Source organism: Sinohyriopsis cumingii, unplaced genomic scaffold, assembly GCF_028554795.1.
Source record: "Sinohyriopsis cumingii isolate HCF-2022 unplaced genomic scaffold, ASM2855479v2 utg001628l, whole genome shotgun sequence".
Taxonomy (NCBI): domain Eukaryota; kingdom Metazoa; phylum Mollusca; class Bivalvia; order Unionida; family Unionidae; genus Sinohyriopsis; species Sinohyriopsis cumingii.
The window spans coordinates 62,091-272,817 of record NW_028316029.1 but is presented as its reverse complement, the minus strand read 5'-3'; the positions used below and the strand labels follow the sequence as shown (position 1 = coordinate 272,817).

At 36.0% G+C, this 210,727-nt stretch overlaps 2 protein-coding genes across 3 annotated transcripts; one reads left to right on the top strand and one right to left on the bottom strand.

The window, feature by feature from the left end:
* The first annotated feature begins 26,162 nt into the window (after positions 1–26,162).
* LOC149771854 (DNA nucleotidylexotransferase-like) lies at positions 26,163–74,356 on the top strand. The gene is made up of 9 exons (XM_089948129.1): positions 26,163–26,339; positions 35,635–35,827; positions 40,847–40,948; positions 44,295–44,474; positions 47,647–47,715; positions 52,127–52,247; positions 58,408–58,540; positions 60,745–61,372; positions 72,567–74,356. The coding sequence occupies exons 1-9, from the start codon at positions 26,236–26,238 to the stop codon at positions 72,651–72,653; spliced, it is 1,617 nt and encodes a 538-aa protein (XP_089804255.1). The 5' UTR covers positions 26,163–26,235; the 3' UTR covers positions 72,654–74,356.
* Positions 74,357–81,156: 6,800 nt separating this feature from the next.
* LOC149771853 (tRNA (34-2'-O)-methyltransferase regulator WDR6-like) lies at positions 81,157–206,669 on the bottom strand. Of its 2 annotated transcripts, none has more exons than XM_089948130.1 (25): positions 206,526–206,669; positions 201,461–201,604; positions 197,692–197,796; positions 194,087–194,241; positions 190,556–190,674; positions 189,355–189,502; positions 188,060–188,287; positions 187,226–187,288; positions 181,860–181,907; positions 179,104–179,202; positions 173,978–174,051; positions 167,496–167,650; positions 156,846–156,967; positions 147,712–147,879; positions 130,579–130,734; positions 125,802–125,879; positions 118,133–118,312; positions 112,643–112,703; positions 112,298–112,363; positions 107,317–108,085; positions 99,407–99,810; positions 93,358–93,498; positions 92,700–92,797; positions 84,174–84,241; positions 81,157–81,262 (listed from the first exon to the last, which is right to left on the bottom strand). In XM_089948130.1, exons 2-25 carry the CDS (start codon positions 201,528–201,530, stop codon positions 81,175–81,177), a joined length of 3,663 nt encoding a protein of 1,220 aa, XP_089804256.1. In that variant the 5' UTR covers positions 201,531–201,604; positions 206,526–206,669; the 3' UTR covers positions 81,157–81,174. The 2 variants fall into 2 exon arrangements, with proteins under 2 accessions (XP_089804256.1, XP_089804257.1); XM_089948131.1 differs by having other exon boundaries at positions 201,461–201,596.
* Between the last annotated feature and the right edge of the window lie 4,058 nt (positions 206,670–210,727).

Below are 210,727 nucleotides of genomic sequence, written 5' to 3'. Positions count from 1 at the left end.
CCGAAAGAGATTCGTTTCCAATGCCACGAATCGATGACTGCATTGACAATACTGGAAATACAAAATACGTCACCAAGTTGTCCTTTTGAAAGTTTTTTTACTAATTTGACATACGAGAAAAGCAACAAAACTTTCGGCATTTGCAATTCCAGATGGAATTCATCAACACAAAGTAATGCTGTTTGGTATGAAAATTATTCGTCAGCATTCAAGCGTTTAATGATTTAATGAATATGATTACATCTGGTTTATATAACAGTAACGCTTAAATTGATGATGACATTATTTATGATGACATCTGAAAAGATCACTTGGAAGCCACTCAGAAATTCTTTTTGATCGAATGTTCTGTATATTTGATTTAATTTATATTTGATTTGATTTAATTGCTTGTTTATTTGTTGTTGTTTTTTTAAATTTTATTCCATTACATACTATTGTAATGTAATTTTGTTTACTGGATTTTATATTTTCTAGAAATTCAGTTGAGTTTTTCAAAACCTAATATTAGAACTTTGTAACTAAAGCTGACCTAGTTCCTGGCCGTATTTGATGATTTTAAGTAAACAACTTTTTTTTTTAAAAAAACTTTTCTTTATTAGTGTGCAATTTATAGAGTGAAATCGATGCTGTACTGAAAGTACGTAACTTTAGACATTTGAATAACTTCTACATTGATATTTCGAAATTCTTGCTTTACCGGAACTGCGCCGTAGGCAGAATTAATAGTGATGTGTTGAGAAATACTTTCAGCTAGGCTTTCCTGGAAATACTTGCGCGCGGAATTAATTCTTGGACAAAAGTAGCTATCGAAATTGACATAATTGAAACACCGGAATATTATTTTATGTGGTTCAACAAAGAACTGTTGACACTTCAGTATTATACTGACTACAGTATACGTCATCGCCTTCCACTTTGGATTTTCGCCGGGACTAGGAACTCAAATTCATTAGAACATTGTATTACTAGGACTTCTGATGTTTAATTCTTGGATTATTCTTGGATTATTTTTTTTATTTAATTATTAAAACCGTAAGTTCTTTTTCTCAGTTTTATCTTGTTTTTATAAGGAAATAAATTATTTGTTAAATTTTACAAAGCTTGCTTGCTTCATGTTTTTCTTGTTATTGTTTATGAGAGCCTAAACACGTATCACGGCTCAGTGACGCTAATTCTAGAATTAATTTAAGTGTGAGTTTTGCTGTGCTTGTGTTACACGTTTAGGACACTATGTTCTTGTAAGCATCGTGGGTTAATTTATTTCATATTTTGCTGAATCTGTTTGAACTCTTGCCAATAATTTGCGGCTTGACATGAATCTGAAAATCTTTAGTGACTGTGTTTGTTTCAAGGAAACTTGCAAAACAGAGAATGTAATTTAGTTAAATCACATGTAAGATCTCTAGCCTTCAGAATGTCAGAGAAACTGAAAAGCTACAAAAAGTATCAACCTTCATAGATCTGATTGGATGATAAAGAAGCTGTACAGAATCCCGGTCGCAAAACACTTCTCTTCCCCTCTCCACACTTTCAGTGATATAACACTTTTTGTAATTGCTCTCAACCCCATCTGGCGTTCCTTAACCAAGAAAGAAATGGAATCTTACTGGATACGCCGCCTTAGAACATTGAAACCAAGTGGCTTAAACCAAGAAGACAAGAAAAAGACAGCCATGTACAAATAAATTATCTTTTGCAGCCGACACATTTTATTTTAAATAATTCTCTAAATTTGCTTAATAAAATTTAATTGCTACTATAAAAATGAAATATCCGAGATAATAATTGCGCTTACATATATTTCCATACAACAGCATATGTCGTTATGGATCATCGATTACAAGGTTCATAAAATATTTTTCCAGCATCCGCAACAAGTTGAAATAATCTAGTTGAAACATAATAAATTTAAAGGTTTAATTCCTGTAGAAACAGCCATGTAAAGTTTTGCGAATACAACTGGTTTTGTGTTTTATTTGTTTGTCTTGTCTATGGTTTGTATTTACCTTTGAAAAAGACTCATTAAGAGTCTAAAGCGCTACACAGTTGGAGACAAGTTTTGCAATGTTCTGTGTTAGTTTATTGCATATATATATATATATATATATATATATATATATATATATATATATATATATATATATATATATATGTGTGTGTGTGGGTGTGGGTGTGGGTGTGGGTGCTTGTGGGTGTGGGTGTGATCTTAGCTACCTTCGTACATATTTGTTTTTCCTTCATTTACTCGTTTGAACAAACACCAGAAATAAGGAGATCTGTAGGAGTATTGATGACGAAAACTAAGATCTGCTCAGATATCTGTCTGGAGCAATAAAGATTAGAACTGGGATAAAATATAGAACGTGCACTGTGGAAAATCCATCTAAGTTTTCGTTTCCTTTCTATGTTTTTCTTTATTTTTTGCACAGCACATAATCTGGATATTTGCACAAGAACAGTAATGATTTTTGAAAATTACTGTGTGTTGATAGGTAATCCAGTTATGTTAGATTTTTGTTGTTGAATCCTTTGCTTTGATTGATTGAATTTTGGGCCTGTACTATATTATTTAACATCGTCATTGATGGAAGCCACCGAGGTGTCAAGATCTTATATAGTGTAATTCATGCAGCAGTCTCAGTTTATCGAATGGGAAAATTAAACTTAATAACAGTCAGACTTTAATTAGTCAAAGCTTTTGTTTCGTATAAGTACTGCCTTAAATGCATAGATTGTATGTGCAAAATTTAATTCCCATTTTAAATTTTTTAAAAGAGGTTAATTTTATGTCAGTTGCACCTGCAAAATTATTCTCCAAGTTTCATTATACAAAGTCTTTGAAGGTAAAGTTTTTCTTAAAAATGTCTTATTATACCTTGAAGATTGTCATCTAGTTACACTCTCAAATATGAACGTATCTTATGTTTTCTCAACCAATTGATGAGAAGATACACTAAGAGAAATTCGATATGACTGGATTACGGATAGACACATAACAATCAGACAAGTTTTTATTTCGTAACTTATCTAGTCAGAATCTTCGGCGTTTTGAATGTGCACATTGGAATCCGTTCGAACAAGGAAAAATGTGTTTGTTTTGTCTCATATTTATCATGCAGTTTCCAATGCAAAATGGCCAGAGAGGTCTAAAAACATATTTCCGTACTGATATCAAGGCATTATTTTAAAGTGCTTCGAGTCTATGCTCTTAAAATAAGTAGCAGAAAAGAGTGAAGACAACAAGTTTTTTGTTAAATTTAACAAATAATTTATTTCTCTAGAATGCAAAGTGAAAAATGAGAAGAAAAAAAGAACTTACGGTTTTTGCTAAATAAATTCAAAAATAATCCAAGAATTAAAGACACAAGTTCTAGTAATAAAAAGTCCTGAATAAAACTCAGTTCAAGTCCCGAAGACATCCAAATTTTAAGGCGATGATGTGTCTGTTATGGCCTGCAAAGTGCTGATGTGTCAACAGTCTCTTGAAATACAAGGAGGGTTGTTGTGAAGTCTGTTAACGACTCTTACATTTTATGATGCTACTAAATTTAAATTTATAAATCAAATACTTTGCAATAATTATCAGAAGCTTAGTGACAGAAGTATTATTCACTGCTTCTATTGTGTTATTCTTTAATTTTAAGTTAACTTGCAAGTTTAAGTTACATGAATTAAAGACTCCTTTGCTGCCTTCAGTAGCTACACTGATGTAAATCAATGTTACCTATTTTTGTGTAAATAATTGTTACTAAGATACGCTGTAAAAATTAAGAAGATACAACTTTATTTCAGACATTTCTGCCCCTTGCTTGCAAGGGTAATGTAAGTTGTATAACAATTCGAGAATGATCACTTCTCTGTTATGGCACAATGATTGTTTCTCAGAAGTAATGTACATGGGTATCAGATAAAAATAATTTCTCTATTTCCTGTCTCTCCCGCGGCTTTCTCAGATTATAACAGCATTTGTTTATCTTGTAACTGCAATTGCATTTGTTTTTCTTCTTTATCATTCTGAAGCTCCAACTTCCTCAACTCCAATTCCATCTTGAATTTTAATTCAAATTCCTTCATTTTTATGTCAGAGTCTGATACAAATATACTGACGAAACCAAAGCTTGTTTTTATCCAAAACATTCTTTTCTACCAAATGCTGAACCAAAATAGTTCTTATTTCCTGATTCGTTAAGGAAGCCTTTGCCTCAGAAAGATCGTATTTTCTGGCAAGTTGAATCAATTCATCTTTTTTGAAAGGATCTATTGTTCCTGGGTAGGATTTAAAAGAAAGATTTTCACTTTTGATGACATTTTAGAAACAACTTGCCAATTTCACTAAAAATTTCAAAAACATGGGGAATTCAACTTTCAAAAAACAAAAGTTTCTGAAATATTCTAACCAAATTCAAAATTATCCCAGACGAGCCCCCAATTCTTATGTTACGTGTTTAGGCTCGAATAAACAGTAACACAAGAAACAGTGTAAACTACAAGCTTTGAAAAATACATAATTTATTTATCTGGAAAATTTCTGTAAAAATGAAAAAATATGAACTTACGATTTTAAGAATCAAACCCAAAAAAGAATCCAAGAATAATCCACGAATAAAATTTTAGTAGTAACTAATAACAAAATGTTCTACTGATTTCAAGTTGGAATCCAGACGAAGAATCCAAGATGGAAGACGATAACGTATGCTGCAACATGCAGTGTTGATTTCTACGGTTCCTTGTAGAAAGAAGAATTATCATTCCGGTTTTGGAAATCTGAATAAAATGTTTATAAGAACTATCTTTGATTAAGAATTTCACATCAGCACACATATTTTCCAAGAAACAATCAGAATATCGACGTCTTTTTCCTGACAGAAACATAGCTAAAAACATCAGCCGATGACCCCAAGTGCGCGGATCTAACACCTACCGGTTACTCCATCATGTCATTCCCCCGCCACTCTCGCGAAGGTGGAATTGCTGTCATCACAAAGAACTCCATGATCAAATGTCTTAACCACACCATAATTTTCAATTTCTACCACACATCTTTTGAACTAGTCCAAACCACACTTACACTAGAACAAAGGTCATTCCATTTTTTTCTGCCTATACCGCCCTCCTCCTAGTAGGAAAGACATGGTGACTGAATATCTTTTTGGGGCAGTTTCCGAATCTCCTGAAGTGTGGAAATTCGATAGATGGCAACCTGATTATTCTTGGAGATTTCATTTTTCATTTTGACTGTCCCGGAAACCCACACACATCAAAATTCCTAGATTCCATTAATGTTTTCAACCTCAAACTGTCAGTTAACCAACCCACCCATAAACATGGTCACATTTTAGACTGGATTCTTCATAGACCTAATGATAATAGTCTACGGTCCTCCCTGGTATCCCACAAACTTGCATCAGTTCACCTCTGCATTATATGCCATCTTGATATATCAGTCCCTAACCATCCGCCTTTATTTGCTACTAAGAGAAACCTCCGTATGATAAATAGAACCAAACTAATGCATGACATCAAAGCGAACCTAACAACTTGCTTACCTGATACAGCATAATAACTCGATAACTGCTTGCGTTCATTGCTCGAGAAACATGCCCCAGCTACCAAGTGCAGAGTATCAATTCAAAAGTGTTCTTCGTGGTATAGCAGTGTTAGGGACCAACTTCGCACTGCTAAAAGAGACCGCCATAAACCTGAGAGGCTTTGGCTTTCCACCAGACTCACTATTCATAAGCAAATCTATGAAGCCGCTAAGAAGAACGTCCCAAACATAGTCCATGCAGCGAAATCAGCCCACTACAGTACTAAGATCATGGAAAGTTCCAGCTGTAAAGAGCCCTTCGAGATTAGTAACAAGCTTACGTCAAGGAACAAATGTACACCACTCCCAACTACCTTCTCTCCAGGAGACCATCCGGACCTGTTTGTAAATTTCTTCCATGAAAAAGTACAAACCATTAGATATAAGCTTTACAACACAATTTAAATTGACTCGTCGTCACCATACAGTTGGGGTACAGAATTTCAGCGGCAACCATTAGCAGTATTTGAACCTGTCTTTATGGATTTAGTACGTACAATCCTGATGAAGAGTGCACCAAAAGTCATGTGAACTTGATTCAATTCCAACATCACTGCTCCTTGAGTGCTTAGATCCAGTATTGCCTTCACTAACTGATGTTATTAATACCTCTCTCTCATCCGGGGAATTCCCATCATTTTATAAAACTGCCATTGTAAAGCCCCTGCTGAAGAAACCAACACTCGACCATAACGATTTAAAGAACTACTGCCCAGTTTCTAATCTCCCATTCATATAAAAATCTTAAAAAAGCTTGTTCTAACCCAGTTTGTATCTCATCTGAATTCAAACAATCTTTTTAGCAATGTACAATCTGCATATCGCCCTTGCCACAGTACTGAAACTATCCTAAAAGTAGTTAATGACATTCTCTCTGCTTTGGATAACAGTAGTGAATGGGGTCACTTTAGCGACAATGGGAATTAGCATTAAAAACCACCCTGGGTCACTTTGGCGACAATGGAAATTTAACATTAACCACCCTTAGTCAATTTGGCGACAATGGAAATTTAACATGGACAAAAAACCCTGGATAAGATTAGCGACAATGGGAATTTAACATGGGGAATAGAGTTTGGGTCTGTCTAGGGACAAGGGGAATTGAACATGGGGAATAGAGTTTGGGTCTGTCTAGGGACAAGGGGAATTGAACATGGGAATAGAGTCTGGGCTTGTCTAGGGACAATGGGAATTGAACATGGGAATAGAGTTTGGGTTTGTCTAGGGACAAGGGGAACTGAACATGTTAGAAAGAAAAAAAAAACTATTTTAGGGACAAGGGGAATTGAACATGGGATTTTTTAAAAAAAAAATATTTTAGAAAAAGGGTAGGCAATGGAAAGTCAGTCTCTTTTCGAGAAATGTGGGTGGCCCTGAAAAGGGCCTTTGAGTTTCTTCTTCTTCTTCTTCTAACTCCTTAACTTCTTTATCCATCCTCTTATTTTTTCCATCATTCCTTTCTTCTTCTTCTTTTCTGTTTCTGGTATCCAGTCCGGGTGACCCATGGCTCAGAACTTCTGTTGGATTTTTATCCAGTTAGCGTTCAGTTTCTCTAGTTCTTCCTTTTTCTTTCTATTTTCTTCTTCTTTTCTATCTTTTGCCCACCTGTCCTTTATTTTCTCCACTTCTTCATCTATCACCTTTCTCATCTTTTCTTCACCTTTTTTCAATCTTTCAACACTCATTTTGACAAAGGGCCACTCTGACCTTTTTTCTATCTCTTCCAAAAACCTTCTTACTTCTTCTACTTTCTCCAGGGCCTCTTTTAATGTTCCCACTCTGACATAAGGGGGATTTATTAGCCCTCTCAGTCTCTTCACTTCTTCTTCAATTAATCCTTCTATCATCTCCCTGGCTAATTTTAGTTCGTTCACATAGTGCACACTGGTTCTTAACCTCCAATCTCTTTCAATCCTTTCAACTCCATATTCACCATCAACCATCCATAAATAAAATTGCCTTAAATCATTGAACAGTTGGGACACTTCCATCTTCTTTTTTTATTCTTTGTAGAATGGTTTGAACATCAAACCTTGTGGGTTCTTATACGAAAAGCGCGGACGTGATGGAAAACATCCCCCTAGTTTCTCATTTCATATAATATACTATCCACATAAGTGAAGCAACATTTAACAAACCCATAATCTATTATCCACACAATCGTACGTGAGCGGTTACAAAACCCAAACTATACTCTCCACATACGCTAAGAAAGAATAAACAAATCCATAATCTACTATCCACACAATCGTACGTGAGCGGTTACAGAACCCAAACTATACTCTCCACATACGCTAAGAAACAATAAACAAATCCATAATCTACTATCCACACAATCGTACGTGAACGGTTACAAAACCCAAACTATACTATCCACATACGCTAAGAAACAATAAACAAACCCATAATCTACTATTCACACAAACTTACGTGAGCGCTTACAAACACAAACACACAAACACAAACACAAACACATACACTCACACTATGAAAAAAGAGTCAGTGTTTATATTCACACTACTCTACCTACACACATTGGTAAATCGATTGTTATTTCTTTTCTAGAGTATTGGGTAGCCCTGAAAAGGGCTGTTGGTTTTTAACTCCAGATGCACCTATCTAATGCTGGCACCTTCCTGGCCTGGAGCCACACACACATCTTCTTCCCCAGTCTCTTTTCACTCTTTTTTGGGGGAGAGCAGAGGCGGGATATGTGGCTTTAGAATCCCAATTTTCTGTCTCTCGATTCTGAAATTTCTTCTCTCCTTTTCCTCCTCTTCTTTTTTTCTTCTTTCCTCCTCCTCTCTCATCCTTCCCTCTTTGACAATGGCCTCCGCGGCCAGTTCATTCAACAGGCGCCTGGCATATTCCAGGTGCATCTGGAGTTCCAGCAGTTTCACAATTCTGGTATTCATTCTCTTCATCAATCAACAAGGGTAGCTAGACTACCCAGCGAGTTTCAATTTATACAGAAAGCGCGGACGTGAAGGAAAACATCTCCCAAAACATAAAATTGATCTTACCTAGATCATGACCTAAACAACGCGCGGACCTAAAAGAAACACTCACTCACTTTTTTTTATACTACCCATTACTATTCTAAAAAAATTTCATTAATAACTTCAATATACTATCCACATACGCAAAGCAATCCAATCAAACCCCCAAATCAACTCTCCCCACACCTCAAACAGCCAAAAACATGATCTTAATCTACTATCCACACCAACGTACGTGAGCACTTACAAACACACAATCCTATACACAAACACATACCCTCTCACTATTAAAAAAGAGTCAGTGTTTATATTCACACTACTCTACCTACACACATTGGCAAATCGATTGTTATTTCTTTTCTAGAGTATTGGGGTAGCCCTGAAAAGGGCTGTTATTTTTTGCATTTTTTGTTTGCCATGGCAATCTTTTAGTTTCTAAGAATGCGACGTCCTCTGAGGATAGACTTTCTGACGATAGGTCTGCTTCTTCGGAAAGAGAAGAAGAACTCTTTGGTGTCGATACGACAATCGACAAAGCCTCTGCCAGGTTCAGGTTGCTGCTGCTGCTGCTGTTGTTGTTGCTGTTGCTGCTGTCTCTGAAGTCTGTACTTCTCTGTCCATTCTTCTTTCTCCCTGTTCACTTCTTCTCTGAAGAGCTCTTCTATCAGGTCTTCAGTGACTTTTAACATTCTCACATTCTCTATCTCTTCAGCTTTTGGTATCAGACTGTGTCTGACCCTATGCAAATTCACGAAGGCTTCGTTTAGCTTAGCTAGTTTGGAGCACATTTTCGTAGGAGGATGAATCGACAATGGATGGTTAGACTGTAAACTACCCCGGTTCTTAAAGTGAAAGCGCGGACGTGAAGGAAAACATCCCTCCACGGTTTTCGAGCCGCAACGTTCAATGAGTGTCATGAGAGGGATAGTAGGAAGTCAAAGAGCATAAATCAACATTCTTATAGCCAAACAAACCACAAAGGCATTTTTTTTCAAAACACAACATTTTTTATTCAAAATCACTTAACACTAACCAACAACTCTAACATTTTTAACAATAATCCAACAATATAACATCAAACATTTTTTCAAATGACAAACATTTTTTTCAATTCATACTCTACTTTAAACAGGGCTGACAACGTTGTGAATGAAATTGTGATTTCCACTGTTGGAAGTCATTAGGCCATTGATGGACACTACGTTTCCTAGCTTGAGACAAAAGATAAGCATAATGGTCACAGAACCATCGATCTACTTTCACATCGTTTCTAGAAGAAGAACGAGGATCAAAATGAGTCACTAAATGTTCTAAGGAATAGCCCAGGCTGCGATGATGCAGAAAATACACACAGTACTGTCCACACACCAAGGAATCTGTGCCTTGTAATTTCACATTATTGAATCGGGTGGTCTGAGCATTTCTTCTCATAAAGTCGATGATATCGTCTTCCAAAGGGGGCAATCCGTACGAATCGAAATATTCCACACATCCTTCTCGAGGAAAGTAGACGGCTACCCAGTGGGTTCCTGGGAGATGACTGTCGTCCGTGTTGATGACATAAGCTTGATGGTCTTGAGGTTTGCGATGAGGGAGTTCATCTTTAGCACAGACGACAGGATTCCAAGAAGCCGTGTACGAACTGTGGTTCAAAACGTAATAAAGTTCCCAGGTATCCATGTTTTGTGTGTTTTTTTTTCTTCTTCACAGGTAATGATAAGTGATCAATTCGATCCTGACGTTTTGCTTGAAAATGTCTGACAAATAACCGTTTCTTCGTTTCGTCTCCTCACTCTGATTCAGGAAAGCTTCGATACGATGGATCTCTTGAATGGTTAATGGTGGACAAGAATGTTCACGCAAGTCTTTATACCACTGATGCAACACGACTTCGTCCGAGATGAGACTCCAAGCTTCGTCCAGATACTCGTTCAATTTTTCTTCTTGACTCAACATTAGGCATTTATCGTGTTGAATTTTACTGGGATGATCGTTTTGACATCCATAGCAATTTTTCTTGATCAATTCCGTCGTTTTTTTGACCAAGTGTTTGGCAAAACAGGAGACTAAATGGGCTTCTTGTTCTGGCCATCTCGACTTCATCATGACAACTTCTTCGTCTTTGTCTTGAGATTCTTCTTCCACAGTCTCCTCACATTTCATGTCTAAAGTTTCTCCACTAGGTAAAGAGGGATAACAGTCTTCCATGGCTTCTAATAATCTAGAATGACTTCTCTCAAACTGTTGATTTCTATGGTGTTATCGAATTCTGCATACAGGATGACGTTCACCGTTACATCAGGGGGTGGGTCTGCAAAGTGAAGTTCCACACGAATCTGGCCGGATTTTATAGGGTGAAAATGTAACTCGTCGCTGCCCTGGTCAGGGGTGAAATCAAAAGCCCACAAAGCGTAGCCTCCTGCGTAATCTTCGTACGTAATGTCATGACTGGTGTTGGTTCCTAACTGGCCGGTGGCTTCGTACAGGGACAAGTACGATCTCAAGTAATTGTTCTGGGTAAAGTTAGGCTCAAAGGGTCGGGCACACAAGGTTTTGCCATCGCGACTGACTTCGATTTTCTTCACCTTAAAGTGTTGAAAGTTGAAAGGATTTTCATTGAAGTCTCCGTTGAAGGCTGAATTCAGGACCGTACCAAGGACTAAACGCTTGGGTAACTGTCCTTGGAACAGATGATCTTCGATTATGGATTGATGGTTACGGGGAATGGTGAACGTTTTCACTTCCACGCGTCGGATGGGATACTTGGCGGTCGTTCTGCTCAACGTTTGACTGATGTCATTTCCCACTTTAGGTAACACTTCCACGCGTCGTACGTAGAGTTTGGCCTCCTCGATTTTGCTTTTAGGATTGCCAGTCTTAGTAGCATCATCATCAGCCAACAAATGGAAAGGGGCACTGCTGCGATTCAGTCTCAAGCGGACATTGACCCCGTTCAGCAAATATTTCTCTTGCAACCACATGTCCAAAATAAGTATCCATGCTGCTGCTGACCAGTTTGTTATTCAAGTACAAGTCCACTGAGCTGAACAAGGAATGCATGAAATTGATGACGGGAGCTATATTCTCAGTGTCTTCTACTCCACCATTATCCTTATCTAGAACTTTGACTTTCAAGTACAAGTAACTGCTATTCAGATCGATGTAATCTTCGGGTTGTCCTTTGATTTCAAACTCGATGGGAGCGGAATCTGTCAATGAGGAGACGGGGTGAAATTCCACCCACTGGGATTCTTGCATCGTCATCATGGTGGGGGGCATGGCAAATAGATCCAGTTCCGACTTGGAACAGTCGAAAGACTCTCGGTGCATCATTTTTTTTTTGTTCTTTCTCAATAATCAAAAACGTCTAAGTCTCTAACGGTTCTTCTTTTCTTTGTCTTTCTAGCTTTAGACGTGTGAAGTCTGGTGAAAGGGTGTTTTCTTCGTCGTCTCTTTCTGCCTTGTCCTTGCTGAATGCCTGACTCGGTAGCGTGCAGGGCATTTATAGGTGTTTCTCGTCGGCTCAAAAGGTCTTTACCCGTTTGCAGCAAGACATTTTTGCCTGCCCTCATGAAGGCTTCTTTGGGATTTTGTTTGTCGATGATGACATTTTGGAGAAATTCTTTGCCTTGTGTCAGTGCCGCATCTTTCAAGGCGTGCAATCCGCGTGTCACCATCGGTTTCAACACCGGGGCCACCGAACGAAAGGCCGATTTCAACATATCTCCTAAACCATGTCCTCGCTGTCGAGCAACCCCTCGGTACACTGGATACATGACTTACGAGTCGTGAGAGAACCGTTTTCAAAAATGGAGTTTCACCGTGACTTTTCCTTTGGTGAATGGAATATTTTGTCCCAGATCTCCTTTTATAGCAATGCTGACCGTGTCCAAATATGACTTACTGACAGGCAAGTAATGAGGATGTACAAATTCGCGGTGGACGTGATAGGTGTTCCCACCTTCCTGGTCACTGGTCGTGGTACTATCCACTTTGAAAGGAATGACACGCAGTAACGGTACGTAGGTGTGTCCCACCACGTTGTACTCCACCACATCGGAATACACAAACATCAAATTCAGTCCTTGGTTCAGTTCTACAGGGAATCGAAAAAACTTGTAAAATTCCGTATTGCTGTTGATCTTCGGTTTAAAATTTGGAGCCATTTTTGTGTCTCCACCTAAAATATCAAACAAGTCACGATTAAAACTGATGGACAACGTTTGGGTATCCTGAAATTTCATCAGTAAGCGACGAGCCACTTTATGGTACTCCAGGGTGACACTTTTTGATTCTGTTCAGGGCTTTGCCAAAGGCTAACTCGAACCTGGAAGCAATGGTGTGCACCAAATGTTGGTCACTAAAATAAAACCCTGCCGGAATTTTCAAGGTGTAGATATTGAAGGGTGAATTGTTGGCTGGTTTTACGGCGCCTGAAAACCCGATGTCATTCATGATTTCTTGCAATTGTTGGTTCAAGATTTTGACCTCAAAAGTGTTTTGCTTTTCAGTGATGTTTTGGATTTGTGTAGGGTGAATCATTTCTACCAAAGCCACTTCCCAATAGGCTTCGTGATCTAATGGGATGGCCTGAGGTAATTTGGCCGTGTAACAGCACAACGTGTTGTGGGGAAACACCTCCATGGAACTGTCACTGGGTAAGGTTAAGTAAAACTGGTTTTGGTGACTCATAATTCCAGAGTTCTGTGGCTGTCCGAGGGGTTACTGGACGTCAGCGGTGTGTCTCCGCCAAAATGGGGTTGTTCTTGTTGTTATTGGAGTGGTGACTGGCACTGGCACTGGACACAAGGTTTCCGTGGTTCCCGTTCGAGGAGAATTTCAGGGAGGGATTGGGAAGCAGGTAACCGATGCATCTGCTTAATAAAATGGTCCACAATTGTTTGTCTCCTTGTCGCAAACTCAAATTGGCAATGGCTGCCCCGATGACACAATACACCACGAAGATTTGGCAGAAAAAGACGATTTGCGTTTTAGGCACACGTTCTCCACACCACACCCACAAGGGTTGTTTTTGTAAATCTTGCACAGAAGAACTGGGTGAAGGAGTGGTCGACGTAGCTGCGTCTGTGTGAAAGGGCATGATGGTCACTTCCTTTTATAGTCGATGATTTGCGAAGCGTCGATCCAAGAATCAAAACTGGGTGGATATCCTTTCCAACGTACTTTGACTTCTTTGACACGTCGTTTGCCCACTTTACGGGTTCTGCGTTCGAGAATGCTTTCAATGTCGTACACGTCGTCTTCTTTTTTGGTGACACGTTGTAACTCGGGCAAATAAAACGTTCCTTTGAGCACTTCTCCGTTCATGTCTTCCAATTTATAGACGGCAGGATGACGGCCATGCACTCGTCCAGTGACACGAAACAATTCGGTCGTCCAGTTAGGTAAGTAACCTTTGTCGAAAGTGCGTTTGGTTTTGCCAGTGCGCATTCAATCTCCTACGGTCAACTCTCCACTTTTCTTGGGGACAGCCCTCGTCGGGGACCTACCAAACAGGCGCTCAAACACCAACACTTCGTTCTCGGGAGTCACTTCTTGCGGGGCACATCCGATGCTTCGATGGTAAGATTGGTTGTACGCTTGCACCAGGTGCGGTAAGATGTCGATGTACTTCAGAGTGTGGTGATGCGTAAAATATTTCCACATGCGTTCTTTCAAAGTGCGTTGAAAACGTTCCACGATGCTGGCTTTGGTTTCGGGATTCTCGGTGGTAAAAAAATGAATGTCACGTTTCTTTAATTCTTTTTGGAAAGCTTGGTTCAGAAATTCGGTACCTTTGTCCGTTTGCCATCGAAGAGTGTGACGACCGCTTTGTTTCAACACTCGATGCAGGGCTCGCACTAACTCGTTGCTGGATTTGAAAGTCAAGGGCACGACCCAGGCAAATTTGGAAAAGACGTCGATGACACAAAACAAATATTTGTAGCCGCGATTGTAGCTGGCCAAATGAGAGACATCGGCTAAATCGGCTTGCCATTGATGATCGATGCCTTCCACTCGGGTGCGACTTCTGGCAAACTTGCGTCGAATGGGTTTGTGTAAAGTGTAGGTAGCTTGTTCTTGTAACCATCGTTGCACTTGAGGTAAACGGAGACTTTTCAGTCGCATTTTGGCAGCACGATACAATTTTTGAACTCCTGCGTAACCTGCAGGATGGGAGGGATCGTAGTAAATGCTGGCTAACACTTTTTCCATTTTTTTTGTGTTTGTGTGTTAATAAGACACCCACTCTTGGAGGATGCTACTCTTTTTCTCTTGGGGTATTTTCTTGGATGTCAATGCTTGCGTGTGCGACCGGCAATAGGTGTCGAGGAGGAGGATGTGTGAACAGGGGATATCGGTTCTTGTTTCACTTCTGTCTTCACTTTCTTTTTCTCTTGTGATGAAGAAGGGGTAGCCATCATCTTTTTAATCCATCCAATTCTGGAGGTAGGTGGTGTTGTTAACTTGCGTACTTTTTCTAGTGGAGTTTGAAACCTTTCTTCTTCTTCTTCTCCTTTTTCTGTCTTGGTCACTGGTAGTAGTGGTACTGGTACTGGTGATGGTGCTGGACTTTTCATCAAGGTCTTAAAATCTTTCAGAGTGGGTAGAGCTGTTTCGTCTAAAGCTTTCTGGCGAAAGAGTTGCAGTCGTTGCAAGAGTTGACCGTACTTTTGCGATTTTTCTGTTTCGGACAAATCTTGGCGATCCATCAAGGACTGCAATTCGTGTTGTAACTGGGACATCTCGCTCAAATGGGATTGGGAGGTAAATGCGGGGTGCGTTGTTCTTGCCAACGATGGTATTCCATCCATCGTTTGTAAGGTACTAAAGCTAGTTTTCGTCCTTCCATGGGGTTGTCAGGGGTCGATTCTGAGATCTTGGGACTTCAAAGGGCCTTTTTATCTTGCTCCCACCAGTCCTCCCAACATGGTTCCCAAGACTCCTTTCAGCAAGGGACCTAACAAGAGGGGTAAAATGCCTCCACGTTGGACCAACATCTTCTTCTTTTGACGAATGGGAATTTTCTTTTGAACCATTTGGCGAAGAACGTGACGATGTTTGCCTAAGCATTGTTTCTGGTGTTTGGACAAAGGGATCGTGCCTTTCAAGACGTTCAGACAGCATTCGCACACGGTATCGATGAACTCTTTGGAGGCTGATTGAATGAGTTTTTTTCGTAGAGGTGGAGAAGCTTTGGACAGGACAGATAACATGTCCCCATGTTTGACTAAACGAGGAGGCAGTCCTTTCCTTTTCTTTCCTTGGGGTTGTTTAGAAGAGGGATGTTTTCTGGAGGGTGACATCTTCAGGAGCACCAAAACATTGATACCCTACTTGGTCACACACCTTTTTTTATAATGGAACGCGTCGCCACTGATTGTCTTTACGTCGTATCACCTTCAGGACAGGCATGACACGTCGTGCAGGGGTACGTAACGGACTAAATCGAGCCAGTTCTTGCTTGGACAAATCCAGTAAACTTTGTAACATGCCCGATCTCTCTTGGACTTTGATTTTTGGAGAAGGTACTTTGTGAGCAGCGGCCACTGCCGCTAAATTGGAGGGACCTGCCACTGGGGAAGTTCTTGGGGTCATCAACGGAGATGTTCTTGGTGTGATCAACGTCTCCAAGTACTCTTCAGTTCTTGGTGTCATCAATGGAGAAGTGGATGAACGTGAGGCTGCCGGAGACGCAGTCACCGCCGTGGCAGGTCGTGGTTTGCGAGTGTAAAGTTGCGTCCTGGCCGAAGTGCCTCTCTTGCGACTAGTTTTCTTCTGTGGGCTTTTCTTTTTCTGGGGACTTTTTCTCTGTTTCTTTTTCTGGGGGCTTCTTTTCTTTTTCCGGGGTGGTGTCTGGTAAGAGGAGGGTCACGCCACTGGAGAAGTTCTCCTTGGGGACCTGCTCTTTTTCTTCTTCTTGGAGCTTCGTTTGACTTTTTTCTTGGGGAGAAGTTTGGGGGCATTAGGATCCCATCTTAAGAGAGAGCGAATGATGACCCCTCCTAGAGTACCGCTCCCTCCAGGTTTCAAAATGATTTCTTTTTTGGTTTGAGTGTCGATGCGGGGATCGGCCAGTTGGGTCAAAGCAACTTTGTTTCGATCAAAAAAGCGTTTGGTTTGATGAGGAATCTGAATGATCCCACGGAGTAATTGACGTGCCGTCACCGTGAACCATCGTAAGACTTCTTTGAGACTAGCTTCTAAGACAAGAGCTCGTATTTGTGGATTTTTTTCTCGACTGATGCCATACAAGGCACGAATCAATTTGACGGGAAGATGCGACTGAAGGGACGTCATGTTCAAACTGTGTGTGAGACAGACGAAAAGGGTCTGAGGTTTTTATAGATTTTTTGTGGAGTGAAATTAAGTCGAGGACGGAGACGTGTACAGGACAGGCCCTCCGTCTTGGCACCAGTGGTGAAACAAGTGGGTACGAAATCGCAAATCATCGGGGGTCGTAGGTTTCAAATCGACGAGTAAATAGGCGTGTGGAGTTTGAGTGGCATCGTCGTACGCCTGAGTCAGCCAAGGCGTTCCTAACTGTTTGGCTAAGACTTGCACTTGCGATTTATCTCGAGGGCTTTTAAACAAGACCACGTAATGCGCATTGAGACTGATGGTGCGATGGGCTTTACTTTGTTGAAACAAATTTTGGGTGATGTAAACGACACTGGCATTACGGTGATGCCCTTTCCGCGTGAACCACAGTTTAATTTCTTCTTCGTCTTCTCCTAACATGTCGTCGAAAATGACCAAATGGGTTTGACGGGAGTCAGAGACGATGCCGTCGTCTTCTTTAGGAATGCCTTCCACAAACACGATGGAATCGCCTTGACTTTCTCGCAAGAGGCTGTACGCCGATTGCCACTCTTTGTAACACCACACGATCCGCTGAGGTGGTCGATCGATCAAATGATGTTTATGTTCGATCAAACGTTTGACGAATTCGGTTTTGCCTGAACCGCTAGGTCCAGCAATGAGCATGTTAAAGGGATGGCGAAGATACAAAGCCTCCCAACTGGCATGATCTAAGTGTTCGTCGATGACTTTGACAGTGGAGGAAGAGGGAGCAGAGACAGCAGAGCTAGCCATAGTGTTAGGAATGTCACTTGTGACACGAAAACAAACAAGACGAGAGTTTATATACTTTTTTCAGAACACGTTTATTGAATGTTTTAAACATGAATACGAAAGACAAAAATACATAAAAGCCAAAGGCTTAAGTACAAGGATAAAAGGCACATGATAACCATTAACGTGGAATAAAAACAAGTGTCTGTACAACATGTTTTGGGTAAAGTTCTGACCAGTTCTATAGGGGGTAAGGTCACACAAGTGTCTTCCCGAAAGGGTCTTTCAGGCCTGTCCACGACAGTCCTGTCCTGGGGGACGGGTTCCTCTGGTACTGTCACTAACACAGGTTGAAAAAGTCGCAAGGCTCACAATCGCATTCCACTTCAGAAGCCCCACACTTGAATTGTGCCTTTCTAAACTTGTTTTGTGTTTCTCTGAAAGTATTCATCTTGTTCGCTTGGTAGTCACAATGAACTATCGATCTTGCCTAGGGTTCCTTTTTATATACAGACCAATACCGACGTGTCCATACGGTAAGGTGAAATGATTGGAAAGTCGCACTCGCTTCTGGTACACGATTTGATAGACTTTTTCCAAGGGTCGACTGACGATGTGGTGAGTGGGTAAACGTGCAATCTTGTTCGGTTGATAGGTGGTCACTTTAAAGTGTTCATCCTCTCCCGATTGCAAGGCTTCTTTCAATACCCCAAAGTTGACCACACGACTGGTACGATAATTCAGAGTCAATCCTTTCACTTTGCACGTCGTGTGCACTTCTCCTTGTGGGTCCCGGTATTCGTAGCCGTAATGTTTGGGACCGCCACTGACGAAACTTAGAATCTTGTCGTCGGGATGTTCGTCTGTCCAGGTTCCTAAACGGTCTCCTTCGATGTCAGGGTGCTGTTGACTCGGGTGATGGATGTAAATGCAACTGTCCGTGTCAAAGTACAGGACACGTTCCCCTAACAGTTCTAAAGCTTCGTACAATTTTAAGCGAGCATGAGCTGTCACGTAAGCCGCAATGATGACATTTCCAAAAGGGTCGTCTTGTACAAAGTACAGATCTTCTTCGTAATTGACCAAGATCAAATCCTCGCGAACGACGTCCACGTGTTTCAGGTATTTGGTTTTGTCGTGAATCATCTGGAAGTAGCGGGAACGTTCTGTCAAATATTCCGTCTTGGGTAAACACGGTCGTTGTGCCATTTTACCCCACAAGCAATTTAACATCACTTTGGCAAACGATCGCCTGCCTTCGTTTTTCTCGATGTGGTCTAAAGAGATGCCTTCTTGTTCATAGTATTTCTCTTTGAATGTCTTTTGGTCTTCGGGAGTGTGACACCAGGACGGATAGCCGCTGGCTTCTTGCTTCAGTTTCAAAAAGGCATCCACGTAGTCGGCGAAAATGCCTTTCTGACTGGGGTCACCCTTGTGGTATTGTTGTGTCTTGGGAAAGTGACAAATTTCGTACACTTCTAACAGTTGGTATCCCATGTCCAGAGCTTTGAACAATTCTACGCTGACCCAGGTTCCCGTCAAGGCCCGTTCTTCCTGGGTGTGCTGACAAGGTTGGTCTTGGTTGCACGTTTCGGCACAAGTACGGCACAAAGGAAACATCAGTTTGCCCTGGCAATGGTGAGGTAAGACGGGATGGTATAGGTTCGTGGGAGGCAAAACTTTACACTTGATCAAGCCTTCGTATTGTCGAATGTTTTTCAGGTCGATGTGTTCCGTGAACAATTGTGGGTGCCCTGCAGGAAAGCGACAATATTTGCACACGTAAGGATACAGCGAACACACGTCCAAGTATTTGATTTCTTATCCTTTCTCTTCGTCGGCTTGGTACAGCAAACAGGTGGCATTGGTCCTTCCTCCGTACAAACTATCCCTCGGGTTCAGGGGGTCCATCAGCTTGTAACTTTCCACGACACGTTTAAACTCGGGATCGGTTTTCATACGGTGATCGTACTCGTGTTCCCACATTTCCACCACTTGGTATCCTTCCTGTTCTAACTTTAGGCGTCGCTGACAAGTGTCCTGGTACAAGTCTTCCATGGTTCGTTGTAAAAACTGATTTTTAGTGCCACGGTCAGGATAACAGACGGGACATCCGTGAAATAAGCAACCGTTAAACTCGTACACGATCTTGGGGTTTTCTAAGTCCCAACCATCGACCGAATACGTTCCGATGGTCTTTTCACCCCCTCCGTTGCGGGCATGCTGAATCCATTTGTCTTCCTTGTCGCACAAGTAATGTAACCAACGTAGGGCTTTGACCGAGTACTGACGTTTGACATAGTGGGTCGTTTGAGGGCTGATGACAGCCACGATGTTTTCAGGCATGAATCGTTGTCGATACACTAAGGAACACGCTTTGGCAATGGTGCAAGCTTCTTTTAAAGGATCGACCCCTCCGTGTTCCATGAACAGTTCTCGAAATTTTCCACAGCAACGTCGCAAAATGTCCACGTCGGAACGACAATACTTTAACATTTCTTCCTGAAAGTCGAAAGGGTCGGAGGCGTGAGCCTGGTACCAAGCGTAGAAAGCTTCTCGTTGTTCGGTACGCATGTTGTCGGGGTCGTAATAGTGAGCCTCAGGCAAATGGGGTAGAACGGTGTGTTGATTGGCTTCCGTATTGAAAAAGTGTGGAAAGTACCCTTTAGCCATTTCTGTCATTACAAACGTTTTAGGCATTCGACTCAAAGGCATGGCCAAGTAGCTCATCGAATCTTTAAACTGCACTTGTCCCACTTGCATGAAAATGATTTTGGCTCCGTTCAAAGTGACTTTAGGACGTTCGATGCCTTGTTCCGTATAATACCTCAAAAGAAACTGTCCATCGTATCCGGAGAAATTGTGAGCCATCACTGTGGCATGACGATGACAATCTCCGTAACGTTCGATGTCCTCTTGGCTCCACGTCTTGTCGATGGGGTGTAAGACCCATTGGGCAAAATCGGCTAACGTGTTCGGTCCTCGAAAGATTTTTTCACGCCCTCCGGGAATCTTGCTGCAGTGAGTGCAATGACTGAAGATAGGTTCTTGAATGTACTTCTCGCACGCTCGATGAGCCACGCAGAAATTAGGAACGTGAATGCCAGTCTCTTGCATGCATTCAAAATCGAAAAAGATGAAATTGCCTTTCTTCTTGTGTCCATCCTCTTTCTCTGGTGGGGGTTGGTATTTTTGCACGTAGCACTGGTGTTCCAAGTCCACGATGTTATGACAAATGTGACATTTTTTTTCCTGAACATACGTGTGTCTTGGTACTGTTGGTACGTAGGCCTTGTCCACACGTAGGGCACAATCTCAGGAGTTGACAAGCACATTTCTGCTGTGAACCTTGCGTCTTCAGATGTTGTTGGTAACAGGCAGGGCTGACAAACGTACGCAGACAAGCAGGACAATGTACTCTTTCTTGTCCTTCGCTCAGACAGGGTGGAGAGGCCAAACATCCTGAGCATTTCCATCCACAATGTTTGTGTTGTTCTCGATTTTTATAGCTATAGTAACATTTCGCACAATAATAAACATATCCCAGGAATCCAGTGATAGTGGTAATGGTATCGAAATGGTCATCGTGATAATAGACATGAATGTATTTTCCATCCTTAAAGTCTTTCCCTCGAAACAACAGAGGCCCACGCACTTCTTGAGCGTGCACTTTCAAGGTGTAGCGTGGAGCTAGGACATCTTGCAATTTTTGCATTTCAGGAATGCCACAGGGTGTGTCTTTGGACAGGTCAGCTTGTTGCAACAGGAGTTCTGCTTCGTTTCGTTGTTTGGCTCGGTCGGATCGTTGAATAGTTTTCCAGGCTCTTTTCCATTCTGTCGTGTCGTTCTTGTTGGCATAGGTTCGTCCCACCACGATGGCTCGGGCTAAACACATCTGGTCTTGAGGGTTGTTAATTTGGACGAGACTCTTTTTGGTGCTGCGAAGGTCGTTCACCAATAAGACCTTTTTGCGTCCTGTCCCTTGAGGAAGAGAGACGTGGGCCATTTTCAGTGTGGCTTTACCATCGGTGATGTCAAACTGGTCATTAGATTGTTGTACGTGTTGAATCTTGTCCATGACTTTGGAAGGGGTTATTTCTGCGGGTCTGCTAAACTCGATCCAAAAAGGGGATTTCAAGCTGTCGTGATCTATGGATAGTGTCAAGCGATCGTCTTCTTTGGGTTGACATTGTCGCTTGAGTGCGGTGAGCAAAGAATCGCACATCTCGGTGATAAACCCTTCTGCTTTCTCCAATGGTACGTCGGACTTGAAATTTTTAAACTTCACTGTGTAGGTGTAAGCCGTGGTTCTAAATTTTCTAGAGGAGCGCTTTTCCGTCTCTCGAATGGAATAGTACTTTTCAGGGTTGACTAAGGGTGGTGAACTTTGTTTAGAAGGTTCAGATTCTGGTTCACTCATGTCCTCTTCAAAATCACTGGCATGAATTTGTGCCAAGACTTCAGCTCTGGTACGAGGCGATAGATCACGTTTCTGCCTCTTACTTTCTTCTTCTTTCTTCTCGAATGAATAGGATCGTTTCATCTTGAGTGCAAAACGTCAAATGACTCAAGTTTAAACACCATAGACTAATTTATAGTCATGGCAAACCAGCGTATATAAAAGGGTGTGTGTCTTGTCCTTTCACTATTCATTTCACTCTCAAACCGAGCACAACGATGGAAGAGACTAACCAAATCGAACGTTTCAACAGAGCTTTGCGAGGGGTCATTGGAAAATTCTCTTCAGACCAGCCGACGGACTACTCTCCTTCCTTTCGAGATAAAAGTCAAGATACTTGCTATATCTGTCAGAAGAAAGGGCATTGGTCTTCAGAGTGTCGAGACCGTCAAAAAAGAAAAAAAAACAGGGACTAGAAAAGACAAAAGTCAAGATACCTGTTATTATTGTAAAGAAAAAGGACATTGGTCTCCAGATTGCCCAAAAAAGAAACAAGAGGAGTCAGAAGAAAAGAGGGATTCTTCAGAGGAAGAGAGAGATTCTTCAGAGGAAGAAAGCAGCCAGGTGAAGAAAAAGAAACAGGAGAAAAAAAGAAGAAGGGAAGAAAGTGAGGAGGAAGAGGAGGAAAAGACTGTGACGGTGAAGAAATTGAAAAAACAGAGAGAGTAAAAAAAGAAACAGAAGAAGTGTATGAACTTTATAAAGTGTTCTGTTGTAAATTGTGAATTGGATTGTAACTATGGAGAAAAGAATACATTAATTATATAAGGTAAGTGTCTTTGAGTTTTGATTTTAAATAAGAAGCTACACTCACGCACTCATACACAGACACGTACTATAAGGGTAAAATGGTTTTTTTTGTGTTGATTTTTGAGTTATTGGCAAGTTGAAAGGCTATCTCTTTTCGAGAGAAGTGGGTGGCCCTGAAAAGGGCCTTTTTTTGGTGTAGGGGTGAGTTTAAGCAATCAACTTTAACTGCCTTAAGCCTTTGCCACGGCCGAGGCCTACTTCTGATGATGATGATTGGGTTGAAATCACTAAGGGTGGTACGGTAGGCTTAGTCACAGGGTTGGCGTGTTTAGCTCGGGAAGGTCGTATTCTCTTCGGTCGTGATAAAGAAGTCTGATACATTTGTTTCAGACTTCTTAACTCCGCTAAAATGTCCAACAGTACCGTGACCGTTTGATTTTCACCCTCTTGTTTCTTTGCTGCTACTTCTTCTTCTTCTTGTTTTTTTCTTACCTCTTCTTGTTGCTGTTGCTGTTGCTGTAGGAGAAAAGCTTGTTCCGCTTCCTTTTGTCGTTGCATAAATTTCTCCAATTCTTCTTTCTGTCTCTGTCTAAAATTTTCCACTTGCGGTAATGAAGAATGAGACGAAAGTTCCGGAACAAATTCTTGCGAGGTAAGAAAATCCACAAAATCCCAATGTACCTCTTCTGAAAGTAAGTCCGGGTTCCCTTGGCCGGTCTCCACTGCTGGTGCACCCCAGTGAATCGTTTTCTGAGTTTCCGTCATGTTGAATCACTGTCGCATAGACTGACTGCACACAGGCGCTAGCGAATCTATATAGACCACGTGACGTCACAGACTGCTCTCTTCGGATTGGATGCGGGCTGACTGAATTTTGTCACGCGTGTTTGGATTGGTCAATGAACTCAATCCGTTTCAATCCTTCCTCTCCCTATAAATAAGCGCAGTTCAGCGCAATCACTCACCTGTTTTCGTAGCCTCAAGATGTGGACCGACGTTCAATCTTCCACCCTTGTGTCAACAATGATGTTCAGGACGGACATACCCATGTATGTCCGGTCCAAGTGGACTGTTGTCGATAGGACAGATACTAGTCTATGGATGAGAAGAGTTTACATAGAAAGACAAGGATGCCTCAAGAGGGTACTTGTGTATGGACCTGCAGTTAGAAGGAGTTTAAGAAGAAGAAGATGTGACAGATGCCGTCTATGTTAATATTAACATAAAACCAAAGGCCCTTTTCAGGGCCACCCACATTTCTCGAAAAGAGACTGACTTTCCATTGCCTACCCTTTCTTTAAATTTTTAAAAAAAAAAAAATCCCATGTTCAATTCCCCTTGTCCCTAAAGTAGTTTTTTTTTTTCTTCTATCATGTTCAATTCCCCTTGTCCCTAGACAAACCCAAACTCTATTCCCATGTTCAATTCCCATTGTCCCTAGACAAGCCCAAACTCTATTCCCATGTTCAATTCCCCTTGTCCCTAGACAGACCCAAACTCTGTTCCCCATGTTCAATTCCCCTTGTCCCTAGACAGACCCAAACTCTATTCCCCATGTTAAATTCCCATTGTCGCTAATCTTACCCAGGGTTTTTTACCCATGTTAAATTTCCATTGTCGCCAAGGTGACCCAGGGTGGTTAATGTTAAATTTCCATTGTCGCCAAAGTGACCCAGGGTGGTTTTTAATGCTAATTCCCATTGTCGCTAAAGTGACCCCATTCACTACTGATAGCGGAAAGATTACAGACCTCACCCTCCTTCATGTATCTGCAGCATTTGACACAATAGACCATGATATATTACTTCGCCGTCTCAGCATGTATTTGGCATTCATGATACAACCTTACTTTTGGTTCAAGCCCTACTTAGTCAACTGGACACATATTGTGTCTGCAAATGGAATACACTCCACCCCAGTTAATCTATGTTGTGGTGTTCCACAGGGGTGTGTTCTTGGCCCTGTTGTCTTCATTATATACACTCAGCCGCTCTCAAGTGTCATAGATCATCATCCAGTGTCTCACCAATTGTACGCTGACGACACCCAAATATACAAATCTAGTCACCCAACTGAAGTTGATGTTACCATCCTAAGTGTAGAGAGGTGCATTTCTGATGTGAAAGCATGGATGACATGTAACAAACTGCAGATGAATGCTGATACAATTGATACCATTCTGATCACAACATAAAGAGTTTATCAGTCAAATCCTTTACCTCAAACAATAAATATCAGCAACACCAACATTAAGTTCACACAGTCAGTACGAAATCTGTGTGTCACTCTGGACATTACTCTCATATTGCACCAACATGTCATGAACATATGTAAGGCTGCAAATCTTGAGCTGAGACGCATCAGCTCCATTCGCAAATATCTGTCAGTTGATGCCACTAAAACACATATGTGTTCATTAGTACTTTCAAAACTGGACTATTGTACCTCAGTTCTGTCTGGTTCATCTCAATATCTACTTCAGAAGCTTCAAAAAGTTAAAAACACAGCTGCTTGGATCACACTTAGAGTACCACGATCAGAGCACACCTCCCCGCTGCTCTGTACCCTACACTGGCTATCCATTCGATCCCGAATCGAACACAGAATTTGTTCTCTGTGCTACGTTTCGCTTACGGACTCCAGTCCAACATACCTATCTGACATCACCCATGTGTATACACCAGCAAAGATACTTACGCTCCTTTTCTGACAATCGTATGCTCATTATTCCCACTACGAAAACGAAGTCATATGGAAAACTTTCTTTTGCATACCAGGGCCCAGCAACGTGGAATGAATTGCCCACTGAACTTAGACACAAAGAGACACAGTGATCCTTTTCAAGAGTGCTCTTAAAACTCACTTATTTCGACTGCAAGAACAAACTTAAAGACCTAATATTGTTTCCTACCTTAAATTTTTCAGCATATTTTTTTATGTTTTCTAATTTGATGGTGTTTGTTTTTTGTAATAATATCACACACACATACATGCGCATATATATATATATATATATATATATATATATATATATATATATATATATATATATATATATATATATATATATACATACATACATGCATACATACGGTAAATAACGGCAAATGACGCTGTGATTATTGAGGCCATTTTTTTTGCCTTTGAAACTAGGACAAACAACCACCGATGACAATAGCCGAAGATGCTTTCTCTTAAGTTTGCTTGACTTCAGTGCAAGCCACCCTGCAATTTCTTAAGAAGTTTGGAATTTAAAGTTATTGCGCGCAATGTAATAACAATCATTTTTTACCAAACTGTCGTCCAGTACCATTCATCCAAAATAAAATCATCAGTGTGGTTTGAAGAACTTGTTGAAGGAAATGGTTTGCTTGTTTATATTACCATCAAAAATACAGAAAAGGCGACTCGAAGATATGAAGACTGCAGCAAAGAAAAGAAATATCACCGTCGTAGATAGCTTTTGGTAACCTCGATTTTGACTTGATGTAACTTCACTCCTTATTCTTAAAGCTGAGGACATGTTCAGTTAGTCCTACATGAAAGACCTTGACGCTGATATTTATGTTTTGGGCGTCAGGCTAAAACAAAACCAATACGTGCTATGTATTACATGTAGGACTAGCCTTCGACCCTGATATTGACGCACAAGACATAAATATCGGGATCGAGAGCTTGCATTTTAGGACCAGGTGTAAGGGAAAGTTTATATGCACATTTTAAATCCGCCTCCATCGACCTAATATAAAGACAATCATTTTTAAAAAAAAATGTAAAATACACAGGTGAGGTCGGAAAAGTCCGTATTTTTGGATAGCAATATTAAAACAAAGCAGAAGGACTTTATAAAGTTTAGGGGGCAGGGGCCAGTTTTCATGTACAAATTTAATGCTGCATTCGGCGACCTAGTATAAAAATCAAATGCACAAGTGAGGTCAAAAAGGTCCATGCTTTTGGATATCTATATTAAAACAAAGCATAAGAATACTATCCACTTGACCATAGAATTCAATGGTAGTTCATAGAAGAAGTTTATGCACCCCAACCCCAAATTTCTGTCTGCAGTTTTCATGTCTGAAGGTGATTTTTGACACCACGTGATGCTCACAGTGCAAACACAAGCCCTTTTCCTAGATGACAGCTCTGCAAAACAGTGTGTACTAAACAAGCTGATGCAACTGAAAATAGTTGTCATCCAAGCCGTTTTTGAGATATTCTACTTGCCCCAAACCCATGTGTTTACTGTTATGGGAGGCTAGGTCTTCTTCCTAGCTGACTATTGGTATTTCGCTATCAACATACCATAGGTGTCAACCCTTTGAGATGAAAACATGTATGCCAGACCAATAAAATCCTTACAAAGACTAAAAAAAACTTACATGAAAAAACGTATTCATAGATTATGTAAGATCAAGTTTTAAAACAACAAATGCTATACACAATTCTGACACATATTTACATAATTATTAACATTTCTGAAACTTTATTTCATTCTTTTTACTTATAACACTATCATCTTCCAGCTTTGGTTAAGCAAAGAAGTGTTTGATGGATGCTCCATTCTTCATTTCAAAATTTCTTTCATGCAGTTTTGTCCTGAAGTGTTCCTCCAAATCATATATGTTGGACACTTCCACTTTAATGTCTTTACTGCATATTTCACAAAAAGCATGTGAAGATCCTAACTTGGATACATCTTCAATGCTAGGGAAGACTTTAATCAATCAGCCTGAAACTTGCCACAACCTCGGTCAGTGTCTTCAAGCTTGCGTTTCTTTGAGTTATGCTTAGCCATTTGAAGGATGGAATATTTCAGCTAGATAAGAGAAATAAATTTATTTTTAGATTTGGCATGTGATAGAGGAAGATCTCACAATTACAAATATGTTACGAATTTCTATTTTTTCCCATAAACCCCAAGATATTACGCTAGGAGCTATCCAAAAATTGAAATCTAGAAATAAAAAAAATTGGCAAAGGAGCAGTCCAGAAGTTTATACCTCGTAAGCTGTTGATCGTTTCTATTAAAATTGCGTATTTGGTGTTTGAAACGTTATGAATTTGCTATATGGTGTGCCGATTTTGGTCACAAACTTAATATAAATTTTCAGTGTTACATATTTTCGAGTAACTCCGTATCTGTACTACATCCATCATTATGGCAATGCATCTTCCTGTTTGCATTACCTATCTGAAAAGCTTATCTCAAAACTATAACAGCACGATAAAATTCAGGTGCCAAAATCAGTAGAGTATTTATTTTTAATTAGTATATTGTTAAAAATTTTAATAAATTGACTTTATCTCCACACAGAAAAGTCGGACGAATTACGGTTACACCAGCATGATTACCACACTATGTAAAGTATGTAAATTGATGCACACTTTATTGATTTGATAGTAATAAGTATAAATAATAAAATAATAATGTATAAAATAAGAAAACATACATACTATACAGGTAGTTAGTCAATATTAGAAATTCGAGTGAGCGGCTAATCTCTGAGCGATAAACAACAAGATCTTCTCACACTGGAGTTGAACCGTGAATGAAACTCATATTAACTCAAAACTATTACAGCATGATAAACTGCCGGTGCTAAAATCAGTAGTGTATTTATTTGACAGTAATAAATATAAATAATAAAATAATGTATAAAATAAGAAAACATACTATACAGGTAGTTAGTCAATATTAGAAATCCGAGTGAGCATCTAATCTCCGAGCAATAAACAACAAGATCTTCTCACACTGGAGTTGAACCATAAATGAAACTCATTTCATTATCAAGGGAAAAGCACAGTTTTGATTATGATTTGATTGGTTGTTTTGGGCCACCATAGACTCACTGAATTATCTATATAAAAAAGTTACGCCAAGAGTCCTGGATACACACAAAACGAAAACACAAGAAGAAAAAATTTAATTTTAATTTTTTTAGGAAAAAAACATACAAAACGGTTGTTTGGCCGTACACTGTCGAAAAGGGAATAAACCATACAAATTACGGGTAAACCATACAAGTTGACACCTATGACATACTGCAGAGTAACTATGGAAGGTGTACATACCTGACATCAATTTAAAGAAAAACACAAGCCTGAAACACCCAGTTCACAAATGTATCCATATCTTCAAATAGTAAGCAATAATAGCTGAAAAAGTTACACCATAGTCTTAAGTTAAGAAATTTGCCAGAGGGCCAATTTACAAAACTGGACCCTGCCACCTGACCCAGATTTACAAAGCCCGGAATGCTGTGTTATCGCTGCACTTAATGTTATTATCGGGATATATTAAAACCATTTTGTCATTGCAACATGGTTACAAATTGTAAATGTTTTATGGCTTTCCCTCTATTTCTATTGAGAGAAAACAAAATCACTGTCAAAGCATGTAAATGTAAATAAACAGCATTTGGTGGCTGACCCAGATTAACATACAAAGGGGGAACAACTCTGTGGTAGGACTTAAAGGCAAAAAATGTTATCGCTGATTTTTGCCTAATTGACATTGTGGCACGTACCTATTATAAACATAAATTTCAACTTACCTTGAAAAACAAACGTCCACTGTCTGAACATTTTCAGAAAAATAAAAGGATCCAATGATTAAATGGAATTGAAATCAATGAATAACAAGAGTATACATTTTAATAGTTACCTTTATTTGAATTTTAAACAGTGTTGGCAATGAAATTTGTAGAATTGTCGACTTTCAGTTATCTGATGTTGATTGAAAAAGACATTAATAAGTTTGTGATGATAATATATAATATCCTGTGAATTACCAGTATATATATATATATATATATATATATATATATATATATATATATATATATATATATATAGAGGTACTCCACAAGATACACAAGGGTTATGTTCCTGTGACCTCCACGTATGTCAGTTTATATATAACTTTGGTTGAGTAGATTTCATAATCAAGACCAGTGTAGATATAATAAGTCTGATAGGACTTTTGTATATGTCAATCATTGGAATTGCATGCACTTTATACAATAGTGAAGTTCTGGACTTTTTAGTGTAGACTTACCGGAAATGTTGACATTTTTGAGAAAATTGTGCTCTGACAGATTTGCATACATAGGTAAATAACTGCTAGGTGTCATGTGCTAAAAAAATTTTGTTTGGTGCAATAATATAGTGCCCATGATACTGGTATACCAATTCTCACAGTATTAAAGAGAAACTATTCACAAAATGTTATATTTTACATGCTAATGAAATTGGCCGTACTTGTTTATTTATCATTTGTTTTCAATCCTGTATTCAGGAAATATTATAAATTATGCCAATTATACAAATAAATAACAACTTCCAATAGAACATGCTGTGTGTACCATTATATAAAACAACATTCTCATATTCTCATGAAATGATTTAATGGCTTCTTGGAGGACCCAAACGGTTTGCAGTGAACAAGATGTTGGTAATAAAACATAACGTATTATGCAATGTAGTAATTATTATGGATGACCGGTATAATTTCATATACATCTGTTGGGATATTGTCAGTTTTATTAATAAAGTGAAACATTCCAGGACAATGTCAAGATTTAATTCAATGACCCTTATTCTCGACAAAGTTTTTGGCAGGGATTGATATGCAGACAAGGTCAGTCATATGCCTGTAAGCTTTTCAAAAGCCAAGTAACAAGATTGAATAAAAAAAAATAAGGAGATTGAGACCTAAAATAAGGAGGTTTTTCTCAACATTATGTAAGCGTCTTGTCAACAAAATAGTGCCCATTTTCTACAAAATACAACAAAACACATTTTAAAAGTTTTTTAATTAGTAAAATTATAGTATGGGATTAAAACAAATTTTAGAAAGACATTCAGTAATATTAACATGATTAAACATATTTAAAGCAAATGCAAATTATGATAAAATTATAAAATATACAAAGGTCAAAGCACAGAAAAAACATGATTTTAACTTGTAATACTCTCATCCTTGGTATTGGTGAATCATCCTATCCATCAGAGTGGCCATGCTCATCTATCAAAATCTCCTCAGGTGCAGATTTTCAGTTGTAGGAAACACATGCCTATTTTGCAGCTGCCATGATATCTGGACTTGGGTCAAAATTCATGTACTCCACATGGTTGTTAATTTTGTTATCAGTGCTTGCATGGCCCTTGAATCTAGGCTGCTTTTGGTGTATGTTTGGCTCTTTTGCAGCACACTGCAGAACTCATGACTGAGTAACAAGGCAGAGGCAATTCAGTGTAATGCAGACAGAAATTACATGATACTTTGAAGACAATCTATGTGCCGCAATCAGGAACATTGCCAATATTTAATGTTGACAGCACCACACTGCCCACAAAGATACTACAAAAATGGGAAAAACACTTTAGCAACATCCATATTCAACAATCATCTATCAGTGAGGAGACATTTAGTTAACTGCCCAAAGTAGAAATTAGGATCTCACTTGCTAATCCTACGACCTGGACTGAAACTGAGAAAGCAGATTCTATAAAGTTGGACTCGCACATGGTACAGAAACTGGCTGTAGATTTAAGGAAGTGACATCTGTTGTCCACTTGTACAAGTGGATAGGCAACAGACAATCCTGTGACAACCATCAAAGCAGCTCCCAACTGTAAAGGAGCACAAGGCAGTAGAATGTATCCAAAAACTGAATGTTTACAAAGCCACTGGATTGCCGACCCTTCTGTAAGCATGGGAAACCTGGTTGGTGCACAGATGCCATGCAAGAAGCTGTACCATTTTCACATGGGCTGCTTGTGGAAACTTATGAGAATTAAATAGCAGAACAAGGCCCCAGATGCTGATCTTCTTGCATCCATACTCTGCAGATAAAATCACAGATGAGATCGGCAGGTCACATAAAAAATGTCAGATGACTGACTACCAAAGATCTCCTATCATGAGCTGAAAGAGTGTAAGTGAACTCAGCTAATTTTGTATAGGAATAAACACAACATACCTAAATAACTTAAGTACTTGGAAATGAAAGGCTCGTCAGAACTACACCACATTTTTATTAATAGTTGATGAGAAAAATTATGATGTTCAACTTGAAGATGTGTCCTGGTTGCAGTATTAAAAGCTATGACATGTTTTTGATTATACCACCTACTTGGACAATGCTGAAACTGAGCTGGTCACCATTTTTGTGCAGACATTGATATTAGCTCCTTATTTGTATGCTATAACAGTCCCATATGTTGTCCATACAAATTTATTTTTCATCACAGTAATCAAACTTGTTAAAACCTGAGCCATGAAAATCTAGTTGCCTAATTGGGCTGTGACTGTGATAACTTTGGTTGCCTAATTGGGCTGTGACTGATAAATTTGGTAGCCTAATTGGGCTGTGACTGATAAATTTGGTTGCCTAATTGGGCTGTGACTGTGATAAATTTGGTTGCCCAAATTTAAAAAGGATTGTCTACCCCTGCCATAGCTAAGGTCACTAAATTAACTTGTTTTAAGAGATCTGTGTGTAACTTTAACACTTCATGGGCAAAAGAGACTGCTCTGGTGGCCTAGTGGTTAGAGCATCCACCTCAGAAGCGGGAGGTTGTGGGTTTGATCCCTGGCTGAGTGATACCAAAGACTTGTGAAAATGGTACTAACAGCTGCCTCGCTTGGCGCTCAGCATTAAGAGGTTAGTGTTAGGACTGGTCAGCCTGGTGTCAGGATAATGTGACTGGGTGGGGCATCATTCTACATGTCTGCGGCATGATGCCCCAGTGCTAGACATCACTATAAACTGCCACACTGCAGACATTGTAGTGATATGACTGAAATATTGTTAAAGCTACATTAAAAATCCAAATCACACACACACACACTCATGGATAAAAGAGCAGTGTTTGAAGAAACTGAATTACTTACTACAGAAATGAGTTTTTCATTGTTAAACTGGTGGAATATTTCGGTCATAATCAAGAAGTTGTCCCATAAACTCTTTTGGTCCAGTTGAGAACAGAAGGAGTCCATCAGTGGGCCAAAATCATTTTGTTAATGGCAAATCAGTAAATCTTTTGGAGAAAAAAACTTAGACCAATTATTGTTATCTCCTAACATTATTACCTTTCTTACAACATGGGCTTTCTTATGAGATTTTGAGATCCCAAGGGGGTACAGTGCACGTGTCATTCAATTGAGAATAAGCTATCTTTTCATATAAGCCTATAATGAATGATTAAAACTTCAAATTGGAATAAAAGAAAATAACTACTATGTTTTCAAAATCGCCCTGAAAAGCATGGGTAAAATTAATAGCTAGTACTTTAACAAGAATAAGATAACAGATAATAAAGATTACTAATCCGAATGTTCAAGTCAGTGTGGTGAATATGTTACAGGTAGTGCTCCTATTTCAATCCACGTCATTCTTTCCAGGATGACATGTGTCGATATGTTCTGTGAAATATATAGTTTCTGCTGTGCTTCACAAGGTAAACCTCCTTCAACCAGAAGTTCTCGAATTTATTTCTACTGGACTTGGTTTGCTTTGCTGATAGATTATTGCTTCCTGAATCACCGTAAAAAATGACGTAAACTTTAACACTATTACGATAACTTGAACAATGATGCTTTGTTTTTTTTTTATATGGAGTAAATTCTAAGTTCAAAGAAAATGTTGCCAACATTCACAAACTTGCCACTAATCTTTAATACAGATGGCTTAAGCATTCTCTTTCAAGGCAGTACCGTGTAATAACTTTTGTTGTTTAACATGCATCTGGCATCTCTTTGATAATTACCAATAACTTGAAATGTATTGGGTTTTTGCACTTTGTAGACTTTACCTATGCAAAATAGGACTGTGAGCTCCCCTCTTCTGAGACATAAAACATCACCCTTTGTCAGCCAGTTAAGTAATACATGAAATTAAGGTTGTAAATATCTGGTTTCTTTGCTTTTTCATTGCTTGTATAACAATTTGCTGTTTAAGCTTCATAGAGTTTTATGTCAGCTCTAAGCAGGACTGCAAACTACTTATACATACTGCATGTTTTGGGCATGTACCAGTACTTAAGCACTTGTTTTTTTTTGTGTTTTTTAAAGATTAATGAAGATTGAATTTGTTGAAACATGACTGTGTCAGGGGGGTAAAGAAATTGTTTTATGCATGTCCCATTGTGTTATGGCAATTATGGTACATAGACATGCATAAGTGTTTATAGAAATTTCCATTGCATTTGCCATTGTCTGCCATAAATCATACTTTGAACCAAAATATAAATTCATTTACTTGCTGTTCAGTCTTGTAGTTATCATCTTTAGTTTGGTTACATAATTTTTCACCAAACTTGAAAGATATGCCTACCTGAGCTTTTCCAAAGGACCTTCTACAGCAGAACCATTCATAACATTGATATTTATGTCTGTGAAGATGAAATGATATTGGTACTGGGAGTGATAACTTCGCCATATAAAGTATAAAGAATGTATAGAAAAATACTACTGATAAAATAATTTGATGTAAAAATGGATTCGCTCGGAATTGAACAAATCAAAGAGCTAGATTTCATTTCATTTGAATATAAATTAAGCAGCCCATGATGGAGTTATGTGATGGCACTAAGTTGTTTAAATTTTTCTTGTTCTAGGCATTCCAGTCTTGGATAAGAACATGAAACATTTGGACAATAATTTCACATGAGGGTGAGAAATACTTTAGTTTCTGCCTTAACCCTGCCCTAATTTTAAACCTAATTGAATATCAACAGTGAGACAGCATCCATATTTGCATGGGTGAATATGTATTGTTCACAAAGCAGGAGTGATGTAGTTCATAATGTTCCACAATATTTGTTTGATGTTTCAGGTAGACATTGCATACATTGGATGCAGACAACACAGTGTTTGCCATTGAGGTACGTGTTGTCCTTCCATCAGCCCCATCCTGCAAAATGAACTCTTTCATCAGGCAGAAAATGACTGAGATCAGACTCCTGGTGAACACCGAAAACTTCTGTTTGGTTTGAAACATGAAGAATATGGCAATGTTACCAACTGCTTGTTTACAGTCAAGTTAAAAATAAAAATCACTGAATGAAATGAGCAAGTTTTGTGCAGTTTTTAAAACAAATATTCTTGATGCTTTTTGTTTTTAAAATCAGTAGAGGAGTAGAAGCTGCTAGGGCAGGGAGTATGTATGAAATGAATACATTATTTTAAAGCCCCAAAAGCATTGTCATCAAACAAAATTTGAATGTGATATTGTATACAAAAAATACTGAATCTTGAGAGGTACTTGTCTCTAAACTTTTTGTTCGATGCCTTTAATGCATTGTATCAACATTCAATAACATTGCAAACTATGTATGTTTTCCCTCTAATTGAGAAGCACTGCCTTTTTTCACATGTATGGAGTTAAATTCAGTCTAATATGGAGGTGTCCATGCGATTAATCAATTAGTTAGACTGGAAGAATTATATAATGTATGAAAAATGGTGGGTTTTCAAATACATCTGATATAAATAATCATAATTGTTGTGATATATTAGGTATGTAATATACATGGTAAAGGATATAATAAATGCACAGCCCCCCTGAAAAGGAGCAGGGCCCCGTAATTTGATACAGAAAGAAAACACTGGTTGTTTATAAACTGGGTTAATACAGATAGTTCAGGTGATTGTTAGCATAATACAGATATTTTTGAGAATTCTTGTATTCATGTTCCAGAGTCCAAAATCACATTTGAATTTATTTCATATGTCTGAGTTATATTTTGTCTTGCAGTTCATCAGTGACCCATATTGTCACAGAGCATGAAACCTTGGATCAGGTCATCAAAACCATGAAGCTTACAGACAGTGGGACACTTGATAAGATACAAGTTTTGTCTGTAACATGGTTCACAGATAGTATGAAGGCAGGGGCTCCAGTACCAGTAGAAGAAAGGCACATGATTAGAAGAGTAATGGCTGATAGGGTAACACAGAATTAAACTGATGCAGACTTATTCTTTATTGTAATGCATTGTGTTGTTCTGTATTACTTATAATGTGTGTAATGCATTGTGTTATCCTATGTTGTTTATAATTTGTGTCTTGCCTGAGAATGGCATGACATGGGAATCACTGTTTTGGTGATTGTATCAATGACATCACTGTGGATATTGCCATCATTATATACAGTCCAGTTTGAAATCCAGTAAAGTCTGAAGTTGAAAAAAATCAACATAATGGACATAAGATGTCATGTATAGACCTGAGATACGCATGTAGGATTAATCCTTGTATTCATTGTCTCTCTGCCACATTAGAGTTTACTGTTACAAATCTATGGTCTTAAACTAACAAAAGCAGAACCAACAAGGTTTGTAAAATTCAGGAAATTATTGAATTCTCTAAATTGCAAAATGAAAATCCAATGACTTAGAGTATTGTGAATTAAATCCCAATTAATCCTAAAAGTTCTACTACAAGTCCAAAGTATAGTGTTCCAAATGAATTCCATTCTTGATTGTGCTTATGTACCAATGGTGTTGAATTTGCCAATTTGCTACCAGTCTTGATGCATCTCAGTGATATAATCCAGAATGTTGTTTGAATGAATTCACAATAATCCAAAAGTAATGTTTTAGTCCAGAGTGTCAACAAGTGCTTTGTAATCCCAAATAAATAATTTAAATAAATGATTCCTCTCATATTATAACTTAACACAGTTAAAAGACTGATATTAAGATAGGAATGCGGACCTTGTTTACAACTTAGCCTTATATAAAAAACCTTTGACACTATAAGACTCTCAGGAGGTGGCTCATTTCCTCATCAGAAGGAATTACAGACCCAAACAAACCGAACCGATGCAGCAACACTTTTAAATATCCCTCATCATAAACCTCCTAAAAAAAAAAAAAATCTCCAGTCAGACAAAATTCAGTAATATCCAAACACCTACCTAAGTCACCAAAAACACCACCAAAAGTAAACTGAACCCTGGCTGGCAGCAGAAGGGTTCTGATAATCCTATCCTCTCAAAATGTTGACAGGTCTTCAGGAGTACCTTAATTTGTTGTTAATTATAGGGATCCTCATCATTTAAATTACTTTAAAAATGAAATTACAATCTATTGCTGTAAGTGTCACTCTTCACTGAGTGATTACATTTTGTTCCATTTATATACCGCCAAACACCAACTTGCAAGCAAATTAATTAGATGACCTCGTTCAGCCACTGCCTACCCTATTGTTCTACATGGGGATTGTAGTGTCCATAGCAATTTCATTGGAATCAGAGTACATAAATGATAAAGGCAAAAGATAGATTTCATTTCCAGACATGTTTTGTGTCTGTATAATGCCAAGTCACCAAATATTTACATAGGGGAATGGGTACATATGCATAGAGCTGATCTCCTAACCTGCTTTTGGATTATGATTAGAAGGTCACTGATGACCTTCACGACAGTGACCACTTTACAGTCTCCCGTCAAAACATAAAGTCTACCAGTGATGAGCCAATTTCACACTAGAAATTAAAGGCCAACTGGGTCAATTTTAAAACGCTTTTTAAAACTCAGTTTAACTTAGATATCTTTGTAAATGCTAATGACCCTGTCTAATGTTTTGCATCAGTTGTTCTTGAGATTGCAGAATCAATTCTCAATTCTGAGTTTAACTCTAAAATAACCAAAAACTCTTGGTTCTATGAAAATTTTGAAGGGGGCCATTAGACAACACCTAGAAGCATTGAAAAAATGTAACAACCATCGAATGTCCAAAAGGTTTAAGTAGGTACCACATATTATGAGCTACACCTCTCAATCAAAGAATATCAGAAAATCATGGAAAAACTTGTTTTTGTATTAAATTTTCATATATCAATAATTTCCTAATATGTTTTCAATCCAAACATGAGACAGTTGTAGCAACATGTAAACATGATTCAAAATTGGGCAATTGCCAATGGTTTTACATTTTCAAAATCATAAATACTGTTTATGCATTTCTCTCAGCTTCGAAGACAACAGGAACATCCAAAACTTACAATGAATGGAAGTACTGGCTGTTGAGGAAACTTAGTTTTTCGGTATTGTCTTAGAAACTCTCACCTTTATTCAGAACATTTAGAAACTGTCAACTTAATACTTGAAAGTGCCTGACTTACTTAAAGTAGTAGTATATATTGACTAGAGTGCAGATAGAAAAGTTTTCGATCTATGTAGAACCTCTGGATCCGAATTGGACTATGGTTACATCGTTTCCGGTTCAGCCAGAAGGTCCTATTTAAAGATTTTTGACCCAGCTTCCCATCAAGCAATGCAGATCGCTTTAGGTCATCCCCAGTTAAAGTCTCTTGGCTGAAGTGAATGAACCATCCCTATCACATCACATCTTCTCAGTGTGCCCAAATATTAGGATCCAGCCCTTTAGACCCTTCTTTATGTCTATTCCAATCAAAGTAAAGAACTTTATCTGAGAAAAAACCTTTGACTATCATCCCCACAGTTTGCATTAGAGTATCTACCTGCATGGATATTGAAAAAAATTTAACTTGAAAAAATCCAAAAGTAGTTTGTTTCTGTAAGACCTCCTGGCTTCTAAAACAACCCAAACTACTTTGAACTCTGCATGAGACGAAGAAATCTGAGACAAATCTATCGATTTTCATACCTGATATAAGTAACTTCTCTCCAAATTTAAGAACTATACAAGAATCTATACTTTTGATTTGTTTACCTAGTAAATTCTTCCCTTAGAAAATGAAATAAAAACAACAGCATTAGCATCGTCATCTTAGCTTGTCATTCGCTTTATAAGTAGAGTAACTGATTTTACTCAACTGATTTGGAACTTCCAATATAAGCTTATGTTTCTTCAACATTTGTTAAATTATTAATTAATCATTGCTTGACATTAATTTCTGTCAGTAATGATGCTATCATCTATTCTTTAGCCATGCCAACTCCATTGTAAGTAGGCATACCAACTGCCTTGTAAGGAGGAATGATTGCAATTCCAGTATGCAGGCCATGTGTTATTGTTTTCAGGGACCCTTGCTATAATATCAAAGACCTGGATGATTTATGGTAAAGACTGTGTTTGTTTATGTTTTCATCTTTAAATGCATGATTGCAAAAACAAAAATGTGTTGGAATTGAATATGTATTTTCTATGTTTATACTTGGTGTGCATGTGTGTATTTATTTGTGCATACGGTGAGCAGTATCTTTTTATTCACCTGCTATAACTTGGAGTGTTATATGCTGTGATGTTATTAGTCCATCCATATGTATGTTACCAGTTTAATTTTGTTATATGCTGTGATGTTATTAATCCATCCATATGTCTGTTACCAGTTCAATTTGTTATATGCTGTGATGTTATTAATCCAGCCATATGTCTGTTACCATTTTAATTTCTGCACAATAAGTCAGGCTCTCTATCATCTACAGTGATCAAACTCCTTGGAAGACTTATACTTGGTCTAAGAAAGACCTAATCAATTTCAGGTTCTAAAGTGGCTGAATTAAGAAAACTAATTTCTGCCCAATAATTTGGTTCACTGCCATCTACATTTACCTAATTCGTGGCTGGTGTGTGCAAATATTAAAATTCCTAACTATTTTGGGTTCACTGTGACTGAAAGATAAAGAATGGTTTAATTTCAGAGTAAAAATATCCAATGCCAAAGATGGCATTTATTGACGTAGAAGATTATTAAATATCTGGTGGGTGTATAATGTTTCTTGTTCATTATCCAAACAAGATTAATGGATTCTTGATTTAGTTTCAGGCATATACTAAAATTCTGTCATTTTTATGTCTTCTCAGACTTTTAAACAAAATAAATGTTTTTGCATATTTTTTTACAGAGACTAAATTGGTCAAAATAATTTGATTGTGATTACACACTTTGTTACGAATCTATGTTCTTAAAATAATTAACAGAAAAGAGTGAAAAGCAACAAGCTTTGTAAAATTCAGTAGGTAATTTATTTCCCTAGAATACAAAGTGAAAATGAGAAAAAGATCTTACAGTATTGCAAATTAAATTCCAAAATAACTCAAGAAATACAGACACAAGTTCTAGTAATTTAAATCCTGAATAAAATTCAGTATAAGTCCAGAATAAATCCAAACAGTGAAGGTGATGATGTGTCTCTGGTAGCTTGTAGAGTGTTAATGTGTCAGCAGTCTTTTTTTGAATCACAGTAATATAATTCCAGGTTCTAATTTACTATATATTCCAGTGAATGTCTCTATCCAAGAATTTTATAAGAGCACTTTTGTATTTTCCAGAGAAAATAATCACTAGAATTCAGTAATTTGAAGAAATAAAGTTTCCAGCCTAAAAATGGACACAACATATAATACAACTTTAAAGTGCTAGATCTTAAAGCATACCTGAAAAATCCACTGTTACAAGATTATTTTTGTTCTCTACTTGAGCTGAGATTACCATTAGCATTTTCTATATTAAAATAATACTACCTGATGGAAAATAACTTTATAGAATGATCCTGATGTTTACAAAATAAAAACCAGAACCTGGGCTGTGTAAAATACACTAAGGAAATTCCAAAACTTAGACCTTGACCAAATAAACATATTAACTTCTGATAATAATAATAATACTGATTTTAAACCCATACACAGAGAGATTACTTTAGCTATGTATTAGTTGTTTAAAGAATAAAGTCAATTCAGGTCAAGCAGAAATAACTCAGTATTAGAGAAGGTCAAGTCCAACATACACTTACATTACAATAGCATGTAATGGAATTTTTTTTGTGTTTAAAAAAACAATTAACAAACAATGTAAATTAAATATACATAACACCATACATAAATGACCTGTTTAAATGTGTGCGCAATTTTAAGGAATTTTTTGCAAGTTAAAAAAATATAATTTTTTCTGTAAATAGTGAACTTTTCCTTTTCGGGCTGCAAAGGTGTAGATGCAAGTTGCACAAATATAGTGTCACTCTTATTTTTTCAAACAGGATAATGGAGGGAATGAGAGTAGCAGAAGAAATCCTTTCATACTGCCAGAGTATGCATGCCAAAGAGCTACTTGCCTGAAGCACTTCAACCATAAATTTACTGTAAGAAATAATGATGTTAAGAGGAAACTTAGTTAATCTTATGAGTTATTTTAAGATGTAATTATCAGACTGTACCATACTCTCTTGTGTTCCTTGTCAGCATCCAGGGATAAGTTAAATGTTTTACTGGTAAGATCTATTGATACTTTCCAATAAAAATAAAATATGAAGGATAAGGCTGAATTTGAGTTCAATTTCTGTTTCTAATAAGTAAATACAAAATTTTGTACAGCCCTTCTTTATAATTCTATATTGTCTGGAAAGTTCTAAAGATTTCCATGTGTAAACCTATTACAAGTAATTTGCCACTTTCAAGCCATTTTCCATGCCAGATTTAGTTTTGGGGAAGTATGGTAAAACACATTGTACCTGTGTAGTTTTAGTTCAGTTGGTCAAAAGTCATGTGAACTTATGGTTTGACTGCATCCATCATGTGTTGTTGGTCATCTGTCCATCAGCACTTACTTGAACTTGAAACCACTCTACAGGCTTCATGTTGGGACAATTTTTGATAAAATTTGGTGTATAAGTTTATATCATTGAGATCTTGGATGAGTTCAGTTGACATCTTACAACATTGAGATCTTGGATGAATTCAGTTGATAGCTTATATCATTGAGATCCTGAATGAGTTCAATTGACAGCTTATATTGTTGTGATCCTGGATGAGTTCAGTTGACAGCTTATATTGTTGAGATCTTGGATGAGTTCAATTGACAGCTTATATTGTTGAGATCTTGGATGAGTTCAATTGACAGCTTATATTGTTGAGATCTTGGATGAGTTCAACTGACATATTGAGATTTTGGATGAGTTCAATTGATAGCTTATATCATTGAGATCCTGGATGAGTTCAATTGACAGCTTATATTGTTGAGATCTTGGATGAGTTCAATTGATAGCTTATATCATTGAGATCCTGGATGAGTTCAGTTGACATATCATTGAGGTCTTGGATGAGTTCAGTTGATAGCTTATATCATTGAGATCCTGGATGAGTTCAATTGGCAGCTTATATTGTTGAAATCTTGGATGAGTTCACTTGACATATTATATCATTGAGATCTTGGATGAGTTCAGTTGATAGCTTATATTGTGGAGATCCTGGATGAGTTCAATTGACAGCTTATATTGTTGAGATCTTGGATGAGTTCAACTGACAGCTTGTATTGTTGAGATCTTTGATGAGTTCAATTGACATATCATTGAGATCTTGGATGAGTTCAATTGATAGCTTATATCATTGAGATCCTAGATGAGTTCAGTTGACAGCTTATATTGTTGAGATCTTGGATGAGTTCAATTGACAGCTTATATCATTGAGATCCTGGATGAGTTCAATTGACAGCTTATATTGTTGAGATCTTGGATGAGTTCAGTTGACAGCTTATATCATTGAAATTTTGGATGAGTTCAGTTGACAGCTTATATCACTGAGATCTTGGATGAGTTCAGTTGACAGCTTATATCATTGAAAACTTGGATGAGTTCAATAGACATTTTATATCAGTGAGATTTTGAATGTGTTCATTTGAGAGCTTTTATCATTGAGATCTTGGATGAGTCATATTGACACATTATATGATTGAGGTTATGGATGAGTTCAATTAACATCTTACATCATTAAGATCTTGGATAAGTTCAACTGACAGCTTATATTGTTGAGATCTCGGATGAGTTCAATTGACAGCTTATATCATTGAGATCTTGAATTTGTTCAGTTGAGAGCTTATATCATTGAGATCTTGGATGAGTTCTATTGATAGCTTATATCATTGAGATCCTAGATGAGTTCAGTTGACAGCTTATATTGTTGAGATCTTGGATGAGTTCAATTGACAGCTTATATCATTGAGATCCTGGATGAGTTCAATTGACAGCTTATATTGTTGAGATCTTGGATGAGTTCAGTTGACAGCTTATATTGTTGAGATCTTGGATGAGTTCAGTTGACAGCTTATATTGTTGAGATCTTGGATGAGTTCAATTGATAGCTTATATCATTGAGATCCTGGATGAGTTCAAATGACCGCTTATATTGTTGAGATCTTGGATGAGTTCAGTTGACAGCTTATATCATTGAAATTTTGGATGAGTTCAGTTGACAGCTTATATCACTGAGATCTTGGATGAGTTCAGTTGACAGCTTATATCATTGAAAACTTGAATGAGTTCAATAGACATTTTATATCAGTGAGATTTTGAATGTGTTCATTTGAGAGCTTTTATTGTTGAGATCTTGGATGAGTCATATTAACACATTATATGATTGAGGTTATGGATGAGTTCAATTAACATCTTACATCATTAAGATCTTGGATAAGTTCAACTGACAGCTTATATTGTTGAGATCTCGGATGAGTTCAATTGACAGCTTATATCATTGAGATCTTGAATTTGTTCAGTTGAGAGCTTATATCATTGAGATCTTGGATGAGTTCAATTGACAGCTTATATCATTGAGATCTTGAATGTGTTCAGTTGAGAGCTTATATCATTGAGATTTTGGATGAGTTCAATTGACAGCTTGTATCATTGAATTTTTTGGGATGAGTTCAGTTGACAGCTTATATCATTGAGATCTTGGAGGAGTTCAGGTGACATCTTACATCACTGAGATCTTGGATGAGTATCATAGGGCTATGATCAGTTTCTGAGTTTGACTTAGGAAGCAGGGAGAGACCCTGTGGCTACTGGTAGTTGTATTAATGACTTGGCCTTTTCATTTGCAAAATTGTGTATATGGTTATAGACAGGAATTTGAATGATTTTATAGTTATGCCTCATGGAATAGAGACAAACCCCTGAGCATGACCAAGGGCAATGTAGGTTTAAAAAAACGTTAAGCCAAAAGTAAGCTTTATTAGAGAAGATAATATTGCAAAATAAAGGATTCTTTAAACTAAAAACTATTCAGTTGACTGATGGTTGTCAAATTTTTGAATATATTAGGAAATATTTTTCACATAAATATTGGCTGTTGTATATATGAATGTGACTATATATATATATATATATATATATATATATATATATATATATATATATATATATATTGTTAGACAGTACACATACATACATACATACATACATACATACATAGTCAAAATAACTTGTATAGAAAGTAACCTAAAGATGTATTTCGTATTTCCTTGTGTACCTTTTGGAATAATACTTATGATCTACTAATTTCCAAATATATCTCAATAAATCTACTTAAGATCTACTAATTTCAAAATATATCTCAATAAATCTACTTATGATCTAACAATTTCAAAATACATGTCAATAAATCTGCTTATGATCTACTAGTTACATCGTAACACCAAGTACTTTTTGCCTTCAGAAAGCCCTTGAGATCCTGCAGAAGCATGCAGAGTTGCGAGACAATGAGCACGACTCGTCCAGAGCTTTGGCATTCCGTAGAGCATCTTGTGTTCTAAAAAGCCTTCCCTTTCGGCTGACTAGTATGTCACAACTGAAAAACGTCACAAATATTGGAGACCACTGCAAGAGAGTAATACAGGTGAATAATATTACCCATTTCTATGCAGAAATGCCTTTTGACACTAGGCCCTTTACTGTGTAATGATGCGTGTTGATTGCTGAAACCCAGTTAAGATATTTGTACATCCATTTCAGCTGACAAAAGGAATCGGGGAAAATTGACATGCAGGATTAAAATAATTATACAGTTCAGTCAACACTAAACGTGTCCACCATTTGTATGTGTGCTCAGCATCCTACTGTAGCAATGCAGAGTTGTTTGAAAATTTTTAATATTACATTTGAAAGATTTTGTTAACATAGACCAACTCTTGCTCTTCTTTGAACCAGTTCCATGCTGAAAGACAATTTTTTTCAAATGCCTGTCCAGGGTGCAAGTGGCTTTAAAAAAAATAACTTGCCCTCACTTAGATTTTTCTTGCCTTAAATGGACATATTTTGTAACTATTATTTTGCACGACATTGAATTTGTTATCTTCAAATAAAAGAGTGACTTTAAAAAAGCTCTAATTTCTGTGTTTATTTTAGAAGAAAAAATGACAGTGACCTTGTCTACTAAAATTTGTGTTTTATTTGTTTCATTAAAACCACTTTTTAATCCAGATCCTGATGTAAACCAATACTCAGTACCAACAATTTGTATTTTACATTATTTTTAAGCAACAGTTGTCTTTGTTCATTCAGATGTTTATTCCCTTTCGTATGAAGCAATATTTTTTACTGATGTATCTTTTGTTGTTTTTTGCTCACTAGCAAATGGTCACTAATATCTTAAAAAATGTTAGGAAAATGTTTCACATGAGAATATTCGTATTTGTAAATTCCTAGTCTAATGTTTGAAGTTGCTACTTGATGGAGTGCATGATAAATGGACACATTTTCTATACATCCTAACCAGACAGATGCTGATGCTGCCTTTATTCATTATGTAGTTGTAATAGATTCATGTTAATTATTATCCAGATAATAAAAGAAATCAGTTAAATATCAAATTTGTCATCCTGTTACGCGAGTTACAAGTTAATGACAGCAATGCTCTGACAAGTATGCTGTGTATAATGTTTATTTGAAGTGTGTTCCAATTTAAACAGTTTCTCTGTATGCTTTGTATAATGTCTATTTGAAGTGTGTTCTGATTTAAACAGTTTCTCTGTATGCTGTGTATAATGTTTATTTGAAGTGTGTTCCAGTTTAAACAGTTTCTCTGTATGCTTTGTATAATGTCTATTTGAAGTGTGTTCCGATTTAAACAGTTTCTCTGTATGCTGTGTATAATGTTTATTTGAAGTGTGTTCCGATTTAAACAGTTTCTCTGCTAAAATCTTAAGATGTTTCTCAGTCAAGGTTGAAAATGGAAATGATGTCAGAGAGGCATGTTGTTTTCATTGAAAACAATAATTTTAGATATAATAATTAGTTCATGTCACAGGACAGTGGATGGTGCATCAAAGAAAACATCCACACCATATATCAGTAGAATCTGCAGCTGCCAACTCTGTCACTTAAATGTATGAAAAATGCAGTGAAAATACCTCTGTTCCTTTAGGGTTAAAAACTGTACAACATTGCCTCAGACACTTTTATTAGCTGTTTAAATGTCCCACAAATGCATAGGCACCTCAGAGTATTTAACCAGTGATTCATTCCTCAATAAGCGTGAGTAAGGGACATTTCATTGTTTTATTTAAAGGACAATTGAACACTATATATTGGTAGCCACTGAAATAAAGAGAGCAAAAATGGTATTGGTCCCCAATCCTAAATCGTGTTATTTGCTTTGTACGTGAAATTTATAGCTTTTGATACCAGCAGATAAAAACATAACATAATGAACCTGCAGATGAAACCTGAATAGGTGGTGAATATTAATATTTTACCAGTGTCTTTCAAGACTCCAGAATGAAAATGCATTTTTCAGCAACATGCTTAGTGTTCAGCAAGACAAATTAGATAACACATCTTTTTTACAAGCCCAGTGGGTAACTCATTTAGAATATGGGAGGGGCTTAATCTATATTATGAGGGGCTTTGGCATCTGGCTGTCCAGTTTCTGGAGCACTGCAGTTCTGTTAATTAGTATCAAGGTTTCACTAACGTAGAATTAGATGAGAGCAAACTTGAACCTCGGAATGAGGCTGTGTTCTGAAAATAGCATCCTGATATGTGTTTATTGTTGTCAGCTGGCACAAGCAGATTTATGTTGTTGCAGTTGGTTACATGTAAATGGGTATTTACTGAGGGATGTTCCATTAAAACATTCATGGGACCCAGGGTAGGCACTTTTAAAGTGGCTTACTCACCCATAGATGCAATTCAGAATTTTTTTATCATTGGAATATGAACTCTGTGAAATCAAAGTACCCGGCATATATATATTTTTTTAAACTGCCTTCCCTGGGTACCATGTATGTTTAAATGGAACAGCCCTGACTGTAAGTTGAATGGAATCATTTTGTCTGTGCCACTTATTCTGTTTATTTACATGTACATGTTTATTCCATGAAAAATTCATCTGGTCAACAAAGGGCAAAGCCATTTAAATCTTCCTGTGACAGGGGAGAGTACACTTTTATTTTTGGATTGTTTCTATCTGCTGGGATGTGGGTATGAATCTTTTTCCACCTTATTTTCTGTATGGTTTAAATTCTTTTCTATTGGTGGTACCCGTAAAAGAATGTAACATGCCTCATTCAGGTAAATTGAAATGAAATGGCCCTAAGTAAATATTTTATCAAAGTTTGTCACCTTTAGGCTCTGAATAAGAGAGAAAGATCATTTGGTCCTATGAAGGTTAAAGGGAAGAAAAACTATAATTCTACAATGAAGTATGGGGTAAAGTTCAATTTATTTGCAAATGAAAAATGCCTAATGTATAAAAAAATTTATAAGGATGATGACTTTTTACGGACAAGATTTCAAAACAGAAAAAATGTCTCTGACTGAGTAAAACACTGTAATTTCATAGCAACTTATGCAGGCTACACAATACATGATATGAGTGAACAAGATGTCCATTATTTCTATTCAGTGTTCACTGCCTTACAATATATATTGGTTGGACAAGTTGTTAATACAGTTCAGATTTATTCATATTGTTAATTGAAATTCATCATGTACATTGTTGGCATTTGTTTACAGTACTAAAGAGTCAGGGTTATGTTTATTTTCATTGATTTTGTTTACAATTGCAGGAAATTCTAGAGGATGGTGAATGCAGTGAAGTTAATGAACTCCAAGATGATTGGTTTCATAAAATGGTGGTATGTTTTATGTATTTCATATTATTAGGTTTGGGCTGTTACAGAAACATTGTTGGGAATGGATGATTCTTGCCAGCCATAAACCATGTCACTTCACAAGTTAGGAGAGTGGGCTATCCTTGATATAGGGAAACCACTCTTGTTCCCTCAGAGGTTACCCGAGGTATATGTAGGGTCCTTAACACTACCTCCTCCTATTACTTCTTCTAGCATTAATATGATGAGGGGCTATATTCAAAGGAGAAAGTAAATTAAGTTTCTCCTAGAATTCTTATCTGATCACATAACTCTAATACCCTCTCATCTCATTTGCGATGTTCTACTCAGCTTAAAACTAATGCTACCTGGTGGTGGCAATGGGAGGTAATGGTTGTTTGCCCTTTGCCTATATTTTATAAACAGGAATGATGAATTTTAATCTTTAAAGAGGCTGGATTTGGGAGGAAGTTGGATTTATATTCCTAATGTTGATGTGATCAGGTAAGTATTTTGTGCCAGGCATAATTTACTGAAAAATGTGCTTTTATGGAAAATATCTTTATTTCCTTCAATGTGACTATTTGATGCACTTGAAAACTGAATTTCTTTGAAACAAAAAGTACCATATTTATATTTTATATACCTAAATATTTATGTTCCTTTGATTGTCATTTTCTGTGCCCGTCCACCATCCCTACCACCTTATCACCGACCACATACACATATTCATCCACAAACTATTGCCTTATGTGGCCTTTCAGTACATAATATGATTGTCAGTTATGAGTACAAACTATTAGTGTGTTGCCTCTGAAGTTATACCTCCTATTTCAAAAGTCAAATTCATGGCAAGGGAAAAATGTGACTCTTTTATCCATGTTCGTCTTTGCTGTAAGTTAGGAAACTTTCTTGAAATGTAACCATTATTCATATCATGATGAAGAGGTGCAGTTTATGCAAAGTTGGGTCCCTGCCTCACCGTTCAGATCATCAAATGAGAAATGACACAAGATGGGAACATCATGTGCTGTTTGCAGGTGCATATTTTACACTCGTTTGCATAGATTTATATTGTTTAGTAGCAGTAACTCAGTAGTGTTTTAGACTAATTTTCCAAGAGTTGTGGGTTCGGTACCTGCCCAGGCCAGCTGCATCAGTGCATCGATGGATAAGGCACTTAACTCTCATTTCCATGGCATGATACAGCCAATAATACTGTGTTAAAAGTGCTGTTAGAACCAACTAAAAACGAACCCCATTGTTTCAGTCAGAATAGGTAATAGACAGATTCTGAAACAAAGGGCCCCTTCATGCATATAATCATGTAGGTAGATATGTTTGTGTGGTTTTATGTATTGACAGATCTCTGTGTAGAGGTACAAATATCATGTCAGATCAAGTGTCAATCATTTATTTGAAATAAAAAATTATTCCCCATATACACTGGGACCTGGTTAATCTAGACATCTTCATTCTTAGTGAGTGTGTCTGGATTAATGAGTTTTCAAGATAATTGAATCATGCACATTTTTAATTTACAATCTCATCATTTCATATACATGTACATGTATTTGCTAGGTGTACATGTATATTCAATAAAGGTTATAAATTAATGAATACTTATCTTTATGTCACTAAATTATAACATGCACTTCTACAAAAATTTCAGTTTCAACAATCATGGGCAAATCTCTTTTATGCTGGCCAGAATCTCTTCTCATCTGCACTTGCTTGTCATGAGAATGTAATGTAAAACGTATGCTCAATACAAACTGATATCATGCTGTTAAATGCATTTAGGTAAACCAATAAAATGCAGTTATTTTAAGTCATATGTTATAACTGTTATATCAGCTAATGAGCCAATTATTGATGTCACTTTTTACTCTGAAATGAAGTCCTATACTGTCGAAAGCTTAATGAATCAACTTTTTTTTACAGCCATAAACAAACTATGATTGTTACATATAATTAGTAAACAACAGAGACATAATGACACACGTAATTTATTAACCATGTTATGTCAGAAGTATGGATGATTTGATCCCAGTGTGTTTATTGAATTATTAACAAGTGAGAAGCAAAAGCAGATATTTATTTTTACAATTGCTGGTTACAGTATTGTCATGCTCCTTATAGTTTTTCCATGGACATTATTATGTGATCAATTTATAACTTGATTGTGCCTCTAAAATTTGATGAATCCAATCAGTGTTTGATAAACTGACACACCTCCATATTTGCATAATTGAATCTGTGTTATCAGACAGACTTTTGTCATATACGATTCTTTGAATTTTCTTATTATTTTACAGATTATTTCTGGAAGAGTGAGGCAAATTTTGTATAACGTTACACTTTGGTCCCTGACTTAGATTTCTGGACCCAGAATGTGGATTTTTAAATTAACGGCAAATTAATGTTTAGGAATTCCGTTCCTGTTGAAATATGTCCAGATAGCAATCCATTTGTTTGATAGTATTTCATTTTCATATTATGCTTAGGTTTAGATGCCAGTTCTTTAGGTTATTTTCTTTGACTAATGGCAGAACATACATGCCAATTATTACGCTTTTGGCGTAATCATTATGCTTTTTTTTCCCACTAAATTATGCCTTATGCATAAACGTATATGAATTACTTAATGTTGGTATATCCCTCTTCCAAAAAAATAAATAATTTGTTTTCTAGTTTTTATTAACATCCCATTAATCCCACAGAATGTATTCTAGAAAAGACATCTTCTACGTAACTATGATATAAGAGTACACTTGTCCTTAGACTTGCATGTACTTTCCTAACAGTATTATGTTCTATATATAGCGGTTGTCCTATTTCCAAGAAATATGCTGGTTTCTACTTTCAAACTTTTGACCTCAGATTCTATTCATAGCAGCTGTATGGCTTAAGTTAGGAGAGAACAGACTGGTTTTCCAATTTTTAATCTTTACTCGCAGATTCTTTGTTCTAATTCATATTTGGTACAGAACCAGTGTGTAGGATATTTGGCGCTTAAAGTGAGTAAGATTTATTCAAGTTGATGCATCTGCTAGAGCAAAAATGCTTTTCAAATAATTTCACAGATGGATTAAATAAAGATGAAAAGCTGATTCAGAGATGAATACATGAATTACATAACACAGTGTTCCATTCTAGGGTAGATTCAGGCTGTGTGGAAAGGATTTTAATATTATTCATGGTGGTGATTTTTTTATGTGGAGCAACACTTGAAAACTAAAGAAATCTTGAATTAACTCCATTACTAAAGCAACTTCTTTTTTGCAGCAAAACTCAATTGTGGACATGAATGTTATAAATGCAGAGGTGTTATTTATGGAGTTCTTAACAGAACATGGACTGCACCTAGCGGTAGAAGACTATGTTGGTCCTTTGATCAAATGGATGTTTCCTGAATACATGCATGTACAAGAGCAAAATCATCTAATATTTTTCGTTTTTAACTGAAGATACTTCACTTAAAATTGCAGAAGCCATGAAAATTGGATCGTTTAGTATTGCTGCAGATGGGAGTAGTAATTATGATGACATAAAGTTGTACTCAGTCTGTGTAAGAGACTTTCACAACGAAAAGGGCAAAGTCAGAGTGCTCTTATTTCATTACTTATTTCATTACCAAAATTAACAGTAGATTCCACTGGAGAAACATTTTAGATTTGTGTAATGATGTTTTGAACAAACATGATATAAATTGGCAGAACTGTATGGGGTTTTCAGCTGACAATGCATCAGTGATAACTGGAATTCATAAAGGAGTTGCATTCTGTATTTTGAAAAATGTCTCATCAGTGTACATTACAGGTTGTCTCTGTCATTTGATGCACCTTGCAGCATGAAAGGCTGCCAATAAATTAGGAGAATGCCAAAAGTATCAAGTTGGCATTCTACCTGACAATGTACTTCATGCGGACATGAAGTTGATCTTTTTTCATCTTACTTCTCAGCTAAACGACCCAAAAGCTGGAAGATATAAATTTCCTCTTCTTTGTCAGGTTCAGAAAGGATTAATGGTTTGTTACCATTTGAATGCTGGCAGTGAGAGATAGTTCTGTATTGTTAACAAAAATAAAACTGAATTCAGATCGAGGCTTAGTAATCTAGTATGTAGTGTGGTGTGCAAAATATTCATAGTCTTACCTGGTACAAAGTGTTTTGAAATGCAACATGAGAGTCTGTTGTTTTTTAAATCTAAAAGTGCTACATATGAAAACTTGAAGCAGTTATTGATGTTAAAGACGGGGGTAAAAAATCATTTTGTACATAATGCTCATTGAATTTGTATCATGTTATATGTGGATTACTCTTTTTTTTCTTCTCGGATCACTCTTTTTGCCCACTTGGATTACACTTTTTCATTGCTAGTGGTTGGCATGTATGGGCAGAATGTATATCTAACCAAAACAATATTTTACAGGTATTTACAAGTGTATTTGGGATAGGGAGTGCAACTGCCAAGAAGTGGATAGAAAAAGGTTGGTCAACCATAGAGGAGGCACAAGAAGGACACATTTCATCAGATTGGAGGGTCAAATGGGGTGTGTATTGTGCTTCTGACACTTCCATAATTTTGTTATCATATACTGTCAACTGATTCTCCCTTATTTTGCATGAATGACACTATTTAACAAATAAGGATAACAACTTGGTATGAATGTTCTCTGATCTGTGTTAGAAAAATTCTGTTCAGGATGGCTTTCCTAGCAGTGGTGTGACTTCCATTGCAACCAAAATAGAAAACCCTGTTTCTTTTTTAGACTGTCTTGGCAAGTTTTGTTTAGTCATGGTAGGAATGTTTCTTAGTACATACTCTACCAAACTTACTTCATGGATGGCTCTTGTAGCAATGGTGTGACTTTCTTATTAAACTGTTGTTCAGCCAAACTGCTTGGCCAGTTTTCTTCAAACTTACTAGGTAGGGATGTTTGATAGTGGCTTTCCAAGCAATGATGTACCTTCTTAGCAACTAATTGACAAAGCTTTTTTCAACTTCTTTTCTTGAAGGGCATATACAATTTTAAATAAACTTAGTATTTCTTAGAACATACTTTATTAAAATCATGTCAGACTGACTTCCCCAGTATGGTATGGCTTCCATGGTAAACAAGTGGAAACCTATTTCTCCTTCAAATACTTTCCTTAATCACAATACATTAGGAATATTAGCCTGTTACCTCACAAATCTAGTAGGATGAAAAATGCCTTTTTTTTCTGTCTATCATATATAGACAAAGGGCAATAACTCCTGACCATTACCTAAACCGTACCACCATCAGGTGTTGCTAGTTTTTATCTTCGTTGCTGTACTGATAACATCATACAATTTACTTCTGACATCTAAGCCATTTTTTTTTGTTCAGATTGAACCATCCAACATTCTTTTTGGATTTATGGTGTGGAATAATCATTCTGTTGCAGGTTGTATACATTTTTTCACAATATCTGCCCAATTTTGAGTGATTTTGTCACCTTTTTGGACTTTTTGTCTATTTAAGACCTCATTACACTGTGTTTTCATTAACCTGATGTTGCCATTCACAAGTTAACTCGACTATATTCACTGAATCCATATGTAATGAAGATAGTATTAGAGAGTTTATAATATGTTGCATTGATAATTTAAGCTTGGTTTTCTTATCTGATGATGTTTTCAAAGAAATGTTAACTAATGGCATAATCTGTGAGTTCAAGTGTATACTATCAGGTATCACCCTGCATCATGGAAATTTCTCTCTTTTGCTTACTGCGACAAAGTTTATGAGTTCAGTGTCTATCCCTTTTGCCTCAACATCAGCCCCATGGCTTTTACCAAGGTTATGGTTTGCATTGTCACCCTGTTCCAATTGATACAATCTACAAAGATGGCAGCATACCATGACAGCATCCTCCAGAAACACATGGTAAGTTCTATCTTTTTCCAAGGCAGGAATGAGCTTTTAAGATCATCTGGGCTTTATAGTCAAGTGGGAAAGGTCTGACTTCCATCCATCCCAGAACTGTTTTTATTTGAGTATAGAGTTTTTAACCAACCTTAATCTGGTGTGACTTCCTTATATTTGCATCATCAGAATCAAATTCGTTGAGTCCGTTCTGAAAAGGACTTTGATTTCATTAAAAGATATAATAGTTCTTGCGTCAGTGTCATGACCCAGGTTTGTCGACCATGGGAATCCTGCTGGAGTAGCCCCAAGTGGAAATAATGGTATGTACCGATGCCAGTAGGTACAGCTGGGGTGCCCAACTGTTGCTAGACTTCACTACTGTCAGTGGCATGTGGGAGCCAGGGCAAAAACATTGTAGAAATGGAGGCTGTCATCAATGCCTATCACTTCTGGATAGATCAGCTCTCAGGCAAAGTTGTCCTCATTATATCTGACAACACTGTGGTGGTGACCTATCTCCCCAAACATGGCCACTAAATCACCACACCATTTTTATGTTGGTGTGGCAATCTCTGTATCAACATACAAATCAGACACATTCCTGTTAAACTCAATGTATTAGCCAACACTCTATCAAGAAAGATTAAGTTCTTCAAACAGAATAGTCTTTCCATCAATTGGTTTTGTACACTTTAGGGGCATCCAAGGTGAAATCTCAAGTTACCCACATTCATCTGTACAGTCCAAGATCCAGAAGCTTGGCCATTGATGCACTGTCAGTTAGTTGGGAGGTACTGTGGGCTTGGCCTTCCCACCCATGGTCCTGGTACCAAATACAATCCAGATGTTATGGTGTCAGAAATGCATGATGATTCTGATAGCCCCTCTCAGATGGGACAAGTTCTGGGTCACTGACCTACTCAGTCTAGTGATAGATCTACCCAGGAAGATTCTTCTTAAACAACCAGTGTCACGTCTTTTCTGTTGACCCAAACTATATTCTGTTTATATTGGATGGTTCATTGGTCTTCTTGACACAGCCAGACTTTGTAGACAAAAATAGGTTAACGTCTGTTGGTAATGAAATGGTAGTCATGTTTGCTTTCTTCCATTGACAGGTTGAGAACAGCAGCCATGCAAGATTCTGTTTGCGCACTCAAGCACTACTTGAAATGCACAAAGACAAGTGAAAGCTTGGAAACAGGATATCACCCCTTAATCCCTGCCTCATATCTGAAATAGGTTGTATGCTTGGTATGTTCTGAAGTCTCACAAGATCAGAGTTACCTCATGAAGACTACCACTCATGAGATTCGAGCCATCTCAGTGAGCCTTTTGATCCAAGATATAATAGAAGCTGTTGGCTTGCATGCAGAGTCAACCTTCCTGAGCTTTTACCTCAGAGATTTAGTTTTGCAGAGGCAAACCTTGAATCTGGTAGCTCTGGTGGTGGCAGCATAGATTGCCACTAGATCCAGTGAAATTTTGTAAGTAAGAAGATTTTAAGAATTTTCTTCTTAACTGTAAGTAAGGGATATACATCAAGTAACCCTAGGCTGTGTTGCTTATGTAATTAGGAGAATGGGTTATCATTCATATGGGGAATCCAGCCAACATTCCCTAGAAGGATACTCATGGTAGAAGTCTGAAGCTCAACATTATCTCCTCCTTTTACCTATTCTCCTGAGTGTTTTTGAAGGAAGAAGCAAATTTTTAAGTAAATTGTTTTTCTTTGAGAATACTTTACCCAATCACATTAATTATAAATGACTCCCAATCACCTCACCATGTGAACATCCTTGTTAGTGTATTGCTCAGCTAAAAACTAAATGAGATTTGGTGGTGGCAAGGGGAGATAATGGGCAGGAGTATTTGCCTTTTGTGTAAGACAGAAAAAGACATCTTTCACCTTTTAGTAGGGCTGGATTTATGAGGTAGCAGGCTAATATTCCTAATGTAATGTGATTGGGTAAGTATTCATGGAGAAACATAATTTACTGGTTTGCTTCTATGTTGGGGATATAAGTGGCCAAGTCATCTTCAGTGCTCACAGTTAAAGATCACTGCCATCTCACCTCTGTCTGTATGGGTTCAAGTCTCCAGCTTGACCAGTGTGGGTACATGAGAAAGCTTGCCAGTAGGTTATCATGAGTAAGTTCTTCTCAAGGTTTTCATTAATTCTTCCTCCACCAGTTATTCTGCTACAATGTATAGCTTTTCTTGTGCTGAAAAATGGTGTTAAACACCATAACAACAACAACAACCTATTTTACTAAAGTCATGTCAGACTTTGCATAGTGTGGCTTCCATTTTAAACCTATGGAAAACCTATTTTATTAAAATCATGTTGGATTTTGTCTCCTAATAGTGGTGTGGCTTCTGTTTAAAACATATGAGAAACCTATTTAATTAAAATCATATCAGACTGGCTTCCCTAGTGGTGATGTGGCTTCCATTGTAAACATGAAAACCCATTTTATTATAATCATGTCAGATTGGCTTCCCTAGCATTGGTGTGGATTCCATTGTAAACCTATTTTAAACTTATTTAGAATGGCCATGCCAGTCTTGATCAAGCTTGGTATGAATTTTTTTTTAGCATTCTCTACAAAAAAGTTTACCACAGTGTTTCCCCTAACAATGATGTAGTTTCCGTGATGCCAACAAAATGGAACATTTACGACTGATACATATAATATTTATATATAAATATTCCATCAGGTATGGCTATTGTTGCTTATATAAAAAAAAACAATATAATAGAACAACTTTATGTTCAAAACAACCTAACCATATCAACCTAGATGTGATAGGGTCTCAGCATGAACATCTTTCACATTCATACATTTGCCTTGTATACCAATATATACCAGGTGAGCAATATCAGACTCACTTGGGCCTTTTGTCTTGATGGAAATTGATCATGTTGGCTTGGTTAAAAAAAAATTGTCGACACCAAAATATTCCAGTATTAATTCAATAACCTTTTTATATATAAAGATTTATAAAGATGTAACCCTCTAAATATTTTTTAAAACATAATCTTTTGAATAACGTTCAAAACCATGTGAAATTGTGATATTTCAAAAGTAATGTATTGATACTCTAGTTCATTGTTTTCATTTCAGCATGATGCAGGTTATTTTTTCTTGGATCACCTGGCCATTAGGCTGATTGAGCTTATGCCGTAACCTGTGTGAGTCATGTGTCATCAGTCCATTCATCAATAATTGCTTGTTGCGACTCTAGAGTCCATATTTCTGATCCCATTCAAACAGATATGGAATATGGCTTGATCTCATCAAAATCTGAACAAGTTTGTTAATGAGTAAAATCCCTACATAATAATGAAGTGATCTTGCATCTGATTCACTAACCTTGTTACCACTCAGGAAGCCATATTTCTGACCCAGTTTTGATGAAACTTGGAGTATATGCTTACCTCATTAAGGTCTTGAATAAATTCATTAATGAGCGACATCCATGCAAGTGATTGAGGTAATCTTAATCTCATTATCTGAGCTTGTTACCACTTTGCAGACCCTTTTTCTGATCTGATTTTGATTATACTTGGGATATACGCTTATATCATGACTATCTCAGATGAGATCATTCTGTGAGCAAAGATTCGTTGTTAACTTTTCATGTTATCAAATGTATATTCATTATTTTAGGGCATTTCGTTTTTTATTTGTCACTTTATTTGGTATCTATGACCTTGACTCAAACTATAAAAAACAAGCAATAATCACTTCCAAATTGATTTACTGTCATTAACCAGGAGCCTGAGTGGTCTAAAGCGCTCACCATTCCGAATCACTGCCATCTCACCTCTGTCTGTGTGGGTTCAAGTCTCAGGCTCAGCTAATGTGGGTACATGAGAAAGCTTACCAGTAGCTTCTCGTGGGTTGGTGGTTCCTCCTGGGTTTTCCAGGGTTCTTCCTACACCAGTTATACTGGCCACTATGTATAGCCTAGCTAGTGCTGAAAAATGGCGTTAAACCCTACAACAAAAACAACTGTCATTAACCTAAAATATTTAGATCCTCCAATTTTTGGGACACTGACATAGTAAAAATTTGACCATAAAACATTTTTTTGGAAAATAACTGACAAAGATTTTCTAGATTTTCAGACTGTTGTGGCTAGACTGCATTGAATTTCATTCATAGGTAATGGCAAGGTGTTAGAGATCATGTTAATTTAGACATTTACTATTTCCCCCAAGTAATTTTTGTGCCTACTAGATTAAAAAAGCATGCTGTTTGCTATTCATAGTCAGTTCAGTGTATATTTAACTAGCATAAAAAATTGTTGATTAGAACTGACAAAATTCTGTCACAAAGGAATAAAATTGGGTCACACCACTATGATTCAGTTTTGGTAAATGGAGGTGGATGCAAGAGATTAAAAAGTCTTTTCCAATTAACCAGTCCAATTGTTTTTTTAACATGACACTGGAAATGCTCATATTTTATGAGGCTTAATGAACAAGAAGGAAACTAAGTGTCACAAACTTTTCATTCCATTCTGCAGTTTTGCTGCATGTATGAATTTGCTTTCACAAGGCAGCTTACATTTGACAATTACCCAGTTGAGCAATATCAGGCCCACTTTAGTCTCTTGTTTCCCCTTGGAATGACTGAGCAGAGGCCACTTGCTCATTAATGTTACTACCTACATAATCATGTGAAACATTATTTACAACATGAATATGGGGAATATTGACTCTGAACATTGTATAGCACAGACTAGATGCAGTTTATAAGGAAGGACACATTAAACACAATGACTTATTATTTTTGCACCTTCTTAGGGCTAGCTTTTCACAAGGACCTAATTACACCAGTGAAGCTACAGGAAGCACAGTATATCCAACAGATTGTGAGGAAGGAGGCAGAGGCAATTTTACCTGGCATCATTCTGCAGATCACAGGTGGATTCAGAAGGTTTACCATAATTACCAGTATAGACTGTAATTTTCATCAGATTATTTTTCAAGAAATGAGGGAGTATGTTGTACATACAGGATGAGGTCAATGTTTAAATTTTTGCCCAAAATTGAGGATTGCCTGCTTGGTGGAAAATTACCAGTGTTTCCATTACCAGTAATTTACCAAAACAGTTTCTGAGCAGATGTGACAACCATTACAATTTGATTGCTAGGCTTACTGACATGACCCAGTAATTATGGACTTGCAGACATTAGGCCAAAAAAATGCAGACATTGCAAATAACTCCAGATATTATCTTTTCCAGGTTTAGTCCATATCCAGGTTTTAGACACAGTGGAGTTGGTTAGAGAACCAGACTAACTTTAAATGGAGTATGTCAGATGCATTAATATACACATGCTGTTCATGCAAAATTAAGTCTGTTCAGGGTTTTGGTTTTACATTGTGGATTAGTCTCAAAATATCATTCAGCAATTGAAAACACATTGACAGTGAAGGGGAAAGCCTCTTAAAAAGCCCAGTTGTAAGGTCTGCCTCTTAAAATGTCCGTATTGAAGGTGGTGCTATGAACAGTTTCTAAGTCCTTAGTCAGTGCTTTGTTGTCCCCAGTGGCAGGAATAGATACAGGGAACAATGCTTTTTGTATAAACATCCTTTATATGGCAGACCGGTGCTTCTGTATATATGGTGTTGGAAAGAAGGTAAATGATTACAATAATGTAAACATTAATAGACAATGTAGCACCCTTGTGCTTCAGTCTTTTCTTTCCCCACTACAGAAATTGTGTCAAGTCTGCATTCACCTGGGTGAGTGATATTGGGTTAACTTGGGCCTCTTGTTTCTATATCTTTCTGGGAACCATGGTAGGGCTGTTGGTAAATCATCAGAATTGCAATCCAAGGGTTGCAAGTTCAGTACTCAGCCTTGTCAAACTGGGTAAGCTTCTGTTTTCTTGGCATGATTTAGCCAGTAATGTTACGAATTGCCATTTTTTTTTAAATGAACTATTTCATTCGTAGGCCAGACAAGCTTATAGGATGGCCTCTTGTCAATTATTCATCATTTGCTTTCACAAATTTGTTTCACTACTCAGAAAACTACTTAAGGAGATGCCATGAAACTATATTCACACATTCATCCCATGGTCTAGTTATTACTAAACTATATTCACACATTCATCCCATGGTCTAGTTATTACTAAACTATATTCACACATTCATCCCATGGTCTAGTTATTACTAAACTATATTCACACAGTCATCCCATGGTCTAGTTATTGCTAAACTATATTCACACATTCATCCCATGGTCTAGTTATTACTAAACTATATTCACACATTCATCCCATGGTCTAGTTATTACTAAACTATATTTACACATTCATCCCATGGTCTAGTTATTACTAAACCATATTCACACATTCATCCCATGGTCTAGTTATTACTAAATAAAAATTGCACCAATCATGAAATCTGATATAGTAGCTACCGCAGTCATTTTGAAAATATTATCGCTACTTCTTAACAGAAAATGACATGGACATCGGCTTTTCACACTAGACTTCTTACAATGTCTTGTTAGTCCTAAATGAACATGATGCAGATTCAACATTCAGTATGGATACCTTTATTCATTTGTCTATCCATATGCGTACATTAGTTTGGCTACTGAGAGACTGGAGTGATTTGACGATATTGCAATGTTATCAATTTGCACCATGTTTTTCTTATCCTAGGTATCTCTACATTATATAATCTTATGATCTGTAAAAGATATCTTCCTTAAAATTGAATATACCTTTTACAGTAGAAAAATGAACTTAACATGGATCCCTAGGCTTTCATTTTGGTGAGTAGAGTATTGGTACCTCGGAGGGACTCTAATATGATGGATGCATTTGTATCATTGGTATTTGGATTAAATTTCTGACATTCCAGGCTCATGAGGGAAACCATGTGGGACATGCCTATTTCATTGGAGTGTACTTTATTAAACATTAATCTGATTCTGGATGCTAAGTCATGTTTCACTGTGGTAGCAAGATAGGCGTTTTGATTATGTTTATTCAAACTATTCATTAGTCCCTCCGGCAACAAACTGAATTGGCCCAGATTAAATCAGCATTTCCAGTATATTACTGACAGTGCTACAGAATGGATGTATGTACTTTGCAAACAGAATTTTGTTTCTTTTGCAGAGGAAAAGAAGAGGGTCATGATGTTGATATTCTTATGACCCATCCAGAGGATGGGAAGGAAGTGGGCTTGCTGGCTCGATTACTGCAAAGGCTCCAGAACAAAGGGATCATTCTTTGTGGAAACCTTGAGAAAAGCACATACAGTGATGAAATGTTGACTCTTGATTCCAAACTCAATGCTAAGGGACAGCTAGATCATTTTGAAAAGTGGCTGGGCATCATAAAAATTCCACAGTCTTGTTCTGAAAATCCTGCCAGGGACTATAGTGGTTCTCTAAGCAATATTGGTTCAGGATATTCTATAGTTAATTCCACATCTAGCACAGCAAGTGAACAGCTGTTACATTTTCATCCCTTGAATTTAGATGAGAGTTTAGAAGATCTTGAGTCAAAAGCAAAGAAACAAAAACTTGGCACAGAAAATGAGTTATCCCCCATGGAACTTGCCAAAGTGGATAGAAACTGGATTGCAAGACGTGTTGACCTGATTGTCTCCCCTTATGAACAGTACTTCTATGCATTGGTGGGCTGGACAGGGAATAAGCAATTTAACAGAGATATTCGAACATATGCCCAGAGGGAACTTGGCATGAAGCTATCCAGCCATGGACTGTATGACCTTAACAAGGCTAGTTGTTTGTTTTTCATAGAGATATTTAGTTAGTTCATTATTAATTTAGGACTGTTCCAATTTAAACATGCATGGTACGCCGGGAAGAATTTTTGAAAAAGTATATGCCATGGTACTAATTACTCATAGTTGTATGTTTTACTAGAACATCCCTTAGACACAAACTTATTTCTCTGCTCTGTTTGGGAAGGGAAAGGGGAGACTGTGTAATTCCACTCTAATTGTTCCTGAATTTGCATGTGGAATGTCACAAATCTCCTCCTAAATGATTTCAGCAACTTCAAACTATGAGATATAATGGGTGGTTTGTAGAATGTTTATCAGCTCTCTGATGTTGGGCTAGGAAGATGGTTATGTAAAAAAAAGAAAGGTCCTGTCTTTCTTTGCTGTAAATTTATTGTATTTTGTTTTTCTTCTGTCCCTCCTTTCAGCCAATCTATCCTGAAAAACCAGTCCAAGTTTGTAAGGATGTTTTTCTACCGTAACATAAAAACCAGTCCAAGTTTGTCAGGGTGTTTTTCTACCATAACATAAAACCAGTCCAAGTTTGTCAGGATGCTTTTCTACTGTAACATAAAAATTTTTTAATCAGGTTATTGAAATCTTCATGTACCTTAATGTGTGTTAGAAAAATGTCAAGTGAAATTCATATGTATGGGTGTCCTTACATCAGTGTGTAGGATTTACACTTTGACAAAACAGAGAATGGAAATTTAGATTAATTTGAAGGCACATCCAATTTTAATTGCATGATTTTATCTCCCCCTCTTTTACCCTCCCCTTCTCTCTCTCTCTTTGTCTCTCTCTCTCTCTCTTGACTGCTCCGGTGGCCTAGTGGTTAGAGTGTCTGCTTTGGATTTGTGAGGTAAAGGGTTCAAAATCCAGCCGAGTCATACAGAAACTTATAAAAATGGTACTAACAGCTGCCTCACTAGGCACTCAGCATTAAGAGGTTAGTGTAAGGACTGGTCGGCCTGGTGTCAGGATAATGCGACTGGGTGGGACATCATTCTACATGTCTGCGGCATGATGCCCCAGTGTTAGACATCACTATAAACTGCCACATTGCAGACAGCGTAGTGATATGACTGAAAAATTGTTAAAGCTACATTAAAAATCCAAATCACACACAGTTTGAAATAACCTGTATATTGACAGCTTACATTGGTGTTACCTTTGTGTAATAAATCTTTAATGTGATAAAAGTAATATAGATACATATGAAAAATCCATATACACCACTCCCTCGATAACTCGCGCACATCGGGGTCGAGAAACATCGACCTCACTATAAGTGAGGCGCGAGTTATCGAGGGACCTATAAAATAAGCCCAAAACCAATAAAGTGATTGACGACATAACGGAGAAATAAGGGGGGAGGGTAGGCAGATTATACTGTTGAATACTCACTTTATAATCGTTCTGAGATTAAATGTTAATAAATATCTCTTCATAACGGTGTACTTTATTATTTCCTCATAGGACAACATTAATTTCAGGATAAATTACAGTATATTGAGGCGATCATCAAAATCATTATTCCACGTGGTTTCTGTTCGCTTAACATGTGTACCACTTCACACATTGTGTACTACATCACTAATTTTTATGTTGAATTGGATACATTCTAGTTTTATTGTTTGATCCAAATTAGACGGTTTTTTTTATATACAAAAGATTGACTCTTTTCGAGAAACAGTGTCGATCGAACGATAGATAGATAAATATTTTTGAATGTGATAGAAGTAAAATGGAAAACAAAAAAAAACAAAGGTTAATCAGTACAGACGTATTTAATTGGTCTACAAATTTAAAACAACGTAAATTAGAACGAGTTAATACTTGCCGTTTGTGCCACACTTGACAAATATCAATTCACTTTTTGAAAAAATCAGTTATTTTTTGGTGTGTTTGTTACTTCTTGGTTTCTCTGCCACCGAGCAAAATCCCTCAGATTTCTCAACTGCATGAGCTTTACGTAGTCAACATTTTGGGTCTCCAGCCACCTTATGGCAATATCAAAATATTTGATTGCTTCCTGTGCAGAGGGGTGGGGGTGCAACATCTGCGTCTGCATCACTTTCAACACTTGTGTTACTCCAGTTAGAATCGTCTTCTGCTGCAAATTTGTTCACTATAGAAATAATTATAGTTTCATCTGACATGTATTTGGCTGTGGGGCAATCATTGTTAGCACAAATCCACTCCTCCATATTGTCAAGAGAAACGCCCATCTCAGGACCATGAGTCTGTATGAATTTCTCCCAAACAGCCTCGGCATTAATGACATCAGTTTCACTGAAACATTCTAAGTCACTATCATCGTCGTTGTCTCTGTTACTGTTTTGCTTTACATCAAAGGCAGCTCCAAGACCCTTAATCCAGCACCCGAGGTCTCTTGTAATCGATTTTTTTTTAAATGCAACAAACACTTCCCCAAGTTGTTGATCAAAACAAAGCCGGCATGTACATGTAATTAGGTTCTCACAGAAGTACTCACGGGTTTCAATGTGACGATCGATTGACTCTTTTCGTGTTTTGAATGAACATAATATGTTGTGATTATAATGTTTACACTGAAACGGAATTAAAGGATTAGAACGTGACTTTCACACAGGAAGACGTTTAATTGGTGTTTATTTCATTCTCTGTTGCCACCTGTTAGCATTTACCAGAAGTTTTCATTGATCGCTATTTCACCATACTGTTTATTTACAGTATACTGACAACTATTTATCATAAAAACTTACATAATATATGATATCTTTAAACAGAGGTCTCGCTAGGATTTTAAAACTGGATCTTTCTGCCTCTGAAGTCAATCACTAAATATCAGTATTTTTTCTAACTCGGCCGCTAGTCAAAGCCTTTGAACTAGCCGCCTAGCTGTTGCATCATGTTCTTTTTTTTTTTTTTAATGTACTCTTATAAAATGGCAACAGTACATCAAAGAGTCTTTCAGTCACCGAATTCTGTCATTGTAAATATCAGCACAGTTAACTGATCAACACATTTTCCCACAAAGCAGGTGGCTGAAACAGGACTTGCAAATCTTTGAATTTTCCAGCGCACCTATTACATGCGTAAGGAGGACTCCCGCCTCAGTGATTTTCTGAGTCCCAGATCAAAAATTGGCTTCCAAATACGCGTAATTAAGCGTTTTCGAGATCTCTGAAATTAATTCTTCTTTAGAACTTGCAAATTTCAAAATATGGATTATATTTTTACAGGCATTAATCACCATTTTCGATGATAAAACGAGCAATGTATCAAGGTTTAATTTATCAATTCTTGTCGTAATTTTTTCATGTTCAGCATATTTTTAAAGATATTTTAAATACATTTTCTCTGGAAAAAATCGGGAGCCAAGACGGACACCACATTATAAGCGGGATCGCGAGTTATCCGGGCGCGAGTTATCGAGGGAGCAGTGTACTTATATACATAAGAAAAATTCTTGAATTTGAGTAGATGTCATATTTTAGAAAATTTATTCTATTAAAAAACATACGAAACATGTATATATAGAAAAAATGGTAGTCCTTGTTTGATTTGTATCCCATTGTCGACAAATGTGGGACTCAGAACAGTTCATTACGATATTCATTGTCAGCAGTAGCATCTTCCTGTATAAATGTTCATTACAGGCTACATGCACTTAAATTGGCCTAGATTTTTGGTCTGCCTAAAACAACAAATGTAATCATGTTGCTGAGGCTACCTAAGGGTAATCATGTTGCTGAGGCTACATAGGGGATGAGTCTTTTCACGGAAATGGTTACCGAAGAAGAGAAATTTTTCAGAAACATGTTTACGAGATGCCCAGTTTTCAACTTTCATAACAGCCAGATATATAGTGAAAAAAAATTGTAAATTTAATTTGTATTGGTAGTCATCATAATTATGTTATTTTTTTCCTGTAGTAAAAGTAATTTTCATTGCACAGTAAAAGTGTTCCAATCACTTTGGAAAGTGTAACAATCAATCAGATTCCATTGCTTTGATTCAAGTTTGGTTCTGACTTCTGTTGATGAAAGGTGCATTGTTTTTATTGAAGGTTTTAGCCAGCTTGCTTTAATGAAGGGTTCATGTGTTATTGAAGTTGCTGCAAATGGCATCCTTTGGAGGACGAAACAAATGCCTATTTGTTAATGAATGGGCAACATCAAATATTTGTAGAACAAAGTATGGGCTTGAACTGGCAGCTTATCAGTATAAATAATTAGAAAACAGAGGATTTGTCAAGTTGAGCCCTAGGGCTGCTGTCAACATATTAATTTATTTTTATCTCATTTGCATTGATGACTACTCCACATTCAGTATGCTTTTCCTGGGTCCCATGTATATTTTATTGGAAAAGCCCTCACATAGTTTTGCATTGAAATAAAATTAATATTTTACAGCCATAAATTATGAATTTGTAATGAATACATTAATTTACTTCTCTATTTTGCAATAGACTGTCACCTGTAAGGTAGATTAATTTGGCATTTGATGAGCCTACTTTGACCTATGTTTCTGTTTCCTGCAGATTAAACTTGGGCCTTTCCACCAATGATTGGAAAAACAACTTGGAAATATTACCAAAGCTGCCACTGCATATCCATGTTACATCGTTTACTAAATAATATCATGCTATTGCAATGTCATGCATCAAAGCATTCCACAAAGCATCTAATCAGTTGAGGTGACTTCCTCATAGCTAAAATCATTCGCTAGAGTTTCTGTTGAGCTGATTTCCTCTTGTCAAAACATTCACTAGAGTTTCTGTAGAGGTGATTTTCTCTTGTCAAGACATTTGCTATAGTTTCTCTAGAGGTGATTTCCTCTTGGCCAAAACATTCACTAGAGTTTCTGTGGAGGTGGTTTCCTCTTGGCCAAAACATTTGCTATTGTTTCTGTTGAGATGATTTCCTCTTGGCCTTAGCCAAAGTATTCACATGTGTTTCTGTTGAGGTGATTTCCTCTTGGCCAAAACATTCGCTAGAGTTTCTTTTGAGATGATTTCCTCTTGGCCATGGCCAAAGTATTCACCTGTGTTTCAGTTGCATTGATTTCCTCTTGACCAAAATATTCGCTAGAGTTTCTGTTGAGGTGATTTCTCCTGGCCTTGGCCAAAGTATTCACTTGTGTTTCTGTTCAGGTGATTTCCTCTTGTCAAAACATTTGCTAGAGTTTCTGTTGTGGTGATTTCCTCTTGGCCAAAACATTCACTAGAGTTTCTGTTGAGGTGATTTCCTCTTGGCCAAAACATTCACTAGAATTTCTGTTGAGGTGATTTCCTATTGTCAAAACATTCGCTAGAGTTTCTGTAGAGGTGATTTCCTCTTGGCCAAAACATTCACTAGTGTTTCTGTTGAGGTGATTCCCTCATGGCCAAAATATTTGCTAGTGTTTCTGTTGAGGTGATTTCCTCTTGGCCAAAACATTCACTAGTGTTTCAGTTGAGCATATTACTCAGTCACATTAATGACAGGAATTAATTTCTGCTACTTCATGAATCCAGCTCTCCTGGAAAGATGAACAAATTTGTTTCTTCATTATTATTATGTTTACTTAGCCTTGTCACCACTGTGTGGCTGCCCATATATTAAATGTATTTCCTTTTGTAGCTTTTGCATGGGAGAAGTAGCATATATTAGCAAACCTCCCCAAATCTTTAGGATTTTTCTCTGGAATTTTCAGACTGTGATCTGCTAAGTTATTATTATTGTCTTATCGTTGCCTTAAGCATTGATTACTGTATTTTTTTCTCTCTCCATTTTAAGTATATTTCACATATTTACCCACCACTGTGATCATGCCATTTCACATTTTTGCTTCTTGCATGCTGTAATAACATTATAAATAACACTTTCAGATTTCTTTATGTTTTATAAGTTATAACTTCAGTGCTTTAATTGGTGTACAGTTTGCACTTCTTTTGTTGGTCATTACATAACTTTGTATTGTACTCAGTTTTATTATGTTACGTATTATGGGCCAGAGGCCTAAAGTACTGAATAAACTTTCTGTTCTTTTCATTGCCCTTTCAGGTACACTGGATTTATACTGCCTATTTAATTGCCCTTACAGGTAAACAGTGGATTCATTCTGACTTTTTTATTGCCCTTACAGGTACACTGGATTCATATTGCCTATCCTTTGCCCTTACAGGTAAACTGTACAATGGATTTGTACTGCCTTTTACATTGCCATTACCAGTATAATGGATTCATGCTGCCATGGCAGATGCTGCTGGGTCTTTTCTCTGTAGTGCAGTGGATGAAGGTCCAATCACATGCTGCAGCAGGACCAGAGAGCCTATAAGTCTCGTGTAAATGTTTGTTGTTTGTTTTGCCTTCTGTACCAGCCCATGACCAGTCTGGTCAACAGATCATCAAATGCCACTTTTGAGGTTTTGTAGTCGAGATGAGTTGGATCCAAACCAGTTGACCATTATGTCATCTTTGGTCTGCTATGGGTATCTGCATGGTCAGTTGGCTGTATCACCACTAGCCCTGTAGCTTCTTTGGGAATCATCTAAGCTATCTGTTCTTGCAACAAGGTTCAAAATCTAATTTTTTTCCTGAGTGCAGGTACCATACCATGCTGATTACATATACCTCTTGTTTTAAGCCTGGTGTGGTTTACGTAGAAATACAAGTCTTCTAAATGAGGACAACTTTTAGATTTGAACAAGCTCCCACATGAATGTGGAGACAACCTCAGTTGATGTATGAGTTCAAATACTATGTTGGCTTTAAAGCTCTGATCAATGAGATCTTTAGGATATTTTTATTCTGGCCAAGTTCCTGTCACTGCCATTATTGAACCATGCATATCATATAATGGCTTCTGGATGTGGATAATAAAGACAACCAGGCATACCAGGTAATGGCTTCTGGATGTGGATGATGAAGATAACCAGGCATACTAGATAATGGCTTCTGGATGTGGATGATGAAGACATCCAGGCATACCAGGTAATGGCTTCTGGATGTGGATGATGAAGACAACCAGGCATACCAGGTAATGGCTTCTGGATGTGGATGATGAAGACACCCAGGCATACCAGGTTAGGGCTTCTGGATGTTGATGAACAACCAGGCATACCAGGTATGGGCTTCTGGATGTGGATGATGAAGACAACCAGGCATACCAGGTAATGGCTTCTGGATGTGGATAATGAAGACAACCATCCCTGCTTTCATTTATTCCCACAGTCTCTGAAAATGAAGGTGATTACTGTTCATTTGATAAGATTTGGGACACTGGTATGTTCAAAGCCTTCTCACAAAGTTAGTTACCAGCTTTTTATTCATCATGCTGGTAGAGAAGCATTTTGGCACATGCCACACATATGTGCTGAGTTTGGATAAAGAAATAATGGTATTAAACGTGTTTGCCCCATGTTTTTGTAAAATGGACTGTCAAATGTTCCTGCTGACATTGTAGTTGATGGGAAAATGTTTCTACCTTGTCTTTCCTTGTCTTGTGGAGAAAGAGGCCCATTTTCATGTTTTGAATAGAAAAAAGTTATAAAACAGCTTCACTCAAGAGCTGCATTGTTTTTAGCCCATGCAAGAATTGTTACCTCTCTCTTCAGAGGTTATATGAGGTACATGAAGTAGGTTGAACAGAAATTGGATTTTCAGTTCACCCTGCCCTCTCTTTTGGCCTGCATTAGACTAAGCTCAAAGGTGGGACTGTAGCCTGAAAACCAGATAGACTCTGATTGTTTTGCCTACAGCAGTATTTTAGATGGTAACAAAAACAAGTTCATATGGTGACTTTCTTCACAGTACTGAAAACAGTCTGTTAAAGGGTTCAGAAAGTCCATTTTCTTGTCCACTAAGCCTGCTAGTAAATGAAAATGTCTGTTTTTGTCACCTGCTGACAATGTCACTATAGATGCCAGTCTGCTCAATTTTCACAAAATTTGTTTTGACCTCACTCTGGGCAACAAATATGTGTTATGTATATTTTGATTTAATTCATATTTGATTTAATTTAATTGTTTGTAAGTTTTAAAATCTTATTAGTTTGACCTGACTGTTTAATTGTAAACACCAAACTTTGCATCTTGAGAATGAAGTAAACAACTTCTTTTTATTAATCCATTCTTAATGTGTGAATGATGATAGTGAAATTGAGGCTGACTGGGACTATGTGCCTTTAGACATAAATACTTCTACACTGTTCTTGAAATTCTGAAGAGTTGACTCATCCGGGAATCTGTTTTGCATCTCATGTTACTGTATAACCTTGGTTTATAGAAAAATTAGTTAGTCAGGATTCCAAACACTGGGTTGTAACAGTGTTCCTTTTGTTGTTACAGTTTGGAGTTATATTTTAATTTTTATTCAAATTATTTGGATTCTAAATGATTCTTTTTCCTGGATATATTTGAGTGCTCATACAGAATTGTTGGACAAAGACATTTATTAAAACTTTATTTGGAAATTCAAACACCGGAATATTATTTGTGAATCAACAAAGAACTGTAGACACATCTGTAATATAAGGACACAGTGATCCTATTCAATGTGGAATGAATTGCCCACTGAACTTAAGACACAAAGACACAGTGATCCCATTCAAGAGATCTCTTAAAACTCTCTTATTTCAACTGCAAGAACAAACTTAAAGACCTAATAATGTTTCCTACCTTCAATATTTTCAGCATTTTTTTTTATGTTTCTAATTTCATGGTGTTTGTTTTTGTAATCATATCATTATATATGTTTTTATGTTATAGGTGTTGTCTAATGTTGTAAAGCGTTAGAGCTTCTAAAGATTAGGTGCTATACAAAGTCCTCATTATTATTATTATTATTATTATTATTATAAAGGCTACAGTATACATCATCGCCTTCCATTTCAGATTTTTCGTTGGGACTTGAACTTGAATTCATTAGAACATTTTATTATTAGGACTTCAAAAATTTAATTCATGGATTATTCTTGGATTATTTTTGGATTTGATTCTTAAAACCGCAAGTTCTTATTTTTTCATTTTTACAGTGTTTTTCCAGGGAAAAAAATTATTTGTTCAATTTTTCAAAGCTTGTTGTTTTCGCTCTTTCTTTTCTCACTGTTTTTTAGAGTCTAAGCATGTAACAATGGGTAATTAAAGTTGTTTCAAATCGGTTTAGATTTCATTCATCTAGCTCCCCCCTCCACTTTCAGTTTGCCTTTCTTTGACAGGTAATACCTGAACCTTGAAGTTGTCAGTTTTGCATGAGATATATACTTTCCCCCAGCAAGTGGACAGTGGAGTTTTCCTGGTGCCAGAATGAACCAGAAGCTTAGTAAAGTGATAGACTTGAGCCAGCTCAACAAGTTTATAGGTGTACTAAAGCCCAAGATGAAAACGGCATGGTCAGTAAAAAAACTTAAAGTGGGGATGAGTCTTGATTTGACAGATGCCTGCTTTCACACATTTATTCGCTCATGGTTCTGGAGGGTTATGTGTCATTCTGGCTGGACCAGAATCAATGGGCTTGGACCTCAACAGTTGCCTACATCATCACCCACTTCATGCCCACCTCGAAAACAGCAACTGCAGTGTAACTTGGTGATGTGTTACAGTAACACATGGTAGATTGTGGTTCAAGATATGATATTAATAGTTTAATCCACTGCCTCTCTCATTGTGGTTTTTTATGAATAGGGAGAAGTCAGATCTCTCCCCTTCCCATATTTCTCTTCAGCTTGGTATGGAGTTCCTTGTCTCTATTAGTTCATTTTTGTTCCATGTGCATTGCACAGATTGTCAAAATAGTTGAACCAAAGTCCAAGAAGGCAAGGATATCCTTAAAGAAACTCCTCTGACTTCAGACCTTCATTTTGGATAACTCTTTCTGCACCTTTTGCAAATAGCTCTATTAGCTCAGTTGCCATGATCTGCAGATCCTGATCTTAACCAAGATGAGATAATTCCTGCATCAGTGGCAGAACCAACAATGGAATTTATCAACAGTATGGATGCCAGCAAGTATGATTGTGTTTTTGGGGTTGCAACTAGAATGTTGTTCAAACAGCTGTCATCTGCTATCATACAAGATGGCCTTAACTTAGCATCTTAGCTTGCAGAGTGAATGAATTGCATACGCTTTGGATCAATCCAAGCTACCATAGATGGTTTGGTAGTTCAAATGACACAACCAGGATGCATGGCCAAAAACCAGATGCCATCCACAGGAAGCCAGAACGTGATAATTTTCTCCTTCTCCTTTCTAGATCCATGAAGAGAGGCAAGATTCTGTGATACAGTGTGTGCTTTCAAGTTCTATCTGATATACACTGAAAGCATTCATCAAGACTGACACACTTTCCCTCCTGGAGAAAGAGGAGATCAAGACACCAGTCCTCATACTTTGGTCTCTTGGCTGTGAGATTATTATGAAACTTCATTGTCCATTCCATAATCTCACCATGCTGCTGATAGAGCAGTTCTGTCTTGCCTTGCATACTTCACCATCTGAGTTCTCCATTAGGGAGCAGTAGTAGTTCAGTTGGCACAGCATCCTACTCATAATCAAAGAATAGTATGCTGGCATAGTGTTGGACCCGTTTTTCTAAGATTGAAGGTAATGAAGGTGTCATTAGTGTTCATCTTTGCACCCACTAGAGACTGGATGGTACAGCTGTTGATTGTTTATACCTGACTTCCTTATCTTTTAATTGCCTCCATGACAATTTGCTGTGTAAAGTGCCTCAAGATAATTCTAAATGAGCTCCAAGCAGATCTGTTTACCATTTATACATGCTACTTGTTAACAAGTGTATAATAAGGTGGTGGTTTTTGTTGTTTTGTTTTTCTTCAAAGATTTTTGAAAATTAAGTTTTTTAAAACATAATAAAAATCATGTTTTCTTTGTGATGCATCGTATTATGGCAGGTATGCCATTTTTGAACTGTTACTCTGTGAAAATATTTCTGAGGCAGAATGTGATAGAAAATTGTCAAGGTATTTTGATTGTCCTTACCTGGGCAGACCAAAAGCTAAAACCAAAATTTGATCACTTGTTATCTACAGTAGGGCCTAATGGGCAACTTTGTCCATTACTAGTCAGGAATTTTTATTGAGATACTTGAACCTGTCCTACACTAGTACTTAATATGCATACAGATCTATTTACTTACTGGTAGATAATGATTAACGTATGTTTGATTTTGATTTAAAGAGTTGCATTTTCTGTTTCAGAACTGTGCCCTACCAGCCAGAAGTGAGAAGGAAGTATTTGAGAACATGAAATTGCAGTACATAGAACCTTGGGAGAGAAACTGCTGATCAAACATTCTCTGAACTGAATAAGTTTTTCTTTATTTCTTTGATAGCACAGAGTAAAAAACAATAGTTGACAAACTGCTGATGAAATGAATGATTTAGAACAAAAAGTGAAGCCGAGATCCTTCCATTGCAGTTAAGGTATAGTTGTGCTCAAGACCCATTATTTATTGTGCATACATGTTTAGTGTATTACAAGACCTATGATTTATTGTGCATACATGTTTAGTGTATTACAAGGCCAATGATTTATTGTGCATACATGTTTAGTGTATTACAAGACCTATGATTTATTGTGCATACATGTTTAGTGTATTACAAGACCTATGATTTATTGTGTGTACATGTTTAGTGTATTACAAGACCTATGAGGGGCCCCGAGTGGCAGAGTGGTCTACATCGCTCTCTGTTACGGATCACTGCCATCTCACCTCTGTCTTCGTGGGTTTGAGTCTCAGATTCAGCCAATGTGGGTATGTTAGAAAGCTTGCCAGTAGCTTCTCAAGGGTCAGTGGTTCTTTCCGGGGATTTCCTGGGTTCTTCCTCCACCATTAAAACTGGCCGCCATGTATAGCCTATCATGTGCTGAAAAATGGCATTAAACCCTACAACAACAAGACCTATGATTTATTGTGCATAAATGTTTAGTCTATTACAAGACCTATGATTTATTGTGTGTACATGTTTAGTGTATTACAAGACCTATGATTTATTGTGCATACATGTTTAGTTTATTACAAGACCTATGATTTATTGTGCATACATGTTTAGTGTATTACCAGACCTATGATTTATTGTGCATACATGTTTAGTGTATTACCAGACCTATGATTTATTGTGCATACATGTTTAGTTTATTACAAGACCTATGATTTATTGTGCATAAATGTTTAGTTTATTACCAGACCTATGATTTATTGTGTGTACATGTTTAGTTCATTACAGGACCTATGATTTATTGTGCATACATGTTTAGTGTATTACAAGACCTATGATTTATTGGGCTTAAATGTTTAGTTTATTACAAGACCTATGATTTATTGTGCATACATGTTTAGTGTATTACAAGACCTATGATTTATTGTGTGTACATGTTTAGTTTATTACAAGACCTATGATTTATTGTGTATACATGTTTAGTTTATTACAAGACCTATGATTTATTGTGTGTACATGTTTAGTGTATTACAAGACCTATGATTTATTGTGCATACATGTTTAGTGTATTACAAGACCTATGATTTATTGTGTGTACATGTTTAGTGTATTACAAGACCTATGATTTATTGTGCATACATGTTTAGTGTGTTACAAGGCCTATGATTTATTGGGCTTAAATGTTTAGTGTATTACAAGATCTATGATTTATTGTGTGTACATGTTTAGTTTATTACAAGACCTATGATTTATTGTGCATACATGTTTAGTGTATTACAAGACCTATGTATATTTGGGCTTAAATGTTTAGTGTATTACAAGACCTATGATTTATTGTGTGTACATGTTTAGTGTATTAGATGTGTAGTGCATTAGACATGTGTAGTGTTTAAACATGTGTAGTATATTATGAATATGAGGAGTCCATTTTATACAGGGTTATTTATTTTGAATTAAATATTTCATCTCGGTTCCATGCCAAAATGTTCACACTCATTTCACTGTTTCTTTGACCATCGTTTATATATAAAGTTGGTTTATACAATATATCCATTTTGTCAGTTCAGTATTTGTTGATGAATACAAATGCACATACATGTACATAAAATGGACATTTCCCTGTTTGTATGCAAGTAATTCTAGCCATGCAGCTAAACAATTTACCCTTCAGCAAATAGATGAGAGTACCTAGACAGATCACATGACTGTTTTACGCAGTACTCGAACATTAACCAGATGTTGAAAAAAATATGACTTTTCACCCATTTTTTTATATCTGTATCACTTTGTGAACACACACACACATGCATCACATTATATTGGTGATAATTACATTTTCAATAAAAACATTTGTACAGATGCTACTAGAGACCTTGGTTTATGGTTTACAATAAATGTAAACTTGCATGCTATGTAAATCTTGTGTAGATTGTTTGGCAATTTATTATGACTCTGAACACAAATGAATACTATAAGAATGCTTATATTAAAATTGTATGGGAAGATGTCTTAGATCGATTAAGACTTTTCAGCATTTACAGGACAGACAACATATAAATAACATTCATATCAGACAGTGTTATTATTAATTCTTAATTCATTTCAACACAACACTGCTGAAATAATCTTTTGATATATTGTTCATTTATATCCTGATATATAGAATGTTCAACTAAGTTTGCAAACATCAATCACCAAACTTGAATTTGTATGTGTGTATGTCTTTAAATTACCTATGAAGTCAGGCCAAGAAAGCTTATGGTATGGCCCAGCATCTTTTGTGCCATGTCCATCTATCAGTAATTCAAGGTTCCATGCAACCGGAAAATCAGGCAAAGATTGGGAGAAATTATAGATTCTTTTTCCTGATCATAGAAATGTCCTTGAATTTTGCAAATTTTTGATAAAGTCAGGAAAACACCAGAACAGAAACAATTACATAATTGAGTTTATGAGTTGACTTCTTACCAGAATATTTGGAGGATGCAGTATGGATCATTTGGGTGCTTGCCGTAAACATATTTATATAGTCAACCAAATACTCAGTCAATCAGATCTGGCTAGTAGATATGTAAGACCACAAGTTAGTCCACAGAAAGCCCCCATATCTATAATGTCTTATGTATAACAAGCCAACATGTATGTAACAAATGATTTCATAGAGATAAATTATACAGATTATCATCAGCACTTTCTGTATTGATATCAAAACTTATCAAAATGTGATAAAGCATATTATTGGATAGTAAAGGAACATGGTCTTAAACATTATTGTCAATAGTAACCTTGGCAACAATTCAACTATTCAATAAATTATCCTGTGAAACATTGCTAAATATATTTAAAAAATATACCAATTTATTGGTGAGCTAAAATGATTCACTGTGCCAGCTAATAACCTCATTTTTCTGGACCAATGAGAGGGCAGAATTCCATCTACTTTTAGTTTAAGTTAGTATGATCACAGGCAAGTCCAGCAGTAATGTCGGAAAACTGGCGGCCATTCCTTGTAGATAGTCATTTGTCAAATTTGATGTAGTCTAAAATATTAAATCTCTTGGCTGTCAGAGCATTGGTGCTAAAATATTACGCTGTGTAACTGTAACTATGTTTTAGCTAAATTTTATGATACGAGCATTTTTGAGTATTAGTTCAGGTTTGTGGACTAGACTGTTGACATCAGCGGATTTTACAGAATATTCAAGCATTTTTATTTTTCAATAGTAGTTTATTATTTGGAATTTCTTGTTGCCAAAAAATTTAAATCAATCCTTTTGTAAGATATTCTTTCTAAATGATAGATTTTTAACAAAATTGCCTTAAGGAATTTAGGGATGTTCCATTTAAACATACATGGTACCCAGGGAAGGCAGTTTTTTAAAAATATATGCCAGAGTACTTTGATTTTACAGAGTTCATATTAAAATGATAAGAAAATTCTTAACTGCATCTATTGGTGAGCACCCTACATTAAAAGTGCTTTCCCTGGGTCCCATGTATGTTTTAACGGAACAGCCCTTTTGTTGTTCCTGAATTAATCAGTCCTATTAATGTGGGGTTTTCACTAAAACACTATTTTGTTGCTATTTCTTATATAAATTGTGCTCTTGTGACTGCCAGGATGCATCACAGCCATCTTAAAAATGTTAAACATAACTTGTGCATGAATGTTGGAAATAACATGTATTTTCTCTTAATGAATGATGACATTTATATGGAATGTTTCCCTCATCTATGAGTGGTGGCATTAACATGGGGTTTTCCCCTCTTCCAGAGTGGTGGCATTAATGTGGGGTTTTCCCTCTTCCACAATGGTGGCATTAACGTGGGGTTTTCCCTCTTCCACAATGGTGGCATTAACGTGGGGTTTTCCCTCTTCCACAATGGTGGCATTAATGTGGGGTTTTCCCTCTTCCACAATGGTGGCATTAACATGGGGTTTTCCCTCTTCCACAATGGTAGCATTAATGTGGGGTTTTCCCTCTTCCAGAATGGTGGCATTAATGTGGGGTTTTCCCTCTTCCACAATGGTGGCATTAACGTGGGGTTTTCCCTCATCTGTGAGTGGTGGCATTAACATGGGGTTTTCCCTCTTCCACAATGGTGGCATTAACGTGGGGTTTTCCCAAGAAACTAATTCACCTGTTTAAGTCAAATACACTTCAATGAGCTTATGAACACAGCAAATTTAGAACAGACTTTGCTTTTAGGTTGTTGATTCAAGCTGAGGACTGTTTCAGTAAGAAAACCTTGGTACCCAAGGAAGGCACTTTCAACATGAAGTAGTCACCCATAGATGCAATTTAGAATTTGTATCATTTTTATATGAACACTTTGAGTAATCAGAGTACCCTGGCATATATATTTTGTTTAAGAATGCCTTCCCTGGTTGCCATGTATGATTAAATGGAATAGCCCTGATTAGATGGTGGAAATCAAACATGCAGCCTTATCCACTGAGCCACCTCTGCTGCATTGAGTGGGGATCTCAGTGGCTGCCAAGATATTATTTCAACTCCAGGGGTTGAGGACAGGCTCAAAAATCCATGCTGCCTGCATACATTAATTCCATTTGAAATGCCACTCTAGGTATACAGAATTTACGATATATATTGGGACACCATAAACTAATTAAGTAATAGTAATAATAAAGTAATATTTTGTGTACTGTATGTACTGGGACAAATCTTTGGTTTTGAGTTACAAGTTCTGGGATACCTTTTCATTCGTAATATCAATGCCTGGCTGGTAAAATGATTAATAAAATGTATCAAATGTAGGATTTGCAGATAAAATCAATCATAAATTACATTTCCAAAAATGCACAGACTTAAATTTTATTAAAAATAATGCAATAAAAAAACTGGTCAGTGTTGTTGTTTTCACCATTCTGGGTTTGTAATGGCAGCATTCGCTTCATTTTCTCAACCCACTAATCGAGCTGCAAATTTGATCCTTGTTCAGTGTCAAGTAGAGCCCTAAATTCAGTTTGAAAGAGTTTAGTTGAACTTGATAATGATACACAGTTGACACCTATTTACCTGTTGCATTTCGCTTTAATAGATTCATCGTGTAATGTATACTAAAGTGTCACTTACAGAGCCCTACTTGTTCCACTGTTTCAGTTTATAATTTGAAATTCTTTTTAATACCAGTTAAAAGAAACCAATGTCAGTTTATGTATATCAGCCAACTTTGTATATTAAAAAGAATCTGCATACCTAAAAGAATCCAAAACTGGCTTCTGGAGTTGGCTTGGTTTATAAATAAATTTAAAAGACCAGTTAATACCAGAACCCAAGTTTCTGTTGCCTACCACTCTGCTATCATAATTTATAAAGAGAATGATGTCTCCAGTTAAAATAGCATTCACAGCATTGAAGACCACTTTTGTAATCTGTGTTAACAAAAATATTGTCATTTGCACCCACAGTGATGTATTTAATAATGATTTTTATTTGCAGCTTTGGAATAGTGCACTGTTGGTTATTTTGTACCATGTACCATGTCACACATGATTTGCTGATACCTTGAAGCAATCAGTTATTTCTCTCTCTCACTCTTGTTTGTGGTTTTGTCGGATCTATTTTCTGGTCTGGTAACATAATGAAACTCTTGAGGACAACCAAACATGATTAATTTATATATCGTCATGTCAATGAACAATATGTTTGTGTTTTTACCTGACATAAGTGATACACACTAGGGATGTATATGCTTCATGTCAGTGAACAATATGTCTATGTTTTTACCTGATATAAGCGGTACACACTAGGGATGTATATACTTCTTGTCAATTATGCTTCATGTCAGTGAACAATATGTCCATGTTTTTACCTGACATAAGCAATACACACTATGGATGCATATGCTTCATGTCAGTGAACAATATGTCCATGTTTTTACCTGACATAAGCGATACACACTAGGCATGTACATGCTTCATGTCAGTGGACAATATGTCAGTGTTTTTACCTGACATAAACGATACACACTAGGGATGTATATGCTTCATCACAGGACCATGAGGATTTTGGACAGTGGATAAGTTTGTATTGTTTGCACATAAATTGCTTATGAAGAACAAAAGAAAAATTGTATTTATGTACATTATGAGGTGGGGTGAGGGCAAATTCAACATAATTTGTTTAATTTTTGTAAGTTTTGAGACATGATCTAGGCAAAAAAAAATTGAAACATAAATTATGGAGGGGGGGATTATTTTTATCGTGTTGAAAGATACACAGTAAATACAATTATTTTTTACTGCTTATCTGTACAAGGTAATGAAAAATTTCATGATGTGCAAAATTCAATTGCTGGTCAGATGCCTAATCCCAAAACCCTAATAGTCCAAAAAATAATGATTCATCCAAAAAATCCTTTTTTAAAACAAACTGTATTCTACTTTCAATCATTTTATGAAAGCATTTGATGTCCTAATGAAAGCTATTTGCTAATTTACCTGCATTGGAATACAGACAAATAAAAGGATATAATTCCTCAGAACAGAATGCAGTTGGTGATGATAAGGAAATTTTTTTATCATAAAAATTGAGATCGTCATTCAAATGCTGTGTTATTTTATGTAAAGCCTTTGGTTTGGGAATAATGGGGTGAAACATTTTGATAATCCTTGAAAATAAGTAATCCTTTGTGAAACTGAACTCTCCATCTCAGTGATCACTATTAAAGGGCTTTTGCTTTGTTCAGACCAGACTGAATATCCACTCTGGTCACTAGAGAAGGGCCCTTCTTAAAGAAGTTTCAATATCCACACTGGTCACTAATAAAGGGACCTTTTTAAAGAAGTTTCAATATCCAAACTGGTCACTAGTAAAGGGACCTTTTTAAAGAAGTTTCAGTATCCAAACTGGTCACTAATAAAGAGATCTTGTTAAAGAAGTTTCAGTATCCAAACTGGTCACTAGTAAAGGGACCTTTCTAAAGAAGTTTCAATATCCAAACTGGTCACTAATAAAGGGACCTTTTTAAAGAAGTTTCAATATCCAAACTGGTCACTAGTAAAGGGCCCTTTTTTAAAGAACATTGCTTTGTTCAGACCAGTTTAAATAAGCACAATTATCACTAGTAAAGGGTCATTTGTAAGGAACACATTGCTTTATTCAGACCAGTTTAAATATCTACACTGGTCACTAGTAAAGGGTCATTTTTAAAGAACACATTGCTTTATTCAGACCAGTTTAAATATCCACACTGGTCACTAGTAAAGGGTCATTTTTAAAGAACACATTGCTTTATTCAGACCAGTTTAAATATCCACACTGTAGATCTGCTGTTATATCAGGAAAATACATCAAGAACATGTTGCAGAAATTAAAGATGTTGGTATTAACATTGTGATAGGAACTTTTAAATCACATTAGTCATGTGACTTCCTGTATTACATTCTGCAACCAACAGATTTGATGATAAAGCAGTTTTCAGTACATCATGGTAAGAAGTTCTGCTGTGAATGTTTATAAAAGGGAAGCCAAGGCTCAAGACATTAGCATAAGAAGTTCTGCTTTGAATGTTTATAAAAAGGAAGCCAAGGCTAAAGACATTAGCATAAGAAGTTCTGCTGTGAATGTTTATAAAAAGGAAGCCAAGGCTCAAGACATTAGCATAAGAAGTTCTGCTGTGAATGTTTATAAAAGGGAAGCCAAGGCTCAAGACATTTGCATAAGAAATTCTGCTGTGAATGTTTATAAAAGGGAAGCCAAGGCTAAAGACATTAGCAATGCCATTGTCATCCACCCCTTTCTGATTTGTCAGCAATGCCATGGTGCAAACTTCTACATGACCACAAAAGTTTGGCACATTCAACTGTTTGTGTTACCAAACAGTTGAAACTAGTCATTGTAAAGGATGAAAATAGATCAAGTGGAAATTTGACAATATTACTTTCGGCAAAGCACTATTTACAAAATTGTTTTTATTGAGTGTCATTTTGCTTTATCTTAGACTACATGACCTTGGCTCTATGCCATTTATTTTGGTCTCGTGGCTAATTTAATTTTTACCTTTCAGTCAGTCTGAAACTACTGGGTTGAGATAGTAATGCTGATCTGTCTTCACATGAAGAAACATCTTCATATTGAATTTGCAAGCTTCTAAATGTCTATGAATATGGGGTGTTTGCAATAAAGTACCTGCAGTCTAAGTCTGTCCACCTGACCAGTTAATTATTGGGTTTAGGTCACATCTGACATTTCATGAAAGCAGTTCTCAGTAGTTCCACTTAAAAGCATTATTTTAAGACTGAAAAAAGTCAATGAATTTTTTCAGAAGGAAGCATTGTGTAAAATGCCTTTGCAAGTTTAAGAAAAGGAAAACATAAAAGATGAGAGTTTTCAATCTGTATTCATATTGATTCAACAAAGTCATTGCTGCTGAGGGGGAATTGTAAAACTTCCAGTCCAACCCCACACAATGCCATTAGGATGGAGTTCCTGCAAACGAATGCATAAAGAAACAATTAAATAAAATATCTTGGTTAATAAACATGTAGCAGTATTTATAACACAAAACAAAAGGTCTGATTAAGGTACCATCATTCATTTTCATCCTAATCAAAGTATCATCTTAAAAGTCTGAACAATAATAATAATAATATTAATATTCATTTATCCACAGTGGTATAATTAGCTAATAGCCACTATATATTATGACCATGCAATTAAAACAAGAGTCCCATGAAGAGACTAATGCTCTAATGTACTAAAAGAATTTCAGAAATTCAAGATAAGTTCCATTCCTTCATTTTAATTGCTGCGTTGAAAGCCTCTCTGACATTCTTTAGTGTTAAGATTTTTAAATCTGCTGCTGTGGTGCACATATTGGATTTCAGTTCACCTTTTTCATTTAGGACGAAGCAGACTTTGTTAGAGGTTTTATCATACGTTCATAACAAGTAGCAGCAACAAGATTTTTAAGACAGTCTTGCAGCCATATTGGATGTATAACTTGCAACATTTCATTAAGGATCCACCTAACACCATAAGAACTCTTCTGATGGTACCATGAATTTCCATTAAGAGAAAACAAGATTTTTGATATGGTCATATATTTTGACCTGATATCTGCATCATTTTAATTCAGGATCAACAAAATAATGTAAGAAGTCTTGTAGTGAAAACTCCATACTGATATGAGCATTAATTCAAGATTTCAATCTGGCCACCATGGCACCCATGCTACAAATCAGATCAGTAACATTTTCATTCAACTAGACTAATAAAAAATCTTATGGTGAAAACTAGGGACGTCATTTCAACTTGGTGTGGGGTGGGGGTGGGGGGCAAAATTTGACAGGCTTGTTAATTTTTGTATATAGGCAACAGCTATTTTACATTTTACAGCATATGCAAATTCGGGGGGGGGGGGCATTTGCCCCCGGCCCCCTCTCTGACGTACTAGGTGAAAACACCATGTGAATATGACTTTCCATTCAGATGAAGTAGTGAAAACAAGATTCCAAGACGGTCACTCTTGCACCTCATTTCTGAACCATTTTCTTTAAACACCAACTAGACGTCATAAAAAGTCTTATAATGAAAACCCTATGTCAATATGACTTTCCTTGTGATAACATGATTTTTATTTAGGAACAACTAGACACCATAAGAAGTCTTTTAGTGAAGTCTCATGTTAAAAAACCATCCATTCAGAAGAAGTAATGATAACATTTCCAAGATGGCCATTGTCTGGTGACCATATTGGATGGCAGATCACCACCATTTTCATTCAAGACCAACTGGACATAATAAGACCTCTTTGGTCAAAACTCCATGTTGATATGACTATTCATGTAGAAGCAATATCAAGATTTTCAAGATGTTTGCCTTGATGGTCATATTAATGTCAGCTTGGCACCATTTTTATTTAAACTAACTAGCATCATAATAAGTCTTGTAGTGAAAATCCTGTGTTGATATGATCATCATGTGGGAGGAATAATGACAAGATTTTCAAGATGGCCACTGTTGTGGTCATAATGGATGTTCAAACGTTCACTGTCATCATCATTTAGGGCCAACCAGACCATGGGGTGAATGTCTAGTTTCATCACAATCCTCCAAATAGTTTATGAGGATTATCTGTAGCAATACATGCCAGTAGAAGGACAGATGAAAGACAACAAAGGAAAAACCATCCCATAAGCTCTTTTAATCTATGACCAATAAGGCTAAATATACACGTTACTAGTAAAGTTGACAATTTCATCATCGACTGCATAGAAGAACTCGAGTACAATCAAAATTATACAAAGTCAACATTACTGTTATCACAGCTACCATATACAAATTTTATGCAGTCATAAAATCAGAATTGCTCATTAAAATATCTGCATAATGTATAGTTCCTTAAAAGGCACAGCCAGCGCAAGGCAATACAGTGAAACCTGTATAATATTTATTTCCAAGTACAGTTATCTACTACTTTTGTCTGTTGATTATGCTAAGCATATAGGCATTTTCTGTAGAAGTTAGGCTTATTGTCATACATTTTTTTCTCAGCACACTGTAAATCTTCTTTAGTTTGCTCCCAACAATCCTAATATTGCCAAGGTATTGTGATGCATTACCTGCATACAAAGATAATGAAGAACGTTTCCTTTCATGTGATTTAACGTTTGCCTTTCAGTCTGTCTGAAGCTGCTGGGTTTGCATGCTAATGTTGACCTATCTTCACATTAAGAAACATCTTCACAACTAAGTTGATTTGTTTGCAAGCTTCTGATCATCTAGGGCCAGAGGTGCAATAAATCAGTTGCCACCAAAGTCTGTCCATATGGCCATAGGGTCACATTTGAAGTTTATAAACTTTAAGTCAACAGATAGCCAAGACATCAGGTGATAAGCGATCTGAGTGAGATTGGTTAGTCTGGATAATACTACACTAAGTGACAGCACATATTTGCTAGCCATGTTTTCTATACTCTTCTGTCCACATAAACCCTATGTAGCTAGGCCAAACAATGTTTTGAAAAAGTACTCTTTTGCAGATGAAAGAGTTACTGCTCATAGTCAGCAGAACAGAATGAACTGGACAATGAAAGAGTCTGCTATGTAATCCTCTAGGTATTCAATGAATGAAGTGAATCAATGACGTTTAGGTAAGCAAAGTGGAATGAAATTAATAAATGGCCATTTGGCTGGCAACATGAATGATATGCAATCAATGGCTTTCTGGCTGGCAAAGTGGAATGAAATATGTCAATGGCTTTTTGGCTGGCAATGACAGTCAAGATACTAACAACACCAACAATCCTAACTTTCTGTGTAAGAAACAAATAATTGAGAAATAATAAAAATAAGATTAATAAACTGACAAGCATTCAATTTCATTTATTCTGTATACCTATTTTTCCAAACTGTAAGGTTTGAAACATCTGCAGTGCTGACAAATTTGCAGTACTTTTGCTTCATCTGCAAAAAAGAGAAAGATGCATCAACACAGGATAGGCTGTTCACAAGTACTGATAATAAAGTAATTACTCCCATCAACGTTTATATCCAAGAATTAAATTTGTTTTTGTTTGTCCACATAACATGCTAATGAAAATTGTCATTTGTCCTGAAATGGAAAATGGAAATCCAGTTTAGACAATTAAAACCAATATTTTACAGGCTGAGATTAATTTATTAAAACTTCTATGTTGTTGATATGCCTCGATTAAAAATATTTAAACAGTCACATCATGTCTATGAAGGGGGTTCTTTGAAAGGCTGCTGATCATTGCCCCATGGCTAACCTGACTTGTTATGCAAAATCCATCTCTAGCTCTGAAGCTATAGAAGTACACTTGGTCCTTGTTTTAATTATTTATGTAGTACCCTTTGACTATCTCTGTCATATGGATTGTGTATTAATGCTCTTGGCAAACTCAATGCTGGTCATAAGTTACCTAAGTATACCAGGTTGCATTATAGCCTTGCATACCAATTCTATACTAGGTTGCATTATAGCCTTGCATACCAATTGTGTACCAGGTTGCATTATTGACTTGCATACCAATTGTGTACCAGGTTGCATTATAGCCTTCCATACCAATTGTGTACCAGGCTGCATTATTGACTTGCATACCAATTGTGTACCAGGTTGCATTATAGCCTTGCATACCAATTGTGTATCAGGTTGCATTATAGCCTTGCATACAAATTGTGTGCCATGTTGCATTATAGCCTTGCATACCAATTGTGTGCCATGTTGCATTATAGACTTGCATGCCAATTCTATACCAGGCTGCATTATAGCCTTGCATACCATTGTATACCAGGTTGCATTATAGACTTGCATAGAAATTGTATACCAGGTTGCAGTATAGCCTTGCATACCAATGGTGTACCAGGTTGCATTATAGCCTTGCATACCAATTGTGTATCAGGTTGCATTATAGGTCTCACTGGATAGTTTCGTATTTTGACACCCCCCTAATTTTTAAGGTAGAAGGCATGAGCCTAATTATCACTATCCTAGTATTTATAAATTCACACAGAAGCTAAATCTGCAATGTGGTTTAGATTTAGTTTGAGTTAGGCTTGAAAATGGGTTGGCTTGTTGGTGACTGCCTGTCACATTATGACGAGCATTGGAGATCAAATGCGTAACTTGGGCTGCAAATGAGCAGCCGACTTGGCTTATCTATTTACATGTGTCTGCTACAGAGGTAAATATCTAAAAATCTAGATGGTTGAGGGGTGATGAAAAGTATGCTAATTTGTTATAGTACTAGTGAACTTTATTCATGTATAAGGCATATACTGATTCTTTTAGCTGCCTTGTCACAGTAAAATATTAAAAATAGCTATTTTCTGTCAAAAATGAAAGTAAAAAAGAGGGGTTGGTGGTAGTGTTGGTTCAGTATAAAAGCCACCAGTTGCATAAGGAATTAACCTTAATACCTCAATCAGAATCTTAGAAGCATACTTTTAACAAAAATTATTAGTTAGTTTTTATTTGCATTTTTAATGTAATATTATTATCATTTTTCTGCAATAGGTCATTGTCGGATGAAAATATGCCAAAAAAACTGTCCAGTGAGACCATAGCCTTGCATACAAATTGTGTACCAGGTTGCATTATAGCCTAGGATACCAGCTGTGTATCAGGTTGCATTATAGCCTTGCATACAAATTGTGTACCAGGTTGCATTATAGCCTAGGATACCAGCTGTGTATCAGGTTGCATTATAGCCTTGCATACAAATTGTGTGCCATGTTGCATTATAGCCTTGCATACCAATTGTGCGCCATGTTGCATTATAGACTTGCATGCCAATTATATACCAGGTTGCATTATAGCCTTGCGTACCACTGTATACCAGGTTGCATTATAGACTTGCATATAAATTGTATACCAGGTTGCAGTATAGCCTTGCATACCAATTGTGTACCAGGTTGCATTATAGCCTAGGATACCAGCTGTGTACCAGGTTGCATTGTAGACTTGCATGCCAGTTCTATAACAGGCTGCATCATAGCCTTGCATACCATTGTATACCAGGTTGCATTATAGCCTTGCATACCAATTGTGTAACAGGTTGCATTATAGCCTTGCAAACCAATTCTATACCAGGTTGCATTATAGACTTGCATACCAATTCTATACCAGGTTGCATTATAGACTTGCTAACCAATTGTAAACCAGGTTGCACTATAGCCTTGCATACCAATTGTGTATCAGGTTGCATTATAGACTTGCATACTAATTGTGTACCAGTGTGCATTATAGCCTTGCATACCAATTGTGTACCAGGTTGCAGTATAGCCTTGCATACCAATTGTGTACCAGGTTGCATTATAGCCTTGCATACCACTGTATATACTAGGCTGTATTATAGCCTTGTATACCAATTGTATACCAGGTTGCATTATAGACTTGCATACCAAATATGTACCAGGTTGCAGTATAGCCTTGCATACCAATTGTATACCAGGTTGCATTAGACTTGCATACCAATTGTGTACCAGGTTGCATTATAGCCTTGCATACCACTGTATATACTAGGCTGTATTATAGCCTTGTATACCAATTGTATACCAGGTTGCATTATAGACTTGCATACCAAATATGTACCAGGTTGCAGTATAGCCTTGCATACCAATTGTATAGCAGGTTGCATTAGACTTGCATACCAATTGTGTACCAGGTTGCATTATAGTCTTGCATACCAACTGTATACCAGGTTGCATTATAGACTTCCATACCAATTGTGTACCAGGTTGCATTATAGACTTGCTTACCAATTGTGTATCAGGTTGCATTATAGCCTTGCATACCAATTGTATACCAGTTGCATTATAGACTTCCATACCAATTGTGTACCAGGTTGCATTATAGACTTGCATACCAATTGTGTATCAGGTTGCATTATAGCCTTGCGTACCAAATGTATACCAGTTGCATTATAGACTTGCATACCAATTGTGTAGCAGGTTGCATTATAGCCTTGCATACCAATTGTATACCAGGTTGCATTATAATCTTGCATACGAATTGTATACCAGGTTGCATTATAACCTTGCATACAAATTGTGTACCAGGTTGCATTATAGCCTTGCATACCAATTGTGTACCAGGCTGCATTATAGCCTTGCATACCATTGTATACTAGGTTGGATTATAGCCTTGTATACCATTGTATACTAGGTTGGATTATAGACTTAAATACCAATTGTGTACCAGGTTGCATTATAGACTTGCGTACCAGGTTGCATTATAGCCTTGCATACCAAATGTGTACCAGGTTGCATTATAGCTTTGCATACCATTGTATACTAGGTTGGATTATAGCCTTGTATACCGTTGTATACTAGGTTGGATTATAGACTTAAATACCAATTGTGTACCAGGTTGCATTATAGACTTGTGTACCAGGTTGCATTATAGCCTTGCATACCAAATGTGTACCAGGTTGCATTATAGCTTTGCATACCATTGTATACTAGGTTGGATTATAGCCTTGTATACCGTTGTATACTAGGTTGCATTATAGACTTAAATACCAATTGTGTACCAGGAAGCATTATAGACTTGCATACCAGTTGTGTACCAGGTTGCATTATAGCCTTGCATACTGATTATATACCAGGTTACAGTATAGCCTTGCATACCATTGTATACTAGGTTGAATTTTAGCCTTGCATACCAATTGTGTACCAGGTTGCATTATAGCCTTGCATGCCAATTGTGTACCAGATTGCATTATAGCCTTGCATGCCAATTGTGTACCAGGTTGCATTATAGCCTTGCATACCAATTGTATACTAGGTTGCATTAATGACTTGCATACCAATTGTGTACCAGGTTGCATTATAGCCTTGCATACCAATTGTATACCAGGTTGCATTATAATCTTGCATATGAATTGTATACCAGGTTGCATTATAACCTTGCATACAAATTGTGTACCAGGTTGCATTATAGCCTTGCATATCAATTGTGTACCAGGCTGCATTATAGCCTTGCATACCATTGTATACTAGGTTGGATTATAGCCTTGTATACCATTGTATACTAGGTTGGATTATAGACTTAAATACCAATTGTGTACCAGGTTGCATTATAGACTTGCGTACCAGGTTGCATTATAGCCTTGCATACCAAATGTGTACCAGGTTGCATTATAGCTTTGCATACCAATTGTGTACCAGGTTGCATTATAGCTTTGCATACCATTGTATACTAGGTTGGATTATAGCCTTGTATACCGTTGTATACTAGGTTGGATTATAGACTTAAATACCAATTGTGTACCAGGTTGCATTATAGACTTGCATACCAAATGTGTACCAGGTTGCATTATAGCTTTGCATACCATTGTATACTAGGTTGGATTATAGCCTTGTATACCGTTGTATACTAGGTTGGATTATAGACTTAAATACCAATTGTGTACCAGGCTGCATTATAGACTTGCATACCAGTTGTGTACCAGGTTGCATTATAGCCTTGCATACTGATTGTATACCAGGTTACAGTATAGCCTTGCATACCATTGTATACTAGGTTGAATTTTAGCCTTGCATACCAATTGTGTACCAGGTTGCATTATAGCCTTGCATGCCAATTGTGTACCAGGTTGCATTATAGCCTTGCATGCCAATTGTGTACCAGGTTGCATTATAGCCTTGCATACCAATTGTATACTAGGTTGCATTAATGACTTGCATACCAATTGTGTACCAGGTTGCATTATAGCTTGCATACCAATTGTATACTAGGCTGCATTATAGACTTGCATACCAATTGTGTACCAGGTTGCATTATAGCCTTACATACCAATTGTGTACCAGGTTGCATTATAGCCTTGCATGCCAATTGTGTACCAGGCTGCATTATAGCCTTGCATACCAATTGTGTACCAGGTTGCACTATAGACTTGCATACCAATTCTATACCAGGTTGCATTATAGCCTTGCATACCAATTGTGTACCAGGTTGCAGTATAGCCTTGCATACCAATTGTGTACCAGGTTGCATTATAGCCATACATACCAACTGTATACTAGGTTGCATTATAGCTTTGTATACCAGTTATATAATAGGCTGCATTATAGACTTGCATACCAATAAAGAACACTTGCATGTTAGTGTCTCAGTGTGTTTTCTTTTACAAATGAAAAATTCTGGTTGCTGCTCTGGTCTTTGTTTTTTTATTACTGTCAACCACAAATGGTACAGTTACTTTTCCTGTAAACTTTGTTACATAACTAAATTCCTGAACTAGTCTAAATGATTGATTCATTTATACATTTAGGGATATCACAGTCAAATATATATTTGTGGCACTTAGGTTGCTTCAAACATTTTGAAAGATTACACATTATTTATAAGATTTTATGAGATAAGAACATTTTTATAGTTGTCATTTTGATAAATTCTGTTGTCAAAAACAATTCTTTACACAATGTAAATATTAGAACCAGCTCCAATAAGCATATTGCATACATTATTATAAGCTACGACACATATGTGGTTAAGTTTATAGTGACGATTGTAATTTTTTGTTGGGCTTGGCCAATTGATTTTATTAGTACTTTAACAGATTATGTGACATATCTTCCAGTTTGTGAACTTGCTCCAAGTTTACACTTAAATAAGATAATTATGTCATTTGGAATGATTTCACATTTATCAGTATATGTACATGATTAAAAGACTAACATATTTTTGCAGCAAACCAGTATAATCAACAATATCATAGTCACCTCTGCGCAACTTTTACCAGTCTCCAGAAGTCATTATAAACATTATCATGAAGAAAATAAATTCAGACCAGTGATCCTGACAGTGAAATATTGGCCCCTTTTGTAACCAAAGATTTTTTTGGGCAATTTGTTATCTTTACATTTTGAGTTTGTAATGTTTTTACAATTTAAATGTTACCCTCAATCAGTACTTGCAGCCAACATTGTGCTGTCCTGCTCTGACTCCACCTATCTAACAATTGTGACAATGAAAATACATATTCTTTGAGGAAAAAGTCATGCACATTTGGACTAAATGGAAGAAGAAAATAAATAACAATAATTAGTCAGAGGTCAGGCATGTCATTAGCAGTTTCCAATAATCTTTTGGATTTTATGCATAGTCATATGCACATCTTTATACATCTATGAAACAGCAAAAAAGGACAATTATTTCTTACATATAACCAGGTATTATCATCACTGAAAGATAATTGCATTGCTTTTTGTATATGGAAATTCATAATTAAGAAGGAACCTTGTTTCAGTTTTTATAATCTGCTCATCTTCATTTTAACACATATCCATGCTCATGCTAAAACTTCTAGAGTTGAATAACCCTATCTGGTGTTTCTTTTGGTTGATTCCAAGTGTACATGAGTTGAATACCCCTATCTGGTGTTTCTTTTGGTTGATTCCAAGTGTACATGAGTTGAATACCCCTATCTGGTGTTTCTTTTGGTTGATTCCAAGTGTACATGAGTTGAACACCCCTATCTGGTGTTTCTTTTGGTTGATTCCAAATGTACATGAGTTGAACACCCCTATCTGGTGTTTCTTTTGGTTGATTCCAAGTGTACATGCTCATGCTAACCCGATAAGAGTTGAATATTGCATCTGGTGGTATTTTTTGATTGATTCCATTAGTGTGCTCCACAAATCTCATAAAGTTCAGTTTCTGACAGGCAAATAAACCTTAGTTTGGAGATTTCTTTGTCTTTTGAAGGTTGGCAGCTATTCTCTTTCTCCAGTGACAATTCCTTGTTGGGCAATGTTTCTGAGTCATACATTAATCTCAAAATCGATCGCCATTTGCTAATGCAGATATTAAATAGATATCATATGGCTCCATCAGAATGTCTTCTTTGTTTTCATCAAGAAGAATCAGAGTAAAATTTACTAGTCCGTTTCGCATCCATAAGCATGAAATTTGTGACAAGATTTAATGCTGATTTGGGGAAAGTCAATTTGTTTTGAAATCTGCTAGATCTAGTTCTTGTTTTAGCAAAGGTTTACAGATATTATGGAAAAATTCACCAAAGGTATTAGGTCACAAAATAAGGATCCACACTTTAATCAGTGGTAAACAGTTGTATTTTTTTTCTTCTTCATTTTTAAGATTTTAATATCGAAGCAAGGCAAAGTAAAGTTGAAATATTTGTGTATCATGAATGCAAAGTAATTCCTATGTTATCATTCATCTGACACAGTTCCTATGACCCTGCAGTTAATACAATGTTTACACATTTTACATTATACAAAGTCATATTCAGCCTTTGCCCACTATTACACATTTTACATTATACAAAGTCATATTCAGCCTTTACCCACTATTACACATTTTACATTATACAGTCATATTCAGCCTTTACCCACTATTACACATTTTACATTATACAAAGTCATTATTACCCACTATTACACATTTTACATTATACAAAGTCATATTCAGCCTTTACAGGGGCCCCGAGTGGCCGAGTGGTCTAAAGCGCTCTTCGTTACGGATCACTGCCATCTCACCTCTGTCTGCGGCGGTTCGAGTCTAAGATTCAGCCAATGTGGGTATGTGAGAAAGCTTGCCAGTAGCTTCTCGTGGGTCGGTGGTTCTTTCCGGGGTTTTCTCTGGTTCTTCCTCCACCATTAATACTGGCCGCCATGTATAGCCTATCATGTGCTGCAAAATGGCGTTAAACCCAACAACAACAACAACAATTCAGCCTTTACCCACTATTACACATTTTACATCATACAAAGTCATATTCAGCCTTTACCCACTATTACACATTTTACATTATACAAAGTCATATTCAGCCTTTACCCACTATTACACATTTTACATTATACAAAGTCATTATTACCCACTATTACACATTTTATGTTACAGTACAAAGTCATCCTTTACCCACTATTACACATTTTACATTATACAACGTCATTATTACCCACTATTACACATTTCATGTTACAGTACAAAGTCATCCTTTACCCACTATTACACATTTTACATTATACAAAGTCGTCCTTTACCCACTATTAAACATTTTACGTTATAGAATGTAATCCTTAACCCGCTATTACACATTTTACGTTATACAAAGTCAAATTGATCTTTTGCCCACTATTACACATTTTATATTATACAAAGTCATCCTTTACCCACTATTACACATTTTATGTTATACAAAGTCATCCTTTAGCCACTATTACAACCATTTTATCTTCAAAATATATTTTTAGAGGTTTTGTACATTCAGGGTAAAATAGTGATTTTTTCAGAAGGGAGTTTGGCATTTAGAATTGTTGACAAAATAAAGAAACAGTTTTGTATGCTGGTTATAAATTCACAATCCCTATAAAATTATTAATGACCCACTCCAATATCTGCCTGGGTCTGCTAATTTTAAAATATACAAACCTGAAGAGTTTTGTCAAACAACTCTATGATATCCCACACACAGACCTGCTGGTCTTTTGAAGTGGTAATGATCTGGGATGAAGATACAATCCAAGCCCCTGCAATAACAGAAATATAAAATAGTCATAAACATTCTTTTGCTAGCTTCTCCAGAAAACAGGTTTTAAGAAAGATTATTCAATATTAACTCTAAAACTGTATAATCATGAAACTAGATCTGAAATTTATGTTCATAGCATGTATACAAATGCCACAGAAAGCTGATATCTGAAACACCTATGAGACTTAATAAATGAGTTTGTGATAGTGGCAGCTGAAGTAAATAAGATTTAAATATAATTTTAAACATTCTCTCAAGTCTTAAAAGCAAGTTTAATCAATCCAGGGTGTTTGAGCCAACTATGTTTTATCCTGCATTGATACAGGGTGATTGAGCCAACTATGTTTTTGCCTACATTGATCCTGGATATTTGAGCCAACTGTATTTGTGCCTGCAGGAATCCACTTTACCATCAATTTAATTGCAATAATAATATACTGGGCATCCTCATATTTTCAAATTTTTCTACCTATGCCTTGGTAAATTGCTTGCAATCACAGTCAAAATTTGATATAGAGAACTTGGATCATGGAAGCAACATACTTCATTACACAATACCTGTTATCTGGGCAGAATGAGCAGTAAGATGTTTGTATTGTGCCAACACACATATTTCCATCTGTGGTTTATTGTATACAGATAACACTGACACAGTCAAGCAGTTGTCATCTCCTCCAGTTACCACCAGATATTGGTTATCTATCAAAATTGCACAAATATTAAAGACAAAGAAATACCGCCGAATAAATATATACTGCAGAAGAAAATTAAATACAGGATTATCCTGCAACCTGTCAGATTAAAAAAACTTGAACAATTCAATACTCATTATCTAAAATAACAATGCAAAATAAATGGTTATGCTAATAACACATTAAACAAAGAAGAAACAGAAACTATGATCTGTCCATTCCATATGTAGATCCAGCAAAACCATATATTTATTTTATAATGATAGAAAAAGTATTCTTTACTAATAGACTATTAAGTAGAGGCTGATTGACAGTTAAGTAGAGACTAACAGACAGTTAAGTACAGGGATTGATCAACAATTAAGTATACAGATGGATCAACAATTAAGTACACAGATGGATCAAGAAAAGTTTTGCATGAAATCATACTTCTGAAACAAATTATGTTATTTAAAGTTATACTGGTATCTGATGAAAAAAAAACCCTGATCAACAAGAAGACATGAATTCATTGGGTAAGCATTCAATATTTTTTTTAACTTGTCCGTAAAGGCAGCAAAACTCTCATTTCAATTTTACTTACAACAACCATAGCTTCCTTTCATTCCCTATTTATCAAAGGTCTCTCACCTAAGCCAAACCCTTCTGACCCCAATGACTTGAGAAACTGGTTGAACAAGATAGTGTCTGAAGTGTGAACAGTTGTTTCCAAGTCAACTTATGCTAGATGGCCAAAGTCAACTTATACTAGATGACCAAAGTCAACTTATGCCAGATGACCAAAGTCAACTTATGCTAGATGGCCAAAGTCTACTTATAATACATGACCAAAGTCAACTTCTGCTAGATGACCAAACAGTCAGTCCTCAGTTTTGCAATCACAGGAAAGGTGACAGTAGTGAAATTAGTGTTTTATTAAGGTGCATAATCCAGCTGTCAATTAGTAGTGAATTTTATGATATTGTTGAAATGTGCACAAGAAATATTAATAATAATAATATAACCACATTTGAAAGGCAAACCTGCACAAAGAAGTCACCTGTGTACAAAAGTCAGTGTGGCTTTTTCCCATGAGTGACCTCTGTTGACAGGTTTGACTATTTCTCTTTTTCTTCCAATTGCATTTTTGAAATGATCAATTTGTTGGGTATCTCTTTACCCATGAAACTGAATGGTCTACTCACCAATTTGGTTGAGACAGAAAACTAGTTAGGTTAATTGTACTTTTTACTAAAGCCCCAAAACATCTTCACTCCTCTTGCAGTGTACATCCTATTGAAGCCCCAAGGCATCTTTACACCTTTTGCAATATACATCCTAATGAAGTCCCATTGCATCTTCACACCTCCTGCAGTGTACATCCTACTGAAGCCTCAAGGCATCTTCACACCTCCTGCAGTGTACATCCTATTGAAGCCCCAAGGCACCTTTGCACCTCTTGCAGTGTATATCATGCAGAAGCCCCATGGCATCTTCACACCTCTTGCAGTGTACATTTTAATGAAGTCCCAAGGCATCTTCAAACCTCTTGTAGTGTACATCCTAATGAAGTCCCATGGCATCTTTACACCTCTTGCAGTGTTCATCCTAATGAAACCACAAGGCATCTTCATACCTCTTGCAGTGTACATTTTAATAAAGTCTCAAGGCATATTCACACCTCTTGCATTGTACATCCTAATAAAGCCCCAATATATCTTCACACCTCTTGCAGTGTGCATTCTACTGAAGCCCCAAGGCATCTTCATGCCTCTTGCAGTGTACATCCTACTGAAGCCCCAAGGCATATTCATGCCTCTTGCAGTGTACATCCTACTGAAGCCCCAAGGCATCTTCATGCCTCTTGCAGTGTACATCCTACAGAAGTCCCAAGGCATCTTTGCGCCTCTTGCAGTGTACATCCTACAGAAGCCCCAAGGCATCTTCATGCCTCTTGCAGTGTACATCCTACAGAAGCCCCAAGGCATCTTCATGCCTCTTGCAGTGTACATCCTACTGAAGCCCCAAGGCATATTAACACCTCTTGCAGTGTGCACCCTATTTGTAAGCTAAGGTCAATACTCATAAGCAAGTGTTGAGTTCAAACATTTAAGTATGAATATGACTTTCTTAGTGGAAAATTCCTATTTCAGATTCAGACATTCTATGGTCAGTCACAAAATCAGTTTCATTAGACATGTCCATCATATATGATTGATTCTGAAGGCCTCCTTCTCTTTATCATCATAAACACGCTACTCAAGAATCTATTTTCTCAATTTTATACATGTGACTTTAAAATTCATATTAATATTTTAGACATCATTTGAACAGTGGTGAATTTCTAAACTATTTCAAGTATTCAATGAAACAATATTCAAGGCAGATTAATTACCAAAACCGGTCTCATCATTTACCTAAGCTGAGTTGCCTCTCTTGATACATTATTGACCTGAACAATCAAAGGTGCTATATGTTTGCTGCTAATTTTAAGACCATAAAGTCTGTTATCATTATTAGCAATATACTCCATATCTGGTAATTGGGAATGTGCACTGTGCATTAAACATGGTGGGACCAAAATACCTCTAGGCACCCCCCCACCTCCATTAAGTAGGAAATTAGTAATTTTCCTTATATAAACTGAACTTTCTCAATGTTGCTTTGTTCATCTCTTCATAAAATGATGCAAAGGCAGATTTAAAAAACCCACATAACTCATTAATGTGCCACTACAACAATAGGATGGTGCTTATCTGGTAATTCTTCTTGTCATATTTCATTTGATCCGCTAAATTTTACCTCATAATTATGCATTTATCTTTTCATTAACTTGGAGATATGTAAATAACAATTTAAAAATTGCTGTATTTTATTATATTTTAATGTTTCACATTCCTTTAGATAAGTATCTTGAAGTTTTGTAAAAGATTGAAGGATTTTGTCAAGAAATTTAAAGTCTTTTCAAAGATAAAACCAACTTTTTAAAACTGAAGGAATTTCCAAGGCAACCTATCAACCTGAAGACTTTCATGGCTGTACAAACCATGGTCTTAAATCTGACACTGAATGTCTACTTCTTATGGGATTAATCACTCCATATATAATGGTTTTTCCCAATAAAAATATACATACCTTTATTTTGTCCCCTTTATTTTCAAATGTCAACTTGAAATTTTGGAGTGCCTTTATATCAAGTTAATCAGTGTTTCAGTTTTTGAGACTAATTTAACAGATTTCAATCTAAGCTGTTAAAAAAAGTACAACTGTATGGGTTTAAAACAGAAGAGGAACATACCCATTACTTTGTTCATAACAATATGTACAAATATATGATTACAAACCCCAAATCTTTATCCATCGGTAGTGGTTGTTTTTATTATTATTATTTTAGTTGTTATTGACATGTGCATGGATTATCTCAACCTTAAGTGAAAGATCATCCAAACTATCCTTCACATTCTCTTTACAACAATGTGCTTTGAGGGAAAGTACATTTCTGGCCAACCTAGCTATTAAAATTATCCCATTTTAGACCATCTGGTACTCAACTGATATCAGATAATTCATCTGGTACTCAAATCTTTATCAGGCGACTCATCTTGTACTCAAATTTGTATCAGGCAATTCATCTGGTCCTCAAATTTATATCAGGCAATTCATCTGGTACTCAAATCTGTAAAAGGCAATTCATATCGTACTCAAATCTTTATCAGGCAATTCATCTGGTACTCTAATTGATATCAGCCAATTCATCTGGTACTCAAATCTTTATCACGCAATTCATCTGGTACTCAAATATATTTCAGGCAATTCATCTGGTACTCTGATATCAACCAATTCATCTGGTACTCTAATTGATATCAGCCAATTCATCCGGTACTCAAATCTTTATCAGGCAATTCATCTGGTACTCAAATCTATATCAGGCAATTCATCCGGTACTCTAACTGATATCAGCCAATTCATCTGGTACTCTAATTGATATTAGCCAATTAATCTGGTACTCTAATTGATATCAGCCAATTCATCCGGTACTCAAATCTATATCAGGTAATTCATCTGGTACTCAAATCTATATCAGGTAATTCATCTGGTACTCAAATTGATATCAGGCAATTCATCTGGTACTCAAATCTGTACCAGGCAATTCATATCATACTCATATCTATATCAGGCAATTCATTTGGTACTCAAATCTTTATCAGGCAATTCATCTGGTACTCTAATTGATATCAGGCAATTCATCCGGCACTCAAATCTATATCAGGTAATTCATCTGGTACTCTAATTGATATCAGCCAATTCATCTGGTACTCTAACTGATAGCCAATTCATCTGGTACTCATATCTTTATCAGGCAATTTCATCTGGTACTCAAATCTTTATCAGGCAATTCATCTGGTACTCAAATTGATATCAGGCAATTCATCTTGTACTCAGATCTATATCAGGCAATTCATTTGGTACTCAAATCTTTATCAGGCAATTCATCTGGTACTCTAATTGATATCAGTCAATTCATCTGGTACTCAAATCTTTATCAGGCAATTCATCTGGTACTCAAATCTATATCAGGCAATTCATCTGGTACTCTAATTGATATCAGTCAATTCATCTGGTACTCAAATCTTTATCAGGCAATTCATCTGGTACTCAAATCTATATCAGGTAATTCATCTGGTACTCTAATTGATATCAGCCAATTCATCTGGTACTCTAATTGATATCAGCCAATTCATCTGGTACTCTAATTGATATCAGCCAATTCATCTGGCACTCAAACCTTTATCAGGCAATTCAGCTGGTACTCAAATCTATATCAGGCAATTCATCTGGTACTCAAATCTATCAGGCAATACATCTGGTACTCAAATCAATATCAGACAAATCATACGGTACTCAAATCAATATCAGGCAATTCATCTGATACTCAAATTGATAACAGGCAATTCATCTGTACTCAAATCTATATCGGGCAATTCATACAAAGATTTGTATATTAGCATCAGTATACCAGCATTTAAGAAAATGAAAAATGAATACACAATAGGTGTACATTTCATGTGGATTTTAAAACAAAATGCTTTTATAAATGAGTAAAAGAATTCTCAAAGAACTAGTTTTCTTTTCTCTTGGTAGGCCATATCTCTGTACGAGTCAAATAATACATTCGCATGGCTGCCAACATGCTGATAGGGACAGATGTTTTGATGATGACAGGGATAGATGTTGTCTAGATGCTGACAGGGATGGATGGTGTCTAGATGCTGACAGGGACAGATGTTGTCTAGATGCTGACAAGGACAGATGTTGTCTAGATGCTGACAGGGACATATGTTGTCTAGATGCTGACAGGGACAGATGTTGTCTAGATGCTGACAAGGACAGATGTTGTCTAGATGCTGACAGGGACATATGTTGTCTAGATGCTGACAGGGACAGATGTTGTCTAGATGCTGACAAGGACAGATGTTGTCTAGATGCTGAGAGGGACATATGTTGTCTAGATGCTGACAGGGACAGATGTTGTCTAGATGCTGACAAGGACAGATGTTGTCTAGATGCTGACAGGGACATATGTTGTCTAGATGCTGACAGGGACAGATGTTGTCTAGATGCTGACAGGGACATATGTTGCCCAGATGCTGATAGGGACAGATGTTTAGATGCTGATTAGAATAAATTCACATTTATATATTTCAATGGGGAAAAAAGTTGAGGTATGCTCATGGTAAAGTGCATCTGCCCAGAATTTTTCAACTTGTCCTTGGAAACAGATTTTTCTAACGCTGTTCTTGTGTGCTGCCTGGGAAAATTTACAAGGAGTAAAACTTAGCAACTATATCAAGGACAAAGGAAAGGAAGTGAAATACATCATATGTGACAGTACATTAAAATTAAACTGAATATAAAAATTAAAGAAGAATAAAGACCTTTGTATGGGCTTATCTGCAGGCTGTTAATTCCTGACTGGTGACACTGCATAACAAAGCATGGAGAAATACATGCAGAATCCTTGGCAGAATGGTCCATTTTTGAAGACTGGTTGGTAACCTCATCATCATCATCACCTTTATCACTAAAATCCTCAATTGAATCATCATTATCAGTGTTTAATGCATCACAGCAGACACCATAATTATCAATAAAATTCTGATATAGCTGAGTGCAATCCCAGAGTGCAACTCTTCCATCTGTGCCTGCAGACAGAGCAAGTGGCTGGGTTTTTTCTTGCATTTTCAGGATGATGCTAGTGACTTTTAATACACAGTGGTTATGGAATGCAGAAGATGAAAGCGGAAAAAATTCACGCTCAGTTTCATCAAAGGCAAAAAATCTGGAGAAGAAACAAAACAACATAGCTTATTTAACTTTGAGCACAAGTTAAAATAACAGCTGTAATAGCGAAATGTTGTAATTGTTATTCATTACCCTCTCATTCATGTTTCTGCTAAAAGTGTTAATTACATACACACGCACTTTAAAAAGTAGAGTGATGAAAAAGACTAATACCATTTTTCATATACACATAACGGAGTCAACTGCTGACAGTCTTGAGATAATTAAATGCAAAACATTAAACATGAGGACCAAGTGCACCAGAGATCACTCATCTACCTATCTATCTTCCTCAAAGCCAAAAGCAAGAGCATCTGACCAGGAAATCTGAGCAAGCAGGATGCTCTCTGCTGAAATTTCTTTCAATGCTGTTACTTGTTGCATATGTAATGAAAATAAAAGTTTCAGGATTTTGCTATTCTTTTGTCTCTTCATCCCTATTAGTGTCTGATGGCATATCATCATCATTTGTCCAACACTGAAAAAGGCTGCCATAATGTTTTCTGTCAAAGTTGGTTAAATTCAGCTGAGTCGGTTTTGATGTAAGGTCAGATCAATGATCCAGGATTTGTGGGGTGTTCAGAACTATCTGGCAGTTCGAGTCCCTCACTTACTGAACTATTTTTGGTATCAGGACTGCAGGACTGATGGAAGGAAGGCATAGGCCCACATTCCCTTCCAGTTGACTGATAGGACATCGATGGTCAATGCTTCTGGGTCTCATATGGGTGAGACGAAGGTGGGCAATTTGTTGTTCCACCATGTTGTGAAAAGATTTATTATCATGCAGCCTCATAAGGTGCAAACTTGACTGAATGCTGAAGAATGGAGAAACCATTCTGCATAAGGTAGCTGTCTCCTCGAAAATAAGTCGGCAAAAATGGTAAGCCATCCTTGCATGTGGCAGACCTGAATATTTATCTGGTCTGAGGCACACCACAGAAGGTAACCCAATATCATGACACAAAATTGATTTCCACCCTCTTTGTCTGAGGAGGTACGTGATCACTACTGAATTTTCTGACAGTATTAGGACTGAATATCCCCACAGTATTAGGACTGAATATCCACACAGTATTAGGACTGAATATCCACACAGTATTAGGACTGAATATCCACACAGTATTAGAACTGAATATCCCCACAGTATTAGGACTGAATATCCACACAGTATTAGAACTGAATATCCACACAGTATTAGAACTGAATATCCACACAGTATTAGAACTGAATATCCACACAGGAATGAATATCCACACTGTATTAGGACTGAATATCCACACTGTATTAGAACTGAATATCCACACTGTATGAGAACTGAATATCCACACAGTATTAGAACTGAATATCCACACAGTATTAGGACTGAATATCCACACAGTATTAGAACTGAATATCCACACAGGAATGAATATCCACACTGTATTAGGACTGAATATCCACACTGTATTAGAACTGAATATCCACACTGTATGAGAACTGAATATCCACACAGTATTAGAACTGAATATCCACACAGTATTAGGACTGAATATCCACACAGTATTAGGAATGAATATCCACATTGTATTAGAACTGAATATCCACACAGTATTAGGACTGAATATCCACACAGTATTAGGACTGAATATCCACACTGTATTAGAACTGAATATCCACACTGTATAAGAACTGAATATCCAAACAGTATTAGAACTGAATATCCACACAGTATTAGGACTGAATATCCACACAGTATTAGGACTGAATATCCACACCAACATTCTACCCAATTGTTGTATGTGTCGATAGCTTTCATTTCTAGGAGGTTGATGTGAAGAACCATCTCTCAGCATTTCCATTTGCCACTGACCATCATAAACTCCAGTAGCAAGTGCACTCCCCAACCTGGCAGACTGGCAATTGTACAAATCATGATTTCCAGATGTAGTTTTGAGAGGTATTTGTGCTGTGAGCCACTTCCCATCTTGCTACTGGAGAAGGAAGCTTTTGATGTGGGTTGATATTGTAATATTCTGATACAGATGGCATGTGAATGGTTGAAATTAGGACAGAGGGGCCATTTGCAATGGGTGCAAGTAAAGCTGGCCAAGGTGTATCAAATCTGCCACCACACTGAACAGGGTGAGGAGTTCAAGAAACTCCTTCAATGAGATATAAGTTTTATTTGGAATCCTCTCTGATGCATGAACAATGATTTCAATGCATTGGGATTAAGAAGTATGATACTGATGTGTGTAAAGGATTCCACACCAAGATAAATAAAATCTTGAAAGGGAATACAGTCCAACTCTTCTAAAAATGTTAAGTCACTGACATGCGGCAAGAGGCTTGGAGGAGGAGAAATCTTTTTATCTCCCCACCCTGCCTGATGGCCATAAGTAGGGGTGTATGACTGCCTATAATTTGCCTGGCCATGGTTATTGTCATCTTTGGGAACTGCCCCTACTGTATTCCTGTCCCTTCTTGGGAATGATCCCTGAATAGGTTGTCCAGATAAGAGAGCTTGCAATAACAGATGTAGTACTAACTCTTGTGCCACCTGTTTTCTGATCTCTTTAACTCAACCCCGAAAGATGTGAAGAGCCAAACAGGTGGGTGCAAAAGCTGCCACATGGTGGCACTTCAGAGAGAAAGACTACAAGAATGCATTTTATCTAAGTCCTTTTTGCAAGAGACTGTCAGGTCATTAGCCATAGTGTGGTAAGAAAATCTATTCACAGCCTTGGTGATATGGTTAATTCCAGCCTCATAGCAAGGCAAAAAATCATCAAGGAATCTAATCTAAGTTAAGTAGGGACTCGCTAACCTGTTGGTGGCATTGAAGACTTGCCAATCCACCTTATAACAAAATGGTGTAGTTATGCTAAAAACAGAAACATCCTTGGCAACATTAGGTATTTCTGAACAGTATGCAAAAGAGTGTGGCTTCTATCAGTGGGACAAGAAGCTAGCTGTCAAATGACCCATGGAAAAGAAGACTTTTACAATACCTGGATCAGTAATTTATTTCGAGAGATGACCAGTGATTTCTGCAACTGTTGACAACCGAGGCAAAGTCTTAAATGATATTATTGTCATCATCTACATCTACCGAGGCATTGACCCTGTAGGTAAAGATGACGGTAGATGGAGAAGACATTCAGACTGAGGCAGGATATGATAGATTTATTCCATATCTGCAGAAAAGCTGAATTCCATCTGTTCAATTGAAAGAGAGGACAATTCAGGCATTTCCATTTCATCCCTTTCATATAGCTGGGGACTATCTACCCTTTGTAAACCTTGGCATTCAATATGGCAAAGATGATGTCATATCATCAGCATCCATTATATGCCATTAAAAGTGGTGTTATACTAGAATACTGGTTTAACATAGCCAAACTGGTTTGTCAGATTGGCTCTTTGAATAAAGCCAGTTCACTATTAAGCAGTCTATGTTTGGTCTGGCTGATCAGTTTTTCTGTGTGGTATGTTTGGCATAAAGATACCATAGCTGTCGGAACACATGGACAGATGGTTGGAATGAGAAGCTCACAAGTCCAAAATAGGTGAATTATCACCACTATTGTAGTATACAACATGTCTTTATGACTGGAAAGGTTGGTCAACAGTTGGGATGGCATATGATAGATGATAAATGCCACAATGGTTGGCAGTCATCTAAATCAAATTGCAAATTATTTGGCCTGCCAGTAGGCCATATCTCTGTACGAGTCAAAAATTACACTGTCATGGCTGCAAGAACATTGTCATGCATGGACGGAGTACAGGATATTGTACAGTCACACCTCATGGGGGGAGATAAGTACAACTCTGCACCCTTTTGCACTATAAGAGGAGTTTGACTTCAAATTGTCATGCCTCATCAGCTTAGCTAAACACTTGTCCCAACTGGGATCCTGAAAAAGTTTCTCTTCACTTGTCAACAAATTTATAGAGAGAGCAATTCCAACTTTTGGATGCAATCATCTCTCATTCCAACTGCATTAAGATCTAGCATTATCTTCTGAAACTTTATGGGGGGGAGGGGGCATCCACCATCAGATTTTTAAGTGGGACATAGGCTAAGTACCTCATGCTGAAAAGAAATAAAAAATTGCTCTTTTTTGAGCATGCATTCTCTGTCCACAATGAACGCACTTTACAAGTGTGTGATGATGAGCAATTAGTACAGAGCAGGACGTTTCCTGAATGTCCTCTGCTGTTTTCAATCTCTTGCATTTGTTGTACTGTGTTTTCACTTCTGTAATGAGACAAAATCAAACAAACAAGTGCGTAAGACAGTTTATATATATATATATATATATATATATATATATATATATATATATATATATATATATGCCAACAAATTATAATCAGAGTAAATGCCTAAAGACAGTGCTGGAAATTCCACTAGTGAATCTTAATGGTAATTTTAACAAATATCAATAAAATAACGATATTTTGCAAAAACGTTGCATGCACCATATAAAACAAGTATACTTACTGTACCACTGAAAAAGAAAAGTGAAAATAAATTTAATGTATATCATTTGAAGAATTAACTAGATTATCTGGAGGATATCCTAGCATGTGGAGCATGTGTGAAAAACTAGTTAAAACCAGATATGCCTGTAGCCACCATAGCCAATAGAATGGGAGTTAACCTGTAATAGTTGCTTCCCTTTGTCTATATAATGTATAGGTGGCAGGGTATAGTTTTGTAAATTGGTCCCTGACAAATTTCTTAACTTAAAGGCTATGGTGTGACTTTTTCAGCTATTATTGTTTACTATTTAAAGATATGGATATATTTGTGAACTAGGTGTTTCGGGCTTGTGTTGTTCTTGAAATTGATGTCAGGCAGGTACACCTTCCATAGTTACTCTGCAGTATGTTGATAGTGAAATACCAATAGTCAGCTAAAAAGAAGAGCTAGCCTCCCATAGCAGTAAACACATGGGTTTGGGGCAAATATAATATCTCAAAAACAGTTGGATGACAACTATTTTCAATTGCATCAGCCTGTTTAGTACACTTTGCAGAACTGTCATCTAGGAAAAGGGCTTGTTTGCACTGTGAGCATCACATGGTGTCAAAAATGACCATTGGACATGAAAATTGCAGGTAGAAATTTGGGGTTGAGGTGCATAAACTTCCGCTATGAACTGCCATTGACTTCTTTGGTCAAGTGGATAATATTCTTATGATTTGTTTTAATATAGGTATCCAAAAATATGGACCTTTTTGACCTCATTTGTGTATTTGATTTTTTTAATAATTTTTTTTATACTAGGTTGCTGATTGTGGCAATAAATTTGTACATAAAAAGTGGCCCCTGCACCCTTTAGGAAAATTTATAATTTTTTATGGCGCAGTCAGCCACATCTATTATACTTTTCTGTTTCTTTGTGGATATTTAAATAATTTTTATGCATTAGCTTCATCATATTTCCTTCCTTTTTCAATATATCACTTAGTGTTGTATGTAATGCTCTTTGGAGAAGGAGGCAACTGTGTTTTGTACCTCCATGTGAGAACTCTTTACATCCTGACAAAGTAGCATATTTTGGATATAACTTACTAAATATGGGAACAAAATGGTAACCATAATGTATTGTCTTGCACTTTCTGTAGCTGTCAAGGTTTTGCACCTCTATTTTTATGAATACTATTCACATGTCAATACAGACACACAGAAACTATTGCATAACATGTCAAAATGCATTCTTAACAGTAATTTAACTTCACAGGAGCGAATAGACTTCAGAGGAATCAAACATAAACATACTGTCGTGAATGATGAATGTCACCAGTAAAACGGTCTTAGAAATAGTGATGCATATGGCGTATTGCTTGCTCAAATTTGGTGAGAAGAATGAAAGTTTTAGTACACCGACATAATTTCTACCTTCATGACCCCACTGTGAAGTTGACACAAGAGATTCATATCTCACACTTGGGTGATAATAGGAAATGTTTCAATGTTATGTATATATCTTTAAATTTCTAGGTTCACTTACGAAAGGAGGAAAAGCTTAAAATTTAGTGGCAGTTTCATGCATTTGACAATACACATACAGTTTCTCCTCTAAAATTCTTATGTTTTCAATGAATGTTAAAAATACATCAATATCACTTGTTTCTTTTCTTTTTGCAGGTCTCAGTTTGCATGGTAAAAGATTACGATTAATCAGTTAGTCATGCTGAAAGAAACAATAGCTTGAATCTCATCCAGACACTCATTCTGATCTAAGTGCACAAGAAAGTGACTTTGACGGAAAAATTTAGCTTCCGCAGTTGTTTTATGGTATGTGCTTATTAAAGCCAAGCAGGTGAAATGCTTTTTACCTTGAACTGAATTTTCCACTGTAAATATTTGTTCTAAACCTTACTTTATTATTTACTATGATTTTGTAAACTCCAGAAATCATTAAATTCAGCTGAAGTGAATTGGTGTCTGAGAAGAAATTTCTGTCAAATTGTATTGAGTAATTGTATATATTTGGTCAATTTCAGTGGCTATGTATCAATGAATTTATTTGATTTGTCACTTTATAAGCTTAACAGGGTCCCACATATCAGTATATCAATATTCCAGCACAGTCTAATGTTAATTGATTAAACTTTGATCTCTCAAGATTAGCTAGACTTGTTGTGATTACCCACCCACCCCAACATACACCCACACAACATGATCACTGCTATTAGCATCTCCAGAATGATAATGGAAGGTTAAGAACTGCTTGCTTTATATCAGTCTAAAAGTACTTCTAAAGCACACCATTTACTTAAATGTATGATGTCTTTAAGTTTGCCAGAAGAGTTTATAGAAACTGTTCACTTCTGTCACTGACAACTAAAATAACATTTCTGTCATTCCCTTCCAAATCTCTTTTTGACATTCATCAAACATTTTAAAGGAATTTTGATTCCGTCCTGATGCAATGGTGGTAAACAAAGACCAAAAGCACTGTAGGTTGCAAACAAATGAAACTTATAAATATAAAGGCCAAATGAACATCTGGAAGATGCCTGCATTCATTATGTGTCCATCAACAGTTGCTACATTAAACTTCTAAAAGAGTCTGGCATTGAATATCCCCACATGAAGGGCTTTAAAATTTATATAAATGGTGCCAATCTGTCATTAATTATAACCACCATTACTAAATATAAAAGAATTTAAACAACTTCATTTCAAATTGCTAAAAGTAAAAAGACATTTACACAACTTTACCGGGAAAATCTTCCTAACAGATTTTTATGAACTTCAACACAAATCACCATGGCATATGGGCTTTTCACCATGGCATATGGGCTTTTCACCATGGCATTTGGGCTTTTCAATATTGGGAAATTGTGCTGATGTGCCATCAAATATGTATGAACAGAACTAATTATGTTTCCACAACTACTTACTTTTTCCTTCCATCTGCACGATAGTTCAATTCTTACATTTTTATGCCGGTTCTTGCTGCATAAAATATATGAGACACAACTCGACAACAAAACATACCTCAAAACTGCATCTGAACAGGCAGCTACTACAAAATACACTTGCAATGAACAGCCCTCACTGATATCACTGGCTGAAGTCACTGTAATATCAAGGATTCTTGTCTCAGGGTCAGAGTTCATATGACTGTGTTTCCAAGGTTTCTTCACTTTTGTTTGTCCATCATTAATCAGATGAATTTCAGCCAAAGATTCTACTTTAAAGTCCAAATCATCTACTAAATTCCGATCAATACATACTTCACTTTTAATTTTCTTGCTATTTTTCTTTTCCTCTTCTTCCAGTCTCGATGCATGCATTGGATCTAAACTTTTTCTTTCTTTACCTACTTGCTGGGAAGTATCTGAGTCATTTACACACATTTTCTTCAGAACAGTTTCAGCTGCATCATTTTTATGAGCAATGTTACCAGAATTACATTTGTTGTAGGTACCTTTCATGTCAACCAGCTCATTGCAGCCATCTTGTTGACTGGTACTTAGATATTTTCCAGAAAGATTTACATGAGGTCTTTCAATCTTGTCAGTAAAATGTAACCTCCACACTTTAAGCTGGGCACGACCACCACCAGAAAACATAAGGAAACTTTTGTTATTCCCACTGTCAACATGGTCATCCAGTCTTTTCATATCAATGGAGGTTTGCGATTGAGTTTGGTGGTCTGAGGGTGACAAATGGGGTCGATGGCACACACTCAAGCATCGGACAGTAGAGATATGGCCATGCAGTGTCTTTAGCACTTGCAGTACAGGTACATTGTACAAATTATCTGGCATTTTGTTAAGTAAATTCTTCTCACCATGTTTCAATATTGTTTTTACTTTTGTAACATTTCCAAAATGATCTTGTATTCAATTTTATCCACAAAATATTGTTGTTTGGAAATTTTTGTACACTTGTTATGAATTACTCTGTACTGGTGAACAATTATAGGTAGAAGAAAAGCAATTTTCTTACTTACTGAAGATTTGTATAATTTTCATAAGAAAATAATTCTGTGTACCAAAAGTGAGATGAAAAATGATCATAATTTGTTAAGAACTGGTAGTGTATTAAAAAAACCCTGAAAGCATGAAAAATTACTGACAATACAGAAAGCTACAGTCTAATATAGGGTTCCTGAAGACATTATTCTTTTTAAAGCCTTTAAAGACACTTCAAGGATTTTACCAGTTTTTCATGCAGTATTTTTCTTGAATAAAATAAAATGATTACTTTTTGTCAGTAACACACTTACACTATTTACAAGGACCATACTAAAAACAAAAATACAGCAAAAATAGATCTCACTTTTGTCACTAATTATGCTGTGCAGCAAATTAACTCTAGTCTGTGCTTTGTAAATAATCTGATTTCTGAATCTTACACATCGTGGTTCTCAAAGTCTATAATATTTCTGCTTTTGAAACATCATACTCTGTTTCACACTTATCAAAGCATTAATGACAGTGGCAGTAGAGGCAATGTTAACCTTTCCCTTGAGTCAAAGGTAAAGATCAAGAAGCCTTGCTTTTTATCCCAGCCATGTAAAATTAAAGCAGCATGATAGTACATGAACTTCCATTTTTCTCACTTTTCATATTAGACCTGAGAATTTCTCCCATGCTGGAAATACTGAATATCTTGTCACAAGCCATACTGGCCATCTTTAGGGGCCCCAAGTGGCCAAATGGTCTAAGGTGCTCTCCGTTACGGATTACTACCATCTCACCTCTGTCTGCGTGGGTTCAAGTCTCGGATTCAGTCAATGTGGGTATGTGAGAAAGCTTGCCAGTAGCTTCTCGTGAGTCGGTGGTTCTTTCCGGGGTTTTCCCGGGTTCTTCCTCCACCATTAATACTGGCCGCCATGTATAGCCTATCGTGTGCTGAAAAATGGCATTAAACCCTACAACAACAGCAACAACGACAACAACTGGCCATCTTGTTTTGGCTTCCATTCCATGCTTTCACCAACTTCTATAAAGTATGTTAAATTCTCATTTGGACAGAGATGAGATGTCAGTGATCTGTAAAGAAAATTACCTTTAACCACTCAGCCATTCTAGGCTGTTGAAACTCTGTAATTGTACAAATATAAAACAGTCTTAGAATGTCAATAATGTCTTATGAAGGTGATTGCTAAATAAATAGATTAAAATTTTAAAAACAATTCCAAGAAAACATTCCCTTTTCTGTGTTACTATTAATGACACTTATTAATGACTTAGTTTGTTATTTTATCACACAGCAGCACATCAAGTTATTTACTGCTGACACAATTAGATTTCTTAAACTTGTAACACACTACAGCATTCAACTTGGGCTGACTCAATTAGAGTTCTTAACCTTGTAATACACTACAGCAGTCAACTTTGACTGACACAATTAGAGTTCTTAAACTTGTAATACACTACAGCAGTCAACTTGGGCTGACACAATTAGAGTTCTTAACCTTGTAATACACTACAGCAGTCAACTTTGGCTGACACAATTAGAGTTCTTAAACTTGTAATACACTACAGCAGTCAACTTTGGCTGACACAATTAGATTTCTTAAACTTGTAATACACTACAGCAGTCAACTTTGGCTGACACAATTAGATTTCTTAAACTTGTAACACACTATAGCAGTCAACCTGGGCTGACACAATTAGAGTTCTTAACCTTGTAATACACTACAGCAGTCAACTTGGGCTGATCTGGTACTAAGATTAAAATCCACTCTCTTTTGGTTGCAAGCCAGTGTTTCTCAAACTATTTTTGATTTTTAAGCAGCAAAATAGCTTCTGGTACATGAAAGGAATGAACAAAGCAGAAATAGTCCAGTAGTCTGGGGCAAGAATCTGGTGGGCAATCTAGTGGGATTTTGAGATAAATTTTAACAATTTTGAAGTCCAAATTACAGATTCTACAGAAACTCATTGCCATTCCTACCTCTCACCCTTACAAGATCACTGCAGAAAATGCTCACAAATTTGAATGGAATATTCATTCACTCAAAGTGTCTTTGAATCTTCTCCAGTAATCACAACTGTTAGCTCTATCTAGTCCCATTTAAATTTATTCTGTACACCATTTTCAATTTTTTCAATCAAAGATTGTTTTTCCTGTCAGGCATCTTCATCCTTCTTAATCGACTTGCAATCAAGTAGCAACCACCTCTTTTGAGCCAATTTTATGAACACTGTCATATGATGTTAAACACATGCAAATTTTGATTATACAGGCCAATTCAGAGGTATTATCCAATCAAACAAGCACTTATAGAAACAAACACAACTATTATTAGAGGCAACTCAATTAGAACATTGCTTCAACCAATCAAAAAACATATTACACTGTTTCTGCAAACTTAGCAGAGGTCTAGGTTTTACTCATTAGAAATGGTAATTTATATGGGTACTCCTTATGTGCTACCTATCACAACCACCACCACTGCTAACTCAAAGTTACACTAATCTTGTAAGTTATCTATTCATCTATTCAGCAAAGAAGTGGAACCTATTCATTTCTGTGCACTAATTGTACAAAGGAAATTCTTTGACTCTGACTATGCCAAAGAGTAGTCTGAGACAAAATACGACAAAATTGCATAAATTGTTATGTACTTTATTTATAGCAGACATATGGTAAACATATTCAAAATCTTAAGTTTTTGCTATGTCATCAGCATGTTTGTGGTTTTCTTTAATATAACATATCTGTGTATGACCTAGTTCTAAGGTAATAAACACAGGCATACAAAGCTTTGGATTTCATAAAAAAATATTTACATAATTATATACCAATTTATGATTATATTGCATCATCAATGCATCACTAATTACTTTCAATGAGTTCTGTAAATAACTTTTTTTACTAAATGTATAACAATAACTGATACTGAATTTTAAAAGAATTGTAAGGGTTCTATTGTTATTTCTAATAAAATTAAAGGAATGTCTTCTAATAATATGGACATCTATGTTTTATGAACTGGAGACTCTAATTCAAGCTTAATTAATGGTTCTGTAAGTATTGTTACTTATTAAACAATAAATTACATATCTAATATTTGTCTATGATTGTAGATTATATATTAAGATTTTTATTACCTGGAGGAAAACTTGTTTGCTTGAATTTTAATTCAGGACTGGAATTCCTAGTGTACCTGCTGTTTGCCATGTTTCTTTACTGAAGTTTAAAGTAATAGACTTGATATTATTAACAAATTTGAACGTTCTTGAAATGACCTTTTGACCCTCATCATGACCCTCATATTATGACAGGATTTTATATAAGGCCCAAATAATAATCTATGTGTTTCTGGTTGGCTGACTGTCCCTGCTTCTCATTGCTGACCTTAGCACTCCCCCCCCCATATAAATATAAAAAATAAACCTCCCACCCTCACATTAAATATATGTAATGTTTCAAAGGAAAAAAAAGCAACACCTGCCCACCCAAATTTTAAAACTAGTGCAATAGGGAACATGCATCTTTTTCCTGTGCCTAAGGGATAAATATACTGATATTCTTTATTCCATAACTTAACATTAGTCTTAGTGGAATGAAGTTATGTTGAGAGCATTTAATTTATTTCAAATATTCATTGGAATTACAAAGTGCTCTTTGATTCTAAGACTAAATTACTATTTTGGACATTATTGTGAATTCATTCAAAGGAATTTTGGATTATATCATTATGATACATCAAGATTAGCACATTCAGGTTACTGACATATCAGCACATTCAAAATTGAAATTCATTTGGAATACTCTCTACTTCTGGGCTTGTAATAGAACTTTTAGGACTATCTGGGATTTAATTCATAATACTGTACGTTCCTTTTAAATCTTCACTTTGTATTCTAGGGAAATAAATTAGTTGTTGAATTTTACAAACTAGTCAGTTTTCACCTTTTCCTGTTACTTAGTTCAAGACCAAAGTTGTAATATAAGACATACTTTCTACTTCTCTGCAGATATTTCATTTATTTTCAACTGCATTGTGAAAGGATACAATAAATGGCAACCACAGCTATGTTGGTGTCTTCACTGCATGTTGCTAAGACATGGAGTGTTTGCCCTGCAAAGAGAGACTGATATTAAATGGTCCAAAATCTCATGCAATCAAATGACAGGTCAACTTTTGGCAAATAGCCTATTTATTTATCTGAATAGGTGATTAACTTGGCATTATTTTATTCCTTAGTCACAAATATGACTTCTTCTATTGTTAATGATAAATAGAATCCATAAACTCACTTAGCTTTATTAGATAAGGTATACTGCAGTAATATCTTTTAGTGCTTAAAATTCCAAACAATCTGGATACATACCTATATGTGTAGTTAACAACAGTTACCTGATACTTGCAAACTTGCTAGAAACTGAACATCACAGAGTTCTCTCCCATGAAGACTCTCCTGAAAACAACAACAAAAATCCTAATCTTTATTCAGCTATCAGGTTCAGCAATAAAACCACACAAACTGAAAATAAAAACAAAAAAAGTAAGAATTATATTATTTATTTCTTGTGGTCCTACATATTAAATTTTAAATCCAACATGTTTGTATCATTTGTGTCGAGCAATTATGCTTATTCAGTAATCACAACTGTTAGCTCTATCTCATCCCATTTAAACTTACTTTGTACACCCATTACTATTTCTTTCAATCAAAGATCATTTTTCCTGTCAGGTAACAAATAATAATTAGACCAAAAAGGAGTGCCCTGAACTGGTGGATAGTGTTCATGTGTGTGAGCTTTATAAATTCCAGGAAGATAATAAATGTAACATGCATTCTGACACCTATGCTGACTGTGTCTGTAATCTCCTGAACAGTAATGAGAACTAATCGAAGGTATCTCCAATCTAAATGTGGTGTTTAAATATATGAATCCAAGAACTAGATCCATAAGCGGAGAAAGCTTGCTGTTGGCTTTAGGACCAAAGAAAAGGTCTGGAATAAACAACTGAAACAATCTGAACTGCCCTAAAAGGAAGGAAAATGTGTTGATTCCTGCTGGTGAATATTTTGAATTAGTCTATTAGGAAGTCTGTAACAAATGTTGTCCTTGACAATGAGGAAGAACACTGAACATGGCTTGGTGACCCACTAAAATAGCTTTCAACACTCACGGGTCTGCAGGACAGTGTCTCTTCCATTCTGTGGAGAGTGCTGAATATCATGATCCACCAGAAAAGTGTAGTAAAAGAATTGCATCATTTCTGAAGAGGGTTGATGAGGACAGAAGATGGGACATAGCTATCCTTGTCTCCCCATGCTTTCTTCTCAAAGGCCTGTGGAAACTGGAAAAAGGTAGGTTTGGGGTAGTCCCTCCTTGGAATGCATTAGTGGATCCTTTCTACCTCTCTGATCTCTCCAAGAAAACGAAGTTAGAGCTCTGAGTCATGTGTGAGGTTGACATTCTGATACTTTGATACTTTGTGGTGGTGGTGGTGGTGGGGGGCAGAAGACATGGAGAACAGCATTAATTTCCACAAGCTGAAGATTAATATCAGCAATGAAAGTGATATACAGCAGCTGTGTTAGCACAAAAGCCATATGTGATGCTCACCCACAAGCATTAGGCTATCTTCAGATTACTACAGTCATGCAGACCAAGTTGAATGTGGATTCTACTGCTATGACATTTCAAGGCAGTTCTAAGTCCTGGAAGGACTTCCAGAGATGGTGTTGGAATTTTATCCAAAGTCATGTGTGATGCCAACCTCCAAGCATGACTGAAGTATTAGGCTATATTCGGACTGCTACAGCCATGCAAACCAAGTTGAATGTGGATTCTACTGCTATGACATTTCAAGGCAGTTCTAAATCCTGGAAGGACTTCCAGAGATGGTGTTGGAATTTTATCCAAAGCCATGTGTGATGCCAACCTCCAAGCATGACTGAAGTATTAGGCTATATTCAGACTGCTACAGCCATGCAAACCAAGTTGAATGTGGATTCTACTGCTATGACATTTCAAGGCAGTTCTAAGTCCTGGAAGGACTTCCAGAGATGGTGATGGAATATTATCCAAAGCCATAGGTGATGCCAAACTTCAAGCATGACTGAAGTATTAGGCTATATTCAGACTGCTACAGCCATGCAAACCAAGTTGAATGTGGATCCTATTGCTATGACATCATGGAAGGACTTCTAGAGATGGTGCTGGAATTGTATCTAAAGGGGGCTTCTCAACCCTTGTCACCAAAATAAGGGTAGGAGGAGTAGTTAAAAAAGGAAGGAGAGTATAGGAAATGGCCAGAGTTCGTTATTATGTAACATTTAAATATTCATCACTTTTCTTCAAATTCCACTCTGTAAGACCCCTATTGAAATCAAAATCCTCCAAAGATGTCACCTCTGGTTGTATAAGCATTAATCAATTTTTGTTTCTGAACTTAACCTGTCTCTTATCTGTGTATGAATACTGTTCTATGCTGAGAACCCCCTTTCATAGTCTACCTTCAGAATAATATACCTGCATAGTTACTTACCCAGTCTGCCTTCTGAATGGGGCACATGCATTGCTAGCTTACCTAGTCTGCCTTCTGAATGGGGCACAGGCATAGCTTGCCTTTCTAGTCTGCCTTCTGAATGCAGCACATGCACAACTAGCTTTCTCAGTATGCCTTCTGAATGGGGCACATGCATATCTAGCTTACCTAGTCTGCTATCTGAATGGGGCACATGCACAGCTAGCTAACCCAGTATGCCTTCTGAGTGGGGCACATGCATAGCTAGCTAATAATAATAATAATAAATAATAATAATGTGGACTTTGTATAGTGCCTATCTTTAGAAGCTCTAAGCGCTTTAGAACATTAGACAACACTTATAACATAAAAAACATATATAATGATATGATTACAAAAAATAAACACCATGAAATTAGAAAACATAAAAAAACATGCTGTAAATATTTAAGCTAGGAAACATTATTAGGTCTTTAAGTTTGTTCTTGCAGTCGAAATAAATGAGTTTTTAAGAGCACTCTTGAATGGGATCACCATGTCTTTGTGTCTAAGTTCAGTGGGCAATTCATTCCACGTTGCTGGGCCCTGGTATGCAAAAGAACATCGTCCATATGACTTCGTTTTCATAGTGGGAATAATGAGTATACGATTGTCAGAAGAGGAGCATAAGTATCTAACTAGTGTGTAAACATGGGTGAGGTCGGAAAGGTATGTTGGACTAGAGTCCGACAGTGAAACATAGCATAGAGAACAAATTTTGTGTTTGATTCTGGATCGAATGGATAGCCAGTGTAGGGTACAGAACAGTGGGGAGGTGTGCTCTGATCATGGTACTCTAAGTATGATCCAAGCAGCTGTGTTTTGAACTTTTTAAAGCTTCTGGAGTAGATTTTGAGATGAACCAGATAGAATTGAGTTACAATAGTCCAGTCTTGGAAGTACTAATGAGCACACAAGTGTTTTAGTGGCATCAACTGAAGTATATTTGTGAATGGAGCTGATGCATCTCAGCTCAAGATATGCAGCCTTGCATATGTTCATGACATGTTGGTGCTATGTAAGAGTACTGTCCAGAGTAACACCTAGATTTCATACTGACTGTGTGAATTTAACGTTGGTGTTGCTGATATTTATTGTTTGAGGTAAAGGATGTGAATGAGAAAGTCTTTGTGTTGTGATCAGTATGGCCTCAGTTTTATCATCATTCATCTGCAGCTTGTTACATGTCATCCATGATTTCACATCAGAAATGCACCTCTCTACACCTTGGATGGTAGCATCAACTTCAGCTGGGTGGCTAGATTTGTATATTTGGGTGTCGTCAGCGTAAAATTGGTGAGACACTGGATGATGATCTATGACACTCGAGAGTGGCTGAGTGTATAGAGTGAAGAGAACAGGTCCAAAAACAGACCCAGTATGCCATCTAATTGGGTACATGCATAGCTAGCTTACCCAGTTTGCCTTCTGAATGGGGCACATGCATAACTAGCTTTCCCTGTATGCCTTCTGAATGGGGCACATGAATAGCTAGCTTACCCAGCCTGCTATCTAAATGAGGCACATGCATAGCTAGCTTACCCAGTATGCCTTCTGAGTGGGGCACATGCATAGCTAGCTTACCCAGTCTGTCTCCTGAGTGGGGCACATGCATAACTAGCTCACCCAGCTTCTGCATGCTATGAAATGTTTCTTTATGGTTGTTTGCAGAATTTTCTACAGTTCACAGGCACTGTCTCATGAATATCTCTGCTCCAAAATGCACATTATCTGGTGACTCGGCATTCTGCACAACATCCTCAAATTTAAACAGCCGACACAAACATCTGATATAAATAATTACAGACATTTCCAAGTATGCTTTGCATTAAAATATATCTGCTGACTTTGGAAGGGACAGAGGTATTTTCATCAAATAAATATCCGTAATGCTTTGGTCTCTTTTTAGATTCTACTTTATTCAGTTTAAATCAACAGTTAAATAAGAATTATATACTGTGATGATTATATTTTCATATGTGCAATTTTTTATTTATTTGCGGGAGTTCTCATGTATCACTGCTTTCAAACTGTGTGAATTAATAAACATTTTGCATGATTTCCCTGCCCTGGCAACATCAATGGAGTTCACTGAGAGTCTTCTGACAGGGAGCAGAGAAGAATAAAGGATAATGACAGGCATTGTCTTTTCAAGATTGAAGATAACAAAGAGAAATTTGAGTGATTAGATACAGCAGACTAAATGCCATCAACAAGGTGAAGCTTCTCATGGCCCTTATAAGGGCCAACCATAAAATTGGAAAGATATACTGTCAATATTGCCACTTCTTTTGTTCCTTTTAATGATATCTTATAAAGAATGTTTGGTCATGATCGACTGACACTTGCTGACAGAAACAGTAAAGTACTAGTTTACTGCAAACAATTTAAATGTCATGAAACAAATGACGATCAAAGCACTATCCAAAGTGGCTGATCATAGTTGCAATATGAAAAGGGAGCAAAATTATCATGATTTTAAATGTATTTATATTACATGCACATTATGTGGCAGAAGTAAGTTTTCTTTTACATCATTCTCAGTCAAAAATCGGTGAGAAATGTTATACACACCAAAATACAATATCTGCAGCACATGATTTTTAGATGTGTACTGCCATTACCTCAAAGGTCTCTACCACTGATCTATTGATGCAGTTACGTTTAAATGTCAATTTAAACCTAATTTTCAGCATAAACATAATTTTTATGCTCCATCTTAAGTTCAAAACATCTTCACTGGGTGTTTTGCTTTATAAAGGTTGCACCCTTAGGATCAGATATTTGCATCAGACACAAGGCAAAGCCACAAATCTGATCCAAAATTCTGATCCTCGGGTGGATTTTTTGTTTAATACATCAATGCACATGAAGGATTCTATTCACCCACTATAATGTATGATTTAAAGTAAAAAAAAGAATCATTACAAAGACGTACCTGTGACACAATGCATTCTCTTTATGTACAAGTACTTCTACAGTTCAATGTAAGTGTTCATTATACGAAGGAATTTGTAATAGTGAGGTCTGTTGCAGCAAGAGCATAATATATAGCATTTCACATAACTTACACTTAATGTTCCTTTTAATAACTCACTAACATCATAATTAATTGGGGGGGGTACATGTCAAGTTTTTAATTTTATGTAATTTTAGTTGTTATGCATAATCAGACTTTTATGAAAGGACAAGAATGGTCCACAAATGAGCATCAAATATCAGCAGCCCCGGAAAATATACATGTTATATGTATACAAACTGAATAAGCAATTGTCTGAAGCAAAATTAATCTGATGTATAAAATACATTGTCACAAACTAACTATACCTTGAGTTGCACATGACTATCTGCAATAAATGAGTCATGTAGGACAATCTCCCTTGACTTGATATATGTGAACCTGGTCATCTTTCCCTCCTGTGTAAAGTCCCAGGCACGATGACCCCCTCCACAAGTGATCTCCAACAGTCTCTGGTTTTCCTCCACACTCCATAAAACAAATCTGTTCTAAACACAAAGAAACAAATTGAAAATATGAAATTTTGCTTGCAGGTAATGTGCATTTCAGGAGATCAACAATATGGCCCCTAAAATAATAGGGCACTAAAGTCTGGAATGCTCAGCTACTACTGTATATACTCACTAACAAGTTCCATCCAACCACAAAAAACATATACCCTAATCTGCCATCAAATAATGCACTGTCACTGAATACTTGTAACAAACTGCAATCACCCTGATCTCAGCACATTTTGAGTTCAACTTGTAAATATATGACATCTTTTGGAATAAACTTCACACATATCTTGCAATAAATGAAACCCAAACAAGGTGCTGTTAAATACACATATTTCACAACGAAGAACTTGCTAAAGGTGCACTTCTGAACTATATATAAAAATAATGTAACAAGACTTCTCTTACAATACAATAATGATAGTAACGTAAAAAGCCTCCTCTTATAATACAATTATGATAGTAATGTAAAAAGACTCCTCTTATAATACAATTATTATTGTAATGTTAAAGATTCTTCTTAAAATACAATTATGACAGTAACGTAATAAGACTCCTCTTATAATACAATCATGATAGTAATGTAAAGAGACTCCTCTTATAATACAATCATGACAGTAATGTAAAGAGACTCCTCTTATAATACAATCATGACAGTAATGTAAAGAGACTCCTCTTATAATACAATCATGATAGTAATGTAAAGAGACTCCTCTTATAATACAATCATGATAGTAATGTCAAGAGACTCCTCTTATAATAAAATCATGATAGTAATGTAATAAGATTCCTCTTATAATACAATCATGACAGTAAAGTAAGGAGACTCCTCTTATAATACAATCATGACAGTAATGTAAAGAGACTCCTCTTATAATACAATTATGATAGTAATGTAAAGAGACTCCTCTTATAATACAATTATGATAGTAATGTAAAGAGACTCCTCTTATAATACAATCATGACCGCAATGTTAAAGACTCTTCTTATAATACAATCATGATATTAATATCAAAAGGCTCTTCTTATAATACAATTATGATAGTAATGTCAAGAGACTCCTCTTATAATACAATCATGACAGTAATGTAAAGAGACTCCTCTTATAATACAATGATGACAGTAATGTAAAGAGACTCCTCTTATAATACAATCATGACAGTAATGTCAAGAGACTCCTCTTATAATACAATCATGACAGTAATGTCAAGAGACTCCTCTTATAATACAATCATGACAGTAATGTCAAGAGACTCCTCTTATAATACAATCATGACAGTAATGTAAAGAGACTCCTCTTATAATACAATCATGATAGTAATGTAAAAATCCTCCTCATATAATACAATTATGATCGCAATGTTAAAGACTCTTCTTATAATACAATCATGATAGTAATATAAAAAGGCTCCTCTTATAATACAATGACAGTAATGTAAAAAACCTCCTCTTATAATAAAATCATGACAGCAATGTAAAAAAACTCCTCTTATAATACAATTATGATAGTAATGTAAAGAGACTCCTCTTATAATACAATCATGATAGTAATGTAAAGAGACTCCTCTTATAATACAATCATGACAGTAATGTAAAGAGACTCCTCTTATAATACAATCATGATAGTAATGTAAAGAGACTCCTCTTATAATACAATCATGACAGTAATGTAAAGAGACTCCTCTTATAATACAATCATGACAGTAATGTAAAGAGACTCCTCTTATAATACAATCATGATAGTAATGTAAAAATCCTCCTCATATAATACAATTATGATCGCAATGTTAAAGACTCTTCTTATAATACAATCATGACAGTAAAGTAAGGAGACTCCTCTTATAATACAATCATGACAGTAATGTAAAGAGACTCCTCTTATAATACAATTATGATAGTAATGTCAAGAGACTCCTCTTATAATACAATTATGATAGTAATGTAAAAAGACTCCTCTTATAATACAATTATTATTGTAATGTTAAAGATTCTTCTTAAAATACAATTATGACAGTAACGTAATAAGACTCCTCTTATAATACAATCATGATAGTAATGTCAAGAGACTCCTCTTATAATAAAATCATGATAGTAATGTAATAAGATTCCTCTTATAATACAATCATGACAGTAAAGTAAGGAGACTCCTCTTATAATACAATCATGACAGTAATGTAAAGAGACTCCTCTTATAATACAATCATGACAGTAATGTAAAGAGACTCCTCTTATAATACAATCATGATAGTAATGTAAAGAGACTCCTCTTATAATACAATCATGATAGTAATGTCAAGAGACTCCTCTTATAATAAAATCATGATAGTAATGTAATAAGATTCCTCTTATAATACAATCATGACAGTAAAGTAAGGAGACTCCTCTTATAATACAATCATGACAGTAATGTAAAGAGACTCCTCTTATAATACAATTATGATAGTAATGTAAAGAGACTCCTCTTATAATACAATTATGATAGTAATGTAAAGAGACTCCTCTTATAATACAATCATGACCGCAATGTTAAAGACTCTTCTTATAATACAATCATGATATTAATATCAAAAGGCTCTTCTTATAATACAATTATGATAGTAATGTCAAGAGACTCCTCTTATAATACAATCATGACAGTAATGTAAAGAGACTCCTCTTATAATACAATGATGACAGTAATGTAAAGAGACTCCTCTTATAATACAATCATGACAGTAATGTCAAGAGACTCCTCTTATAATACAATCATGACAGTAATGTCAAGAGACTCCTCTTATAATACAATCATGACAGTAATGTCAAGAGACTCCTCTTATAATACAATCATGACAGTAATGTAAAGAGACTCCTCTTATAATACAATCATGATAGTAATGTAAAAATCCTCCTCATATAATACAATTATGATCGCAATGTTAAAGACTCTTCTTATAATACAATCATGATAGTAATATAAAAAGGCTCCTCTTATAATACAATGACAGTAATGTAAAAAACCTCCTCTTATAATAAAATCATGACAGCAATGTAAAAAAACTCCTCTTATAATACAATTATGATAGTAATGTAAAGAGACTCCTCTTATAATACAATCATGATAGTAATGTAAAGAGACTCCTCTTATAATACAATCATGACAGTAATGTAAAGAGACTCCTCTTATAATACAATCATGATAGTAATGTAAAGAGACTCCTCTTATAATACAATCATGACAGTAATGTAAAGAGACTCCTCTTATAATACAATCATGACAGTAATGTAAAGAGACTCCTCTTATAATACAATCATGATAGTAATGTAAAAATCCTCCTCATATAATACAATTATGATCGCAATGTTAAAGACTCTTCTTATAATACAATCATGACAGTAAAGTAAGGAGACTCCTCTTATAATACAATCATGACAGTAATGTAAAGAGACTCCTCTTATAATACAATTATGATAGTAATGTCAAGAGACTCCTCTTATAATACAATTATGATAGTAATGTAAAAAGACTCCTCTTATAATACAATTATTATTGTAATGTTAAAGATTCTTCTTAAAATACAATTATGACAGTAACGTAATAAGACTCCTCTTATAATACAATCATGATAGTAATGTCAAGAGACTCCTCTTATAATAAAATCATGATAGTAATGTAATAAGATTCCTCTTATAATACAATCATGACAGTAAAGTAAGGAGACTCCTCTTATAATACAATCATGACAGTAATGTAAAGAGACTCCTCTTATAATACAATCATGACAGTAATGTAAAGAGACTCCTCTTATAATACAATCATGATAGTAATGTAAAGAGACTCCTCTTATAATACAATCATGATAGTAATGTCAAGAGACTCCTCTTATAATAAAATCATGATAGTAATGTAATAAGATTCCTCTTATAATACAATCATGACAGTAAAGTAAGGAGACTCCTCTTATAATACAATCATGACAGTAATGTAAAGAGACTCCTCTTATAATACAATTATGATAGTAATGTAAAGAGACTCCTCTTATAATACAATTATGATAGTAATGTAAAGAGACTCCTCTTATAATACAATCATGACCGCAATGTTAAAGACTCTTCTTATAATACAATCATGATATTAATATCAAAAGGCTCTTCTTATAATACAATTATGATAGTAATGTCAAGAGACTCCTCTTATAATACAATCATGACAGTAATGTAAAGAGACTCCTCTTATAATACAATGATGACAGTAATGTAAAGAGACTCCTCTTATAATACAATCATGACAGTAATGTCAAGAGACTCCTCTTATAATACAATCATGACAGTAATGTCAAGAGACTCCTCTTATAATACAATCATGACAGTAATGTCAAGAGACTCCTCTTATAATACAATCATGACAGTAATGTAAAGAGACTCCTCTTATAATACAATCATGATAGTAATGTAAAAATCCTCCTCATATAATACAATTATGATCGCAATGTTAAAGACTCTTCTTATAATACAATCATGATAGTAATATAAAAAGGCTCCTCTTATAATACAATGACAGTAATGTAAAAAACCTCCTCTTATAATAAAATCATGACAGCAATGTAAAAAAACTCCTCTTATAATACAATTATGATAGTAATGTAAAGAGACTCCTCTTATAATACAATCATGATAGTAATGTAAAGAGACTCCTCTTATAATACAATCATGACAGTAATGTAAAGAGACTCCTCTTATAATACAATCATGATAGTAATGTAAAGAGACTCCTCTTATAATACAATCATGACAGTAATGTAAAGAGACTCCTCTTATAATACAATCATGACAGTAATGTAAAGAGACTCCTCTTATAATACAATCATGATAGTAATGTAAAAATCCTCCTCATATAATACAATTATGATCGCAATGTTAAAGACTCTTCTTATAATACAATCATGACAGTAAAGTAAGGAGACTCCTCTTATAATACAATCATGACAGTAATGTAAAGAGACTCCTCTTATAATACAATTATGATAGTAATGTCAAGAGACTCCTCTTATAATACAATCATGACAGTAATGTAAAGAGACTCCTCTTATAAATCAATTATGATTGTAATGTTAAAGACTCTTTTTATAATACAATCATGATAGTAATATAAAAAGACTCCTCTTATAATACAATGACAGTAATGTAAAAAACCTCCTCTTATAATAAAATCATGATAGTAATGTAAAAAGACTCCTCTTATAATAAAATAATGATAGTAATGTAAAAAGACTCCTCTTATATACAACTAAGCTGAAAAGCTCTTTGTTAAAGATTTTTTGTAACAAGCTGAATTAAGACAATACTGACAGTGGTATATATTTGAGGCACCTAAAAGAATTTGTCCAATTTGTGGAAACTCTAAAATAGAAATTATTTCTATTTTGCAAATCAGTTCATGAACAACAGTACAGCACATGTGACTTTTGTTCTCCATGTGTCATGGCACTGATCCATTTTACACTCAGTTCATGGAGCAAGGGGTAAATACCTACAAATCTCTACTGTGCCACAGAAAGACTGATACATTAAGAGTGATTTACAATCAGTGACCATCTGAAGGATTTCAAATGAATAATCAGTCATCTTGATGTCAATTATATATTTGTACAAGAAACAAAATCATTTCAGAAGTCTTATATATTCAAAACACGCATCTGTAGAAAAGGCTGATCAGCTTCTACTGAAATACTTCTATTTGCAGATTTTGCCAACTTCCAAAATACATGCACGTTCCAAATTAAGTTCAAACAGTACAGCCCAAGAATTTTTTGTCATGATCAGTGAAAACTAATCACTGATACTTTTGAAATTTTATAATTTACTTTTTTCAAAGAAATGTGAACATCTTCCTCATAGACTTGATGCTAGCCACATATTTTGAACTGCATAAATGTATCCTACTGTGACAAGAAAAAGTAGTCCTCAGAAAAAAGGACAGTTACATTCCAAATAACAACTACTGCTGTTTAAATTGTGAAAATAGAACAGACAATGAGTTTACATAAAATACAAACCATATGCTTGGTCCTTAAGCAGTAATGGCAATACACACTGTACACAACAGAATAAGCTGACTAGTTTGAATTATACACAACTCTGAACTACATAGATTCTGAATCAATGGGGTGTCCTGCATGTGTACAGTAAGGAACTATCATTAACTTTCAGGGTGAGCAAGATGTGCAGAGATTGGAATTTTCTTTTCATGGGGATGGGTATTTATTTCTGTCATTATAAGTTAAACCGTTTTAGAAGTAAAATGAAGCATAGACTAATATCTTTTTTCAAAAGTAAGACAACTGTTTTCAATTTCTTCAAAAAGAATCATAAGTCCTTCTGCCCCCCAAATTTGTAAATTGAATGGACTGACCCCTCTCTCTCTCTCTCATAGAAATACGAGGATATTCTATTTCACGATATCGAGACAATGCACACCCTATCCTTTAGCTTCCAACTTTAATCATTTCGTTTGCTGTTAGTTCTCTCCTCTACAGCTTTTCCCAATCATGGTTAACTTAAAATAATGACATTCACTTTTAGATGTAAATCAGTATCCTAAATTGCACATTTTAGTGACTGCTCACAACACACTTTCCCTACCCATGCTATACACTGAGCTTATGGTTGTTTTTTTTTTCTTTTTAAAAGATATCCATGTAAATATATTAATATATGCCCAACTAAGAATGTCTTAATAAACACTCTGACTTTAAAAGTGAGGCAATCTGCTTGTGAAGAAAACCATATTTCACCAATCAAATCACTAGCTTTTGATGTAGCAGCTGAATGAGAAAATATCATATATACTGCATTTTTTAATTGTTTTTAGGGGTGAAAAATGCATGTATCAGAAAACATTAGTATGGATTTACATGTCTTCAGCAATTATGTGCGTATCACCTCTCTCTCTCTCTCTCTCTCACACACACATATAAGAATTAGATGATTTGATACTGTCTATTTTTATCTGATACTTAGTTGATAATGTTGGTGTTAAATATAATTTGATTTGGAAAAATCTCTGTTACTTTATAATGGAGACAACATAGAACAACTCAGTGTCCCACTATGCACTCTCTCTCTCATCCTCAATGAAACTCTCTAACACATGCTTGCTGGAGCCACAAACAGTAAATCTCTCCCACTTTATCAACAACACATCAACTCCGTGGTAGAAGTTGGATGAAACTTTCTATACTCTGCAAGAAGCCAGGGCAACTCCCCTAAGGACTTTTTCTTAATTCTTTACATGCTCTGTCCACCATGATGCATGGTGAAACAAAATGTCACATCAGCTTTACAGTATATACAAAGTTCCCGTTTTCAAAAAATAAATTACAGAAAACAATCTTTACTGATTCTGGCTTAATTCACATGCAGAACACGGTGATTTAGCATTACAGTTTGAATACTGATTTCCACAGCAAATGCAGCTTTAACCTTTTGATATACATTACTTACATTATGAAAGCCCAAAACAGTTTTCTGTCCTTCCTCTGTGATCACTAGCTTGTCAATCCACTCAAAACCCTTGCTCACCTGTTCAAAAATATAAACACCTATACAATATCTGACATATCTATTTTATTCCAGGCTGCAATCTTATACGAATTACCCTCTTTTTTTCATGTTTGGCACAATTAAGTTCATTTCATGGTGGCCATAGGGTGCATCAAAAGACCCAAGAAATAAAGATAAAAGACTGTTATGGCTGATTTTAGATTGACATCTCTCAAGCTTACTGAACAGTGATGTTCATTACCAAAGAAGCATAAAACTATGAATTACTCGGATAGAAATATCTTGCTGCTTTTTTATTAGCTTGTATCATAGGACTGGATCCTGAATCAGTGTCTAAAAATGTCAACAAGATGAAATTTTCTGTTAAAAAAACTACTGCACAAAATTACAGTGTAGCATATTGGGATGAAAACCACAGACTATAATGTCCAAAGTAAATTCTAAGGTCAAATGCAACAGTTTAGAAAGGAAAGAGAAATACAATTGATGGACATGCATTTTTTTCTTTATTCCTAATTCTCATTATAATACTGCATTTCAAAATAATTTTTACAGCAATAAAGATATATACCCATCATCAAAAACACTCACATAAAATTTTATATTTGAAAATTATATCTACATATGAATTGCAGAAATTAACTAAGGTAATATTGGTTCATCTTTTCCATAAGTTAACACTGTGACAGCATCTCCATAAATGTCAGAGTTACTTCAAATGTAGCATAAAAAAATGCACAGTTACCTATGATAATGCTTATTCATCCTGTGTATGAAATGCACTGGAGTGGTTTTGATCATGCTTTAGGCAAATATTGAATATATATGTACCAATGACTGAAATCCAGACAAAATTAACATATCAGTAACAAAATAAATTTGTTTAGAGACAAAAGCACAAAATTTTTTATTCACTAAAAGCACGAATCTTTTACAATTACAATCAAATCAAAAAATAATAATCACTTATTTAAATCAAAGACAAAGACTGCTTTCACCCTTGGCATTATGGACTGACACCAAAGACAAATGATGTAACTGAGCAACTACAGTGAAACCCTTTAAGAAAAATTCTCATTAGGCCAAGAAAAAAAGCATGCATGTTTCCCATGCATTGGATTTAAATTTAGGGTAGGTAGGTAGTTTTTTTCTTCTTTTTCTTCTAAACATTGATATATTACAGTGAAATTCCTCAAAAATGAACCCTCGTGATACCAGAATCTCCTCAAAACCAATTTTTTTCTTCTTTAATATCAACATTTTATCCCCCAGTAAACCAGAACCCATCAACTCTGAACACCAGAGCAATTTTCAATCCCAATTTTAATTTTACACTTAAAACTACCCCATAAAACCAAAACTCAGTTGAAACCTGGAGAAATATTTTAGCTGCTAAATTATTGACACACACTGGAACAGATTATTTACAAGCAACAGGAGCTGTAGTAATCTGATCTATAAGACAAAGACCTGCAAACTGCCCCAAGGGCACCTGTTGTTAAAACAACACTTGACACATACACAGACACAGATTAGGGCTGACAACAGGTTAATCTGAAGCAGGAAGGATTCAACTTTTAAGGTTATTTACATGTATTAATAACTAAATGGTTATAGGTAAAACAACTGAGAAAGACTATGTTTACCTGCTGATTATCTAAGTGTGATTGATGCTATTCATTTGGACACAAGATCTCCAGAACACTGTTCGCTTGTTTTTTTAAAGTTAAATATTAGTGCTATGTGGCTTCGCTTTTGATGACCGGAGACCAACAATGCAATATTGCAAATTTCAGATTCACTCAAATGATTTTCATTGGAGAAATTCTGTCAGAGAAAGCAGAAGCTTCAAAAGGCCATAAATCCTCCAAGGAAGGATAACAGTGATGCCTGTGTGCAGTGCTACTGGTGAGAAATTGAAACCACCTCTATTTGGCGAGGCTCTGAAATCCCACTGCTTTAAGGACATTAATGTTACAAATTTGCCAGTGACATACATAGCAAACTGGAAATCATGGATGACTACACAGACATTCGTTAAATGGATAAATGATGTAAAACAAACAGATGAGTTGGCAGGAGAGACAAATAATTATGTTCTTGTACAATACTACATCACATGAACCTGACCTACATTTGAGTCATGTGACTCTGAAATTCCTACCAGCTAATACATCACATTTCTTGAGATGAAGACTGTATCTTGATGTGGAGCAACTGTATTTATTCATGTGAAAGGATATAATTTTTGGTAGGATTTATATTGTTCAGCTAATTTTTCATTAAATTCCTGTATTAAAAAGAAAATTTAAAAAAAAACACTTTCTTATATTTGTGCACTTTTATACACAGACACTTAAGTTTTCGTAACTGCATTCGCTCTCTCTCTCTCTCTTATTATAAAAGTGCTCAAAAAGAGATTTTTTTCACATCTGCAAAAGCCTCAGTAAACTGGAAACTTCTCAAACAGGAAAAAAATTGGGTCCCAAGGGTGTTTGGTTTTGAGGAGTTTCACTGTGTGATAATTAGGATATATAATGTACTAAGTGCTTCAATTACTGGGCAAAACTGGCTCAATTACATGCAAAATCAGTTAAAATTTTTTAATTTTTATTTTAATGATTATATTTCTTTCTTTCTTTTAACGGGGGGGGGGGGTTGAGTACTAGGGTTGGCAACAAAAAAACAGGAATGGTCAGCCAACCAAATACACACCTTTTTTGGGCCTTGGGACATGACTGGCATTATAATTTTAAATATAAATATTTGCATTCATCAATGCTTTATGCTCATTGTTCTTTCTGGGCTGTTCCAGTAAAAAATACTTGAGACCCAGGGAAAGCACTTTTAATGTGGATGAGTCAACATAGATACGATTTAGAACCTTTAATCATTTTCATATAAACTCTTTGAGTAATCTGAGTATGTGGGAATGTCTTTTTAAATAAGTTCCTACCCTGGGTGCCATGTATGTTTAAATAGAATAGCCTCAGATGGATAACAATGTGGAAAATTCATAAATTGCAGAGAATTGCAGAAAATAAAGTGCATTTATTTTTACTGAAGCATTTTTGACAGCACATTTACCCAAATGGAGGAACAATGCAAATAAACATTAAACACAATTTCACATATCATTTCATTATTTATTCTTTCATTTTCTATAACACCAGTACTTAAACACTTTCTTTGTACTCTCTTCCCTCTATCTTTTATCTTTTCTCTCTATCCTTGGTGATATCAAAACACCTACTGATTTAGGCACTAAGTGGAAATGACAGTCACTAGATACTGAAAAAATACGCAAGGAACAGAACAATACAAAATGCAGTATAAATCTTTTATGTTTTATCCTTCATAAAGATTTAGTTATAAAGAAAACATTTAAAAAGTTAATATTTTATGCCACTTATGAAGTTGAAAAACCAAATATATTAACTTTCTGATTGCAAGGAATGTATCAGTAACAAATAAGGGGAGAAACTTTCCGCATACATGGGGAGAAACTTTCTGCATATATGGGGAGAAACGTTCTGCATATATGGGGAGAAACATTCTGCATATATTGGGAGAAACTTTCTGCAAATATGGGGAGAAACTTTCTGTATATATGGGGAAAAACGTTCTGCAAATATGGGAAGAAACGTTCTGCATATATGGGAAGAAATGTTCTGCATATATGGAGAAAAACGTTCTGCAAATATGGGAAGAAACGTTCTGCATATATGGGGAAAAACGTTCTGCATATATGGGAGAAATGTTCTGTATATATGGGGAAAAACGTTCTGCAAATATGGGAAGAAACGTTCTGCATATATGGGGAAAAACGTTCTGCAAATATGGGAAGAAATGTTCTGCATATATGGGGAAAAACATTCTGCAGATATGGGAAGAAACTTTCTGCATATATTGGGAAAAATGTTCTGCAAATATGGGAAGAAACATTGTGCATATATGGGGAAAAATGTTCTGCATATATGGGGAGAAACTTTCTGTATATATGGGGAAAAACGTTCTGCAAATATGGGAAGAAACGTTCTGCATATATGAGGATAAACTTTCTGCAAATATGGGGAGAAACTTTCTGCAAATACAGGGAGAAACTTTCTGCATATATGGGGAGAAACTTTCTGCAAATATGGGGAGAAACTTTCTGCATATATGGGGAGAAACTTTCTGCAAATATGGGGAGAAACTTTCTGCAAATATGGGGAGAAACTTTCTGCATATATCGGGAGAAACTTACTGCATATATGGGAAGAAACTTTCTGCATCACATATGGCTCATTTTGTGTTAGGAATTTTAAATTCAAGCCTCAGAGCAACCACAAAATAAAAATAAAATTGGTATCCCATGAAAAAAGTGAAATCGTAGTACACCACAACCCATGTAAATCCATTTCCAACTGATATTAATAAGTGAGCACTAATGTAGAGTTGCATGTTTTAATATCAGCTGTATCCTCAACATTAGTTCATTTCATTTGATACATGTCAGATATAAATAGCAACAGTCTACAGGTTGCAACAGTCCACAGGCCTTGGTTTAATAGTGGAAATTTTCTGGGAATTGCAAGCTTGTCCTTGATTATTGATCTAAATTGATATAAATTGATATGACCATATCATAAAATTTGATTATCACAATACAACTTAAGACTCGTAACATCACTAACTATAACAGGAGAAATATGGAATGAAAAAGCCTGAGTTTTACCCTGTAGCTGTTCAGGAGCACTAGCTTATCCTGCCAGTCATAGTGTCTGTAATGACCATCTCTCCCACAGGTATACACCTGGTTGTCATGGTAACAGACATCTGTCACACCTGTCTTCCCGTGAATCTTGGGGAAACTTTGAATCAACTTGGCAGTCTGCAGAATAATTGCAATGAAATACATGGATGTCCATTCTGTATGAATAACGTCTGCAATGTGTGTGCCAAAAATATATGTATGTACATGTATATGTGTGCCATACACATATACAAAATTTATTTTGATGATAAATAACAAGATTTATATATTCAAACGAAAATTCAATCCTGAGTACATGGAATAACTGCAAAGACTTTACTCAGTTATTATCCCTGCATTTAAATGAAATGCAATACTGTAATGTCCTAGAAATCATTACTATAGTGTTAAAGCTGGATACAATACAATACTGTAATGTCCTAGAAATCGTTACTACAGTGTTAAAGCTGGATACAATACAATACTGTAATGTCCTAGAAATCATTACTATAGTGTTAAAGCTGGATACAATACAAAACTGTAATGTCCTAGAAATCATTACTATAGTGTTAAATCTGGATACAATACAATACTGTAATGTCTTAGAAATCATTATCATTGTGTTAAAGCTGGATACAATACAATACTGTAATGTTCTAGAAATCATTACTATGGTGTTAAATCTGGATACAATACAATACTGTATTGTCCTAGAAATCATTACTATAGTGTTAAATCTGGATACAATACAATACTGAAATGTCCTAGAAATCATTACTATGGTGTTAAATCTGGATACAATATAATACTGTAATGTCCTAGAAATCATTACAACAGTATTAAAGCTGGACACAATACTGTAATGTTCTAGAAATCGTTACTACAGTGTTAAATCTGGATACAATACAATACTGTAATGTCCTAGAAATCATTACTACAGTGTTAAATCTGGATACAATACTGTAATGTCCTAGAAATCATTAATACAGTGTTAAATCTGGATACAATACATTACTGTAATGTCCTAGAAATCATTTATACAGTGTTAAAGCTGCAAAGACTTTACTCAGTTATTATCCCTGCATTTAAATGAAATGCAATACTGTAATGTTATAGAAATCATTACTATAGTGTTAAAGCTGGATACAATACAATACTGTAATGTCCTAGAAATTGTTACTACAGTGTTAAAGCTGGATACAATACAATACTGTAATGTCCTAGAAATCATTACTACAGTGTTAAATCTGGATACAATACAATACTGTAATGTCCTAGAAATCATTACTTTAGTGTTAAATCTGGATACAATACATTACTGTAATGTCCTAGAAATCATTAATACAGTGTTAAATCTGGATACAATACATTACTGTAATGTCCTAGAAATCATTACTAGAGTGTTAAAGCTGGATACAATACAATACTGTAATGTCCTAGAAATCATTTATACAGTGTTAAAGCTGGATACAATACAATACTGTAATGTCCTTGAAATCATTACTATAGTGTTAAATCTGGATACAATACAATACTGTAATGTCCTAGAAATCATTACTTTAGTGTCAAAGCTGGATACAATACAATACTGTAATGTCCTAGAAATCATTACTATAGTGTTAAAGCTGGATACAATACAATACTGTAATGTTCTAGAAATCATTACTATGGTGTTAAATCTGGATACAATACAATACTGTAATGTCCTAGAAATCATTACTTTAGTGTTAAATCTGGATACAATACAATACTGTAATGTCCTAGAAATCATTACTACAGTGTTAAATCTGGATACAATACAATACTGTAATGTCCTAGAAATCATTACTATGGTGTTAAATCTGGATACAATACAATACTGTTCATTTTTGACAACTAGGGTGGGATACATCAAGTAGAACATCTAATGCTAGTCTGGCTTTCTTTCTTGTCCCTCACTTTCAAGCATATCCAGAATCATCTTAGTCTCACTTCTTCCCTCTTGCATCCTCAGACTGTTGACTCATTCACTCCTAAATCTCTAGCTTACTGTGACTGTTTAACACTGGACTTAATCCTGTCCAAAACTTCCATTGTCTCTTTAACAGTAAAAGCTTTAAGTTTTTGTGTCCAATTATCTTTTCTAAATATCCACTAATTGACACTTTTACACCTATTAGTTTGAACAACTACAGCAAGAACAACTGTCAATCAACTATGGAGGTATATTTGAAAGGAATGGACAACATTATTCAATGGTCAACTGATTACATCTAACAACACTGCCAAGTCATGCACACATGTTAGCAGATTTCATTTTTTGAAGTTTTCTAAATTGTTACCACATAATCTGAACAAGTTTAGCTCGGCAATTGACTTTGAGGATTAGCAATGTCCTTAAATTAATTGATTTATAAATTCAGGTAAGAATCTTTAATCAACCACCGCACTGTTTGTTGTTTGGTTGTGTATGCAGTTTAAAGAACAAACATATCGGATATTGCTTGAGCGATGACTGTATACAGAATATATTGAAGACAAACACACAAAAGACTTAATGGATTCATTGCCCATAGATCTGCAATAATGAGATTTACACTTATGAGAAGACATCTTTCAACAAATAAACTAAGAGCAAAGTTCTCAAAAGGCCCAGCCATTGGTTTAGTTACTCGTATTTCTGATGTTTATATTGACACAAGGCTTTAAGAAATTAGTTAAATTTTAAAAATTTTAAGAGCCAAGCCATGATCAATTTATATTCGAATTCATAAACAATTTCCTCCCCAAAATGATAATAAACTTTTTACACGTTAATTTTCATACTTTTTACAACATTTGTTTTGTATGAGAATAATACGTGTTGCAAGATTTTTTACACTTCCATAAACTATCATTTAACTAATAACATCTACCCAGCAGGTTAGGACATGTAGAAAAGGCATGGTTTGTCTTAAAGCATGTTGTAAGAGATGTAGAATGGGCATGATGTGTCTTCCCACATGTCATAAGAGATGTAGAATGGGCATGATGTGTCTTCCCACATGTCATAAGAGATGAAGAATGGGCATGGTATGTATTCTCACATGTCATAAGAGATGTAGAATGGGCATGGTATGTCTTCTCACATGTCATAAGAGATGTAGAATGGGCATAGTATGTCTTCTCACATGTCATAAGAGATGTAGAATGGGCATGGTATGTCTTCTCACATGTCATAAGAGATGTAGAATGGGCATGATGTGTCTTCCCACATGTTGTAAGAGATGTAGAATGGGCATGATGTGTCTTCCCACATGTCATAAGAGATGAAGAATGGGCATGGTGTGTTTTCCCACATGTTGTAAGAGATGTAGAATGGGCATGATGTGTCTTCCCACATGTCATAAGAGATGCAGAATGGGCATGATGTGTCTTCCCACATGTCATAAGAGATGTAGAATGGGCATGGTGTGTCTTCCCACATGTCATAAGAAATGTAGAATGGGCATGATGTGTCTTCACACATGTCATAAGAGATGTAGAATGGGCATGATGTGTCTTCTCACATGTCATAAGAAATGTAGAATGGGCATGGTGTGTCTTCCCACATGTTGTAAGAGATGTAGAATGGGCATGGTGTGTCTTCCCACATATCGTAAGAGATGTAGAATGGGCATGATGTGTCTTCTCACATGTCATAAGAGATGTAGAATGGGCATGGTGTGTCTTCCCACATATCGTAAGATATGTAGAATGGGCATGGTGTGTCTTCCCACATGTTGTAAGAGATGTAGAATGGGCATGGTGTGTCTTCCCACATGTCGTAAGAGATGTAGAATGGGCATGGTGTGTTTTCCCACATGTCGTAAGAGATGTAGAATGGGCATGGTGTGTCTTCCCACATGTCGTAAGAGATGTAGAATGGGCATGGTGTGTCTTCCCACATGTCATAAGAAATGTAGAATGGGCATGATGTGTCTTCACACATGTCATAAGAGATGTAGAATGGGCATGATGTGTCTTCTCACATGTCATAAGAAATGTAGAATGGGCATGGTGTGTCTTCCCACATGTTGTAAGAGATGTAGAATGGGCATGGTGTCTTCCCACATATCGTAAGAGATGTAGAATGGGCATGGTGTGTCTTCCCACATATCGTAAGAGATGTAGAATGGGCATGATGTGTCTTCTCACATGTCATAAGAGATGTAGAATGGGCATGGTGTGTCTTCCCACATGTCATAAGAAATGTAGAATGGGCATGATGTGTCTTCACACATGTCATAAGAGATGTAGAATGGGCATGATGTGTCTTCTCACATGTCATAAGAAATGTAGAATGGGCATGGTGTGTCTTCCCACATGTTGTAAGAGATGTAGAATGGGCATGGTGTGTCTTCCCACATATCGTAAGAGATGTAGAATGGGCATGATGTGTCTTCTCACATGTCATAAGAGATGTAGAATGGGCATGGTGTGTCTTCCCACATATCGTAAGAGATGTAGAATGGGCATGGTGTGTCTTCCCACATGTTGTAAGAGATGTAGAATGGGCATGGTGTGTCTTCCCACATGTCGTAAGAGATGTAGAATGGGCATGGTGTGTTTTCCCACATGTCGTAAGAGATGTAGAATGGGCATGGTGTGTCTTCCCACATGTTGTAAGAGATGTAGAATGGGCATGGTGTGTCTTCCCACATGTCGTAAGAGATGTAGAATGGGCATGATGTGTCTTCTCACATGTCATAAGAGATGTAGAATGGGCATGGTGTGTCTTCCCACATGTTGTAAGAGATGTAGAATGGGCATGGTGTGTCTTCCCACATGTCATAAGAGATGTACAATGGGCATGGTGTGTTTTCCCACATGTTGTAAGAGATGTAGAATGGGCATGGTGTGTCTTCCCACATGTCGTAAGAGATGTAGAATGGGCATGGTGTGTCTTCCCACATGTTGTAAGAGATGTAGAATGGGCATGGTGTGTCTTCCCACATGTCGTAAGAGATGTAGAATGGGCATGGTGTATCTTCCCACATGTCGTAAGAGATGAAGAATGGGCATGGTGTGTTTTCCCACATATCGTAAGAGATGTAGAATGGGCATGATGTGTCTTCCCACATGTCATAAGAGATGTAGAATGGGCATGATGTGTCTTCCCACATGTCGTAAGAGATGTAGAATGGGCATGGTGTATCTTCCCACATGTCGTAAGAGATGAAGAATGGGCATGGTGTGTTTTCCCACATATCGTAAGAGATGTAGAATGGGCATGATGTGTCTTCCCACATGTCATAAGAGATGTAGAATGGGCATGATGTGTCTTCCCACATGTCATAAGAGATGTAGAATGGGCATGGTGTGTCTTCCCACATGTCGTAAGAGATGTAGAATGGGCATGATGTGTCTTCCCACATGTCATAAGAGATGTAGAATGGGCATGGTGTGTCTTCCCACATGTCGTAAGAGATGTAGAATGGGCATGATGTGTCTTCTCACATGTCATAAGAGATGTAGAATGGGCATGGTGTGTCTTCCCACATGTTGTAAGAGATGTAGAATGGGCATGGTGTGTCTTCCCACATGTCATAAGAGATCTAGAATGGGCATGGTGTGTCTTCCCACATGTCGTAAGAGATGTAGAATGGGCATGGTGTGTCTTCCCACATGTCGTAAGAGATGTAGAATGGGCATGGTGTGTCTTCCCACATGTCGTAAGAGATGTAGAATGGGCATGGTGTGTCTTCCCACATGTCGTAAGAGATGTAGAATGGGCATGGTGTGTCTTCCCACATGTTGTAAGAGATGTAGAACGGGCATGGTGTGTTTTCCCACATGTCGTAAGAGATGTAGAATGGGCATGGTGTGTCTTCCCACATGTTGCAAGAGATGTAGAATGGGCATGGTGTGTCTTCCCACATGTCGTAAGAGATGTAGAATGGGCATGGTGTGTCTTCCCACATGTCGTAAGAGATGTAGAATGGGCATGGTGTGTTTTCCCACATGTCGTAAGAGATGTAGAATGGGCATGGTGTGTTTTCCCACATGTCGTAAGAGATGTAGAATGGGCATGGTGTGTCTTCCCACATGTCGTAAGAGATGTAGAATGGGCATGGTGTGTTTTCCCACATGTCGTAAGAGATGTAGAATGGGCATGGTGTGTTTTCCCACATGTCGTAAGAGATGTAGAATGGGCATGGTGTGTCTTCCCACATGTCGTAAGAGATGTAGAATGGGCATGGTGTGTCTTCCCACATGTTGTAAGAGATGTAGAATGGGCATGGTGTGTTTTCCCACATGTCGTAAGAGATGTAGAATGGGCATGGTGTGTCTTCCCACATGTTGCAAGAGATGTAGAATGGGCATGGTGTGTCTTCCCACATGTCGTAAGAGATGTAGAATGGGCATGGTGTGTCTTCCCACATGTCGTAAGAGATGTAGAATGGGCATGGTATGTCTTCTCACATGTCATAAGAGATGTAGAATGGGCATGATGTGTCTTCCCACATGTTGTAAGAGATGTAGAATGGGCATGATGTGTCTTCCCACATGTCATAAGAGATGAAGAATGGGCATGGTGTGTTTTCCCACATGTTGTAAGAGATGTAGAATGGGCATGGTGTGTCTTCCCACATGTCATAAGAAATGTAGAATGGGCATGATGTGTCTTCACACATGTCATAAGAGATGTAGAATGGGCATGATGTGTCTTCTCACATGTCATAAGAAATGTAGAATGGGCATGGTGTGTCTTCCCACATGTTGTAAGAGATGTAGAATGGGCATGGTGTGTCTTCCCACATATCGTAAGAGATGTAGAATGGGCATGATGTGTCTTCTCACATGTCATAAGAGATGTAGAATGGGCATGGTGTGTCTTCCCACATATCGTAAGAGATGTAGAATGGGCATGGTGTGTCTTCCCACATGTTGTAAGAGATGTAGAATGGGCATGGTGTGTCTTCCCACATGTCGTAAGAGATGTAGAATGGGCATGGTGTGTTTTCCCACATGTCGTAAGAGATGTAGAATGGGCATGGTATGTCTTCTCACATGTCATAAGAGATGTAGAATGGGCATGATGTGTCTTCCCACATGTTGTAAGAGATGTAGAATGGGCATGATGTGTCTTCCCACATGTCGTAAGAGATGTAGAATGGGCATGGTGTATCTTCCCACATGTCGTAAGAGATGAAGAATGGGCATGGTGTGTTTTCCCACATATCGTAAGAGATGTAGAATGGGCATGATGTGTCTTCCCACATGTCATAAGAGATGTAGAATGGGCATGATGTGTCTTCCCACATGTCATAAGAGATGTAGAATGGGCATGGTGTGTCTTCCCACATGTTGTAAGAGATGTAGAATGGGCATGGTGTGTCTTCCCACATATCGTAAGAGATGTAGAATGGGCATGGTGTGTCTTCCCACATATCGTAAGAGATGTAGAATGGGCATGATGTGTCTTCTCACATGTCATAAGAGATGTAGAATGGGCATGGTATGTCTTCCCACATGTCATAAGAAATGTAGAATGGGCATGATGTGTCTTCACACATGTCATAAGAGATGTAGAATGGGCATGATGTGTCTTCTCACATGTCATAAGAAATGTAGAATGGGCATGGTGTGTCTTCCCACATGTTGTAAGAGATGTAGAATGGGCATGGTGTGTCTTCCCACATATCGTAAGAGATGTAGAATGGGCATGATGTGTCTTCTCACATGTCATAAGAGATGTAGAATGGGCATGGTGTGTCTTCCCACATATCGTAAGAGATGTAGAATGGGCATGATGTGTCTTCCCACATGTCATAAGAGATGTAGAATGGGCATGATGTGTCTTCCCACATGTCATAAGAGATGTAGAATGGGCATGGTGTGTCTTCCCACATGTCGTAAGAGATGTAGAATGGGCATGATGTGTCTTCCCACATGTCATAAGAGATGTAGAATGGGCATGGTGTGTCTTCCCACATGTCGTAAGAGATGTAGAATGGGCATGATGTGTCTTCTCACATGTCATAAGAGATGTAGAATGGGCATGGTGTGTCTTCCCACATGTTGTAAGAGATGTAGAATGGGCATGGTGTGTCTTCCCACATGTTGTAAGAGATGTAGAATGGGCATGGTGTGTCTTCCCACATGTCATAAGAGATGTAGAATGGGCATGGTGTGTCTTCCCACATGTCGTAAGAGATGTAGAATGGGCATGGTGTGTCTTCCCACATGTCGTAAGAGATGTAGAATGGGCATGGTGTGTCTTCCCACATGTCGTAAGAGATGTAGAATGGGCATGGTGTGTCTTCCCACATGTCGTAAGAGATGTAGAATGGGCATGGTGTGTCTTCCCACATGTCGTAAGAGATGTAGAATGGGCATGGTGTGTCTTCCCACATGTTGTAAGAGATGTAGAACGGGCATGGTGTGTTTTCCCACATGTCGCAAGAGATGTAGAATGGGCATGGTGTGTCTTCCCACATGTTGCAAGAGATGTAGAATGGGCATGGTGTGTCTTCCCACATGTCGTAAGAGATGTAGAATGGGCATGGTGTGTCTTCCCACATGTCGTAAGAGATGTAGAATGGGCATGGTGTGTTTTCCCACATGTCGTAAGAGATGTAGAATGGGCATGGTGTGTTTTCCCACATGTCGTAAGAGATGTAGAATGGGCATGGTGTGTCTTCCCACATGTCGTAAGAGATGTAGAATGGGCATGGTGTGTCTTCCCACATGTTGTAAGAGATGTAGAATGGGCATGGTGTGTTTTCCCACATGTCGTAAGAGATGTAGAATGGGCATGGTGTGTCTTCCCACATGTCGTAAGAGATGTAGAATGGGCATGGTATGTCTTCTCACATGTCATAAGAGATGTAGAATGGGCATGATGTGTCTTCCCACATGTTGTAAGAGATGTAGAATGGGCATGATGTGTCTTCCCACATGTCATAAGAGATGAAGAATGGGCATGGTGTGTTTTCCCACATGTTGTAAGAGATGTAGAATGGGCATGGTGTGTCTTCCCACATGTCATAAGAAATGTAGAATGGGCATGATGTGTCTTCACACATGTCATAAGAGATGTAGAATGGGCATGATGTGTCTTCTCACATGTCATAAGAAATGTAGAATGGGCATGGTGTGTCTTCCCACAAGTTGTAAGAGATGTAGAATGGGCATGGTGTGTCTTCCCACATATCGTAAGAGATGTAGAATGGGCATGATGTGTCTTCTCACATGTCATAAGAGATGTAGAATGGGCATGGTGTGTCTTCCCACATATCGTAAGAGATGTAGAATGGGCATGGTGTGTCTTCCCACATGTTGTAAGAGATGTAGAATGGGCATGGTGTGTCTTCCCACATGTCGTAAGAGATGTAGAATGGGCATGGTGTGTTTTTCCACATGTCGTAAGAGATGTAGAATGGGCATGGTATGTCTTCTCACATGTCATAAGAGATGTAGAATGGGCATGATGTGTCCTCCCACATGTTGTAAGAGATGTAGAATGGGCATGATGTGTCTTCCCACATATCGTAAGAGATGTAGAATGGGCATGGTGTGTTTTCCCACATGTCGTAAGAGATGTAGAATGGGCATGGTGTGTTTTCCCACATGTCGTAAGAGATGTAGAATGGGCATGGTGTATCTTCCCACATGTCGTAAGAGATGAAGAATGGGCATGGTGTGTTTTCCCACATATCGTAAGAGATGTAGAATGGGCATGATGTGTCTTCCCACATGTCATAAGAGATGTAGAATGGGCATGATGTGTCTTCCCACATGTCATAAGAGATGTAGAATGGGCATGGTGTGTCTTCCCACATGTCATAAGAGATGTAGAATGGGCATGGTGTGTCTTCCCACATATCATAAGAGATGTAGAATGGGCATGGTGTGTCTTCCCACATATCGTAAGAGATGTAGAATGGGCATGATGTGTCTTCTCACATGTCATAAGAGATGTAGAATGGGCATGGTGTGTCTTCCCACATGTCATAAGAAATGTAGAATGGGCATGATGTGTCTTCACACATGTCATAAGAGATGTAGAATGGGCATGATGTGTCTTCTCACATGTCATAAGAAATGTAGAATGGGCATGGTGTGTCTTCCCACATGTTGTAAGAGATGTAGAATGGGCATGGTGTGTCTTCCCACATATCGTAAGAGATGTAGAATGGGCATGATGTGTCTTCTCACATGTCATAAGAGATGTAGAATGGGCATGGTGTGTCTTCCCACATATCGTAAGAGATGTAGAATGGGCATGGTGTGTCTTCCCACATGTTGTAAGAGATGTAGAATGGGCATGGTGTGTCTTCCCACATGTCGTAAGAGATGTAGAATGGGCATGGTGTGTTTTCCCACATGTCGTAAGAGATGTAGAATGGGCATGGTGTGTCTTCCCACATGTCGTAAGAGATGTAGAATGGGCATGGTGTGTCTTCCCACATATCGTAAGAGATGTAGAATGGGCATGGTGTGTCTTCCCACATGTCGTACGAGATGTAGAATGGGCATGATGTGTCTTCTCACATGTCATAAGAGATGTAGAATGGGCATGGTGTGTCTTCCCACATGTTGTAAGAGATGTAGAATGGGCATGGTGTGTCTTCCCACATGTCATAAGAGATGTAGAATGGGCATGGTGTGTTTTCCCACATGTTGTAAGAGATGTAGAATGGGCATGGTGTGTCTTCCCACATGTCGTAAGAGATGTAGAATGGGCATGGTGTGTCTTCCCACATGTTGTAAGAGATGTAGAATGGGCATGGTGTGTCTTCCCACATGTCGTAAGAGATGTAGAATGGGCATGGTATGTCTTCTCACATGTCATAAGAGATGTAGAATGGGCATGATGTGTCTTCCCACATGTTGTAAGAGATGTAGAATGGGCATGATGTGTCTTCCCACATGTCATAAGAGATGAAGAATGGGCATGGTGTGTTTTCCCACATGTTGTAAGAGATGTAGAATGGGCATGGTGTGTCTTCCCACATGTCATAAGAAATGTAGAATGGGCATGATGTGTCTTCACACATGTCATAAGAGATGTAGAATGGGCATGATGTGTCTTCTCACATGTCATAAGAAATGTAGAATGGGCATGGTGTGTCTTCCCACATGTTGTAAGAGATGTAGAATGAGCATGGTGTGTCTTCCCACATATCGTAAGAGATGTAGAATGGGCATGATGTGTCTTCTCACATGTCATAAGAGATGTAGAATGGGCATGGTGTGTCTTCCCACATATCGTAAGAGATGTAGAATGGGCATGGTGTGTCTTCCCACATGTTGTAAGAGATGTAGAATGGGCATGGTGTGTCTTCCCACATGTCGTAAGAGATGTAGAATGGGCATGGTGTGTTTTCCCACATGTCGTAAGAGATGTAGAATGGGCATGGTATGTCTTCTCACATGTCATAAGAGATGTAGAATGGGCATGATGTGTCTTCTCACATGTCATAAGAAATGTAGAATGGGCATGGTGTGTCTTCCCACATGTTGTAAGAGATGTAGAATGAGCATGGTGTGTCTTCCCACATATCGTAAGAGATGTAGAATGGGCATGATGTGTCTTCTCACATGTCATAAGAGATGTAGAATGGGCATGGTGTGTCTTCCCACATATCGTAAGAGATGTAGAATGGGCATGGTGTGTCTTCCCACATGTTGTAAGAGATGTAGAATGGGCATGGTGTGTTTTCCCACATGTCGTAAGAGATGTAGAATGGGCATGGTGTGTTTTCCCACATGTCGTAAGAGATGTAGAATGGGCATGGTGTGTCTTCCCACATGTCGTAAGAGATGTAGAATGGGCATGGTGTGTCTTCCCACATGTTGTAAGAGATGTAGAATGGGCATGGTGTGTTTTCCCACATGTCGTAAGAGATGTAGAATGGGCATGGTGTGTCTTCCCACATGTCGTAAGAGATGTAGAATGGGCATGGTATGTCTTCTCACATGTCATAAGAGATGTAGAATGGGCATGATGTGTCTTCCCACATGTTGTAAGAGATGTAGAATGGGCATGATGTGTCTTCCCACATGTCATAAGAGATGAAGAATGGGCATGGTGTGTTTTCCCACATGTTGTAAGAGATGTAGAATGGGCATGGTGTGTCTTCCCACATGTCATAAGAAATGTAGAATGGGCATGATGTGTCTTCACACATGTCATAAGAGATGTAGAATGGGCATGATGTGTCTTCTCACATGTCATAAGAAATGTAGAATGGGCATGGTGTGTCTTCCCACAAGTTGTAAGAGATGTAGAATGGGCATGGTGTGTCTTCCCACATATCGTAAGAGATGTAGAATGGGCATGATGTGTCTTCTCACATGTCATAAGAGATGTAGAATGGGCATGGTGTGTCTTCCCACATATCGTAAGAGATGTAGAATGGGCATGGTGTGTCTTCCCACATGTTGTAAGAGATGTAGAATGGGCATGGTGTGTCTTCCCACATGTCGTAAGAGATGTAGAATGGGCATGGTGTGTTTTTCCACATGTCGTAAGAGATGTAGAATGGGCATGGTATGTCTTCTCACATGTCATAAGAGATGTAGAATGGGCATGATGTGTCTTCCCACATGTTGTAAGAGATGTAGAATGGGCATGATGTGTCTTCCCACATATCGTAAGAGATGTAGAATGGGCATGGTGTGTTTTCCCACATGTCGTAAGAGATGTAGAATGGGCATGGTGTGTTTTCCCACATGTCGTAAGAGATGTAGAATGGGCATGGTGTATCTTCCCACATGTCGTAAGAGATGAAGAATGGGCATGGTGTGTTTTCCCACATATCGTAAGAGATGTAGAATGGGCATGATGTGTCTTCCCACATGTCATAAGAGATGTAGAATGGGCATGATGTGTCTTCCCACATGTCATAAGAGATGTAGAATGGGCATGGTGTGTCTTCCCACATGTCATAAGAGATGTAGAATGGGCATGGTGTGTCTTCCCACATATCATAAGAGATGTAGAATGGGCATGGTGTGTCTTCCCAAATATCGTAAGAGATGTAGAATGGGCATGATGTGTCTTCTCACATGTCATAAGAGATGTAGAATGGGCATGGTGTGTCTTCCCACATGTCATAAGAAATGTAGAATGGGCATGATGTGTCTTCACACATGTCATAAGAGATGTAGAATGGGCATGATGTGTCTTCTCACATGTCATAAGAAATGTAGAATGGGCATGGTGTGTCTTCCCACATGTTGTAAGAGATGTAGAATGGGCATGGTGTGTCTTCCCACATATCGTAAGAGATGTAGAATGGGCATGATGTGTCTTCTCACATGTCATAAGAGATGTAGAATGGGCATGGTGTGTCTTCCCACATATCGTAAGAGATGTAGAATGGGCATGGTGTGTCTTCCCACATGTTGTAAGAGATGTAGAATGGGCATGGTGTGTCTTCCCACATGTCGTAAGAGATGTAGAATGGGCATGGTGTGTTTTCCCACATGTCGTAAGAGATGTAGAATGGGCATGGTGTGTCTTCCCACATGTCGTAAGAGATGTAGAATGGGCATGGTGTGTCTTCCCACATATCGTAAGAGATGTAGAATGGGCATGGTGTGTCTTCCCACATGTCGTACGAGATGTAGAATGGGCATGATGTGTCTTCTCACATGTCATAAGAGATGTAGAATGGGCATGGTGTGTCTTCCCACATGTTGTAAGAGATGTAGAATGGGCATGGTGTGTCTTCCCACATGTCATAAGAGATGTAGAATGGGCATGGTGTGTTTTCCCACATGTTGTAAGAGATGTAGAATGGGCATGGTGTGTCTTCCCACATGTCGTAAGAGATGTAGAATGGGCATGGTGTGTCTTCCCACATGTTGTAAGAGATGTAGAATGGGCATGGTGTGTCTTCCCACATGTCGTAAGAGATGTAGAATGGGCATGGTATGTCTTCTCACATGTCATAAGAGATGTAGAATGGGCATGATGTGTCTTCCCACATGTTGTAAGAGATGTAGAATGGGCATGATGTGTCTTCCCACATGTCATAAGAGATGAAGAATGGGCATGGTGTGTTTTCCCACATGTTGTAAGAGATGTAGAATGGGCATGGTGTGTCTTCCCACATGTCATAAGAAATGTAGAATGGGCATGATGTGTCTTCACACATGTCATAAGAGATGTAGAATGGGCATGATGTGTCTTCTCACATGTCATAAGAAATGTAGAATGGGCATGGTGTGTCTTCCCACATGTTGTAAGAGATGTAGAATGAGCATGGTGTGTCTTCCCACATATCGTAAGAGATGTAGAATGGGCATGATGTGTCTTCTCACATGTCATAAGAGATGTAGAATGGGCATGGTGTGTCTTCCCACATATCGTAAGAGATGTAGAATGGGCATGGTGTGTCTTCCCACATGTTGTAAGAGATGTAGAATGGGCATGGTGTGTCTTCCCACATGTCGTAAGAGATGTAGAATGGGCATGGTGTGTTTTCCCACATGTCGTAAGAGATGTAGAATGGGCATGGTATGTCTTCTCACATGTCATAAGAGATGTAGAATGGGCATGATGTGTCTTCCCACATGTTGTAAGAGATGTAGAATGGGCATGATGTGTCTTCCCACATGTCGTAAGAGATGTAGAATGGGCATGGTGTATCTTCCCACATGTCGTAAGAGATGAAGAATGGGCATGGTGTGTTTTCCCACATATCGTAAGAGATGTAGAATGGGCATGATGTGTCTTCCCACATGTCATAAGAGATGTAGAATGGGCATGATGTGTCTTCCCACATGTCATAAGAGATGTAGAATGGGCATGGTGTGTCTTCCCACATGTCGTAAGAGATGTAGAATGGGCATGATGTGTCTTCCCACATGTCATAAGAGATGTAGAATGGGCATGGTGTGTCTTCCCACATGTCGTAAGAGATGTAGAATGGGCATGATGTGTCTTCCCACATGTCATAAGAGATGTAGAATGGGCATGGTGTGTCTTCCCACATGTTGTAAGAGATGTAGAATGGGCATGGTGTGTCTTCCCACATGTCATAAGAGATGTAGAATGGGCATGATGTGTCTTCCCACATATCGTAAGAGATGTAGAATGGGCATGGTGTGTCTTCCCACATGTCGTAAGAGATGTAGAATGGGCATGGTGTGTCTTCCCACATGTCGTAAGAGATGTAGAATGGGCATGGTGTGTCTTCCCACATGTCGTAAGAGATGTAGAATGGGCATGGTGTGTCTTCCCACATGTTGTAAGAGATGTAGAATGGGCATGGTGTGTTTTCCCACATGTCGTAAGAGATGTAGAATGGGCATGGTGTGTCTTCCCACATGTTGCAAGAGATGTAGAATGGGCATGGTGTGTCTTCGCACATGTTGTAAGAGATGTAGAATGGGCATGGTGTGTCTTCCCACATGTCGTAAGAGATGTAGAATGGGCATGGTGTGTCTTCCCACATGTCGTAAGAGATGTAGAATGGGCATGGTGTGTCTTCCCACATGTCATAAGAGATGTAGAATGGGCATAGTGTGTCTTCCCACATGTCATAAGAGATGTAGAATGGGCATGATGTGTCTTCCCACATGTCATAAGAGATGTAGAATGGGCATGATGTGTCTTCCCACATGTCATAAGAGATGTAGAATGGGCATGGTGTGTCTTCCCACATGTTGTAAGAGATGTAGAATGGGCATGGTGTGTCTTCCCACATATCGTAAGAGATGTAGAATGGGCATGGTGTGTCTTCCCACATGTCGTAAGAGATGTAGAATGGGCATGATGTGTCTTCTCACATGTCATAAGAGATGTAGAATGGGCATGGTTTGTCTTCCCACATATCGTAAGAGATGTAGAATGGGCATGATGTGTTTTCCCACATGTTATAAGAGATGTAGAATGGGCATGGTGTGTCTTCCCACATGTTGTAAGAGATGTAGAATGGGCATGATGTGTCTTCCCACATGTCGTAAGAGATGTAGAATGGGCATGGTGTGTTTTCCCACATGTCATAAGAGATGTAGAATGGGCATGATGTGTCTTCCCACATGTTGTAAGAGATGTAGAATGGGCATGATGTGTCTTCCCACATGTCGTAAGAGATGTAGAATGGGCATGGTGTGTCTTCCCACATGTCGTAAGAGATGTAGAATGGGCATGGTATGTCTTCTCACATGTCATAAGAGATGTAGAATGGGCATGGTGTGTCTTCCCACATGTTGTAAGAGATGTAGAATAGGCATGGTATGTCTATCACAAGAGGCGACTAATGGAAGTAATATATTTGCTGTGGGATGCATAATATCATGGTGTTCCAAATGAGAAGGTCCTTGACTTTTTTAAGAATTGCGGATTAAACTGAAAAAATGCTGACCCATTATAAGGATTTTATCATTTTTGGCCTTTATCTTTGAAGACATTTTGCAACATTTTAACCTTTAATCTTTTGTCTCATGGCAGATATTTGCTTTTTGTTGCAGGGTTTATCTTCATGGGAATTCAGACATCATGGCTTTTACTAATTAGCTTTTGCTTGGCATAATATCTAGGATTGTGCTGATGTGTTGTTATTTCTTGTAGATATGTGCATATTTACATGTATACACGCAATGACATGGACTGCTGGGTCCATCCATACCCCTCACCCCCAAAAGTGACTTAGCCAACAATATATACCAGGAATCCATTCCAAAGTCTGAGCCTCTTGGGTAGGTCCCAGGGGGTAAGGAGGACTGCTCCAGTGGCAAATGCCTGTTGAATATATTTATTTGTATTTTCTTGCCCATAAAATGTACACATGTTTATAACGTGGAAGTCTAAATAGTTTTTCTGCTGCTACCCAAGGGCTATGTTCATTGGAGGATAAAGAAGGACCTAAGGGATATCTTCCCTAGAGGATAAGGAAGGAACCATGGGCCAATGTCAGGTACATTTACAGATGTCTTTTGATGCTTAGTAAATACCTACTGAGAATAAACTTACATCTATATATGCAACAGAAAAAACTTCTGTAATTAACACAACCAAGTCTTTAAGTTAATAAATCATCGAGATTTCGCTGAATACTAGTGATCAATTTCATAACTTCAACTGTCCACCTCAATAAAATACAGAATCTATATGAACTGACAAACTTTATAGATGTACCTATTAGCAATACTTGCCTTTTTCCCATCCTGCAGTTGGTACACAAGCACACTTCCTGCTCTGTCACCACAAAATATTACAGTACCATCTGGAGATAGCACAGCTGCAGAGAGCCATCTTTGCTTGCATGGGGGTAAGTCAAATGTACACAGCTTCTCTAATTCTGGTTTTATTTGCCACAATGTCTGCAAAGGAAGCAGTTTTAAAATATTTAATAAATTTTGTATCGTATGACAAGGCTCCAGATAAGCAGCATTTAAGTATATTTTAGGCAAACAAACCTATCAACAAAATGCATACAGAAATTTTAGTACCTTAAAATTACCCAATTCTAGGCATTAAGTCCATAATGCTCCTGCCTTAAGTACCATCAATGTTTTATAATGGCACACTTGAGTTTTTTCCAATTTTAGTAAGACCAGCCATAAAAGATAGTGAACAATCTAGTGGACATTCCTTGGGCAAATACTTGACCCTAGCATATAGTCAAACTAAGGCAAACCACAGGAAGAAGTTCCAACTCAAGGCAGCATCAACAAATTGTTTCAAGTTCAGCTTCTTCCCACGTACAGCAGGGACTTTGGAACAAATTAACATCAACAATTGCAGAAGCTTCTGATGTGGTATCTCACAAGCAGGAGCTTTTCAACATCTCATTCAAATGAAATATCAGCTACAAGTAAGACCTAGTGTTTCTCAGGGCTGAGATGGTCAAGTTTCATCTATCTCACTGCCAGATTGGTTAGAGTATGAAGGGTCAAAAACAGAGACAAAAACGGAGACTGACACTCTTTTACTTACTTCTGCCTTTCCTATCATTACTCTTCTCTCTGTTTTGCTACCTTCCTTACTTTATTCTTAACCATGCATCACCCACTTACATAACAATCAAGTGTGACTGTGTCAATGTATTTACAGAGAGTCTGTTTTATGACCATACACTTGTTCAATGTGAACAATGTTATGTGGATGTGTTCAAGAATTTCTAGGCACATCTGAGATGACAGCACTTGAATGACTGTCAGAACACTTACTCGAAATGAACCATATTATCCAATGTACCCTGACTTGGTCTTATTCACTAACCATTCTACATATTCTAAAAGGCATAATTAAAGCCTGGATAATTACAAAACCACATTGAATTCCAAACAAGAAATCCAAGTGGGCTTGAGATTACTCAACAGGCTGACATCCACCTAACAAAAAAATGCTGAAGAAGTTGGCCAAGAACTAGCCAGTAGGATGCTTTCTGTGAAAACAGTAAGTGGCTAGCATCATTTGCATAGCCTTCAAGCTATGTTGCTTTCTGTCAAACGTGGTTAAATTGTGCTGAATGGCTTTTTAGAAATTATGAAAAGTTTTTTCCAATTTTAGTAAGGACAGACATATTAATGGATCAGCATAATTTGCACAGTACTTGTCATTTCATGATGGCTGCAGTCAAACCAATGGTTTTCTGGTTTTAGTAATGGTGACTATATTTGAATCAAGGCTCTCAAAGACTTGAGGTCAAGTGTCAAATTAGTGTTTAATTTTCATATCTGTGCATCCCAATGATCAAATATATACATATATCTTCACTAGATAGTGTGTTATTATTAAGATTGTTATCAATAAAATATTTACATGCTTCAATACCATCTGCATGCGGAATGTTGGTATATAGTGATGTTACATCTAATGATACAAAGATTGAGTTATCATACAGCTGTATCATTAGATGTAACATCACTATATACCAACATAAAATACTAAAACTTATCTTGGAAAACAATTATTTTCAATTCAGTAATATGAATTACATACAAATAATGGGTACAGCAATGGGTAGTCCTATGGCTTCTTAATATGCTTCCCTTTTCATGGGTAAATTAGAAAAAGATTTTTTTTCAAAACGAAAAGTTTAATCCATCTGTTTGATTCAGATTTTTAGATGACATATTTATGATCTGGAACCATTCAAATAAAGAACTGAAAAAATGTATTGATCGCCTGAATCATTTTCATCCGACAATTAAATTTACTTATACTGCATCAAGTACGCATGTTTCATTTTTAGATGTAAATGTAATAAAAAATATTGATAACACTATCTCTACAAATATTCATATCAAGGAAATTAATATCCACCAATATGTAGAATGTTCTTCATGCCATACCATGTCATGTAAAAACGGTATACCATATAGCCAGGCCAAAAGATACCAACGCATTATTTCAGATGATTGTCAATTACAAAATTCTTTGAATAAATTACGAACTTATTTCCAAAATAGAAATTATCCTACATACATAATTGATTCTGCACTGAACAAAGCCCATAATCTTACCCAACATGAGGCTTTAAACACAGCAGAATGTAAAATAGAGAGAGATGTAATTCCTTTCACAATACAATATAATCCTTCATTACCTAATATAGGTCGTATAATTAATAAATATTATAGTCTCCTAAATTTATCAAATAAAACTAGCATCAAATCACTTTTCAAAATTAAACCAATTCTCACTTATAGAAGACCCAAGAATTTGCAAGATTTTTGTAATCAGAACTAAACAGACAGAAAATAAAAAAATACACTTTTCGTCATCTAAATGTAACAGACACCGGTGCTCTCAATGTGCAAACATAAGAGAAAGTACTTCTTTCAGTAGTGCTAATATAAAAGAGGTATTTTCTCTATGCAATAACACTAACTGCATGTCAACTGATGTGATTTATTTAATAACCTGTAAAAAATGTAGCATGCAATATGTTGGACAAACACTACAACAAGTTTCTAAGAGAATGAATAATCATTGCTTTCATATAAAAAATTATAGAGATCCTCAGTTTTCCTCTAATGTTTCAACACACTTTAACACCAATAATCACTCTCTACTTGATTTTTCTTTCATGCCAATAGATATTGTGCATGGTGACATGAATAGACTCATAAAAGAAACTTATTGGATTCATAAGTTAGATACTCTGTATCCTAATGGACTTAATGCTAATGCACTATATAAAATTGTATAATTTAAACTGATATATTGTATATCCTTTATAACAATACAATTATATGTATGACTGTTTGTCTCTAGTTTATTTTATTACGAACAAAGTTATAAACATGTATTAGTAAGGGAAATAACTAGCATATAAAATAGTTGCTATAAAATGAGAAACAACTTGAATTATTAAGCTGGCAAGAAATCTATAAACAACTGTGATTTCTTATATTTTGTGTCTAAAAAGAACAATCAATGTTAACAAGTATAAAGCCACCGCAATATTGTCTTAAACACTCTTAAAATGTCAAGCGTGTAATCCATGCTTTAGGATGTCTACAGCTCTGTTTACTGACTTTTTAATCTATCATAATTAATTTGCAATTAATTTTAAAAACAGTTCAGAAGAAATCATCCTAGATGAGGATTCTCTAAAGTGAAATTAAAAAGAGCAAGAAAGAAATGAATTTAAACAGTTATTATCTGAATATGAGAACTTATTTCCAGATGTTCCTACAAGAACCAACAAAATTTTCCATGACGTTGAAAGTGTAAATACTAAACCTGTCAAACAACACCCATACAGGATGAACCCTCTCAAACAGGAATACTTGAAAAAGAAATTCAGTATTTGCTGGAGAATGATTTTATACAGCCCAGTAAAAGTGACTGGAGTTCACCATGCATACTTGTTCCAAAACAAGAAAAAACTTTCCATGTGTGTACTGATTATAGGAAGGTGAACAGTGTGACAAAAACAGATTCATTCCCATTACCAAGAATCGATGACTGTATTGACAAGATCAGGAATGCCAGCACGTCACCAAATCTGACCTTCTGAAAGGATTTTGGCAAATTCCACTAACGGAAAGAGCAAAGGAAATTTCGGCATTCATGACTCCAGATGGACTTTACTAATATAAAGTAATGCTGTTTGGGATGAAAGGGTCACCAAGTACATTTCAACATCTCATGAATATGATTACCTCTGGTCTAGACAATTGTGATGCTTACATCAACGATGTCATCATCTACAACGACACCTGGAAAGAACATTTAGCAACAATTCGGAAATTCTTTGACAGACTCACAGATGCATGTTTGACAATTAATTTTTCTAAAAGTGAGTTCTGCCATGCTAGTATAACTTTTCTAGGACACATGGTAGGACATGGACAAGGTAAACCAATAGATGCTAAGGTCAAGGCTATCTCTGAATTCCCTATGCCTGTTAATAAAAAGCAACTGATGCGATTTTTGGGTATGGCCAGATACTATCAAACATTTTGTTCCAATGTTTCTATAATTGCTGAACCCCTGGCAAATTTATTGAGTAAGAATAACAAATTTCTTTGGACTGGAAAATGTCAGGAGGCTTTTGACAAGTTGAAAGCCATACTTAAAAGCAAGCCAGTTCTTACAGCTCCAAATTTCAGCCAATTATTTAAAGTGTCTGTTGATGCAAGTGATGTTGGGGTTGGAGCCGTTTTGATTCAAGAAGATGAAAATGGTATTGATCATCTTGTGTGCTATTTTTCTACGAAATTAAATAAGCACCAAAGAAATTATTCAACACTCGAGAAGGAATGTTTGGCTTTGATACTGGCATTACAACATTTTGAAGTTTACCTAAGTTCAGCTCCTTCTTCAATTATTGTATTTAGTGACCACAACTCCAGGGATCGTCCTGGGCTTCGCCAATGTCGCAAATTGTGATTTTTTTTCCTTATTGGCAACAAAAGTATCCCATCTGGCGATTTTTTTGGCGACATACTTTTTGGTTATTTAATTTGTACATACAATCATGGATTTGGACTGAATAAATTTAAAGCCAGAACGAAAGGAAGCCACAAACTTGACTAAGCAATGCATTGGAATCAATCTGTTACACAAACGATCCTTTGTTCTTATTGACAACCCCATCTTTACAGTGCATTTTTACATCATAATCTGCTTATGCTGACATCTGGGCTGAGTACTGTATGCTGTGATACAGTCAATCATGCTACCGCACTATACCTACCACTGACCGACTTCTGAAGACGCGAATAGAACAGATACAATTAATTGTATGGCTAATCCTTCTGTTTTTTTTTTTTATACATATACCAATACAATAGTTTTGCTGAACCTTCATAGAAAACTGATAACCTTTGAAGTACCGACTACTGTGTATAAATACAAAGCAAATGGAAAAAATCTCAATCACATTTACATCTGTCGCCATTGCAGCATTTTACTCATTGATCTTTTCCTTTTGCCATCAGTCCCGTGTTACGGTTGCAGAGACTTAAACTCCGCAACAAGAAATAGAAAAAAAAACAAAAAAAAACAGTTTTGCATAATTAATAATAATTATTTATTTCTCAAAATACAGGAGTGAAAGAATCCCTAAATTGGGTGTGAATTTACGCTTATATATACGGTCCAATATTGCCAGGTGTTGACTCGTGTAAGTTTCATTCATGGGAATGGAGATCCTATTTTTCTTGTCGAGAAAATTTGTACAGCATTCAGTGATCATTCTTGGGATTTAGGAAGCAATTCACTACAAGCTTTGTGAAGCTAGCCATAAGGGGGGCGGGGGCTGCTGAGAGACTACTGGTGTCACCTGTCAGCACTGAGGACTGTGAACGTGGATTCAGTAAGATGAACCTCATAAAAACTGACATCAGAAATAAGCTCTGCATCTCATCTCTCGAGCACTTAATGAGAATCAGCATGTACAGATGTGAAAAATTTGACTTTGAAACTGCATTCAACAAGTGGGCAGCCCTAAAATCGCGACGGATCTTCATGTAACACTTTGTAACATTTTGTTAATGCTTGTTGTAATTAAAGCATTAACTAACCCATCTTTTGTAATTTTCATTGCCTGTTACATTAATAGACTAAATTAACACTTGGAAAAATGTATACTACTTTTTTTGGCGACACTTTTTGAAAATTGGCGACAAAATATTGAGGTTGGCGATTTTTTTGGCGACAGCTTTTTAAAAGCCAGGACCATCCCTGCAACTCCCTTACTTTCATCGGCAAGATGGAAAAAAAAATCAGTGACTATTAAGGTGGAGTTTGTTGTTACAGGAATATAATCTTGACATCAGGCACATCAAGGGAAAAGATAATTTAATAGCAGACGCACTTTCCCCATGTATAACAATGAATTATTTCATGCACACTGTGTGCAATTTATACGAATTCTTTTTAACCTCATGTATAATTAGTTTGTAGTAAAAAGAAAGCTTTATGTATAAATTTTTCCTTTTCTTTATGGGGGAAGTGTTACGTATATTTGATTTAATTATACCTGATTTAATATACATTTATTTCAATTAAATTGTTTGTCAGTTTTATAAAAAAAATTAGTTTTTATTACATGCTGAAATAATTTGACCTTGACTGTTAGTTTATAAACACCAGGTGTTGATCTAAATCCTGACCTCAATTCAAAATTTGTAGCAACCACGTAAACAAGTTCTATTTTTATTTTAAAATGATTGGTTGTTGTCGAGGTCATGATGGGACTATGTGTTTAAGATGTAAACAATTTTTTATTTTATTTCTTATTTCTTAGATTAAAATGATTGGTTCTCATCAAGGCCACACTGGGTGGATGTGATCTTTAACAAGTACCTAATTTCTACAAGCTTCCAGAACATGATCACATGACCCCTTGTTTACGTTTTAGAAGACAATATAACCTTTGTTTTGGACAATTATTCTCAGAACAAGTTGGGCTGTTACACTGGAAGTTGTATGTTGTGCTGTTTGGAGTTATTTCAAATTACTTGGATTGGAGTTATTTCAAATTACTTAGATTCAAAAGGATTAAAATGTTCCTGCAAAATACATGTGCTCATGTGAAATTGTTGAACAAAGATAGCTTTTATAAAAATTTATTCAAATTTCCAAAACCAGAGTGATAATTATTGTTTCTACAAGGAACTGCAGACTTCAACACTACAGATCACAGCATACGTCATCGTCTTTCATCTTGGATGTTTAGTCGGGATTCTAACTCAAAATCAGTAGAACATTTTGTTATTAGGACTTCAAAAATTATATTCGTAGATTATTCTTGGATTATTTTTGGATTTGATTCTTAAAATCATAAGTTCATATTTTTTCATTTTTACAGAATTTTTCCAGGAAAATAAATTATTATTGTATTTTACAAGGCTTGTTGTTTTTACTCTTTCTTGTGTTACTGTTTATTCGAGCCTAAACACATAAGAATATTGCCAAATCTGGTCAAATTCTGTTATGCAATTGTTGACAAAGAAAGAAATTATATGTTTTAATATTTTAAGTAAAGACTGCCATATTTGATAACAGATCAGCATCATCTGTAAAAAAATGAAAACTCTACTGTGCCAGAATGATTTCTTTCAAAACTAATCTAATTCTACTTAGCAGTTTTTGAAAAGTTGCTGTTTTATAGGCTGTTATAATTAACAGGGTTAGTAGAATATTTCTTTCAAAATATTCAAGGTTTTTTCAAGGTTTTTCAATGTTTAAAATTATGTTTTTCAAGATGCATTCTTACACTAATTTTAAAGGATACATCAATAAAACTCTATGTAAACACAACTTAGTACTTACTATTACTTCTTACAAGGAACATTTCTTGCAAATTTATTATAAAAAAACAACATGAAGTCAAGAGCATGATCATTGATATCATTCCCAATACTAAACTTCCTACATCTGGACATTAGAATGATGTACAGTCACTGAACAATGTTCATTTTACTCTGTCTACACTACACTATTTACAAAGTGCAAAATATTTTAGTGTGAATTTTTCAGTTCTTGTAGCTTGTCATTAATCTGTTTTTCAAGAGCTCCAAGTTCGTCAATATTGTCCTTAACACTTATCCTCAAACTATTTGACATCGTGATAAGGAAATATTCCTACGAGTCTCTGCTTTCAATGCATAGTCATCAGCAGCAGCTGTCATTATCTCATGTCTTTTTCTGTAACTGCTTTTCTTCTTCACCCACCCCAATAAAACAAACAAAAAGTAACAAAGATATTTGTTTGATTTATATTATCTACTTATATAAAAACAGCGTATGGATATTTTAAACTATTTCATATTATTTTACCTGTATTCTATATTTTTAGATTTATTGTGTTTATTGCAATTATTTTCTGTCCTATTTCCACTCAATCCAAAAATAGAACCAGATAGAACTAATTTAATAATTAAGACTTTACACAGTTTCTATTTTAAAACTTGAATTTCTTTGTTCACAGATATCTCTTTCATCAAAAACTATTTCATGCTGAAGGCTTCATGTTTTGCCATATTAGCTGAAATGGACGTTTTTTTCCCCAGCTGTATGTGACTGAAAAACACTCTCCCACTGCACGCAAATCAATATCCTTCTGGCTTAATATGCACTTTGCAAAGCTCTCATATTCCAAACTTTATACTTTTCTTCATCAAGCCACCGAAGTTGGAATCGGCAGCCAGATATTTCAAAGTGTACAAATGATTCAAATTTAAACCGCAGATACATCCAGAGTTCATACAATCGGAAGTTCAAAATGTATGACTGTGCAGTGGTCAGATGTGGAAATTTCTGTTCCAGCACAAACTTAGCAATGGATTGTTTTGTTTCGAGCTTTTGTTAAAAATTTTCCTTTTCTTTTTTATTTAAATCTGTAAACCGAAAACTATTAATTAATTCCTTTCGGTTTCAAGAAAATTAAGGCTTTTCAAGGTACCCAGACAATATTTTGAATTTTCAAGGTGTTTTCAAGGCCTTGAGGGACAATTTCATTATTCAAGGCTTTCAAGGTCCCCTACGGACCCTGAATTAAAGTAACAGAAGCATATTAGTATCATTTATAGAAATTAAAATGGTCCTCATTAGTTCAAAGCAAGGGATTAAATTATTAAAGTCATGAAACTTTTATCTACAGCTGAAATAATTTCACCACAATTTATGAGAAGCTCAAGACAAATCAAAATTGTATTTTATGAATGGATCAATGAAGAGCTAAGGCTTACAAGGACAGAAAAGACAATAAACTTGTCTCATAAACTTCTAATCAAAATGACTTGTATAAACATTACTGAATGTATAGGTATATGTAATTTAAACAACTTTAATAAAAAGTAAAAAGGAAAAACAAAATGATTACCACAACTCCATTTGGCTGAGTAGACAGTAATGAACTGTCTGCAACCCAGATGATGCTGAAAATTTTCCCTTCGCAAATGACTTTATCAACTATCCCAACTGTCCTCCATGTGTAGTCTTTTTCTGCATCCAATAATAATAATAATAATAATAATAATAACAATAATAATACCAATAATAATAATAATAATAATAATAATTATTATTATTATTATTATTAATATATTTAACACAACAAAACATGTTGAGGGCTATTCCAGTAAAACATATATCCCCCCCGGGGACAGTACTTCCAAAAAACTTCTGTAGGAGGTTGTGTTTCAAACTACTTTGATTCTGACAGTGGAAGGTTGGTTAGGAAAATCACTTCTGTTGTGGGTTGTTTTAACAAAATGAGAAATCGCTGGTGGGGTTGTCAGAAAAAGAAAAAAAAACACAAATATATATTTAAAATCACATCTAACCCCCTCCTAGCGGTCTAACATGAATAAAACATTGGGTCAGAAAATGATGCCAGTACACGCGAGTACACATAATTTGTACGAATTCGCGTACTTTTAAAGCAGTGATACACGTTCAGCAAATAACGTCAAAGTTGCGGATATAAAAAAATGTGCTTTGCGCAGAATGCAATTTTTATTAAACTTTTAACTTAAGAAGTGCATTTCACGATGTAATTTGCACTACCGCTTCTGTCTCCAGATATCTGGATACTTCGGTTCGACATGAATGGCTGTTAAACTAAATTTGATTGGTTCATTGGGCCCTGTAACAAGCATTTTATGGTAGTTTTAGCCTTACTTTCATCATGGAAATTTTACAAATGCGTGTTTCGAATAAGGGCCACACAGGAAACCAAAATGGTTGAATCACAACACGGTTTGTCTTGAGACGACGTTTTCAGTCGGCAAATACTGGCTGGTGATAGCTATGATGACAATGAATTTCATATATATCGGTCTGTTAGACATTGGGAAAATGTCACTGGAAATACCAGTGTGTGATTTTGAGCCCAAAATGGATGTTGAGTGCGAGTCCGATGTACGTGTTGGATGGACAATATGCCGGTTATATTTATTCAAGATACCCATGTGTGAACAATAAGACTGGGAATGTTGGACTTAAAACCCTAATACAGCATTATGGAAAGAAAAATATGGCATAAAAGGCAGCAAAACACTGATTCAAGGAAGTGAATCTTTGGCAGAGTTCATGTTAGTGAAAACTGACAGAGGTCTCGGAAACGCTTATAATCATGCGTATATGGACGCCAATTTTTTTTATTTAGGTGGACGGTAAAATTCAAAGACTTGCCAGTCCTGCTTCAGTCACCTGCATAGTGGGAAAATGTGTTGATCAGTTAGTTGTGCTGATATTTACAATCACAGAATTTAGTGGCTGAAAGCCCCCCCCCCCAGTTGTCACCATTATAAAAGTACATCAAAAGAACATGCTGCAATAGCTGAGCGGCAAGATCAAAGACTTTGAGTGGCAGATATTTACAGCGCTTGAATTCAGAAGCAGAAAGACCCAGAAATGCACATGTGGTCATTTATAACAGTACATCAAATAAGCAAATGTAGCTATCATTATGGTGGTCATTTCCGAGTGTAACGGAATAAGCAGTGCACATGACCTCGGAATCATGAAATGTTGAGACTTGGACTTGAGTGAGTATTTTGGGGTTCAATGGCAAACTGACGAAGACTGTACTGAGATTCAGGAGAGTGCTAAAGTTGCTAGAACTGATGGTTTGGAAGAGACAGTAGCCAAGCGTAAGAAAGTGTGTGATACCTAGCTTAGTGCTTTGAATAAGACATTCCTTGGATAGAAAAAATTCAGACTCACTCTGATGGACAACAAGAGCTATGTCAGTGTTATAAAGAATGTAGAAATTAAACTCTATGGCAACCAATAGTTCTTTTAATTTGCATAGTTTTCTGGGAGAGGACTGCAACTTTTGCTAGTGGGACTCATATTTTTACCAAAATGGGAGCCATGGATTTTAAAATCCTAATGAGACCTCTGGTTCAAAACTTTTCTTTCTGGAACAGAGATATCCAAGAGAGGTTACTCATGCAGCCATAACTGAGAGATGTTGAAAACTGCACAACCATAAAGAACAGTAACTTGTTCAAGCTAGTTATGCATATGCGTTTCAGACAGCAGGCAATGAAAGGAGTTCACAGCACAGAATAATATTCGTACACAGAGGAGGAGGATCATATTAAATTCAGAAATAGTTAACAGATTAATGCTCATAGGGAACATTAAAGATTCCCCATACAACATAATTAAGTGTATATAGATCTCTAGTCAGCAGAACCACTATGGCAACAAAAGAATAAAGAGACAAACTTTTATATAATAATGAGGACTTGACTTTATATATCTTTAGAAGCTGTAAACGCTTTACAACATTAGACAACACCTATAAGATAAAAAACATATAATGATATGATTACAAAAACAAACACCATGAAATTAGATAACAAAAAAAACATGCTGAGAATATTTAAGGCAGGAAAAATTATTAGGTCTTTAAGTTTGTTCTTGCAGTCGAAATAAGTGAGTTTTGAGAACCCTCTTGAATGTGATTACTGTGTCTTTATGTCTAAGTTCAGTGGGCAATTCATTCCACGTTGATGGGCCCTGGTATGCAAAAGAAAGGTGTCCATATGACCTTGTTTTCATACTTGGAATAATGAGTATACAATTGCCAGAAGAGGAGCGTAAGTATCTTGCTGGTGTGTACACATGGGTGAGGTCAGATAGGTATGTTGGACTAGAGTCCGACAGTGAAACGTAGCACAGAGAACAAATTTTGTGTTTGATTCGGGATTGAATGGATAGTCAGTGTAGGGTACAGAGCAGCAGGGAGGTGTGCTCTGATTGTGGTACTCTAAGTATGATCCAAGCAGCTGTGTTTTGAACTTTTTGAAGTTTCTGGAGCAGATACTGAGATGAACCAGACAGAATTGAGTTACAATAGTCCAGTCTTGAAAGTACTAATGAACACACAAGTGTTTTAGTGGCATCAACTGAAAGATATTTGCGAATTGAGCTGATGCGTCTCAGCTCAAGATATGCAGCCTTGCATATGTTCATGACATGTTGGTGCAATGTGAGAGTACTGTACAGAGTAACACCTAGGTTTCGTACTGATTGTGTGAATTTAATGTTGGTGTTGCTGATATTTATTGTTTGAGGTAAAGGATGTGAATGAGAAAGTCTTTGTGTTGTGATCAGAATGGTCTCAGTTTTATCATCATTCATCTGCAGCTTGTTACATGTCATCCATGATTTCACATCAGAAATGCACCTCTCTACGCCTTGGATGGTAGCATCAATTTCAGTTGGGTGGCTAGATTTGTATATTTGGGTGTCATCAGCGTACAATTGGTGAGACACTGGATGATGATCTATGACACTAGAGAGCGACTGAGTCTACAGAATGAAGGGAACAGGTCCAAGAACAGACCCCTGTGGAACACCACAACATAGATCAACTGGGCTGGAGTGTATTCCATTTGCAGATACAATTTATGTCCTTTTGACCAAGTAGGACTTGAACCACAGTAAGGCTGTATCATGAATGCCAAATACATGCTGGAGACGGTGAAGTAATATATCATGGTCTGTTGTGTCAAATGCTGCAGACAAATCAAGGAGGGTGAGGACTGTAATCCTTCCGCTCTCCAACACAGAGAGAATGTCATTAACTACTTTTAGAAGAGTAGTTTCAGTACTGTGGCAAGGGAGATATGCAGATTGTACATTGCTAAAAAGACTATTTGAATTTAGATGTGATACAAGCTGGGATAGAACAACCTTTTCTAAGATTTTTGATATGAATGGGTGATTAGAAACTGGGCGGTAGTTCTTTAAATCGTTATGGTCTAGTGTTGGTTTCTTCAGCAGAGGCTTTACAATGGCAGTTTTGAAAAATGATGGAATTCCCCGGATGAGAGAGAGGTATTAATAACATCACTTAGTGAAGGCAATTCTGGATCTAAGCACTCAAGCAGCAGTGATGTTGGAATTGGATCAAGTTCACATGACTTTGGTGCACCCTTCATCAGGATTGTATGTAAGAAATCTATAGAGACAGGTTCAAATGCTGCTAAAGGTTGCTGCTCAAATTCTGTATCCCAACTGTATGGTGATGACGAGTCAACTGAAATTGTGGTGTCAAGCTTATCTCTAATGGTTTGTACTTTGTCACGGAAGAAATTTGCAAACATGTCCGGAAGGTCGACTGGAGAGAAGGTAGTTGGAAGTGGTGTATATTTGTTCCTTGATATTAGCTTGTTAGTAATCTCGAACAGCTCTTTGCAGCTGGAACTTTCCATGATCTTAGTAGTATAGTGGGCTGATTTCGCTGCATGGACTATATTTGTAACATTCTTCTTAGCGGTTTCATAGATTTGCTTATGAATAGTGAGTCTTGTGGAAAGCCAAAGCCTCTCAGCTTTACGGCGGTCTCTTTCAGCAGTGCGAAGCTGGTCCCTAACACTGCAAAACCATGGAGAACACTTTTGAATTGATACTCTGCACTTGGTAGCTGGGGCATGTTTGTCAAGCAATGAACGCAGGCAGTTATCAAGTTGTTCTGCAGTAGGAGGTAAGCAAGTTGTTAGGTTAGCTTGGATGTCGTGCATTAGTTTGGTTCTATTTATCATATGAAGATTTCTCTAAGTAGCAGATAAAGGTGGAGGGTTAGGGACTGATACATCAAGATGGCATATAATGCAGAGGTGATCTGATGCAAAGTCATGGGATACCAGGGAGGACCTTAGAATGTTATCATCAGGTCTATGAAGAATCCAGTATAAAATGTGACCTTGATATTATCATGCAAATGTATGACGAAATGAAGTACATGCACTCAAGTTGGATAAAATTTGTCCTGTTGGTGTTTGGTTCTTCCTATGTATATTTTGATCATGATGGTATTTTCTACAGACCTTTTGGCACTTAGTTCCAAGCCATCATTTGGTATTTGTATTTCATATTGGATAACTAAAAAAGTCTATTATCTAGTACAATACATTTTTAACTGATGATGAAATTGATGAAAAAATACTTGATGTCATTCTGATATATGGATTCTTTACTACACTGCTGATCTGTTCATCCTGATTCTTTATTTTAGCATCTCCTTTAGACTTACTGGTACCAGTGCTTTTAATAAAATTGTAACTTCTAGTTTCTTGCAATCTAAATATTTGTAATGATGTGTTATTGTCAAAAGGTAAAATATGCTTAGTGTAAAATCTAAAACTATTAATTAGCAAGGGACTAAAGTGAAAAGTGGGCAGAAATTATTACCATATTACAGTATTGTTAGAAACAACAGAATAGTTGTACAGGATGTATTTTGCAAAGTTGTAGAACTAGCGCTCGTATTGTCACTACATAGTCTTCTTAAATAATAATATCATTATTTCTGTATATTCCTATCAGTATTTTCCCATTGGTAGTAATTTTCTGATCTGATGTTGTTCATTTCTTGCACAATTTTTACACATCAAGAATTCTCACAGTATTATTAAAAAACGATGCAATCTGCATCAAATTGAGTTGTTTGAGAAGAAATTAATTTTTTTAACCCAAAAATCACTGAAGCTACGAGTTCTTGCATTAAAGTCTCACATTAAATAACATTTGAAGTAGCCACGATAGTAGTTTAGGATGCAACTGTACTAATTTCACCCAATCTTGAATGTGATGGAGGAACATAGCTCCAAAATAAACACATCAATTTTAGAACCTTTTCATTGACTATGAATCAAGTATCTGAGTCCAACTGAATTGTTAGAAATTTTTTAATTCTTTTGACAACATCGTAATTAGCTGTCAAATATGGAGTAAGCCTATGGTCTTTCTGCCATCCCAACCAATACCCCACCACAACCACGTGACCATGCCCAATGACATCACAGTAATAATCGATATACAACTAGAGATGACGTCTCTTCGAGAATTTTGATTTCAGTAGAGCCTTAACAGAGTGGAACAGTAAGAAAGAGTGACAGATATTTAAGTGTTAGGGAGATATTTAATAATGGCTATTCCTCCCGCCACCACCTCCTCACTGGAGATCACACACACACAAAACTTAGAGTAAATCCTGAAATCCTGGCCGCATCCCTGCAGGGGAGATAACTTGACTATTCAATTTTATTGGTCTCTGGTTATCGCATGGTATTTCTGTTACTTGAACATTATCTTACAGTGTGTCCATTTAGCATGGTCGAAAAAGGCTTACAACCATTGAGAGTTGTTAAAGGACTCACATTACTACAGATGTGAAAGAACGAGAACCATACTATAAATCAGTGAAATTAAATAGAGTATAGATGGGTTAGACTGTCCCTGATTGGTTCTTTTGAGTGTTTGTCCTACTTGTAACTGAAAAAAGTGAGGGACATTGTTTTATTAACATAATTTCCAGCCCTTTACAGACCTGAGTTTGGATGACTCATTACTGAAATCAGTAGCTGACTCTTTGGTGCAGTATTGAAAGCACACAGTTCAAATTTGTACAGATCGAGAAAATGGTGCGGCTGTTATGGTTTTCTTTTCACAAAAGCTGTCATCATAGATGTGTCTATACCGATACAAATTTGATCATGAGCACTCGAAATGTTAAGTTACTGAATTTTAATATGGTGTTTGCACAGGTTTACAGTGGGAACTGAATTAATACAGAGAGTCCTGAACTCATGAGTTTTGTGCAGAAATATGGAATCCAAACAGAATACATCCAGAAATGTAGAGGTTTTCAATCTTGGATTTAGTCTCCCCGTTGTGTTTCACACTGATATGCATATTCACAGAAAATTTGTATAGTAGTAGGAAAAGTAAGTGAGAAATTTAGATACATATCATAAACAAGACAAACAGTATGTGGGGGGAGAATATCATAAGAACAGGCTGGAATGGAGAAGTATAATAAAAACAATAATGAGTAGAAGTGTTCCTCTTTTTTATGTGTGCAACATTATTTTGTCAGCTTCAGTAAGAAATTTCATCAAAAGGAAGACAATAAAGGGTGTACAGTTAACTAAACCAATATGAATTTAACTACTTAAAAGATGTATCAAATCAATTTTAACCTTCTGGTCTGTTCTGTCCATTCTGATGATATGTCCACTGAATCAGTATGGTTGGAAAAATGTGTGGCAAATTTAAAAATTTAAAAATCTTTTGGCAGATTATGATTATACACTACTTCTGCCTGAAAGATGTGAATAATTTTATTTCTTGGTTTGTTGATTGTGGTTATTGCTCAATTCAAATGCATCATTGAAAAACATTGATGCATTCTCATACCTTGTTACAAATATTTATTATAGATGCATATCTCCAGATATTGGTGAATATAGCTTGAATAAGTTATAACAGTTCTAGTTGGAACAATGAACACTGTTACAGAAAATTTAAGTGAGCTAAAATGTAAACTTTTTGGCAGTGTGCGATGTAGGATTGCTCAAGACTTTTCCATCTCAAATGCTCACCAAGAAAAATCCATTTGTACCAATTGATGATGACTTTCAGGTAACTGTCAGAAAAGCATAATTGACAATATTCAAAGGTCTACAAAAATTACTTGAGTCAAAAGTTATAAACTCATACAGCTGTGGCAAAAATGACTTTGCTGCTGTTGCCACAGTAGATCAGTTGGTTGATTTAGTTCGGTTTGATTTGTTTTTTGGGATTTTTTTTAACAATATATTAGGTGGAGGAAGAACCCGGAAAGACCACCAACCTAAATTGGTTGATCTGTGACACATACTCACTCTGTGAGATGTGCAAGTGATGTAAAAGCACGCACCTTAGTACACTTGGGCACTTGGAGCCTCTGTTGATTTGACATTTATCTCCAACAACCAAAGTCATTTAGACATGAGATCTCAGGTTTCGGTAGATCATTATGGCCTTTACACCATTTTTAGATGAAGAGAATCTATATATGGCAGCCAGTTTTAATGCTGAAGTCCTTTTGAGACACCAAACACCACTTATGTGGAACCACTGACCTTCCACAAGTAACTGGCAACATTCTCATTTACACATTGGAGGCAAGTAATCACATGACAAGCATCTTGTACCACTGAAATGGAAGCCCCTCAGATCTGTATCACAAGACAAGCATCTTATACCACTCTGCCATGAAAGCCCCTCAGGCCATAGGTGTAAGTCTCATATGAAAGACGAAGTGGGAGATAAAACCTTTGACAACTGGATTGAAAGTGCAGAATGTTACTGCTAGGCCATCAGTGATAATGATGCTGTTGACAATACAGTTAAATGCAGTGACATTGATTTTATAAGAACTCTGGGAAAAATGATTCCTTGACTTTCATCCATTTTTCAAAATCTAACTTATGATACAAAAATGTTTTTTTTATAACTTTATATTAGTCTTGCAACAAGGCATAAAAATAAGACATCAGTAACTGAAAAAGATGTTCTTACAAGAAATGATATAGTGTAAAAGTAGACAGAAATAATGCAACATCACTTCCACAGGCCATCAGTGTTTTTACCTGACAAATCATGTATTATAAGCTTACCAAAACATTTATTGAAAAAAATAATAACAAAGAATCATAGAATCTGACCACACATTTAAAGCAATACAAGATCTAACTATTATTCTAATCAAAAGCAGCATGCCTGAGAACAAAGAAAAAATAACAAGACATAGTGATCAATTCAGTAAACACAGTTTAGTAAGGATACAAATTCATGATTTCTGTATTAGAATAGAAATATCTATTATAAAATCTGTATTCATGGATGTTAAACTAGTAGGTATTAAGGGACTGATCAATGACATCTACCAATAATAAGCCACCATGAAAATTTGTGATTTCACAGTATCAGAGACATACTTGGCTGACAGACAAACAAACAAAAGGACAAAAGATTGATTATAATGAATGAATACAAATACAAATATGAAGTAGATTATATGATCTATAAGATTTCCATTGATTACCTACAGCCAGCTGTCATTTAAATCACTTCTGTCCCCAACCCAATATTAAAATCGCTTCTACTGCCCACCAGCCCATAGCCAGAAATTATGTTTAAAAAAATATGCTTCTGTAGGGGGTAGTGTTTTTCGATTAAAACACATCTGACGGTGGATCATAATTTTTTTAATTGCTTCTGTTGTAGGTTGGTTGAATTTGAAAGTGCCTTTCCCCCGGGGGGTATATGTTTTACTGGAACAGCCCTGACTGATATTTGAAAGTAAATGAAAAAGTTGCTGTGCATCTTTATTAAATCCCAGGAGTTATCTAAAGCTTTGGAATGTAAAAAAAAAAATACATAAAAATTAAAAAAACCTTAATCAGATCCTGATTGCTCTTCAAATTTAACACGAACTTCTTTTAGATGATGTTTGATGGCAGGCCATTAAGAATATTTTTTATCAACATATCATTTTCATACCAATGTCATTACATATAAAATTTAACATGAATTTCTTTTAGATGACGTTCAATGGTAGGCCATCAAGAATATTTTCTGTTAACGTATCATTTTCATACCAATGTCATTACATATAAAATTTAACACGAATTTCTTTTAGATGACGTTCAATGGTAGGCCATCAAGAATATTTTCTGTTAACGTATCATTTTCATACCAATGTCATTACATATAAAATTTAACATGAATTTCTTTTAGATGATGTTCGATGGTAGGCCATCAAGAATATTTTTTATCAACATATCATTTTCATACCAATGTCATTACATATAAAATTTAACATGAATTTCTTTTAGATGACGTTCAATGGTAGGCCATCAAGAATATTTTCTGTTAACGTATCATTTTCATACCAATGTCATTACATATAAAATTTAACACAAATTTCTTTTAGATGACGTTCAATGGTAGGCCATCAAGAATATTTTCTGTTAATGTATCATTTTCATACCAATGTCATTACATATAAAATTTAACACGAATTTCTTTTAGATGATGTTCAATGGTAGGCCATCAAGAATATTTTCTGTTAACGTATCATTTTCATACCAATGTCATTACATATAAAATTTAACACGAATTTCTTTTAGATGATGTTCAATGGTAGGCCATCAAGAATATTTTCTGTTAACGTATCATTTTCATACCAATGTCATTACATATAAAATTTAACACGAATTTCTTTTAGATGATGTTCAATGGTAGGCCATCAAGAATATTTTCTGTTAACGTATCATTTTCATACCAATGTCATTACATATAAAATTTAACACGAATTTCTTTTAGATGATGTTCAATGGTAGGCCATCAAGAATATTTTCTGTTAACGTATCATTTTCATACCAATGTCATTACATATAAAATTTAACACAAATTTCTTTTAGATGATGTTCAATGGTAGGCCATCAAGAATATTTTCTGTTAACGTATCATTTTCATACCAATGTCATTACATATAAAATTTAACATGAATTTCTTTTAGATGATGTTCGATGGTAGGCCATCAAGAATATTTTTTATCAACATATCATTTTCATACCAATGTCATTACATATAAAATTTATATATATATGTATGTATATATATATATATATATATATATATATATATATATATATATATAGAAAAGATAGAAACAATTTACCCTCCATATAAAAGTCTCTCATGGTTCCACTGATATTCCCTATGGTGATGTGATGCCTACACTTGGAGACTGCCAGTACAGAATAAGACTGGAACTTTGAATCTGACATCAGCATGGTCCAGGACTGAGAGGGAATGTGGTAAAGAAGAAGTAATCTGAAAAGAAATACATTAATTTTTGTAAACTTTGTTTCTCCAAAACTAATCACGTAATTATATTAACATTAGGAAATTACCTCTGCTACCTCCAAATCCTGCCCTCCTTGAAAGAAAAAAATAATGTCTTCCTGTCTGTATATAATACAAAGGGAAGTGACACTTACATATCAGACAGACAAAGGGAATTAACACTTCCAGTGGCAGGGTACAGTTTTGTAAATTGGCCCCTGGCAAATTTCTTAACTTAAGGCTATGGTGTGACTTTTTCAGCTATTATTGTTTACTATTTAAAGATATGGTTATATTTGTGAACCAGGTGTTTCAGGCTTGTGTTGTTCTTGAAACTGATGTCAGGCATGCACACCTTTCATAGTTACTCTGCAGCATGTTGATAGTGAAATACCAATAGTCGGCTAGAAAGAAAAATTGGACTATTCTGCAAGCAGTGCCACTCATTTTCTGGATTAGTGTTGGTATTATAACTGATGGAGGAAAGCTGTATAGAAAACTTTGCACAAAGGTAAAGTATACAGGTTCCATTTTTGTCCCCCATTTTTCTGAATTTTTGTTACATTTAATACCACTTGTTCATATTAACTGCCTGTGGCTTGTCTCCTAATTACCTCTATATGAGATATAGACTAGTTCTTGTGCTAGATAAATAAGTTTCATTTAAGTGACATCCTGTGAGTGGGAGAGAAAAGAAAAGAAAGGACATTTTTGTGGCAGGTTTTAATAGCACTTTTAACACCATACTGGCTATACCATGTCAAGGAAATGAATGGGACACTCCCAATGACACACAAACATGGGTTAGTATCAAACCTGCGATCCACAGAGTATGTCAAAAGTACTATATTGGACATAAATGTTACATCTGTTGTTATGTGTTGTCTTGCCATTATGTGTTTACAGTGTACAGGCTGCTAGACTGTGCATTACTATGTGTAGTATATTTGTGCAGATCATCCCATGTAACATGTATATGTAAGTAGGGAGATCAGTGGAGTGAGTGAAAGAATAAAATATTCACCATAACAGCAGATACATTGCATGTTGGCGTGCATTACTAACCGAACACTATCCCACCTTTCTCTCAACACATTCTATCAGAAGTTTTCACTGACAGCAGTTGTAAAATTCTCTGCTAGAGTATGTAGTAATACTCATAGACTATATATCTATATCTACATATATACAGCGTGACCCCACTATAGCATGCTCCGTTATAACACAAATTCAGATATAACATGGATGTGGTGTGGCTCCCAAAATTTCATAAACAGGTACTTTTCTCGTACACGAAAAAAATAGTAATTCTTAAAAGTATGAGAAAAAACGTATGAAAAGTTTATTCTGGGATCGCATAGGAATTCACCGATGTCGCAAACTTGGATATTTTTTTTCCTTATTGGCAGCAAAATATACCATTTGGCGATTTTTTTTTATTGGCGACATTGTTGGCTGTTTAAACTTGTATATACAACCATTGATTTGAAGTGAAGAAATTCAGAGACCCCATGAAAGGAAGCCACAATACGGATATAAAATGCACTGGAATTTATCTATTGTTACATAAACAAATTCTTTGTTCATATTGACAAACCATCTAAATTATATCATAATCTGCTTTTCTTGACATCTAGCACGAGTACTGTATGGTGTGTAAGATTCGCTTTTTTGCTGTTGACATTTCTGGAAATGGAGGTCAACCAGACGAGGCATTATCTCATAATCTTTCTTTTGTCAGATGTTCAGCCGCTTGCTAGTAATTAATATATTTACAAAGATTGACATTTGTATGTGGATGGTAATTAAAATTCCTCTTCTTTTCACTCAGAATTAAATCCTTCAGAATACTCACATTTTCTGTAATTATCCCTGTCATCAGACCAGAACACCTGCCTATCTGTCATCCGTTGACCCTTTGTAAAAATTTTACGCATGCATGGAAGGCAGCATCACATTGCTACCACAAATGTAAAAAATAAAAAATAATTAAAAAATTAAAAACTTACTTATTGGTTATTCAGTAGGCAGGGAGGAACAGTAACTAGAATAGTTCCAACGACAGCCAATTCCTTTTTAAAAATGTACACATAAAATAGTTTGCTGTAATTTCAAAGGAAACAGATTACCTTTGAAGCACCGACTGTTATGAAAACGTACTCAGCAAATGGAAATAAAATCTGTCTCAATCATGCAATGCAATTATTTGATGTTACCGCCACAATAAGAAATGGGCATTTGTTTGGTTCTCCAAAGCTGGCCTTTAGTGGTAACTTCAATAAAGCATGCACCCTTCATCAAAGAAAGCCGACCACAATCTTCAACAAAAACAAAGAACTTTTCTTCAAAGAAAGTCAGTACCAAACTTAAATGAAAGTAATGGAATCTGATGGATTTTTGCATTTTACAACGTGACTGGAACACATTAACTGTGCCATGAAAGTTTCCTTTTTGCAGGGAAAAAGTTTATGCTTATGAAGGCTACCAACAGCAGCTTAAAATGCGAACTAACTTTTACCAAATTGGGACGTACTGAAAAGTAAATTTTTTCAGCTAACTGACCTGGCTGCTTTTAACACGGTTCGGTCTATAACACAGTTGGGTTCTATGGTTCCAAACTGCCGTATTATAGTGGGGTCACACTGTATTTCTTTTTACAAGAATTATAAGTTGGATACTACACAGAAGTCTTAGTTCTGGTAAGGATTGTAGATAATTCATAACAATGGATGATATTTGCATTGTGTATAAATCATGTTAAGTTTGTATTACATTTCTCAAATGTAATATTTGTTTGTATTTGTACTTGAATGTTTGCTCTATATGTCATAGTTTAATTGCTACCTAACCCATGTCAGGAAATAAATCTATATTGACAAGGGAATGAATTGTTGTTATTCAAACATCTGGTCTACAATTATGAGTCCAATGTACTATCCACTGAGCTGCCTTGGTTCCAAAATATAGGTAAATAAGAGAGAGAACAGACAAAAAAAAAAACAATACCAGACACATCACTATAATTGTAATTTCTGAATAATTTTTAAATGAGTAAATGCCATGTGGTGGCAATGAGATTTCAATTACTGTACAGTCTAACACCTTCTGAGCAAATGCCATAAGTGTCAGCATTGTGATTTCAATTACTGTATAGTATAACACCTTATAAGTAAATGCCATATGTGTCAGCATTGAGATTACAACTACTGTAGAGTCCAACACCTCATAAGTAAACACACGTTTACTATAATTAAATTTAAGCTGGTGAAATATTACTGGCTTAAAATAAAGTAATAAAAAGTTTCAATTTAAAAAAATGCCTGTAAAATCTTAACACGAGTCTCATTTGTAAAACATGTATGCATCCACTACGATTTAAATGGTCCAAGCAAAATGAGATATTTTTCTTTTTAAATTTTATAATTGCCTAAAAACATATCCAGTGAAAATTATGATATGGGTATATTATTAAAAATAACACTGTATTCATGTAACAGATGGATGGATGAATGGATGGATGGATGGATGCATGTATGGATGGATGGATGGATGAATGTATGGATGGATGGATGGATGGATGGATGCATGTATGTATGGATGGATGGATGGATGGATGGATGGATGCATGTATGGATGGATGGATGGATGGATAAACTTACTGCGAAGAATGTTAATATCAAAAGCAAAGTAACAAAATTTCAATCCACCTCTTTTCCAAACTGGAGAGCTAATCCCTTTTTTCATCATACTCTTGACTGCATATTCAATTTTGTAAATGCCCCAATTAATGTCCCATTCTTACAATGAAAATTTATATCAACATATATAATGCTCCAATTAATGTACAAAGTCCCTTTCACAATAAAAATTTACAACAGGCAGAATGACCCAATTAATGTAAAAAAGTCCCTATAACAATGAGAATTTACATCAACAGAAATAATGCCCAAATTAAAGTAAAAAGTCCCTTTCACAATGAGAATTTACATCATCAGGTATAATGCTTTAATTAATGTAAAAAGTCCCTTTTAAAAATGAGAATTTACATCAACAGATATAATGTCTCAATTAATTTAAAAAGTCCCTTTTAACAATAAGAATTTACATCATCACATATAATGCCCTAATTAATGTAAAAAGTCCCTTTTAACAATTAGAATTTACATCAGCAGATATAATGCCCCAATTAAAGCAAAAAGTCCTTTTTAACAATGAGAATTTACATCAACCGATATAATGCCCCCAAAAATGTAAAAAGTCGCTTTTAACAATGAGAATTTACATCAACAGATATAATGCCCCCAAAAATGTAAAAAGTCTCTTTTAACAATGAGAATTTACATCATAACATATAATGCCCTAATTAATGTAAAAAGTCCCTTTAACAATAAGAATTTACATCAACAGAAATAATGCCCCAATTAAAGTAAAAAGTCCCTTTTAACAATGAGAATTTACATCAACAGATATAATGCCCCCAAAAATGTAAAATGTCTCTTTTAACAATGAGAATTTACATCAGCAGATATAATGCCCCAATTAAAGCAAAAGGTCCCTTTTAACAATGAGAATTTACATCAACAGACATAATGCCCCCAAAAATGTAAAAAGTCTCTTTTAACAATGAGAATTTACATCAACAGATATAATGCCCCAAAAAATGTAAAAAGTCTCTTTTAACAATGAGAATTTACATCATCACATATAATACCCTAATTAATGTAAAAAATCCCTTTAACAATAAGAATTTACATCAACAGAAATAATGCCCCAATTAAAGCAAAAAGTCCCTTTTAACAATGAGAATTTACATCAACAGATATAATGCCCCAAAAATGTAAAAAGTCTCATTTAACAATGAGAATTTACATCAACAGGTATAATGCCCAAAATAATGTAAAAAGTCCCTTTAACAATAAGAATTTACATCAACAGGAATTATGCCCCAATTAATGTAAAAAGTCCCTTTAACAATGTGAATTTACATCAGCAGATATAATGCCCTAATGAAAGTAAAAAGTCCCTTTTACAATAAAGAATTTACAGCAACAGATATAACACCACAATTAATGTAAAAAGTCCCTTTCCTTTTACAATAAGAATTTACATCAACAGATATTATGCCCCAATTAATGTAACAAGTCCCTTTTATGATAAGAATTTACATCAAAGGTATAATGCCCCAATTAATGTAAAAAGTCCCTTTCAACAATGAGAATTTACATCAACAGATATAATGCCTTAATGAATGTTAAAAGTCCCTTTTAACAATGAGAATTTACATCAACAGGCATAATTGCCCCAATTAATGTAAAAAGTCCCTTTTATAAAAAGAATTTACATAAACAGTTTTAATGTCCCAATTAATATAAAATGCTCCGTTTATCAATGAGAATTTACAACCAACAGATATAATGTCCCAATTAATGTAAAATGTCCCTTTTACAACGAGAATTTACATCAACAGATATAATGCCCCAATTAATGTAAAATGTCTCCTTTAACAACGAGAATTTACATCAACAGATATAATGCCCCAATTAATGCATAAAAGTCCCTTTGAACAATGAGAATTTACACCAAAAGAAATGTCCCAATTAATGTAAAACGTCCCTTTTAACAATGAGAATTTACATCAACAGATATAATGTCCCAATTAATGTAAAAAGTTTCTTTTACATCGAGAATTTACATCAACAGATATAATGTAATCCATTAATGATAAAAGTCCCTTTCAACTATGAGAAATTACATCAACAGATATAATGCAACCCATTAATGATAAAAGTCCCTTTTAACAATGAGAATTTACATCAACAGATATAATGCCCCAATTAATGTAAAATGTCTTCTTTAACAAAGAGAATTTACATCAAAAGATATAATGTCCTAATTAATGCTTTAAAAAAGTCTCTTTTAACAATGAGAATTTACATCGACAGATATAATGCCCCAATTAATGCAAAAAAGTCCTTTTTAACAATGAGAATTTACATCAACAGATATAATGCCCCAATTAATGCAAAAAAGTCCCTTTTAACAATGAGAATTTACACCAAAAGATATAATGTCCCAATTAATGTAAAAAGTCCCTTTTATATCAAGAATTTACATCAACAGATATAATGTAATCCATTAATGATAAAAGTCCCTTTTACAATGAGAATTTACATCAACACATATAATGTCCCAATAATGTAAAAATTCCCTTTTAACAAAGACAATTTACATCAACAGGTATAATGTCCCAATTAATGTAAAAAGTCCCTTTTAACAGTGAGAATTTACATCAACAAATCTAAGACTAGATCTCACCCTTCAAATGTCATGACTAGGAGATTGTTAAAATCAAGCAGCTTCACAATGCGGGGATGGTCACTGTTGGAAATCTGAAAAATTACAAATCCCTCAATGTTCATTATCAGATGCTGCTGTGTCAAGTTCTAACAAAAGTCATAGCTATGAAAAAATTAATCTCTAATCCATACACATTCATATCAACAACTACTCAACTTGAATTCTAAACTGTACATATTCATACCAATGACTACTCAACTTGAATCTCTAAACTGTACACATTCATACCAATGACTACTCAACCTGAATCTCTGAACTGTACATATTCATACCAACAACTACTCAACTTGAATCAAAATTGTACACATTTATACCAACGACTGCTCAACTTGAACCTCTAAACTGTACATATTCATACCAATGACTAAACCTGAACCTCTCAACTGTACACAATAATACCAATTACTACTCAACTTGAATCTCTAAAATGTACCCATTCATACCAATGACTACTCAACTTGAATCTCTAAACTGTACACATTCATACCAATGACTAAACCTGAACCTCTCAACTGTACACAATAATACCAATTACTACTCAACTTGAATCTCTAAAATGTACACATTCATACCAATGACTACTCAACTTGAATCTCTAAACTGTACACATTCATACCAATGACTACTCAACCTGAATCTCTGAACTGTACATATTCATACCAATGACTAAACCTGAACCTCTCAACTGTACACAATAATACCAATTACTACTCAACTTGAATCTCTAAAATGTATACATTCATACCAATGACTACTCAACCTGAATTTCTGAACTGTACACATTCATACCAATGACTAAACTTGAACCTCTAAACTGTATACATTCATATCGATGACTACTCAACTTGAACCTCTTAACTGTACACATTAATACCAATGACTACTTAACCTGAACCTCTAACCTGTAAACATTCATACCAATGACTACTCAACTTGAATCTCTAAACTGTACACATTATACCAATGACTACTCAATTTGAATCTCTAAACTGTACACATTCATACCAATGACTACTCAACTTGAACCTCTAAACTGTACATATTCATACCAATGACTACTCAACTTGAATCTCTAAACTACACCTTTATACCAATGACTACTCAACTTGAATCTCTAAACTGTACACATTCATACCAATGACTACTCAACTTTAATCTCCAAACTGTACACATTCATACCAATGACTACTCATCTTGAATCTCTAAACTGTACACATTCATACCAATGACTACTCAACTTGCTAGTCTTACTAGTAAGATATATCCAGTGCATTCGGTTAGTGCACAAAGCATGTTTCCTGACCTAATGTTTTGGTACCAGTCTGGTTGCAATGATTCCATCCTGATGATCCATGTATTAAAAACATTACTGCAAAATCAATCAACACAAACCAATTCTGAAAATTTTCTTTTATTCACCTTGTTTTCTAATGTCAAACTGTTTTATGGCATGCATAATCAACAATTTCTTTCATAAGAAAAAACTGTTGAACTAATTCACTATCACTCATTTAGACTTTTATTTTTGATTTCCATCAGTAGATGGTAATGTTCCCATTAACAGTATGACTAAGGTAACATCAGCTATGATCACAAATCCAATTTTTTACCCATATATACAGAGAGCATAGCACATGTGACAATCCTGTTTGAATGATCCAATGTTTTACCCATACATAGTGTATAGCACATGTGACAATCCTGCTTGAATGATCCAATGTTTTACCCATACAGAGTGTATAATAATAATAATAATAATAATAATAATAACAATGAAGATTGCCAGCATTGCTATGTTTTTATCATTTGAATTACACAATACTGTATTACAGTTTTCTAAATAGGGTTGTATGTAACTGTTATAAAATAGTTTTATGTGCCTTTCTGGGAGAAAATGTCTTATTCTACTGGGAAACCATAAACTTGAATTGACTTTTTTACTGATATGTTTGACATGTTCAGTCCATGGTAGGTCATTATCTACAAAAACACAAAGTAGTCTATTATGACAGGCCATCTGCAAATTTTTATCCTTCCATGTCAGACATAATTCATCACTATCGAGATTTGTCCTTTTTTGCTGTATTGAGATAAGTAATATTTTAGTTTTACTAGTGTTTACCACCATGCCATTGCATGTGCACCAGTTTTCGTTTGTTTAGGGCATTCTGTAAAGAAATTTCAAGTTCATGCTTTGTGTTTTGGATGTTTGACAATGTTGTGTCATCTGCATAGAGATCCGTTGATGATATTGAGTCTCTTAGTAAAAGTGGTAAGTCATTAAGAAATAAAATAAATAGTAATGGACCTAGAATTGAGCTTTGTGGTAATCCAGATCTAACTGTTCCAGGTTTATGTAAACATGTTGTGTTCTCTCGCCTAAGTATGAAGTAAACCATCCAATTGTTCTTACGTCAAAAGCTTTCCTGAAATCTACAAATACAGATCGTATTATTCTACCTTGGTCAAGTGCTTGAAGCCATTTATCAGTTAGGGAGATCAATGCAGTCTCACATGAATGTTTTTGTTTAAAACCTGATTGATTAGGGTGTAACAGCAAGTGTTTGGTTAAATATGACATGAATGAGTCATGGACATGTTTTTCAACCAATTTTGAGATTGGTCGGTAGTTATCAGCATCATCCTTAGAACCAGATCTGTGAATAGGAGTTACTTTTGCAGTTTTCCATATTTTGGGGACAGATTTGGTTGCAATACTTAAATTAAGTATGAATGTTATGCTATCTACAGTAGCAGAGGCAGAAGATTTAATGAGTCGTGGACCAATCTGATCAAGTCCTGTAACTTTCTTGGTATCATGTTCAGTTAGACATGTTTTAACAAAGTTTTTTGATACTGGTGGGATAGAGAAACATACCTCGTTAGAGATTTTGCTGCTGCACAACTTTTTCAGTTCATTAAAGTTGTTTTCTATCACTGGTATTTTTAACTTTCTGGTAATGTTGGTGAAAAAAAACATTGAAAACATCTGCAATGTCAGTGTCATCAGTGACTATGGTGTCATTTACCAGAAGTGACTGAATTTTATTTGTCTGATCTTTTTGTGTTCCTCCAGTGAGTTCGTTGAAGACTTTCCAGATGTAATTTGTGTTGCTCTTTTTGTTTTCAATCAATGATTGATAATAAGATTTTATTTCTACATACTTTATATTGTGCATGGTTTCCAATAGCCTTGAATTGGTACAGCACATGTGACAATCCTATTTGAATGATCCAATGTTTTACCCATACATAGTGTATAGCACATGTGACAATCCTGCTTGAATGATCCAATGTGTTACTGATATATACAGAGTATATAGCACATGTGACAATCCTGCTTGAATGATCCTATGTGTTACTGATATATACAGAGTATATAGCACATGTGACAATCCTATTTGAATGATCCAAGGTTTTACTGATATATACAGAGTATATAGCACATGTGACAATCCTGCTTGAATGATCCAAGGTTTCACTGATATATACTGAGTATACAGCACATGTGACAATCCTGCTTGAATGATCCAATGTGTTACTGACATATACAGAGTATATAGCACATGTGACAATCATGTTTGAATGATCCAAGGCTTTACTGATATATACAGAGTACATGTGACAATCCTGTTTAAATGATCCAATGTTTTACCCATATATGCAGACTCCACAGCACATGTGACAATCCTGTTTGAATGATCCAATGTTTTACCCATATATATACAAAGTGAATGGCACATGTGACAATCCTGTTTGAAAATATGCTGCCCATCGGAGTACTTGCCTGACATTTTGTCAGCCTTAACAACCCAGTCAACACAGCATCCTTCCATTCATTTATAAACCGCTCCGGTGGCCTAGTGGTTAGAGCATCTGCCTCGGATGCAGGAGGTCGTGGGTTCGATCCCCGGCCAAGTCATACCAAAGACTTACAAAAATGATACTAACAGCTGCCTTGCTTGGTGCTCAGCATTAAGATGTGTTAGTATTAGGACTGGTTGGCCTAGTGTCAGGATAATGTGACTGGGTGGGACATCATGCTACATGTCTGTGGCATGATGCCCCAGTGCTAGACATCACTATAAACTGCCACACTGTAGACATCATAGCGATATGACTGAAAAACTGTTAAAGCTACGTTAAAAATCCAATCAAACACACACAAACACATTCATTTATATCAGGATGTGGTTACAATCCCAATTACACAGTCAACATAGCACCATTCCATTCATTTATATGATGACGTGGCTATAATCCCAATGACCCAGTCAACATAGCATCCTTCCATTCATTTATATATGGTGGCAGAGTGATCTAAAGCGCTCTCCGTTACGGATCACTGACATCTCACCTCTGTCCGTGTGGGTTCAAGTCTCGGATTCGGCCAATGTAGGTATGTGAGAAAGCTTGCCAGTAGCTTCTTGTGGGTCGTTGGTTCTTTCCCAGGTTTTCCCGGGTTCTTCCTCCATCATTAATACTGGCCGCCATGTATAGCCTATTGTGTGCTGAAAAATGGCGTTAAACCCTACAACAACAACAATAACAACCATTCATTTCTATCATGATGTGCTTACAATACCAATGACCCAGTCAACATAGCACCATTCCATTCATTTATATCATGATCGAGTTACAATCCAAATGACCCAGGGGGAAAAATAAATACCATAAAGTGTACTTATTCACAGTACAGATTCTTAGGGATGTTCCATTTATACATGGAAGGTACTAATAAAATAATATATGCCACAATACTCTGGTTTATACTTGGAATTCATATGAAAATTATGTAAAATTTGTAACTGCATCTACAGGTAAATATTCCTCATTAAAAGAACCTTCACTGGGTCTCAAGCCTATTTTACTAGAATATCCCTTAATTTTTTCTCAACTTTTCATCCTTTTTAATAGGCAAAACATCAAACCCATTTGATAGTACATTGGGACTCATCCAAAGTTCCTATTTATTTGTTCTGACCCATACTGAGTGTGTTTTAATAATATACAGCAATTCCTGTTTCAATTTACAATTACTAAATTGATTTTATGAACTTCATAGTAAAACACATGATACCAACCTGTGGACAAATTGATCTTGATGAATTCATACACTGGCCTTCACTCTGTTCCTTCTTCAGCTTCCACAGCCTTATGCTGGAATCACCACCTCCAGTAACCTAACATTACACAAAATATATATAGAATCTCTTCTATGCGTTGTCTTCTTACCTAATAATGGTAAAGAAATCAAAGCTTTCATTCAGCTTTGAAATTAAAATTGTGTGTAAAGACATCAACAATGTAAATATAAACAATGACCTAAATTTATTTGGAAGTCGTAAGCTGCATCCAGCATGCTTACTTGTCATGCAATAAAATATCATTTGGTGTCATGTATATTTAGTTTTGTGATTTAATGCTCATAAAGAGTGCCATCTGATGAACAGAAAGTAGCATATGCACACTGCACCTCTCCCTTGATTACTCAAGCAAAATGAGGGTTAAATAAAACATAGACTGTACTGTAAGTGAGGGTGTGAGTTACTGGGGGACCTTCAAAACGATAAGGGAGGATGCCATCTACACTGGACATTCAGAACAGCGAGGGACAGGAGTGGGGTAAAGTAGCTGTTAAAGGGCTGAATATACTTGTTTTATAATTGCGGGGGGAATAATTGTCAACAAAGAGCTTTTCTAATGGAGGTGTTTGCTTTTCTGTATAATTTACCTTTATTTTCAAGATACTCGATATCTGAAAGATCGTTAACATTATTCCAACTAATTTCAATGACCATCATATGTAAAAACATTCTGTATTACATCACTGCTTTTTGTTGTTGTTGTTGTAGGGTTTAACGCCATTTTTTAGCACACGATAGGCTATACATGGTGGCCAGTATTAATGGTGGAGGAAGAACCCGGGAAAGAACCAACAACCCACGAGAAGCTACTGGCAAGCTTTCTCACATACCCACATTAGCCAAATCCAAGACTCGAACCCATGCAGACAGAGGTGAGATGGCAGTGATCTGTAACGGAGAGCACTTTAGACCACTCGGCCACTCTGGGCCCCACAATGCTTTTTGTTGCTGATTCATAGTCAAACAAGATTCATTTTTACAAAACCCAGGTATATTTATTTTGTGAAACAACCATCAAAATCGAGATTTTTATTTATTTTTCTATTATTAATAGTAAAACTTCTCATCCTTAAGTAAAGCTCTGAGTGTCAATTCAGTAATTTTAAGTTAACTACAAACTATGAAATTTGCTTCTTCACAATGAACCAGTGTTCCACTGATAACTAAAATGTGTTGACCTGACACACAACAGAGACTGCTAGCTCTTACGCAGGTAGGATTTGCATTCCTTTTGACTTTTTCTTTTATTCCACTCACTTTATCTGAATTCATTCGATACATTAGAAGTAACTGATGTGATAATACAATGCAGGTTTGTTTTTAATTCAGTGCCAGATTCGGCTCATGTGGTTATGTGAGAAAGCTTGCCAGTAGCTTCTCATGGGTTGGTGGTTCTTTCCGAGGGTTTTCCGGGTTCTTCCTCCACCATTAATACTGACCGCCATGTACAGCCTATCTTGTGCGAAAAATGGCGTTAAACCCTACAACAACAACAACAACATAATTCAGTGCAACAACCAAATATATGCTGCTGCATGTCAATACACAGTTGACACTTGATAAGGTTCTCAAAGAAAAACTCCCTGATGTAGCTGTGATGTCAGATATCAACACACAGTTGACACTTGATAAGGTTCTCAAAGAAACACTCCCAGACACAGCTTTGATGTCAGATATCAACACATAGTTGACACTTGATAAGGTTCTCAAAGAAACACTTCCAGACATAGCTTTGATGTCAGATATCAACACATAGTTGACACTTGATAAGGTTCTCAAAGAAACACTCCCAGACATAGCTTTGATGTCAGATATCAACACACAGTTGACACTTGATAAGGATCTCAAAGAAACACTCCCAGACGTAGCTTTGATGTCAGATATCAACACACAGTTGACACTTGATAAGGATTTCAAAGAAACACTCCCAGACATAGTTTTGATGTCAGATATCAACACACAGTTGACACTTGACAAGGTTCTCAAAAAAACACTCCCAGACATAGCTGTGATGGCAGATTGACATTTTTCTTGTTTGAATACAAGCAGGCACATTGCATTTATGATGATTACACTTAAACTGAACTAAAAGGTAAAACTAAAACATGACATTCAACAGATAAAACGTATTTAATTGGTATTTATTTACAAAAGTGCTGCCTCCAGTAAACCTTAATAACATTTTCACTGATCAAAATTTCATTGAATGTTGTTATTTATGGTGAACTAAGAATGTTGTTTGGAAAGAAAATCAAACAAAATCTATGACATTAAAAGCTGAGAATTTCATGATGTTGATTCAAATTTCCGAGTACTATAAACCATTTTTAATGAGAATAATTAGTGATATATCAATGTTTCAGATACCAGTTTTAATTGCGATTTTCTTCACATTCAACAAACGGGGATCAGTTATTTTAGTATTTTCAATTAAAAGGATGGATGTACACCTAAACTGCATTTGTGAATTATCAGGGTACTAGTTATTGAGGTAGTAGTGTATGAAGTACTAATGTCCATCTAAAAATAATCTGAGGAAAGAAAACAAAAAATAGTTCAAAGGAAATATATGTTCTTGGTTTAAGCTAGAAATCATTACTTACAAATATCAAAGTTTCTTCAATTATTCAATACTATATAAATTAATTCAAAAGTATTTTATAAGGAATGGATTAATAAAAATATTTGTTTACCACAAATAGTTCATTTCTTTCTGCAGCCAAACTCCAAATGCTTCTTCCCTGAAGAACAAAATTGGTAAAAGTCTAAGAATTGGTCACGGTAATTACACGGCTTGGCACCCCTTATTGGGTTATAATGGTTGCTTCTGGATCTAACATAAAATCATATAGTTACAAAATATTTTTTGAATAATTTTATACCAGATATCTATTCCTTTAAGAAGAATGAAACAAATTTGTTAACTGATTAACCCCGGCTGCCACAGAATATAACTCACAGTACTTTACCTCCCTCATCTCCCGAGTGCCACGATAACGTGGCTCAGTTGACCTAGCTTGTATACTGGGTGCATGGCAAGTTAAATCAGTGCAAACCATTGGTGGATTTCAAGGCATTTCCTAATAATGCAGGCAGTTTAACCCATAAATTTTTAGCTTACAGAGAATGAACACAAAACTTTACTTCAATAACAACAGAAAATAGTGGAAATACTTAGTTTTGAAAATGATGCAAAATGACGAGAATCAGCCACTGACAGTAGACTTTTACTTGACAGACTCTGACAGAGTATTCACATGAGGTTAGGTTTGCAAGATTAATGACAAGTGGAATTTCTGTTTACATAAAATAGAATTAATTGCATGTGTTGATAGTGTTAAATATTCAGCGTGAATTCATAATGGATTTTATGGATTATTCATGGCAAGAGAAGCAAACTGGCAAGTACATCATTTGTTTTCACCTTTATGCATGAACTGTATTTCTATATGAAGCAAGAGATATATACACCATTGTGCACATAATTTTATTAAGAACTACTATGCCAAATATCAGCTTAATTAAAGGAACATAAATGAAAAACAACAAAGCTACTGCAAGTAGCCCCCTCTGTAAAAAATCTGCCAGCCAAGTGCTGTCAGCAGGTCTCTGGGATACAGGCACTGGTAAGGCTAACACTGCTCTAGGTGATCTCTCTGCAAGTATGCTCTAGGGGAATGCCTCGCTGTTTGGTTCAGGGATACAGGCACCACAGGGCTCGAAGTTAGTGGTAGTCCGCTAGCCCGAGGCTAGTAGGTTCCCTGTCGGACTAGTAACTTTCATAATGTTAATAGTCCGATGGGCTAGTAAGTTTCGTTTATCAACAGTCAGCGTTTGTTTATGCTATTCCCTAATAAAGACTTTTCTTCAGCATATGTTCTATAGAATCAGACCAGTGACCATTGTAAACACAGTCATAAAATATTAGCATGAGAAGACGAAGTCAATTTCTGCCTCGGAAACGTACGTCAGAAGCCACCCGATTTTATGTATTTCGCTTAACAGTGCCAATTATGGTCCCGTCATTAACAATGGAACTTTGGTAATTGATCCTAATTAACTGATAATGAATTCAATGAAAAATGACAGGGCATCATACTTTATTCACTCGACCACAGTGATAAACTACAAAGCAATACATCACACAAAAAAACACGGCAAAAACTATTCAAAGAAATTAGTCTGCATGTTTGTTTGTGCAAGTTTATTTATGGCTCACTTGAAACAAACATTATCTTCTGATGCTAATATTTTATAACAGTGTTCACAATAGTCACTGCTTTGATCCTGCAGAACATATGCTGAAGTCAAGTCTTTATTAGGCAGATGCCATTTAATTTTAGGGGACATTGGGGCAAAGGCATGTGTTTTGAAACGTGTTTCTTGATCTGACTTTCCAATATAAAGGACACTGTGCCATTCCTTTTCTTACTTTAACAAATTTGCATCAGCTATACTGTAACATCTCTTATTTCAACACGAGGCACAATTTCCTCCTTATAAAACAGGCAAAATGTGGTGTTTTATAGAAGGTGTTCAGCCAGCGGAAGAAAACAAAAGTTGAGTGAAAATGACAAAAAAGACAGGAATAATTCTTATGATTGGGAAAAGCATAAACGAACGTTTCAGAAGACATGGAAAAAAGACAGGGAATGGCTGAATTATGATAAGGAAAAGAACTTTATGCGGTGTAACTGGTGTATGGAATTCACAAAAACAAACACAAAGAAAACATCCAGTTTTGTTGCCGGTTCTTAGAACTTTAAAATTGAATCAGTAAACGTATATGAAAGCTGTGGGCAACACAAATAGAGTTCAGAGAGAATAGAAGCTATACAGATACTACCAGAAGAATTGTCTGCTGTTAAGATCTTGGAAAGTTTAAATCAGAATGTGTTTGACTGGTGTGTTAATTTTGTTTAAAATGCACATGCTATCATAAAGAACAGAAGACCCTTCACTGAATTTGTATGGATGTGTCAGCTGGATGAGATGAAAGGAGTTGATGTTTGAGAGACTTACAGGAATGATAAACAGGTTGTTACATTTACTCTCTACATGGCTGAAAGAGAAAGGCAGAAATTTGTTGATGGTGTGAATGAAGCAATGTTTCTTGCAGTAGTGTGCGACAGTTGCATTGACAGTAAAATTCAGGAGGAGGAAATTGTATATCTAAGAATTCGCAAAGGAGGAGAGATTAAATCATCATTCCTGGCAATTGATAATGTAGAAAAGACAAAAGGGATCCTGAAGGTGATTACCACTGCACTGCAATATTTTAGGAGGACGGGTAAGGAGACCAGAACGAACCCCATATGGACCCCGAGTGCAGGCAGATGATGAGAAAGGACACCTGGATCCCTTTCTGGAACTGGATCCAGATTATCTTGAGAAACAAGAAATGTGAATTGAGTGACTGATGATTTGAAGCAGGATTTATACTTCTGTACTTCTACATTCAATATGATAATGCTACTTATGAAATAAAATTGTTGTTAATCTCAATACAAGTGCGTGACATTGTTTTGTGGACAGGACTAGTAAAGATTTGGTATGACTAGTAAATTTCTCAGTATACTAGTCCTAGCTACAAAGAAATTTGTGTTAAATTCGAGCCCTGCACTGGTAAGGCTAACACTGCTCTAGGTGATATCTCTGAGAGTATGCTGTAAGGAAATACCTCTCTGTTTGGCTCAGGGATATAGGCATAGGTAAGACTAACACTGCTCTAGGTGATATCTCTAAGACTATGCTGTAGGGGAATGCCTCGCTGTTTGGGATTAATGAATTAACATAGGCTGATGTAGACTGGAGTTTTGACAAATATTAATAACTTTTTCCTGCTCAAAAACTTTAGGCAAATCGAGTTTTTTATTCCCACACTGTTACTGCATGGAATATCAATGACCTCAATTAAACACAGTAACAGCTCTAACTTCATAGCAAGACTGCAATAAACAAAATATATTGTCCAATAATCAATTAATTTAAACTCTGAAAATATGCTGTAAATCAATGGGACAGATAGACATTCTGGCTGACTAGATACTGTAAATCAGTGGGACAGATAGACACTGTGACTGACTAGATACTGTAAATCAATGTGGACAGATAGACATTCTGGCTAATTAATATCTATCTGTCCACACCGAGTTACAGTATTTAGTCAGCCAGAATGTCTATCTGTCCACATTGATTTACAGTATCTAGTCAGCCAGAATGTCTATCTATCTGTCCACACTGAGTTACAGTATTTAGTCAGCCAGAATGTCTATCTGTCCACATTGATTTACAGTGTCTAGTCAGCCAGAATGTCTATCTGTCCACACTGAGTTACAGTATCTAGTCAGCCAGAATGTCTATCTGTCCACATTGATTTACAGTATCTAGTCAGCCAGAATGTCTATCTATCTGTCCACACTGAGTTACAGTATTTAGTCAGCCAGAATGTCTATCTGTCCACACTGATTTACAGTGTCTAGTCAGCCAGAATGTCTATCTGTCAACACTGAGTTACAGTATCTAGTCAGCCAGAATGTCTATCTATCTGTCCACACTGAGTTACAGTATTTAGTCAGCCAGAATGTCTATCTGTCCACATTGATTTACAGTGTCTAGTCAGCCAGAATGTCTATCTGTCCACACTGAGTTACAGTATCTAGTCAGCCAGAATGTCTATCTGTCCACATTGATTTACAGTATCTAGTCAGCCAGAATGTCTATCTGTCCACACTGAGTTACAGTGTCTAGTCAGCCAGAATGTCTATCTATCTGTCCACACTGAGTTACAGTATCTAGTCAGCCAGAATGTCTATCTGTCAATGTGGACAGATAGACATTCTGGCTGACTCAATATTCTAAATCCTGACTCAATATTCTAAATCAATGTGGATAGAAATATTATGTCTGACTAATAACTGTAAATCAGTGGGATTTTGGAATGTTATTGATATGGGAAATGTATTCTAGATTGCAGTGTAATTTTGCTGAGTGAATCAATTTTAATTGCAGAAATAACTAAGAAAATACATTCTTAGAAAATTCAAGATGCAGAAAGGTAAATATATTTATTGCCATTGTTATTACAGATACATGTCTTTATGCCCTGTCATTGGATGCTCTTTGTTGGAGGGATCCAAGCTACATGGCCTGTATGACTTGTACTATAAATCCAAACATTTTCTCAAAAAGAAGTAAAACAAGGAAAATGTAAAGCAGATGGGTTGTGAGAACTCATTTCACCCATTATGGCAACTGTGGTGTGAGAGCACAATTTGCACAACAGAAAATAGGTTTCTGCATCATCTTGGTTAAGCGGTTCTGTGGCTCTTGCTTTTCTACTAAAACCCAACTTATTCAGTTGCATATTTTTCTAATTTAGTACTAAGACTGACTGGTAAAATGGGATGTCTCTGAGACTGATGGGATAGCCCTTGGCCTTAATATGTCTTTCTATAATGTTTTTTTATAGACTCAAGAGCACTTGACTCATAGTCTGAACCATTTGATTTGTAAATCATTATGAACATTTCTGCAAAATAACTTTTAAATGATCAGAATGGTACTTTCAATACTGTATGTCTCATATTTGTCATAAAGTCATCATAGGATACCATGTTCAGTGATTTGCTTTAAAGCTTCTTTTGTGACTAAATGAACTCATCCACATAGTCCATTTTATCATCACTACTTTCAAATAGTTCATATAGATTCCACAGACAAATCTAATTAATCAAAACTCCAGCATCTGCTATATGACATACATTGTTTACAATAAAAAGTAGTTCCTACCAAGGTACATTGTTTGTTAACAATAAAAAGTAGTTCCTGCCAAGGTACATTGTTTGTTTACAATAAAAAGTAGTTCATAACAAGTTACAATTTATTGACACGTGTTATGCAGTATGAAGGAATGCAGTATAGAGAAATACCGAATGATTCTGACAATCTGAAGGTAATGGATATAAAATGAGTACATAATAAATACAAATCTATATCAAACGATAAAATAGACAGAAATGCTGCTCTATCTCATAGAGAGATTTTCAAGAAAACTCACCTTGTGTCCTTTAAACTTCTTAATCATTTCACCATTGTAATTCCAAATACAACAAGCTGCATCCTGACAAATAAAACAACTTGTTAAACTGTAATTTAGTTTTGTACTGGATTATTTTAATGGTGAAGAATTTTCCTCCTAAGTTAAACTATCTAGCTGAAGCATACTGAATTTGTTGTAATACTTTTGAATGGTACAGCTCTAATTTGACAAGACTGTTGTTATTTGTAAGTCCATAAAAAAAAACTCAATAATCAAAATCTGCTCTTATAATCAGAAAAATAAGGTACCTAACTGCATGGTACAGTGTCAATATTTTGGTCTGAAGATCTTAACAAGTTTGAAACTTGCTAGAATAAAGAATAAAATATTTTGCTTAGTTTATAAGACGGCATATCTTCCAAAAAACAGACTTGCCCTAACACTGCAGACAGAACAGACTTGCCCTAAACATGGCTGATAAAAGCAGACTTGCCCTAAACCATGCTAACAGAAGCAGACTTGCCCTAAACATTGCTGATAGAAATAGACTTGCCCTAAATGTTGTTGACAGAAACAGACTTGCCCTAAACATTGCTGATTGAAACATAATTGCCCTAAACATTGCTGATAGAAATAGACTTGCCCTAAATGTTGTTGACAGAAACAGACTTGCCCTAAACACTGCTGATTGAAACATAATTGCCCTAAATATTGCTGATAGAATTAGACTTGCACTAAACACTGCTGACACATTTTATCTAAAGTGATAATCTTTATATAAAGTAGCACTATTTTCTAAAATCTTAGAATATGAAAAGTTCATAACACAATGACTTCAGGCAAAGCAAGCACCTCTCCAATACTGATGATCTTGTCTGACAGAAGCTTGACATCCCAGACTCTGGCAAAATGACCATACATGACATGTAGCAGGGAACTCTGGACCAAATGCCAGGCACTGAGGGAGAGGGCATCACTTCCTGTGGGGAAATGAAGCTGGTATAGTCTGATACTTCTGTCATCTGACACAGAGCAAATTCTCTTTGACTTTGGGCAATAGTCAATAGAGAAGATGACACCCTGAAATAAATGTACAAAATGAGAAAGGAATTACTGCTTAAAAAAAGAGTAAGCTAATATGAAGAGGATTTCTCTGAAGACTGAGGTTGATAAAACTGTTATGTACACAGCCAACGTCTTTTTATGCAACACAATTCATTAAGTTAGATGGCATTAAAAGGTTATATGCCTCTTAATGTCCTGTAATATTGAAAAGATACTCTCCATGACTGCTATGAAGACCATACATAATAACTAATTTTCAATAAAGTTTCTCCCTCACAAAACACTGAAAAAGAAAATATCATAATGGTGGCGCTCTACAGTTTCGTATTTTGCATAGGGTTAGAATTTTAAAGAAAAAGAATTTCCCCAGCTTTCCTCACTGGTTATACTGTCTATTTAAAAAAGACCATGAATATTTTGGGTATAGTTTTAAGAATCTTTAATTCCCTTTATTTTGGTGTATGATTGATGGGTGTAATATGGGTTATAGAGTATACAGCTTGGCCTTACTCCAGATGTGCACCTTTCAGAAAAGTGCTAGCACCAATTAGTCATTTTCACTTCCTGAACTTCAGAGGTAAATTGTATATAAAAGAGCCAAAAACTTTATTTTACGTTTTATATATCTGGTAATTCATTCATTCCACTTTCAGAAGCTAGTATTGTCAAGTCTGGCAAAATTCATTTTCCCTATTTGAATAGCTGCTACAAAGTGTACTTTAGACTAATTCAGGCTGATTTTTTTTAGCACAAGGAAGCAGTCATTTCAATTAGCAGTATGCTTAGATCATGTACAATTTCAAAAAGTACAAATCCAAAGAAATATCATCCACATTACATTAATGTAGCATAAAGGTATGCCAACATTCTCTCCACAGTGCATGTTTTAAATGCAAACAACTTCACCTTACACAGGTCACTCTCTCAAAAGTACATAATAACTGGTGAGTGCCCCCAATAATTCAATATTAGCATGAAATTACCACCTACCAATGAAAATCAGGCCAAAGGAATTTGGACTATATTCAAACCTTTTAACTTTACAATAGTCTCACTGATGAAAGCATTCTTTTAAAATTTACCTGGTGACCAGCAAGTCTCTGGAACACTTCACAAGTGGCTGTCTCACTTGAACGACCATGTGGAGACCAGATAACAACTTGGTTGAATACTGTTCCAGCTGCAAGGACAAGGTTATCCCAGGAATTTGTCAGAAATTTGGCACAATATCTGCCACAGTTAAGGATCTCATTAACCAGCATTCAGGTGATGACTACAATTGCTGGCCACATTTGATTAATTGTGTAATCATCACTGTACAAGTTGATTTATTGTGTAATCACAACTGTACAAGTTGATTTATTGTGTAATCACCACTGTACAAGTAGCCACAACCATGGCAATGAGCATTTTAACATGTAGACGGTTTTCACTACAATTGATTGCCCTAAATTCATATTAATGGAGAAGAATATGGAAAAATACAAGAAGCAGTTTATTTCAGGTTCAATGACAACAATAAAACATTCTTTTTCTAACCTTTAAGTTGTTGATAGAAATTACATACATAAACAAATTAGTAAGTAAAATATTTACCAGAATTAAACATTACTTTAATCTGGTAATTCATTTTATGACGGAGTATATGGAAATAAGGATTCTCCATGCATCAAGGATCTTAATGGAAAAGATTATCTCTGTCTGTTTTGTTTTTGTTGTTTTGTTTCTTTGTTTAATGCCGTTTTTTCAGTGCAAGATAGGCTATACATGGCAGCCAGTATACATGGTGGAGAAAGAACCTGGGAAAGCCTCAGTAAAGACCACTGACCCAAGGCAAGCTTCTGGCAGGCTTTTTCACATATCCACTTTGGCCAAGTCCAAGATTTGAACCCACACAGACTGAGGTGAGATGGCAGTGATCAATAAAGGTAAACATTTTAGACCACTCTGTCACCCAGGGCCTTTACTTCAAGTTTTGATTCTTTCTTGAAATACAAAAATTTCTTTCTTCAGATTAACTCATATTTTGTGACATCGTGTTATAGATCATACAAAAAGTTGGCAACAGACATGACTCCATTTATAATAAACTCAGATTTAGCTATTTTTCTGATGCTGCATGGATACATTAATTTAAATTATTTTTATTAGTTCAATAAGTTTTCCATTTTTAGTATTAAATTTTGTGTTTAAGGAACAAATTTGCTGATTCTTTATGGTTTATTATAAGCAAGTTCAACTGTAGTAGTTGTAAAAAATTTAACCACCATTCAATAAGGATACAGTATACACTTTTCCTCACAGTGAAATTTCTGTAGCGATGAACCACTGTTAAGGTCCCATTGTAGAACGACATTATGACCAAGCGCTAATGCCAAACACTGTAACCCAGCAGCAGACCTCTGTAATGATATACCATGAAGTTTGTTATTATAATGGTGGAGAAACTTTAGCTATTTAACAATCTCAGATGGAGAAAATAAAGCCTGTCAAAATATTTAACATTTCCTGAAACTCTTCAAATAGTCATCTATTTCACTGAATCAGATTGATTTAGTAGTCTCTGTTCTAAGCATGTATGATCCAATACAACATAGACTACTGAAACATCCAAAATAAATGTTTCTTTTGACTCTACCTCAATAGCGTGTTGTGTACTCAAGAGTATTTCAATGTACAGTAAAAATATCATTTTTGCTAGGGATTGAAAATAAAAACCTCCTTTTCTCATTAATCACAAAATACATTAAAAAGACAGCTGTATGGTACTGGCTAGACAGGAATATTAAAAACGACAGCTGTATGGTACTGGCTAGACAGGAATATTTAAAAAGACAGCTGTATGGTACTGGCAAGACAGGAAAAAGCATGTAAGCAAGAAGGGTAAACAAACATGTACCATATATATACTTGCTTATAAGTTGAGTCCAACTGCAAACAAAACAGACCTTGATCTACCACTGTATAATGTACCAGCAGACTTGGGTCTATACTGTTTGTTCTACTGATCACTATTAACAAATTGCACAGACCCAGATCTGGCAGCATATTATGTGATGGCAGTTCTGGGTCTGTGCAGTTTGCAGTTGGACTCAAATTATAAGCAGGACTATACTATATCTCTTTATAATGAAAACTTGCAATACATACATATTCTAGGGACTGTCTTTTATATCAATTTAGTTTATATGCTACTTTGAGCTTTCATGATTTTCTTTTTGGAAACTTGCATGCTGTGCAACTACACTGCTGTCAATAGTAACAGATTAGGTCACCTTTTCCAACATGCCTAAAAGCAGGTGTGGTGAGGGAGAGGTCAGTTTTTTTCATAAAAAATCTTTATCCTCTTTTCCAATGTGATTATTGATATTAAACAACTGTTAATGTATATTTAATTATGATGCTTTTAGTCTATATCTAAATAGGTCTATTTCAGGTCAAATGTGTAAACAGGTAGGTAGGCATGCAAATGCAAATAATCTCGTGAATTCCAGATACCTCCCAAAGACATCTCCTGGACACACAGGTACATTACATAATTAATTTACAGTCATTCCTACAACTTAACAACATTACATGCAGCATGATCAATAGAAATTGTATTTAATGTACAAGTAAAGAAGACAAATCTATAATCAACATTTGTATTTGAAACTAAGTATGAATTATTGATAGATCTATCAGCAGTTTATTTAATCTGATTAAAAGATGAAAAGATATACAGTGTGAACCCGCTATAACACGGTAGTTGGAAGCCATAAAACCCGACCACGTTATATACCGAACCGTGTTATATGCAACCTAGTCAGTTAGCTGAAGAAAATGTACCACCACCCCAACAAACAAAAAAATTGTGTGGGTAATAAATGCGGGGGGTAAAATACGTGCTTCGTCTGCACAGTTACCATCTTGAATTGATGCATATTAAATGAGAAATACACCTGTAGTGAAAACAGAAGACATAATAATATGATAGTTTACTTTATTTAGAGAACCATGAATTGGTACATATATGTGAATCCTGTTTACATATAAATGTCTAATGTACAGCATGAATAGAGTATCAAGACTGTACTCACCTGCGAACCTCATCATATACATTGAATTCACAATACAAGTGATTCCATCAAAAATATGCACACACAGCTTTAAAATATTCATTAATTTTGTAACAGGTCATATTGGTCTGAATTCAGTGGTAAAACACAGCACAATCACGTAACAAATGACGAAGCACATTTACTTTAAAGTACGTTCCAAGTCGGTAAAAGTTAGTTTGCGTTTTAAGCCGCTGTTAGCATAAACCTTTTCCCTACAAAAAGGAAACTTTCACAGCACAGTTAACGTGTTCCAGTCACGTTGGAAAATGCAAAAATCGATCAAAATTCCATCACTTTTATTTAAGTTCGATGCTGACTTCCTTTGAAGAAAAGTTCTTTGCTGTTATTGAAAGATTGCAGTTGGCTTTCTTTGATGAATGCTGCATGCACTATTGAAGTCACCGCTAAAGGACAGCTTTGGATAACTAAACGAATGCCCATTTCTTATTGTAGAGGCAACATCAAATAATTGTATTGCATGATTGAGACTGGTATTTTTTTCCATTTGCTGAGCACGTTTTCATAACAGTTGGTGCTTCAAAGGTAATCTGTTTCCTTTGAAATTTCAGCAAACTATTTTATCTGGGTACATTTTTAAAAAGGAATTGGCCATCGTTTAGACTATTCTAGTTACTGTCCCTCAATGCCTACTGAATAAATCAATAAGTAAGATTATTTTTTTTTACATTTGTGGTAGCAGTGTGATGCTGCCTTCCATGCATGCGTCTGAAAATTAACAAAGGGTCAACGGACGATAGAGACGCATGTGTTCTGATGACAGGGATTATTACAGAAAACGTGAGCGTTCTGAAAAATTTAATTCTGAGTGAAACGAAGAGGAATTTTACTTGCCGTCCACATACAAATGTCAGTCTTTGTAAATATATTAATTACTAGCGAGCGGCCAAAAATACGATGAAAGATAGATTACGACACCATGCCTCGTCCGGTTGATCTCGGTTACCAGAAATGTCAACAACAAAAAATCGGATATTTCCCAACATACAGAACTCGTGCTAGATGTCAAGATAAGTGGATTATAATATAACAATGCACTGTTTAGATGGTTTGTCAGTATGGACAAAGAATTTGTTTATGTAACAATTGATAAATTTCAGTGCATTTTATATCCAGTTTGCGGCTTCCTTCTGCACTCCAAACGAATGGTTGTATATAAAAGTTTAAACAGCTAACAATGTTGCCAACAAATAAAAAAGCCACATGGTATGTTTTGCAGCCAATAAGGAAAAACAATCCAAGTTTGCAACATTGGTGAAGACCTACGCGATCCCAGAATAAACATTTTATGCATTTTTTCTTCTTCTTATTTTTAAGAAGAAAGAAGAAGAAAAAAATACTTTTCGTGTACTAGAAAAATACATATAAAATTTCAGGAGCCAAGCCACAATCGTCTTGCATTATTCATACGCGATCTCTTCCCGAAAATGATAAGCAACTTTTTGCGGTTTTTTTCATACTTAAGATTTTTTTAAATTTTTTTTTGCACAAGAAAATTACATGCATATGAAATTTTGGGAGAAATGCCATGACCGCGTTATATCTGAATTTGCGTTATAATGGAGCGCGCTATAGCGGGGTCACACTGTACCTTTAAAAATAGAAAATACTGGGAAGCAAAGAACTGAAGATGTTTCCAAGTCTTTCTTAGTTCAAATCCAGTTACTTCCCTTAGAGCTTTTTGAGTTAGTAATACCTGTAGCCAAGTAACATCCCAGATCCAATCTTCTACCTCTGTCGGGTCTGACTTGATCTCCGGGGCATCATTACCATGGTGAAGGCCAACAATGACAAAACTTTTCTGTCCAAACACACATAATGTGTTCTCAGCTCTTCCCCAAACACATTCATCTACAAAGATTACAACCATTGAAATAATATAAACTGTTTTAGTTGTGAATTCCTATCTGCTAATAATTCAAATATTTAATACTGTCATCCAAGTAGTTATCATAATTAATTAAATAAAAGGATGTAATACAATATAAAACAAAACATCTAGCCAATGTTATTCCAAGAGAAACAACCCATCTCCAAAAAGCAAATCAGATATGTTCAAATATGGAGTTAAAAACAGATGCTCTGTTAATGTATATATTCTGACAGCCTTTGGGATGCTGATATGTATGACATCAGAGTCAGTAATCTCCCCAATGTACATGTATGCTAGTGGAATGAGTGGGAACAATGCAGATATGTTTTTCCAAAATGCCAACTTTAATACTGTGTTGCCTGCTGCAATTGTAAGAAAAAAAGTGTGAAGGAATCAAAGGTACACTTTGTTCCTTTCCTGAGAGATAAAAAAGTTAAAGCAATATGAATACATAAAATAAGAAGAACCAACTTGCTTTTTACTGATAGAGAATTCAGAGACAGCCTTGATCTTAACTTCTAGAGGTTTAACTTTACCATGTCCCATGATATTCCACAAAATGTAACAAAAACACAGCAAAACTTGCTTTTACTTAAATTAATTTTCAAAACAGCATCAGTGAGTCTACCAAAGAATTTCTGAATGATTTGTTTTTGGTACATTTCAGAATTTCCCAGTTTGAGAAAGATTTGGAGATAATGGGATAACTTGGAAACAAAAATCCAACACTGAAGGAAACTACTATCATTTCCATATCTGATTCAAATTCAAATGACATCAGCTTGAAGTGCATCAATAAATCAAATTATCACAATCATGCAAGGAACATCTATAAAAGTGTCAAAAACAGCATGTAAAAATAACAATAAATAGATAAACATACCATTCATGATGTATTTGGGATATAAATAAATATAATACTCATAGTATTTGCGATATAAAGTGGATATTTTCTTTTCCTATGCTAATACCAGATATATTTTATTGTGTGGTACCAAAAACATAAGTGGCAAAGCCATGAGCTAAAATATATAGTTTTTGGTACCACAATATGAAATATATCTCATATTAACATAATGAAAAGAAAACTTTCTTTTTATAATATACCAAACTTGCTCCAGAATCAAAATTTAGAAGATTAAACTCACTCTTCGCCACAAAACTGTAACCAAGTAACCCCCATTTCTTAAATTCACCACACCTTCATCAGCTAATCATATAAATATACTTAAGAAAGTGGTAGGACTGGGTTGACCTAATCTAAATTCCACTTTGGTCATTTTTGTATGCTATTTTACCCCATATGAAAACAACGCAAGTTCGATTCAGTAAGGCATCACAGTTGATTTGTCATTTTTGCCAAGGAAGTAAGGGGATATAAATTCAGAGAGACGTGAACAGCATCAGGTCAAAATTCTTTATCAAAGATTGATTTCCATATCTGTAATGTAAAGCAGTTTCTATGTATCTGTTCTAGCTCATAAAGGACTCATTTTTGTTGCTACAGGTACAATTACTATGGGAACACACAAACATGCATCACATGGCATGATGTGAAATCTTATAGTTTCACATGTGAAAATATATTAAAGGATATATTTGTAATGTGAAAATACAGGAATGAACAAAAATATATAAATTTTATTATGCCAAAAAGTCTCTGTATGTCACACTTAAGTATATAATAAAAATAGATAAATGTGTGCAGTTCTTGATGTAATTTTGATAGTGAATGAGTAAACACACAATAGTTGCAAAACATTTCCCAAAATAATTTTCAAGTTTGGAATACATTAGATTTCTGATATGATTTTAAAAAGTTTTAGAAACTATTCTTCCTTTAAAAGCTCTGTTTTCTAAAAAAATAAAGATATTAACTGAATATCAGGGTTAAAAAGAATATTTTAGTACAGTTGTTTTATTTGCCAACTCACATACAGGGATGCAATTTTCACTCTCTCTCTCTCTTTTTTTCTCTCTCTCTCTCACATACATGATGTACATATATAGAGAGAGAGAGAGAGAGAGAGAGAGAGAGAGAGAGAGAGAGAGAGCGAGACACACAAAGAGAGAAAGAGAGTCAGTGAGGAAGAGAGTGATGGGGAAGAGAGACAAAGAAAGTCAGACAATGTGGATGTTTTGAGATTTTGTAAGGCATACTGCCAACCTTTCATCGAAATATTTGCCCAATACAGGTGAGTCCTAAGTTTACTTGGAAAATATTTATTCTCAATAAAATTTGTGCAGAATCCTTTTTTCATCTTGAATACCTTTCTTAAATAAGAAAATCATATTAATAATTAAATCTACTGGTTTGCATTTATCGATAGCAGCTATATCAATACCTATGAAAATTTACAATCAAACTTATTGGATCATTATAAATATGGAAAACTGTTTCCCAAATTAAGGCACAACATTTATTAAAATAATTTACATTGTATGATACACCACTTTATTTTCAATTTTATTTCTATTGTCCTTTAAAAAGATCACATAAATTAAATATACATTCCTTTACATAGCAAAACTCTATTGTCTGAATCATGTATACATGAACTATGGTATTTCTGGTAGATAGCAAGAAAGTTTCTAAGCAGTGATCTAGGGACTATATTCATGGAGTGGGCGGGAGAGGATGGAGCCTGGGACCAGTGTTAAATCTGTCATTTCATGCCAAGTAAGCATAAATATGGTCTTAGGGTGGGGATCTCAATAACTTTAGAGTCACTGGCCCATAGGCTTAGTCGCTAGGGTAAGAAATGAATCCCTAAAACAGTATTTCATAGTAGTGTCAAAATATACTTTTTACCAGAAAATTAAAGACACTGGTTGCATTCTGCAGGTGGTCACTGATGATGGTGGATTTATATAGCAAAATTGATCCATGCATGATGATTGAGGTCATAAATGACAGGTAGCTGCTCATAGCAGAGGTCACTCAATACTAGTTTTACTGTATAAGCTTACATAGCAAGTCTGATAAAAAGATGTTCAGAAATATGGCCTCTGCAGGATTCAAAGCTCAATTCAATCCAATACAAGATCAACTCATTAATGAGCATGGCTCATGCTCACAATCGAACTCATTTATGATCAACTCAGTAATGAGCATGGCTCATGCTCACAATCAAACTCATTTATGATCAACTCATTAATGAGCATGGCTCATGCTCACAATCGAACTCATCTGTGACTTTATGATACTACTTTACATAGCTGTCTCATCAAAAGATGTTCAGAAATATGGTATCAATCGAATTCATCCAAGATTGTTAGCAATAAATGTATTTATCAAGTCTGACCAAATTCAGATTAGAAATGAAATCCTTATTGTTTTTACAAAGATCAAGACCATAGTGTGAGACCCTTGCGTGCATGTTAAATTTCAATAATGTACAGATCATATCATATACAGGAAAACTAACCAGGTTTCTGTCTGATACCATGTACATTTCTGCAGGGTAGTACCTCTCTTGAACTGGTACAGGTCTGCAAATCAATTTTATAAAGGTACAACCTGGAACCTATGCCTGAAAATAGAAAACTTTCAATATAATAATCAACCCATTTAAAGATCTACTTGCAGCTCTGTGTAATTTGGGTAAAGCTGTAAACTCAAGGAGATTAATTACAGCATCCTGATAGTATCCATAATTCACGAATGATACAATCATTATTTTATAGTATATTTTACATCTGTCTTAAGATTAAATGGACTATATGAATATTACTTAACTTGAAAAATATATGCTTAAAAGAAATAATCTGGAACTGGATTAATCTGTCAAAATAACTGTCAATCTTGTTAGAAGTCTCATCAAAACTCTTTTCGATTCCAACCAACTGGACATCATAAGGAATCTTTCAGGAAAACCCCCATGTTTATATGACTGTTGATTCTGGAGGAATCTTTCAGGAAAACCCCCATGCTTATATGACCCTTCATTCAGGAGGAATCTTTCAGGAAAACCCCATGCTTTTATGACCCTTGATTCAGGAGGAATCTTTCAGGAAAACCCCCATGCTTATATGACCGTTGATTCTGGAGGAATCTTTCAGGAAAACCCCCATGCTTATATGACCTTCATTCAGGAAGAATCTTCAGGAAAAAAAACATGCTTATATGACCTTTCATTCAGGAGGAATTGTTCAGGAAAAACCCCATGCTTTTATGACCCTTCATTCAGGAGGAATCGTTCAGGAAAAACACCATGCTTTTATGACCCTTCATTCAGGAGGAATAGTGATAACAAGATTTTCAAGATGGCAGGCATATTGGATGTCTGAATTGCCATTAGGATCATCTAGACATGATGGCAGGCATATTGAATGTCTGAATCGCACCATTAGGATCATCTAGACATCATAAAAAGTTGTTTTGTAAAACAAAAACATGCTGATAATACCATCCATTCATTAGTAGCTAGTGCTCAAAGAAAATTGTTTTTAGACACAGGCCCCAGGCTGGTGACTTACACAGAATTAATAGCCCCCCCCCCCCTTTTCTCTTTTTCGCTGGCAAGCTTTACAGTGTAAAACTCTGTCAACCAAGAGTTCTGAAATTATTTTGTTGGGCTTTACTGACAGCAAATTGCTTTCTAAATCAGCTTCAAAACTGAATTACACTTGAACACTATTCCGAGAAATGAAATGATCATGCTTTGCATTCTATATGTGCAGTGAAAACCAACTTTAAAGAAACACTGCCACTGTTCACAAACTTGTCAAAAATATAATACATATGGCTTAAACATTCTCATTCAAGGCAATGATATGTAAGAACTTTGTTCTTGTACATGTATTTTGGATCTCAATGATTACCTGTAATGGGTTGTTCCACTTACTCATCCTACCTAAGCAAATTAGCACAATGGGCTCACCCACTGCAGCCTTCAAACGATTCTCACAAGCTATTGTCAGTAAGTTAAGTAATATGTGAAATGGTGGTTTATACCTGACCTTTGCATTTAATTACCGCTATTTAAACTGCCCAAGGGATAGTTTTACATCAATTCCAAATATGACCGTTTACCTTTAATACATGCTACATGTAATGGGGATATACTGAAAGTGGTCTTGTTTTTCAATTTCTTTCTTTCCTTTCTTTTTCTTGAAGATTATTGAAAATTGTATTTTCTCAAAACAAGATCATGTCAAGGGGTTTGGGAGTACAACATTGTATTTTTAGCATTACATGCCATGCTTCAATTTCAGATCTTAATTTCATGTAGGACGGTGTTGATCTGATTTAGATTCCCTCATGTTACAGCAGGCATGTCAACATCTTGAAAATACATTTACACATTTCATCAGCACCATCAAAGTTTCCTCAGGAAAATTAAATTTTTGTTCAACAAGCCCAATGGGCACCTCAATTAGAATACAGGATGGGCCCAATCTAAAATTAGAGGATCCCTGGGCATCATGTTATCAGGTTCTTATTAGCACTGGTAGTGATAATATTCTCAAGATGGCCATTTAAGATGGATGCCATGGTGGCCAAACTGAATATCAGATCAGCACCATTTCATATAAGACCAACTAAACCTCACCAGAAGTCATCGGGCAAAAATCCCAAGGCAATATGACTTTCTGTTCAGAAGGAGTAGGGACAACACGGTTTCCAAGATGGCAGCTGTAGTGGCCATACTGGACATCATACTGACCCCATTTTTATTTAGGACAAACTAATCATCTTAAGAAGTCTTTCAGTGAAAACCCCATGTTGCTATGACAACATCCAATTAGGTGGATTTTAAAGATTGTCACTATTGTGGCCATATTGTGTAAAGGATTGACACAATTTTCATTCAGGACAAATAGTTTTCTGTTAAAACCCCATGTTAGTACAACTTTCCATTCTGGAGTAGTAATAACAAAATTCTCAAGATGGCCACAGTGGCAGGCATATTGGACATTGTAGCAGCCCCATTTTTATTCAGGACCAGCTAGACATCATAAATGCATGTCAAGTTTTTAGATTAGCGTAACAATCATTTTGTCTTAAATTTAAGCACAAAGTGCACATCATACTGAAACTAAGCAAATTTATTAAAATAAATAATAGTCAACTCAATTAATTTTCTTGTGCTATTTTCTTAATCTCTCAAAAAATAATTTAACATACTTTTAACATACTTTTCAAGATCATTTTTTCCCCCAGCTAGAAATAATGAAATGTGCTGCATGTTGTGCAGTACACAAAGCTTTCTCTCTTTTCACTACATTTCAAACATTTGAATTCATTTAACCAAGTACTATTGAAATTGCAAACATATTTCATTTTTTTGAATGGTATATTTTCTTTTGAATCTGGTAGTATACATTTCAACATGGCATCAAAATTATTATATTTCCAAATAGATCAAGGACTGTTTTAAACTTGTTGGGTTGCCTGCAAGCTGTTTTATATGATGCATTACATATTGAAATATTGATAAGTAAAACAACTTATGCATGTACAATAACTGAATCAGAGAGTGTTATGACCCATGATTTAATAGGTTGTTAGGTCGATAACTGCTTGATTGACAGATTATGATAGGCATAAAAGTCTACTAAATGTTGTTTAAGCTGAAATATCTGTGCTTGGCAGATGCTGCTTAGCAGGAAATATCTATACTTGGCAGATCTTTTATTTCCAGGAGTTTCTGTCGGCAAATCAGTAGATCAAAAGATTGGGTCTGAAATAAAAAAAACTAACCCAAGAGACTTGGTATGTATAATCATAAGTAAGAAGTCTTTTCATGAAAACAACATGTTGACATGACCATGTGGATTAGTCATCACAAGATTAACAAGATGGCAGTGATATTGGATCTCCAAGTGGTGCCATTTTCATTTAGGACCAACATGACCATGAGATAAATGTGTGTGTAAAGTTTTACGAAAATTTTCCAAGTAGTTTTTGAGAAGCAGCAATAACAAAATTGTGCTAACTGATTGAAGGTTCATGGACAAAAGACAACAGACCATCACATAAGCTCTTCCTGTCTATGGACCTGAAACATGCAGACAAAAAATATCCTAAAAATATTGATTGTAATCAAAGTATTTACACAAATTTAAATAGCGAGAAATTATTAAAAGTGCTGTCCCATCAAACTGTGATATTAACAATTCTACAATGTTCAATTCTATTAACTTTTTAAACCTGTTGGGGATAACTGAATTTAAAGTTGAATAAACATTTACCAGCTAGAACTTCATTATCAGAAACGATGTGCAGAGCTGTCACGGGACCGGTGTGGAAGACAGAGGTCATAATGTCTTCTCTTTGGATATTTAACCTAAACTCAGAATTGCTGGCATCTTTCCATCATCCTCTTTGCTAGATGGCTATGAAAAGGATAAAAATGTAAACAAGTGTATGGTAAACCATTTAATGCTAGGAATGCTAACAATGCAAATAATAAAAAATGAAATATTTTGTCATCAGCAATCATAAGAACCACTAAATTCTGAAAATAGGTGCTCACAGTGTATGGATACAAAAGGCAGCAACTAGAGGGAATTATAAATGATGGGGACATAGGTATTTCAAAAACACTTGAATTATACATAACCCACACTCATGACACATATGAACTTCAACAATATCAAAGTAATGTCTGGTATAAAAAATAAAGTAGCACATACTCCAAAGCTGGACAAATTTTTATAAAAGTCAGCTAACCTTGGGGAAAGCTGACAGGAAAAATGAACTTCTTGTTGTAATTAATGAAATACAAAAAAAAATTATAGTTTTGACCTTTACCAGAACTCCAAGGTCATTTAGATCTTATATTTCAAACTACTTCACAATAGTCAGATCTTAACCAATGAAATTACTGCAAGATGTGTTTTAGTGAGAGAAAAAAAATACCCATGTCAATGCTATCATTCATGCAAGATGTGTTTTAGTGAGAAAAAAGCAACCCATATCAATGCTGTCATTCATGTAAGATGTGTTTCAGTGAAGAAAAAAAAACCATGTCAATGCTATCATTCATGCAAGATGTATTTTAGTGAAAAACCCACCCACCCCCATGTCAATGCTATCATTCATGCAAGATGTGTTTTAGTGAAACCCCTCCATGTCAATGCTATCATTCATGCAAACCCCTCCATGTCAATGCTATCATTCATGCAAACACCCCCATGTCAATGCTATCATTCATGCAAGATGTGTTTTAGTGAAAAACCCACCCACCCCCATGTCAATGCTATCATTCATGCAAACCCTTCCATGTCAATGCTATCATTCATGCAAGATGTGTTTTAGTGACCCCCCCTCCTTGTCACTGCTATTAGTCATACAAGATGTATTTTAGTGAAAAAACCCATCCACTCCATGTCACTGCTATCATTCATGCAAACCTCTCCATGTCAATGCTATCATTCATGCAAACCCCTCCATGTCAATGCTATCATTCATGCAAGATTTATTTTAGTGAAACCCCTCCATGTCAATGCTATCATTCATGCAAAGGAGAAGTAATAACATGATTTTCAAGATGGCTGCTACGTTGGAGGTCAATGAGCCCCATTTTCATTCAGTAACACGATTTTCAAGAGGGTCATGATGAAACCATGCTGGAAGTAAACAAACTACACTTCAGTTCAAAACCAGCCACATAATTATAGTATTTTAACGAAAAACCATGTCTATAAGAACATTCCCTCAGCCGAAATACCATATATTTTCAGGAGGCATGTCAAGGCAGCTATTTTAGATGTCCGATCAGGTCTATTTTACTAAACTAAAAACTATATATTGCATGCAACAAGGTTTTGTTTTTAAAATGTTGGTATGCCCAGTCATTCTGAAGCAGCTTTTTTTTACAACATTTTTCAAATTTTGTGAGGTCACAATTACATAATTTTCATTTTGGACCAACTTACTTCATATCACACAATGTCAATATGACTATTCCTTGAAGAGGAGATGCAACAAGAAGATTTTCATGTTGGTCACCATTTATTTCCACCCTTTATATTAAGGACCAGTCAGATATCTTATTTCTCAGTATCATCTACAGATACAACTATTAGAAGGTAGCTGATTGATACTCAGCTACTATATAATAAAAAATCCTGCTTGTTATGAATGCTGGAGAAGGACATACAAAGATTTTAAAGATTGTCATGAATTTGGATTTGTATTATTCATAAGTCTTCCTGGATGTGCTAAGGGGCAATATTTTCATTTAAAACTATTGTAAGCACCCACTATGTTTCTCCAAGTAAGCAAGCAAAGGCACAGGTCATCTATTTATTCTCTGCTTTTCTTTTGTTTGCTTGTATTTCTTAGTTTTTTTTGTTGTTGGTAATGTTTATTGCTGTTGTTTTTCTATACATGTACTTGGTATTCCAATACTACAAAATATATTATGGTAAGTCACATCAGTCAAGTCATTCGTGCATCTAATGGTTCCTTCACACATCCCCAGGTTAGAGCGTCCGCCTCGGATGTGGGAGGTCATGGGTTCGATCCCCCCACTGAGTCATACCAAAGACTTACAAAAATGGTGCTAACAGCTGCCTCACTTGGCGCTAAGCATTAAGAGGTTAGTGTTAGGACTGGTCGACCTGGTGTCAGAATAATGTGACTGAGTGGGACACCATGCTACACGCCAGACATCACTATAAAACTGTCACTGCAGACATCATAGTGATATGACTGAAAAATTGTTAAATCTACATTAAAAATCCAAATCATACACACACACATACATCCCCAGTTAATTCTTCCTATATATCAATTTAAGGAGGCAATAATACTGTACAGGAGTAATTTCCATGTCGATGCTATTACATCATAACTACAAGGTATATTTATAGTAAAAGTCATACAGGTCATGTTGGCGCAATTACAAAAATTAAATTAAATTGTAATTTAACTGAAATAGGTTCCTTCATTTCACTGGATAAATCAAGAATATTCATAATTTCACATACTCAGTGCAAAAATATCTTAAGAGTTCAAAATTTTTGGTAATATCACACTGCCTTCATCAGCTACTAATGTTGATCATGTGACTTGTAATGAAAATTAGGGTACGGTTTATTATATCAAATGTAGTGACTGAGAATAATACATCAGGAATATGGGCAGAGTGTTAGAAATAAGGCTTAAGAAATACATCAGCAGAGAATCATCGGTCATTAAAGTACAAGCAATATGGGACATTCCATCATTCCCAATCAGACCAAGGTCATCACATCAGAGGACAAGACATGGAAAAGGAAGGTGAAGGAGGCGGCTTAAATATGAAACTGGAGGCAAATACTAATCAGCAAAGAGGGGCTAGAATAACCAACTGTCTACACCAATCTCCTCATACCACATGGCTGGCCATTATAACTCACATGATCAACATTAGTCACTGATGAAGGTGGTGTGATGGTGTGAAAAATACATTCTGAATTCTTAAGATATATATGCAACAAGTAGGAAATTACTAACGATCATAAATTGCAATTGCTCTCAAGTTTAATAGTAAAATATTTTGACCAAATCCTATTCAGTGCTGAATGCTGACTGCTCTGCACCTTAAATGCCATAATAAAAAAAGTCAGACAAAAATTACTGATCACTCAAGACTTTTGCAATGGTAGCCAGACACTCTGCTGAATCAACAGAACATCAGGTCTATCATGAAAAATAATAGGGTAGTAAGCATTTGTTTTTAAGTGAATGCTGCTTTCATTGTGACATCACAACATGAAACACTCAATCCAGTTTGTCCTGGAACACACCTTTAGGTTAACCTATTCCAAAAAATTTCACATAATTTAACACTAATTTTGCTTAATTTCTCTGGGCATGTTAATAATAAACACTTCCAAAGAAATATGGATGTATGAAGATCCAAGCAGAGTAAATAATTGCCATTTAAAGGTATATGCAATCAAATTCTAACAAATGAAACCCATTACTGAAATAGTTGGTTCTGAATACCTAATAATATTAATATTAGTACCCCTACATTGTTAACCAAACTGAGGCTACAACATCATAGCTAAATGCCTGGAACAACTAATAACCCCAAAAAATTACTGCAAGACTTTCCCCAAAAAAACTCACCTACCCTGGATACCTGTATATAATTAAATAAAATCAAACAAAAAAACAAAGACAGTGATCAGTAAAATTCTGCACTGTATAATTATCTAGTAACATAGTAACATCAGTAATGTTTTCCCTTGTCAGTAATCACTAAAGACTGTCCAAAAATACTCTCACCTAACCAGAATATATGTATACAAATTTCTATATCTCTCTCTCTCTCTCTCTCTTTGTTGATAGATAAATTTAATTAAACCACTTTTATATGACAAAGAGCTACACACTGATTAGTCAGAATCAAGTGTCGAAACATTAATCTTTCTGATTTTTTAAAAAAGTTTTTCTAATATTTTTCTGACAAAGAGTGGTACACTGAATAATTAGAATGTAAGGGTGATGTATTTATTTTCTTGAAATTCTTTACTGTATTAACAAAACTTTTAATGACAAATCCACAAAAACAGATGATGAAATGTACTTTTAACAATGAAAACAATGTGTAAAATTTTTATTATTATGAAATTTGTGGAGATTTAAGATTAAACTAAATGATTTTCTGTTCAACTGATAAAACAATTTCAACTGTAAAACATAACTTGTGGTGTCTTGGGGTGTATTCAAGAGTCTTGGGGTTTTTCCTTTGACGATTACCGACAAGGGAAGAAAAAAAAACTATGTGACTTGATAATTATACAATGCAGAATTTTACTGATTACTGTCTTCGTTTTTTGTTTGATTTTATTTAACTGTATATATGTATCCTGGATAGTTCAGAGTGTTTTGGGACAGTCTTGTGGTGATTTTGTGTGTCTTGGGGTAGTCTTGGGGTCTTTAGTCGGGCCATTTATAATAATGCCTATGTGACCCGTCTTTAAAGTTTGACATTTACTTTTAAAAAATTATTTTAAAAAATCCCAAACTTAATTATTGAGAAACTAAAACTTCAGCTCGAGAATACAGGAGTCTGACGTTTTATCGATAACAACTACGAAAACACGAAATAATTTTAAATCTTTAAGTTAGGTTAAGAGTAATATCACTGCAGCACAGGCACTTGATTCCGGGGTAAACTAATGTGTACACTCACCAATTAGTTTACCCCGGAATCAAGTGCCTGTGCACTGCAGCTATGGTTCCTTAATATTGTCACTCATTTTCGTCGTTTTTATTAAATAACGGCCGACTTCTGTGTAAAGATATCCTACATACCTTGAAAGATTAAGTTATTGCATATGGCTACGATTCTCCGTGTTTTAAATCAAACTACAGTTACAAGACAGATCTGCGTGATGAGACAGCAATATCCTTTGGCACTTTTACAATGTTTTGTACGCGTGATGTACATGTTTGAGGCCCCTTACATCAATGACTGGGTGTTGTCTAACATATGTATACGTAACTTTTGCTCCGGACCTAACTCACATATGCTAAATCGGCTTTTACATGTATTTATTTATTTATTTATTTATTTATTTATTTATTATGTTTCTGCAGTATTTAGGTTGCAGAAGATGTCTATTATATCATCTTAACATATGTAGACTTAAATAATATTGTTGTGGTGAAAGGTGTTTGATGTCCGTTTCATGATCTTGATTATAGTTCGGTGAAATATCATAATGACCTTTTCGCACCAAGCAAGTACGACTTTACGACAAATATTTATTTAGAAAATAATGTGTCCGTATTAACTTTGAAAATTTGTCAATTTGGTTTTATGAGGATTCCACAGTTGTGATTAATATAAATTAATTCCAGTCCTAGGTTATTGGTGAGAAAGAGCTAAATTTTAAATTTCTTGTGCATGATAATAATAATAATAATAATAATGACTTTGTATACCGCATAATCTTTAGAAGCTGTAAACGCTTTACAACATTAGACAACACCTATAAGATAAAAAATTATAATGATATGATTACGAAAACAAACACCATGAAATTAGATAACATAAATAAACATGCTGAGAATATTTAAGGTAGGAAACATTATTAGGTCTTTAAGTTTGTTCTTGCAGACGAAATAAGTGAGTTTTGATAGCACTCTTGAATGGGATCACTGTGTCTTTGTGTCTAAGTTCAGTGGGCAATTCATTCCACGTTGCTGGGCCCTGGTATGCAAAAAGAATGCTATCCATATGACTTTGTTTTCATAGTGGGAATAATGAGTATACGATTGTCAGAAGAGGAGCGCAAGTATCTTGCTGGTGTGTACACATGGGTGAGATCGGATAGGTACGTTGGACTAGAGTCCGACAGTGAAACGTAGCACAGAGAACAAACATGTTCTTGTTGATTTCTACAAGTTCGTTTTGATTTGATTGTGTTGTAGCGCCTATTTTGCTTTGTTGTTGTTGTTTTGTTGTTTTTTTTTTTTTGGGGGGGGGGGTTCTGACATTTTTTAGAAAAGTATTAATCTATTTTCCAGTCTGAGTTTCTTTATTTAATGGGCTCCAAGATAATCTGTCCAATACTGAGGCCATGAGAGAATAATCTTAATCAGATATAACAAACCTGGCTGATAGCTTCTGGAGTTTTTCATATTTTTGTTATTAACCTGTGAATGCAGGTCTGCTAGATAAACTCTATAACGGCCTCTGTATTTGCATTTGAGACACCAGTTTGTTGACAACTTCGTCACACTTCCACAGATTATTAGCATCCTCCGTCTTAGTACAAATAAAAAATCTCTGTACTTTTTATTATTCGCCACCACTGGCTGAGTGTCCATCCATATAAACGCCACCACTGCCTGAGTGTCCATCCAGATAAACGCCACCAAGGCCGGTGTGTCCATCAAGAAAGAAAAAATATACTGTATATTCTTATACATAATAAAGTATAATAATAATAATAATAATAATAATAATACAGATATCGACAATGATTTGTCATGGATATTGAACACTATAATAAGAAAGAACTGCAGAGTGGTATGCATAATTATGAATGGGGCCAACAAATATATTTGGGGAAAATTTGCAGCTAGTATAGTTAATGCCGTATTTGTGGCTTTCGCCTTTACAGGTATTAAAACAACACCGGTATGCATTGCTGCAAAGGCCATTATGGAAACATTTATTTACATCAAAGTTTTAAAACATGACATATTAATAAATGCGGACAACAAATTGAACAGTATCGATACCATTAATTAGCATAGCCAGCACTGCTAATTAAATATGCTATGAAGGAATGGTTTTATTTAATATCAACAAGTACAACAGACTCAAACAGAATTTAAAAAGCTCAATCATAACCGCACAAAAATTTCTGAAATAAAATTCACAGAGGATGAGAATAAATTGAGATAGAAGGAGATCTTGAAGAATTTACAAGAACTGATGTGCAAAATGTACACGTGTTCAGCATAATAAAATTTTCAAAGGTAAGGTTTAAAAATAGAATGTGTCAGTTTGAACTGTCCTCATTTTCTTATATATACAAATTGGTCGCAAAAGCAAATGTACACGAAGTATCCTTCTTTATATTCAGGTAAAATATATCGTTTGATAAATGAACGGCTAAGAATAAGACCTATATTATAGACGACGGCCTCTCTATGAAGGAAGTCAAGAGACTTATTTATAACAACATTCAAAAAGTTTCCATTTCGTCGCATAAAAACAGATTGTGGATTTTATACTAATAAATGTATAACAATTACAAGGAAGTACATTGGACATAATGAACATGAGCATCAGCGATGTAAATGAAACAGGAATATATTTTATGGTATGTCTGTAACGTATGTTTTCAAAGTAAATTAAACAGCGTATCTCATATATATATATATATATATATATATATATATATATATATATATATATATATATATATATATAATAAATGGAAAAGTATCTCTTTGTGGTCTCAGTGGGTTCTTACCCTTAAGCATGAGGAAGAAATGGCACAGAGACAGAGAGTTGTTGTTCTAGGGTTTAACGCCATTTTTCAGCACAAGATAGGCTATACATGGCGGCCAGTATAACTGGTTGAGGAAGAACCCTGGAAAACCCAGGGAAGAACCACAAACCCACGAGAAGCTACTGGCAGGCTTTCCCACGTACCCGCGCTAGCCGAGCCTTGGATTCGAACCCACGCAGACAGAGGTGAGTTGGCAGTGATCCGGAACGGTGAGCGCTTTAGACCACTCGGCCACTCGAGTAGTGAATGGGGCCACCCTAGGGACAATGGGAATTACCATTAAAAACACCCCTGAGCCACTCTAGGGACAATGGAAATTTAACATGGGGAAAATTGCTGGGCCACTCTAGGGACAAGGGGAATTGAACATGGGGAATAGAGTTTGGGCTTGTCTAGGGACAAGGGGAATTGAACATGGGGAATAGAGTTTGGGCTTGTCTAGGGACAAGGGGAATTAACATGGGGAATAAATTGTGGGGCTTGTATAGGGACAATGGGAATAGAGTTTGGGTTTGTCTAGGGACAAGGGGAATTGAATATGGGATTTTTTTTTTTTTTTAAAAAAGTTTTTTTAAATTTAAATTTAAATTTAAATTTTAAAAAGGGTAGGCAATGGAAAGGCTATCTCTTTTCGAGAAATATGGCTGGCCCTGAAAAAGGCCTTTGGGTTTTCTTCTTCTTCTGCTTCTAATTTCTTCTTTTTCTCCACCAAGTTCTTATTTTATCTCCGACACTCTTTCTCTTCTTCTCTTTCTTTTTTTTTCTCCTGCTCTTCTTTCTTCTTCTCTTCCTCCTCTTCTTTCTTCCTCTTCTCATTTTCTTCTTCTTTTTCAATTTTTTCGTTCCATTTGCTTATTCTTATTCTTTCCTCTTCATCCTCCTTCTCCTCCTTTATCTCTTTCATGACACCACTAATCTTGTCCTTTACCTTTTTTAAGTTATTAATTTCCATCTTTACACGATGGGGACTATAGGAATAATGGTCTTCAACGAATCTTATTAACATCTGTTCCATCATTCCTAAGTTGTCTAAAACGTCTTGCAATGTTTGTATTTTGTCCATTTGGTTAGAAGCCATCTTCTTTGTAGAATGGTTTGAACGACGAATACTGTGGGTTCTTATAGTGAAAGCGCGGACGTGAAGGAAAACATCCCCATAAAACATAAAATTGATCTTACCTAGATCATGACCAAAGAAACAGAAACGCGCGGACGTGAAGGAAAACATCCCCTACTTTTCTCATTTCATATAATAAAACCCAAACTATACTCTCCACATACGCTAAGAAACAATAAACAAAATCCATAATCTACTATCCACACAATCGTACGTGAGCAGTTACAAACACAAACACACAAACACATACCCTCGCACTATGAAAAAAGAGTTAGTGTTTATAATCACACTACTCTACCTACACACACACACACACACACACACACACACACACACATTGGAAAATCGATAGTTATTTCTTTTCTAGA

Excerpts from the sequence above, each read along its gene's own strand:
- LOC149771853 (XM_089948130.1), bottom strand. The coding sequence starts at position 201,530 with ATGACCTCTGTCTTCCACACCGGTCCCGTGACAGCTCTGCACATCGTT. Across the intron at positions 125,880-130,578 it reads TGCTCCTGAACAGCTACAGG|GTGAGCAAGGGTTTTGAGTG; the intron begins GTAAAACTCAGG and ends ATTTTTGAACAG. Across the intron at positions 112,704-118,132 it reads ATAGTCATGTGCAACTCAAG|GAGAGTCTTCATGGGAGAGA; the intron begins GTATAGTTAGTT and ends TGTTGTTTTCAG.
- LOC149771854 (XM_089948129.1), top strand. The coding sequence starts at position 26,236 with ATGGTTTGCTTGTTTATATTACCATCAAAAATACAGAAAAGGCGACTC. Across the intron at positions 40,949-44,294 it reads ACTTCAACCATAAATTTACT|AAAGCCCTTGAGATCCTGCA; the intron begins GTAAGAAATAAT and ends TTTTGCCTTCAG. Across the intron at positions 52,248-58,407 it reads AGATTGGAGGGTCAAATGGG|GGCTAGCTTTTCACAAGGAC; the intron begins GTGTGTATTGTG and ends GCACCTTCTTAG.